Source organism: Saccopteryx bilineata, chromosome 5, assembly GCF_036850765.1.
Source record: "Saccopteryx bilineata isolate mSacBil1 chromosome 5, mSacBil1_pri_phased_curated, whole genome shotgun sequence".
Taxonomy (NCBI): domain Eukaryota; kingdom Metazoa; phylum Chordata; class Mammalia; order Chiroptera; family Emballonuridae; genus Saccopteryx; species Saccopteryx bilineata.
This window is the reverse complement of record NC_089494.1, coordinates 264,021,613-264,265,405: the sequence shown is the minus strand read 5'-3', so window position 1 is coordinate 264,265,405 and position 243,793 is coordinate 264,021,613. Positions and strand designations below refer to the sequence as shown.

General features: G+C 58.5%; 5 protein-coding genes across 11 annotated transcripts; 4 read left to right on the top strand and 1 right to left on the bottom strand.

The window, feature by feature from the left end:
* Window positions 1-2,787: 2,787 nt before the first annotated feature.
* Window positions 2,788-149,864, top strand: RGS12 (regulator of G protein signaling 12). Of its 4 annotated transcripts, none has more exons than XM_066279761.1 (18): window positions 2,788-2,895; window positions 36,643-38,615; window positions 54,305-54,421; window positions 87,135-87,156; window positions 125,255-125,424; window positions 125,758-125,850; window positions 128,811-128,954; window positions 129,846-130,025; window positions 130,586-130,739; window positions 132,450-132,526; window positions 135,509-135,703; window positions 136,054-136,127; window positions 136,599-136,725; window positions 138,931-139,027; window positions 141,555-141,625; window positions 141,915-142,068; window positions 143,336-143,782; window positions 149,372-149,864. In XM_066279761.1, exons 2-18 carry the CDS (start codon window positions 36,738-36,740, stop codon window positions 149,596-149,598), a joined length of 4,227 nt encoding a protein of 1,408 aa, XP_066135858.1. In that variant the 5' UTR covers window positions 2,788-2,895; window positions 36,643-36,737; the 3' UTR covers window positions 149,599-149,864. The 4 variants fall into 4 exon arrangements, with proteins under 4 accessions (XP_066135858.1, XP_066135861.1, XP_066135860.1 ...); XM_066279763.1 differs by lacking the exon at window positions 2,788-2,895 and adding an exon at window positions 18,123-18,225; XM_066279764.1 differs by lacking the exons at window positions 141,915-142,068; window positions 149,372-149,864 and having other exon boundaries at window positions 143,336-143,532.
* Window positions 15,967-18,022, top strand: LOC136306681 (putative per-hexamer repeat protein 5). The gene is made up of 2 exons (XM_066233107.1): window positions 15,967-17,356; window positions 17,553-18,022. Exons 1-2 carry the CDS (start codon window positions 15,967-15,969, stop codon window positions 18,020-18,022), a joined length of 1,860 nt encoding a protein of 619 aa, XP_066089204.1.
* Window positions 149,865-151,410: 1,546 nt separating the features above from the next.
* HGFAC (HGF activator) lies at window positions 151,411-161,237 on the top strand. Of its 2 annotated transcripts, none has more exons than XM_066232799.1 (14): window positions 151,411-151,558; window positions 152,093-152,273; window positions 152,384-152,480; window positions 152,698-152,777; window positions 153,634-153,756; window positions 153,900-154,031; window positions 154,180-154,290; window positions 154,390-154,564; window positions 154,792-154,964; window positions 155,858-156,110; window positions 157,854-157,993; window positions 158,293-158,433; window positions 158,514-158,662; window positions 159,904-161,237. In XM_066232799.1, the coding sequence occupies exons 1-14, from the start codon at window positions 151,457-151,459 to the stop codon at window positions 160,084-160,086; spliced, it is 2,040 nt and encodes a 679-aa protein (XP_066088896.1). In that variant the 5' UTR covers window positions 151,411-151,456; the 3' UTR covers window positions 160,087-161,237. The 2 variants fall into 2 exon arrangements, with proteins under 2 accessions (XP_066088896.1, XP_066088897.1); XM_066232800.1 differs by having other exon boundaries at window positions 154,870-154,964; window positions 159,904-161,234.
* Window positions 161,238-166,509: 5,272 nt separating this feature from the next.
* On the top strand, window positions 166,510-192,421 carry DOK7 (docking protein 7). 3 transcript variants are annotated; one of them, XM_066232576.1, is made up of 10 exons: window positions 166,510-166,636; window positions 166,709-166,754; window positions 175,641-175,871; window positions 177,870-178,070; window positions 184,014-184,133; window positions 184,767-184,886; window positions 185,274-185,995; window positions 190,500-190,539; window positions 191,370-191,498; window positions 191,751-192,420. In XM_066232576.1, the coding sequence occupies exons 1-10, from the start codon at window positions 166,583-166,585 to the stop codon at window positions 191,885-191,887; spliced, it is 1,800 nt and encodes a 599-aa protein (XP_066088673.1). In that variant the 5' UTR covers window positions 166,510-166,582; the 3' UTR covers window positions 191,888-192,420. The 3 variants fall into 3 exon arrangements, with proteins under 3 accessions (XP_066088673.1, XP_066088675.1, XP_066088674.1); XM_066232577.1 differs by having other exon boundaries at window positions 166,519-166,612; window positions 191,751-192,421; XM_066232578.1 differs by lacking the exons at window positions 190,500-190,539; window positions 191,370-191,498; window positions 191,751-192,420 and having other exon boundaries at window positions 177,870-178,059; window positions 185,274-185,778.
* Window positions 192,422-196,437: 4,016 nt separating this feature from the next.
* Window positions 196,438-208,375, bottom strand: LRPAP1 (LDL receptor related protein associated protein 1). The gene is made up of 8 exons (XM_066280644.1): window positions 208,081-208,375; window positions 204,886-205,030; window positions 202,876-203,000; window positions 200,047-200,167; window positions 198,992-199,153; window positions 198,482-198,564; window positions 198,020-198,196; window positions 196,438-196,773 (listed from the first exon to the last, which is right to left on the bottom strand). Exons 1-8 carry the CDS (start codon window positions 208,297-208,299, stop codon window positions 196,711-196,713), a joined length of 1,095 nt encoding a protein of 364 aa, XP_066136741.1. The 5' UTR covers window positions 208,300-208,375; the 3' UTR covers window positions 196,438-196,710.
* Between the last annotated feature and the right edge of the window lie 35,418 nt (window positions 208,376-243,793).

The following is a 243,793-nucleotide window of genomic DNA, read 5'->3' as shown; positions in this document are numbered from 1 at the left end:
TCAGACCATCAGGATTTCTCTGTGCAGACAGTGGGGCCACCAGGCTGGCAGTGGGTGCCACTGGGCAGGAGATGCTGGGTCCGGGATGCCCTTCCAGCTGGTGGTCCAGGGCACGAAAGCAGGGGGTGCCATGGAGCTGCGTCAGGCTTTGGGAGCCAAATCCCAGCTCCGCTGCTTAGTGGGGCGCTGCTGCAGGACCTTGCTTGAGCCTCAGTCTCCATCTGGAAAATGGGTGGCACACACCTACCTTGGAGGGTGATTGGTGGTGGGTGCATCCAGCGTGAGGGATGCTCTTGGCACCAGGCCTTGGCTCTGTAGTGGCCAGTGAGGTGGTAACTAGGCTGGTGGCTGGCTATGCCAGGCAAGAAGGTGTTGGAGGCCTCAGGCTGAAGCCGGGCGCTGGGAAAATGGCTGGAGATGCGAGGTGCAAGGCAGGGGTGAGCAGGCATCTGCCGGGGTGGTAGGGGGTGTCCCTTTGCTGATGCCCCACAGGTGGAGCATGGGCCGGGGAAGCTGACCTGGTGGCACCCATGTGACAGAGGGAGTGGACACCAGAGAAGTATGTGAGTGCCATCTCTCTCTCCCCCCCTTACTCCCCCCTGTCCCTCACTCTCTCTCTTTCCCCTCTCTCTCCCCCCACACCTCCTCTCTCTGGGTTCCCTAAACTCTATGCTGCCCCCAATCTCTCCGCCCTAGAGGTGGTGGCCTGTGTCCTCCCTGCTGTTTCTGTTCAGCTCTGAACCAGCCCTCTGGTTTCCCTAAAGATCCAGGCTTTACTGGGCTCTTCTCAGGTTTCCCCATTTGAGAATGCCATGTGTTTCCTCCTGGGACCAGAAGTCATAACAAAGGAGCTAATAAGGAAAAGCTGCCAAAATGGAGGGGGGGGAAGAAGGGGGGAGGGGGGAAGGAAGGAGGGAGGGGGGGGGAGGGAGGGAGGGAAGGGGGGAGGGGGGAGGGAAGGGGGGAGGGGGGAGGGAAGGGGGGAGGGGGAAGGGGGAAGGGGGGAGGGAAGGGGGAAGGGGGGAGGGAAGGGGGGAGGTGGAGGGAAGGGGGAGGGGGGAGGGAAGGGGGGAGGGAAGGGGGAAGGGGGGAGGGAAGGGGGGAGGTGGAGGGAAGGGGGAGGGGGGAGGGAAGGGGGAGGGAAGGGGGAAGGGGAGAGGGAAAGGGGAAGGGGGGAGGGAAGAGGGAAGGGGGAAGGGGGGAGGGGGGAGGGAAGGGGGAAGGGGTATTCTTGAGGTCAAACAAAGCAGGCAACACACTCAGAAGAGGAAAGTTGACAGAAGGGTTGCACCCGAGTCCCCAGGGCACGCAGTTTGGAGAATGGACAGGCTGTGAGTGATGTGTTTAAAGAGGGATAAGGCCAGGAGAGAAGGCAGCACAGGCAAGAAGGAGCAGAGGAAGGTCGGGGGATGGGATGGGGGGGGCAAACGAGAAGAGGAAGAAAAAAGTTCCGAGCTAAGGAGGTGGCTGGGACAAGGCTAGAGAAGACAAGACAATTCCAGGGGGCGGGAGGCAGGCATGATCAGAAAGGAGCAGTGGCCTCTGACTGGCCCTCCTGCCCTGCACTTTGTACAGCAGGGGTGGGTGTGGGTGCTTGCCCCAGCCTGTCCCAGTGATACAACAGAAATACCGAACAGGGTGGGCTGGGGCGCTTAGAAACAATAGAAACTCATCTCTCAGAGTTCTGGAGGCTGGGAGTCGGCTGCAGATTTGGTGTCTGGTGAGAGCCCACTCCCCAGTTCGTAGACTGTTAACATCTGTCACCTCACAAAGGTGGAAGGGAGCTGGGCACTTTCTGGGGGTCTCTTTGGCACTAATCCCATTCACCGGGGGCTCCACTATCATGATCTAATGACCTCCCAGAGGCCACATCTTGTAACAACATCGCACATAAGGTGTTTTTGTTTGGGGGGGGCATGACACATGTCCATGGTAGTGCTGTTGTAGAGACAATGTCCCCTGAGCCTCAGAGTCTCTTTCCTGCCCTCTGAGGAGCGCTCATCTACTAAGGCCAGTTCCACATTCCATAACAAGGTCGAGGTATTTTATGTGCAAATACAGGGGGAAGATGCATACTGACAACCTTCCAGGTGGTAAAACAAAACTGCCCGGCGGTCAAGTGGAAAGCACCGGAAAGCACACGAAGTACAACTTAGGTTCTCCGACTGTTCCAGCCAGTGGCGGGGCTGGAGCCACCAGGCCCTGACTAGCCAGGAGCGCTGCACTTGCACTTAGATTGTCCAGTAAACGCCACGTGGCCTGTTTCCTGAAAATACTGCCAGGCCACTGACAAAAGGGGACGGAATTTCCAAAGAAATAGTGATTGCGGGGAAAGAAGACAGCGGGAGGCGGAGAGGTAACCCAGGAGGGCCTCCGGAGGAGGCAGAGGCGGCTGTCCGGAGGAGGGAACCGAGGGCGGGGTGCGTGTGCAGAACTTGCACGGGGAGAGCTGTATCAGCCGCCGCGGTTCGGGCAGCGGAAGTCCCGCCCCCGGCCTGGTAGCCCCTCGCCCCGCCAGATCCGCCCCTAATATTGAGGCCCCGCCCTCATTTCATTCTACCAGGGTCCCCGGATGCCCCGCCCCTAGAGGCCGGGCCGCGCGTCCAGTTTCTCTCCCCTGTGGGCTCCGCCCCCGGAGGATTCGGCTAAGCTTTGCGGCCTCCTCCTGAGACGCCCACGCCGGTGGAGGCCACGCCCCCTGCCTCGCTCGCAGGCCACACTCAGCCACGCCCAGGCCCCCGGGCGGCCCACCCCGTCGACCCCTCCCAGGACCCGCCCCTCAGGCCCGGGCCACGCCCCTCCCGGGCCACGCCCCTGCCCCGGGCGGCTCCGGCTCCGGCGACCGTTGGGCGCGCGGACAGCGCGGACGCGGACGCGGCGGGCGGAGAGCGGCCGGTAGGTTGCGGGCCGGGCTCGGGGCCGCCCCGCCTCCGCTTTCTTTCCCTTCTGGGCGCGCGCTCGCGCCCCCCGAGGCCCTACCCCACCCGGCTCGGCGGAGGGGTGCGGGGCCGCCGGCTCCTCGGAGACCCCCGCTTCGCTCCGCGCCCGGCCGCCGGCCCCGCTCCTTTTGTTCCCGGCCCGACTCCGGGGACTTGTCGTGGGCCCGGCCGTGGGTCGCCGCGAGGCCGGCGTGATCCCGGGCGGGCCCAGACGGGCCGGGTCGGACCGGGTTGGACCGGGTCGGTCGACCCCGCGGCCGTGCCCACCGCGCCCGCTCGCCGCCGGCGGGGGTCCTGGTTTCCGGGGTTTCCGGGCCGGACTTCACAGGCGCCACATTGTGTGGGCAGCGGCGTCGCCGGGGACCTCAGCTCCGGACTTGAACTGCCGCTTGTGCCGCCGGGGCCGAGCTCTGCCGCGGCTCAGGGTGGTCGGGGGAGACAGGGCCCTGAGTTGTGGGGTGTAGACAGAGCGCCCCTGAGTTGTGGGGTGTAGACAGAGCGCCCCTGAGTTGTGGGGTGTAGACAGTGGTCCCTGAGTTATGGGGTGTAGACAGTGGTCCCTGAGTTGTGGGGTGTAGACAGTGGTCCCTGAGTTGTGGGGTGTAGACAGCACGGTCCCTGAGTTGTGGGGTGTAGACAGAGAGCGCCCCTGAGTTGTGGGGTGTAGACAGAGCGCCCCTGAGTTGTGGGGTGTAGACAGCACGGTCCCTGAGTTGTGGGGTGTAGACAGAGAGCGCCCCTGAGTTGTGGGGTGTAGACAGCATGGTCCCTGAGTTGTGGGGTATAGACAGAGAGCGCCCTGAGTTGTGGGGTGTAGACAGCACGGCCCCTGAGTTGTGGGGTGTAGACAGAGCGCCCCTAAGTTGTGGGGTGTAGACAGCACGGTCCCTGAGTTATGGAGTATCGACAGAGAGCGCCCCTGAGTTGTGGGGTGTAGACAGCACGGTCCCTGAGTTGTGGGGTATCGACAGAGAGCGCCCCTGAGTTGTGGGGTGTAGACAGCATGGTCCCTGAGTTGTGGGGTCTAGACAGAGTGGTCCCTGAATTGTGGGGTGTAAACAGAGAGCGGTTCCTGAGTTGTGGGGTATAGACAGAGCACTGGGGTGGTGTGGAGTGTCCCTGAGTTGTGGGGTGTAGACAGAGAACAGCCTCAGAGTTGTGGGATGTAGACAGTAGTCCCTGAGTTGTGGGGTGTAAACAGAGCATGGCCTCAGAGTTGTGGGGTGTAGAAGTAGTCCCTGGATTGTGGGGTGTAGATGGAGCAGCCCTGAGTTGTGGGATGTGGACTGAGGCCCCAGAGTGGGCATGGCCTGGCACCCGCCTGGTCGCTTTCCAGTGATGTGCCCTTGGGCAGGTGACCCCTTTGTGCCCTGGTTTCCGCATTGGTGGATGGGGTTGGTAATGGGACCAGCCTTGAGGCAGATCATGAGTGGATCTGCCCGGGTGCTCAGGGTAGGTAGTGGTGGTTATCTGTGGGTTGCAGCCTGCTGTATCACAGGGCACCTGTGAAGCTGTGGCGTGCAGGACAGGGACCACAGGCTTCCCTGAGAGCAGGATGGAAGACCAAGCAGTCCCCTGTGGGTGGCTGGGGGACAGGGTGGGGAGTGTGGAGGAGCTGGAGAGGCAGGGCTGACGCTGAGAAGAGGGGTGGGAGACAGCCTAGAATGGGCAGTGGGGGGAGGGTGACAGCAGGAGCCGACGAGTTTTACTTTATTTTTTTATTTTAAAGATTTTATTTATTGATTTTAGAGAGAGATGGGAGAACGAGAAGTATCAACTCATAGTTGCTTCACTTTAGGCGTTCATTGCTTGCTTGTCATATGTGCCTTGACCGGGCAAGCCCAGGGTTTTGAACCAGTGACCTCAGCATTCCAGCTCGACACTATCCACTGTACCACCACAGGCCAGGCGAGTTTTACTCTAGAAATACGGCTGTCTCAGTATGACGTTTCATAAAAATGCCTCCTGACCCAGTGGCTTTGAGGGCCGAAGCCAGTGGGCATGAAGTTCCCGGCATAGGACCTCAGCTTCAGGGGTGCTCTTTGGAGGAGCCTCGCTGAGGCATTCCCGACCAGGGTGACTGCGGGGAGCAGAGGAGGCCACCGGAGAGGAAGGCTGAAGGCAGGCTGTGGACTTGGGCTCTGGAGCGAGCAGGGGAAGACGGTGACGGTGGCCGGAGCGTTCAGGGTGGTGGTGGTGTGGGTCGGGAGGGCAGGAGCACTGAGCCAGCCTGCGCAGCAGAGGAGGGGACTGGAGGCTCATGGGCCTTGGGGTGTGGGGTGGCCTCCTCTCCCCTTGCTAGAGTAAAGGCATCGGAGAGGAAGGTGTCAGCGGCCAGGCAGGGGGCAGTGAGGGGCTGGTGCGGCCTGAGGACATGGCCCCACTCCGGGGCAGGGACTGCGAGGTCAGGAGGCGGGCAGCTCCCGTTTCAGGAGCAAGACAGTGAAGGAGTAATGCGTGGAAGCCAGGCTCTCTGCCCACAGCCTGCACTCCACAGCAGAAGGCGACAGCCTGTCCCTCTCTGATTTTACCTTCTGACATGTATCTTTCTCTGAAACGGCAGGAGTCAGGATGAAGGAGAAAGCATGTTAGTTACGACCCGACAGTACTGTGAGGAGAGCACACCCAACAGCCAGCAGAGTGTTATTTGCTCTGAATTGGGTGGCACTCTTGTAAGCATTTTACTTTTCAGTCAGCACTTGTGTGACTTTCTGTGGCTGCTGAAACATTCACCAACTTGGGGGCTTGGACAGCAGAAACTTACTCCCGTGCAGTTCTGGAGGCCAGACTTGGAACTGGTCTCGCGGGCCGGAACCTCGGTGGGGGCTGCTCCTGTCCGTTTTCAGCTCCTGGCGGCCGCCCTTAGTCCTTGCCCTCGGCCTTCCGGCCCAGCGCCCAGCGCCCAGCGCCCCTTCTTTCGTGGTTGCATTCTTTCTCTTGTCTTCCACTCTCCCCACCTTCCTCCTGTAAGGACACCTGTGTAACCGAGGAACCCTCCCGTGTCAGGGTCCTTAAGTTAGTCACATCTGCAAAGTCCCTGTACGGTGATACTTAGAGTTCCAGGGGATAGGACCTGATGTCTTTGAGGCCCACCCTTTAGCTACCACAGTGCTCCTGACTGTTTCTGAAAGGACTGTGGCTGTCCCGTTCTGTGCTGAGGAGAGCCCCATCGTGTGCCCCTTCCCTGTGCCGTGGGCAGGGTCTGTCCTGGGTGCTGCCCCCCCTGTGTCCGGAAGGGCCTGTGGTTTCCTGGCTTTGCCCTGGAGCAGAGGCTGGAGTCACCCTAGAAAAGGTGTCCCAGGAAAGAAGCCTGCCTTAAGCTTCCAGTCTGATAAATCACTTGTTCTTTACTTTTTGGGGTTTGTGACCACCAGCTCCGTTGCCTATCTGATAACTAGTCTCTCTTCACCTCCTTCTACAGTTTCTCTACGGAGATACGCCATCTGTGTATTGTGACCATATTTTCCATTAAATCCTTGATCCGATTTTATTAGCTGCTTTAAAGTTCTTATTTGCTAATTTCAATTTCTGGATTATCTCAGGATCCATTTCTGTTGACCTTTTCTCTTTTTTTTTTTTTTTTTTTTTTTTTTTTATTTTAGAGAGGAGAGGGGAAGAGAGAGAGAGAGAGAAAGAAGGGGGAGGAGCAGGAAGCATCAACTCCCATATGTGCCTTGACCAGGCAAGCCAGGGTTTTGAACCGGCAACCTCAGTGTTTCCAGGTTGACGCTTTATCCACTGTGCCACCACAGGTTAGGCGACCTTTTCTCTTGACTGTGGGTCACATCTTGTGTCTTTGAACTCTAGTAATATTTGCTTGTGTACTGGGCGTAGTAGATGGTTCATTGCAGTGACTCTCTTTGTGAAGAGTGTTGACTTTTGTGTTCTGGAAGATACAAGGGTTCCTTAGGTTACAACACAGTTCTGTTCCTACGCTAGTGATTTAACCCAGATTTTGGTGTAAATTGAAACACACCCTAGCCTAAGTCACTTAACCTGTCCTAACACAGTTGTAAAATCATAATCTAGAACATAAAAACACAACTAAGCCACAGAAAAAGGACATAAATATACTGTATTGTACACTGTACTGTATTAACAGAAAAGATGACAAAAAATGAGTGTAAAAACAATTCCTTTCCTTTATTCCTGTGGTTGCCTGGCACACAGGAAGGGGCATTGCAAGGTGGGAGAGAGGGACCTATTGGGAGGAGGAAGCTGGAGAGGCAGGAGAACCTGCAGAAGGTGCTGGAGACACTGGGTCAGGGGAATCAGGATTGTCTAAGGAGCAAGCAGGAGACGCTGGAGATGATTCTACCTGTACGGCGGGTGTTTCATCTCAAGAAGCAGCTGATGTAGAGGGTACAGGATCTGCTGCAGACCTCTCTCCCTTCTTAGAGAATTGTTCCAGGCTAGTCTGGAAGGTTGATGACGTCCTCTCTTCTAAAATCTGCCTATAGCATTGCACGGCATCCAATCCATACAGCTCTGTAGACCTCACTGAATCTGTCATCGCTGGGGTCCTCAGCCTGAAATGTTGCCAACCCATCCTCTACCGTAGGAAAACCTTCTGCCAAACCCTTGTTAGGAAATCTCTTGGGTTCTGAGGTTTCTACCTCTTCCTCTTCAATCAGCTGCTTCTCCAGCTGAGTGAGATCCTTAGCAGACAGCTCCTCTCCGTGTGATGCCAGTGGCTCTGTGACATCCATCGTGATGACTTTCTCTTTGAAGCACTGCCATCTGAAAACTCTTTCATTTAGGAGCCATAATAGGGGACAAAAAGTCACCAAACAAAGCAACACAAATGGAACACTTGCGCTTTTAACAGTCTAAAGTGGCGCAGGTGAGCATATGGGGGACGCCCACTCCCTCACTTGTACGCCGTCCTACTGTGTATTATTCTGCCCGCACGCAGCCAAACTAGTTCACCCACATAGTCCATAAGTACAATGTTAACAGCATAAAGCCAAAACACTCATGTCTCAATTTTTTAAAGTTTTTACGGGAGTGAGCATTGTAAACGGGAAAGTTGTATGTCGAGGCTGTTGTAACCCAGGACCCCCTGTACTGTGGACTCAAACTGACATCTCTGCTGGATCTCCTCTGGTGCTCTGGCCTGCCAGCTGCCTCCTCCTGCTCCTTGGATTCTTCCTGTGCAGGCAGCTCAGGGGCTGGCCAAGGACCGAGGCTCAGTTTGTGAAAAGATGTCAGGCCTTCCCCTCGCTCTAGCTCCCTTCTTCCTGAGGTGTTGCGATGTCCCCTCGGTCCAGGCAGCCTGCCATGCCCAAACCCTTTCTAGCTCGGAGCTGGGAGGACTTCGGCTTTCTGCTTGAGCTCGTCACTGGTGTGAACGCACATGGTCTTGTGCTTTGCAGCCTCTCTCAGGGGATGGCTCCTTCCCAGGGTCTGCCTGCTCTTCGTAGCTCTCCGCGTCTTTAAGTAGGAGCTTGACTGAAGCAAGAAAGGGGAGTGCATGAGACTTTGCAGGGCATTGATGAACTAGGATTAGTCTGGATTAGTGCCCAGGCATTGATCCTTGAGATTTACTTCTTTCTCATCCGGAGACTCAAGTAATCAGGGAGTGAGCTACCCTAGTCTAAAAGTCTAAAAGAGAGCTTTTCCTGAACACATCCTGAGTAAGATAAAGCCAAGGGCCGGCTCTTCTAAGGGCTGGCCTAACAGGTGCGTGGTATCTCCTTACGTGAAGGAGCTGATGAGCGTGGGGCAGTAGAGGCGTTGCGTTCTTCATTGTCCGTCTCCAATGTGAGCCACTTGGGGGTGAGGACTGGGGTCTGTTGTTTTTTGACTGCCCAGAGGTGGGTGCTCTCTGGGCTTGGCACGAGTTGACCAGGCCTCGAGCTCCAGCGGAGGGCTGAGAGGCAGAGATGCAGGTCACTGCCTCCTGGTGCACCTGCTGCACCTCGGCCTGTTACCTGGTTTGACCATGGTCAAACTTTCTCTGTGCTGCAGTTTCTGTCTATAAAATAGGGTTACTAGCAAGGCTGTGGTGAGGATTAACAGGAAATGTCAACCTCATAGGTGCCAATTCAGTGCCAACAGGAATCCCGTTTGGGGTGTGGTGAAAGGGAAACGATTCCGTGCGGAACAGCCTGATTGTGATACAGCACAGTGTGAAGCAGTGCTGGTCCTTCTCTGGTGAGACCCCGTTCACCAGGTTCCCTACCAGGCTGAGTCCAGCCCAGAGGACTTCCTGTGGAGCTAAGCAGTCAGCAGTGGGTCAGCTTCCTCGCTGCGAGGGAGGGGCCGTGGGGCCGGGAGGAGGACGGCTCCCTGGGCCCACCCCTTGTCTAACTCTCCCGAGCTGCTGTGACAGAGCACCAGGAGCTGGGTGGCCTAAAGCAGCAGAGAACAGAAGTCCAGACCAGGGTGTGAGCGGGGCTGTGCTCCTAGAGGCTCTGGGCGCGGGTCCTTCCCACCTCTTCCAGCTCCTGGGGGCTGCACTGCTGCGGCTCCGCTCCTCTGGCCACATGGCCTCTCCCTGTGCCTGACCTTCCCTCTGCCTCCCTCTTATAAGGACCCTGTGATTGCATTCAGGACCCACCTGGATAATCCAGGGTCATCTCCCATCTCAGGTATTCTAATCCCATCTGCAAAGACCCTTTTTCCAAATAAGGTCCCAGTTCCAGGTGATGGGGATTAGGGTCTATCTGGGGTCTTTGGGGCCACCACTCAGCCCATTGTTATCTCCTGCCTGGACCTAGGAGGTGAGCCATGTGGGTTCAAGGGGGGGACAGGGCTTTCACTAATGTGACTTCCTCTGGCCCCCCCTCCTCCCTTGTTTCCAGAGGGGTTCTGCTGCCACCCACCTGTGTGCAGGACTGAGGCTCACAGCTTCTCCCACAGGTGCTTGCTGAGGTGGGGGCCCAGGGCTTCGTGTGCATGCGGGTTTTCTTGTGTTCCTGGGGGGACGGAGAGACAGCCGCAGTGAAAACACAGATGAAGGACAGGCCAGCACTGCAGTGAATCGTGTAGGGCACAACCACATTTGTATGTGGTGGGTGAGTCACACCTAGGTGGCCCGTCCTGGGTGTTTGGGGGTGCGGCTGAGGGGCGGTCAGGCAGGGCAGAGGGTCGCAGGGCTGAGGGGCGGTCAGGCAGGGCAGAGGGTCGCAGGGCTGGGGGGCGGTCAGGCAGGGCAGAGGGTCGCAGGGCTGGGGGGCGGTCAGGCAGGGCAGAGGGTCGCAGGGCTGGGGGGCGGTCAGGCAGGGCAGAGGGTCGCAGGGCTGGGGGGCGGTCAGGCAGGGCAGAGGGTCGCAGGGCTGGGGGGCGGTCAGGCAGGGCAGAGGGTCGCAGGGCTGAGGGGCGGTCAGGCAGGGCAGAGGGTCGCAGGGCTGGGGGGCGGTCAGGCAGGGAAGAGGGTCACAGGGCTGGGCCTGCCCCCGTCGGCTTTGCCCAGAGAAGCAGTTGTGAAGCTTTGGGGAGGGGTTGTGGGGGTGGAGGTGACATCCAGGTGGGACAAAGGGAGCCAGCCAGACCAGCAAGGACAGGGACCCTGAGGCGGGTGAGGGCTGCGGGACACGCAGCCTGCCTGTCCCTTCACAGATCTGCCAGATAAAATGTGCTGGCGATACTTGGGACATAATTATACTAGAGGGTTTTTCGTCTTTTATCTGAAATTCAAGTTTAGGTGTCCTGTATTTTGCTCGCTAAATCTGGGAACTCTATTTATAGTCCCATTGTCTCAGGTTTAAAAACCGCAAACAGAAATATTAAGTAGAGAGAGAAAGGGAACGTCAGTACCTGGAAGGGAGGCTGCCATGGCTTAACCCTTAGCATTTCAAGGTTATTGAGCCCGAATTTGTTTCTGGAATGAGAAAGAGGCCCTCACACCTACCCGCTGTAGACCCTGAAAGGCTGTAGCTCGGCTCTCCTGTCTCGGCAGCTGGTGCCCAGAGCTCGTCGGCGGAGGCTGCCCCCTGGTTGGGGGGTAGGTTGCTCCCCTCTTTGAGCCCTTTGGGCTCAGTCCTGGTTGCGGGGCTGGGTGGGAGCCAGCGGGGCTCCTGGCCCTGAGCTTCCGGTTGGTGTGGTGCTTCCGGGTCATTAGGGTTTCTGGGGCGTGTGGCCCCGTGTGTTTTAGCCCCTGGCAGGTGGACCCCCAGCACAGGCCCTCCCAGCGTACTGTGACTGCCAGGTGCCCCTCCCCGCTCATCGACTCACAGCTTCCCCTCAGACTGTCTCAGCTTGATGTCTGCATGTGTCCCCACAGCCTGCACGTGTCCTCAGTGTGTGTGCCAGTGCCACGTGTGCCCACAGCGCTGCCCCTGCAGGATGTGGAAGGCCTGCACGGTGATGTCCCTGCAGGATGTGGAAGGCCTGCACGGTGATGTCCCTGCAGGATGTGGAAGGCCTGCACGGTGATTGATGCCCCTGCACTGGCGAGTGGACAGCAGGCACGGCCAGGGCGTGCAGCCCAGGGCTGTGTGGGGCTGTTGGGGTTGGATCAGGATGGAGGAGTCAGTGGGAGTCTCTGGGAGGAGGTGGCTCCGAGCTGAGCCACAGAGCAGCGAGGAGGAAGGGTCTGTTCAGGGAAGAGCAGTTCCTCACGCAGTCAGGGCTGTCTGCTTCCTGTGTGTCCCCCACCGTCTCTGTGGGGTGCTCCTGGCCTGTTGCGTTGTCTTGTCCCCCAGGGGCAGGGCCATTGCTGGTCACCCTGGTTCTGCTGTGGAAGCTTCTCAGTGGCCACCGAGTGAGTCAGTGAGCGAAGGAGCAGGAAACCATGCGTCTGTGAGCATGGGCCTGCCTGTGGTGCAGGGGGGGGGTGTTAGGCCGGGGCCCAGAGAGGGAGGCCTCGGAAGGCAGGCTGGGGTACGGCTGAGTCTTTTGAGAAGCATCATGGGGATGTGCGGCTGATGTGGGTAAGGAAGATGAGCCAGGAGGGTGGGGTGGGTGTGGATGGGCCAGACGGCATCAGGGAGGAGAGGCCGAGTGCTGGACCGCTGGCTGTGCGGGTGGCCGGGTGACAGGAAGCCCCGCCAGCCTGTCCCCTCACCCTGTCTCCTGCCCCCATCTTTGCTGCAGTCACTCCACCACCTCCCACCTGGACGTCTGCCTGCCTTCCTCCTGCCGAGCTTCTTGACTTCATTGAGACCTTTCTTCAGTTCCTTCATGTGCAGAAAGTGCCCTGAATGTGACATGAATAAAAGTTACTTCAAAATGCACCACGTCAGTGTCTGTGTTAAGCCCAAAACACTGGAGAGTGATGGGAAGTGACAGGAAAAGTCCCTGAGTCAGACCAGTGACGCTGTTGAGGGCAGGGGTTTGTGTGGACGTGGATGCCTGTCTTTGTCCTCTGAGGCTGAGGTGTCTGCACTGTCCTTCGTGCTTGTGTGTGAACCTAGCCACTATTAAATATAGTGCATTTTCTTTTTCTTTCTTTTTTTTTTTTTTTTGCACCTTTCTGAAGCTGGAAACGGGGAGAGACAGTCAGACAGACTCCCGCATGCGCCCGACCGGGATCCACCCGGCATGCCCACTAGGGGGCGATGCACTGCCCCTCCGGGGCTTCGCTCTGCCGCGACCAGAGCCACTCCAGCGCCTGGGGCAGAGGCCAAGGAGCCATCCCCAGTGCCCGGGCCATCTTTGCTCCAACGGAGCCCCTGCCGCGGGAGGGGAAGAGAGAGACAGAGAGGAAGGAGAGGGGGAGGGGTGGAGAAGCAAATGGGCGCTTCTCCTGTGTGCCCTGGCCGGGAATCGAACCCGGGTCCCCCGCACGCCGGGCTGACGCTCCACCACTGAGCCAACCGGCCAGGGCCTATAGTGCATTTTCTAATTGTCAGCAGTCTTATATTTTTATTTATTTCATTATTTTATTATTTATTTTTTAAAAATTTTATTTAGAAAATTAACTTTGACAGGGTGACACTGATCAATAAGAATACATAGATTTTGCCCTGGCCGGTTGGCTCAGCGGTAGAGCATCAGCCCAGCATGCGGGAGTCCCGGGTTCCATTCCCGGCCAGGGCACACAGGAGAAGCGCCCATCTGCTTCTCCACCCCTCCCCCTCTCCTTCCTCTCTGTCTCTCTCTTCTCCTCCCGCAGCAAGGCTCCATTGGAACAAAGTTGGCCCGGGCTCTGAGGATGGCTCCATGGCCTCTGCCTCAGGCTCTAGAATGGCTCTGATTGCAACAGAGCGACGCCCCAGATGGGCAGAGCATCTTCTCCTGGTGGGCATGCCGGGTGGATCCCGGTCAGGCACATGCGGGAGCCTGTCTCTCTGCCTCCCCACTTTTAACTTCAGAAAAATAAAAAAAAAAAGAATACATAGGTTTCAGGTAAATTTTATGTAGCATTTGAACTGTTGATTGTTGTGTACCCATCACCCAGAGTCAAACCATTTCCTGTCATCTTATATCTGTCCTTTTTTACACCCTTCCCCCCACCCTCTGTTCCCTCCCCCTCCCCCACACCTCCTTCCCCCTGGTAACCACTGCACTTTGATCTATGTCCATGAGTCTCAGTTTTGTATCCCACCTATGTGTGGAATCATACAGTTCTTAGTTTTTTTCTGATTTACTTATTTCACTATAATGTTCTGAAGGTCCATCCATGTTGTAAATGTCACTATGTCTTCATTTCTTACGGCTGAGTAGTATTGCATTGCATACATATACCACAGCTGCTTTATCCAGTCCTCTATTGAAGGACACTTTGGTGGTTTCCATGTCTTGGCCACTGTGAATAATACTGCAATGAACATGGGGGTGCCTTTATGTGCCAATGTTTTCAAGTTTTAGGGGTATATGCCCAGTAGAGCAATTGCTGGATCATATGGTAGTTCTATTCTTAATTTTTTGAGGAACCATCATACTTTCTTCCATAATGGTTGTACTAATTTTTTAAATTAATTTTTTAATATTTTTTGATGGCATATGGTTCACAAAACCATGAGTTTCAAGTGATGAAAGAGCTTGTGCACGTTTGTTTCTCTCAACTTGTTATCCTATGGATTTTGCTTGGTGTAAACTTGACATTACAGAGGATTAGAAGCAACATGGAATGCAGGTGACCTTTGGACAACACGGGTGTGAACTGTGCAGGCCCACTTAGACATAGATTGTTTTCAGTAAATCCAGTCGGCCCTCAGTATCCCTGAGTTTCCCTTCCTTGGATTCGACCAACCTCAGATTGAGAACAGTATTTTTTTTTTTTTGTATTTTTCCGAAGCTGGAAACGGGGAGACAGTCAGACAGACTCCCGCATGTGCCCGACCGGGATCCACCCGGCATGCCCTCCAGGGGGCGATGCTCTGCCCATCTTGGGGCGTCGCTCTGCCACAATCAGAGCCATTCTAGTGCCTGAGGCAGAGGCTACAGAGCCATCCTCAGCACCCGGGCCATCTTTGCTCCAATGGAGCCTCGCTGCGGGAGGGGAAGAGAGAGACAGAGAGGAAGGAGAGGGGGAGGGGTGGAGAAGCAGATGGGCGCTTTTCCTGTGTGCCCTGGCCGGGAATCGAACCTGGGACTCCTGCACGCCAGGCCGATGCTCCACCACTGAGCCAATCGGCCAGGGCTGAGAACAGTATTTTTTTTTTTTAAGAGAAGCATCAACTTGTAGTTGAGTTACCTTTAGTTGTTCATGAATTGCTTCTCATATATGCCTTGGTGGGCAGAGGATGTTCAAGCTAGCTGTGACCCCTTGCTCAAGCCAGTGACTTTGGGCTACAAGCCAGTGACCTTTGGGCTTAAGCCAGTGATGTTGGGATCATGTTGATCCCAAGCTGGTGAGCTGGTGCTCAAGGTGGGGACCTCCGTGTTTTGAACCTGGAACCTCATTGTCCCAGGTTGACACTCTATCCACTGAGCCACCATTGGTCAGGCTGAAAACAGTATTTTTGATCCATGGTTGGGAATCCTCGGATGTGGAGGGCCAGCTGCATGGTTTCATGCAATTTTGTAGGAGGGATTTGAGCCTCCTTGGATTTTGGTGTCTTGTGTGTGTGTGGGGGGTCCTAGAACCAATTTCTCACAGATATCAAGGGACTGTAGTTAAGTTTTGGGGGAGTCAAAAGTTATATGTGGATATTCGGTGCCTCTAACCCCCTCGTTGTTCAAGGGTCAACTGTATATTAATATTTTTGAACCAGTGAAACGGACCTTTGTAACTTAGAATATTATCTTTTCTACTAACTCTAGATTTTCTTCTCTACATATTAAAAAAGGAAAAGGTCTAGGTTAAAGATGCTGGCTGGTGTGAGGCCTTCTGTAGGCGGGGACACCAGGAGCTGCGATAAAATATTTAAGCGGCAGGGCAGGGATCCTGTTCCCGGCGCCCTTCTGCTGGGGGCTGTGGGCGCGCCCTTCTTTCAGGGGCTGCCCCTTCTTCCTCTGCAGCCGGGCCGGAAGAGAGCTCAGGGGGATGAGTGTAAGGCTAGCATTTCAAACTTTATGTGGTACATGACTATATTTCTTCAACTGTATATTTTCGGAATTCCAGTTCTTTGAACATTATTAGATTGTGAGTAATAATTGTGTATAAAAATTTCTGATGTGTTCAAAGAAATGAAATGTCCTCAAATTTGCTAGTCTTTAATTTCTTCTCTCCCTTATTTCTTTCTCCTCATTTCCTAATTCCAAGAGCTGCTTTTCGTTGCATGGCTACATGGCGGCGACCTAGACCGCGGAGGCAGGGAGCCGTGCTCCTGGAGCCGGACCAAGGCCGCTGACGCGCCCTGCAGCGTGGCCTGTTGATTTCTTGGGGCTTGAAGTGGTAAAACATCAAGAATTGACATTTTTAAGAAACCCACACAAAATCTCTGTATAATAAAATGCTGAATGGGCACATTTTATATATGCTTCCTAAACTTATGTTAGTGTTCAGATTTGGGGGATGAAGCGGCCAGGGAATTGAGATAGAGTCTTTGAGAACCAAGTTAATAATTTTTGTCAGCAGAAATACTTCAAGGGAGGTCAGTTTCTACATAGGTATTGCTTGTGTGCTGATAGATGGGAGTGGACAGGGTGTGGCTAACCGAAGAGCCCAGCTGAAGTAGCCCTGGTGTGAGTCCTCATGGTCACAGGTACGGTCACAGGCAAGGTCACAGGCACGGTCACAGGCACGGTCACAGGCAAGGTCACAGGCACGGTCACAGGCACGGTCACAGGCAAGGTCACAGGCACGGTCACAGGCAAGGTCACAGGCACGGTCACAGGCAAGGTCACAGGCACGGTCCCAGGAACGGTCACAGGCAAGGTCACAGGCACGGTCACAGGCACGGTCACAGGCAAGGTCACAGGCACGGTCACAGGCACGGTCACAGGCAAGGTCACAGGCAAGGTCACAGGCACGGTCCCAGGAACGGTCACAGGCAAGGTCACAGGCACGGTCACAGGCACGGTCACAGGCAAGGTCACAGGCAAGGTCACAGGCACGGTCACAGGCACGGTCACAGGCACGGTCCCAGGAACGGTCACAGGCACGGTCACAGGCACGGTCACAGGCACGGTCCCAGGAACGGTCACAGGAACGGTCACAGGCAAGGTCACAGACACGGTCACAGGCAAGGTCACAGACACGGTCACAGGCACGGTCACAGGCACGGTCACAGGCAAGGTCACAGGCACGGTCACAGGCAAGGTCACAGGCACGGTCACAGGCAAGGTCACAGGCAAGGTCACAGGCAAGGTCACAGGCACGGTCACAGGCACGGTCCCAGGAACGGTCACAGGCAAGGTCACAGGCAAGGTCACAGGCAAGGTCGCAGGCAAGGTCGCAGGCACGGTCGCAGGCAAGGTCGCAGGCACGGTCGCAGGCACGGTCGCAGGCAAGGTCGCAGGCACGGTCGCAGGTACGGTCGCAGGCAAGGTCGCAGGCAAGGTCGCAGGTACGGTCACAGGCACGGTCACAGGCAAGGTCGCAGGCACGGTCGCAGGCACGGTCGCAGGCACGCAGGCACGGTCACAGGCACGGTCACAGGCACGGTCACAGGCACGCAGGCACGGTCACAGGCACGGTCACAGGCACGCAGGCACGGTCACAGGCACGGTCACAGGCACGGTCGCAGGCACGGTCGCAGGCACGGTCACAGGCACGGTCACAGGCAAGGTCACAGACACGGTCACAGGCAAGGTCACAGGCACGGTCACAGGCACGGTCACAGGCAAGGTCACAGACACGGTCACAGGCACGGTCACAGGCACGGTCACAGGCAAGGTCACAGGCACGGTCACAGGCACGGTCACAGGCACGGTCACAGGCAAGGTCACAGGCACGGTCACAGGCAAGGTCGCAGGCAAGGTCGCAGGCACGGTCGCAGGCAAGGTCGCAGGCACGGTCGCAGGCAAGGTCGCAGGCACGGTCGCAGGCACGGTCGCAGGCAAGGTCGCAGGCACGGTCGCAGGCAAGGTCGCAGGCAAGGTCGCAGGCAAGGTCGCAGGCACGGTCGCAGGCAAGGTCGCAGGTACGGTCGCAGGCAAGGTCGCAGGCAAGGTCGCAGGTACGGTCACAGGCACGGTCACAGGCAAGGTCGCAGGCACGGTCACAGGCACGGTCGCAGGCACGGTCACAGGCACGCAGGCACGGTCACAGGCACGGTCGCAGGCACGGTCGCAGGCACGGTCACAGGCACGCAGGCACGGTCACAGGCACGGTCGCAGGCACGGTCGCAGGCACGGTCGCAGGCACGGTCACAGGCACGGTCACAGGCACGGTCGCAGGCACGGTCGCAGGCAAGGTCACAGACACGGTCACAGGCAAGGTCACAGGCACGGTCACAGGCACGGTCACAGGCAAGGTCACAGGCACGGTCACAGGCACGGTCACAGGCACGGTCACAGGCAAGGTCACAGGCACGGTCGCAGGCAAGGTCGCAGGCAAGGTCACAGACACGGTCACAGGCAAGGTCACAGGCAAGGTCACAGGCAAGGTCACAGACACGGTCACAGGCAAGGTCACAGGCACGGTCACAGGCACGGTCACAGGCACGGTCACAGGCACGGTCACAGGCACGGTCACAGGCAAGGTCACAGGCACGGTCACAGGCACGGTCACAGGCACGGTCACAGGCACGGTGCCCGAGCCTCGGTTTCCTTGTTTGCAAAATGGAGTTGGCACATTTAGCCTGTGATGTCATGATTGCTGGGGTAGATCATCGCAGCTTATAACAACGGCTGTTATTATCTCAAGAGTTGCTGTGGTCAGGAACCTAGGTGAGGCTCGCTGGGTCCTCTGTCCCGGGGCTCACACACACGGTTGGCCAGAGCCGCGGTGGGCGAGGATCCACCTGCGGGCGCACGTGGTGGCCGTGGCCTCAGAAGACCCGCTTCCCAGGTCAGTAAGGTCGTTGTTGGCAGCACCCTGGCTGCTGTTGGACAAAGACTTGCTTTGTGGGCTGCTTCTGCTGCCTTTTCTTTTTTTTTTTAAGTTACAGCACCCTTTTTTATTGCTCTGATAACAAGGCATCGCCTGCTTTTTCCTGTATCACAGATGTAGAATGTTTAAGTTCAGATCTCAGTGTAGGATCAACAGGAGGTCTGCACCTCTGACCCTGGTGTGGGGGCTGGTGGCATGGCTCACGGTGGAATCAGCAGCGGGTATCAGGGATCACTCCCACAGGGAATCTGACCATGTGCAGAGTTCTTGCCAAAGAGCTGGGACTCATAGTGGGTGAGCGGCTCCCAGAAGCCGTTGTTGGGCTGGATAATGGGCTAACATGACTTGGTCCACATGTGGGTGTCCAGCAGGGACATGGCTGGGTACTTGACGAGGTAGGCGGGGCAGAGGGCAGCGAGCAGTGCACACCAGCCATGCAGTGGAGCAGTGTGTGGCCCTGCTTCTGGACACTGCGGGCATGGTCAGGAACGGGGTCAGAGCAGCACAGAGATACGACCTGGGTGTGTCAGCTAGGCACCTGTGTGCACCTGAGGAGTACCTTCCTCATGTAAGGTACTCACCTCCTCTGAGATGTAGGTGACCGTGGTGATCTGGTTGCTGGAGAGCCTGAATTTGTTGTTGGAGGCCACCCCACGGCTGACGTGAGAGGCTGCGGCAGTCTGTGAGAGGCTGCTGGACCAGGGGTCAGCACTGGACCAGGAATGTACATGGATATGCTGTCAGCAGGCCAGTGGGTCAGTGAGACATAAAGCCTGCATCTTTCTGCTAGGATGTGTCCATAAGAAACTCTCCCGCAGGCGTGCGGGCAAGTTTCAGACCCTTGGTGGGACAGAAGACCCTTTGTGACCCGGGCATTCCGGTGCTCCTAGTAATGGTCCTCGTTGTGGCGAGGAATTCACCGTGCACCCTGCTGCTCTTTGGGTTGGGATGTCTTCAGAGACACGGCGGGGGGACTTTACACCTGTTGCCTGATGAACCAGCGGTTAGGCCGACAGCTGTGGTTGGAGGAGTGGGGTTAAGGGGTTAAGGGGTGATAGGTTTTGGGAATAGGGAAGGAGGGACTCTAGCTTTACTTCAGGGAGCTTGGACACATGTCAGTGGGATTTTGTCAGCTTTCTGCTGTTTGGTTCCCTTTCATTCCTTCACTCTTCTGAGTTGTGCTGATCCAGGTTGTTGATTGGCCTGGGGCCTTTGCTCACCCGCGCCCCAGGGGGTGCTCGCCTCCTGCCCCCCCCTCCGGAGCTCGCCTCCCGCCCCCGCCCCAGGGGGTGCTCGCCTCCTGCCCCTGCTCCGGAGGTGCGCGCTCCACTCTGGGAGGGTGGCGGTCTGAGGCGATGGTCGTGTCCCCACCTGTGCAGCCTGCCTTGCTAGTCTGCTCCCGGGGCCTGGAGGTGTGTGTGTCCCAGCCTTGCCATCCCCGCAGCAGCCGCAGGTGCACACTGCAGGGGCCACTCCCCACTGCTCTGTGCCTGCTGAGGACTGGGGTGTGTCTGGGGAGAGAAGGCCGTCTTCATCTCTGACCACGAGGCAAGGGTGAAGCCACAGCTGACCTTGAAGGCAAGTGGACTTCTCCCAGGCTTCTCCCATATGACCTCACTGACCCTCACTGCCTCAGGCAGGGGGCGCTGTGGTCTGTTGTTCATGGTACCAAGGTTGTCACCACCAAGGTCACATGTGTGCCAGGGCTGGGCCTCCTGCATCTGGTTCTGCAGTCGGAGGGCCCTGACTGAACCTGCTGGACTGTTTTCACTATTGCTGCGCTGCCAGAAAGCAGGCCCCCCAGGACAGGCCCCTAGGACAGGGCCCCCAGGACAGGGCCCCCCAGGACAGGCCCCCCCAGGACAGGGCCCCCCAGGACAGGTCCCCCAAGACAGGGCCCCCCAGGACAGGCCCCCCAGGACAGGGCCCCCCAGGACAGGTCCCCCAAGACAGGGCCCCCCAGGACAGGTCCCCCAGGACAGGGCCCCCCAGGACAAGTTCCCCCAGGACAGGGCCCCCCAGGACAGGGTCCCCCAGGACAGGGCCCCCCAGGACAGGCCCCTAGGACAGGGCCCCCAGGACAGGGCCCCCCAGGACAAGTTCCGCCAGGACAGGGCCCCTCAGGACAGGGCCCCCCAGGACAAGTTCCCCCAGGACAGGGCCCCCCCAGGACAAGTTCCGCCAGGACAGGGCCCCTCAGGACAGGGCCCCCCAGGACAAGTTCCCCCAGGACAGGGCCCCCCAGGACAGGGCCCCCCAGGACAGGGCCCCCCAGGACAAGTTCCGCCAGGACAGGGCCCCTCAGGACAGGGCCCCCCAGGACAGGGTCCCCCAGGACAGGGCCCCCAGGACAGGGCCCCCAGGACAAGTTCCCCCAGGACAGGGCCCCCCAGGACAGGGCCCCCCAAGACAAGTTCCCCCAGGACAGGTCCCCCAAGACAGGGCCCCTCAGGACAGGCCCCCCAGGACAGGGCCCCCCAGGACAGGGTCCCCCAGGACAGAGCCCCCCAGGACAGGCCCCCAGGACAGGGCCCCCAGGACAAGTTCCCCCAGGACAGGTCCCCCAAGACAGGGCCCCTCAGGACAGGCCCCCCAGGACAGGGCCCCCCAGGACAGGGCCCCAGGACAGGGCCCCCCAGGACAGGGCCCCCCAGGACAGGGCCCCCCAGGACAGGGTCCTCCAGGACAGGGCCCCCCAAGACAGGCCCCTCAGGACAGGCCCCTAGGACAGGCCTCCCAGGACAGGGTTCCCCAGGACAAGTTCCCCCAGGACAGGCCCCCCAGGACAGGCCCCTAGGACAGGGCCCCCAGGACAGGCCCCTAGGACAGGGCCCCCAGGTCAGGGCCCCAGGACAAGTTCCCCCAGGACAGGCCCCCCAGGACAGGCCCCCCAGGACAGGCCCCTAGGACAGGGCCCCCCAGGACAGGCCCCTAGGACAGGGCCCCCAGGACAGGCCCCCCAGGACAGGCCCCTAGGACAGGGCCCCCAGGACAAGTTCCCCCAGGACAGGGCCCCCAGGACAGGGCCCCCAGGACAAGTTCCCCCAGGACAGGGCCCCCAGGACAGGACCCCCCAGGACAGGGCCCCCCAGGACAAGTTCCCCCAGGACAGGGCCCCCAGGACAGGACCCCCCAGGACAGGGCCCCCCAGGACAAGTTCCCCCAGGACAGGCCCCCCAGGACAGGGCCCCCCAGGACAAGTTCCCCCAGGACAGGTCCCCCAGGACAAGTTCCCCCAGGACAGGGTCCCCCAGGACAAGTTCCCCCAGGACAAGTTCCCCCAGGACAGGTCCTCCAAGACAGGCCCCTCAGGACAGGGCCCCCAGGACAGGCCCCCCAGGACAGGGTCCCCAGGACAGGGTCCCCCAGGACAAGTTCCCCCAGGACAGGGTCCCCCAGGACAGGTCTCCGAGGACAGGCTCTTCCAGGATGGAGTCCCTCAAAGCAGGCTCCCTTAGGCAGGCCCCCCCAGGGTAGGCCCCTCATAGGCCCCGCCTAGGATGGTCTCCCTGGGACAGGCCACTCCATGTCAGGCTCTCTCAGAATGGGGTCCCCAGGATGTTCCTCCAGGACAGGCAGCCCCCCCAAATGGACCTCTTGTCTCCGTGTTCCCTGTTCCTAGAACAGTGCGTGAACAGGACACAGCACCTGGGTGTTTGTGGGTTGGAGAGGACCAGTAGCTAGCTCCTTTTGTATTGCAGAGCTGTCTTAGTGCCTCTGGTGTTGAGGGAAAGGTGTAAGTTCTGCACTGAGAAGGGACTGCCTGACCAGCATTCGCTTTAGAAAGAGCACTTCCTTCTTTGTTCCCAAAGCCCACGAAGTGTTTTAGGGAGGGGGGGCAGTTTTCCTTGCCTGGGGTGTTTGGGCTCCAGCTCACCCCACTCTGTGTCTGGGGCCTGGGCAGAGGAAGTGCACGGGGACTTGTTTATCAGATTCTTGGAGTTCAAGAGGGTGCGACCAAATTTGGAGGGTTCTTTGCCTGCAGCGCATCTGCCTGCTTAGCTGGGTGACTAATTCAGTCTGCTCTTCTGCTGATGTTTACGTGGGGGCAGGGCTGGTCCCTCCCAAGGCAGCCCAGCCCTGGGCTAGAGCTTGCATGGTGGGTGAACAAAGAGAAACGTAATCCGAGGAGTTAGACTAATGGTATTGGTAGGAGACTGCTCCCAGTCAGGAATATCCAGTTCATCCACTGGTAATGGCAGTGGGACGGACTCCAACACAGAAAACCTCATTGCAGCCTCCCTTGCTCGAGGCTGACCATCACACTAAAATGGTGAGCTGACACATGCTACTTTTTCTGGTCACCCTCACAGTTTAGAGCCGTGATGGCGAACCTATGATACGCGTGTCAGCATTGACACGCGTAGCCATTTTCGATGACACGTGGCCGCATGCAGGCGCATACCAGAGAAGTATGGGGCCGCATGCCGAGAAGGACGTTTCATCCTTGGCTCCTGCACGGCCAGGTGCAGTAGCCGAGGATAAAACATTTGCTGTAGCGTAGACACTCTGTGCTGGGGGTCTCTAGGCCAAAACAACAGAACTCCGGCACAGAGCGTCTAGTTCTGGGACTTCTGGTTAGGCTGTTAGGGGATCTTTGACCTCACTTCCCGCTGGGGGAGCAGGGAGCAGTGGAATGCCGCGGGGGACGCATCTCTGGGGGCCCTGTGATCGCCATTACCAGCAACCACATAACCACAGCAACCATCATCCAATCTACTGTTCTGGGGTGTCGTGGATTTCTAATTGATCATCATTACTGAGATAAGTGAGGGGGAGGCTGGGAGAGGCGAGGGCCTGTGCTATGGGTGCCCTATCTCACCATTAGAAATAGCGGCAACCATCTTAATTTACATAAGATGCAACTTGCAGAATTTCAAGACAGCATCTGGGCTCAGGTGTTTGTTGACTTGAGGTCAAAGCTTGAGAATCTGGAAAGGTGCCACTTGGAGAATCAAGAGGAGTGCCACTACGGACAGGAAATTTGGAGTGCCTGGAACCGATTACCAGACATTTTTAGCACCCTGAAAAATATAGCAATGGTTTTACTCACAATTTTTCCCTCTACATACTTTTGTGAGACCTTATTCTCAGCATTAAATAACATCAAAACCAACAAAAGAAACAGATTGACAGATGAAGTTAGTAGCACTTGCTTGGGCTTGAAGTGTACAAAATACCAACCTTCAATTGAAGATTTAGCCAATGAAATTCAGCAACAAAAAAGTCACTAATAGGCAGGTTAGTTAAAGAATTCCCCCTCCCTCTCATTTATCTTAGTTCACAGCACCCCACACAAGTTAAATAATATCAAGACCAACAAAAGAAACCGACTGACAGATGAACAAAGAAGTCACTAAGCAGCTAAGTTAAATAATTAGTTTTGGTTTATTAAATACAGTTATATATTACAATTATACATTTTTGTTATTTAAACTATAAATATCACAAAATTATGGTTTTTTTCTCGAAGTGACACACCATCTGAGTTATGCTCGGTTTTTTGGCGAATTTTGACACACCAAGCTCAAAAGAGTGCCCATCACTGGTTTAGAGCTACCACAGGTTGAAGTCTCGGGTGTGGCGTTAACAATGGACTTGCTCACACAAATACTTGGGCTGCCAGCTGCACCCAGGAGTGTGGCCAGTCTGCAGGTGCGCTGCGGACGCACTAGGGCACCCCGGCCCTCGCTGCCTCCCGCCTTCTCACCTTACATGTTTGTTCTTCGACAAGCACGTGGGGCCACAGGGCCTTGCCCGCCAGGTCCTCCCCCCTTAGACATTGGCTGCCAGATTCTGTTCCTTTGCGTGAGCGCATCTTTTCTCTCTGAAAGTTTCGGGGGGGCTTTTTTCACTTGCCCTGCTCAGCACGTTAGTACTTGGTGGGGCCTTTGAATTTAAAGGGTCTTGTTTTTCTGTAACTCTGGGAAATGGTCCATTAATTTTTGGATCAACTAGTCAACCAGAATTTGTTATTGGACAAACATTGACCACCACTACTGAATTGAGTCCATCCATTCACCCACCCACCCACATACCTGCCCACCCTTCTGTTCATTCCTCTGTCCCCTCTGCTTATCCATCTATTTAGCCATCATCCACCCACCACCCACCACCCATCTACCTACCCATAGCCAGAGCTGTGTCCCCTGAGCTGTGGGCACCAGCTGCTCATGTGAAAGCAGCCTGGTTGTGAGCCACTCCCTCAGACTGGCATTAACTGGTGGCTTCCAGTGAAGCTTTCTGTCCCCCGGAGCCTGAGTCCATAGCCCACGCCCCTGAGTCATGGAGGTGGAGCTGGGGAGTGCTCCCTGTGTCTTGGTGGCTGCAGGATCCCTCTGCTTTTTCTTGAGGTTTCTTTCTCTCAGTCCTTCTTCCTCCCCCCACCCCCATCAAACAAGGCCAAATATTTCACTAAATACTAAGCTCTAGCTGCTGCAATTTCAGCTGTCTCCAAGGTTCTCCAAAGAGAACTTTGTGTTCTCCAAAGAGAACACTGAATCTACAATTTAAGTCCTACAACCCCAAATATAACCTGCAGACTTGGGGAGATCCTTTCTGGCTGCCCTTTGTGGGGGATGCCTGGACAGATGAACAGAGACTCATTGAATTGGCTGTGTGTTTTCTTCCCCTCCGTTCTATCCTTCTCTGCGTGGCAGCTCCTGGGTGGTCTTACAGCTTTCTGCAGTGCGTCTTCCATCTCCTGGTCCCTGCTCTGCTGCAGAAGCTGCCCTGTGTTACCCTCTAGCCTGTGTTGTTTGTACATTTTTGTAGACTCTGTTTGCATGATTGTTCCTTATTTGTGATAGCCTGCTTTTGAGGTTGAATCTTTCTGAATCTCCATGTGTCCTGATAAGGATTTTGGGAGTCCCTCTGGGAGTACCACTTGTGTCCTGCCTGTGAGTCTGTGGGAATGGCAGCTAGTCACTGAGAGGGGCCACTCTGGGAAGAGAGTGTGGTGTTGTTTTTTTTTTAATTTTTATTTTTTTTGTATTTTTCCGAAGCTGGAAATGGGGAGGCAGTCAGACTCCCGCATGCGCCCGACCGGGATCCACCCAGCACGCCCACCAGGGGCGACGCTCTGCCCTCTGGGGCGTCACTCTGCCGCAATCAGAGCCATTCTAGCGCCTGAGGCAGAGGCCACAGAGCCATCCCCAGGGCCCGGGCCATCTTTGCTCCAGTGGAGCCTCGGCTGTGGGAGGGGAAGAGAGAAACAGAGAGGAAGGAGAGGGGGAGGGGTGGAGAAGCAGATGGGCGCCTCTCCTGTGTGCCCTGGCCGGGAATCGAATCCGGGACTCCCGCACGCCAGGCTGACGCTCTACCACTGAACCAACCGGCCAGGGCCGAGAGTGTGTTTTGACTGTTGCTTGGTTGGTACTGAGGTGCCCCCAAGCTTTCAGGAGAGGCGGGGCCGGTGACCAGCACGTGGGAGACCAGAACCTTGAGGTGGGCCCAGTTTCCCAGGGAAGTGGGGGGAGCTTGTGGTCACCCACCAATACCTTGGGGGAGGGTACTGAAGTTTAGAGAGGAAATGGGCCCTGAAGGGATGAGGGACAGGGAGACAGACAAGAGGTCCTGACCTGGGCTGAGGGAGTGGACAGCACCTTCCATGGAGTGCAGGGGGTGGGGGCTGTGACTACCAGAGGGTGCCTGCTGGGTGTGCTGTGCCCCTCAGGCCCCTTGGGCACTGCTGTCCAGGCCTTGTGTGTGAGCCCCAGGTGTGCAGAGGTGGGGGGTGCTGCATAGCTAGGGAGCCAGCACCCCTCGGGAAGGGAGTCTCCCCTCATGTGGCAGCTTGTGCCTGGCCCAGTCGTGTGCCTTGTCAGCACTCGGTGACACAGATGAACAGCAGGTGGGTCAGGTGGCAAGGGCTGGAAAGGGATCCTTTCAGGCTCATAGCATGGCAAGGGCGTTGGTTGTTGGTTGTTGGTGACTAAATGGCCCAGAAGTGGTCTTGGAGGGCTGAGAATCAGCCATTGTCCTTTTTGGTGTTGGGGGCACCTGCTCTGTAGGGAGGGCGGGTCCAGGTCAGCCTGGGTCAGGGGCTGGGCTGGAAGAGGGTCTGGGGCTCGGGAAAGCATCTCAAGGGGCAGGTGGTGGCCACTAGGATGGACTGGAGGGGGAGGTGGCTGAGACACAGGGACGGTCAGCGTGTGTCTGTGTGGAGGGTGTTTTGAGTGCATGTTCCCAATGGAGGTGTTGGGAGAGGTGGTGTCTGGTGGGTATTTGGCACCATGGGCAGTACCAGGGTGGTGATTGGAGATAGCGGCTGGGATAGGATGGCTTTGGGGGCAGGCATGAGGGGCTGGGGTCTGTTGGTGGGCAGATCCCAGTTAGAGAAGGCAGCATGGTGCCACCAGGCCCCTGTACTGACTGGGGCCAGGCTGATGGGGCGTCCCCAGTGTTGGAGGAACTGTGGAAGTGGACAGCGCCTGCTCCCTCAGCCGAGGCACTTCCACTTCCTCCAAGAACCCCTGTGTGTGGTATAGAAAGCCGAGAACAGCTCGAGTTCCAATCCACTTCTGACACTAATTGGCTGTGCAGTCTTTTTTTTCTTTAGATTTATTCCTTTTTTTAGAGGGAAAGGAAAGAGACAGACAGACAAGGAGGGAAGAGCAGGAAGCATCAACTCCCGTATGTGCCTTGACCAGGCAAGCCCAGGGTTTTGAACCAGCGACCTCAGCGTTCCAAGTTGACACTTTATCCACTGCGCCACCACAAGTCAGGCTTGGCTTTGCAGTCTTAGCTAAGTTACTTAACTTCTCTGTGCCTCCATTTCCTCATCTGCAAAATGGAGATAATAATCTTACCTGCTTTACGTGATGCTGGTCATGGGCACACGTGTGACTGTGTGTGACGTCCTGAGGACCCTGCCCATCCTAGCACTGCAGGTGTGAGTGTTGTCTGGCACTACCCTGAGCGCTCACTCCTCCCCGTGCACTGGGTGCTATCTGCCCTGTGCTGCTCAGTGTCTCCTTGGATCATGCCTCATGCACTGTTCTTTATTGCTTTGGTCTTTTGGCCTGTGCTCAGCCCAGGCCTGTGGCACTGTGAATGTCTAACATTTGGTGGCACAATCCTGATCAACTGAGCATTGTTCTCACAAAGTGTCCCCTCTGCAAGGGCAGATGCAGGCTGCACCGATAGCCTGAGTCGTGCACACTGTGCCCGTCCCCTCTGCACGGGCAGATGCAGGCTGCACCGATAGCCTGAGTCGTGCACACTGTGCCCGTCCCCTCTGCACGGGCAGATGCAGGCTGCACCGATAGCCTGAGTCGTGCACACTGTGCCCGTCCCCTCTGCACGGGCAGATGCAGGCTGCACCGATAGCCTGAGTCGTGCACACTGTGCCCGTCCCCTCTGCACGGGCAGATGCAGGCTGCACCGATAGCCTGAGTCGTGCACACTGTGCCCGTCCCCTCTGCACGGGCAGATGCAGGCTGCACCGATAGCCTGAGTCGTGCACACTGTGCCCGTCCCCTCTGCACGGGCAGATGCAGGCTGCACCGATAGCCTGAGTCGTGCACACTGTGCCCGTCCCCTCTGCACGGGCAGATGCAGGCTGCACCGATAGCCTGAGTCGTGCACACTGTCTGTCCCCTCTGCACGGGCAGATGCAGGCTGCACCGATAGCCTGAGTCGTGCACACTGTGCCCGTCCCCTCTGCACGGGCAGATGCAGGCTGCACCGATAGCCTGAGTCGTGCACACTGTGCCCGTCCCCTCTGCACGGGCAGATGCAGGCTGCACCGATAGCCTGAGTCGTGCACACTGTGCCCGTCCCCTCTGCACGGGCAGATGCAGGCTGCACCGATAGCCTGAGTCGTGCACACTGTGCCCGTCCCCTCTGCATAGGCAGATGCAGGCTGCACCGATAGCCTGAGTCGTGCACACTGTGCCCGTCCCCTCTGCACGGGCAGATGCAGGCTGCACCAATAGCCTGAGTCGTGCACACTGTGCCCGTTTCCTCTGCACGGGCAGATGCAGGCTGCACCGATAGCCTGAGTCGTGCACACTGTGCCCGTCCCCTCTGCACGGGCAGATGCAGGCTGCACCGATAGCCTGAGTCGTGCACACTGTGCCCGTCCCCTCTGCGTGGCATGGTTTTCCCTCTTATCGGCAGAGCGTTCTGCTCCAGGCACCAAGCGTACGCCTGGGACTGGACACGCTCTGCTCTGGAGGGGTGGCCGCTGGCCTCATCTGTTCTTCCCACTCGGGGCACTCCTGGACCCTCTCTGTAGCTTCTGGGTCTAGGATGCTGCCTGGCATGGGGTGGGCACTCACTCCAGGGCGGTGAGTGGCGGAATTCACCGGAATGGGACTTGTTTTATAGCAGATTTAAACCCTGGAAAGGAAGGAGTAGGGAAACATCGTGGTGCCTGGTGTTTACTGTACTTCCCCATGTATAGGACACAGCCACTTCCGAAAAATTTGGTGTCTAAAAACTGGCTGCGTCTTATACAGTGGCTGTAGATTTTTTACTTGCATTTCCTGCTTTTTTGCTCTTGTTGTCTTTGCTCTCACTGTTTCACACTTGTCACCGGTATATGACAGCAGGTTACGTTTTGCCATGTTCTGCCCAGAAATGGCTTAGAAAAGATTTTCATACAGTGCTGAATTCAAGTTTGCAAAAGTGAATGGAAATTGTGCTGCTGAACATACATTTGGTCCTCTTCCAACTGAGAAGTCCATCCGAGACTGGCTACAGGAAGAGGAAACCCTACTGCAAACACCACGGCAGAAGAAGGCCATGAGAGGCAAGTCAGCAAAGTGGCTGATTTAGAGAGGAAATTGAACATACGGCTTAAATAGCAAAGGGCAATTGGAATTCCTGTGTCCACAAAGATGGTCCAGCATGAGGCAAGAAGAATTGCTGATGAAAAAGAAGTTACTGACTTCAAAGGAGGACACAATTGGTGCTTCAGGTTCATGAAACAGGGTGGACTAAGCGTGTGTACATGCACCAGACTTGCCCAAAGGATGCCTGAAAGCTGTGAGCAGAAGGTCCTTGAATTTCATCGTTTTGTCATTCAATGTCAGAAGACACATCTGTTTGAGTTGGGACAGATTGCAAATATGGACAAAGTCCCCCTTCAGTTTGATGTCCTAAGTAACAGAACTGTTGATAAGAAGGGGGTGAAAACTGTAACTGTGAAGACAAGTGGACAGGAAAAGAGCCATTATCCAGTTGTTCTGGCTTGTTGTGCTGAGGGAACCAAGCTGCCTCCTATGCTGACTTTCAAACACAAACCAATGCCAAAGGAAGACATTCCTCGAGGAGTGATTGTCCATGTTCATGACAAGGGCTGGATGGAACAGGATGGGATGAAGATCTGGTTTGAGAAAGTTTGGAGCCCTATTGGTGCTTGATCAGTTCAGGGCACACATAACAAAAAAACACAAAGAAGATTGCTGCAGAGCAAAACACAAAATTGCCATCATACCTGGAGGCTTGACATCTCAGCTGCAACCACTTGATGTCAGCTCTAACCAACCCTTCAGAGCTGCCATGAGAGATGAATGGAACCAATGGATGGAGTCTTCTGGGGACAATTGGACACCAGCAGGAAGAGTGAAGAAGCCAACTATACGAGAAGTTTGTACCTGGGTGTAAAGATCCTGAGATAATACCAAGATTGAGATCATTTTCAAGTCATTTAAGAAATGTGACATTTCAAATGCCATAGATGGAACTGAGGACGAGGCAATATATGGAGACAGTGATTCGTCATCAGACACAGATGAGGACAAGCTAATGGAAGGGAGTTTTGACAGTGATGAGGAGCAGTATGAGTTTTATGATGAATAAAACTTGAGTTCAATAACTTTTATGTAATATATTTTTTTCAAATTTCAGGCACCAAAATTAAGGTGCATCTTATACATGGGAGGGTCTTGTACATGGGGAAATGCGGTAATTCTAGGTTCCATTGGGTTGACCCTTGAGTGAATGGAGGGATGACAGTACCATTGGGCATGCACTTGGCTGACCCTGGTAGTGGGCATAGTGAGAGTGGAGACCCTTGTGTCACAGCTGTTGGTGCCATTCGGCCGCTGTCACCTGCACGAAGCCCTTCAGTTACCTTTCTGCAGATTGAGGAGGGTGAGCAATGTCTTTGTCAGCTCAGCGCTCTATCAGGAACAGGAGACCACAGGCTGAGGCCTGAACGACAGCAACACACTTCTCAGTTCCGGGGCTGGAAGTCCAGAGTCACGGTGCTGGCAGCTCCAGCATCTGGCTCATGGGCGGCTGTCTGCTCCCAGGTCCTCCTGGTGGAGAGCAGGGAGGGGTGGTGGGGAGGTCCTGCTTCTCCCGTTGTACAAGGACACTGTCCCATCATGGGGGCTCATCTAAACCTAATCACTCCCAAGGGTGCATCTCCAAATACTGTCCATTCCAACTTATGAGTTTGGGGGAATGCAAACATTCAACCCAGAGCCTCTGGGTGCAGGGGAGGGACCCCAAATTGCCCAGGTGGTGAGATGCCAGTTGAAGCTGGAAACTAGTGCCCTGTGGTTTCTTCTGAACTTCTGTTTGTTAGTTTTACTAATTATTGATACAGTTTCAGGAAAAATGAAACTGTAGGATGAACTTATGAAATGTGCTTGTAGGCTCTGGCTGGTTGGCTCAGTGGTAGAGCATCGGCCTGGCGTGCAGGAGTCCCGGGTTCGATTCCCGGCCAGGGCACACAGGAGAAGCGCCCATCTGCTTCTCCACCCCTCCCCCTCTCCTTCCTCTCTGTCTCTCTCTTCCCCTCCCGCAGCCAAGGCTCCATTGGAGCAAAGATGGCCCGGGCCCTGGGGATGGCTCTATGGCCTCTGCCTCGGGCACTAGAGTAGCTCTGGTTGCAACAAAGCAACACCCCAGATGGGCAGAGCATCGCCCCCTGGTGGGCATGCCGGGTGGATCCTGGTCGGCGCATGCGGGAGTCTGTCTGCCTCCGTTTCCAACTTCAGAAAAATACAAAAAAAATGTGCTTGTAGGTATGACGATTTAGAAACAATTTGCTTTTAATCAATAGAGGAACATGACAGTAAGAATCCAATAGAAATGTTTGGGTGAACTGCATACAAAACTGTTAGCCATACAGCATCGTGACTCTGGGGGTCAGATGAATTACAGAATGATTCTGCATATAAAACTGGGGAATCATTCTTCCACAGAGGATCTGTTATTGTTTGGAAGAGAAAGCCAGGAGGTTTTCTATTCCTGGAGGAGCAAGCAAGGACCTCAGTGGCCTCTGTTCTGGGAGAGTTCACAGTGACAGCCAGCCCCTGCAGCCATGTCAGGAACCGTAGGAGCCAGGATTTATTGTGACTGCCAGGAGCCAGGCACTGTTCTGAGCATTTTTACGTAGGTTATTTCATGCAAAACGCCCACCAATATGGCGGCTCCCCTTGAATGAGGTTCCTTTGACTGCTGAAATGAATGATCACAAACCTAGTGGCTTAGAACAACACGCATTTACTCTCTCACATTCTGGGGCTCAGAAGTCCAAACTCAGTCTCACTGGCTAACGTCAAGGTGCTGGCAGGCTGGCTCCTTCTGGGGGTCCCTGAGTGGGGGACCCCTTTCCTCACCTTTCAGCTGCCTGATGCCACTGCCTTCCTTGGCTCCTGGCCCTTCATCTCTTGTCTAAGCCCATCCCTCGTCTCTGCTTCCCTCATCACGCGGCCTTCTCTGTGACTCTGACCCTCCACCCCCTTCTGCAAGGACCCCGTGGTTACATGAGGCCACCCGGAGAATCCAGGGTACCCTTCTGTCTCAGGACCCTTCGCCTGATTGCAGCTGCAAGGTCCCTCTGGCCATGTGAGGTGACATTCATGGTTCTGGAGATTGGGCATATTTGGTGGTGGGGGGACATTAGTCAGCTCATGACACCCCTTAAACAGGTCCAATGAGAAGACACTAAAACACATTTCTTGGACATCTTTAATATATATATATATGTATGTGTGTGTGTATATATATATATATATACACACACACACACACACACTTTTTTTTTTTTGTATTTTTCTGAAGTTGGAAATGGGGTGGCAGAGAGACAGACTCCTACATGCACCTGACCAGGATCCACCTGGCACGCCCACCAGGGGGCAATGCTCTGCCCCTCTGGGGCGTCGCTCTGTCGCAACCAGAGCCACTCTAGTGCCTGAGGCAGAGGCCACAGAGCCATCCTCAGCGCCCGGCAAACTTTGCTCCAATGGAGCCTCAGCTGCGGGAGGGGAAGAGAGAGACAGAGAGGAAGGAGAGGGGGAGGGGCGGAGAAGCAGATGGGTGCTTCTCCTGTGTGCCCTGGCTGGGAATCGAACCTGGGACTCCTGCACACCAGGCCAATGCTCTAATATATATATTTTTAATGATTAGTATTAAATATTAAATGTTTACTCATAATATTTATATGATTAATTTAGCACCACTGAGATATTAAATAATATAGTAATTTAGAAATAAATTGAAAGTTTTTTTTTTACTCTTGTCATGAAGTAATTTTATTCAAACATGCCTCCTACGTGGCAGTGTTTTCATCCTTCTTAGAGCTGCTCTTGGAGTCATTTAATCGCCTCCCACTCTGTCCAGTTTTCTCAGTTGTGTGTATGTAACTTACTTTAAATTATGCTTGTATTACCAGAAACCTGATCCCAAGACATAAGAATTTCTCCTAATAATGTTAAAACCTACTTAAACCCACTCTTTAAAAAACTTGTTTTTACTATATTTTTATTTTCACTACATAACACTTAGTATATTGCTGTTTTTAAAATTGAATTTTATTGGCGTGACACTGGTTAACTGTATTGCCTTTTAAAGTGATCTTTAAAGGGTTTTGTTTAGAAGAGCGTTCTCACAGCAGGCCTGCCTGCCGAGCTCCAGGAGGCCTGCATCAGGGCTGCCCCTGGCTGGCATCCGGGAGCCGGGTGTCGGGAGCGTCCCCAGCACCCTAACATCGGAGCAGCTCCCTGAGCCTCAGCTCCCTGTGTCAGCGGTGTGTCTGTGCCAACGCCCCTCTCCTCCTGGGAGCTGCAGCTGGGTGGGGCCAGCCCCCAGCACAGCCCTGCTCTGTGTCTCAGGGGCCTCCTGGGTGGACTGACTCCGCAGTGCTGTCACACGCAGTGCGTGGAAATGAGCGTGTCCCGTGACCCAAAGAGGGTTCTGGAAACTGCACCCATGCCCCCTCTTCCTTCACCGACTCTGCTCTGGGTCCCGTCACTGCAGGAACTCACAGCCGTGAGCACACTGAGCCCCCGTCACCGACTCTGCCCTGGGTCCCGTCACTGCAGGAACTCACAGCCGTGAGCACACTGAGCCCCCGTCACCGACTCTGCTCTGGGTCCCGTCACTGCAGGAACTCACAGCCGTGAGCACACTGAGCCCCCGTCACAGACTCTGCTCTGTGTCCCGTCACTGCAGGAACTCACAGCCGTGAGCACACTGAGCCCCCGTCACAGACTCTGCTCTGTATCCCGTCACTGCAGGAACTCACAGCCGTGAGCACACTGAGCCCCCGTCACGGACTCTGCTCTGGGTCCCGTCACTGCAGGAACTCACAGCCGTGAGCACACTGAGCCCCCGTCACGGACTCTGCTCTGGGTCCCGTCACTGCAGGAACTCACAGCCGTGAGCACACTGAGCCCCCGTCACCGACTCTGCTCTGGGTCCCGTCACTGCAGGAACTCACAGCCGTGAGCACACTGAGCCCCCGTCACGGACTCTGCTCTGGGTCCCGTCACTGCAGGAACTCACAGCCGTGAGCACACTGAGCCCCCGTCACGGACTCTGCTCTGGGTCCCGTCACTGCAGGAACTCACAGCCGTGAGCACACTGAGCCCCCGTCACGGACTCTGCTCTGGGTCCCGTCACTGCAGGAACTCACAGCCGTGAGCACACTGAGCCCCCGTCACGGACTCTGCTCTGGGTCCCGTCACTGCAGGAACTCACAGCCGTGAGCACACTGAGCCCCCGTCACGGACTCTGCTCTGGGTCCCGTCACTGCAGGAACTCACAGCCGTGAGCACACTGAGCCCCCGTCACGGACTCTGCTCTGTGTCCCGTCACTGCAGGAACTCACAGCCGTGAGCACACTGAGCCCCCGTCACCGACTCTGCCCTGTGTCCCGTCACTGCAGGAACTCACAGCCGTGAGCACACTGAGCCCCCGTCACCGACTCTGCCCTGGGTCCCGTCACTGCAGGAACTCACAGCCGTGAGCACACTGAGCCCCCGTCACCGACTCTGCTCTGTGTCCCGTCACTGCAGGAACTCACAGCCGTGAGCACACTGAGCCCCCGTCACGGACTCTGCCCTGGGTCCCGTCACTGCAGGAACTCACAGCCGTGAGCATACTGAGCCCCCGTCACGGACTCTGCCCTGGGTCCCGTCACTGCAGGAACTCTCAGCCGTGAGCACACTGAGCCCCCGTCACGGACTCTGCCCTGGGTCCCGTCACTGCAGGAACTCACAGCCGTGAGCACACTGAGCCCCCGTCACGGACTCTGCTCTGGGTCCCGTCACTGCAGGAACTCACAGCCGTGAGCACACTGAGCCCCCGTCACGGACTCTGCTCTGTGTCCCGTCACTGCAGGAACTCACAGCCGTGAGCACACTGAGCCCCCGTCACGGACTCTGCTCTGGGTCCCGTCACTGCAGGAACTCACAGCCGTGAGCACACTGAGCCCCCGTCACGGACTCTGCTCTGGGTCCCGTCACTGCAGGAACTCACAGCCGTGAGCACACTGAGCCCCCGTCACGGACTCTGCTCTGGGTCCCGTCACTGCAGGAACTCACAGCCGTGAGCACACTGAGCCCCCGTCACCGACTCTGCTCTGTGTCCCGTCACTGCAGGAACTCACAGCCGTGAGCACACTGAGCCCCCGTCACCGACTCTGCCCTGTGTCCCGTCACTGCAGGAACTCACAGCCGTGAGCACACTGAGCCCCCGTCACCGACTCTGCCCTGGGTCCCGTCACTGCAGGAACTCACAGCCGTGAGCACACTGAGCCCCCGTCACCGACTCTGCTCTGTGTCCCGTCACTGCAGGAACTCACAGCCGTGAGCACACTGAGCCCCCGTCACGGACTCTGCCCTGGGTCCCGTCACTGCAGGAACTCTCAGCCGTGAGCATACTGAGCCCCCGTCACCGACTCTGCCCTGGGTCCCGTCACTGCAGGAACTCACAGCCGTGAGCACACTGAGCCCCCGTCACCGACTCTGCCCTGGGTCCCGTCACTGCAGGAACTCACAGCCGTGAGCACACTGAGCCCCCGTCACGGACTCTGCTCTGGGTCCCGTCACTGCAGGAACTCACAGCCGTGAGCACACTGAGCCCCCGTCACGGACTCTGCCCTGGGTCCCGTCACTGCAGGAACTCACAGCCGTGAGCACACTGAGCCCCCGTCACGGACTCTGCCCTGGGTCCCGTCACTGCAGGAACTCACAGCCGTGAGCACACTGAGCCCCCGTCACGGACTCTGCTCTGGGTCCCGTCACTGCAGGAACTCACAGCCGTGAGCACACTGAGCCCCGTCACCGACTCTGCCCTGGGTCCCGTCACTGCAGGAACTCACAGCCGTGGGTAGGCTGTGTGCACAGTCCCTTGTCCTCCTACTGAGTCATCTCTAGTTCACGTTGGACCCCCGGTGGGGTTTGTTTTGGTGACAACAACCTTGTAATTACGAAGCAGTCCCCCTGGAATAATTGTTAGTGTTGAACTCCTGTGCTCTTTTTGGCAGTTTTCTCTGTTGTTTGGACTGAGGTATTTCAGAATGTTTTCCTCGCACGGTACCTTGTTCAAATAAATTGATTGCAGGGGGTGTGGTGGACCATGAGATGTGTTGGGTCATGTCTTCTCTGGGGAAAACTCTTCTGGAGAGGGTTTGTGATCAAGTACGGGTCGGACCGGGGCCATCCCCACCCGGAGTCCGTAGCCAGCACTGCTCTTCAGTAGGACTCTGCCCTTCAGTTCAGATGCCCCTCGGACACATGGGTCTTCGGGGAGCCCAGCGCTGTGCTGCGGCCGGCTCCCATTGGCGGTGGGCTGCTGGACCCCGGGCCACGTCGCGAGTGTGCCGTCCGGGTCCCTCGCGCTGTTCGGTGTGGGAGGCGGGCAGTGCCAGAAAGCAGATCCCCTGGCGTCCTGAAGGCAGCCTCGCAGGAGGGCCTCGGGTTGACAGGCTCCATCCTGGGAAACGGTGGAAGGAAATTCTTAGCTTGACTTCAAGATTCATTGCCTTTCCTCCACTTTGACATTTACATGGTAACTGGAGGCTCCTTCTGTGATGGGTTTTGTTACAAATTAGCTTTATGTTTAGATAATACCAGTAAGCAATTGGGATCTGGGCTCTTTAATAATGAGCTATTTGTTTTTCTCTCTTAGGGCATTATTTCAAGAACAGCATGGCCCCATCCGGCATTCTCTGAGCCCGGAGCCTGGGGGAAGGACTATGCTGGTCGTCTTGGAGGCACACTGAGATGCACAGACTGGGGGACTCCGCGGAGCGCCCGCCACCGGGGACGGCACCCCCGCGCCTGAGGAGTGTGGAGGTCGCCCGAGGAAGAGCAGGGTATGGGTTCACCCTTTCCGGCCAGGCACCCTGTGTGCTCAGCTGTGTTATGAGAGGGAGCCCCGCCGATTTTGTGGGTCTCCGTGCTGGAGACCAGATCCTTGCTGTCAATGAGATCAATGTGAAGAAAGCATCCCATGAGGATGTGGTGAAACTGATCGGGAAGTGCTCTGGGGTCCTGCACATGGTGGTGGGCGAGGGCCTTGGCCACCTGGAGTCGTGCTCCAGCGACGAGGAAGTGGGGCTCTCTGACGGGAAAGGCTGGCGGAAGCCCAGGCTCGACTCCAAAGCACTAGGTATAAACAGAGCGGAGAGGGTCGTTGAGGAAATGCAGTCTGGTGGCATTTTCAGTATGATCTTTGAAAACCCGCGAGTTCGTGTGAGCAGTTCAGAGCCCTTGAAATTGAAACAGAGATCCCTTTCCGAGTCTGCAGCTGCGCGGTTTGACCCCGGACACGGGAGTGTGAACGGTCCGCACCCCGGCCTGCTTTCCAAGGAGGAGATCTCAAAAGTTATTAACGATGACTCGGTTTTCAGTATTGGACTGGAGAACCATGAAGATTTTGGATTAGATGCGAGCATTCTAAATGTTGCCATGGTCGTCGGCTACTTAGGGTCTATTGAGCTTCCTTCCACAAGCTGCAACCTGGAGTCCGACAGCTTCCAGGCCATCCGCGGCTGCCTGCGACGCTTGCGGGCCGAGCAGAAGATCCACTCCCTGGTGAGCATGAAGATCATGCACGACGGCGTGCAGCTGTGCACCGACAAGGCCGCCGTCCTGGCCGAGTACCCCGCCGAGAAGCTGGCCTTCAGCGCCGTGTGCCCGGACGACCGAAGGTTTTTTGGGCTCGTGACGATGCAGAGTGGCGACGGCGGCCTGGTGCAGGAGGAGGAGGGCGTCCTGCGGACTTCCTGCCACGTGTTCATGGTGGACCCAGACCTGTTCAACCACAAGGTCCACCAAGGCATCGCCCGGCGGTTTGGATTTGAGTGCACGGCCGACCCCGACACCAATGGCTGCCTGGAGTTCCCTGCATCCTCCCTCCCGGTCCTGCAGTTCATCTCCGTGCTGTACAGGGACATGGGCGAGCTGATCGAGGGCGTGCGGGCCCGGGCCTTTGTGGACGGGGATGCCGACGCCCACCAGAACACCAGCACCAGCAGCAACAGTGACAGTGGCATTGGCAATTTCAACCAGGAAGAAAGAAACAGCCGGGTGCTTGTGGTCGATCTGGGCGCCAGCTCGAGCAGGCACGGGCCCAGCAGCAGCGCCTGGGAGGGTGCGGGCGGGCGGGGCTCCCAGCCGTGGGGCAGCCCCTGGAACGGGGCCTTCTGCCACGACCCAGAGGCAGGGCCCCCCTTCGAGGCTGCTCTGCAGACTGACAGGTGCTGGGACTTCAGTAAGCCTCTGGGGCTCACTTCTCATGTGGAGGTGCCCCCTGCCTCCTTGCGGAGTTCGATTCCTCCTTCCAAGAGGGGCCCTGTAGGCCCTGGCGGTGGGTTCAGCCAGCGGTGGCTTCCGGTCCATGTCCTGCAGGAGTGGCAGTGCGGACACGCCAGTGACCAGGAGTCTTACACGGACTCCACTGATGGTTGGTCCAGTGTCAACTGCGGCACCCTGCCCCCACCCATGAGCAAGATCCCCGCCGACCGCTACAGGGTAGAGGGCAGCTTGGTGCAGCCCCCCCTGAACGTCCAGAAGAGGGACTGGTCCAGGAAGGCTTTTGGGATGCAAAACATTTTTGGTCCTCATCGAAATGTGAGAAAGACGAAGGAAGACAAAAAGGTAAGGCTGCTGGGCGCGGGTCAGGAGTGGACTTGATTTGATTGATGGCTTAGTTAATGACTGGTGGGATGACAGCACACCACTGCCCGGTCCCCAGCCCGCGGTACCTGTCTGTGTCACAGGGTGCCCGCTGTGATTGTTTGCGGGGGCCCTGTCTTGCCTGGAGCCCTCGGGGGTTCTCATCCCCAGCAGGCCCTGGCTTTGCGGGCTCTCGGAGTCCTGGGCAGGACGTCTGGTGGGCCAGGTGGTGGTGGAAGGGACGGTAACTTCTCACAGCCCGTGTAAGGGTCTCTCACTCCTTCTGGCCCTTTTCCTACTGCCGGTGCCCTGACGGTCCTGTCTCTGGGTTCCCTTTGAAGCCTATTACGTCTCTGGCTTGCGTCTTCACCCCAGTGGCCAAGACAGAATGCCCTTTTGATGTGAGAACATTCTGGAAGTGCAGAGACTGTTCGTGTCAGGACACAGCTCCCTTAAAAAAAATTTAAAAAACAATGTTTCAATTTATTTCTAAATTACTATATTATTTAATATCTCAGTGGTGCTAAATTAATCATGTAAATATTATGAGTTAACATTTAATATTTAATACTAATCATTAAAAATATATATATTAAAGATGTCCAAGAAATGTGTTTTAGTGTCTTCTCATTGGACCTGTTTAAGGGGTGTCATGAGCTGACTAATGTCCCCCCACCACCAAATATGCCCAATCTCCAGAACCATGAATGTCACCTCACATGGCCAGAGGGACCTTGCAGCTGCAATCAGGCGAAGGGTCCTGAGACGGGAGGGTGCCCTGGATTCTCTGGGTGGCCCTGTGTAACCACGGGGTCCTCGCATTGTTTCCTTCTTCCAGAACACTTGCTGCAGACACCAGGGAGCTCCAGAGTGGCCAGTGCTGAGTGTCAGGCAGCTGGGGCCACGCGGGTCCAGCACAGCCCGTGAGCTCCAGAGTGGCCAGTGCTGAGTGTCCGACAGCTGGGGCCACACAGGTCCAGCACAGCCCGCGAGCTCCAGAGTGGCCAGTGCTGAGTGTCCGACAGCTGGGGCCACACGGGTCCAGCACAGCCCTCGAGCTCCAGAGTGGCCAGTGCTGAGTGTCAGGCAGCTGGGGCCACGCGGGTCCAGCACAGCCCATGAGCTCCAGAGTGGCCAGTGCTGAGTGTCCGACAGCCACGCGGGTCCAGCACAGCCCGTGAGCTCCAGAGTGGCCAGTGCTGAGTGTCAGGCAGCTGGGGCCACGCGGGTCCAGCACAGCCCGCGAGCTGTTGGGTCCACCAGTGTCCTTGTGGGCTCTCCGCCTTCCCACACAGGCGCTCAGCTTGCGGCCTGAGGGAGGGCTCACCCTAAACTAGGACCCGTGCCCGCGGAGGGAGGGCAGCCGCGGGGTGTGCGGGTGGAGGGCACCCTGTGAGGGGGAAGTCGGCCTGCGGTGCGGCTGTGCTGGCTGGGCAGCTGTGCGCTGGCTCAGTGTGTGGGGAGGTCGGCACTGAGCTCAGTGGTTCCAAAAGAAATTTTCTCAGAGGACTTGGATGATTGTAAAGGACCGTGTCTGTGTCTGCTCACGTTTTGTCCTCGGTTGCTGAAACCTCACACAAACCCTCCATGGGCTGCTGGCAGCTCCAGGACAACAGGGCATGGGGGCAGCCTGCAGGGTGGGCCCTGTGGGCACGGCGGAGGTTTTGTTCAAGGTCCGTGCCCTTCCTGAGTCCTGTTTCTCATCATAAAACACACTAAGAAAATGTGCAGAGGGCGCGAAGGACAGCCTCCCGTAGTCTGACCTCGTGGGTTTCTCTTCCACGAGCGCAGTGGTGACCCCGCGGCGTATCTGTCGGGGCCTGAGTGGGGGTGCCAGCAGCTCTGCCTGCGCGCCCCCCACCCCATCCCGTCCAGGGTCTGAGCCGCAGGCTGTACACCTGTGCTGGGGGCCCACCTCCCCATAGCCTTCTCCAGGGGCCTCCGCCCTGGAGCTGGGTGGGGCTGGGCGGGGAAGGGAGGGCCCTGGAAGTGGCAAAAATGTTCTATGAAATTAAGCAATCCACCATCTCTTGGAATCCGTTTCCTGTAAATGGCTTTCTCAGCTGCTGTGCTGTAAGTGACGGTCTCATCTGCCCGCTGAGGCTGCAGTGCCCTTTACGACTCGCATGGGGTTCGCGGGGTCCCGTCTGTCTCTGGGAGCACTGCCCTGAGGTTGCTCACGCTGCAGTGCTGAGCCTGAGGCCCGGGAGACGGGGCTGTGGTCCTTCCGCAGGCGCAGCCCTTGCCCAGGAGGGTCGGGACGCCTCAGGCTCCGAGTCGGGGTTTAATGCTTTTTTAAGGCTGTTTCTTCAGAGCAGTTTTAGGTTTCCAGTGAAGTTGAGAGAGACGTACAGAGATTTCATATATGCTGTCTGCCCTCAAACATGCAGCGCCTCCCCACTGGGAACACCGCCACCAGGTGGTGCTCTGCTCTGACTGGTGACCCTCCACGGACACGGCGTCATCGTCCAGAGTCCAGAGTCTGCGAGGTTCACGCTCGGTGTTGTGCGTCCTCTGTGCTTGGTGTTCACGTCACGTGTCATGCAGACTGTTCTCACTGCCCTGAGCACCCTCGGTGCTGGCCTGCTCTGCCTCCCTCCCCGACCCTGACAGGCACTGGGCTCCTACCTGTCCCCAGACTTCTGCCTTCTCCAGAGTGGCACCGAGTTGGAACCACACAGTGTGCGGCTGTTTCAGATGGGCTTCTGTCACTTAGTAATGTGCGTTTATGTTCCTCCGTGGTTTTTCATGTCTGGTGGGTCATTTCTTTTTAGAGCTGAAGAATATTCCATTGGATGGACCAGAGCGGACTTATCCATCACCTGCTGAAGGACACCTTCATTACTTCCAAGTTTTGGCAACTATGCGTACAGCTGCTGTAAAGCCCTGTGCAGGTTTCTTGTAGACGTGAGTTTCAGCTCCTCTGGGTGAACACAAGGAGCACAATTTCGTGAGTGTGTGGCAAGTGCGTGTTTAGTTTTGTAAGAAGCCACCAGAGCCCTTCCGAAGTCTCTGCACCACCTCACCCCCCAGCCCCGAGGGAGCATTCCTGCTGCTCCTGTCCTGTCAGGCTGTGGTCAGTGTCCTGGGGTTTGGCCCTTCTGACAGGAGTGCATGGTGTCTCATCTTCGTTTTAATTTGCATTTCCCTGATGACTGTGAATTTGAGCATCTTTTTAGAACAGTGCTTTAACCAGCTGAGCTATCTGGCCAGGTTGAGCATCTTTTCAGTGTTTACTTGTCATCTGTGTGTTTTTTGTTTTTCATTTTATTTTAATTTTTCCATTGTTTTGAGGAGGGAAGGGAGAGAGAGAGAGAGAAGCATCGACTCACCATTCCACTTATTGTGCCCTCATTGATTGCTTCTCCTACGTGCCCCGCCCGGGGATGGCACCCGCGACCTTGGTGTGCTGGGACAGCACTCTGCCCACTGAGCCGCCCTGCCAGGGCCGGTGTGTCTTCTTAGTGAGGTGTCAGGTCTTTGGTCCATTTTTCAGCCGGGTTGTTTTCTTATTGTTGAATTTTCAGTTTTGTTTTTATACAGTTTAGGTAATAGTCCTTTATCAGATGTATCTTTTGCGACTATTTCCTCCCAGTCTGTGGCTCATCTTCCCATTTTCTTGATGTTATGTTTCACAGAGCAGAAGTATTTGTCTTTTTTTAAGCGAGAGAGAGAGGAGAAACATCAACGTGTAGTTATGTCACTTCAGTTGTTATATGTGCCTTGACTGGGGGCTCAGGCCGAGCCAGTGACCCCCTGCTCCAGCCAGCGACCTTGGGCTCATGATTATCCCACACTCAAGCTGGTGAGCCTGTGCTTAAGCTGCTGACCTCGGGGTTTTGAACCTGGGACCTCAGTGTCCCAGTTGACACTTTATCCACTGCACCACCACCAGTCAGCTAAGTTTTTAATTTTTATGAGGGCCAGATGATCAATTCTTCCTTTCATGGTTTGTGTCTTTGGTGTTGTATCTGAGAAAGCATCACCACACCCAAGGTCATCTGGGTTTTCTCCTGTTATCTTCCAGGAGTTTTATGTTTCTATGTTACGTTTAGGCCTGTGATCACTCTGAGTTGGTTTTGGTGACGGGTGTGAGGTCTGTGTCCAGGTGCACTCTTCTGCGTGTGGATGTCGCGTTGCTCCAGCACCGTTTGTGGAAGTGGCCATCCTTCATGCGCTGTGCTGTCTGCTGCTCTGTCCACGATCAGTTGACTGTATCTGTGGGGGTCCTGGGCTCCTTTTTCGTGTTCTTTCACCTGGAGCAGAAGATGGAGTGAGGAGGACGGCACTGGTGTGCAGCACGCTCACCGAAGACGGGAGCGCTCACCTGTGATGGAGTGACACGCCCTCGTGTTGGCAGGTAGCAGTGCAGCACTCCCTAGGGCACGGTGCCCTGTCCTCTGTGGACCTGGGCAGGGGTTCTGTGAGCTCCTCAGGCTGGGTCCCTTTGTTTGCATTTATTGACAGGGCTTATGCATATTAAACAATTTGTCACAGTCAAGTGGCAGGTCAGTGCTGAGACTAAGGCAGACTTAAGGGTCCTATCACCTCCTCCTACAGTTCCTTCTGTAATGTGATGGGACACACTGTTTATCTAAAATAAGTAGTAACGCGTTGTGTTTTATTGGGTCCCTGCTGTCATCTCGTAAAATGTCTCAGTTGCTTTTTACTTTACTAAATGGGCTCCCTGCATCATTAGCTCAGTGTAAACCCACAGCCACCTCTGTTTGCACACAGAAGCTTCCAGAGGCTCTGCGGTGGGTCTCCTGGGGCCCTTCCTGGCCTGGCCTGGCCGGAGCTGGCTGGAGGTGTGTCAGGATGAGCAGAAGACAGGCCAGAAAGGAAGAAGGCAGTGCTGGAGATGAGAAGAGGAAGAGGCCCTAGGAAAGGGAAGGATGATGTTGGGGGCCTGTGGTGTCTTGTAGTCGAGTCCTGTTCCTCTAAGTCTCTGGTGACAGTGGCATAAGTGCCTTACTTTTCATAAAATGGGACGGTATCTGTCAGGACCCACCGGGAGACAGCAAGCACAGCAGTGGTCGGATTGGAGAAACTGGGAGGGATGAACGAGGCAGAAGGAGGTAGTGCTGGGGGAGCACGGTGGGACAGGCTTCGGCCGGGCGTGGGGGCCTCGGCTGAGTTCCGGCAGCACAGCGAGCCACGGGCTTAGCAGCTCCCCAGCCGGGAGGGCCGATTCAACACACGGATCTTGTCATTTTTCTGGTACAATGACAGGAAGTTTTAAAATAGATTGTAAAAGTATCTGGAGAATACCGCCAACCTCCCTGGGAGGAGAGCGTCCCTGGGAGAACAACGCTCTGATCATGACCCTGGGCAAACAATGCCACGGGCAACGGGGCCTCACTCTCCCAGATTACAGGGCAGGGAAGAAGGGTGGCAGCTTGTGCGGGGAGCCTGGGCCTGTGGGGGTGAACTCCCGTTAGAGTAGTTCCACAGGTCTGCGCTGCCCCGGGGCTGGGGCTCTGGGCTCCCAGTTCCCTTGACAGAGTGTGCTGAGTGCTTGCTGTCTGGGGTCTCTGCACCTGGGAAGCTGCCCCCACGGCTGCCTGAGGGGCCAGGGGAACAGCGGAGAAGCTGGACCTGGCCAGCAACACCAAAGGGACAGAGGCACGGAACTGCCACCAAGTGCTGTTCTCTTTTGCGTTTTGTGTCCAGTTTTGAAAAGTGAGAAAATTCAGAGCTCAGCGGCCACCTTATTCACCACAGTTGTTGATTTGATTGAGTCCCTGGTCAGTGTACGCCTAGTGAGCACTGCGCCTTTGGCTTTATAGCACAGTCTCGGCCCTTGATGTTCCGTCATCCATCGTCACTTCACCAGTTTATCCGTGAGATCGCCTGCAGCTACAGTTCACCCATTACCGCTGCGTGACAGCACACACACTCCAGCCGCTGCGGAGAGACGGGTGCTGTGGCGGACCTCCTGCGTCTCCGCGCGTGTTATAAAGGAGCAGACTGGCTAGTCTCGAGCGGTATTCCCAGAGCAGGCAGTGGCTGCGTGTCACGGTTTTTGTGTCTCTTCATTCACATTGACAGTAGACACCAGGTTTCTGCAGGGAGACCAGATTTAATTACTTACTTAGGAACCGAGCTGGTGGCCCATGCCTAGTTCTTACCCTGGGGCAACACAGTGAGACCCACATCAGATGTTACCAGGAATGTACCAGCGTTGTGCTGTATGCAGGGTGCCCCCAGAGCAGGACTCATGCCATCCTCTTCCTCTCCTGAGTGGGGAGAGGAGTCTGTAACCAAATTCTCTTTGGAGGCCAAGGGAAGAATCCTCTTCCCCTCTGCAGTGTAAGCTAGTGTCCCAAGAGGAATGTATCAATAAGACCAGCTGCTCCTGGGAGGTGTCCTCTGGCTCTCACCCTGAGGGAAACATGCCCTGGGGAGGAAGTCTCCCCTGGAGTTTTCACTGTCTGTCCCATCATCAGTTAACCATCAATGCTTTTTAGTCTAGGTCCCAGGTCTCAGTGGAATTTGCTCGGAATGCCAACAGTTCCACACCGGGCAGTGTAAGAGCTCAGACGGCTCCGTGGCCTCACCCGGACTTTCCATGCTCGGACGTCTTCAGTGTTGGGCAATCTCGCAGTTGTCAAGTGGCCTCTCCTTGTGGCTTTAGTTTGCATTTCCTTGATCATGAAGGTTTGGGTTTCCTTTAGTTGATATCCATTTTTCTATTGGGTTGTCTTTTTCTCTTTGACTTGTAGGAATTATAGACACTGGCTGATAATCTTTTGCTGATTATGCGTATGCATATAAATGTATATTTATCTCTCTCTCCATACACACACGCACACACACATTTCCCTCCCCTCCCCCAGTTCATGGCTTGTTTTCTCACTTGCTTTATGGTGCCGGGTGAGTAGAAGTTCTTAATTTTAAAATTCATTTAGCAATGAATTTGTCAATCTTTTCTCCTATGGTTTGCACTTTTGCTGTGACACATTCATTGCTACCCTGATATCAGAAAGAGCCTCTTCTTTTTTTCCTAAAATTTTTTAGAGTTGATTTTTATGATGGAATAAGGTAGGTGGCAAGTTAAGTTTTTCCTGTGTGGATGACCAGGTGTTAGAGCACTAAATTCCCTCTCAGGAACCCCAGGAGTGCCCTCTGCCGCATACCATGTGCGCGTCTATCTGTGGGACTGGTCTCAGTGCTCTTCTCCATCGTCAGGACCCCCAGCAGTCCTCGGCTGTTTTTTTGTTTTTTTTTTGTATTTTTCTAAAGCTGGAAACAGGGAGGCAGTCAGACAGACTCCCGCATGTGCCTGACCGGGATCCACCTGGCATGCCCACCAGGGGGCGATGCTCTGCCCATCTGGGGCATCTCTCTGTTGCAACCAGAGCCACTCTAGCGCCTGAGGCAGAGGCCATAGAGCCATCCCCAGCGCCCAGGCCAACTTTGCTCCAATGGAGCCTTGGCTGTGGGAGGGGAAGAGAGAGACAGAGAGGAAGGAGAGAGGGAGGGGTGGAGAAGCAGATGGGCGCTTCTCCTGAGTGCCCTGGCCGGGAATTGAACCTAGGACTCCCGCATGCTAGGCCGATGCTCTACCATTGAGCCAACCGGCCAGGGCCAGTACTCGACTATTTTAAAATTGCAGCTTTAGTCTGACCTGTGGTGACATGGTGGATAAGGTGTTGACCTGGAATGCTGAGGTTGCCAGTTCAAGGCCCCAGGCTTACTTGGTCAAGGCACATAGGAGAAGCAGTCAATGAACAAGTAAAGTGAAGCAACTGTGATCTCGCTACCTCGCTACCCTCCCCCTCTCTCAAATCAATAAATAAAATCTTAAAAAAAATTTTTTTAATTGTACCTTTAGCCTCACCAGGCGGTGGCGCAGTGGATAGAGCGTCGGACTGGGATGCGGAAGACCCAGGTTCGAGACCCCGAGGTCACCAGCTTGAGCACGGGCTCATCTGGTTTGAGCAAAAGAAAAAAAAAAAGCTCACCAGCTTGAGCCCAAGGTTGCTGGCTCAAGCAGGGGTTACTTGGTCTGCTGAAGGCCTGCAGTCAAGGCACATATGAGAAAGCAATCAATGAACAACTAAGGTGTTGCAACGCGCAATGAAAAACTAATGATTGATGCTTCTTGTCTCTCTCCGTTCCTGTCTGTCTGTCCCTGTCTATCCCTGTCTATCCCTCTCTCTGACATTCTCTCTCTCTGTCTCTGTAAAAAAAAAAAAAAAAAAAAAAGTACCTTTATAAATGTCTTTATATCTGAGAGGGCAAAACTCACTGTATCTTGACTGTGCTTGAGCCTTTTACATAAATTTTATGTTGTTTATAAATTTTCTAAAAATGCTATTGACATTTTTATTAGTTATATATATATTTTTTGGGGGGGGGGCTCGTCTGGGATTATTTGTTATATTTTAATCTGTAGGCCACTTTGGAAGAGTTAATGTCTTTATTTAGCTTTTATTTTCTTTCAGTAAAATTTTATAACTACCTTTTTTTGTGACAGAGACAGAGTCAGAGAGAGGGACAGATAGGGACGGACAGACAGACAGGAAGGGAGAGAGATGAGAAACATCAATTCTTCGTTGCAGCTTTTTGTTGTTCATTGATTGCTTTCTCATATGTGCCTTGATTGGGGGGGGGCTACAGCAGATCGAGTAACCCCTTGCTCAAGCCAGTGACCTTGGGCTCAAGCTGGTGATCTTTGCTCAAACCAGATGAGCCCGCGCTCAAGCTGGCGACCTCGGGGTCTCAAACCTGGGTCCTCCACATCCCAGTCTGACACTCTATCCACTGTGCCACCACCTGGTCAGGCTATAACTACCTTTTTGAACATCTTTACTTATATTTAGTCTTAGATTCTTTGTGTGTGTGTGTGTGTGTGTGTAAGAGAGAGAGAGAGAGAGAGAGAGAGGAGAGCGAAACAGGCAGGAAGGGAGAGAGATGAAGAGATGAGAGGCATCAACTTATAGTTGCAGCACTTTAGTTGTTCATTGATTGCTCTCTCATATGTGCCTTGACTGGGGGGCTTCAGCTGAGCCATTGACCCCTTTCTCAAGCTAGCGTCCTTGGACTCAGGCAGATGACCTTGGGCTTTAAGCCAGTGACCTTTGGACTCAAGTCAGTGACCATGGGGCTCATTTTGATGATCCCATGCTCAAGCTGGTGAGCCTGAGCTCAAGTCAGGCACCTCACAGTTTGGAGCCTGGGACCCAGTGTCTCAGGTCGATGCTCTATCCCCTGCACCACCACTGGTCAGGCTAGTCTTAGATTATTTAGTTAGATTTATTCCTAGGTCCCTTATACATTTTGTTACCATTTTCAGTGGTATCTACTTAAAAATTGTAAATGTTTACTTTTATGATATGTAAAAGCACAATTGATTTGTTGATTTTATACTCAGCTGCTCTGCTGAGGTTACTTCTCTTTGTTAATACTTGTCATCATGAATGTGTGCTGAATTGTGACTTTTCTTTTTTGGTTATTTTGCCTTCATTGAGATCCACTGGGCTTCTTCGTTTCAAATGCGATGTGGCAAATTAGTACTGATAGCTTTGTGGATGTTAAATCACACTTGCATTCATGAGGTAAACCTAGCTTATGATTATCTTTTTATTCGCTAATGGGTTTGGTTTGTCAGTATGTCTAGCACTCTCCAATCTGTGTTTATGAGTGGGCCTTGCACTAGTTTTCCCTTCTCTCATTGTCTTTTCTCTGGTTCTGGTGTCAAGGTTTTTCTCGCCTCAGAAAGTTAAAAATCCGTGGTGGCATTTTCTCTTCCTCTTCTTCCTCCCCTTCTTTTAGTGCATTGAGTCTTTTATTGTAAGAGTTCTATTCAGATGAAGTCTGTTTTGTCTGTTACAATTATATAAGCTCTTCTGAATCAGCATTTTCTATTTGTCTATTTAAGCTTTCCATGTCTCCATGTTGTAAGACTGTTACTTGGTGAACTTAGTCCATGTATAGTTACTGGGATTACTGGTCTGCCGTCTTGGTTTCACGATATTCCTGGGTACTTAGTGTGAGTGTGTTTTCTGGGCTGTCTCTGCCTCTGCAGAGCCTTGGTCCGTCTTCAGGGCTGTTTTGGGTGTGTGCCCTCACCCCATCACCCCCATCGGTGCGGGCATTCTGCGCTTTCCTCCTGGTCTTTACTCCGTCTTCAGGGCTGCTTTGGGTATGTGCCCTCACCCCATCACCCCCATCGGTGCGGGCGTTCTGCGCTTTCCTCCTGGTCTTTATTCCGTCTTCAGGGCTGTTTTGGGTGTGTGCCCTCACCCCATCACCCCCATCGGTGCGGGCGTTCTGCGCTTTCCTCCTGGTCTTTACTCTGTCTTCAGGGCTGTTTTGGGTGTGTGCCCTCACTGCATCACCCCCCATCGGTGCGGGCGTTCTGCGCTTTCCTCCTGGTCTTTACTCCGTCTTCAGGGCTGTTTTGGGTGTGTGCCCTCACTGCATCACCCCCCATCGGTGCGGGCGTTCTGCGCTTTCCTCCTGGTCTTTACTCCGTCTTCAGGGCTGTTTTGGGTGTGTGCCCTCACCCCATCACCCCCATCGGTGTGGGCGTTCTGCGCTTTCCTCCTGGTCTTTACTCCGTCTTCAGGGCTGCTTTGGGTGTGTGCCCTCACCCCATCACCCCCATCGGTGCGGGCGTCCTGCGCTTTCCTCCTGGTCTTTACTCCGTCTTCAGGGCTGTTTTGGGTGTGTGCCCTCACTCCATCACCCCCATCGGTGCGGGCGTTCTGCGCTTTCCTCCTGGTCTTTACTCCATCTTCAGGGCTGTTTTGGGTGTGTGCCCTCACTGCATCACCCCCATCGGTGCGGGCGTTCTGCGCTTTCCTCCTGGTCTTTACTCCGTCTTCAGGGCTGTTTTGGGTGTGTGCCCTCACCCCATCACCCCCCATCGGTGCGGGCGTTCTGCGCTTTCTTCCTGGTCTTTAGAGGTTTTGCCTTAGCTGGTTGCCTGGTACATAATAAGCTCTTAGATATTTGTTGAATAAATAAATGCTCCCCCTAATTTTGTCTCGATTTAAATGTCCTTTCCTCTGTATTCATCCTTTTCTTTCTTGAACAGGAGACCCAGTCTCTGTCTGTGTTTCTCCTTCCGAGATGGCGACTCCCCAGGACGAGGAGCCCTTTCTTCATCTCCTGTGGGCACCTCTGTACGGTTCCAGCTTTATGTTTCAGTGGAATTTTGTTGATTCTAAAATTGTTTTGGTTTTGGACTTCACATTCTTCCTGGTGTGTAGAGTTTTGTTGTAATAGGATTTAACAAGCTGTGCCTTTTATTCAGCTGTCCCTTACCCCGGAGCCTGCCTTGTGTGACAGCTGTGGGACCCAGGGGTGAGTGTTTCCTTCCCCTCTGCCTGCTGGGTCCCCAGCGGGGTCTGCCTGGGGGGTCCTGCTTCTTGTCTGGTCTCGCACGGCTGTGCTCTCCCCAGCCAGGCGTTGCCTCCTGCCACAGTCCCTTCACCTCTCCCAGGACAGCCTGTCGCCTCTCAGACACCGAGGTCTGGGTCCCAGCACCCCGGCCCCTTGTCCTGCTGCTGAGGCGAGAGAACTCCTCCTCTTTCTGTTGTCCCGGACGCTGGGTGCTCGCTTCTGCGGCTGCCTCCTGACGACCTGGATCTCTCGGCCCTCCCGGTTCTCGGGCTCCTGGTCAGCGTTTACTTACACGAAATCCTCTCTGTTGAAACAACTGGTGCAGTCTGCTTTCCGACCAGACCCCACTACCCCGGGGGAAATAGGTCAGCGGGAAACCTTACCTCAGAATCTCCACGTTCCCTGTTTCAAAAAATACTCCAGTGATCTGGTCTCTATTTTCAACTAAATGGGCCTCTTGATTAGAGCTTATTTGTTCAGTAAGTGCTTCCTAAACACCCACTATGTGCCAGGAGCCGTGGGAGGTGAGGCGTGGTGGCCAGCCGGACAGGCCCAGCCCTTGCCCGCTGTGGCTCAGGGTCCAGTGTTGAAGCTCTGTAGGTTGGGACCTTCTAGTTCTGGTTGTAACTGGGACGTCACAGTGTACAGAATGGGACCTGGATCTGCCTGCCGCCTCCCCTCCTGCGTGTGGCCCGAAGCAAGTCCCGCTGCAGCCAGCTCTCATCTGTGGGTCGAGGAGGTGCCTGGCGGTGCTGGAGGAGTCCTCTCCCTGAAGTAGTGGCTCTGTGGGGCGGCTCAGTGTTGGCGCTGAGAGTGGCTGAGGCAGCTGGACCCCCTGGGCGGTGGGTGGGGCCTGCTGACCTGGGTTCTGTGCTCACCCGGGTTCTGTGCTTACCCTGTATACTGGCTGTTTCACCCCGGAGGGATCCTGACACCTCTCTGGGCCTCCTTTGTGACCATGGAGGCATCCCTCAGGACCCCTCCAGCCCCTGCATTTTGAGGCTACAGTACCAGGTGGGTCAGTTCTGTAAGTGCTAAGCAGGGACCAGGAGGAGCGGAGGGTCCTTTGGTTGTGGAAGCACACTGGCCACATTGGCCCAGGTGTGGCTGCTGGGGTCGATGCTGGCAGTGAGGTTCTGTGCTCGGTGCCTAGAGCCGGGCCTCGTGTGTGCCTGGGGCAGTGAGATGGAGTCCCCCCAGCCCCCTGACGTCGGGGAGCAGCGGCCACCGGGTGTGCACGCTGCCTCGACAGTGAGGCCTGGTCTCCACTCGCTTCCTGAGCTGTTGTGATTTGTTTGTAATTTGAACAGTGAAGTTGGCTTGGAAGAAAGGAGCTGCTTTTTCGGCCACTGTACAGTGGTCGTCACTGCGCAGTCCTGCGTGGGGCACTCATTGGTGTTTCCTAACAGATCAGACGTGTGTCTTATCCGAGGTGGGAGACGAACCAGTCAACACTGCGACTCCCCGTGAGGGAGCGCCACGGAGCTGACCGGCTCTTTGCAGGAAGTTCTTTCTGTCCTCTTGCTTGTTGGGTTTTTCCTTCTGTTCCAAGTGTCAACATGTCAGCACAGCTGGGCACGGGAGGCGCTCCCCTCAGTGCCTGGGAGGGCCCGGTGCCTGGGCTGCCACAGGAGCAGTCACTGCACGGGGGGCTCTGCAGATGCGGGCCGTAAAAACTCCACCTCGTTCTCATCACAGAGCACGTGCCCACCACCTCCCACCAGAACAACGGTGTAGATGCTGACCCACAAATGTAGAATCTGTACAAAGGGCTCATTTTCATATCCAGAGCCTTCTTTGGTTTAGTAACGGATGCGGAACATTTTCCATATAGTTACCTGTGCTCCTGAATGGCCACAAGGACTGGATGTCCCTCAGGGGCCGGGGCCGTATGGTGGGCACAGAGGGGCCTTCTTTGATTTAGTAACGGATGCGGAACATTTTCCATAGAGTCACCTGTGCTCCTGAATGGCCACAAGGACTGGATGTCCCTCAGGGGCCGGGGCCGTATGGTGGGCACAGAGGGGCCTTCTTTGATTTAGTAACGGATGCGGAACATTTTCCATAGAGTCACCTGTGCTCCTGAATGGCCACAAGGACTGGCATGCCCCTCAGGGGCCATGGCCATATGGTGGGCACAGAGGGGCCTTCTTTGATTTAGTAACGGATGCGGAACATTTTCCATAGAGTCACCTGTGCTCCTGAATGGCCACAAGGACTGGATGTCCCTCAGGGGCCGGGGCCGTATGGTGGGCACAGAGGGCCCCACGTTGTTGGCTCTCGTATGTTTTCTGAGCAGATGCAGCTGAGCACTGCTCTGGGCAGTGGGCTCAGGAGGGACAGAGGTCCCGCTGCCCTCGGTGACACAGGATCCTAGTGGACTGGCCTCCGAGGCTGGTGTGTGCAGTTTCATTCTGTGTGTTTAGGAGCCGGGGTTAAAGGAGAGCTGGCGGGGATGCCACTGGCTGAGGGCCGCAGGGAGGGACAGGCAGGTGGCGGGGACCAGAGCCTGCAGGGTGCTGCAGGGACGCCCCTGAAGGGCTCGGGCGGGGCCTCCGGGCCAGGAGGAAGCAGCAGTGTGCCTGGAAAGAGACGGCTGGGTCAGACACATCTTCTAGATAGAGTCAGCTCTGGGGCGTACTCTTTGGAAAAGAAGTTTCTTTTTTTTCTCCTTCTTTTCCAAGTGAGAGGAGGGGAGATAGACAGACTCTCACATGTGCCCTGACCAGTATTCACCTGGCAACCCCTGTTGGGGACCAATGCTCTGCCCATCCGAGCCATGCTGGAAACTGAGCTGTTTTTCGCACCTGAGACATAGTGCCTGGGGCAGTGCACTTGAACCAATCGAGCCATGGCTGCGGGAGGAGAAGAGAGAGAGAGGAGAGAGAGAGAGAGAGAAGGAGGAGGGGCGAGGGGTGGAGAAGTGATGTGTGCCCTGACTGGGAATTGAACCCAGGACATCCACATGCTGGGCTGACACTCGACTGCTGAGCCAGCCGACCAGGACCCAGAAATTTTTTAGACAAATATTTCTGGAGAATATGTCTAATTCTGTGACTTGCAAGAGGGAAGCAGCACGGTGAGCAGCTGGGTGTGCCCCAGAGGGGGTAGAGCAGCAGAGGGGTTTCAGCTCAGACACGGGCTGAAGTCAGTGTGGGTGCCTGCAGTCCTGGCAGATGCCCAGAACGGTCACCAGTTGTCACAGAGAAGCCCGAGGGCACTGTCACCAGGAGGAGAAACATCTGGGCAGGACACATCTGTGTCTGAGTTGGAAACACAAGGTTCACCCCAGGAGTGTCTCAGAGGCCATTTACTGGAAGGGCGGGGTCTGGTGACTGTCAGACCAGCAGCCAGCCTCCCAGTGATAGGCAGGAGCTGTAAACCGGTGCTTCCTCACCTCAGAGAGCACACACAGGTCACCCTAGGTGACCTACCCCTCCCTGTCTGGGGACAAGCAGACCTTCCCGCACAACTTGATTTCATAGTGGGAATTCCAGCTGGCACCAGCAGGGGTGCAACTGAGAGGCCTCCATGCGGCTGCTGTGAGGCTTCACCTCCCAGTGGCTCTTGTTGGCACTTGTGTGGGTGGCATTACTTTCAGGAGGGTGGCTTCCAAGCCTCCTGGTGTGTGGCTCTGTCCCAGGGGGGTTGTCTCTACCCAGGGCCCGTGGCTTTTCTCAGGTGCTCCCTCTGCCTGTCCTCGGCCATTCAGGACTTCACGCCCCAGGACATCAGAGGGTTTCAGCTGTGGTGCTTGTTATTTTAAAGATGTGATGACTATTTGCTGGGACCAAGATCACGTTTGGAGAAGTGTCTGGCATAATAACAGTGAATTAATTCTAGTCATTTCCCAGAGAGAGAACAAGATGTTTCCCTGGCTGGTTATTTCCTGCACCTGAGCCAGTTTAGGCTTCAGATGCCAGCTGAATGTTAGGGCGTCTTTAGTCTCCCTGAATGCTTACACAGGCATGTAACAGCCTTTGTGGTAACAGCGTTGCCCTATCACACTGTGCTTGCACAGGCGTTCATCGTGCTGTGTGATCTCGTGGCGACAGGTCCCCTGGTGATTGTGGAGGGTGAGGCTGGGTCGTCTCTGGGCACATGGTGGTCAGGGGCAGAGCGAATCCTTGCAGACCTTGGACGACTCTTTTTGTTCCAGCTCTGCACTGTGTTACTGAGGTAATGCCTACGTTCCATGACATTGACCGTGGTTTTCTCTGCACCTCGGCCCTCTGTTCTCTGCAAGCTCATGCATCAGACGAAGCTAAACATTCCTCCCAAGGAGGCAACTCAGTTTACCTTTTCTTTGTGTTTAGGGCTCAAAATTTGGGCGGGGATTTGGACTTGCTCAGACTTCTCAACGCACCTCTGCTCGGAGATCGTTTGGAAGATCCAAGAGATTCAGTGTCACTCGCTCCCTTGATGACCTTGAGGTAAGCACTGTCGTCGCTCGTGCCTTCTTCGGTGTTTGGACATGAAAACCAGTCTCACAGACACACATCTGAAGCTCCTTCGACTTCTACCCAGACCCTGCCTTCCTCTCCCTCCCGAGGTAAACACTGTCTTCTAGAGCAGTGGTCCCCAACCTTTTATGGGCCACGGACCGGTTTAATGTCAGAAAATATTTTCACGGACCGGCCTTTAGGGTGGGACGGATAAATGTATCACGTGACCAAGACAAGCGTCAAGAGTGAGACTTAGACGGATGTAACAGAGGGAATCTGGTCATTTTTAAAAAAATAAAACATCGTTCAGACTTAAATATAAATAAAATGGAAATAATGTAAGTTATTTATTCTTTCTCTGTGGACCAGTACCAAATGGCCCACGGACCGGTACTGGTCCGCGGCCCGGGGGTTGGGACCCCTGTTCTAGTGCACATCTGGGTGCTTTTCTGCTCCTGCAGGACTGTCAAGGTGGGGTTTTTTAAAAAAATTTTATTTATTGATTTGAGAGAGAGAGGAAGGGAGAGAGAGAGAGAGAAGCATCAGTTTGTTGTTCCACTCATTTACACATTTGTTGGTTGATTTTTGTATGTGCCATGACCTGGGATTGAACCTGCAACCTAGGCATATTGGAACGATGCTCTAATCAAATGAGCTACTTAGCCAAGGCCACTGTTGTAGTGTTTTTAGTGCTGTATTCTGTGTATCAGTTACTGTCAGAATACTGTATACACATGAACTTGTTTAACCTCACAAGGCTTTGAAGAAGGGAAGGCCAATCATTATTCCCCTTTTAAAGATACCATACTCATGCACAGAAACAGATAATACTATTTTGTGTGGTTCTTTTCTTTGATCTTAAACATTTAATTGACTTTACTTTTAGAGCAGTTTTAGATTTTCAGAACGGTTCAGCAGAAAGCACCGAGTTCCCGTGTGCTCCCAGCTTGCGCCGTGCCAGCATCCTGCATCCGTGTGGGGCGTTGTTACAATGGAGGAGCCAACGTGGTACCTTATTATTAGCTGACTGACGTCTGTAGTTTACCCTGTTTTTCGCTCCATAAAACGCACCTGACCATAAGACACAGCTAAGGTTTTAAGGAGGAAAATAAGAAAAAAAACCCAACTCTGAACCAAATGGCGTGTTAAAATATTTAATAAAATACCATAAGACACACAGGCATTTCCCCTCCACTTTTTGGGGAAAAAGTGCGTCTTATGGAGCAAAATATGCGGTACTTCAGGCTCACTGCTGGAGTGTGCACTCTGGAGCTGGGACAGACGGACGGTGTCTCCGTGCACTCTGGAGCTGGGACAGACGGACGGTGTCTGCAGTTGTCAGGGTCTTGTGCAGAGTGGCTTCACTGCTCTGTCTGTTCGTCCCTCCCCTCTTGCCCCTGAACCCTCGGCCACCAGTGATCTTTTACTGGTTCACTTGATATGTTTTAAATGTTCACACACTGCAGTGTCCTGTATGTCGATTCCACTATGTTTACAGTGTAGTGTGACGGTTTCAAGGCTTGCCCGTGTAGCGTCAGTCACTTCACCTGTCATGTGGCCTTCCACTGTGCACGTGCTGCACTTTTGTACCCACTCTAATGGTGGCGGGCACTTGGTGCAAAGTGGGAAACGGCCTACTCTGAGGGCCGCGTCAGTGGACGTCCCACCAGGTGTCCTGGAGCCCACGCGGGAGACAGAGCGCTCCCGGCAGTCAGGTCGCAGGGCGAGGGCCTGGCCAGACACCCGCTCACGGTAGTTCTTCCCTCACGCTCTGGTCACCAGCAGGATGTGGTTGGTTCCTGTGCCCCCTCCTGACCAATACTTGGTACTCTCAGACCTGAATTTTTCCTTGTTTCAATGAAATGGCATCTTGTTTTAATTTGTATTTCAGTGATTACGAATGCATCATGGGTTTTTGGTTGCTTTCTCTCTTTTGAATTAGTAGCTTGTTTATGTCCTTTTTCTACTGGGTTTTTAATAGACTTTTTTTTAGTAATTCTTTATATATTCTGGATACAATTCTTTGAAACACATTTTGAAAATATCTTCTTTGTGGCTTATTTCTACCCTTGTTTAGGACATCTTTAGTTATATATATATATATATATATATATATATATATATATATATATATATATATATATTTATTTATTTAACGGTGGTAAACTATCATAACATACAATTGCCCGTTGTTGTGTCCAGTGTCAGTGGATCAAGTGCATTCATGTAGTTGTGCAGCGGCCACCCCCATCACCTTCACAACTTTTTCATCTTCCCAAACTGAGACTCTGTCCCCATAACACACTTCCTTCTGTCCCCTCCCCCAGCCTCTGCCCCCATCCGCCCCATCCGTCTGCTTTCTCTTCATGACTTGGACTCCTCTAGGGACCTCATGTCAGGGGAATCACACAATACGCATCATTTCGTGACTGGCTTCACTCACTTCGCATGTTGTCCTAGGTCCTCCCTGTTGTAGCAAGTGTCAGTGTCCTTTTCCACAACAGAATGTGTCACTCGTGTGGATGTCCCACACTGTTTCCCCGTCCACCAGTGGACATGGGCTGCTTCCCCCTTTGGTTACCACAAAGATGTTGCTGTGAACATGGGGGTACAAATACCTGTTTGAGTTGACTTATATTCTAAAAATTAACTTAAGATATTTTGTTCAGACTAATAATAAACTGGATATTGACTTTGGTTGTTTTGTTTTCTGGAAACTGTAAGTTAGTTTGTGTTCTGATGTGAAACTGGAGTCACTGCGGTTGGAGCTGGGCGAGGCCTTGGCAGCCCCGTCAGTGTGTGCTGGGGGGGGCTGCGGGGGGGCACGGGCACTCGGGGGCTGGAGCAGAGCTGCCGCTGGGCTGCGGGTCTCGGGGTGCTCCAGGGCTCCCCTGGCCAGTGCGCTGTGCTTGGCAGCCCCGTCAGTGTGTGCTGGGGGGTGCGGGGGGGGCACGGGCATTCGGGGGCTGGAGCAGAGCTGCCGCTGGGCTGCAGGTCTCGGGGTACTCCAGGGCTCCCCTGGCCAGCGCGCTGTGCTTGGCAGCCCCGTCAGTGTGTGCTGGGGGGCTGCGGGGGGGCACGGGCACTCGAGGGCTGGAGCAGAGCTGCTGCTGGGCTGTGGGTCTCGGGGTGCTCCAGGGCTCCCCTGGCCAGCGCGCTGTGCTTGGCAGCCCCGTCAGTGTGTGCTGGGGGAGTGCAGGGGGGCACGGGCACTCGGGGGCTGGAGCAGAGCTGCCGCTGGGCTGCGGGTCTCGGGGTGCTCCAGGGCTCCCCTGGCCAGCGTGCTGTGCTTGGCAGCTGTGGTCAGAGCAGGCTCTGGGGGCCCCCTGCACTCTGGAGGAGACCAGGGTCTTCACTGTCCCAACACGGCCTGGCCTGCCTGCTGGGGACCTTCGATTCTGTCCTGGTCCCTGCCAGAAGGTGGTCTCGGCCAAGCTTGCTTTCTCGGTTTGGTATTGTGCCAAGTGCTGGGCCTCTGCTGCCCTGGGAGGAGGGTTCTGAGACTCCCCAGCAGTGGAGAAGCTGGCGATTGACTGCCCGCTGCGTGGCAACGGCGTGTGGCCTGATTCCACTTCTCCTGTGACACTTGGCCCTGGCAGAGCTCTCCACTGGCTGCTTGTCCTCAGGAGGGCGTGCTGGGACTTTCCACGACCAACCACGGTGTGTGCCACTGTCCAGTGAGGGGTCACGGGCAGCTGGGTAGCCGTGGCTTTTATCTCTGGTCTTCAGACTGCCCCGTGAGGAGATGTCATTGTCTTCACTTAGACCAGACGGACACGGGGATGGTCAGCAGCATGCTCGGGCCACGCCTGGCTGCCCAGCACGTGACCTCCACCACATACTCAGCCTCTTTTGTCTTAACAGTACATTAGAGGCATGGGATTGAATCTCTGCTACGTTTTTGCCTGAAGATTTCTAAATGTAGGACGAGAAATAACTTCCTTTGGTTCTCATCATTGTAAGGCTCTTTCTAAGAGGAGTCAGCCTGCTGAACACAGTATCTGACTTCCCTGAGTCTCGGGCCCATGTTCCTGGTCTTCACACCTGTGTAGCCCCCTCCCCAGAGGCACAGAGTTTGTCGTCATGCCCTTAATTGGTACCTAATCACCCAGGGCCTCCTAGTACTGTTCTCTGCGCACTGCAGCCTGCCTGGGCCTCCCACTGACCGTGACCGATGCTGCTCCTCTGCGCAAGTCCACTTCCTGGGCTCCCGTGGGCAGACTCAGATGGAAGGCCATTTAAACACCGAGACGAGGAGGAAGACCCAGGTCGACTCACACAAGTACACCAGCGGGGGTACAGCGTGGTGAGCTGGCTGTTTCAGGGCACATTGGCGAGAGAGGGGAAAGGTGTATAAGGTTAGGATGCTTGTAACCTCCAGGGTGACCTCAGACATAAAATAATGAATAAATTTCAAGTTAATAGAAGGAAAAAATGGAATTATAAATAATACCCAATTTGAAAGAAGGTGAAAAAGAAGAGGAGAGACAGAAGAAAGACAGCATGGCTTCAGATCAGATGTATCAGAAAATTACATTCATGTTAAGTGTGAATTGACTATTCCAATAAGAAGATTGTCGGACTTCATTTGAAATCTATTATTATTCTGTTTGTTGGAGATACAGCTATAACTTAAAGACACAGAATGCAAATAAAAGGAGAGGGATGTACCACACACTGTTCATGAGAAGATGGTAATGGCATAGTCCTGTCTCTCTGGGCTTTACGGCAGAAAGCACATCTGAAGATGAAAAGGGAGCCTTCGTAGTGATAAAAGGGAGCGAGGTGTTGTCATTCTGAATATTGTATGCGTTCAGCACCGTGGTCTCAACGTATCTTGAGCAGAAACTGACAGCAGCAGGAGGAGGAGGAGGAGACTGGCCCGCACTCACAGCAGGGGATTGTGAGCCTTCCCTGCTCAGGAGCCACATCAAGCATCAGTCAGGGACAAGGATGTGAACAGCATTCTTTGACTCAGCCTGGCCCTCAGCCAGGGCACACATTTTCCCGCCCCTCCTTTCAGCATCTGCGAGAGCTGGCATGTGCGGGTCCATCAAGCAAGCCTCAACAGATATGGCCGGTCTCCCCACAGCTGCCCTCTGCCACCGGAAGTGGAGGCCAGCAGCAGGGGCCGCAAGCCTGCCTGGAGGGAGTGAACCTCGTCGAGGGACCCGGGGCTCCATCAAGAACCACCGTGGGAAACTGAGTGATGGTGAAGACACACACGTCTGACCCGTGGTGGATAGCTAGAACTCTGCTTGCAGGGACGCTCCGTGGGAAACTGAGTGATGATGAAGACACACGTCTGAACCCGTGGTCGATAGCTGGAACTCTGCTGCCAGGGACGCTCCGTGGGAAACTGAGTGATGATGAAGACACACACGTCTGAACCCATGGTCGATAGCTAGAACTCTGCTGCCAGGGACGCTCGGGCTTACGACACGTGTATCCGTGTGCTGGTCAGAGGAGAGTGACCTCAGGAGGTCAGAAAGAGAGCTGGAAACAGGCACACAGGGAGCAGAGCTGGGCAATAATGAAGGCAAAAGTAGAAATTAATAGACACAAAATTAACATACTAAACTAGCAAAAGAGTAAATAAAGAGAGATCACTTCCCAGCTCGTTTTGTGGGGCCTCCAGCACCCTGGCAGACATCGGAGGAGAGAAGGGGGAGGGGAGGCTCCTGGGACACAGGTGTGAGGGGAACAGCAAGTCCATAGCTGACCCCTGCATGCACGCTTATTCCAAGGACGTCCTGTTTCTTCTCATACTTCAAAATCAATGACTGATTTGCCACGTTCAAAACTATAGTAGAGAAATTGTATATTATCTCAACAGAGGCAGGAAATTGGTAAAATTCAGTATTTGTTCATGGTTAATAAAAACACAAAGCTTAACATGGGAATTCCAGGGGATCTCCTCGCTCTGAGAGGGTGTGAAAACCTCTGAGCATGTCTCACACTTGCACTTTCCCTTTGAGAGCAGGATCAAGAGAAAGATGTCGCTGTTGCCATTTCTATTTTAGTTTTTATTGCAAGAGCTTGTCAGTATCTCATGAAGTTAAAAACAATTGAAGTTTAAAAAGCTTGCAAAGAAAAATTAAGATGTTATTCTCAATGATATGATTATAATTAGAAAATCTTTAAGAATTTATAGACTAATTGTTAAAATTGATAAAAGAGGTTAGCAAGGTTACTGGATATACAGAAATTAGTTTTGAATAGTTAGGAACTGACCTACAGATTCAATGCAATTTTATTTATTTTTAAAAGATTTTATTTATTGATTTTACAGAGCGAGGCAAGAGGGTAGGGTGGAATGAGAAGTATCAACTCAGAGCCGCTTCACTTTAGTTGTTCGTTGATGGCTTGTCGTATATGCCTTGATCGGGCAAACCCCGGGTTTTGAAACAGGCTTGACGCTTTATCCACTTTGCCACCACAGGCCAGGCTCAGTGCAGTTTTTTTTATTTTTTTTAATTCTTTTTAGATTTTATTTATTCATTTTAGAAAGGAGAGAGAGAGAGGGAGGGAGAGAAAGAGAAAGAGAAGGGGGGAAGAGCAGGAAGCATCAACTCCCATATGTGCCCTGACCCGGCATACCTCAGAGTTCCAGGTGGATGCCCCATCCACTGTGCCACCACAGGTCAGGCTCAATGCAGCTTTAATTATAATCCCAACAGGTGTTTGATGAAACTTAAGCTGATTCTCAAATTTCCATGGAAATGCAAAAGACTAGGAGTAGCCAGTATGTTCTTGAAGAAGTTTGAGGAAGGAAAACTTCCTCTGTCAGCTACCAAAACTTACTATGAAGTTTCAGAGAGTTTAAGACGGTCAGCATTGTCTCAGGGTAGACAGACAGGGGAGCAGCAGAGAGAGACCTTGGGACGTGTGTCCAGAGCAGGATGAGTTCGATTTTTCAGTGGTGCTGGAATAAATGGCGGAAAAACAAAGAAGGACCTCAGTTTTCCCTGCCTACAGACGCGGTGGAGTCTGTCCTGCAGATCTAAGTGGAGCAGGAGAGCTAAGGGAGGGTGACAGACACACCTCCGGGGGGTTGGGCGGAAAGGCCAAGATCACCGACCGGACTCGGTGAGTCTGGTGGACCTGCTTCATCCAAACCCGCGCTCACCAGGGACGGGGCAGCTGCACCACAGAAACTGCCCAGGCCGGTTTGTCCTGAGCACGTCCAGGAGCAGAGTGGGCCGGAGAGGCTAGTAGACACTGATGGAAGATGATATCCCAGTGGCAAAGCCATATGTGAAGAGGTCTGCACCCCATCAGTCACCAGGGAGGTGCAAGTGAGAGCAGTGGTGCGGTTTGCATGCCAGAGTCGCCGGAGTAAAAAGACACGGGCTGTGTCAGATGTTGGGGTGGACATGATGTGCCACTGGGGGAGTTTTTGGTCGCATCATAGCATCAACTGTGTTTGAAGATAAAGTGCCCCATGACTCAGCAGTTCTGCTGCACCCAAAATGTACACCCTGTGTACCCAACGACATGCAGAAGGATTCACACAGCAGTGGTTGTAAAATCCCTGACCAGAGCACCTAACTGTCCCCCACAGTGGGAGGGGCAGATGGTGACATTCACACAGTGAGATGCTCTGTGGCTGCCTCTGTCCCGTGGACGTGTGACAGAAAGAGGACAGACACAGCAGTGCGTCCGTATGACTCCACCCACACAGTGAGATGCTCTGTGGCTGCCTCTGTCCCGTGGACGTGTGACAGAGAGAGGACAGACGCAGCAGTGCGTCCATATGACTCCACCCACACAGTGAGATGCTCTGTGGCTGCCTCTGTCCCGTGGACGTGTGACAGAGAGAGGACAGACGCAGCAGTGCGTCCGTATGACTCCACCCACACAGTGAGATGCTCTGTGGCTGCCTCTGTCCCGTGGACGTGTGACAGAGAGAGGACAGACACAGCAGTGCGTCCGTATGACTCCACCCACACAGTGAGATGCTCTGTGGCTGCCTCTGTCCCGTGGACGTGTCACAGAGAGAGGACAGACGCAGCAGTGCGTCCGTATGACTCCACCCACACAGTGAGATGCTCTGTGGCTGCCTCTGTCCCGTGGACGTGTGACAGAGAGAGGACAGACACAGCAGTGCGTCCGTATGACTCCACCCACACAGTGAGATGCTCTGTGGCTGCCTCTGTCCCGTGGACGTGTGACAGAGAGAGGACAGATGCAGCAGTGCGTCCGTATGACTCCACCCACACAGTGAGATGCTCTGTGGCTGCCTCTGTCCCGTGGACGTGTGACAGAGAGAGGACAGACACAGCAGTGCGTCCGTATGACTCCACCCACACAGTGAGATGCTCTGTGGCTGCCTCTGTCCCGTGGACGTGTCACAGAGAGAGGACAGACGCAGCAGTGCGTCCGTATGACTCCACCCACACAGTGAGATGCTCTGTGGCTGCCTCTGTCCTGTGGACGTGTGACAGAGAGAGGACAGACACAGCAGTGCGTCCGTATGACTCCACCCACACAGTGAGATGCTCTGTGGCTGCCTCTGTCCCGTGGACGTGTGACAGAGAGAGGACAGACGCAGCAGTGCGTCCGTATGACTCCACCCACACAGTGAGATGCTCTGTGGCTGCCTCTGTCCCGTGGACGTGTGACAGAGAGAGGACAGATGCAGCAGTGCGTCCGTATGACTCCATTCACACAGTGAGATGCTCTGTGGCTGCCTCTGTCCTGTGGACGTGTCACAGAGAGAGGACAGACGCAGCAGTGCGTCCGTATGACTCCATTCACACAGTGAGATGCTCTGTGGCTGCCTCTGTCCCGTGGACGTGTGACAGAGAGAGGACAGACGCAGCAGTGCGTCCGTATGACTCCATTCACACAGTGAGATGCTCTGTGGCTGCCTCTGTCCCGTGGACGTGTCACAGAGAGAGGACAGACGCAGCAGTGCGTCCGTATGACTCCATTCACACAGTGAGATGCTCTGTGGCTGCCTCTGTCCCGTGGACGTGTGACAGAGAGAGGACAGACGCAGCAGTGCGTCCGTATGACTCCACCCACACAGTGAGATGCTCTGTGGCTGCCTCTGTCCCGTGGACGTGTCACAGAGAGAGGACAGACGCAGCAGTGCGTCCGTATGACTCCACCCACACAGTGAGATGCTCTGTGGCTGCCTCTGTCCCGTGGACGTGTGACAGAGAGAGGACAGACGCAGCAGTGCGTCCGTATGACTCCACCCACACAGTGAGATGCTCTGTGGCTGCCTCTGTCCCATGGACGTGTGACAGAGAGAGGACAGACGCAGCAGTGCGTCCGTATGACTCCACCCACACAGTGAGATGCTCTGTGGCTGCCTCTGTCCCGTGGACGTGTGACAGAGAGAGGACAGACGCAGCAGTGCGTCCGTATGACTCCACCCACACAGTGAGATGCTCTGTGGCTGCCTCTGTCCCGTGGACGTGTGACAGAGAGAGGACAGATGCAGCAGTGCGTCCGTATGACTCCACCCACACAGTGAGATGCTCTGTGGCTGCCTCTGTCCTGTGGACGTGTCACAGAGAGAGGACAGACGCAGCAGTGCGTCCGTATGACTCCACCCACACAGTGAGATGCTCTGTGGCTGCCTCTGTCCCGTGGACGTGTGACAGAGAGAGGACAGACGCAGCAGTGCGTCCGTATGACTCCACCCACACAGTGAGATGCTCTGTGGCTGCCTCTGTCCCGTGGACGTGTGACAGAGAGAGGACAGATGCAGCAGTGCGTCCGTATGACTCCACCCACACAGTGAGATGCTCTGTGGCTGCCTCTGTCCTGTGGACGTGTCACAGAGAGAGGACAGACGCAGCAGTGCGTCCGTATGACTCCATTCACACAGTGAGATGCTCTGTGGCTGCCTCTGTCCTGTGGACGTGTGACAGAGAGAGGACAGATGCAGCAGTGCGTCCGTATGACTCCACCCACACAGTGAGATGCTCTGTGGCTGCCTCTGTCCCGTGGACGTGTCACAGAGAGAGGACAGACGCAGCAGTGCGTCCGTATGACTCCACCCACACAGTGAGATGCTCTGTGGCTGCCTCTGTCCCGTGGACGTGTGACAGAGAGAGGACAGACGCAGCAGTGCGTCCGTATGACTCCATTCACACAGTGAGATGCTCTGTGGCTGCCTCTGTCCCGTGGACGTGTGACAGAGAGAGGACAGACGCAGCAGTGCGTCCGTATGACTCCACCCACACAGTGAGATGCTCTGTGGCTGCCTCTGTCCCGTGGACGTGTGACAGAGAGAGGACAGATGCAGCAGTGCGTCCGTATGACTCCACCCACACAGTGAGATGCTCTGTGGCTGCCTCTGTCCCGTGGACGTGTGACAGAGAGAGGACAGATGCAGCAGTGCGTCCGTATGACTCCATTCACACAGTGAGATGTTCTGTGGCTGCCTCTGTCCCATGGACGTGTGACAGAGAGAGGACAGACGCAGCAGTGCGTCCGTATGACTCCACCCACACAGTGAGATGCTCTGTGGCTGCCTCTGTCCCGTGGACGTGTGACAGAGAGAGGACAGATGCAGCAGTGCGTCCGTATGACTCCACCCACACAGTGAGATGCTCTGTGGCTGCCTCTGTCCTGTGGACGTGTCACAGAGAGAGGACAGACGCAGCAGTGCGTCCGTATGACTCCATTCACACAGTGAGATGCTCTGTGGCTGCCTCTGTCCTGTGGACGTGTGACAGAGAGAGGACAGATGCAGCAGTGCGTCCGTATGACTCCACCCACACAGTGAGATGCTCTGTGGCTGCCTCTGTCCCGTGGACGTGTCACAGAGAGAGGACAGACGCAGCAGTGCGTCCGTATGACTCCACCCACACAGTGAGATGCTCTGTGGCTGCCTCTGTCCCGTGGACGTGTGACAGAGAGAGGACAGACACAGCAGTGCGTCCGTATGACTCCATTCACACAGTGAGATGCTCTGTGGCTGCCTCTGTCCCGTGGACGTGTGACAGAGAGAGGACAGACGCAGCAGTGCGTCCGTATGACTCCACCCACACAGTGAGATGCTCTGTGGCTGCCTCTGTCCCGTGGACGTGTGACAGAGAGAGGACAGACGCAGCAGTGCGTCCGTATGACTCCACCCACACAGTGAGATGCTCTGTGGCTGCCTCTGTCCCGTGGACGTGTCACAGAGAGAGGACAGACGCAGCAGTGCGTCCGTATGACTCCACCCACACAGTGAGATGTTCTGTGGCTGCCTCTGTCCCGTGGACGTGTGACAGAGAGAGGACAGACGCAGCAGTGCGTCCGTATGACTCCACCCACACAGTGAGATGCTCTGTGGCTGCCTCTGTCCCGTGGACGTGTGACAGAGAGAGGACAGACGCAGCAGTGCGTCCGTATGACTCCACCCACACAGTGAGATGCTCTGTGGCTGCCTCTGTCCCGTGGACGTGTCACAGAGAGAGGACAGACGCAGCAGTGCGTCCGTATGACTCCACCCACACAGTGAGATGCTCTGTGGCTGCCTCTGTCCCATGGACGTGTGACAGAGAGAGGACAGACGCAGCAGTGCGTCCGTATGACTCCACCCACACAGTGAGATGCTCTGTGGCTGCCTCTGTCCCGTGGACGTGTGACAGAGAGAGGACAGACGCAGCAGTGCGTCCGTATGACTCCATTCACACAGTGAGATGCTCTGTGGCTGCCTCTGTCCCGTGGACGTGTGACAGAGAGAGGACAGACGCAGCAGTGCGTCCGTATGACTCCACCCACACAGTGAGATGCTCTGTGGCTGCCTCTGTCCCATGGACGTGTGACAGAGAGAGGACAGACGCAGCAGTGCGTCCGTATGACTCCACCCACACAGTGAGATGCTCTGTGGCTGCCTCTGTCCCGTGGACGTGTGACAGAAAGAGGACAGACACAGCAGTGCGTCCGTATGACTCCACCCACACAGTGAGATGCTCTGTGGCTGCCTCTGTCCCATGGACGTGTGACAGAGAGAGGACAGACGCAGCAGTGCGTCCGTATGACTCCACCCACACAGTGAGATGCTCTGTGGCTGCCTCTGTCCCGTGGACGTGTGACAGAGAGAGGACAGACGCAGCAGTGCGTCCGTATGACTCCACCCACACAGTGAGATGCTCTGTGGCTGCCTCTGTCCCGTGGACGTGTGACAGAGAGAGGACAGACGCAGCAGTGCGTCCGTATGACTCCACCCACACAGTGAGATGCTCTGTGGCTGCCTCTGTCCCGTGGACGTGTCACAGAGAGAGGACAGACGCAGCAGTGCGTCCGTATGACTCCATTCACACAGTGAGATGCTCTGTGGCTGCCTCTGTCCCGTGGACGTGTCACAGAGAGAGGACAGACGCAGCAGTGCGTCCGTATGACTCCATTCACACAGTGAGATGCTCTGTGGCTGCCTCTGTCCCGTGGACGTGTGACAGAGAGAGGACAGACACAGCAGTGCGTCCGTATGACTCCATTCACACAGTGAGATGCTCTGTGGCTGCCTCTGTCCCGTGGACGTGTCACAGAGAGAGGACAGACGCAGCAGTGCATCCGTATGACTCCACCCACACAGTGAGATGCTCTGTGGCTGCCTCTGTCCCGTGGACGTGTGACAGAGAGAGGACAGACGCAGCAGTGCGTCCGTATGACTCCACCCACACAGTGAGATGCTCTGTGGCTGCCTCTGTCCCGTGGACGTGTGACAGAGAGAGGACAGACGCAGCAGTGCGTCCGTATGACTCCACCCACACAGTGAGATGCTCTGTGGCTGCCTCTGTCCCGTGGACGTGTGACAGAAAGAGGACAGACGCAGCAGTGCGTCCGTATGACTCTGTCCACTGGAGCTGAACACAAGCCAGACTGAGCCATGGCTTTTGGTTGTGTGTTCAGCGTAGAACCATTAAGAAAGATGAGAACATCACTGAGTTTTTTTGTCATGACCAGGGTGAGGCTACGCAGGCTTCACTTTGAGATAAGTCATGGAAGTGTGTATTTTGTGCTCTTTTTTGAATTTGTAGTCAGAGCGATCAGCATGGTGTGCGTGCCTCTTCCAGCCCTGCTGAGATGTGGGAGTAGGCTGAGTCTGAGGGAAGAGGGGACTGAGGGCAGGGGGTGTGGATGGGGTGGTGAATGGGGCCGACAGGAGCTCATGACAGCGTGGGAAAGAGGGGCTCTTGAGACAGGAAGTGGAGGCAAGACAATGAGACCTTTGCTACAGGAGTATCAGAGGGGACACCCAGGAGACCTGGCACTTGACCCAAGGAGGACCTGGGGTCATGGACAATGCAGCCACCACAGGAAGGTGATTGAGGAAGTGGACAAGCGAGGAGCCCTGGGATCTCAGAGACTCGGAGGCGGGCTGTGCAGCCAGAGGTCAGTGGGAGGGAAAGGACACACGTGCTGGAGCGGCGGGGGTTCCCTGGGGTCTCCGAGACCGGAGGCGGGCTGTGCAGCCAGAGGTCAGTGGGAGGGAAAGGACACACGTGCTGGAGCGGCGGGGGTGCCCTGGGGTCTCCGAGACCGGAGGCGGGCTGTGCAGCCAGAGGTCAGTGGGAGGGAAAGGACACACGTGCTGGAGCGGCGGGGGTGCCCTGGGGTCTCCGACTCCACTGGGTCACGTTGTCTGTGACCTGAAATGTCACATTTCCAGTCTTCCAAACAGCTTGGGGTGGACAGGAACTCAGAAATCAGCAGTGGCCATCATGTTCAGTTTAAATGCTGTGACTTCGTAGGAAGCACTAAGCCCTTGAGGTCCTTGTTCCTAGAGTCACCCTCTGACACTGGCACCTGCAGCGTCCGCCGCCCCCTTGGGGTCTGCTTGGCTCATGTTTCTGTGTAAGGTGATGAGGACCGTGGTGTCCGCAGTCCCTGAGGGCAGCTCCCCACCCCACAGGCCCTGTGCAGAGTGGGGTCACCATAACCTGCACTGACAGATGCCACGTGAGGCTCCTGCCCTCGCCTGAGTCCACACCCTGCTCAGGGAGTCACTCTCAGGGAACTGCTCTCCAGGTGAGAGATGTGACCAGACAGGTGCCTCAGACAGGAGGACGTCAGGCAGCTGACTCCCGGGCAGGTGACGGCAGTGGGGGCAAGGCCAGGTGTGTGGGGAGAGGTGGGGCTCCCTCGCATGCCATGGTCTGGGGGCTGCTCTGAGCTCTTGATGCTAAGAGGGGACCAGCCATGAAGGTCTAGGGACAGGGGACAGCCAGCATATGTGGGGACAGAGGGCGGGTGGTCAGGCTGAGACCTTGGGTTTTGTTTGAAGTGTGAAGGAAGCCTTGGGGGCCGGTGAGAACGCGACTTCCTTGCGTCCAGGCCTGGCTCTGCGGCCTTTGTGGAGAGCTGGGTGCCCTCTCTGGAGGGGTCACGCGCATGTTTAGAGGGCCCCTCTGGCAACATGTGGAGGCTGGCAGGGGCTGTGCGACTCACGGGGGGCAGTGCAGACAGCTGGGGGCTACACAGCCACCTTCGCAATCGAGGCTCTCAAGTTTCCAAAGACCGGGAGTGGTCCACACTGTGGACTAGACCAGAGAGAAGGGGGGTGGGGCCGGGCTGGCAGAGGTGTGGTGGTTTGGGCCGAGGCTGGTGAATACAGTTTTATTGGCATGCGGCCATGCAGCTCACACATCTGGGCAGAGCTGAGTGGTGGACCCACAGAGCTGGGGCTGCCCTGGGTGAGGCCACCTGGTGAGCTTGCTTCCCGTGCCGGGCTGAGCGGGAGGCAGGGCCCAGGAGGGGACCCAGCCCTGCTCCAGACTGTTCTCTGGCCTGTGTGTGGGCTCCTCCAGCCCCTCCCCATGGCCCGAGGCACCACCCTCTTCCTGCCGGCTACCTGTCCTGCCGGCCAGGACTCTGTCACTGGCTGGCTGTAGCCTGCATCCCTGACCGACTGACAGCGACCGTTTGGAGCTCCCCACCCCTTCCTGCAGCCCCTGATGGCTCCTGCCTCTCGCTGCCCCTGCAGCCCCTCCAGCCTGGCCCTTCCTCTGCATAACCAGCCAGAGCAGGGTTTTTTAACAACAGTAGGGTGGTGAACTCTTTCACGGATCGGCACGAAGTTTCTGGTGGATCGCAGTCCCCAGACCGGCAGTGGAAGAACGCTGACCAGAGCACAGGCTGGAGGAAGCCCACGAGGTTTCTCTCGCTTGAGCTGAGCTAGAGGGCGCCCAGGTGTTGATGGCAGGGACTGGCAGATCCGGGTTTGGACAGCAGGGGGCACCAAGGTCCAGCTCGTGTCCAGACTTCTTCCGCGGGGGTGGGGGGTGGGGGGGGGCAGCGCTGGGGCTTCCGCTGCAGCGTCCCCTGTGGCAGTGTCCCCTGTGGTAGCGTCCCCCGTGGCAGCGTCCCCCATGGCAGCGTCCCCGGTGGCAGCGTCCCCCGTGGCAGCGTCCCCTGTGGCAGCGTCCCCCATGGCAGCGTCCCCTGTGGCAGCGTCCTCCATGGCAGCGTCCCCGGTGGCAGCGTCCCCGGTGGCAGCGTCCCCTGTGGCAGCGTCCCCAGTGGCAGCGTCCCCTGTGGCAGCGTCCCCCGTGGCAGCGTCCCCGGTGGCAGCGTCCCCCGTGGCAGCGTCCCCGGTGGCAGCGTCCCCTGTGGCACAGTCCTCTGTGAGTTGCTTTGCTTGAACTGCCGTGTGCGTGCTGTCAGGAGGCTGTCCTGCCTGGGAGAGGCCACAATTGCCTCCTTTGTCCTTTTGGCTGGTTTGGTACATTCCTCCCGGAGGCTGGTACACCTGTGGGGGGCTCTGCACAGTGTACAGAGTTCATGTGATCCAGGATGCAGTCTACACAGACGTTTCAAAACAAGCTGTTTTTTTTTAAAACCTTATTTCTTAAGTTTGCTGTTTGTTATTTCCAGGAGAATTTAACTCACATCAAAATTTTTGCTTCTTTTGGTCTTTCATGTACTCATTTACCCTTTAAACCAGGGGTCTCAAACTCGCGGCCCGCCCACCAATTTTGTGCGGCCTGCAGACTGGTCCGCAGACTAATCCACGAAGTTTGATTAGTCTGCGGGCCGCGCAAAATTGGTGGGCGGGCCGCACAGCTGTGAGTTTGAGACTGCTGCTTTAAACCATTTACATGGGAAATGATCTTAGTTCTCTTGAAGACGCTGTTGACGTGGGGCGTGAGTACTCATTGCACACCTACTGCGTGTCAGGCCTTGTCCTGGCTCTGGGGACAGCAGTGAACAGACCGATAGCCCCTGTCCCTGTGGAGTGGCCTCCGCTGGCAGCAACCTGAGCAGGAGAGTGTGGGAGTGTGTGTGCTGCGAGTGCACGTGCACGGGCGTGCTGAACGGGCGTGCTGCACGGGGCGGCCTCGGGGCCAGCTTTGAGAAGGGCCCCTCTGGCCCCCAAGCTGAGAACGGGCAGTGGGGAGCTGGCGGGCAGTTAGTACTATGGGTCGTGTGGTGGTCCAGGTAAGGGGCTGGGGGCCTGGGCTAGCGAGGCAGCAAACAGACACCTTCCCTGGGCCCAGGGGTGACGTCGAGTTGGGGGGAGACTCGGGGTCTCCACACACAGGGTCAGAGGCAGCCCTGGCTTCGGGAGGCTTGGGGGTAGACATGGGGAGGGCCCAGGAGGCCGCGCTGCCTGAGCCCCTCCTGGGTCACACAGCAGACCCTCTGCTGCCTCTCATCCCTTAGCGAGCCTCGCGACTTCTTCCTGGGGAAGCCTTGGACATCCCTGTGTGTCGGGTGGTCTGACCCTTGCCTGCTGGGGAGCTGAGGGGCCGTAGGGCTGATGGGAACCTCATCTGAGGTGGTCTCGCTATTTATGCTCATATCTGCTCTGTTACGGTGAACCTTTAGTAGAGCGTGTATGTCTGTCCCCTCGGCCCCAGCTGGGCCTAGGACTGGGCAGAGGACGTGGGAAGGCCTGCTGGCTCCAGGGCCTTCCGAGACTGGCGTGGGTTTGGAGGCCGTGGCTAGTGAGCACCACGCTGGCACCCAGAGTGTGGGGGGCGCTCTGGGATAGGCCCTGCACACGAGCGTTCCCTGCCCAGGCCTCTGGGCCCTGGACACACCTCAGGAGGTGCTCTCGGCCTCGGGCTCCTTGTTCCTGCTGCAGTGCCCTCTGCTGCCCTCTCCTCTGGCCCTCTGGCTGGCCCCTCCTCTGACGTTTTCCCTGCGCTGCCCAGAGAGCCCCTGTCCCCGGGACCCCCTGCCACTCTCATGTCCCCGGGACCCCCCTGCCACTCCCAAATGCTCACACTGCTCTGGCCTGGAGGCCACCATCGCCAGCTCTTTCCAGAACCCTCTGCTGTGTTTTCTCTGAGAACGTATGTGTGCACATGTATGTGTGGTGCGTGTGTGTGTGTGTGTGTCGGGGGTGAATTGGGCCAGAGGAGCGTGAGGGTCGAGAGAGGAAGGGCGGTGCTGTGGCCGGTGTCTGCCTCGGGCCTGGCCCGGTCTGCCCCTGTGCCGCACAGCTCTCGGGCAGCTCCCCGCCTTGGTGTCGCTGCCTGCGGAGGTAGGCAGGCTCACAGCGACCTCACTTTGTTCAGTGTCCACAGGGCCTGCTCTGTGAGTGGAAGCCCCTTCCATCACACTGCCCAGTGTTCATGTTTGATTCTGATGAGTGAATCCTAGTCTCCTGACCCGGAGAACAGGGGACGTGGTGGGCCAGGGGACTTAACAGTGACTTGGCAGGCTTCTCTTCTCCATGACTTGTTTCACGGCTGCAGGTTCCAGGGAGGGGCAGCAGTGCACACGAAGGGTCCTACCCATGTCGTCCGGGCAGGCTGATGGCTGCTGCTCTCACCCCGCTTCTCTGACCGCAAGTCCCAGTGCTTTCCCCGCGCCCCCGCCCACCCTCACTGCCCCAGCCCTAGACCTGCTGTCTCCTCCTCCTTCACCTCCTTCACCTCCTTCACCACCTCTTTGACCTCTTCTCCCTCTTCCTCCTCCCTCCCCTCCTCCCCCTCCTCCTCCCCTCCCCTCCTCCCCTCCCCTCCTCCTCCCCTCCCCTCCTCCCCTCCCCTCCTCCCCTCCCCTCCCCTCCTCCCCTCCCCTCTTCCCCTCCCCTCCCCTTCTCCCCTCCCTTCCTCCCCTCCCCTCCTCCCCTCCCCTCCCACTCCTCCTCTCCTCCTTCTCCCCTCCCCTCCTTCTCCCCTCCCTTCCCCCCACTCCTCCTCCTCCCCTCCCCTCCTCCCCTCCCACTCCTCCTCTCCTCCTCCTCCCCTCCTCCTTCTCCCCTCCCCTCCTTCCCTCCCCTCCCCCCCTCCCCTCCCCTCCCCTCCTCCCCCCCTCCCCTCCCCTCCCCTCCTCCCCTCCCTTCCTCTCCTCCCCTCCTCCCCTCCCCTCTCACTCCTCCTCTCCTCCTTCTCCCCTCCCCTCCTTCTCCCCTCCCTTCCCCCCACTCCTCCTCCTCCCCTCCCCTCCTCCCCTCCCACTCCTCCTCTCCTCCTCCTCCCCTCCTCCTTCTCCCCTCCCCTCCTTCCCTCCCCTCCCCCCACTCCTCCGCTCCTCCTCCTCCCCTCCCCTCCTTCCCTCCTCTCCCACTCCTTCTCCCTCCTCCCCTCCCCTCCTCCCCTCCCACTCCTCCCACTCCTCCCACTCCTCCCCTCCCCCTCCTCTTTCCCCCCTCCTCTTCCCCCTCCCCTCCTCCTCCCTTCCTCTTTTTCTCCCCTTCCTCCTCCTTCTCCCCCTTCCCCTCCCCCTCCCCCTCCTTGTCCTCCTCTCCCTCCCCCTCCTCCCCTTCTCCCCTTCTCCTCCTTTCCGGCAGGGGTGTGTCTCTGTGGTAAGCAGAGCCGGGAGCCTGACTCTGTCATAAGTGCTCATGTCGGAACTCTTGGGTCCTCCCGGGGAAGAGCAGAAGGGAGGGTGGGCTCAGCACTTGTCGGTGGATGGCCTGACCCCAAACTGGAGGGCCATCATCCCAGCCCGGTGTCCACGTGGGCGCTGTTTGCAACCCAGACGAGGTGCTTTCTGAGTTCTGCTCCTCCCGACCTTGCAGGAGTCTAGTGGACCCCTCAGCTGTCCCAGTGAGACCCTGCTGATGTCCACTGCGGTGAGACGGGACGGTGAGGCTGTGCTGGGGTGAGCCTCCAGGACGCTAACAGGTAGTTCTGAGGGACACCCAGGTTCTAGAACTAGTTTCTCTCCGTCCTTTCTTAAACCAGGACCTGTCGTGGTGTCCTCTCAGGTTGTGTCAGGTGTGGGGAGACAGGCAACGCAGGTCTTGGGTAGAGGCCCCGGGGCAGGGGCAGGAAGACACGGAGTCCGCCGGCTGGCACCACGCGCACTCGTGCGTGTGCAGGCTAACAATAGAACCAGCGACTGTAATTAAGGCTGTGGACTGCCCCGTGCTGCTGATTCCCTGCCGCTCTCTGCAGCTGGTGTTCCGACTGAGAAATTACCCCTATCAGCTGCAGTGTTATTCTTCTGATTTGATAGAGGAAATACTTGAAAAACGATCTCACAGTGAGATTTATGTAAACGGCTTTTTCTTTGCACGAGACAATCCAGTCTGAGTCCCTGGGCAGCCACAGCTTCCTGCAGTGTCCTGTTGCCATGGGTTACAGAGGGAGCCGGCTGGAACTTCATCTGAAATGTCTTTAAACTTCCCTGACGTGCACGGGCATGCTGTGGTGTGAACGGTATATTTCAGATCTGCGTGCCGGGCGAGGTTCGGAAGTTTTCTTGTCTTAAGATGAATTTGGGAAAAGGGTTGTCAGAGGAAACACATATTTTAAGTGATCAGCAGGTAAGTTATTCCAGCTGTTTCTTGTCATTTAAACAGAATTGTGGAAGAAAACCTGGCATTTTGATGACTGCTCTGTCTTCAGCCTGTTTAGCGAATGGTAGCGTTTAAGTGACCGCCTGGCTCTGCGGCCATAGGCCGGCACCCAGAGCGGGCAGGGTGGCGGTGGGTCGCGCCAGGCCAGCCCAGCCTCCTGGGGGCCACACTGCTGGCCCCTGAGCCAGCTCGACAGACAGACAGACAGCACGGTGCTCTCTGTCCTTCCCATAGAAATGCTAACAGCTGTTAAAGATGAGTGAGTTTATTTTGTCGAAATAGTAAATTTCAACTAGATAAGTGTATTAAAATCTATTATACTCTTAATTGCTACTTTACATCTCACATTTTCAAATGTCACAAGTTGATTCTGTTTTCTATACATTCATAGGGAGCCACTGGCAACCATATTTAATGATTGATTATTCTGAGTTTATCAAGTTAACTTATTGTTAACATTTGTTAAAGGTTAGAGAGTAATGTTTATTTTTCTCCTGTGTGCAGACCTAAACCGAAGTGTTTGCAGGAGACGGTCACTAGCTGCAGTGCGTCTCACGCCTGTGCTCCCTGCTGCATCTTCACAGGCTTCCCCAGGGTCTAGGAAAGCCTTCTGGAGGGGGTGAGGGGACGGGACTCGCTCTGACCTGCTGGGCTTGGAGACTGGGGACAGGAAACTGGACGGCACCCTTCCTTTTAAATAGGAAGCAGAAATAACACTGCTGGACAGGGAAAAATTATGCTGCTGAAATACTTTCAGATTTTAATGTGTTTTAAAAATGTTCAGTATGTATTTTGGAACCCCTGTGCTGACAGCGGACTGACCGGCTGGAGGGGCAGCGCTGACCGTGTGGGGCTCCCGGCCTCCGGCCCTCTGTGCCGGGTGAACATGTATTCCTTTAAGGCAGCTTCACATCCGGGCTGGAGAGGTGTGTTTTGGACAGATTATGTCCTTAATGGACTAAGTAACCAGTTGTTTCTGTCTCTATGTAGACTGCATTTTCATTTTAATAGAATATTAAGGCAAATTGTAGAAAATGTTGGCTTTTATTCTGAGTTTTTTTTTAAATGGTCACTAAAATCTGCCTTTGTACTTCTAGACTATATAATGATTTGGATTACTTTTGAAATGTTTGCAAATGCTCCAACTGGTAAATGAGCTGTTTGCTTCCGTGTGCTAACACCGTCTAGTTGTGGTTGTACAGGAACTGACGCTCCCTCCTGTGCAGTGGGGTGGGGGGTGCTGGGGCACCCAGGTCAGTCATCACAGGGCAGCCCTGCGGTGGGGTCTGGCCACGTGGGCAGGGCTGAGGCTGGCGGGACCGTGTGGGAGGGCTGCTCCTCTCTGGCCCTCAGCCTGTTCGTCTTGACAATGCTGGGGCCCAGAAGGCTGGGCTCCGTGCAGAGGGCGTGTGCGCAGTGAAACCGTGCTTTGTGACCGGGCGTTTGTTTAAAAGGCTGTGTTCCTCGTGAGCTGCTTTCATGGTGAAGTGGAGAACTCAGGAGCCTTTATAGGCGCTTTTCCCATGGGCCTCTTGGACATGCCCAGGAGTGGGGGCTCTCACTGGCCGGAGGGTTGGACCAGTTTCCCCGTCTGTTTTGAAGCGAGATGCAGCCGAAGTAGGCTGAGAGTGTCCATGCCCCTTCGCCAGAGCAGAGCCCTCTGTCTTTAGAGCACATGAGGGTGGTCCCAGGCCAGCTGCTAGGGAGGCACTGGCTGAGGAGCCGTGAACCCACAGCCTGGGAGAAGCAGGTCGTCACAGAAGAAAGCTTTAACAAGCTTCCTGCAGCCCCCTTGGGCAGGCTCCACAGCTCCTGTGCTGTGTCCAGCGGGGCCTCACTCGGGCGGGGTGCTGCTGCTCTGCCCAGCGGGCCTGTGTCAGTGTTGTGGATGGCAGCTGTCCCGGAGGGCTGTGAACTGCTGCTGGGGGCAGCCCTCAGGGCCTGGCTGGAGGGCCGTGACCGTCACTGCTGCTGGGGGCAGCCCTCAGGGCCCGGCTGGAGGGCCGTGACCGTCACTGCTGCTGGGGGCAGCCCTCAGGGCCCGGCTGGAGGGCCGTGACCATCACTGCTGCTGGGGGCAGCTCTCAGGGCCCGGCTGGAGGGCTTTATGAGTTGGAAGCAGGGCAGGAGCGGCGTGGCGACGCCATGGCGACCAGTGTTGAACACAAGCTGCCCTTTCCCTCCTCTGAGCAGCGGGGGCGAGTCCCACGTGGGGCCCAGGGTGCTGCTGACCTGCTGCCCACCCTGTGTCCTCTGCTCCCCTCTGCTGTGGGGGCGGGTGCCCGTCATGCTGTGTGTGCAGTGCCCAGCACTGCCAGGCTGAGACAGTGGCTCCTTCTGCGCCAGGTTCAGGCAGCTGGGCTGCGCGGCTGTCACTGCCGTGGTCTCTCCCCCCTTCCTGTCATAGGTGCAGGCTGTGCTACAGCAGCTGTCACTGCCGTGGTCTCTCCCCCCTTCCTGTCATAGGTGTAGGCTGGGCTGCAGCGGCTGTCACTGCCGTGGTCTCTCCCCCCTTCCTGTCATAGGTGCAGGCTGGGCTGCAGCAGCTGTCACTGCCGTGGTCTCTCCCCCCTTCCTGGCATAGGTGCAGGCTGGGCTGCAGTGGCTGTCACTGCCGAGGTCTCTCCCCCCTTCCTGTCATAGGCTGGGCTGGGCTGCAGCCGGCATCTGGCAGAGGCTCGTCTTCAGCGGTTTGGGAGCATGTGGTGCAGCAGCTTTGACTCGGGCTGCGCAGGTCTGAAGGGAAGGGTTTCCAGAGGCCGAGGGCTTTGACCTGCTTCTGCACGGGGGCTCCAAGCAGGGTCGGAGACAAACGTGCTGGCCCTTGCGTTGGCTCTGGGCAGCGTGGAGCGCCTGTGCACTAGGGGAGCAGGAGTAGGACCCCAGGGGGCCGGGCAGGGGGCCAGGCGAGACCGGCCCTGCTGTTGAGGAGGGCAGGGCTCTGCATTTGTGCCTGGCGAAATGAGGGCATCCCCAGCAGGATAGCCTGGTGGTCAAGAGCAGTCGGGGCCACCGGTGACAAGTGAGGTCCCTCTGGTGCCAGAGCCAGGCCTTCATCCCTGTGTCATGGACCAGGACCGTCCTGCTCCTCTCGGGCCAGCAGGCAGCCTGGGCAGGGGAGGGTCCCCTCTGCACTCTCAGCTCAGCCTGGGCCCCAGGGAGGGAGGGGACCACCAAGGGGCGTGGGGTGCATCTGGAGCTGTGTGCTCGGCTGCTGGTGGCCGTGGGATGTGAGGAGCGCCAGGCATGCCCTTCTGCGGGCGACGTGCTGGCAGCACCTCCTCCTGCTGTCGAGGAGCCTGGCAGGGATGAGCTCACGGCTGGAACTGCGCTCCTTGACATTTGAGGTTCTTGTCTAGCTCGGATGGACCGGCTTGTATCCATTGTCCCTTTCCCCATATGGACCCCCGGCCTGTGCCGAGTCCTGGCCGCTGGTCCCACATACTCAGCCCCACAAAGCCGAGTGGATGAGGGGCTGAGTTTATCCTACTCAGTTGGTTAAATTCTTTTTTTGAAAGAGAGAGAGGAGTGGGGAAGGGAGAGAGAGACAGGAGGGAGAGGAGAAAGAGGGGAGAGAGAGAGAGAGAGAGAGAGAGAGAGAGAGAAGCATCAGTTTGGTGCTCCAGTTAGTTGTGCATTGATTGCCTCTCATTCATGCCTTGACCAGGGATTGAACCAGCAACCTTGGGCTTAAGCCAGCAACCCTGTGTTCAAACCAGCGACTTCCAGGCTCAAGCCCGCGACCTTGGTACTCTGGATCGAGGCTCTTTTACTGCTACCACCGGTCAATTCTTTCCTCACTTTTTAGCGCTCTGACTCCTGTAAGCTGTGTATCTGAGGGGAACTCTTCTCAGTCCCTGCTCCCCAAGAAGCAGTCATCCGGAACTGACAGCCTTCCTCTCTGGCCCCCGTTTAGAGAGCTGTCTCGTCTCCCCTGCTCCCAGGCCCTGATGAATGCATGCATGTCCCCTTCTCTGCCCCCTCTTCCCTGACCCCCAGCGGCTGGGAACTCTGCTTCTCGTCCTCTGGAGCAGGGCTTGTCTGCATGCCCAGCCTTTGGGCAGCTCTTCTCTGGCCTCTTCCCTCCTGCCCCAGGTCCTTCTGTGCTGTCACTTAGAGACTACCCCCCAACCTGCCCCTGTGGTGGGATTCACAGACCCCATACATCCATGTCCCTCTACCTCCCTGGATATGCAGGAGGCCTGGCGGCCAAAGTGTCCGTGTTGGTTTTGGACTTCTCCACACCCAAATCTTCTCTGAGGCTGCTCTTCTCAGCTAGCCCTGAGTCATCCATGTCAGCAAGCCCTCCACACCTGTCCCTAGTGCTGCACTCCCCCCTGGAGCCCTGGGCCCCCGACTCTGCCCCACACAGCCCTCCTCCCACACCCCTCTCCACTGAGAGTCTCCGGGACACCTGCCTCCGCCTGCCGCCTCCTCTGCCCAGCCCGGTGGCTGGAGGCGGAGACCTGGCGATTCTGAACGCGTCTCCCCTGGAGCTGAGCATCTCCACCTGGAAGCAGTCTCAGCCGACTTCCAGGACCCACACCCTCAACTCCCTCCACTGCCTGCGCCCCGCTCTGGGGGCCTGGGGAAACCGGGGGCTGCAGAAGCCACCCTGGCAGGACACAGGGCTCCCTCCTGAGGTGGTCTCTGTGGAGGAAGTGTGCCCCTGGGGTGGGCCTCAAGTTCAGGTGAGAGAGGCCTCGGGTGCTAGTCTCAGCATTGACAGGGTGGCAGAGTCTGGGGGCTGAGACTTGCTGCTCTTGCCGGCAAAGCCTTCTCCAAGGCCAGTGTTCACACCGACCTCACTTGCAGGGCTCAGTGCTGTCCTGTTGGGATGCCAAACCCTGAATGTCATCCCAGACCCTGCCGCGACCCCCTCCCCGTCTCCGTATCGGGGACTCTTGTCTTTGTCAGGTCAGGCCAGCGAGGTCCGGGGCGCCGAGGACAGCGTTGGGGCAGAGCCTGTACTGCCCCAGCAGGCTGGTCCTTTTGACTTCTAACGTGTTTCCAGTGAGTAGTGGTAGCCTCCCCCCAGGGCGTGATGGAGCACTAGCTACTCAGTTCTCAGGAGAGGGCTGTCACTGTGGGTCTGCCTGATTTTACTGAATGTGGAAGAGCTCTTTGGGCCACATTCATGCGCATGTGTGCACACACTTGACAAGAAGCACAGCTCCCTTCTGAGCTCCGTCTGGGTGCAGACCTTCAACCACCCAGCCGCTCCTCTCAGGCTCCCCGGACGGCGTGCTGCGCTGTGGGGGCCCGTCCCCTCGTCAGCATCCCTGCCTGGGTCCAGCGATCTGTTTGTCACTGCGTTGTACTGCACGCACCCCCTGTGCCTTCATCCCGTCCTCATCATCTCTTGGGTTGCAGGAATTCCTTATGGTGAACACCATGGTCTGAACCTGGAAGTCGGTGCCTCTTTCCTCGCCTTTCCTCATCTCTGGAGCCTCCGTCAGCTGTCTCTTCCGTCACACCTGCTGGAAAGAGCAGTGTGATGTGCACATGCGTGTGAACGTGCAGGATGCTGGTGCGGGCTGGGACCTGGAGCACGGCTGCCGTGCGCAGGCCCTGCCCGGGCTGGGCTGCAGGAGGTCCCTCCCACATCCTGTACCTGATGGGCCCGGGAGCTGCCCCAGGGCCGTTGTCAAAGCTGTGGTGGGCCTCACACGGAAGGCTTCTGAGAAGGTGTAGGTGCGCTACAGCCCAGGTGGGCGGGCTCACCAGGCGAGACTGCCCGTGAGAGTTCCGGGGGCGCAGGGAGGGGATAGACAGGACTGGGTCCTTCTGAACAGAGCTCTCAGGGTCCTGGGATTACAGCCCACAGTGGGAGTCACAGCAGGACCTCGTGCACACGTGCTGTGCCTGCTCTGAAGCCAGATCAAGGCAGCACAGACCCTAGGATGGCTCTCACGGTCTGTCTCATCTTAGTTTGTTATTTAACAAATGCTGCTCACAGCCCATTGAATTGATCGGACAGTTCCCTGAAGAAGCATGCTGGGTGAGAAGACCCCTGGGCTCAGGGGGCAGGGGGCAGGCTGGTGAGAGGGCACAGCAGGCCCGAGTCCCCTCACATGATCCCACCGGCGGGCTAGGAGCTGCGCAGCGAGTGTCCTGTGCGCCTCACTGTGCCCTCGGGTTTGCTGCCCCTGGTCCCGCCTCTCAGGTCTTCCCTGCCCCATGGGGACCTGCCTGCTCCCTAAAGCACCGCGGCCAGTGAGGGGCTGCCTGAAAACAAATGGTCAGGTGTTTGAAAGGTCAAATATGTATCCAATTACATAGATATAAATTGGATTGCTACATTAAGGTTTTTCATCATTTGGATTATCCTTCTTTTTGTATTTAAAGCTTTGGGTGCCATTGGGTGTGCTGCCCCTGGTCCCACCTCTCAGGTCTTCCCTGCCCCATGGGGACCTGCCTGCTCCCTAAAGCACCGCGGCCAGTGAGGGGCTGCCTGAAAACAAATGGTCAGGTGTTTGAAAGGTCAAATATGTATCCAATTACATAGATATAAATTGGATTGCTACATTAAGGTTTTTCATCATTTGGATTATCCTTCTTTTTGTATTTAAAGCTTTGGGTGCCATTGGGCAACTTGCAGGCCTTTGGTTCCTTATTTCAGAGCCATATGTGGTAATTTAATATTTTTTTATGTCCAAGGTAGAGGCCCTGGCCAGTTAGCTCAGTGGTAGAGCGTTGGCCTGGTGTGCAGGAGTCCTGGGTTCGAATCCCAGCCAGGGCACACAGGAGAAGCGCCCATCTGCTTCTCCACCCCTCCCCCTCTCCTTCCTCTCTGTCTCTCTTCCCTTCCCGCAGCCAAGGCTCCATTGGAGCAAAGTTGGCCTGGGTACTGAGGATGGCTCTATGGCCTCTGCCTCACGCGCTAGAATGGCTCTGGTCGCAACAGAGTGACGCCCCAGATGGGCAGAGCATCACCCCCTGGTGGGCGTGCCGGGTGGATCCTGGTCGGGCGCATGCGGGAGTCTGTCTGCCTCCCCGTTTCCAACTTCAGAAAAATACAAATAATAATAATAATGTTAAAAATATAAAACATTCTCATGTAAAAAAAAAGGTAGAAAATTTTGTCAGTAGCTCAAAACTGAAAATTTATATCACTGTATATTGCTATATATCAAGGTAATTTGGAAATGGTATATTCTAATAATTGATCTTGTGTAATGTTACTAACAGAATCACCGTGATAAAGGCCAGATTCATCATATACCACTCTTCATATAAATCATTTCAACTTTCTAAACATTAACTAGAATATATTTGGAATGTGTGTGGTCCAAATTCCTGCCAGGAATAAACTCAAGTCAGTTTCCACTGAACTGCTGGTGTCCGCAGCTGACCCAGCGCTGGAGACAGTCTGAACTTAAATTACATCACTGTGACACTTTGTAAGTTCCTTCAAACAAGTACATTTGTGCTGGTGTGAATTCCAGCAGGGAGGCTTGCTGCAGACCTTTCGAGAGCCGCCTACTTCTGGTCTGTGTGAGTTGTGAGCGGAGGGAGCTGCTAACTCACAGGACCTTTCCCTGGGAGCTCGTGGCTGCGCCGTGTTCCTCCTGGGAGAGTCACGTGTGGGTTTGGGGATTTGGGAAGACCAGGAGCGCAGAAAGTGAAAGTTACCAATACAGATTGTGTGCTGGGTGTTAAGTCTTAATTCATAAGAACGTCTAGGGTGGTCTAGTGGTCTGTGGGGCCTGAGGACCCAGGGAAGGCCTGACGTGAGGAGTCACATGGAGCCGAGGTCTGTCCTCCTTTGCCCTCTGTGCCTGTCCTTCTGGGGTTGTCGGGGGTTTCTGAGGCTTTGCCATTTTGGAGTGCTTTGCCTGTCAGCTAGGATGTGCTCAAAATATGCACGCCAGGCTTTTTTTTTTTAAATTCATTTTAGAGAGGAGGGGGAGAGAGAGAGAGAGAGAGAGAGGAGAGACAGAGAGAGAGAAGGGGGGGAGGAGCTGGAAGCATCAACTCCCATATGTGCCTTGACCAGGCAAGCCCAGGGTTTCGAACCAGCGACCTCAGCATTTCCAGGTCGACGCTTTATCCACTGCGCCACCACAGGTCAGGCCACGCCAGGCTTAAAAAGGGTAATTTGGTCAGAGTTGGAAATGTTAGGAATCCCAAGTCAAATAGACATGATTTGGGGATACCCATCTTTTCCACACTCCCCGTTGTCAGTGGGTTGGCTGCCTGCACCTCCTCCTCCCATACCAAACGCTGGCCACCTGTGAAGTGTGCTGTACCCCACACTCCCCGCAGGGCCCTGCCGCCCTCCTCTCCCTGTGGGCAGCGCCTGCTTCACCCTGGTACACCTCCCGGCCTCCTAGGATGACGCCCAGCCACAAGCTCCTGAGCTGCTGCCGCACGCCGGGCCCTTCCCAGGAGGTAGCCAGGTATCGGTCGGTGGAGTGGCACAGCTCTGCCAGGGCCACATGTGTGCTTACAAAGCGATATGTGTCAGACAGCAGACAGGAAGTGGGGCGGTGGCAATTATACATGGTTTGTTTGCAGAGTGAGTAGCCTGGTTCTCGCTCGTGGTGACCTTGGAGAAGGACGGGTCTCCATGGGCTTCCTTTTGGATTAACATCTGGTTGGGATTGAACCGTTGCCAGGCTGTGTTGTGAACAGGAGGTGGGAGATCACAAATAAAGGGCCGTGTGGCTGGTTCCCAGGGGCCCTTTCGCACTGCGTTGTGTTGGGAGCAATCCCAGCATGAACTTACTTGCCTTGGATCCAGGGCTTCTAGGTAGAGCTCACTGCCCGATGCACAGAGGAGCCCGCACTATGGCACTGGCTTTTGAGAAGAGATGACAGCTTTCATCTGTGAGTTGAGATGACAGCTTTCATCTGTGAGTTGAGATGACAGCAGACAGGAGGCAAGGCTTAAATCTCTCATCCGGGTTTGGGGTGGGATTTAAGGGTTTCAGCACCGGATCTTCCTGGACAGCACACCTTTCACTTCTGAGAGGGTCCCATGTTCCGGTCGGTGGGGGACACGTCCTGGCTCTTTGGTTCCATGGTGAGGAGAGCAGTTCCAAGTGTCACTTGTGAGGGGTGTGTCCAGGCTGTGAACTTTGGTCCAGGTCTCGTTAGAAACAGGATGGGACCCATCTGGCTGGTTCTGCGGTCACAGCAGATGGAGGGTGGGCAGGGGTATCCTTCACCTCCGAGTCCTCACTGGCCCTCCCAGCAGGACCCTCAGCAAACAGAGGGGGCGCCAGGCTGCAGCTCCCCAGATGCCTAGAACTTTCCTTAGAGTCTTGGACTTGGAAAATACTCTTTTGGCACAGTGACCTAGACAGGACGAAGGGAAGAAAGTACATTTGAGACTGGCTCAGGATTGTGAGTCCCCCAAGGAAAGTGCTGGCCCCTGAGACACATGGAACCCTGGACACCTCTTCCGGGTGGACGGACTTGAGAAGCTCTGCAGGGGACTGGGCGTGAGCTCCTCAGGCTTCCCACCAGCTCCACGCCCGCCAGGACCCGGTGCCTTCTGGTGTCTGAGCCTCATCTCCGCTGCCGGTGCTGTGACTGTTTCAGGTCTGTCTTCCACTTCCCAGACTTTCTCTTCACCCTGCTAACCTCTGTGAGCCTCTCTACTGAGCATTTCATTTCAACAATTGTAGTTTTCATTGTCAAACATTCTGTGAGGTTGATTTTCAAATCTGCTACCGTACTTTGTTGTTTTGGGTTTTTTTTAAGTGAGAAGAAGGGAGATACAAAGACAGACTCCCGCATGCACCCCAACTGGGATCTACCTGGCCACCCCTGTCTGGGGCCAATGCTGTGCCCATCTGGGGCCATGCTTGCAAACAAGCTATTTTTATCACCTGAGGCAGAGGCTCCATGGAGATGTCCTTAGCGCTCAAGGCCCACATGCTTGTACCAGTTGAGCCATGGCTGTGGGAGGAGAAGAGAGAAGGAGAGGGGGAAGGGAGGAGAAGCAGATGGGCGCTTCTTCTGTGTGCCCTGACTGGGAATCAAACCTGGGACATCCACACGCTGGGCCGATGCTCTACCGCTGAGCCAGCAGGCCAGGGCCCTCTTTTCTTTATTGCACTTTTTACTTCTCTACGGTTTCATACTTGTCTGATGGACTGTTAGGACTGCCCAGTATCTGAGATCCCATTGTTGTCAGCTCTGCTGGCTCTTTCTTGTGGTGGGTTTTCCTTTTGGGTTTAGGGGTTCTTTGAATTGTGGGCTCATAGTGGGTGGGCTCGGTTTTGGAACTGCTGTGGCCCCTGCTGGCTGCTTTCTCCCCAGAAGGACTGGGGTGGTGGCTGCCTGGAAGCATGCTTGTTGCTGTCCTATCTTCACAATTTTTCAATAAACTTAAAGCTGTTCTAAAAAGTAAAGTATACTTTTAAGAAGCACGATTGCTGAGCTTTCCCGGGATCAGCGTGCTGTGCAGCGAAGGCCCCGAGGGCTGGAGCCGCAGCCTCCTGCCAGAGCATCAGAATCCATACAGCACCTCATCACTGTCAGAACTCCCACCCGTTAGCTTGTCCTCATCTGTGTCTGACGACGAGTCTCTGTCTTCACATATTGTCTCGTCCTCAGTTCCATCTATGGCATTGGAAATGCCACACTCCTACAACCACTGTTTAAGACGCACCCAGTTTTTAGACCCCAAATTTTTTGAAGAAGAGTGTGTGTTATACATGGGGAAATGCGGTGTTGTGAGTGTGGGAGGACAGCCAGCCATGCGCCACCTCCTGTCAGTCCTGGGAAGGGGACCCACCTGCTGTTCCTGTGACAGAAGCCAGACCCCGGCCAGGGCCCAGAGCGCAGGACTGGCTGCGCGGGTGCTTCTGCCTGGTGTCTGGCGGGTGACAGCTTACAGACTGGACACACACAGCCATGTTTTACACTGAAGGGTGTTCATGAGGCACAGGGTCCGGTGTCAGTCTTTCTGTCCTGGGACTCAGGACGGTTTGAAGCTGAGCAGCCCCTCGTCTAACCCGTCAGGAAGCGGCTTCCTCGCTGTCTGCGGTCAGACCCTTTCTTAGGGAGAAGGTGGGCCACCCAGCTGGACTCTGGTCTTGCAGGTCAGCCCCACCCAGTGCGGGGCTGAGAGCAGGTCTGCGTGGAGTGGGAGCCGGCCCCGTGTTCCGTGCAGGCCGAGGGCCAGGTGTGAGGCGTGGGCGCTGGGACGGTGATAGCAGAAGTGGCAGACGGGTCGACACGGAGTGTTTCACAGCTCAGGCGCGCGGCCTGCTCTCGCCCCTGCTGTGCTGTGGAGGCCTGGTGGTGCCCGTTGCGGCGGGAGAGGGTTTCACGGGAAACCAGCCCACCTGGCGCAGCGGGGTCTCGCTCGTGGACAGTTTGGTCTGAGGGTCTTAAACATGACCTCCGCTGGTTGGGACCCAGGACCTGGGAAGGGGTGTCTTCTCTGTTCGGGAAGCCAGCCTGTCCACGTGCCCTTCTCACCCACTCCCTCTGCCTTTGGCAAGGCCTTCTGCACATCCTGCCCTCCAGGGTCACCCCCTTCAGAGAGGACGTGAGTTCACTTCCGAGCCGGAGTCCAGGGGTCTGTGGCCACTGAGAGTGTGTGGGCTTACTCTTCAGAGCTGGGAGGTGTTCTGCACCGGTCCCCGATCCAGTGCCAACATCAAAGGCCGCTGCCTCCGAGCCCGGGCTTGCGTGCAGCTCACTGGAGCTGTAGCCTGTGCTGTGGCCAGGACACCTCAGCCGGAGCACTGAACCCACTTCCCTCCAAGCTCCCCAGCCCAGGATTCTGCCCCTTTGCCCACTTCCCCAGATTCTCCTTCCTCTGCGTGTCCAGCTGGAAGTGACCTTCTGACGGAGGGAGCCTCAGAGCTGTCTGACCTGCAGACATGTCCCCAAGTAGACTTTCCAGCCACCTGCCGCTCACACAGGGCTGCAGTGCTTTGTTTTCCTGAGTGTCTGTCACTGGGGGCCTCCCTGCACAGCTTCCTCCTTCCAGTGCTGGCTGCAGCACGTGGTCTTGGCCCCGGGGCCTCGGAGCCGGCCCCTCCTCTGCTCCAGCCTTGCCCTCCATGGAAACTGTCCCCACATTGCCTGCTGTGGCCTCCCCTGCACCTGGCGGTGGTCTGCCGGCCCAGGGAGCTGTTTGAGCCCTCTGGACGTGGGGTCTGCCCTGGGGAGTGGAGGTGGTACTAGCACCCTGGGGTCTGCCCTGGGGAGTGGAGGTGGTATAGTACCCTGGGGTCTGCCCTGGGGAGTGGAGGTGGTACTAGCACCCTGGGGTCTGCCCTGGGGAGTGGAGGTGGTACTAGTACCCTGGGGTCTGCCCTGGGGAGTGGAGGTGGTACTAGTACCCTGGGGTCTGCCCTGGGGAGTGGAGGTGGTACTAGTACCCTGGGGTCTGCCCTGGGGAGTGGAGGTGGTACTAGTACCCTGGGGTCTGCCCTGGGGAATGGAGGTGGTACTAGTACCCTGGGGTCTGCCCTGGGGAGTGGAGGTGGTACTAGTACCCTGGGGTCTGCCCTGGGGAGTGGAGGTGGTACTAGTACCCTGGTGCCAGCGGTGTGGGCCCCGAGTGGGGTGTGGTGTGTCCAGGGCAGCGCCGGCACGGGGCACAGCCGACTTGCAAGCCAGGAGCCCGGAACAGACTGTTGGCAGGTGGCCTGCTCCCTGGTGCTGTGTGTGCTCCCCGACGGCAGCCCTGGCTCATCAGACTGGAATGTCCAGGCCTGTTCTCGCGGAGGCTCTGCTGAGACCGAGCTGTCCAACGTGCTGGGATTTGTTCTTTTCCAATGAAAATGACGATGACTTCCGCTCTGCCCTGATGTGGCCTGCTTCACCCACCAGCTTGGGTGGAGTTCGCTCAGGAAGTGGGAGCGTAACTTGACTCACTGAGGTGTCTGCTCTTCCTGGGACACCTGCACCTGGGACACCGGAGCCTCCTAAGAGCTCGGCTCTGTTCCTCGGGTGACGTGCTGTGTCCTGACTTCTGTCATGAGGCCTAATTAACTCATGTCTCTCTCTCTTTTCTTTCAGTCTGCAACTGTATCTGACGGTGGTAAGTCACAATTTCTGCTGTATATTTTTATTATTTTTAATGAAGTTTTCAAATTGAGAAAGTGTTTTTCCATTGACTCACTCAATATGGGCGTTTTCTTTGCCGTTTCCATCCTGTGGGGGGCGGATTTCAGGGTAACTTAGGGGAGCTTTCCCTCACTCCCGGGCGGCCGCCAAGTGTGTTCTGGGAGGTGCTGAGACTGCAGAGACACGTCCTGACCCTGCATTTCAGCGTGACGGGCAGCTGCGGTCAGTGGGCGCTGGGCCGCGGCACATCCGGCCTCAGCCTGGGCTCGACAAGCCCGAGCCTGCCGTCCGGCGGCAGAACCAGCTCTGACACCAGCAAGGGGAGAGCTCGGAGCTCTTGCTGGATTTGAGCAATTCTGGAAATTCAGGTGACACTCTCAGCTGATAAATTTCCCTTTCTTAGAAAAAGTGTCATAGATGAATTGAGAGTTATGAGGGAAAGTAATAAAAAACTTCCTGCCTTTAAATCAGCCTAGGTGTGGGGGTTCTTTGGCTGACTGTCCAAAAGGAAACGGCCAGAAACATGATTTCAGTGCAGATTTCTCTAATATTTATTATTTCAGTTCAGTGATTTTTTTTTTAATTCAAGATGATTTGGAGCATTTCTTCCAAATTTTCCTTGTTTCTTATAAACACATAAAAGTCCTTACGCTTTTAGGGTTTTTTTAAAAACATGATTTCAATTAATCTTGTCTTTTGAGAGTTGCATTATATAATTTATCAAAAGGTACCAGCAGTAGCTGTCTTCTCATTTATGTGCTGGCGGTGGGTTCGGAGTCCCGATGACAGCCAGAGTGGCCAGAGCGGGGCCCACGGGGGCTCGAGGCTGCCCTCTGCCCTGTCGGTTACAGAGAAACAAGGGCCTGTTTTCATGACACACCGTGTTGTCCCACAACTGCTGGCTTCATCGCGACCTTCCCAGGAGGGGCAGAGCCCGGGGCCCTCCGTGGTCATCCTGACGGCCAGCTGCGGGTGGGGCAGGGGGCGCACACCTGGAATTACAGACGTCTCATACCTGGAGCTGAGACCAAGGTCCTAAAGTTTGTGTTTGGGGATTTATTTTTTTAATACAAGGAATTGTGTTACCTATTTTATGTACAATGATAAGCATGTCATTTAACCCATCCTAAACTGGGAGTAGGAATGACTTTCTTAAAAGAAATAGGACCTGTCACCAAATCTAGGATAAAATGAGTGGTTTCTGTGAGATTCTGTTCACGCTTGCCCTTCTTACAGTGTTCTAACTTCTGCAGAAAACATCCATCAATTTAGAAGTTTAATGTTCATTTGAATCATAATTATTAAGCTTTATTTATAAGTCTCTGAAGTTTTCTTCTGTCAGCAGTAGATGCAGAACCTTAGGGAGTGTTATTATAAGTCCATTCCATAGTTTTTTAAGAAGCTGAACTTGCCAAGTGTGGGAGATCTTTGACTCACAGGCCTGGTGTCCTTTCTGAGGAAGTGGTGTCCTGGTTGGTGGCAGTGGCTCGCCTCTGCGGGACTTTCCACCCCTCTGGGCTCGCCTGCTGGTCCCACTTCAGACCCTGACGTCACTGGGCGGCCTGTCCCGGAGTCCCTTCGTGGCAGGGGCAGTGGGAAGGCCGCTGTTCCGGGAGCATGCCTGAGTTTCCGGTGTGGCACCAGACGGCCTGGATGTGTTATATAGTCGTCACGTTTCGTTCTCTTTCATTGTTCCATTTCTTCACTGAAATGAGAAGAGAAGATTCTCTCATTCAATTTGCATGTTAGTTCTAGGAGGCGTATGTCACATTCTGCCATCTTGACCAGTGCAGACTCTGAGACAGTGCGAGGGCAGTTTGCTCAGGGCCACAGAGACTCCGAGGGCAGTGGCTGTGACCAGAGCCGCCGGGGCCCCTGGCTGCCCAGGCCTGTGTGCTCTGTGTCCCATCCCATATCTCCAAGAGCCCCTTTCATTCCTGGTACCTGCTTCCTGGGTACGCCTCGGGGGGGAGAGGAGACCCCATCCTGCCCCCCCCCCCCCAGCAGTGGACAAAGGCGTTTTGAGAGGATCTGGATGAAAACTCAGGATTTTCTGACACAGATGTTTTGTGTTCCTGTCGGGCAGGACGCCCAGGCTCACCTGGGGGCTGTGCCGGCCGCTCAGTTTCTACGGGAAAAACCCCTCGGCTCCACGCAGTGACTCGGGCCCGCTGGGAAAGCCTCGCTTTGGTGATGAGTAGACTGTGCCCTCTGAAATATTGTGTCCAGTCAGCCTCGTCAGGGAGTTAGTTTGGAGACATCTAACCGCTGTGTTCCCTCTCCCAGTGACGCTTCTATCCCAGGTGCCCCCCCCATGCAGTTTGTGGCTTTATTTAAGGAAGTTGGACAGGGCTCCTTCCTCAGTCTCTGTCACTCCAGGTGTTCTCACTTTCTCAGAAGGACAGCCCCCCTAGGCCCAGATCGCTGGTAAGGAGGGGCGTGTGGTCAGTCTCTGTGGAGGGCGCCCCAGAGCCCGGGCTGAGGTCCAGGGAGGCAGGTTCCATGTCAAGACAAAGAAGAACATTCCAGCATTAGAGAGAGGCTTGAAATGTGCCGACCTGCCTCTTGGGAAGTGACTCAGCCCTATGTGTGCACAGGGCCCCCAGCACTCAGCGGGTGTGTGTGGGTGGCTCCCGGCTGGGAGGATGTAGGGGCGACCCTCCCGTGTGATGGGAGAGAGCCCTGCCTGGTGCCTGACCTTGGGGCTCTGCTTCTTGCGGCTTTATTGTCACAAAATTGGTTCTTACTTTATTTTTTTCATTTTTCACTCTGTGCTAAGCAACTTTGTCACCAACTCATACATCCTCAAAGGTTGAATGTTTTCTGCCATTTCTGGGTTTGACTTCTGAAGTGGAGAACGTGTGGTGTCAGACGCCCACATCCATAGGCACATGTCGGGCTGTGCGTGGGAGAGTCTGCGAGGAAGCTGGCTCCAGGGTCTGTGGCGTGTCCACGCAACACCCCCACTCTGGCTGTCTCAGAAACGTGCAGCTCAGCCAGCGCAGGGTCCCTCTCGGGCCTCCTCTGCGGCTCTGGTCCCGGAGTGTCCCACAGCGGTGTGCCGGTCTGTGACCGCCCCGCAGCCCAGCCCCACGAGACTGCAGCACCCCCCACTCCCTTCACCTCGCCCCTGCACAGGGGCATCGCACTTCGCCCTGACCTGGAGCCTAACCTGGCTCTGCTCTCTGCCTGCTCCCTCATGCCCCCTGGGTGCCGGCCCCCCACCCTGTCTCCCCGGGCCCCCAGGCGTCTCCCCGGGTGCCGGCCCCCCACCCTATCTCCCAGGGCCCCCAGGCGTCTCCCCGGGTGCCGCCCCCCACCCTGTCTCCCAGGGCCCCCAGGCATCTCCCTGGGTGCTGTCCCCCACCAGTGTGCTGCTCCCCAGCCTGTGGCAGCCCCTCAGAGAAGCCTGCACTGACCACCAGCCCGTATCCTGAGTGTCAGTCCAGTTTCCTTTCCTCCCAACAATGGATACAGACCCATGTTGTAACTTAGTATTTGTGTCATTGGTTCTGTTTGCTCCCCCACCCACTAGAAAGTGCCACGCGACGGCTTCAGGGTTGCTCTCAGCGCCCTGCACGGTGGACGGCATGAGAAGTGTTGAATAAACGACTGAATTAAGGCATTTACTGTCACCCTATGCTGACGTCAGGGGGAGCATGGGACAGACCTGCTCCTAACCTGGGTTAGGACAGTGGCTTGCAGAGCTTTCCTTTCTAGTGAGCCCCTCTCAGAGGACAGGCAGACAGGAGAATGCATTTGATGGAACACAGAAGCAGAAGTGTCTGGTTGGTGGTGGTGGCAGTCGGCCAGCCTCCCTGGGGCTCTTCTGCTGCGGCCCGCGGACCTGAGCAAGGACAGCCCCTTCCTCCTGCGGCCGTGTGTTCCCGGGCCATCGGGCCCATTCTGTCCCCCCCTCCATTGGTCACCTCGTCCTAGCTCTGACAGATCATTGAAGTAGATTGTAAACTTTATACCATAAACTAACCACTAATTTCTGATCATTCTGATTATTGTTTTCACCTAGAAACTTGGACCTTTTTAAAACAGAAGTAAGTCTTAGAAAAGGCAAACCTTTTAAACTTCTTGTCTGTTTTCTGAATGGAGATGGGTGGGATGTAACAGTGCTCTCTACCTGCCTTCCGCAGGCTTCCCTGTCTTGTGGATGCACCCGGGCTCTGGTGTCAGGAGGGTGGCTAGCAGGTTAGGAAGTGACAGGAAAGAAAGGCGATGTGGTGGGGCTCCCTGTCACCCAGCAGTGGAGGAGCCCCCACTGGTCAGATCTGTGCAGCTGTGCTGGGTTTCATCTGCTGGGACACTGACCTTGGCTTTATCAACTCAGTCCTCAGAGTTCAGAAACGGGACTCACCACCTGCCTGCCAGGTTATTTAACAGGTAGCTGAGAGGTTGTGCTAGCAGGTGAGGGTCACTTGGTAATTGTAATCAGTATAGACAACTAAGCCGATCATTCTAAATATCTAAGACTATATCATAAAATGGCCTTGTAACACAGTGTCAAAGAGAAGGGAGTTGTAGGTAAGGTCATGTGTCCATGGTCGGGCTCAGTATCCGGCCTGCCTGAACTGTCCTGACACTTCTAGTAGCTACTTCCCACACGGGAGCTGCTTCTTTTTTCTTTTAAAAGTTATCTTATTTTAATTTTTTTCTTTAGACAGGAAGGGAGAGAGATGAGAAGCATCGACTCATAGTGCGTCACTTTAGTTGTTCCTTGATTGTTTCTCATACGTGTCTTGACTGGGGGGCTCCAGCAGAGCCAGGGACCCCTTGTCCCCTTGTTCAAGCCAGCGACCATGGGGTCATGTTGATGATCCTGTGCTCAAGCTGGTGAGCCCGTGCTCAAGCTGATGACCTTGGAATTTTGAACCTGGGACCTCAGTGTCCCAGGTCGATGCTGTATCCATTGTGCCACCAGCAGTCAGGGTGTCTGATTTTCATTTTTTCCAGCTTTATTGAGATTTAATTGACAAATAAAATTGAACTTATTTAAGGTATATGGTATGATGATTTGCTATAAATATACATTGTGAAATGATCACCATATCAAGCTAATACCTCTGTCACCTCCCAGTTACCTTTGTTGTGTGTGTGTGTGTGGGGGGGGTGAGAACACTTAAAATCTACTGTCTTAGTGAATTTCAAGTGTGTGATATATTATTATTTACTACGTTCACTGTGCTGGACCTTAGGTCCCTGAAACTTATTCATCTTCTAACTGAATCCTTGTGTACCTTGACCAGCACCCCCCCCCCCGGCCCCTCCCAGCTCCTGGTAACTGCCAGTCTCCTCTGCTTCTGTGAGCTTGACTGTCAGGTTCCACACGGAAGTGACATTGTGCAGGATTGACTTTCTGTGTCTGGCTTGTTTCACCTCTTATGATGTCTTCTAGGTTCATCCGTGCTGTTGAAAGGCAGGGGTTTCTTCTTGTTTAAGACCAAAGAACATTCCGTTGTATATACACACCACAAGTTCTTCATCTATCAGTGGACACCAGTTGTTTTCATGTCTTGATTGTTGAAACAGTGTTGCAGTGAACACGGCACTGCAGATATCTTTTGAGCTCTGATTCCAATTCCTATGGATAAAGACCCCAGAATTGGGATTGCTAAATCATGTGCTCATTCTACTTTTAATTATTTGAGGATCCGCCATACTGTTTTCCACAGTGACTGCACCAGTTCGCATCCTCACCAGCAGTGCACGAGGGTTCCCTGTTCTCTGTACTCTTGCCAACCCTTTTTATCTCTTGTCTCTTTGATAGCATCTTCACAGGTATGAGATGATATCTTATTGTGGTTCTGATTTGCATTTCCTTGAAATTAGTGATGTTGAGAATGTTTTTGTGTACCTGCTGGCCATTTGTATGTCTTCTTTGGAAAAATGTCTTCTTAGACCCTTTGCCCGTTTTTAATCTGGTTATTTGGTCTTTTGTTACTGACTTGTATGAGTTCCCTGTAAAACTTGGAAATAAACCCTTTGCCACGCATGTCTGCAGATCTTCTGCAGAGGGACTTTTCAGCGCATGGCCACCACTAAGCAGTTCAGACCTTTGGCCGCTGGCACTTTGGGCATGAGGCCCGGGGGCCGGACGAGACCAGCGAGTTGGACCTCGGAGGCCACAGCTCCCCCCAGATAATCTGTGCTGTGTTCCAGCTGAGTGCTGGTCACGTTCGTGCTGTTTGGCTTCCGTAGTGATGACCCGTGCTGGGCAGGTCCAGCAGTACATCAGCAGGTGGTGGAGGAGGGACCGTGGGGTGCGCCCGCAGTGGGACATGGGGTCCACAGCTGCACTGCGAGGGCACCATGGCTGACACGAGGGTCTTGGGCGTGCTCGGCACCCGCAGCCCGGCCCCTGGTCCAGAGGCAGGGACCACCAGGAGCGGGGGCTCCGGGAGGCGGGGTCTCGCAGAGGGGGCAGTGCCAGGGGGCTGATGGGCGTGAATCTTTAGTATCCATTTGATTTTACATATCTAATATTTGAGAATAATCTTTCTTGGTAAAATGATAGTTATGCATTATAAATAATTTAAGTGATAAGAAAAAAGTAAAACAGAAAATGTTTTTTTAAAAAAACCAACCCAAATTTAACAACTGAAAACTAGGTCCACGTTGTTTCCTTGCTCACCCAGAGCCGTTGGGCAGGTGGGCTGCTGTTGGAGTCACGCCAGCACCCTCACCAGGTCGCAGGGCGGAGTGCGTGGCGCAGGCCTCGTCCCGCCGTGGGCCCCTGCGGCCTCGGGTGCTGCCCCTGTCGGCTGTCTCCACACCTCACGCTTTCTCCTCCTCTGCCCCCACTCCTCGCTGTCTCCACACCTCACGCTTTCTCCTCCTCTGCCCCCACTCCTCGCTGTCTCCACACCTCACGCTTTCTCCTCCTCTGCCCCCACTCCTCTGGGTTCAGGTGCCAGACTGCCTGCCTGGGCACAGAGGGTGAGCAGAGCACCCTCTCCAGAGCCCCAGGGCGCTGCCCTCCGTGTTGAGTGGGGGGGAGAGGGCTGCGTCCCGTCCCCAGCCTCCTGTCCAGCCTCCTTCCCGAGCCCCCCAGGGGTTCCTAAGAGCCACAGGCCTTCCTCCTGCTCCGTGTCTGCTTCCCAGAGAAACGCCCTCAGTTCTCATTATACTCAAAGCAGTTTGGTTGTGAAGGTCTTTTTTCTACATCAATTAATTTATATTTCAGTTATATCTCTCCTCTTCCTTACTTTTTACTGGCTCTGTAATAGTATTGATTTTTTCCTCCATTTGTTTAGTACGCTCTGCACTCTCCTCTTTCTCTCATAGATCATGAGGAGTTTTAAAGTTCTTGAGGCTGTTTTTTTCCAGACCAGACTTTGTGTTTGCCTTTGGCATGTTATATACCTCCTTTCCACTCACCACTCACCTCCTCACCTACCCACCCAGCCACTCACCTCCTCACCTACCCACCCAGCCACCTCCTCACCTACCCACCCAGCCACCTCCTCACCTACCCACCCAGCCACCTCCTCACCTGCCCACCCAGCCACTCACCTCCTCACCTACCCACCCACCCACTCACCACCTCACCTACCCACCCACCCACTCACCACCTCACCTACCCACCCACCCACTCACCACCTCACCTACCCACCCAGCCACCTCCTCACCTACCCACCCACCCACTCACCTCCTCACCTACCCACCCAGCCACTCACCTCCTCACCTACCCACCCACCCACTCACCACCTCACCTACCCACCCAGCCACTCACCTCCTCACCTACCCACCCACCCACTCACCACCTCACCTACCCACCCAGCCACCTCCTCACCTACCCACCCAGCCACCTCCTCACCTACCCACCCACCCACTCACCACCTCACCTACCCACCCAGCCACCTCCTCATCTACCCACCCACCCACTCACCTCCTCACCTACCCACCCAGCCACCTCCTCACCTACCCACCCACCCACTCACCTCCTCACCTACCCACCCAGCCACTCACCTCCTCACCTACCCACCCACCCACTCACCACCTCACCTACCCACCCAGCCACCTCCTCACCTACCCACCCACCCACTCACCTCCTCACCTACCCACCCAGCCACCTCCTCACCTACCCACCCAGCCACCTCCTCACCTACCCACCCAGCCACCTCCTCACCTGCCCACCCACTCACCTCCTCACCTACCCACCCACCCACTCACCTCCTCACCTACCCACCCAGCCACCTCCTCACCTACCCACCCAGCCACCTCCTCACCTGCCCACCCACTCACCTCCTCACCTACCCACCCAGCCACCTCCTCACCTACCCACCCAGCCACCTCCTCACCTGCCCACCCAGCCACTCACCTCCTCACCTGCCCACCCAGCCACTCACCTCCTCACCTACCCACCCACCCACTCACCACCTCACCTACCCACCCAGCCACCTCCTCACCTGCCCACCCACCCAGCCACCTCCTCACCTGCCCACCCACCCACTCACCCATCCACCCATCCTCCATCTGTCCATTTATACCCCTCCGTCCACATCCACCCCTCCACCCAGTCACCCATCCACCCTCCCTCTATGTGTGTCAGCAGTCCCATGGCCCTGACACTGCTTTTTGGCACTGATATCTTCAAGCCCAGAGAGACCACAGCATTGAGCCCATGTCCTTGCCTGAGGCAGATTCTCAGTGCCAAACGGGGCTCTGCCCACAAGGGTTTATCCTTGACTGCCCCTGGCTTCCTCAGTATGCTGCCTGCTTTGTTCCGGGGAGAGGCGGCAGAGTTGGACTGACTCTGTCCCTGTTGCTTTGTTCCGGGGAGAGGCGGCAGAGTTGGGCTGACTCTGTCCCTGTTGCTTTGTTCCGGGGAGAGGCAGCAGAGTTGGGCTGACTCTGTCCCTGTTGCTTTGTTCCGGGGAGAGGCGGCAGAGTTGGGCTGACTCTGTCCCTGTTGCTTTGTTCCGGGGAGAGGCGGCAGAGTTGGGCTGACTCTGTCCCTGTTGCTTTGTTCCGGGGAGAGGCGGCAGAGTTGGGCTGACTCTGTCCCTGTTGCTTTGTTCCGGGGAGAGGCGGCAGAGTTGGGCTGACTCTGTCCCTGTTGCTTTGTTCCGGGGAGAGGCGGCAGAGTTGGACTGACTCTGTCCCTGTTGCTTTGTTCCGGGGAGAGGCGGCAGAGTTGGACTGACTCTGTCCCTGTTGCTTTGTTCCGGGGAGAGGCGGCAGAGTTGGACTGACTCTGTCCCTGTTGCTTTGTTCCGGGGAGAGGCGGCAGAGTTGGGCTGACTCTGTCCCTGTTGCTTTGTTCCGGGGAGAGGCGGCAGAGTTGGGCTGACTCTGTCCCTGTTGCTTTGTTCCGGGGAGAGGCAGCAGAGTTGGGCTGACTCTGTCCCTGTTGCTTTGTTCCGGGGAGAGGCGGCAGAGTTGGGCTGACTCTGTCCCTGTTGCTTTGTTCCGGGGAGAGGCGGCAGAGTTGGGCTGACCCTGTCCCTGTTGCTTTGTTCCGGGGAGAGGCGGCAGAGTTGGGCTGACTCTGTCCCTGTTGCTTTGTTCCGGGGAGAGGCGGCAGAGTTGGGCTGACTCTGTCCCTGTTGCTTTGTTCCGGGGAGAGGCGGCAGAGTTGGACTGACTCTGTCCCTGTTGCTTTGTTCCGGGGAGAGGCGGCAGAGTTGGACTGACTCTGTCCCTGTTGCTTTGTTCCGGGGAGAGGCAGCAGAGTTGGGCTGACTCTGTCCCTGTTGCTTTGTTCCGGGGAGAGGCGGCAGAGTTGGGCTGACTCTGTCCCTGTTGCTTTGTTCCGGGGAGAGGCGGCAGAGTTGGGCTGACCCTGTCCCTGTTGCTTTGTTCCGGGGAGAGGCGGCAGAGTTGGGCTGACTCTGTCCCTGTTGCTTTGTTCCGGGGAGAGGCAGCAGAGTTGGGCTGACTCTGTCCCTGTTGCTTTGTTCCGGGGAGAGGCGGCAGAGTTGGACTGACTCTGTCCCTGTTGCTTTGTTCCGGGGAGAGGCGGCAGAGTTGGACTGACTCTGTCCCTGTTGCTTTGTTCCGGGGAGAGGCAGCAGAGTTGGGCTGACTCTGTCCCTGTTGCTTTGTTCCGGGGAGAGGCGGCAGAGTTGGGCTGACCCTGTCCCTGTTGCTTTGTTCCGGGGAGAGGCAGCAGAGTTGGGCTGACTCTGTCCCTGTTGCTTTGTTCCGGGGAGAGGCGGCAGAGTTGGGCTGACTCTGTCCCTGTTGCTTTGTTCCGGGGAGAGGCAGCAGAGTTGGGCTGACTCTGTCCCTGTTGCTTTGTTCCGGGGAGAGGCGGCAGAGTTGGGCTGACTCTGTCCCTGTTGCTGGCGCACACGGCTGGAGCAGGAGGATGCCTGTGTTGGTGGGCGGGCCAGGCTGCTGTGAGGGTTACCGCTCTAGGGCGTTGCCTGGGCTGGTATCACTGCCATCCAGTCTCCTTGGCCACAGAAGGACAGACATCTCAAGACCTTCAGAGAGTTCTTTAGGTCATCCCAGGGTGCTTTGCCCAGACTGAAACTCGGGAATAGTCCTCACCAGCTCCTAGGATTTGCAGTCTAAATGTCTCCTTCCGTAGTCACTTTACCACATGGTCTTACCAGTAAGCCTCCAGAGGGTCCTCTTGCTGCATGGCTGGGTGCTTATCGGGGATAGATTAGGTGAGATGACATTCTGACACACGTTACTTCATATGTCAAAACAACTTTATGAAGGAGTTGATTCAAACAACGTCACTGAAGTCATGAAGAAGTGGATGTGAAATCCTACTCCGCAGTCCAAGCACTGAAGGAGAGTGTCAGGATGATGACTCGCGTCCTCCCAGGGAGACGGCGGGGTCTCCTGTGGGTCAGACACAAACCTGTCAGAACCTTCTGTCACAGAGGTTTGCCTTGGTTTCCCCCCTTATTTATTTTTTATTTTTTATTTTTTTTTTTGTGACAGAGACAGAGAGCATGACAGATAGGAACAGACAGGAAGGGAGAGAGATGAGAAGCATCAATTCTTCATTGTGGCTCCTTAGTTGTTCATTGATTGCTTTCTCATATGTGCCTTGACCTGGGCCTTCAGCAGACCGAGTGACCCCTTGCTCGAGCCAGCGACCCTGGGTCCAAGCTGGTGAGCTTTGCTCAAACCAGATGAGCCCGCGCTTGAGCTAGCGACCTTGGGGTCTCGAACCTGGGTCCTCTGCATCCCAGTCTGATGCTCTATCCACTGCGCCACCACCTGGTCAGGCTTCCACCTCCAGTCTTGGGCTCTCTTCCTCCTCCCACTGACAGCCCAGCCCCACTCTGCCTGGGTCTGCCTCAGGCTGTTCTGTATGAGCTCACTGAAGTTCCTGGGAGCCTTGCTTTTCGGAAATGGAAGTGAGGCGTTATTTTAGGTGTTTGAGACTCAGAGGGCCGCTCCTCTGCATCACCCGCATGGGAGAGGAGTGTGGCTTGCAGAGCGGTCCCTGTGCCTATGGTCGTTGGCTGACTGCCTGCCACCTTTGCAGTTCCACCCGGCTCCTCCCCACGGGGGCCCTGCCTGGGGTGGGGTCCTCCACAGCCACACGGCTCCCAGGCAGAGCTCAGGGCGCAGGGTGTGTCCACTCTCCCTCAGAGCCCTCATCCCCACTCCGGGTGTCTTCTCCACTGTGTGAGGAGCACTGTGCAGAGGCAGGGCTGAGGCCCCCGCACCGTGACTGGGGCCTTGCTGCCTACCCGAGGGGACCAGCGCTGAGATGAAGTGGAGGAGCTCCACTGCGCCCCTCTTTAGAGTATAAGGAACTACACTTTCATAGTGTTGGCAGAGGATTTGCATTCTCTAAAACGATGAAAGAGAAAAAGCAGTGTGAAGGTTTCAGCACAGTGCCGTGGGCATTTGCACAATTTTGGTGAATTCACATTTTCCTTCTTAGAAAAACAGGGCAGCCTAATTGCACATTTTTCAAAAATGTTTGCTAAGTAGTAGAGATGGAATTACAGTAATTTGTAATTTGCTGTGTGAGAAAGGTTGTTTTAACCAGAACTCTATTTTTTTTTTTTTTTAGTTTAATGTATCACATTCTTTATGGTTTGCTTTGGAACTTAAAATTATAGCAGAATAACATAGTATATTTATAGGGTACAGAGTCTGTAAACACTCGCAGACTAGATGTTGCCGAAGGAAGCGCAGACTTGGTCTCTGCCAGGACGCCTCCCAGCAGGCTCGCCTCTCCACTCCCGCAGATATTTGGAGAGAGTCTTTATTAGTAAGTATTTATACTGTGGAATTCTTCTCAAGCAAACAGAAGTTCAAAAGTCGTAGGACCAGCGACCGGGCACTCAGCTCCGAGAAGAACTGTGTGTTGACATTTGGGCATATTTTGTCTGAAGCATTCAGACCACAGGGGAGGTCCCCTGGGTGCCACTCCTGTGTCCACCCCCACTCTCCAGAGGCCGCCCTGGTCGCAGGTGCGTGTCCTTCCCACAGCAGGGGGTCTGTCCATCCGGTCCCTGGGGAAAGCCTCTCGGGAAACTGGTGTGACAGCTGCAGGGACTGGGGCCGGGGGCCTGGGGGCCCGCTGGGGGCGCTCTGCCCTACGTCCGGGCCCTGGCTACCCGAGTTGGTTTACTTGTGAAAATCCAGTGAGCCACGCACTTAGGACTTGTGCACTTTTCTATGTTTCTCTGTGTTCTCAAGTAGACTTTAATAAAGGGTTTACTAAAATAATAAATATTATTTTATGTATTTGAAGCTTTTTTACCTAAGAACTTTCTAAATGGTCTGGAATTTTTAAATTTTATTTATTATTTGTTTTTTTACAGAGACAGAGAGAGAGTCAGAGTGAGGGATAGACAGGGACAGACAGACAGGAATGGAGAGATGAGAAGCATCAATCATTAGTTGCGTATTGCGACACCTTAGTTGTTCATTGATTGCTTTCTCATATGTGCCTTGACCATGGGCCTTCAGCAGACCGAGTAATCCCTTTCTTGAGCCAGTGACCTTGGGTCCAAGCTGGTGAGCTTTGTTCAAACCAGATGAGCCCGCGCTCAAGCTGGCGACCTCGGGGTCTCGAACCTGGGTCTTCCACATCCCAGTCTGACACTCTATCCACTGTGCCACCACCTGGCCAGGCTGGTCTGGAATTTTTAATAGATTCACTTTCAGGAGTAAATGTATAAAATTGCTGGATGTATTACATAGATCGTGTTGAAAATCTGATTGGCCAAAATAATTTAGGACAAAGGTCCAGAAGGAGAGGGTGGGGAGGGCTCCTGCTCTTCTCCAGGCCTCTGCCCGAGGACCGCCGAGCACATGGGAAGGTCGCCCACCCCCATGCAAGGTGCCCTGTCAGAAGAGGAGGTGTGCCTCTGGGCAGACCACCTGGAAGAGAGCTTCTCAGATTTTCTCTTTATCGCCTTTTCTCTGCGCGGTGCTGGACGGGGCGCCTGGCTTGCACAGCCCATGTACAGAGCAGAGGTGGCACTGCACGCGGTGAAGTGAATTTCCTCGGGTCAGGAGAGGCCTTGGGGTGCTGGCGGCAGCAGAAGTCCCAGCTGAACGCGGCGAGGGTGTTGCCCTCGTTCATTCAGTCCTCACCGTGGCCAGGTGGCCTGTGCCACAGTGCCCTTGCCCTTCCTGCCAGCTGTGCCCCGCTGGTCTCTCTTGCTGAAAGGCACGCCACCTCCACTGTCCCATAGGTCTGTGTGTCAGGGACACAGGGCAGCACTGACATGCGTTTCCCTGCCCTGCCCAACGGACACAGACGCCGGACAAACACGGGGAAGCCCTCACTTAGAAAAGTCTTGATTGTTGTCTAATGACAGGTCCCAAACTCAACCTTGGCCAGTTTGAATATGTAAAATATAGATAACAAATCTAGAAAGGAACGGAGATAACAAGCATCTAATTAGAATATGTAGCCTACGTCATTATGCAAAGTTACATTTTATAATAAGTGATACTAATTTAGAAAGACCTCTCTTCTGTTCTCACATTTCACGATACTGCTTTATTCAAACACTTCAGATGTATTTTTTGTTATAACTGTGTGAAAGTAGTGAAAAGTTCTTATTTTAGAATAACTTTAACACCAAAAGTGCACACATACCATCCATGAATGGCTTGAGGGACTTTCACCGACTGAGCACACCTGTGCTACTAGAACCCCGAAGCCCCATGACCGCTGTCGGCCACTCCCCTTCAAAGCTGACCCCTGCCTGACCAGGCGGTGGCGCAGTGGATAGAGCATCGGGCTGGGATGCGGAAGACCCAGGTTCGAGACTCTGAGGTCGCCAGCTTGAGCACAGGCTCATCTGGTTTGAGCAAAAGCCCACCAGCTTGGACCCAGGGTCGCTGGCTCGAGCAAGGGGTCACTCGGTCTGCTGAAGGCCTGCGGTCAAGGAACATATGAGAAAGCAATCAATGAACAAGGTGTCGCAATGAAAAACTGATGATTGATGCTTCTCATCTCTCTCCCTTCCTGTCTGTCTGTCCCTATCTATCCCTCTCTCTGACTTTCTCTCTGTCTCTGTAAGAAAGAAAAAAAAAAAGCTGACCCCTACTCTGACTGTTGACACCATCTGCAAGTTTTGCCCAGTTTTGAACTTAAAAAAATGGATTCATGCAGTGTGTACTCTTTAGTGTCTTGCTTTCCTTTCTTTTTTTTTCTGTAGTGAGAAGAGGGGAGCTAGAGAGACAGACCCCCGCAGGCTCCACTACTCGGATCCACCAGGCATGCCCGTTAGGGGCCGATGCTCAAATCAGCCGAGCTGTCCTTGGCGCCCAGGGCCAATGCTCAAACCAGCTGAGCCGCTGGCTGCCAGAGGGGAGAGAGGGGGGGGAGGGGGAGGGAGGGGGAGGGAGAGAGAAGCAGATGGTCACTTCTCCTGTGAGCCCTGACTGGGAATCGAACCCGGAACTTCCACACACCGGGCTGAAGCTCTGTCCATGAGCCAACCAGCCAGGGCCCAGTGTGTGGCTTCTTTCCTTTAACCTTAGGGTTGTGAGTTTGTCCCTGTTGTGTATTCAGTCACTGTTCACTCTCATGGCAACGTCACCGTGGACATTCCACTGCTCTGATGCTCAGCTTGGTTTTGACTTCCGGTGTTTGCACCAGTGCTGCTGTGACGTGCTCACGCTCCTGCTGTGCTGGGCTGGGTCGTGGTTGGTGAGTGTTGGCTTTAGTACGCACTGCACTGCCAGTTTTCCAAATCAGGGTTACGGTCCGCACACCGAGCAGCAGTGCACGGGGCTCTGGGCCCCCTGCACCTCCAGCTCTGTGTGGTCTGTGTCCTGTGGCCATCCAGTGAGGACCGGTCTGTGTCCTGTGGCCATCCAGTGAGGACCGGTCTGTGTCCTGTGGCCATCCAGTGAGGACCGGTCTGTGTCCTGTGGCCATCCAGTGAGGACCGGTCTGTGTCCTGTGGCCATCCAGTGAGGACCGGTCTGTGTCCTGTGGCCATCCAGTGAGGACCGGTCTGTGTCCTGTGGCCATCCAGTGAGGACTGGTCTGTGTCCTGTGGCCATCCAGTGAGGACCGGTCTGTGTCCTGTGGCCATCCAGTGAGGACCGGTCTGTGTCCTGTGGCCATCCAGTGAGGACCGGTCTGTGTCCTGTGGCCATCCAGTGAGGACTGGTCTGTGTCCTGTGTCCATCCAGCTCTGTGTGGTCTGTGTCCTGTGTCCATCCAGTGAGGACCGGTCTGTGTCCTGTGGCCATCCAGTGAGGACCGGTCTGTGTCCTGTGTCCATCCAGCTCTGTGTGGTCTGTGTCCTGTGTCCATCCAGCTCTGTGTGGTCTGTGTCCTGTGGCCATCCAGTGAGGACCGGTCTGTGTCCTGTGGCCATCCAGCTCTGTGTGGTCTGTGTCCTGTGTCCATCCAGCTCTGTGTGGTCTGTGTCCTGTGGCCGTCCAGCTCTGTGTGGTCTGTGTCCTGTGTCCATCCAGCTCTGTGTGGTCTGTGTCCTGTGGCCATCCAGTGAGGACTGGTCTGTGTCCTGTGTCCATCCAGCTCTGTGTGGTCTGTGTCCTGTGGCCGTCCAGCTCTGTGTGGTCTGTGTCCTGTGGCCATCCAGTGAGGACTGGTCTGTGTCCTGTGTCCATCCAGCTCTGTGTGGTCTGTGTCCTGTGGCCGTCCAGCGGGGACCGGCACAGGCGTGCTGCCACTTGCAGTTCCCTGATGACTAGAGAAGCGGGCACCTTTTCGTGATTTTGGTGATTCATGTCTCTCCTTCTGTGAAGTGCCTGTATAAGACTTATACTCGTTTTTCTATTAGATCATCTGCCTTTCCTTATTGGTTTGTAGATATTTTATAAAACATATTCTGGTAGTGATTCTTGTGTTGAATCTATGTAAGCAGGGAAGCCTTCTGCAGCTCACCTGTTTGTTCTCTTGGTGATGCCATTGGATGGCCAAAAGTTCTTTATCTTAATGCCACCCAATCTGTCCTTTGTTCCTTCCTGATAGAGCCTTTTATGCCCGCTTAGAGCAGACAGCGCCCTTCCCAAGGCCATGCGGGTGAAACCGTTACTGCTCCTCTGGAGCTGATTCTGTGTATGTGATGGGGCACGGAGACCCATTCTCCCCACATGAGGTCCGGTCGAACATGCTCCGTTTGTTGACAAGAGGACCCTTTCCCCACTGAGCTGAGGCCGCCTTTATCGGGTAATTGTATATTGCGGGTCTGTTTCTGCCCTCTGTATCTGTTCCGTTTGTCTTTGTTCTGTCATTGGAGCAGTACCATCTGTCGTGGGTGCTGTCGCTCTGTGGTATGTAGTGAGGCCGGGTCATCGGGTGGTGGCTTGTGTCTGGGGTCACCCTGGCTGTGCCAGGCCCACTGCGCTGCGTATGCACATCCAAGCCCGTTTGTGAGTCCCAGCAGGTCTCCGGTGCTGGCCTCTGTCCGGGCTGGGCGAGCAGCGCTGGGGCTGCCGGCACAAGCCGCAGCCGGCACTCACACTCGGTCACAGGATCAGAAGTTTTCTGCGCACTGGTAAGCTGTTACGTGGCCATTGACTGGCTGTTCTACTGACTAAAAATCTTAAGGTCGTCTCCCCAGTGCTGAGTACGAAACCTGGATCAGGTTGTTTGCCTTTGAAACACCGTTTCTTTTAGATGACTGACGTCTGTAAATGTCTAAAACCAGCATTAGTGCCACCCTCAGATAGACTCCATTGTTCAGAGGAGGTCAGGGAGAACAAGACCTGCATCTAAGGTGGCCGGGCCCCTCGGGGAGAAGCAGTGGGGAGGCCACAGTGCCACCGGCTGACTGTGGCCAACTGGTATGGTGGGGTGTGGACGTGGTCGAGGCCCTGGCCGGTGCGCAAAGCTGAGGCCTGAGAGCTGAGTTGGGGTGCGGGGGGACCAGCAAGAAGCCAGGAGGGACGTCGGGAGTGGGGATGCTGAGGGGGAGCGACTGTGGGCCGTGAGTGGGGCGTGGAGTTGGGGAGACAGGGCCCAGAGCACCCTCGGCGTCCACCAGGCACCCGGGGACCAGCGTGGAGTTGGGGAGACAAGGCCCAGAGCACCCTCGGCCTCCACCAGGCACCCGGGGACCATCATGGCTTTTGCAGGGATGGGAAGGAACAGAGAGTGGGCGATAACCAGAGTTCTGCTCTGGACTCGAGGCTTGGAGGTGCTTATTTAATTTCTGAGTGGCCACGGTTGGATGAGTGAAGAATGAATGCAGAGAAGGGGTTGGGCAGCAAGCATACATTTGGAAGTCATTAGTATAACAATGATTTAATGTCTCAGTAGACTTGAATAAGAGATCATGCAGCAGAGGCAAGTCTAAATCCTATGAGATAAGAGGGCTGGAGAGAGAGCTTTGAAGGCAACAGAACACAGGGAAGTAACATGGGCTCCACTGTTAGACTGTGTGGATTTAAATCCCAACTCTGCCACCAGCTGTATGCCTCAGTTGTCTCATCTGCAAAACGGGGTTCTGGGGGCCGCCTTACAGCACTGTTGTGAGAGTTTCATGCTTCAACATCTGTAAGGCACTTAGAGCACCACCTGGGCCATAATAAAGAGCTAAAAAATGATCGCTGCCATGACGAGTAATTCCAGTGTGATTGACCCTGGAGGGACTGGGTAGAGAGGGAGCCCAGGATGGTGGGGGGCAGCTGAGAGCCAGGGGAGGGGGGGGGCCTTGGAGGGAACAGGGTCTCCATTTAGTCTTGCTAAAAATTCAGTTTTAAAGCAAAACAACACAGGAAGATTAAAAATAATTCAATGAAAGAAGCTCTAATAAGCAGATACTAAGAAAAGAAAGTGGGCAGGGCAGTGTGAGTACCAGGCAGAGCATCAGAGGGACAGAGTGTGAGAGAACAAAGGGGCCGTGTGCATCCCACAGAGCGTCCCACTCAGACATGGAGTGGTGGATCTACGGTGAGTGGACAAGCCCTTAGGGGAGACTGTCACGCCCTCTCCCGAAACCGGGAGAACAAGCTGCTAAAAGGTGAGAGTGCAGTGTTTGAATAATAAAACGGGAAAATGAAGTCCAGCAGCTCTATAGAGAACCTGACACAATGGAGAAGATGTGTCTTCCCAAAGGTGCAATGAATGTTCACCATGCTGACCACGTCCATGCCTGAAATGCAGTACCTACAAATTAAAAATATTGACAGATTATGCATGCTAACTGTAATTAAATAGAAATCAGCCACAAAAGAACAATAAAAAGAATTTATACAATGAAAGTTTAAAACTGTACTTCTAAATAATGCATAAGTCAAGGAGAAAATTAAAATGGAAATTATATTACAATTTAGAAGTGTTTAACAATCATAGTGCTACAAATTAACACCAGTGGGATGTAGCCAAAGTAGTATTCAGAGAAAAATTTTAGTGTTAAATATATATATTTAAAAAAGAAAAGTTGCCTGGCCTGTGGTGGTGCAGTGGATAAAGCGTCGACCTGGAAATGCTGAGGTCGCTGGTTCAAAACCCTGGGCTTGCCTAGTCAAGGCACATATGGGAGTTGATGCTTCTAGCTCCTCCCCCGTCTCTCTCTCCCCTCTCTCTCTCTCTCTCTCTCTCTCTCTCTCTCTCCTCTCTAAAATGAATAAATAAAATAAAAAATTTAAAAAAAAATGAAAATACTACAGATACTATTAAAAAAAATAAATAAATAAAAAAAATAAAAAAGAAAAGTTAGGCCTTGGCTGATTGGCTCAGTGGTAGAGCGTCAGCCTGATGTGCAAGGGGTCCCGGGTTCGATTCCCAGCCAGGGCACATAGGAGAAGCGCCCATCTGCTTCTCCACCCCTCCCCCTCTCCTTCCTCTCTGTCTCTCTCTTCCCCTCCCGCAGCCAAGGCTCCATTGGAGCAAAGATGGTCCGGGCGCTGGGGATGGCTCCTTGGCCTCTGCCCCAGGCGCTAGAGTGGCTCTGGTCGCAATAGAGCGGCCCCCTGGAGGGGCAGAGCGTCGCCCCCTGGTGGGCGTGCCGGGTGGATCCCAGTCGGGCACATGCGGGAGTCTGTCTGACTGTCTCTTCCTGTTTCCAGATTCGGAAAAATACAAAAAAAAAAAAAAAAAAGAAAGAAAGAAAAGTTAGAAAATATAGGCAATAGGCTTTCAACACAAGAGGTCAGGAAAAACAGAAAAAAATAAATACGAATTAAGATTAAGAAAATAAGGATAAAATAGAAACTAACAAAATGGAAAACAAAACAAGTATGATCAAGAAAAAGAATAAGGAGACAAAGATAACATCAGTAATTAAAAAAGGGTTCTAACTGCAGTTAGAGAAGAAGTTAAGTTGTAAAGAAAGTCTGTGAGCCCTGGCCAGTGGGCTCAGCAGTGGAGCGTTGCCCCAGTGTGTGGAAGTCCCGGGTTCGATTCCTGGTCAGGGCACAAAGGAAAGCGCCCATCTGCTTCTCCACCCCTCCCCCTCTCCTTTCTCTCTGTCTCTCTTCCTCTCCCACAGCCAAGGCTCCATTGGTTCAAGCAAAGTTGGCCCCTGTGCTTAAGACAACTCCGTGGCCTCTGCCTCAGGCACTAAAAAAATGGCTCCATTCCTGAGCAACAGACCAAGGGCCTCAGATGGGCAGAGCATCACCCCCTGGTGGGCATGCCGGGTGGATCCCGTCGGGGCTCGTGCGGGAGTCTGTCTCTCTGCCTCCCCTCCTCTCACTAAAATAAAAAATTTAAAAAAGAAAAGTCTATGAGTAACTTTATACTAAAACATTCAATTACAACTTTTAGGAAAATGTAAATGATCAAAGTTAACCACTTGTGGTCAGTTGATAGCTCTGAGCCTAGAGTCCTGAACATTCAGTGTGACAGTGACGGGCTTCCCATGTGTCTGCTCATCTCCCCGCTCCCCACACGGACCCCGTGTGTGCTCATCTCCCCGCTCCCCACACGGACCCCGTGTGTGCGCTCATCTCCCCGCTCCCCACACGGACCCCGTGTGTGCGCTCATCTCCCCGCTCCCCACACGGACCCCGTGTGTGCGCTCATCTCCCCGCTTCCCACACGGACCCCGTGTGTGCTCATCTCCCTGCTCCCCACACGGACCCCGTGTGTGTGCTCATCTCCCCGCTTCCCACATGGACCCCGTGTGTGCTCATCTCCCCGCTTCCCACACGGACCCCGTGTGTGCTCATCTCCCCGCTTCCCACACGGACCCCGTGTGTGTGCTCATCTCCCCGCTTCCCACACGGACCCCGTGTGTGTGCTCATCTCCCCGCTTCCCACACGGACCCCGTGTGTGTGCTCATCTCCCCGCTTCCCACACGGACCCCGTGTGTGTGCTCATCTCCCCGCTTCCCACACGGACCCCGTGTGTGTGCTCATCTCCCCGCTTCCCACACGGACCCCGTGTGTGTGCTCATCTCCCTGCTCCCCACACGGACCCCGTGTGTGTGCTCATCTCCCCGCTTCCCACACGGACCCCGTGTGTGCTCATCTCCCCGCTCCCCACACGGACCCCGTGTGTGTGCTCATCTCCCCGCTTCCCACACGGACCCCGTGTGTGTGCTCATCTCCCCGCTTCCCACACGGACCCCGTGTGTGTGCTCATCTCCCCGCTTCCCACATGGACCCCATGTGTGCTCATCTCCCCGCTTCCCACACGGACCCCGTGTGTGTGCTCATCTCCCCGCTTCCCACACGGACCCCGTGTGTGCTCATCTCCCCGCTTCCCACACGGACCCCATGTGTGCTCATCTCCCTGCTCCCCACACGGACCCCATGTGTGCTCATCTCCTTGCTCCCCACACGGACCCCGTGTGTGTGCTCATCTCCCCGCTCCCCACACGGACCCCGTGTGTGCGCTCATCTCCCCGCTCCCCACACGGACCCCGTGTGTGCGCTCATCTCCCCGCTCCCCACACGGACCCCGTGTGTGCGCTCATCTCCCCGCTTCCCACACGGACCCCGTGTGTGTGCTCATCTCCCCGCTTCCCACACGGACCCCGTGTGTGTGCTCATCTCCCCGCTTCCCACACGGACCCCGTGTGTGTGCTCATCTCCCCGCTTCCCACACGGACCCCATGTGTGCTCATCTCCCCGCTTCCCACACGGACCCCGTGTGTGTGCTCATCTCCCCGCTTCCCACACGGACCCCGTGTGTGCTCATCTCCCCGCTTCCCACACGGACCCCATGTGTGCTCATCTCCCTGCTCCCCACACGGACCCCATGTGTGCTCATCTCCCTGCTCCCCACACGGACCCCGTGTGTGTGCTCATCTCCCCGCTCCCCACACGGACCCCGTGTGTGTGCTCATCTCCCCGCTTCCCACACGGACCCCGTGTGTGTGCTCATCTCCCCGCTTCCCACACGGACCCCGTGTGTGTGCTCATCTCCCCGCTTCCCACACGGACCCCGTGTGTGTGCTCATCTCCCCGCTCCCCACACGGACCCCGTGTGTGTGCTCATCTCCCCGCTCCCCACACGGACCCCGTGTGTGCTCATCTCCCTGCTCCCCACACGGACCCCGTGTGTGTGCTCATCTCCCCGCTTCCCACACGGACCCCGTGTGTGCGCTCATCTCCCCGCTCCCCACACGGACCCCATGTGTGCGCTCATCTCCCCGCTTCCCACACGGACCCCGTGTGTGCTCATCTCCCCGCTTCCCACACGGACCCCATGTGTGCGCTCATCTCCCCGCTTCCCACACGGACCCCGTGTGTGCTCATCTCCCCGCTTCCCACACGGACCCCATGTGTGCTCATCTCCCCGCTTCCCACACGGACCCCGTGTGTGCTCATCTCCCTGCTTCCCACACGGACCCCGTGTGTGCTCATCTCCCCGCTTCCCACACGGACCCCATGTGTGCTCATCTCCCCGCTTCCCACACGGACCCCATGTGTGCTGTTCCTGCCACAGCGGTGAGCTCTCCAGCATCTCCGCACCTGCCTGCACTTCCCACCGCAGGAGTGCGGGCGCACAGCGGGCAGGAGGCTGGCTGGGCCCCGCCCGGCTGGGACAGGCAGAGCTCAGACGCTTCTGCTGCGGACCCCAGAAGGGGTCTGAGTTCACACTTCTCCCCGGTGCGCGTTCCCCCGGCCGGTGGGAGTCTGCGGAGCGCCCCCGGGTTCCACGGCACATGGAGGGTTCCGTGAGAAGCGTGGGGCACGGCACCTCCTCTCCAGGGCTGTGAGACCCAGCTGGGCGGCCAGATCATGTGAGCTTGTGGGAGCTCCTGACCTGGGACGCAGGAACCTTGTTTTGGAGCAAGAGGTGTTCCAGTGCTGTCACCGAGTCATCTCGGGCCTAAAACCTCACAGGTCCACCTGTCAAATGGGCTGACTGGATCAGACCGCTAGTTCTAGACTGCATGCTGAAGAGGTGCGGTGGGTCTGAGTACCAGCAGGGCCCGAGGCTGTGCTAGGGGAAAGTCCTTGACTGATTCCGGTGGAAACTCAGGCCACAGGATGGTCATCCTGGCTCGTGGGGAGGGGCCCGATGCGATAGATCCCCTGAGCTAGGACATCCTGGTGCCTGACTTTTCTCATCAGGAAGCAGCTAGCATTTGCAGGACTGGGCCGAGAAAAAGAAAGACTTTTAAAGAGACAACAGGGGAGTGACCCTGAATTCCATCCTGGACTGCGGGGAAATAGCTAGAAAGGGCATTCCCGATGAAACGGGAGTAAGACTGGTAATGTTTCTCAGCTGTATTAGCTGCCCTGCAGTTATGACAGAGAATGTCTGTGCTTACAGAAAATGCACACTGAGGTATTTAAGGACCAAGACGTCTGTGTCTCCAAGGTGAGTCCAGTAGGTTGGAGAAGACTGCGTGCATGAGTGTGTGTGAGAGAAAGCGTGTGAGTGAGTGTGTGGTGTGTGAGTGTGCGTGGTAGGAGAGAGGATGGAAGAGGAGAGACGGACACAGCCAGCAGGGCAAAGGTAGACAGCAGGTCTGGCTGGACGGTCTGTGGGAGCTTTTGACTATTCTCAGCAACCTTTCTGCAGGTTTGAAATTACATCAGATAAAAAGCTGCCCCAAACAGATAGCAGGAGAAAGGAGCCATTCTAGTGCGAGTGAAGGTGTGCTCCTGCACACCAGCTGCACTGCACTGTCCTCGAGACACCGAGACACTGAGGGGCAGAGGCACAGGGAGGGCCGAGCCTGACCGCGCTCTCGGCTCCCGCGCCCGCAGCCCCTCCGGGGAGCCCTTGTGGCGTCATCTTCTGCTGCAGGGCCTTGCGGTCAGAAAGGACCTTTGCTGCTGATCGATGTGGTGGCGTCGTGCTCTCCCGGGCCGGGCCTAAGCAGAAAGGACCTTGACGGGAGGGTGGGGCCAACGGAGGCCAAGCTTCATCTCTGGGCCCTTCTCCAGAATTGTGTTTGTTTGTTTGTTTCTCTTTCTCTTTTTTAGGGGGGGGGCAGGACAGGAGAGAGAGAGGGAGGAGAGAGATGCGAAGCATCCACTCGTACTTGCTTTATCTTAGTTCACTGATTGCTTTCTCATATGTGCCTTTACTGGGGGGCTCCAGCTGAGCTGGTGACCCCTTGCTCAAGCCAGCAACCCCAGGGTTTTCAACCAGGGAGCTAATAAGCATCTCAGGCTGATGTTCTTTTCACTGTGCTACCACTGGTCAGGCCGGAATTGTTTTCTTGGAAAATGTTGACATTGATGCAAGTTGTCACCAGCTTGTGGTGGTTGTGCACCGTGGCCGTCCAAGACTGTTAGAGGGACCGGCCTGCCGCCAGCTCCAGCCGGCCACCATCTGTAACAGTATTTTCAGGGCACACATCACGTGCATCCTGTGCTTTGACCTATAACTGCTCCTTACAGAGTGAAAGTTCCATTTGGTGTAGTTGCTTAGCACCTAATAATTCTTCCTGATGCCAGGTGTATTTGTGATGCTCACTTCTCATGAAAAAGATCGGGTTTATGTTTATGAGATGAAAATGTGTTTAGATTGAAGATACATAGGGAGATAAGAGGTTAAGCCCTCATACTTACTATAAAAAGCTACAAGTATTTATTTTTTCCCTCACCACTGTGAGTTGAACAAACCCAGTTGGCAAAGCAGAGCCGTGTGGGGAAGACCCGGCTGCGTTTGTCCTGGGCACCTGTGCCTCTAAGTGCAGCTCCTGCGGCAGCGCTCGCTCAGCTCCTGAATAATTCAGCTGCGCAGCAGCAGGCGAAAGGTCTCCTGTGAATTATACATGCGTCTCCTGTGGTGCTCTGTGCTAAGCGCACGGAGGGAGCGTGCAGGGAGAAGCGCTTTGTCCGCCTGCGCCACTGCCGTGGTGGAGAAAGCGCGCTGACCCACCCGCCTCCTTGGGGAGCGAGCTAGGAGCAATGTCTCTGTGTGCGGCCCCTGGGGGCCGTGCCGGCTGACCCTGGTATGGACTCAGAGGGGTGGTTTGCGGTGAATGGTTGGAAGTATTTGGTTAAATGGCATCACAGTGGCTCTTATCAGCTCTACCCAGGTAAAGTCCCTCGTGGTCTCTGCGCCTTGTGGTTGGCGGGGGCAGGCTGGCTTGTGCGGTCTCCAGGTATGTGTGCAGGCTGTGGGCGCCTGCGGCATGCGGCCCTGCAGGGTGCCCTGGGGCTGGGCTGGCACGGAGACGTTGCCCAGGCTTGTTGAGGCCATGGTGTGGGTGAGGCAGTCTGGTGGAACAGTAGTGGGACTGAGTCACAGAACTGTCTGCTGTTGAATACGATGGCATCGTCACTTGCAGCAGACAACCTGTGTGTCCCACCCACACAGAGTGGGGCTTTTCCAGAGTTCAGCGGGCCTGAAACAGACCTTAAAACTTTCTCACCAGGAAGGCATGTCTTTGACTCAGACTGGTCAGTTGAAAGAAAAAAGAAACCACAGGAGTGACAACAGGAAGCAGGAAATGCTCTCTGAGCTGACACTGTAAGGCGGGGTGGTGGGCGCCCCCGTTGGTGAGTGTGCAGGTGCGTGCTTTTAGCACCCCTGACACTGAGAGGGTCAGGCGGCAGATCAGACATACGGGGATGGCCGTTTCCTGGCCTTGGAGTTGGGTGGGAGTCCTGGCATTTGAAGGAACTTTATTTCAGGCTGAAGGTCATTTTTATAAATGTGTGGCATTTTCTATGTGTCAAGAACAGGCCCAGCGCGAGCTCGAAGAAGGTGTGCATTACTAGGTTCAGAATTTGAAAATGAATATCCAAGATGAGGGGCCTTCCGAATGTGTCGAGGACACAGGAAGGTGCTGGGATTTTCAGATCACGTGGGCACCTCCCTTAACCTCCCTCCAGGGCTGTGCACCACCAAGGGGCACCACATTCTTCCTCAGGGACGGCCGTCAGCCAGCACCTGAAGGTTTTATGAGGGAAAGGACTGTCGCTGTGCCCTGTGAGCCAGCCGTGTCTCTCTGGAGCCCCGGCTGTCTCAGGGGGAGATGGCCAAAGTTGCGGCCTCGTGTCCTGTGTGGCCTGGCCCGCCCTGGCTGGTCACCTGTCTGCTGTTCCCTCTGTGAGCTCCCCTGGTGTGAGTCAAGGCCCAGGGAGCAGGCATTGGGGCGTGTCAGTCAGAAACGAGGCCGTGGCCCGGTGCCTTTCCGGAGGGAGAGAGGGAGCCTGGAAGGAGAGTGGGAACCCGGCTCTGTGGGTCAGCAGTGCAGTCTCCCTGTGGCCCTGTGTGCCCTGCTGGGCTGGAGACCAGTGCTGGTCCGCCAAGATTTTGTGCCTGTCTGTGAGAGAGTTAACCACCCTGATACTGTATCAAGATTATAGTCTTTACACGACATCAGGGTGGTTAACTCTCGCGGACAGGCATGAAAATCTGGTGGACCTGTGTTTGAAAACCACCGTTATAAATCACTCCACTTGCTGTGTTGTTGGAATCCGAACACCTTCTATTTGAGAAATGAAAGCCCCAACACCCTTGACAGGGTTTAGCTGCTCTGTCTGCAGTTTGCGGCCTGTCTTCTTCCTCTTTGCCTCTGGTGGCCTCCGTGGCCTCAACAGTCTTGGCCACCAGATCCCTCAGCTGGCCTGTTGGGACTGAGCTCAGGGCCGCCTTCCACACACAGCCAGAGGACCTGTAAAGAAGGAAGGTCTCTTCTTGACATTCCACTGTTTATTCCTGTCCCATGGGGTAAAATACACATTGCTCCTGCTCCTCAGCTGAGCCAGGTCTCTGCTGTCACAGGGCCTTTGCACGACCTTGTGGTGGAAGGCTTTTTCTGCTATCCTGAGGTCAGTTACCTTCTCATCCCTCAGTCCTCAGTTCAACCTTTGTTGCCGCAAGGGAAAAAATAGCTGGAGGGAGAATGTGTTGGGGCTGATAAGTACAGAGTGTTTTAAAAATAGATTCATTTTGTGAGGTCATCTTGTTTATCAACATAAAGGGCACCGGGGCCTTTGCTCAGGCCGTGCTGGTTGTGATGTTGGCCTGTCAGTGGGTGCGGAAGGGCGCATCCTCTGCGCTCACCTCAGCTCGTGTAGGTGGGCCTGAGCGCATCTCTGTGAGGGAAGGAGCCACTGCAGGCCCCTGCTTTGTGATGTCCGTGCTTTCATTTTTCCTAGTTCATTGACCTTTTTCTAATTGATGTGTAGGTCGTCTTAAATATAAGAAAATTTGGTCCTTTGTGTTATGTGTTGTATAGTATATTTTCCCAATTTCTTTTTGTCCTTTGACTTAGCTTATGGTGTTTTTTACACACAGGTTTTATTTTATTTATTTTGGTTGTGGGGTTTTTTTGGTTTTTTTATTGAGGTATAATTGATACACAACATTAATTTCAGATGTACAATAATGACTTGTTATTTGTACATATTGTGAAATGATCACAGTAAGTCTAGTTAACATCCATCATTTGGCATAGTTACAGAATTTTTTTTCTTGTGATGAGGACTTTTTTTAATTTAGAAATTAAATTTAATGGGGTGACACTGGTCTTTAAGAACACACAGGTTCCAGGTGAACATCTCTATAGCGTTTAACTGTGGATTGTGCCTAACCAGGTGGTGGCGCAGTGGATAGAGCATCAGACTGGGATGCGGAAGACCCAGGTTCGAGACCCCGAAGTCACCAGCTTGAGCACGGGCTCATCTGATTTGAGCAAAAAAAATTCACCAGCTTGGACCCAAGGTCGCTGGCTCAAGCAAGGGGTTACTTGGTCTGCTGAAGGCCCACGGTCAAGGCACATATGAGAAAGCAATCAATGAACAACCAAGGTGTTGCAATGCGCAACAAAAAACTAATGATTGATGCTTCTCATCTCTCCGTTCCTGTCTGTCTGTCCCTATCTATCCCTCTCTCTGACTCTCTCTCTGTCTCTGTAAAAAAAATAAAAAAAAAACAAAAAAAACCTGTGGATTGTATTGTGTGCCCGTCACTCAAAGTCAAATCATTTTCCATCACCGTATATTTGTCCCTCTTTACTCCCCACCATTTCCCCTAGTGACCACTGCATTCTTTTTTTTTTTTTTTTTTCATTTTTCTGAAGCTGGAAACAGGGAGAGACAGTCAGACAGACTCCCGCATGCGCCTGACCGGGATCCACACGGCACGCCCACCAGGGGCGATGCTCTGCCCACCATGGGGCGATGCTCTGCCCCCCAGGCGGCGATGCTCTGCCCATCCTGGGCGTCGCCATATTGCGACCAGAGCCACTCTAGCGCCTGAGGCAGAGGCCACAGAGCCATGCCCAGCGCCCGGGCCATCTTTGCTCCAATGGAGCCTTGGCTGCGGGAGGGGAAGAGAGAGACAGAGAGGAAAGCGCGGCGGAGGGGTGGAGAAGCAAACGGGCGCTTCTCCTATGTGCCCTGGCCGGGAATCGAACCCGGGTCCTCCGCACGCTAGGCCGACGCTCTACCGCTGAGCCAACCGGCCAGGGCGACCACTGCATTCTTATCCGTGTCCATGAGTCTCAGTTTTATATCCCACCTGTGTATGAAATCATACAGTTCTTAGCTTTTTTTGATTTACTTATTTTGCTCAGTATAATGTTCTCAAGATCCATCCATGTTGTTGTAAATGTCACTATGCCGTCATTTCTTACGGCTGAGTAGTATTCCATTGTATATGTGTACACCTATATACACATATATCCAGTCCCCTATTGAGGGACACTGGTGGTTTCCATGTCTTCTGGCCACTGTGAATAATGCTGTGATGAGCATGGGGGTGCATGTGTCTTTAGGTGCCAGTGTTTTTGAGTTTTCAGATACATAGCCAGTAGAGGGGTTGCTGGGTCAGATGGTAGTTCTCTTCTGGTTTGTTTTTGTGTTTTTAACAGAGACAGAGAGAGAGTCAGAGAGAGGGATAGACAGGGACAGACAGACAGGAGTGGAGAGATGAGAAGCATCAATCATCAGTTTTTCGTTGCGCTTTGCGACACCTTGGTTGTTCATTGATTGCTTTCTCATATGTACCTTGACCGCGGGCCTTCAGCAGACCAAGTAACCCCTTGCACAAGCCAGCGACCTTGGGTCCAAGCTGGTGAGCTTTGCTCAAACCAGATGAGCCTGCGCTCAAGCTGGTGACCTTGGGGTCTCAAACCTGGGTCCTTCTGCATCCCAGTCTGACGTTCTATCCACTGTGCCACCGCCTGGTCAGGCCTGTTCTGTTTTTTTGTTTTTCTTTTTTGTATTTTTCTGAAGCTGGAAACGGGGAGAGACAGTCAGACAGACTCCCGCATGTGCCTGACCGGGATCCACCTGGCACGCCCACCAGGGGCAATGCTCTGCCCACCAGGGGGCGATGCTCTGCCCCTCCGGGGCGTCGCTCTGCCGTGACCAGAGCCACTCTAGCGCCTGGGGCAGAGGCCAAGGAGCCATCCCCAGCGCCCGGGCCATCTTTGCTCCAATGGAACCTTGGCTGCGGGAGGGGAAGAGAGAGACAGAGAGGAAGGAGGGGGTGGGGGGTAGAGAAGCAAATGGGCACTTCTCCCATGTGCCCTGGCCGGGAATCAAACCCGGGTCCCCCGCACGCCAGGCCGATGCTCTACCGCTGAGCCAACCGGCCAGGGCCCCCTGTTCTGTTTTTTTGAGGAACCACTATACTGTCTTCCATAGTGTCTGTACCAGTTTACATTCCCACCAGCAGTGAGTGAGGGTTCCTTTTTCTCCACAGCCTTGTGATGAGAACTTTTAAGATCTACACTCAGCAACTTTCAAACACAAAACACGGTGTTACTACCTACAGTCGCCGTGCCGCACATCACATGCCCGACTCATTCACTTTACAGCTGGAGTTTGGACCTCTGACCCACGTGACCCACTGTACACCCTCCCTCCCACCGGCCTGTGGCATCGTGTTCTCTTTTACAACGTCAGGCTCGTGCGCTGGCCCCTGACTCAGATACTTCAGAGTGTGACCCTGCTTGCTTCTCGTGTTTTTCTCATTTCATTTTCACATTTGAAATCTTGGGTGCAGTGGGATTCACTCTCATGTGCTAGAAGGGCCCGATCACCTGTTTTCCAGATGGTCACCCAGGTGTGCCTGTACCCCACTGACCAAGCAGTCCCGGGGTGTTCTGTCCGGTGCTGTGTCTCTGCCTGGCTCCGTCGCCCACCGCTGAGGGCCGGGTGGGACGTGTCTAACATTGGGCAGGGCTGGCCTTGCCTCGTCCCTCTGTCCTGTTCTGTCTTCCCAGTGTTTCAGGTTTAGTTTTCCACCTGGACTTTGGCATCCAGCTTGTCTAGTTCTCATAAGACATCAGTGGGAAAGTATATTGGGCTCTGTGTTAATTAGGGAGTATTGACATCGTGGTGCTTAGCCCTCAATGCTCCGGTTACTGGGCAGACATCAGACTTTGAGCTGGGCTTTGTCCAGGACTCTGGCCCCAGAGAGACTGTGTGAGTGAGTGTGAGTGCGTGTGAGTGCGTGTGAGTGCGTGTGAGTGAGTGTGAGTGCGTGTGAGTGAGTGTGAGTGTGAGTGAGTGTGAGTGCGTGTGAGTGAGTGTGAGTGAGTGTGAGTGTGAGTGCATGCGGAGCATTTCCTACAGCCTGTCACCACACGTCACCGCACGAAACAAGCAAACCTGTAGTTTTTTCCTTTCTTTCTTTTTTTTTTTTTTTTTTTTTTTAGCAAGAGAGAGAGGAAGAGACAGGCAGGGAGAGAGAGAGGAGAAGCATCAGCTCATAGTTGAGTCACTTTTAGTTGTTCATGGCTTGTGTCTCATACGGGCCTTGATGGGGGTTGGGGATTCTAGCCGAGCCAGTGACCCCTTGCTCAAGCCAGCGACCTTGGACTCAAGCCAGCAACCTTGGGCTTCAAGCCAGCACCCTTGGGATCGTGTTGACCCCACACTCAAGCTGGTGACCTTAGGCTTTCAAACTTGGGACCTCAGCATCCCAGGTCATCACTACCCACGGTGTCAGCGCCTAGTCAGGCCTGTAGAGAGTGTTTATAAGAGTTTATCTGAGCCAAACTAACAACATATGCCAGAGAGCAAGATTGCAGATACTTCAGAGAGTAAGTTTGCAGCTTCTTTTGCGCATTTGCATTGAGGGAGGAAGCTGAGGGAGGAAGCTGAGGGAGGAAGTTGAAGGAAGAAGTTGAGGAAGGAAGGTGAAGGAGGAAGGTGAAGGAGGAAGCTGAGGGAGGAAGGTGAAGGAGGAAGTTGGGGGGGGAAGGTGAAGGATGAAGGTGAAGCAGGAAGATGAGGGAGGAAGGTGAGGGAAGAAGTTGAAGGAGGAAGTTGAGGAAGGAAGGTGAAGGAAGAAGATGAGGGGGGAAGTTGAAGGAGGAAGGTGAGGGAAGAAGTTGAAGGAGGAAGTTGAGGAAGGAAGGTGAAGGAGGAAGGTGAAGGAGGAAGCTGAGGGAGGAAGGTGAAGGAGGAAGTTGGGGGGGAGGTGAAGGATGAAGGTGAAGGAGGAAGCTGAGGGGGGAAGTTGAAGGAGGAAGGTGAAGCAGGAAGATGAGGGAGGAAGGTGAGGGAAGAAGTTGAAGGAGGAAGTTGAGGAAGGAAGGTGAAGGAGGAAGATGAGGGAAGAAGCTGAGGGGGGAAGTTGAAGGAGGAAGGTGGGGGAGGAAGGTGAGGGAAGAAGTTGAAGGAGGAAGTTGAAGGAAGGTGAAGGAGGAAGATGAGGGAGGAAGCTGAGAGGAAGTTGAGGGAGGAAGGTGAAGGAGGAAGTTGAGGGAGGAAGGTGAAGGAGGAAAATGAGGGAGGAAGCTGAGAGAGGAAGTTGAGGGAGGAAGTTGAGGAAGGAAGGTGAAGGAGGAAGGTGAGGGAGGAAGGTGAAGGAAGAAGCTGGGAGAGGAAGCTGAGGGAGGAAGGTAAAGGAGGAAGTTGAGGGAGGAGGGTGAAGGAGGAAGCTGAGGGAGGAAGGTGAGGAAGAAAGGTTAGGGAGGAAGGTGAGGGAGGAAGCTGAGGGAGGAAGGTGAGGGAGGAAGGTGAGGGAGGAAGCTAAGAGAGGAAGGTTAGGGAGGAACCTGAGGGAAGAAGCTAAGGGGGAAGGTTAAGGGGGAAGCTGAGGGAGGAAGGTGAAGGAGGAAGCTGAGGGAGGAAGGTTAGGGAGGAAGCTGAGGGAGGAAGGTGAAGGAGGAAGCTGAGGGAGGAAGGTGAAGGAGGAAGCTGAGAGAGGAAGCTGAGGGAGGAAGGTAAAGGAGGAAGCTGAAGGAGGAAGCTGAGGAAGGAAGGTGAGGGAGGAAGGTGAAGGAGGGAACTGAGGGAGGAAACTGAGGGAGGAAGCTGAGGAAGGAAGGTGAGGGAGGAAGCTGAGGGAGGAAGCTGAAGGAGGAAGCTGAGGAAGGAAGGTGAGGGAGGAAGCTGAGGGAGGAAGGTGAAGGAGGGAGCTGAGGGAGGAGGGTGAGAGAGGAAGGTGAGGGAGGAAGCTGAGGGAGGAAGCTGAGGAAGGTGAAGGAGGGAGCTGAGGGAGGAGGGTGAGGGAGGAAGCTGAGGGAGGAAAGTGAGGGAGGAAGGTGAAAGAAGAAGGTGAGGGAGGAAGCTGAGAGAGGAAGGTGAGGGAGGAAGCTGAGGGAGGAAGCTGAGGGAGGAAGGTGAAAGAAGAAGGTGAGGGAGGAAGCTGAGAGAGGAAGGTGAGGGAGGAAGCTGAGGGAGGAAGCTGAAAGAGGAAGGTGAGGGAGGAAGCTGAGAGAGGAAGCTGAGGGAGGAAGCTGATGGAGGAAGGTGAGGGAGGAAGGTGAGGGAGGAAGCTGAAGGAGGAAGGTGAGGGAGGAAGGTGAGGGAGGAAGCTAAGAGAGGAAGGTTAGGGAGGAACCTGAGGGAAGAAGCTAAGGGGGAAGGTTAAGGGGGAAGCTGAGGGAGGAAGGTGAAGGAGGAAGCTGAGGGAGGAAGGTTAGGGAGGAAGCTGAGGGAGGAAGGTGAAGGAGGAAGCTGAGGGAGGAAGGTGAAGGAGGAAGCTGAGAGAGGAAGCTGAGGGAGGAAGGTGAGGGAGGAAGCTGAGGGAGGAAGCTGAGGGAGGAAGGTGAGGGAGGAAGGTGAGGGAGGAAGCTAAGAGAGGAAGGTTAGGGAGGAACCTGAGGGAAGAAGCTAAGGGGGAAGGTTAAGGGGGAAGCTGAGGGAGGAAGGTGAAGGAGGAAGCTGAGGGAGGAAGGTTAGGGAGGAAGGTGAGGGAGGAAGGTGAGGGAGGAAGTTGAGGGAGGAAGGTGAAGGAGGAAGCTGAGAGAGGAAGCTGAGGGAGGAAGGTAAAGGAGGAAGCTGAAGGAGGAAGCTGAGGAAGGAAGCTGAGGGAGGAAGGTGAAAGAGGGAACTGAGGGAGGAAACTGAGGGAGGAAGCTGAGGAAGGAAGGTGAGGGAGGAAGCTGAGGGAGGAAGCTGAAGGAGGAAGCTGAGGAAGGAAGGTGAGGGAGGAAGCTGAGGGAGGAAGGTGAAGGAGGGAGCTGAGGGAGGAGGGTGAGAGAGGAAGGTGAGGGAGGAAGCTGAGGGAGGAAGCTGAGGAAGGTGAAGGAGGGAGCTGAGGGAGGAGGGTGAGGGAGGAAGCTGAGGGAGGAAAGTGAGGGAGGAAGGTGAAGGAGGAAGCTGAGGGAGGAAGCTGAGGGAGGAAGGTGAAAGAAGAAGGTGAGGGAGGAAGCTGAGGGAGGAAGGTGAGGGAGGAAGCTGAGGGAGGAAGCTGAAAGAGGAAGGTGAGGGAGGAAGCTGAGAGAGGAAGCTGAGGGAGGAAGCTGATGGAGGAAGGTGAGGGAGGAAGGTGAGGGAGGGAGGTGAGGGAGGGAGGTGAGGGAGGAAGCTGAGGGAGGAAGCTGAGGGAGGAAGGTGAAGGAGGGAGCTGAGGGAGGAGGGTGAGGGAGGAAGCTGAGGGAGGAAGCTGAGGGAGGAAGGTGAAGGAGGGAGCTGAGGGAGGAGGGTGAGGGAGGAAGGTGAGGGAGGAAGCTGAGGGAGGAAAGTGAGGGAGGAAGGTGAAGGAGGAAGCTGAGGAAGGAAGGTGAGGGAGGAAGCTGAGGGAGGAAGCTGAAAGAGGAAGGTGAGGGAGGAAGCTGAGAGAGGAAGCTGAGGGAGGAAGCTGAGGGAGGAAGGTGAGGGAGGAAGGTGAGGGAGGAAGGTGCGGGAGGAAAGTGAGGGAGGGAGGTGAGGGAGGGAGGTGAGGGAGGAAGCTGAGGGAGGAAGGTGAGGGAGGAAGGTAAAGGAGGAAGGTGAGGGAGGAAGCTGAGGGAGGAAGGTGAAGGAGGGAGCTGAGGGAGGAAGGTGAGGGAGGAAGCTGAGGGAGGAAGCTGAGGGAGGAAGGTGAAGGAGGGAGCTGAGGGAAGAGGGTGAGGGAGGAAGCTGAGGGAGGAAAGTGAGGGAGGAAGGTGAAGGAGGAAGCTGAGGGAGGAAGCTGAGGGAGGAAGGTGAAGGAGGAAGCTGAGAGAGGAAGCTGAGGGAGGAAGGTGAGGAAGGAAGGTGAGGGAGGAAGCTGAGGGAGGAAGCTGAGGGAGGAAGGTGAAGGAGGGAGCTGAGGGAGGAGGGTGAGGGAGGAAGGTGAGGGAGGAAGCTGAGGGAGGAAGCTGAGGGAGGAAGCTGAAAGAGGAAGGTGAGGGAGGAAGCTGAGAGAGGAAGCTGAGGGAGGAAGCTGAGGGAGGAAGGTGAGGGAGGAAGCTGAGGGAGGAAGGTGAGGGAGGAAGGTGCGGGAGGAAAGTGAGGGAGGGAGGTGAGGGAGGGAGGTGAGGGAGGGAGCTGAGGGAGGAAGCTGAGGGAGGAAGGTGAGGGAGGAAGCTGAGGGAGGAAGCTGAGGGAGGAAGCTGAGGGAGGAAGATGGAGGAGATCCCAGGAGGTGGGAGAGAGCAAGGTGGATGTGTGGCAGGAGTGTAAGATCAGGTGCTTCTCTCAGAGGGTGGCAATGGTTGACAGGAGGAGTCTGAAAAGAGGCATTTCACAGGTGTGTTAGCCTAGAGCAGTGGTTCTCAAAGTGTGTGCCAGGGTGCACCGGTGCGCCCTAGAAGATTTCCAGGTACGCCCAATGGTATTCCAGAGAAATATGTGCTTTTTGGGGACCAAAAAACCAACAGGGCTTTTGGAGTTTAGATTTTTGGGGAACAGAGGTGTGGGGAATTGGCTGTAAACTGACAGTCTGCCCAACCTCCCCACCTCACTTGTCTGATTAGTTTGCAAAGGGCTGTTAAACTGTGGTGCTGGATTGTTTATATCACCCCCCATATTCCCCGGAAAGACTGGAGGCAGCCCTGGCCGGTTGGCTTAGCGGTAGAGCGTCGGCCTAGCGTGCGGAGGACCCGGGTTCGATTCCCGGCCAGGGCACATAGGAGAAGCGCCCATTTGCTTCTCCACCCCTCCGCCACGCTTTCCTCTCTGTCTCTCTTTTCCCCTCCCGCAGCCGAGGCTCCATTGGAGCAAAGATGGCCCAGGCGCTGGGGATGGCTCTGTGGCCTCTGCCTCAGGCGCTAGAGTGGCTCTGGTCGCAATATGGCGACGCCCAGGATGGGCAGAGCATCGCCCCCTGGGGGGCAGAGCGCCGCCCCTGGTGGGCGTGCCGGGTGGATCCCGGTCGGGCGCATGCGGGAGTCTGTCTGACTGTCTCTCCCTGTTTCCAGCTTCAGAAAAATGAAAAAAAAAAAAAAAAAGACTGGAGGCAAGTTTCTTCTATCCTTTGTTTGGTGTAAAGTTAAGATGATATCTGTGGTGGGGGTTTTCTGCACTCAACACAATTAAGAGTAAAAAGAGAGGAATTCTTCAATGTATTGATGAGGAAATGAGAGTTTGCCTTTCAAATATATGCCCATGCATTGAAGAAATCACTAGGACACATCAGGCTCATGTTTTTCATAAACACAAGGATGAAAAAACTTAACATATTCACACCGGGACCTGCCGAATTTACTAAATCTTACTAAGAATGTATCTATATATATATAAACAGATAACTTTTTTGTTGTTTTTTAATTTTTTAGCCCCTCTATTTTACAATTCTAAAAAGCATTACTCAAAAAATGTAACATAAAAATGGTTTTTAATGTCAGAATAAATTTAACTTTGTCATATTTATTTTGTTTAATTACTATAAAAGCTCGCTTGGACTATATTTTTTTCTTTAATATTTGATTTAATTATTATAACATATTTCTAAGAAATTTGTATATAGTGCACCTACAATTATTTGTAGGATTTTAAATGCGCCCCGACTTCAGAGCTTGAGAACCCCGGCCTAGAGGCCCAGAAAGAGGAGCAGGCTGATGGCATTCACTACGGAGGGGCGTGTCGGTGGGCGTGGCACACACGCCACCTGCCCGGTCAGGGTTCTACGGCCCATCTCCTGTGAAGTCACTCTCCGCAGAACCCCTTTCCGTCCACGTCCTGAGCGTGTGAGAGGGAAAGCCATCCACATGGGGAAGGGCCGTAGGTCGGGATCCTTCAAGCCAGGTAGTTCCGTGTACGTGAGGCCCAGCGTGGACCCGTGCCCTGCTGCCCACTGTCCTGTCGTGCCGCAGCTTTGCAGCTGTAGACAAGCTCAGGTCGGAGCCGCTGCCTAGGTCGTTGCTCAGCACTGGTGGCAGCTGTCACCGTGTGTCATCTCAAGAGTGACGTGTGCCGCATGGTGGTTTTAATGAGCCTCACGGGAGAAGTTAAGTGTCCTCTGGTCTCGCAGAACTTCTGAATCTTAGCTGGATTTTTTCTGTAGTAGTTTGTTATTTGATCACTCTCGGCCTCCTGTTTTCCTTTTCACATCCAGCTGCTTTCTGAGCTTTTGGGAGAAAAGGAGTCGATTGTTCTGTTCCTGGTCTCGCTCTCTTGGCCCCTGAAGGCCCTCGTTCCCTACATGGTGGTCTGCGCCCTGGCCTCCTCTGATGCCTCTGGGCTCTGGGCTGCCCTCACCTTGGGCTGTGGCCTGGCAGCCTCGGGCTGGGCCTCTGTCCCCACCAACGTCCGCGTGTCTGGAGGGATTGTCTCTAGAGGTGGCGTCTCCTCTGCCCCGTCCAGGGTTTACAAGGCTGCACTGACTCCCCTCACAAGGCTCCCACCTCTCGATCCCTTGTCATGAACAAGATGCCTTTTAAATGGCCGGCAGCCAGTTAACTGGTGCTCGAGACTGCTCACCGCCACCAGCCCAGATGGGTCATTGCACACAGTGATGGTACCGCGGGCAGCAGGCGGACACACAGCCACGCGGGACACAGGAAACGGACACTGTTTTGTGGGGCAGCTTCGCGCCACAGAGCCGTGAGAGGCGAGCCTCAGCCCTGTGCCCACGTGGGCCTGGGGACTCCTGGTCCCGGTCTCTGCCCCTGCCTGCCTGGCCTCCGTCCCTCCCTCTCAGGCCTCGCTGGCCAGGCCTGTCTACCCAGGGATGGAGGCCAGGCTGCTCACGGGGTGGCGAGGGTGACGTGGGTTTCCTTGTGACGGGGGATCATTCCAGAGTCGTGTAAAGAGCGTAGGAGCCACGGCTCTTTTCTCAGTTTGAGTTCTCTGCTTAATATTACCCTTTTTTTCCTGAAAATAGTTAAAATTTACAATTTCAGTTGACGTTCAATGTTACATTAGTTTCAGGTGTGTGCACAGTGGTTAGACTTTTTTCGTTGATCTGAGGGGAGAGAGGCATCAATTCGTGTTTGACTTCACTGTTTCACTTAGTGGTGCACCCACTGGCTGCCTCTGCGTGCCCCGACCAGGGAGCCAGCCCACGGCCTTAGTGCACCCACTGGCTGCCTCTGCGTGCCCCGACCAGGGAGCCAGCCCACGGCCTTAGTGCACCCACTGGCTGCCTCTGCGTGCCCCGACCAGGGAGCCAGCCCACGGCCTTAGTGCACCCACTGGCTGCCTCTGCGTGCCCCGACCAGGGAGCCAGCCCACGGCCTTAGTGCACCGGGTGCTGCTCTGTCCACAGGCCACCGGCCAGGGTGGTTAGACATCTTTTACTGCCATTTTGTAGATGGCTCAGCAGCAAACCCCTGGGGCACATGTGACGTTGGCCACATTGTGACCGAGCTGCCACACTGACGTGTGTGCTGAGATACTGCACTGGGGTGCTCTGCCTGTGCGAGGGGCTCGCAGCCCATGCCCCCGGGTCCTGCTCCTGCACGCTGTTCACCACGGTGAGCAGCCTGACTTCCTGCACCGCCAAGCCTCACGGGGGTCTCCCATGGGGCTCCCTGCTGGGGTGGCCTGTTGTGCATGGTGTGGTTGCCCTTCGTCCTGCCGACTGTGTGTCCCCGTGTGGCCCCTGAGCTCAGGGCGAGTCCTGCCACGCGCTCTGTCCCCGGTACCCTGAGCGACGCCGGGCACGTCTCCGGTGCACGGTGTGGCTGCCCGTGGCGGGCGCGGACACAGCTGAGGCTGAGTTGTGCCGGCCCCACAGAGCTGAACGGCGCCGACCTGAAGGACTGCGCGAGCACGCACAGCCTGAGCAGCAATGCCAGCCTGCCCAGCGTGCAGAGCTGCCGGCGCCTGCGGGACAGGAGGGTCGCCAGCTGGGCCGTGTCCTTCGAGCGTCTTCTGCAGGACCCCCTTGGCGTCCGGTACTTCTCCGTAAGTGTGGCCGGGCCTCGGCACGCTGGCTCGCCCAGGACGGTGGCTGGGGAAGTGGGGGGGTCACCAGGTGGGCGCTTGCTTAGCGTTGGAGTTCCTCGTGAATGCGTGGGAGGCAGTGGTGTGTGGGCAGGTCCCCGTCCACGGGGTGCGGAGCCCTTATGGGGACAGCTGCCGTGCAGCGCGGCCCTGACAGCGGGCAGCGTCCAGCGCGTCCCCCGGCTGAGGAAGGAGGAGTGAAGGGACAGTCCAGGAGGACGGCCGGTCCCACAGAAACTGCTGACCTAAGCTTTCTAGACGCTATGTGGACAGTAACTGACTGTGCTTTTTTAGGATTTCCTACGGAAGGAGTTCAGTGAAGAGAACATTTTATTCTGGCAGGCCTGTGAACATTTCAATCATGTTCCCGCACATGACAAAAAAGAGGTATGCTTTCTCATGTCCCCAAAGTGGGTGGTCCCAGAGCAGGACGATCTGACTGTGGGCCAGCCTCTGGCGCAGTCCGAAAGTCGTGTGAGGGCGTCTTCCTGTGCTCCAGACACATGCTCTTCAGAGCAGGTTTCTTCATGCATGTGGTGCTCAGTTGTGCTAAACAGTCTGCCCAGACGTCCGTCGGCAGCCCCCGCCTCCACCCACAGTCGTGTCCCCACTCAGTGTGGACAGGGCCGCGCAGGTCCAGGCAGGAGTGTCCCCACTCAGTGTGGACAGGGCCCACGCAGGTCAGGAGTGTCCCCACTCAGTGTGGACAGGGCCGCACAGGTCAGGAGTGTCCCCACTCAGTGTGGACAGGGCCCGCGCAGGTCAGGAGTGTCCCCACTCAGTGTGGACAGGGCCCGCGCAGGTCAGGAGTGTCCCCACTCAGTGTGGACAGGGCCCGCGCAGGTCAGGAGTGTCCCCACTCAGTGTGGACAGGGCCGCGCAGGTCAGGAGTGTCCTCACTCAGTGTGGACAGGGCCGCGCAGGTCAGGAGTGTCCCCACTCAGTGTGGACAGGGCCGCGCAGGTCAGGAGTGTCCCCACTCAGTGTGGACAGGGCCCACGCAGGCAGGTCCAGGCAGAAGTGTCCCCACTCAGTGTGGACAGGGCCGCGCAGGTCAGGAGTGTCCTCACTCAGTGTGGACAGGGCCCACGCAGGCAGGTCCAGGCAGAAGTGTCCCCACTCAGTGTGGACAGGGCCCACGCAGGCAGGTCCAGGCAGAAGTGTCCCCACTCAGTGTGGACAGGGCCGCGCAGGTCAGGAGTGTCCCCACTCAGTGTGGACAGGGCCCACGCAGGCAGGTCCAGGCAGAAGTGTCCCCACTCAGTGTGGACAGGGCCCACGCAGGCAGGTCCAGGCAGGAGTGTCCCCACTCAGTGTGGACAGGGCCGCACAGGTCAGGAGTGTCCCCACTCAGTGTGGACAGGGCCGCGCAGGTCAGGAGTGTCCCCACTCAGTGTGGACAGGGCCACGCAGGTCAGGAGTGTCCCCACTCAGTGTGGACAGGGCCGCGCAGGTCAGGAGTGTCCTCACTCAGTGTGGACAGGGCCCGCGCAGGCAGGTCCAGGCAGGAGTGTCCCCACTCAGTGTGGACAGGGCCGCGCAGGTCAGGAGTGTCCTCACTCAGTGTGGACAGGGCCGTGCAGGTCAGGAGTGTCCTCACTCAGTGTGGACAGGGCCCACGCAGGCAGGTCCAGGTCAGGGGTGTCCCCACTCAGTGTGGACAGGGCCCACGCAGGTCAGGAGTGTCCCCACTCAGTGTGGACAGGGCCCACGCAGGCAGGTCCAGGCAGGAGTGTCCCCACTCAGTGTGGACAGGGCCGCGCAGGTCAGGAGTGTCCTCACTCAGTGTGGACAGGGCCGTGCAGGTCAGGAGTGTCCTCACTCAGTGTGGACAGGGCCCACGCAGGCAGGTCCAGGTCAGGGGTGTCCCCACTCAGTGTGGACAGGGCCCACGCAGGTCAGGAGTGTCCCCACTCAGTGTGGACAGGGCCGCGCAGGTCAGGAGTGTCCCCACTCAGTGTGGACAGGGCCGCGCAGGTCAGGAGTGTCCCCACTCAGTGTGGACAGGGCCGCGCAGGTCAGGAGTGTCCCCACTCAGTGTGGACAGGGCCCACGCAGGCAGGTCCAGGTCAGGAGTGTCCCCACTCAGTGTGGACAGGGCCGCGCAGGTCAGGAGTGTCCTCACTCAGTGTGGACAGGGCCCACGCAGGTCAGGAGTGTCCTCACTCAGTGTGGACAGGGCCGCGCAGGTCAGGAGTGTCCCCACTCAGTGTGGACAGGGCCACACAGGCAGGTCCAGGTCAGGAGTGTCCTCACTCAGTGTGGACAGGGCCCACGCAGGCAGGTCCAGGTCAGGGGTGTCCCCACTCAGTGTGGACAGGGCCCACGCAGGCAGGTCCAGGCAGAAGTGTCCCCACTCAGTGTGGACAGGGCCCACGCAGGTCAGGAGTGTCCCCACTCAGTGTGGACAGGGCCGCGCAGGTCAGGAGTGTCCCCACTCAGTGTGGACAGGGCCGCGCAGGTCAGGAGTGTCCCCACTCAGTGTGGACAGGGCCGCGCAGGTCAGGAGTGTCCTCACTCAGTGTGGACAGGGCCGCACAGGCAGGTCCAGGTCAGGAGTGTCCCCACTCAGTGTGGACAGGGCCCACGCAGGCAGGTCCAGGTCAGGAGTGTCCCCACTCAGTGTGGACAGGGCCGCACAGGCAGGTCCAGGTCAGGAGTGTCCCCACTCAGTGTGGACAGGGCCCACACAGACAGGTCCAGGCAGAAGTGTCCTCACTCAGTGTGGACAGGGCCCACGCAGGCAGGTCCAGGTCAGGAGTGTCCCCACTCAGTGTGGACAGGGCCGTGCAGGTCAGGAGTGTCCCCACTCAGTGTGGACAGGGCCCACGCAGGCAGGTCCAGGTCAGGAGTGTCCCCACTCAGTGTGGACAGGGCCGCGCAGGCAGGTCCAGGCAGGAGAGCACCTGGGACTGTGTCAGCACATGAGGGGCAGCCGCCCTGGGCGTGGCACCTGGCTGGTCCTGACCCCCGGCAGCCCGAGGCCCATCGTGGTGAGGCCACGTGTCTGCGTACGGCACCCAGGGCCTCCCAGACGCAGTGCCCACTTTACAGTCCAGCTGTGTGAGGCCTGGCACACGGGTCCCGTGGTGGCAGCGCTGCCTCTGAGTCTTTGGGACACATAATCGCCGTGGAGAAAGTTTAGAGAGGAGCTGATTCAGTGAACATTTCATGTTGGCTTTTTCTTGTATTTATTTATTCAAACAAGAAGGATCTGCTGGCCCCACAAATCTGTATCTGCAGTGCCTGGAACCATGTCAGGCATCTGGATACAGCAGTGAAACACGCAGGAGACACACACGGAGGGAGCCTGTGTTGTGTGTCTGGCTCACACACGGGCCTGTCAGCTTTCCTGCAGGGCTCGTGAGATTTTCAGCAAGTTTCTGTGCAGCAAAGCCACCACCCCGGTCAACATCGACAGCCAGGCCCAGCTGGCCGATGACATTCTCAGCGCCCCGCACCCCGACATGTTCAAGGAGCAGCAGCTCCAGGTGACGGCACACCCTGGTTTCCCGCAGGGACTCTTGGCCAGGACACGGGGTGGGGGTTCAGGTCCCCAGCAGTGAGCTCCCAGGCACCACCAGGTTGGGAGGGAGGAGCCGTTCGGCGTAGGTGGAGTGAAGGAACTCGCCGCCCGCCAGGCTCTGGTGTCACAGTGTGGCCTGTGCAGCTCGGTGGGACCACCCACAAGCGACAGTGCCGGCTCCCCGGGACGCGTGCCCCTGTGTGGGAGCACAGGCCACACTGTGTGGGAGCACAGGCCCCGGGTGCAGCTCGGTGGGACCACCCACAAGCGACAGTGCCGGCTCCCCGGGACGCGTGCCCCTGTGTGAGAGCACAGGCCACGGGTGCAGCTCGGTGGGACCACCCACAAGCGACAGTGCCGGCTCACCGGGACACGTGCCCCTGTGTGGGAGCACAGGCCCCGGGTGCAGCTCGGTGGGACCACCCACAAGCGACAGTGCCGGCTCCCCGGGACGCGTGCCCCTGTGTGAGAGCACAGGCCACGGTGCGGCCCAGACGGGTCTCATGAGTCACGTAGAAAATGGGGGAAGCCATTTCAAACACAGTCCCCACTCCCTCCGGAGCCCCCCTGGTCTGCGGCTCCTGCAGGGTCACTGCGCTGGGCTCCACGTGAGGCTGGCTTCAGGGAGGCGGTCGAGACCCGCTGATTGTGATGAACGAAAGGCCGGCCTGCTAGGGAATGTGGTCAGATGTAAAGGAACTCGGGACAGTGACTCGGGCAGGTGGGCAGGACAAAGGGCCGATGACGTCCTTTCAGAATAGGGCCCGCCGGTGATCCGCATGTCCTGTGCCCTGGGACCCTCAGGGCTGACTCTTCTGGTTCCTTTCATAACCCAGCCGTGCTGCTCTGACTGCAGATTTTCAACCTGATGAAGTTTGATAGCTACACGCGCTTCCTCAAGTCGCCGCTGTACCAGGAGTGCATCCTGGCGGAGGTGGAGGGCCGCTCCCTCCCTGACTCCCAGCCGGTGCCCAGCAGCCCCGCCTCCAAGCACAGCCTCAGCTCCGACCACTCCAACGTGTCCACGCCCAAAAAGGTGCCCGGCCTGCCCTGCTCGTCTCCTCAGAGGAAAGCGGCCTGTAGGAAGCGTGGTGTGCCGTGGGGGCTTCTCCCTTGTGGTGACAAGAGCTGCGGGGGGCATGCACCTTCTAGGGCAGGGGTCGGGAACCATTTTGGCTGAGAGAGCCATGAACACCACATTTTAAAATGTAATTCCGTGAGAGCCATACAACGACCTGTGTACACTGTGCATTATCCAGTAAAAATGTGGTGTTGTCCCGGAGGACAGCTGTGATTGGCTCCAGCCACCCACAACCATGAACATGAGCGGTAGGAAATGAATGGATTGTAATACATGAGAATGTTTTATATTTTTAACATTATTATTTTTTCATTAAAGATTGGTCTGTAAGCCAGATGCAGCCATCAAAAGAGCCACATCTGGCCGCGAGCCATAGGTTCCCGACCCTGCTCTAGGGCGAGCCATGCTGGGGGGCTGGGCAGTCGGCACTCAGAGTTCCCGCCTGCGTCCTGGTGCGTCTCAGGTTGTGTCATGGTGCCTGCACAGGGTTGACCACCGTTATCCATGTCACACAGTTGGGTGGAAAGTCGAGGTCGGGCCGGTCCCTGAATGAGGAGCTGGGGGACGAGGACAGCGAGAAGAGGCGGAGGGGCGCGTTCTTCTCTTGGTCCAGGACCAGGAGCACCGGGCGCTCCCAGAAGAAGAAGGACCACGGGGACCACACGAACGGTCTGTGGTGTGCGGGCCCCTGGGTGGGGTGGGGGGCACACAGGCTCGCGGGGCGGGGGGGCTTCGGGTCCCCTGCATGCCACCACCTCGCCTGGTGTCCCTGTCCTACCTTCTTCTGGCTCGCGCAGGAATAGCTGCTTTTGGGAGAAAACTTGAAAAATATAACCAAGTAAAAAAACCAAAACAAACAAAACCCCAAAACATCTGCCACCTGCCCACCCAGACCGCTTCCTGTTTTTCTGCTTGGACTTTTCCTGCGGGACGCGGGTGGGAACTCTGAAGTGCTGACTGCCCTCGGGGGGCACAGGCCCTCCCAGCCCCCCCCCAGCAGTGCCAGCCTTGACGTTCTTTCTAGAACGTAATGCCAGAGGTTGGCATCAAGTGTTTTCAAAATTATAGTTTTTTATTATTGTAAATCTTAAAGGTCACCCATTCTAGCTGTTTTCCCTCAGTTTCTTTGTGTCACTGAGAAGCTAGTGAGACAGAGACGGGCTTGTCCTGGAGCCGGGGGAGAGCCGGGGGGGAGCTGCCAGTGCCAGCTCAGCCGGGCGCTGCAGGGCCAGAGGGGACAGAGCGCCGGCTGGATGCTCCAGCCACCGAGACGCATGGAGACGAGAGTTTAGAAGGGCTTCCCTCTAGAGACTGTTAAGGATGGAGTGCTTTGCAGGAACTGGCCTGGCAGCTCCAGGAGCCGCTCCGCCCGGCGGGTAGATGGTGTGTTTTACCTCCTCCTCTGAGCAGCCCATGTTACAGAAGGAAGGAGGCAGGATGTGGGCCTGGGTTGGGAGCCGTGTCCCTGGGCTGTGCTGTGGGTGACTTATGCAGACAGCGGTATAGCCGGTCAGTGAGAAAGCAGCTGCAGGGTAGAAGCCGTGCAGCCCCACCGGCCAGGGTGACGGCAGCTCACGGCCTGCCCATCCGAGCAGGACCCGGAGGCTGGGCCTCATGGCTGGCGGCTCTTTAGAGAACTTGAGATCCTGATTCCAGGGCACTGCCCAGGACTTCGGTTGGTGTCCTGGCAGCCTTGTGCTTTTGGAAGGTGGGCTAGTGGTTCAGAAGGACAGTGGGACCTGGGAGTCCCTGTGCCCCCACCCCCGGCCCCCTGCAGCCCCCTCACCCCAGGACAGCAGAATGACTGGGGAGCAGGCTCCATGTTGTGAACGGGCCTTTCTAGATGAGGGTTTTCATGGTTTCAGCTTAGTCTGAGATTACAGCTAGCCCCGTCAGTGACAGTGGGTGGTGTGATTGTTGGCTCGCTTTAGGACTTTGCAGGAAAGCGTGACAGGAGTCATAGGTAACGGTGCAGTGACCAGCTGGGTGTTCGCTGCTGTCCACAGGGGAGTTTCTGGTTAGGCCCAGAAACCACCAGTTGGATAGAAATTTCGGGCTGAAGGAAGAGAAGGGAGGTCCTGCCCAGGGGCCGTGCTTACTTCCCTGATCCAGGCCGCGGGCACCCGGTGGGCGTGGCCAAGCACAGCGGGAGCCCCGTCTCTGCAGCCGTGACGGCCCCTGGCTGCGGCACATGCCTAGGACGGGCTGAGTCCTGGGGAGGGCAGCGCCTCGGAGGCCTTTCCCATCCTGCCTCTGTCCTCACAGGCGTCGGTTCATCCTAAGGGTGTCAGAGTGGGGGGTCCTGACCGTTAACTGGGGCTTCTGTATTGAGGACAAGCGGAGCTGTTTGATACTGAGTCACTGTGTTTCCCCATCAAGACCCCCTGCACGCCAACGGAGGCCTGGGCCGCAGGGAGTCACAGGGCTCCGTGTCCTCCGCCGGGAGCCTGGACCTGGTGAGTCACCGCCTGCCCTTGGTGCGAAGGCCACGTGTCCTGAGGCCCACGCGTGTCTGCTCACCGGGAGCCCACGCGTCCCGAGGCCCACGCGTGTCTGCTCACCGGGAGCCCACGCGTCCCGAGCCCCACGCGTGTCTGCTCACCGGGAGCCCACGCGTCCCGAGGCCCACGCGTGTCTGCTCACCGGGAGCCCACGCGTCCCGAGCCCCACGCGTGTCTGCTCACCGGGAGCCCACGCGTCCCGAGCCCCACGCGTATCTGCTCACCAGGAGCCCATGTGTCAAAACCTGCCGGGTGCTTCGGGGAGGGGGGTCCCGAGGTTGGGTGAGGAACTGTTTGGTAGGTGGGAGGGGCCTCCCCAGGCACTAACGATCTCTGAATTGAGTTTTTTCATCTTTTGTTCTCATTCAGTTACCATTTTTTTAAATTCCCACTGAGAACAAAGAAAAGCTTTGCAGGCAGGTTCTTTGTCCTTGTCTCACCGTTTGAACACCCGGCTGGCCCAGACATTCCCGTCTGGGGGGCTGCAGGCACTCCTCCCCACCCACCTGGCCCCCCCGGGCCGCTCCGCCCCCCACCTACCAACCCAGTTGTCTAGCTGCTGGCTCTGTCCTGGTTTCCCTGAGGTGAGGGCAGGTGGGAGGGACGGGCTAGGACCCTGCTGGTTTACTAGCTGCTGTCTGAGGCCTGTTCTGGAAAACCTTGTTGCTGCCAGTGTCCTGGCCACGGGGAATGGGAGCGGCAATGTGTGTAGAGCACTTTCTTCTTCAACTGTGAGGGCTACAGGCCTCAGTTAGCCACTGCCACACAGCCCCCGTCCCCCTACGCGCCTACTGGGCCACACAGCCCCCGCCCCCCTACACTCCCACTGTGCCCACACAGCCCCCGCCCCCCTACGCGCCCACTGTGCCCAAACAGCCCCCGCCCCCCTACACTCCCACTGTGCCCACACAGCCCCCGCCCCCCTACACGCCCACTGTGCCCACACAGCCCCCGGCCCCCTACGCGCCCACTGTGCCACACAGCCCCCGCCCCCCTACACGCCCACTGTGCCCAAACAGCCCCCGTCCCCCTACGCACCTACTGGGCCACACAGCCCCCGCCCCCCTACACTCCCACTGTGCCCACACAGCCCCCGCCCCCCTACGCGCCCACTGTGCCCACACAGCCCCCGCCCCCCTACACTCCCACTGTGCCCACACAGCCCCCGCCCCCCTACGCGCCCACTGTGCCCACACAGCCCCCGCCCCCCTACACTCCCACTGTGCCCACACAGCCCCCGCCCACCTACGCGCCCACTGTGCCCACACAGCCCCCGCCCCCCTACACTCCCACTGTGCCCACACAGCCCCCACCCCCTACGCGCCCACTGTGCCCACACAGCCCCCGCCCCCTACGCGCCCACTGTGCCCAAACAGCCCCTGCCCCCTACGCGCCCACTGTGCTACACAGCCCCCGCCCCCTACACTCCCACTGTGCCCACACAGCCCCCGCCCCCTACGCGCCCACTGTGCCCACACAGCCCCCGCCCCCTACGCACCCACTGTGCCCAAACAGCCCCTGCCCCCTATGCGCCCACTGTGCTACACAGCCCCCGCCCCCTACACTCCCACTGTGCCCACACAGCCCCCGCCCCCTACACGCCCACTGAGCCACACAGCCCCCGCCCCCTACGCGCCCACTGGGCCACACAGCCCCCGCCCCCCTACGCGCCCACTGTGCCACACAGCCCCTGTCCCCCTACATGCCCACTGGGCCACACAGCCCCCGCCCCCCTACGTGCCCACTGGGCCACACAGCCCCCACCCCCCTACGCGCCCACTGGGCCACACAGCCCCCGCCCCCCTACACTCCCACTGTGCCCAAACAGCCCCCGCCCCCCTACGCGCCCACTGTGCCCACACAGCCCCCGCCCCCCTACACTCCCACTGTGCCCAAACAGCCCCCGCCCCCCTACGCGCCCACTGTGCCCACACAGCCCCCGCCCCCCTACACTCCCACTGTGCCCACACAGCCCCCGCCCCCCTATGCGCCCACTGTGCCCACATAGCCCCTTCATGTGCCCACTGTGCCCACACAGCCCCCGCCCCCCTACGCGCCCACTGTGCCCACACAGCCCCTGCCCCCCTACGCGCCCACTGTGCCCACACAGCCCCCGCCCCCCTATGCGCCCACTGTGCCCACATAGCCCCTTCATGTGCCCACTGTGCCCACACAGCCCCCGCCCCCCTACACTCCCACTGTGCCCACACAGCCCCCGCCCCGCTATGCGCCCACTGTGCCCACATAGCCCCCGCCCCCCTACACTCCCACTGTGCCCACACAGCCCCCGCCCCCCTACACTCCCACTGTGCCCACACAGCCCTGCCCCCACCCTGTAGCTTCCCAGGACCTCCCGTTTCCCCTCCTGCCTCCTCCCTCAGGCTGACTAGCTACCCACGAGGTCAGTCCGTGCCTCTTGGAGAGACCTGGGCCTGGGGGCTTGGGCAGGGTTGGCTGGAAGAGGAGAAGCAGCAGAGGCCCAGACTGGGAGGCTTTGGGCCCCCACATGTGATTCAGACCGCCGCATGGGTCCCAGTCCCACAGGCGGAGGTGGGCGAGGGCAGCTCAGGTCACAGAGTGGCTTCTGTGGGCTCCAGAGCGTGACCCGTCTGCTTCTGGGCCAGGCCCAGAAAAGAGCACGAAGAGGGCCCGTCCTGTTAGGAGAGCTCCTTCCCAAGGGTGCTCAGGAGCACGTGGGTTCTGAGACCTGGGACGAGTGTGAGTAGTGTCTGGTCAAGAAGAAGATTGTGGCTGTTCCTGTGTCACGTGGAAGCCTGGCCCTTCGTCGGCTCTGAGCCCAGCAGCCCCTGTCGTGTCCCAGCAGGTCCACATCTCTGGACGTGGGCCTCCCTAAGCAGGTGTGAGCTAGCCACGGGCTCTCGGGCGTCCTGGGTGCTCCCTGTAAGCTGAGCCCAGTGCCTGTCTTTTGCTCTCCAGGCAGAGGCCTGCAGGACCTTGGTGCCCGAGAGGGACAAGGCCGCCAAGCACTGCTGCATCCAGCTCCCCGACGGGACATCCTGCACGGTGCTCGTCAAGGCGGGGCTGTCCATCAAGGAGGTCCTGTCCGGGCTCTGTGAGCGACATGGCGTCAACGGGGCCGCAGTGGACCTCTTCCTGGTGGGCGGGGACAAGGTACTATGCCCAGAAGACCCTCAGGACCCTTCTCGTGGGAGGACCAGCCCTCTGGGGACCTGCCTGTGGGGACCAGCGTGAGGCACTGGCCTGTGGGGGACCAGCTAATCTCCTTGTCTTGTTAACTAAGTCTGCCTGATGACTTGCCCTCTTGGCCCATGGTGTTAGGTCCTGGTGGTGGACGCTGCTCCACGCCCCATGTCTCCTCAGTCTGAGGGAGGCTGTCCTAAGGGCTGGGTCCGTGCTGGTGCGGGTCTGTGCGCAGCTGTGCGTCTGCTGCACACAGGGAGCATGCCAGGCGCCCCTGCTCCCACGCTGATCGTGCCTTTGTTCCTCCCTGTGTCCCGAAGCCTCTGGTGCTGCATCAGGACAGTAGCATCCTGGCGTCCAGGGACCTGCGCCTGGAAAAGCGTACTTTGTTTAGGTGAGAACACTGCAGTTGCCATTCCCGTGAGGTCCCCAGAGCCACACTGTGTTCTGACAGCGGTCCCGCTGGCCTCTGCTCTGGCAGGTGGTCGCTGGGAAGGGAACGCCAGCCCCCATCGTGAGCTGGGGTGGGGGTGGCAGCTGCACGCAGACCCTCGAGCCCCAGGGGTCCGAGGGCCGCTGTCCCTTCCTGCCCGTGACCCTAGCAGGACCACATCGGGGTGGGCAGGCTGGGTGGAGAGCTGGTCACCCTGGGGAGGGTCCCTCTCTGCCAGGTGTGCCCGCTCTGTTCAGCCCCACGGAACCTTGGAGAAGCCCTGCAGGCGCACCTCCCTAGTCAGAGCCCGGGCTGAGCCAGGTGCCCAGGCACTGCGGGGGCCCGTGGGTGCCCTGCTGTTCTGGAGACGGAAGGTCTGAGGGGCTCAGCGGAGGTTGGCAGTAGAGCGCGTCCTGTCTCTCCTCTCGACAGGCTGGATCTGGTTCCCATTAACCGGTCCGTGGGGCTCAAGGCCAAGCCCACCAAGCCCGTGACAGAAGTGCTGCGGCCCGTGGTGGCCAAGTACGGCCTGCACCTGAGTGAGCTGGTGGCCAGGCTGGTGAGTGATGTGAGGGTCTGCGCGTGTTCCCTGAGCCGCAGGCGGGGGCAGGGTGCCGACTCCCCCCCACGCAGAGCTCTGAGGGCCCAGCCACACCCGCCCCGCGTGGAGGGTGTTGCCTCCCTCCTCCACCTCCTCACCCTGCGGAGTGGAAACACTCGTTCATTTATCCTTGGGTCGTTCCCAGAGGGGTTGGGCTTGGCATCTGAGATTTGGTTTTGGTCGTGGAAAACCCAAATGAGAAACCAACAAAGCCCCCTGAAGTACGACTACTGTTTGCAGGTCTGAGCAGGAGCCGAGACTGGGGAGGCCCCACCTCCTGTGCCCCGCGGTTGCCAGGCCTGAGCTCATTACGTTTCCCCATTTCCCACGTTCCCTCGGCTGGTCTGACGTCCCTGGCACCCCGAGAACACTAGGGACAGAGGAAAGCAGGGCTGGCGAGAGCAGGTCCCCATCGCTGTGACCTGAGGGCATGCAGGGAGCTGTGTCGGGTCTCACTGAGTCTGGAATCACTGCGTGTCTAGCAAACTGCATTCATTTGCTTCAGAATGCAGTGACTTAGGGTGTAGCTTGCCTTGTGTTCTCGTTTCCCTTAGAAAATGAACTTTATCAGAACTATGATTTGAAATATTTTTAGCATTTTAATTTTCTCTGAAACAGGCCCTAAAACTGTTCAGGATTTCTGATGTGGACAGAACTGTGTGAAGTTTTCACGTACATCCCAGGGTAACCTGGAGCCCCTTCCCGGCTGGGCGGAGCACCACCATCCCAGAGTCCAGATGTGCTGGGCGGAGACAGGCGTGGGCTCCACACGGCCTCCCTGCTCTCCTGCTGTTGAGACCCCAAGCCATTGCTTAATCTCTCTGTGCTCAGTTTCCCTCTCTGTAAAATGGGTTTGTAGGGCTGTGTGGGACTTCCCGGCCGGCCGGTGGTAAGGCCACATCCCTGCCAGGAAGCAGTTCAGCTTCCTTGGCTCCTGGCTGTGACACGTGGCTTTTCGGTGAACATATGAGCTGACCTTCACTGAATGTGTGCGTCCACCTGAGCTGGCAATGTCATAGGCAAGGCAGGGCCCCGCTAGCCATGGTGGTCTTCGCACTGGGCCAAGCTCCAGGGCCACGGGCTCCTTCAGGGAGCTGGCGGTCACTCCCTGACGTGGCCCTTGGTCACGCTCACTGTTCTCCTGGCTGTCAGGGAATTTTAGAAGCCGAGCTTCCAGTTGAGGTTTCTTTTTAAACAGTGCTTGTGGGTCCTAAATAGCAGGTGGTCTCCCCGTGTCCCCCCTCAGCCCCACTCGCATCGCTGCCCGTGTCCTTGTCCACAAAGTGGGCATCTGCTGTCCGCGTGCACCTCCTGACAGTGTTTGCCGGGCAGCTCGTGGGTGTTAGGGTCCCTTCATCCGGGCTGTGAGCAGTGTCAGCACTTTTGTGCCAACTTGGCTTTATATTTAAAAACATTGAACTTGGCCCTGGCCAGTTGGCTCAGTGGTAGAGCGTCGGCCTGGCGTACAGAAGTCCCGGGTTCGATTCCCGGCCAGGGCACACAGGAGAAGCGCCCATCTGCTTCTCCACCCCTCCCCCTCTCCTTCCTCTCTGTCTCTCTCTTCCCCTCCCACAGCCAAGGCTCCATTGGAGCAAAGTTGGCCCTGGCACTGAGGATGGCTCCATGGCCTCTGCCTCAGGCACTAGAATGGCTCTGGATGCAACAGAGCAACGCCCCAGATGGGCAGAACATCGCCCCCTGGTGGGCGTGCCAGGTGGATCCCGGTCGGGCGCATGCGGGAGTCTGTCTGAATGCCTCCCCGTTTCCAACCTCAGAAAAATAAAATAAAATAAAATAAAAACACTGAAATTATGGACTAAGATTTCTGCAGCACCCACTGTGTGTTCTTTCACCCCTGGGTCCTTGGTTTGGTGAAGTGAGGCCACCAGCAGTCACTTGGGTGGAAGCAGCCCCGACACATGGAGCCTCAGGGCCCTCGTGTTCCGGGTGCCACCGGGGCTTGAGCCTTGTTATTCCACCTCGGGAGTCTGTGCCCAGCCCCAGGCCCTTCAGGCTAGGGTAGCCCTGCTGAGGTGACCAGACCAGGTCACTTGGCATGTGACTCCGTCTGGACTGGTCTTGTTAGCAGCAGCTGGCTCACTGGCCACTGTCCTGAAAGGTCCGGTGTGGGTGAGTTACTCAGTGCACCGTCTTGGTCTCTAGAGCGGAGAGAAAGAACCCCTGGACCTGGGGGCCCCCATATCGAGTCTGGACGGACAACGGGTCATCTTGGAAGAAAAGGACCCCTCCAGAGGGAAAGGTGAGTGAGGCCCTGACACCCCCTCGCTGCCTCCCGGAAGCCCAACCCTGCTGCTCACCCTGAGGGCCTCCTGTTATGGCCGCCACTCCTGCCGGTAGAGCTGGGCAGAGCACAGCCACACTGGGCTTCCGAGGGCTGACTGTGGGCAGGAGGCCCCAGGAGCAGGACACAGGGCCTCGGGGGGAGCCATGCACCTCCTGAGAACAGACGTCCCTGAGCCTGTCTCGGGACAGGCCCTGCGGTCCCCTCACCCCCAGGGTTGCTCTGAGCTTCGGCATGCCTGGGCGTGGATGGCTTTAACGAGAGAGCTCTATTCCTGGGACGCGTCAAGACCCTGTGAACAAGGGACACGGTCCCGGGGCCTCACGGACTGGGAGGTGTCGCACCCCATTCTCTGTGCGGGAGTCCTGTAGTCTGTAGAGTTCTTCCCGGGGGGACGCTGCTACCTCAGCGACATCCTGCCACATCCGGGGCACTGGGGTCCTGCAGCTAGGCCCCTGCCTCCCCGCCAGCCCCCTTCCAGGCAGGGGCAGTGGGGAGTATCCCCTGGAGAGAGCTGTGGCACTGCCTGCTGATTACCTGGGTGGGGAGATGGCTTCCAAGGAGCTGCCCGAGGCCCGGCAGCGACTGGACCAGATGGTTTCTGAGAGCTGCTCAGTTCTGAGATGTCTGTCCCGTCTGGTGCGTGGCAGTGGGGGCCCTGGTGGTGGCTCCTCTGCCATAGGACCCCGTGTTAAAGCAGAGGACCTCCTGGGCCAGCGTGGTCCAGCACGCTGCGCTCTCCTCCCGGGCTCTCCTGGGTGGATGGACGGCGCGCCTCTGCCCAGGGCTGCCGGGTGGACCTCAGGCTGCGTGTGCACAGGCTCCTCTGAGCGCCTCGGCCCAGGGCTGCCGGGTGGACCTCAGGCTGCGTGTGCACAGGCTCCTCTGAGGGCCTCTGCCCAGGGCTGCCAGGTGGACCTCAGGCTGCGTGTGCACAGGTGCCTCTGAGGGCCTCGGCCCAGGGCCTGAGGGTGGACCTCAGGCTGCGTGTGCACAGGCTCCTCTGAGCACCTCGGCCCAGGGCTGCCAGGTGGACCTCAGGCTGCGTGTGCACAGGCTCCTCTGAGGGCCTCGGCCCAGGGCTGCCAGGTGGACCTCAGGCTGCGTGTGCACAGGCTCCTCTGAGCACCTCGGCCCAGGGCCTGAGGGTGGACCTCAGGCTGCGTGTGCACAGGCTCCTCTGAGGGCCTCGGCCCAGGGCTGCGGGGTGGACCTCAGGCTGCGTGTGCACAGGCTCCTCTGAGCACCTCGGCCCAGGGCCTGAGGGTGGACCTCAGGCTGCGTGTGCACAGGCTCCTCTGAGGGCCTCGGCCCAGGGCTGCCGGGTGGACCTCAGGCTGCGTGTGCACAGGCTCCTCTGAGGGCCTCGGCCCAGGGCTGCCGGGTGGACCTCAGGCTGCGTGTGCACAGGCTCCTCTGAGGGCCTCGGCCCAGGGCTGCCGGGTGGACCTCAGGCTGCGTGTGCACAGGTGCCTCTGAGCGCCTCGGCCCAGGGCTGCGGGGTGGACCTCAGGCTGCGTGTGCACAGGCTCCTCTGAGCGCCTCGGCCCAGGGCTGAGGGTGGACCTCAGGCTGCGTGTGCACAGGCGCCTCTGAGGACCTCGGCCCAGGGCTGCGGGGTGGACCTCAGGCTGCGTGTGCACAGGTGCCTCTGAGCACCTCGGCCCAGGGCTGCGGGGTGGACCTCAGGCTGCGTGTGCACAGGCTCCTCTGAGCGCCTCGGCCCAGGGCTGAGGGTGGACCTCAGGCTGCGTGTGCACAGGCTCCTCTGAGCGCCTCGGCCCAGGGCTGCCGGGTGGACCTCAGGCTGCGTGTGCACAGGTGCCTCTGAGCAGCTGCAAGGAGGGGCAAGTGGGGGTCTGAGCAGCTGCTGGGAGGCTGTGCGGCCGGCCCTCCAGCCTCGTTGGGCCAAAGAAGTGGGCTCAGGGTCATGTGAGCTGTTGGAAGCCAGACGTCAGCCCTGACTTGGGGCAATAGTTGTGTTTGAAGATACATGACTCTCTTCTTTCGGAGGGTATTCATGCCAATAGTCCACAAAACAAGCTTTTCTTTTCTTTTTTAAAAAAAATTTTCATTGATTTGGGAGAGAGAGGAAGAGACGCATCATCTCGTCACTTAGTTACATTTAGTTGTGTGCTCATTGATTGCCTCCCCTACGTGCCTGGCAGGGGATCAAACCTGCGATCTCAGCACGCTAGGATGGTGTTCTATCCATTGAGCCACCTGGCCAGGGCTGAAATAAGCTTTTCGGTTGCCTTAGAAATGTCCTAATAAATGTGGTCAAGCCGCCACATGCCCCCAAAACCCTGCACACACAGCACATCCTGCCCTGGCAAAGGTGGAGCCAGCTGGTCCCGTCTTTGGTCCTGCCTGTGTGTACAGATTAGATACAGACATGTCACACCTTTGTCTTCATAGGACCAGGAGTGTGTGTAACTGTTCACTGTGATTGTAACGCTTACCTCCCTCTGTTCATGCCCTGCAGACAAGCAGAAAGGGGCGCCGGTCAAACAGAACGTGGCTGCAAACTCCAGCTCCAGGCATTTCTCGGCTACGGTAATTCCCCCGCCCGACCCGTGTGGTGCCCTGCGCCCCAGGGCAGCGGCCACATGCTCCCCATGAGCCCCTGTGGCGCCCTCTGGTGTCCCCTCCTGGGACCTGGGACTCGCCAGCTCGCTGCCCCCCTGGTGGGCACTGTCCCTTGCGTGCTGCTTGAATCTCTGTCACGGTGACTGCTTCCTGCACGTCAGTGCGGTCTGGCTCAGACCTTCCTGTCTGTAACTGATGAACTGTGTGCTGTCATGTCTGAAATGTGAGTAGAACTGTGACTTTCCTTCTAATGCAGGGAGAGGAGAGAACACTAGGCAAGTCTAATTCTATTAAAATAAAAGGAGAAAATGGAAAAAATGCTAGGGATTCCCGGCTTTCAAAGAGAGAAGAATCTATTGGAAAGATTGGGAAAAAAAAAAATCAGAAAATTAATTTGGACGAAGCTGAGGGTATGTGTACTTTTTGAACTTGCACGTTTTTTAGTGAATACAATGTTAGTTATTACGATTATTAGAACTTCCTCTGAGTGACTGACGGCAGGGTGGCTGTGATCCCTGTCACATGAGTGTGCTCCCCCGTGTCTTTGGGGGTTTCGGTGCAATTTTACCAGAACCCCAGTTTTCAGACTGAGCCGGACTCACATGAGTCAGGGAGTCCCCGTGGGGGCCAGGGGCCAGCACAGTGGTCCTGGGCTTGCTGACCTGCATGGGTGGGCCTGCAGGAGGCCTGCTGGGCTGCACCCGCCTGGGCCTGTGGGCGGGGCTGAGGGGGGGCTGTCTCTTCCACAAACTTCGGATGAAGAGAAGCATGAACAGCAGAGTCAGAGCAGCAGCAGCTGCTGTTTCCTGGGTTTCAGTTCAGGGGGTTCTTCCTCGTCAGCTGTCAGCTCCCGGGGCAGGCCGCCCTTCAGACCCTGCCCCTGCCTCCGTCCCCGCCCGGCTACGGGCAGAGGGGAAAGACACGCCCGCTCTGGAGCTGACGCATTTCTGAGAAGCATTCAGATTTGAGATTTTAAAGTCCTTGTCTTTGTTCAAAAATGGAGAGTGCAGTTGAAATGCTAGAGAGAGCTCAGTTTAGTGCCTTCTCTTGAACAGTGGCCTTGAGTTACAGCTGGAAAGCCCCTCAGGTAAGAAAAGGGGCTCTGGTGCAGAAGTTGCAGGTGTGCAGCAGGCTGCGGAGGGTGCCAGGGAGGTGCGGGCCCAGAGGGAGGTGGCCCTGGCAGGAGAGGCGCGGCCCTCTGCCAGGTCAGGCCCAGGTGTGGGGTTCCCCACCACGGGCTTCCTTCACACAGAACCCTCTGGGTCCCCGTCCTGGTCACGGCGGGCTCACCTGGCCCCTTGCTGGGTCATGCTGTAGCACCTGTGGGTCACTCCCTTCATCCTTGGGCGGGACCCAGGACTGGGTGTGAGGACCCCCCAAGCCATCATTCTTGGCCAGAGCGTGGGCAGCATGCTCCTGAAGTCTGTTGGCTCAGCTGTGCTGGGCCGGGCCATCGGCGTGACTAGCTCCAGGCTGGACTTCACCCCGGTCTCTGGAATGGTCTATGGGCCTTCTCACAGTTATGTGCGTGGAGGTCACCGTGGAGGCGAGGGTGGCCCCGGCTGCAGCCTGCACTTTGAGGGCAGCGACACAAGACAAGAATTTCCAGATGTGCACTTTTGCTGCGGGTGCCCAGGTGTGAAACTAAAGCTGTCGATGTGGGCTTTCTTCCAACAGCGTTTTTTGAGCTTATTTCCAAAGCTCAGAGCAACAGAGCAGACGACCAGCGTGGGCTGCTGAGGAAGGAAGACCTGGTGCTGCCTGAGTTTCTGCGTTTACCCCCGGGCACCGCGGAGCCCGGCCTCCCCGGCAAGATCACCGCACCCCGCCACGGCCAGGAGAAGGCGCCTGGGCCCCAGGAGCCGTGGGGGCCCCCCCGAGACCACCCTGACAGCCCCGCCACGAGCCCCAGCTCGGCTGACAGTCCCTCCTCCTGTGCCCCCACCAGCCCCGTGATGCCCGCGCCCCACACGCAGGACGTGGAGGCCGGGGGCGTCCAGACCGTGGAGGGCGAGCACGTGGCCGACCTGACGCTCACGGGGGAGGGGGACATCAGCAGCCCCAATAGCACTCTGCTGCCGCCGCCGTCCACCCCGCAGGACTCGGCCGGACCTCCCAGACCAGGTACCTCTCGGCTTGGTTCCCCTGCTCACCTCTGACTGTTTGCCTCTCCACTCCACCCGGGGACGTCCACGTGGTCCCCATGAAAAAGACACAGTGTGGTAGGTCGACCCTCTGCCCCACCATCGCCTAGGGAGGCCTCTCGATAGCTCCATCCCTCTCAGTTACCATGGTTACTGTGGGCTGCCCCTGCCCCTGTTACCAGGACGGTGTTGGGCGGCAGCTGAGGTTGGTTGGCGTGTGGTCAGAACGGGTCACGGAGGGGCTCTGAGCAGGTGTGCCCGTGTCGTGCACACCACAGCGACCCTCTCCTCACCAGCCTCTCCCTGGTCCTGGGTCCAGAGACGCCACAAGGCCCTGTGGGTGTCTGAAAAATGTGTGTGTTACTTTTAAAACACGCAGAGCTAACATTTTTAGTATTTTCAGTCTCAAGACTGAAACAAAACAGAACATTCATCTTGAGAAGTAAGTAAAGCCAGGTGGTTTAGGAAGACCGTGCTCCGACTCGGAGCCCGGTCACAGGGACGCCCGCACGGTGTGCCTGGTGTGGCCCGGTGCCGGGGTCCGAGGGAGCTCCATGGGCCGTCCCTGCCCCGGCAGCCACAGGCATTTCTCTGAGCTTCCCGAAGCCCGAGTCTCCTTCACCGGGCTCCGTGAGGGTGGCTGCGCAGGTCTGTTCCCGGGAGCCAGCCTGTTGGAAGTGGAAGCGAGGCTCCCGGCCTCCTGCCAGAGGGGCTCCCGGGCGCTGTGCTCCCTGCCCCACCCAGTGCCACAACTGTGTGCCTGCACCCCGTCCCCGCCCGTGGTGTGGACAAGGAGCCCCTCAGTGTCCGCTTTGCTAGAGCCCCCGGTGGCCACCCCCCCCTGCACACTCAGAAGTGTGGACACTTCAGCCATGATCTGCTGGCGGGCTGCAGACACCCCCTGTGCTCGGGCGTCCGGTCCCCGGATGGCCTAGGTCCCGCCCCAGGCCCTGCAGCTGTCACTGCGCTCCGTACCCGCACACCTGGCGTGTGGAGGCGCGTGCTGGGTGGGCGTGCCCACACCTTCCCGCCAAGACGGCTCGCGGGCACAGGGCAGCCTGGCGTGGGTGTGCATGCTGACGGGCGCGCACTGCGGCTGCCTCTGCTCTTCTGTGGACACCCGTGCGCCGTGTCCCCGTGTCTGAGTCTGTGTTCTTCCAAGAGGAATAAAAACTCTAGAGCTCATCATTGGACTGGTTTAAAACTTTATTTTTTTTACTTGAATGTATATTTTCTTAGCAAATTCTAGTTCTGTTTTACTGCAGGAAAAATATTACACATTTAGGGACTCCAGTGGGTTCACCTAACACAGTGGCTTTCAAATAGCCGTTCACTCAGCGGTGTTTCTACCTACCTTACCTGTGCCCACAGCTCAGCTGTGCTGGGAGGTGGCGTGGCGAGCACACGGGCACCCTGGGCTGTGCCGGGTCGGTGTGGGGTGGGGCGTAGGGCCTCCTCTCCCTCTGGGAGCACCGGTGCTGTCGATGGGGATGGGCAGGCCCCGCCCGTCTGCTGCCACCTGGTGGGTGAGGTGGCCGGGCCGCACCCTCCTGCCTGTCCCTGTCCTGGTGATGCAGCCGCGTGGCGCTGGCAGCCCTGCGGTGGCTGCTGTCTCAGCTCCCTCTTGCCTCTGGCTCCACACCCCACGCGGAGGCGTGCTGGGCCCCTCGGTGTACCTGCTCCGGGGCGGTGTGCCCAGCCAGGTGCCCTCTGTTCCCTGGCTCATCCTGCAGGGACACGGCGCCCTCCACCACCTAGCTCCCCTGATGGGTGGACAGTGGAGGGTGGGGCACCAGCTCGGTAGGAGTGCCTGACCACCTCCACGGCCACAGCCAGCCCCCAGCCCCAGGGAGGGGACGGGGACCTGTAGCTCTCGGCTGTCCTGAGCAGGAGAGCGGTGAGGAGGGGCTTGGCCACGAGGAGCCACCCAGTGTCTGCCTGGAGCTAACCAGCGGCTGCTGGGCAGGGCCCGGGAGGGCCTGGGACCATGGCTTGCGGGCAGTCTTGTGTCATCACCACACCTCTGTGATAAAGGGAACCTGAGCCCCGAGTGTGGTGATTGACAGCACTGTCAGGCCGACCAAGTTCTCAGTGTCTGGAGGTGGCTTTTTCCAGTCACTGTCCCCGGTTTCAACAGCTGCTATGACCTTTCTTTGCTGCCTGGTGGCCAGAATGGACCCTTCGTCCTGGATGAGAACAGGGTGGTGCTGCAGCCGGGCCCTGGGTCCCAATGGCACAGCGTGTGGGCCGCCAGCGCCCAGAGCCACCCTGCTCGCCCCGCCCGCCCGGCCCGGCCCCAGTGCCGAGTTCACGCACAGACCGCCCGTGCACACCTGCGTGGCCGAGGACAGCGGGTTTCGGAGCGGAGGTTCCAGGACACAGGTTCTGGGGAAGATGCAGGTTTTCAGGAAGGACGTGAGCAAGAAGAGCGAGCCCGGGTGTCCGGTCCCCCCCCGCCCCCCAGGCACAGTGTGAGAGGTGTCCTGAGGCTGCCGGGGTCCCAATTCCCAAGATAGCCTGGAAGTGTGAGGGTGTCCTCCAGCCTTTCCCGTCCTGGGCAGGACCGGGCAGAGCAGGGGCGGCGGCTGCTCTCGGGTCCCAGAAGAACCAGGGTCAGATTCTGATTGTCAGTCCTATGGGGCCATGGGCATGGTCACTGCTGGGAGAGGCCCTGTGGCCTCAAGCAGACATGGTGTAGAAGCTACCTCGTCACCTTCCTTCTGAGAAAAGCACCGCTGAGCTGCGATTTGGGTGAGGGTGTTGCCAGAGCTGACCATGCAGCTGCCTGCCGTGCTGACCAGCAGCCTAGTGACCCTGGCCCAGCCTCCCCCTGCACGGAGGTGCTGGCTGGTCTGAGTCCTGGGCCTCTCCTTGGCTCTCAGGGCTGAGCATTCCGCAAAACTCAGCTAAGTGTCCGCAGGCAGGAGACCCCAGGGTGCAGGTGTGACCGTGTGGGGTTTGGGAGAGGTCTTTGCAAGGGGCCGTCTGCAGCCCTTCCCTATGGCTTGGAGAGATTTCTCCCCCACGGCCTCTCCCTCTGCCTGTAGGGTGGGCCAAGAGAGCCCTGCCCCCACCAGCCCCTCTGCGGTCCCAGCCCTGCCCACCTCTCCCAGGAAGCAGGCCCAGCCTTCCCCTCAGACCACCTGGCTGTGCTGGAGCCCGAAGCTGGGGCAGGGTTCTGACTGAGCCCCTCCCAGCCCAGCCCACCTGGACCTCTCCGGACACACACACACACACCCTTCTCCTTAGCTGGCCTGCAGGTGTCCTCGGCGACTGTCAGTCCTTAGTGGTCATGCGGGAGCGAAACTGCAGGCAGGGCAGCAGGTCTCTCCCGGGGGAGCCCTCGTACAGCGTCCAGACACGGGGTCTAGGGACTCGGGTGTGAGGAGACACTGCACACTGGGCGGTCTCTCCCAGGGGAGCCCTCGTACAGCGTCCAGACACGGGGTCTAGGGACTCGGGTGTGAGGAGACACTGCACACTGGGCAGTCTCTCCCGGGGGAGCCCTCGTACAGCGTCCAGACACAGGGTCTAGGGACTCGGGTGTGAGGAGACACTGCACACTGGGCGGTCTCTCCCGGGGGAGCCCTCGTACAGCGTCCAGACACGGGGTCTAGGGACTCGGGTGTGAGGAGACACTGCACACTGGGCAGTCTCTCCCGGGGGAGCCCTCGTACAGCGTCCAGACACGGGGTCTAGGGACTCGGGTGTGAGGAGACACTGCACACTGGGCAGTCTCTCCCGGGGGAGCCCTCGTACAGCGTCCAGACACGGGGTCCCTAGGGACTCGGGTGTGAGGAGACACTGCACACTGGGCGGTCTCTCCCGGGGGAGCCCTCGTACAGCGTCCAGACACAGGGTCCCTAGGGACTCGGGTGTGAGGAGACACTGCACACTGGGCGGTCTCTCCCGGGGGAGCCCTCGTACAGCGTCCAGACACAGGGTCCCTAGGGACTCGGGTGTGAGGAGACAGGGCCAGGCTCCCGAACCCATGTGGGTCCCAGGCCCTTTAGTGCTCCTGACAAATGCCCCAATGGGGGCAAGTCATGCTCTCTCCGCATTCTGAAGCCAAACTCAAGGTCAGCCCCCTCTCCCACCCTGTAGCCAGCATTCAGAGCACCGGGTCCCAGTGACAAGCTGGGACCGGGTAGACCCCAGTGGGCAGTTGGAGTGTTTGTTGAATGACTAAACAACTGGACCCTTGGACTTCAGGAGGGGCAGCTTTTCCCCAAAACCTTTTCCATTATTTCAGATATGACACACCTGGCCTGGGCAGCCTGGCGTGAGGCAGGCAGGCCTCCCAGAGGTGATCAGCCTGGTGTTGGGGCTGCCCATCCCAAGGTCTGGAAACTTCCAAGGCCGTTTCCAGCAGCCCCGGCAGTCCTGGGGGCGAGGAGAGGGCCGGCTGGGCACTGAGCAGCCTGGAGGGGCGGCAGACAGCTGGCTGGGTGGGGACTGGGTCTGAGGCCCAGGCGTGGTGAGGGTCGGAGGCATCGTCAGAACCCAGGCAGGGTGCCAGGAAGGACTGAGTTTGTGAGGGAGAAGACAGGGGCCTGAGGCCACAGGCAGGTGGACGACCTGGTGGCCAGGCTGGGGGTGCAGAAGCTGTCCCTGCCCTGTGAGCCGCGTCCTGCGGAGATGCTGACAGTAAGCCCTGTGGGTGGGGCTTGAGCGCCCCAGTCCCCTCCGAACCCCCACCTAGCACCTGGTCCAACCTTGAGCCCAGGCAAGGGGCCTGCCTCTTGGCACTCACTCACCAGCTCCCCAGGAGGGGGTGGGGGGCTGTGCTGGCCTTGGGGGGCTCAGGGCAAGATGAGGCTCCTACCTCGGCAGGGGCCCAGCTCCGTTCCTGAGATGGGGGCGGAGTACAGAAGGTTCTCCCACACTGCTCTCCGCTGGCCACTCAAGTCCAGCGAGTCCCTCTGAGCAGCCCGGGACCCGTCCTGGGGCCCTGGGGCCCATGCTGTTCCCTCCAGTTCCTCTGCTATGCGGAGCCCCTGCCAAACCCCACGGCACAGCCTGCACACCCTCCCACTCCACTCAGCCCTGGCGAGGGGACAGTTCAGGGCCGTCAGGCTGGGGAGCCAGAGGGCAGGGGTGGAGGAATGAGGAGGTGGCTGCGGTAGGCGCCCGGGTACTGAGAGTTCTTGAGGGGCCCAGCCTGGTCCGGAACAGACTAGACGGATGAGGGCAGGGGGCAAGGGGTCCTGGTGTCGCCATCACCAGTAGGGTTCCCCTGTGTCCCATGGCACAAAACCAGACCTCACCCCCAACAGCCCAGTCTCTGCCCTCCCTGCACTGTGTGACCTCTGCGAGGGGCTCCCGTGGGTGGGCCCCTGAGGGGCTGCTGGTGTAACAAGAGGCTCGAGGTTGCTGCTCTGCAGACCCCTGACCTGGGTGGAAAGGCTGAAGTCAGAGGTCACCAGCCTCTGGGAAGCACTTGGGCATTTAAGTTACCCATCCAATGGCCCATGTCTGAGCAAGGCAGGTGGGGTGGGCACTCCTGCCCTGGGGTTAGCTGGGCTGCAAGGCAGACAGGTGACAGCCTCTCTCTTTTCCCCTGTGACAGGAGGTGGGGTCCACAGCAGCCGAGGCCTCCCGGTCAACACAATCATCGATGTGGACCTCGTCACTGGCCCGGCACCAAGACTGAGCCACAGAGTCCCAGGGGTGTGGACGGGCCCCAGGAGGCCACAGGCTAGCAGGCCCCCGGCTTCAGACCTCCGCAGACTGAGCCCTGTTCCAGGGGGGCCCGCCAAGCCCAAAGCCAGCCCGCACCACGCCACCTTCGTCTGAAGCTGCCCACTGCTCTGCCCCGCTGGCAGCCCCTGCGTCCGGGCTGCCTGCCTGGACACAAACATGAAGGCCCATGACCTCGTACAGGCAGCCCGAACCCATCTTGAGGGCCTTGGAGAGGGGCAGCCTTGGCCGCCATGCCCTTGGGAGCCAAACGAGCAGAGGGCAGAGGGCCTGGACTTGGACACAAGCCAGGGATGGCTCAAGGGCTCCTCGGCGCTGTCCCCTGCGCCCCCAGTGTCCCTCAATAAAGTGTCTTCAAGGACCCCTGAGCGTTGGCCTCCTCCTGCGTGCTGGGGCCCCAGGCCCTGTCTGTCCTCAGGGCGGCATTCCCATGGGCCTCCGTGACCAAGTCAGGGCTGGGGCTGAGAAGAAACAGCTCTCCGGGTTTGAGGAAGCAAGCCCACAGGTCAGCTTCTGGTCTTGTCCACTTCACACCCTCCCTTGCACATCACTGCAAGCCTTCCTCTCCGGGGCACAGTGGGGGCCCTTCAGGCTGCCCTGCCCTTGACCTCACTTGGAGGGATGCTCTGGCTGGGGCCTGTCTGTGGAGGGATTATCTGAACGGGAACCTGACTGCTGAGAAGGCCTAGGAAACGAGTGTCCAGGCTGTGCAAAGGTCCTGAGGCTGGCTTGAGTTTGGTTACAGAATGGCTTGAGCCGAGTCAGAAAGGGACGGGTGGCAAGCCAGGGGGCAGAGGCACTGTGTGGTGTCGGGTTGAAGCAGATAGAGATGGCGCCATTGTCCCAGGTGGCCTCGGTGGAACCCCAGGATTGACGGCTCAATGCTGAGGGGCCCCCAACACCCTTCCTCCTCAGAGTTGGTGGGGGAGGGGTGGGGTCTGCTCTTGCTGGGTCTGTCAGGCTTCAGAGCACAATGCTGTGGGGTTGTTCTGGATGCTTCCAGGGAGCGGCCCCAGGGAGTGGTGCTCTGAGCAGGGCCTGGGGGGATGGCGTCACAATGGAGAGAGGGCCAGCACCCCTGTGCCCAGCACCTCCCCCTCCCTCGGCACTGATGGCACATGGTTTGGGGGCACACAGCGAGGTCAACCCAGGGCCGGCCTCTGCACCCCACGTGGGCAGCCTGCATTCTGGGCTGGGGGGGGGCTTCTGCAGCGGCATGTAAGGCGTGCCCCCCCCAGCCCACAGATGGGGACCGAGGCGCTCATGGACCGCGCAGGACCCCAAGCCAGGTCCTTGTGGCTCTTGGCGGCCCCTGGGTACCTGGCCAGGGCTCTGCTGGGGACTCAAGAGGGAGTCCGGGAGAGGCGGGCACACCACGCCAGGGCAGACCGAGGCGCGCTGTGGTTCCGTCCCCCGTTGTACTTCCAGGGGTCCCCGTTCCAGGCTTATCCTAGGAGAGACAACAGAAGTCCCCTTCCTGTCACTGCTTGCAACACGGAGCCCAGGGCACCCAGCCTCCTCTCTGCCTGGCCTTTTGCTGGTCAGGGGGCCAGCAACTCCCCCCCGGCTGGGTACTGGCTCAGCACACGCAGCTGCTCCGGCTGCGAACTGTTCACAGACAGTGGCCAGCTCTGCGGCCAAGTGGGACCCAGAAGCTGGGGCCAGGAGCCCAGGCCCCAGCCTGCTGGCTTCCAGGGAGGCTTTGTGGAGGTAGCTTCTAAGCTAAGAACGACCCCAGGATGTTGTCAGGTCAGGCCCAGCATGGCTGAGACCAGAGTGGGCCCAGGCGAGCCCTCTGGGCCTGGCGGGGTGAGCTGGGCAGCAGACCCGGGAACACCGGGGCCCGGGGTGGAAGGCAGCCAGGGTTAATCATTTCCAGGTGGCCTTGACCCCACCTGCTCTGGCCACTCTGCTCCTGACTTCTGCTGCCCCTCGGACCAGGTCAGGAGGAACCATGGGGCGCTGGGCCTGGGTCCCCAGTCCCTGCCCCTTGCCTGGGCTGTTCCTGCTCCTGCTGCTGCTGGCACCTCTCACGGCCCAACCCCAGGGGGGCAGGGTGAGCACTGACCCCATCTCACTGACCCCCTGTGCCCCCTCTGGGTCCTGCAGCCGAGGCCAGGGCAGGGTGTGGAGTGGCGAGGGGCCCACTGCGGTGACAGCTGGCCTTTGGGGGTGAGATGGGCATGCTGGGCCGGCCCAGGGGCGGATCGCCTGGGGGTCCAGTTTAAGGGCTCGCACCCAGCGGCCAGGGGGCCCCTCCCCTCTCTTAGGCCCTCTGTTGGGTCTGAGTGTTGGAGGTGGGGAGAGGGGTGGGGAATGGAGGCCTCTGAGGGCCTCCCCGCTGCTCCCGTCCGGGGACCGAGCTGGGGGGCGCTGCGCCCTGCTGGGCGTACCCTGACCCAACTCTAACCCCTGGGCTCAGCGGGCGGAGGTCGGGACAGGCCTAGCTGAAGCTTCAGAATATTCAGGGTCCCCTGGTCCCTACTCCAAAAATGGAGGGCCCAAGTATGGAATCTGAGGCCCAGGGCTGCAACCAGCCACCCAGTGGGGCCCCAGAGTGAGGGGTCACAGCCCCCTCGGCTCCTCCTAGAACCATACGAAGCCCCCAGAACCTAATGCCACAGTGACCTCTGGGACCCCTACGGTTCCAGTAACCTCAGTGACCTCCATGACTTCACCCATGAGGGCTCCAGAGACAGAGGATCCCCGTGGTGGGGGCCTCACCTCCCCACCCAGAGCGACCCCCTCCAGCAGCAGCCCTGGTGGCTCAGGTCAGTCAGGGAGGGCTTCCTGGAAGAGGTGGCAAGCTGCACCTGGGCAGTGGGGGGCCCGGGGCGGGGGCAGCACGGGAGTCCTGTGACGCTGGCTGTCTCCCCGGCAGTACTCACCGAGAGCGGGCAGCCCTGCCGGTTCCCCTTCCGCTTTGGCGGCCGTCTGCTCCACTCCTGCACTTCAGAGGGAAGCGCACAGAGGAAGTGGTGGGTGCTGGCTGGGGCACGTCTCCCCTCCCCTGGCCCCCACGCCCCTCCCACCCTGCTCCGGGCACAGCTGGCACTCGGCAGGTGTAGTGAATAGATGAATGAATGATTGAGCGGTGAGTGGGTGAGAGAAATGGAGAGGACTCAGCAACCCCGGGGCTGGGATGGCCGGGTCTCCGGTGTGGGACCCCTCATGTCCCCGCACACTTCACCCTAGGTGTGCCACGACTCACAACTATGACCGTGACCGGGCCTGGGGCTACTGCATGCAGGCCTCCGAGTCCCGGGAGGGTCCAGGTAGGTACCTGGGGGCTTGGGAGGCGGGAGCCAAGGCGAGGAGGGTTCCGGGGTTGATTCCACTGTAGGCCTGGGGGCCAGGTGGGGGCGCCCACTCCAGGATCCTGCGGAATGCAGAGGGGGGAATCCCTCCGCAATGCAGAGGGGGGAATCCCTCCGCCGCAGGCCCCTGCTCTTGGGGGCGCCCACTCCAGGATCCCCCGGAATGCAGAGGGGGGAATCCCTCCGCCGCAGGCCCCTGCTCTTGGGGGCGCCCACTCCAGGATCCACCGTGAGGGGGGAATCCCTCCGCCGCAGGCCCCTGCTCTTGGGGGCGCCCACTCCAGGATCCACCGGAATGCAGGGGGGGGAATCCCTCCGCCGCAGGCCCCTGCTCTTGGGGGCGCCCACTCCAGGATCCACCGGGAATGCAGAGGGGGGAATCCCTCCGCGGCAGGCCCCTGTTCTTTGCTGCTTTGGCCATTGCCGGGACATAGGCACCCCCTGGTGGTCATGCCGGGCCCTGCGGCGACACAGCCAAGCCCTGGATGGGTGAGGGCCGCCCCTCCTATGAGGGTCCCAGAGCACAAGGGAGGAGACTGTGCTGCCTGACCTGGGAAGGGGGGTGGGGGCCGGGCTTGCAGGGTGCTGGGTGCAGAGCCAGGCACCCACCTGCCCAACGTCTGAGTGTTCAGTGGAGCCGTGGGGAGGAGGAGGAGGCCTGCATCCCCTCCGAGGGCAGCTGCACCCCAGTGACCCCAGAGGGGGCATCTTGAAGGCGGTGGGCCCGACAGAGCAAGCAGCAAGGGCAGCAGAGTTGGGGGGGGGGTAGGCTGGCTGGGCTCTCAGACCGCCCCACCCTCCTGCATGCTGCCAGAGGCTCTGGATCCCTGTGCCTCCAGCCCCTGCCTCAACGGGGGCTCCTGCACCAACACCCAGGACCCGGGGTCGTACCACTGCACCTGCCCTGTGGCCTTCACTGGCAAGGACTGTGGGATGGGTGAGCGGGGCTGGGGGCTGGAGGGGCCGGGCCACGTCCCGGGAGGAGCGGGCGCCTGCCGCATGCCGTGGGGGCGGGGGGGGGGGCGAGGCGCATGGGGCAGCGGTGTGCAGAGAGCAAGGGACTCACGGTGTGGCCCCCAGAGAAATGCTTTGACGAGACCCGCTACGAGCACCTGGAGGTGGGTGACCGCTGGGCCCGCGTGCACCAGGGCCACGTGGAGCAGTGCGAGTGTTCGGGGGGCCGGGTCCAGTGTGAGGACACACGCCATACAGGTACACCATGCTGGGCGGGGCGGGGGGCCTGTCAGGAGCCTCCCCGCTGGATGTCCCCGCCCCCAGTTCCCCCCAGCCGTGGGCACCTGACCCCACCCACGCGTCCAGACCCTTGCGGCCGAGACCTAGCTTCTGAGTCTTTCCCCAGCTTGCCTGAGCAGCCCGTGCCTGAACGGGGGCACCTGCCACCTGATTGTGGCCACGGGGACCACCGTGTGCGCCTGTTCCCCGGGCCACGCCGGCAGGTTCTGCAACATCGGTGAGTCGCTCGGCGGTGAGCCGCGTGGGCCGGCCTCCTGGACCTGGGTCGGGTGGATGCTGCCGAGAGCCCAGGCTCAGCGCCCGCTGCTGCCCACAGAGCCAGCCCAGAGCTGCTTCCTGGGGAACGGCACCGAGTACCGGGGTGTGGCCAGCACGGCGGCCTCGGGCCTCAGCTGCCTGGCCTGGAACTCCGACCTGCTGTACCAGGAGCTGCACGTGGACTCGGTGGGCGCCGCGGCCCTGCTTGGCCTCGGCCCCCATGCCTACTGCCGGTCAGCACTGGCCTGCCCTGCCCAAGGCCGCCTCCTCCATGTTGGGCAGGGTCTGTCCTGGGGGGAAGTCTTCCTGACCTGGCCTGCCCCAAGGGCTCCTGACCCCCCTGCCTGGGAGGCTGCCCCAGTGAGAAGAGCCGGGACAGGGGTCCAGCCCACAGGCCCAAGGCCACTGTGTCCATCAGCAGACTGAGCAGAGGCTGCTCTAAGGGGTCCCACTCTGCTAGGTGTCCCCACGTTCTTCTCCCCGCTTCCCTCCCTGAGGGGCCGGATGACTCCCGCCCACCGGCCTCCCTGCACGCCAGGAACCCGGACAAGGACGAGAGGCCCTGGTGCTACGTGGTGAAGGACCAAGCCCTCTCCTGGGAGTACTGCCACCTGGTGGCCTGCGAGGCACAAGGCTCGTGGTGGGGTGGGGAGAAGTGGGGTGGGTGGTGCCTGCCCCACTCCCACACCCGGCCTCTTCTCTCTGGAGGACCGCTGCCCATCTGAGAGATGGGGAAGCTGAGGCTCCCAGGGCAGAGGTGGTCCAAGGCCATGCAGCGGGTTGGTACCAGCGCTCAGAGCAGGAAGGCCAGTCATCAGGTCCTCTGGTTGGCCCTTGCCCACCTGAACCGTGCAGGGAGGGCCCCCAGAGGTGAGGATGTGTCAGTGAGGTGGACAGCATGGGTGAGGCCCAGCAGGTGCCCCCAGAGGTGAGGATGTGTCAGTGAGGTGGACAGCATGGGTGAGGCCCAGCAGGTGCCCCCAGAGGTGAGGATGTGTCAGTGAGGTGGACAGCATGGGTGAGGCCCAGCAGGTGCCCCCAGAGGTGAGGATGTGTCAGTGAGGTGGACAGCATGGGTGAGGCCCAGCAGGTGCCCCCAGAGGTGAGGATGTGTCAGTGAGGTGGACAGCATGGGTGAGGCCCAGCAGGTGCCCCCAGAGGCAGACGCTGGGGGTGGGCAGCTCCATGAGGCCAGCGCCCTCTCTGGCCCCTGTGCCAGTGCTCTCTGACCATCCTGGGCTTGCCTCTGGGGTCTCAGGCCGCTGGGAGGGGCGTGCACACCTGCCAGGTGTGCCAGGTCACTCTGGTTCCCCCAAAGCCTGTGACTCAGTTCTCCTTCTACAGATGAAACAGGTTCAGAGAGTAAATCCAGTGCCCGGAGGGCAGAGCTGGGCCAGAGCCCTGTGCCCTTTTCCAGAGGGGCTGCCGGGCGTGGGGGTGGGAGGCAGGTGAACCGCCCGAGGTCCTGAGGGCAGTGAAAGTGGGTGCAGCCTGGGGCCTGTGTAACCAGCTATCTGTGCCTCCAGAATCCCTCGCCAGAATCGAGCCGCGCACCCAGGCCCTGCAGACCCTGTCCGATCCCGCCCCAGCTGGACGCCAGACCTGCGGCCGGCGGCACAAGAAGAGGAGCTTCCTCCGGCCACGCATCATTGGGGGTTCCTCCTCGCTGCCTGGCTCCCACCCCTGGCTGGCCGCCATCTACATCGGGAACAGCTTCTGTGCCGGGAGCCTTGTCCACACCTGCTGGGTGGTGTCTGCCGCCCACTGCTTCTCCAACAGGTGGGTGGTTCTGGCCCCAGCCCCTGACCCCTCACATCCTTCAAACCACCCATGCGTCCACCCCCACCCCCCACGCAGGCACACACCCACCCGAACACCTGTCCCCTACCCATCTCCCCACCTCTGCCTGTCCACACACCCTACCGAACCATCACCCACGTGTCCACACGTGTCCCACCTACCCGTGTGACCTCCACCTTTTGGTCCCCGTTCCCCGTCGCCCTTCTGACTCGGGTGGGACTGGGCGCTCAGCCAGACGCTGGGCTCAGGGGCCGCAGAGACCCGTCTCGTCCCTGCCCTGATGGCTGTCCCTGCACGGTCCCAAACCCGGGATCTGGACCGTCTGACGCTCTGCCAAGGGCGGGGCGGGAGCTAGCCCGCATGCGCAGTAGGGGTGGTAGGCGGGGCCGGGCCACCCAGGGGGCGGGGCCACCCAGTGCAGACTCCACCTGGGCCCCGCCTCCCTCCGGGGCTGCGTCGGTGGCACCGGATGGCGCTGCGACTGCAGAGCCCCCGCGCTGGTCACCTCACGGGACTTGGTAGGGCAGGCGGGCTGGGGCTGGCCGCTGGAGGTGGGAGGCTCAGGGGTGCCGAGGACCCACCACCACACCCTCAGCGAGCTCAGACCGGGAAAGCTCAGCTCCGCCCCTGCTCCGGCTGCCGCGATGGGGACAGAGCCTGCCATGGGGCACTGGGGTCTGGGGGTTCAGGTGGAAGGGGCTTGGCCTGACGGTGGCGACTCGGGCTGGATCAGGGGCTGTGGGGAGGTCTAGGGGGCTTGGCAGTGAGCCCCCACGATCATCCCAGGGACTTCGGTGTGAGGGGACAGCACGCACAAGTCACACACGTCCTGGGCTGACGGCTGCTTTGCCTCAGTAGGCTGCCTGCTGGGCCTGTGCAGTGGGACCTCTGAAGCCTCCCCAGGATGGAATGGGGGTGGTTAAGAGGCCGCAGAAGGGGAGCAGGCCTCTACTCTCACATCCAGGGAGGTGCTGGGAGGGGCTGAGCGCTGTGGGGTGTCTGGGGACCCCAGCATGCTGGTCACAGGTCTGGGCCCAGCAGGACTAGTAGACAGAAAAGGACAAATATGGCCAGGACGGAAGGAGGTTGAGGGGGTGGCCCGGACACCTGGCCCCCACATGGTCTCACAGGAAGGGCCTGCTTCTTAGCAGACACAAAAGGCAGATCTGGGGACCCCCTATGTCCTCAAGGCCTGAGTGTGTCCAGCCCTGAGCTTACTGGCCACCCATCCTGGGAGGCCACCTGAGCAAGACCATGAGCCCCCAGCTCTGGCCCTGGACTGATGTTGCAGGCCCTGCTCAAGGCATGGGGTCACTGAGCCTGACTGTGCTGGGCATTGGCTGCCCTCAACCTGGGACCCGTTTTCCAGAAGGGCCTAAGGCCTGGGAGGGCTGCGTGGCCGAGGTCCCTCCGTAGCCTAGAGGTGGAGTCCAAGGCAGGAGGGCCGAGCCAGGGTAGGAGGGACCCCCATACATGGCAGAGGGTGGGAGGGACCCCCATACACGGCCGATGGGCAAACGGAGGCTCTGTTGTGGGACAGAGGGGTGGGCTGAGGGGGCCTGGACCTGTGCCCAGCAGTAGTCCCTCCCGGTGTTGCCGCCTGGGGCTGTCCCTGCCTCTGGGATGCTTGGCCTCCGTGGGTGGGGGCAGAGCCCACCTCAGCAGCCTGAGAGAAGGCTATGGTCCTGCCGCCACCAGCCCCCCACCCCAATCCCTGCACAGTCCCTCCAGGGAAAGTATCTCAGTGGTCCTGGGCCAGCACTTCTTCAACCTCACGACGGATGTGACGCAGACATTTCTCATTGAGAAGTACATCCCGTACCCCCTGTACTCGGTGTTCAATCCCAGTGACCATGACCTCGGTGAGGCTCAGGGCAGGCTGGGGTGTAGCAGGGCGAGGGATACGTGCTCTGGCTCCCTGGGCCTGAGCCCAAGGGGGGCCGGGGGTGGGCACCAAAGGATCCTGGGAGAGTCCTCAGGTAGGTGAGCGTGAGGTGAAGTCGACAGGAGGGACAGAGGGGAGGAGGAGGGAGGGGGGGAGGGAGCCAGTCTAGGGCAGGGCGGCAGGGTGCCTGGGCTACACCCTGGTATAACTCTGGCCCCACCCTATCCATCATGGACCCTGCACTCCGGGCTGACCCCTGGCCTCTCTCCCACCCAGTACTGATCCGGCTAAAGAAGAAGGGGGACCGCTGTGCCGTCCGCTCCCAGTTCGTCCAGCCCATCTGCCTGCCCGAGCCCGGCAGCCCCTTCCCCACTGGACACAAGTGCCAGATCGCAGGCTGGGGCCACCAGGATGAGAGTGAGTGGCTGTGGGGGCAGCCGGCCAGGGTGGTGCTGGGGGAGCAGTGTCCCCCCTGACAATGCCGTCCCTGTCAGCAGACGAGAGCGGCTACTCGAGCACCTTGCGGGAGGCGCTGGTGCCGCTGGTGGCCGACCACAAGTGCAGCAGCCCCGAGGTCTACGGGGCTGATATCAGCCCCAACATGCTGTGTGCTGGCTACTTCGACTGCAAGTCGGATGCCTGCCAGGTGAGCCCAGCCTCAGACCCGCCGCCTCGGGGAAAGGGACCCTGACCCCCAGGGCCAGCAGGAAGCCAGGGCAGACAGTGTACCTCCTCCCCCGCTACCGCTGCAAGTCCCCAGCATGAGGCAGAGACACCCTCCTCACACAGACGGGGAAACTGAGGCCCAGGGAGGGGCTGGATCACAACGCCTGACACGTCCTGGTTGTTCAAGGGCACGGTTGTCCATGTGACCCCAAAGGCCAAACCTTTCTTATCCAGAGTTCTTCCCGTGGGCTCAGGCCGTCAGCCGGTCCCAACAGCTCACGGTCAGCCAGGGCTCCACAGGCAGGGCCTTGTTTAGGCAACCCTGAGGTGAAGGGGCTGCTTCTTCCCCATGTTAGAGTTTGGGAGACTGCAGCCCAGAGAGGTCCAGCCACTCAGGTAGGGCAGGGGTAGGGCTTGACACTGGACCCTTGAGGGAAATCAAGGGTAGCTTCATGGAGGAGGAGGCATTTCCACTGGTCCTGAGGGGTGAATAGGAGTTTGCCAGGAGGGGAGGAGAGTCAAGTTGGACCTGTGCCCAGCAGTAGTCCCTCACGGTGTTGCCGCCTGGGGCTGTCCCTGTCTCTGGGATGCTTGGCCTCCGTGGGTGGAGGCAGAACCCACCTCAGCGGCCTGAGGGAAGGCTATGGTCCTGCCGCCACCAGCCCCCCACCCCAATCCCTGCACAGTCCCTCCAGGGAAAGTATCTCAGTGGTCCTGGGCCAGCACTTCTTCAACCTCACGACCGATGTGATGCAGGCAGTTGTCCAGAGTGGGGATTGGGGGAGCCAGAACTCAGGGGCGCCTGCTCCCCGTGGGCCTTGCTGGTGGGGGGGGGCAGACAGAGAAGCACATTGCTGTCCGTGGAGGAGACAGGCAGCCCGGGCAGGATTTCACAGACCAGGATGACTGGCCAGACCCTGTCACAGCAGCTGGGAATGGGAGGACTTCCTGTCATGAGGTTCAGGGAAAGTTGGACAACACGCTTACTTGGAAACAAATATCATCGCCATCTGTGCCCACACTGTCAGGAAGTCCTCCGAGAGGCCCAGGGAGTTCTGCATCACGGGGGAGCATCGGGGATACGCTTAGGGCTGTGCTCAGGTTGGGGTGAGGGAGGCCAGGGGACAGAGGGGGTGGTTGGGCTGTTTCCAGGGTGCTGCGGAGCTGAGCCAGGGGGTGGCCCGAGCTGGCTTCCGGCTCCGACAGGCGGCTCTGCTTCAGGGGGATTCGGGCGGGCCCCTGGTCTGTGAGAAGAACGGTGTGGCCTACCTGTACGGCATCATCAGCTGGGGCGACGGCTGTGGGCGGCTCAACAAGCCCGGCGTCTACACTCGCGTGGCCAATTACGTGGACTGGATCAACGACCGGATTCGGCCCCCTAAGCGGCCTGCAAAAGCTTCCTGAGAAGACCTGGGAGCGTGCCCCCCACCCCCACTGCCACCATCACCATTCCCTGCCTGTTGGCAATAAAGATGTTCCCAAGAACCCAACCCGCCCTGCCTGTCCCACTGCCCCCAGCCCGGCCTTCCCTCCCGGGCACGTACCCAGTCCCGCACACGGCTCCCGTGACGCGAGCTCTCTCTGCCCCTCCTGCCCCGGCTGCTGGGCGCGGACCCGTTAAAGAGGTAACTTCCGTGTATAGATGGTCTTGGGTCAAGCTGGCCTTGCATTCCTGAGTGAACCGGGCCGAGTCAGGGCCTCACATGTGTTCCCGCCCCAGGAGGCTCGCCGGTGCCCGCTGAGTTCTTGTTGGGCCACCAGAGAGACCCGGCAGGAGGTCAGAGAAGGAAGAGAATAAGGCTTGGGTATTGATTTTTCTGGCTTCCTCCTTTTGGGGTCAACTCAGGGTTACAGGTTGTCTCCACCTAAAATCCATAGGTTGAAGTCCTGAGACACCCCCCCCCCCAGGACCCTAGAACGTGACCTTTTTCGGAGAGAGGACCTTTAACGGAGGTGATCAGGTTCACATGAGGTCACGAGGGTGGGTCCTGATTCCATACAACTGTGCCCTTATAAGAAGGGGAAATTTGGACACAGACACACACACCAGGAAGACAATGTGAAGTGTCCCCTGGGGAAGATCGTCATCACGAGTCAAGGCCAGGCCTGGACCAGCGGCTCCCTCCCTATGGACGTCTCGCTCCGGGACTTCTGGCCTGCAGCGCGGTGAGATCCTCGGTGTCTCTCAGGCCCCGGTCTGTGGTGCTTTGTGATGGTGGCCGAGCAAACCAGTGTACCCAGATCCCTTTGCTGAAGGTCACTGCTCCTCCCGAGACACAGGAATAGATGGCCCTGCTGGGTGGTCCCGGTGGCGTGTCCTTCCCTCGCTCCCTGGCTGAAGGAGGTGCTCACTCCTGCTCTGCGGCTCCCCCCGGGGCTGCCGGCGCCCCTGGCGGTCTCTCCACAATGATGACGGTCTCCTTTCGCAATCGCGCCCTGACCTGTCCTGACGTCAGGACCCTGTGAGGACCCTGGCTACTGGGCTACTGGAAACACGCTGAACCACTTTCATAAGCTTTTCCAGATGTACTTATATCTGTTCAGGATTTTACATTTATGTGTCTGAGCGAGACTGGCCTATAATTTTCCTTTCTTTTTTTTTTTTTTTTTTTTTTTTTTTTTCTTTTTTCATTTTTCTGAAGCTGGAAACAGGGAGAGACAGTCAGACAGACTCCCGCATGCTCCCGACCGGGATCCACCCGGCACGCCCACCAGGGGCGACGCTCTGCCCACCAGGGGGCGATGCTCTGCCCATCCTGGGCGTCGCCATGTTGCGACCAGAGCCACTGTAGCGCCTGGGGCAGAGGCCACAGAGCCATCCCCAGCGCCCGGGCCATCTTTGCTCCAATGGAGCCTTGGCTGCGGGAGGGGAAGAGAGAGACAGAGAGGAAAGCGCGGCGGAGGGGTGGAGAAGCAAATGGGCGCTTCTCCTGTGTGCCCTGGCCGGGAATCGAACCCGGGTCCTCCGCACGCTAGGCCGACGCTCTACCGCTGAGCCAACCCGGCCAGGGCTAATTTTCCTTTCTTATACTGTTTTTTTTAAGATTTTATTGATTTTCTTTTAGACAGAAGAGAGAGAGAAATGGCATGAGGGGGGAGGAGCAGGAAGCATCTACTCATAGCAGTGGCTTCTCGTAGGTGCCTCGACGGGGCAGGCCCAGGGCCTCAAACTGGTGACCTCAGCGTTCTAGGTGGATGCTTTACCCACTGTGCCACCATGGAACTTCCTTATACTCGCTGAGTGAGCCTGTCATAGGACGTTTCGGAAGTTATCTGTCTAAACTGTCATACTTACTGCTCGAAAGCTGTCCACGGCGTTCTCTTCTCGTTGCATCTCTGGCGTGTCTGGTACCTTCTGTGGCACATGGAGGGTGACCCACTGTCTTCTGGTTTTCCTTGCCCAGGTGGGGAAGTTGGCCGCAAATCTAGTCATTCTTTTGTAAGTAACTTTTTTCCTCTGGTGACATGTACGGTGTTTTTGTCCTGGATGTGCCGGGAGGGTCACCATCTTGTGGTTTCTCCTCTCTCTTAGCCTGCTGGCTGGGGGTCGGATTTCTTGCTCTGCTTGGATGTTTACTGGTGCCCCTCTCCGTGGTGGCTCAGGGACCCAGGCTCCTTCTACCTCGTGCTGCCGTGCCCCGTGAGGCTTGTAGTCCAACACCAGACACTCCACATCAGAACGCTTTTCCCCCCCTGTATTTTCTGAAGTGAGAGGCAGGGTGAGGGGGAATGAAGGCAGACAGACTCCCGCATGCGCCTGACCAGGATCCACCTGGCATGCCCACCAGGGGGCGATGCTCTGCCCATCTGGGGCGTCACTCTGTTGCAACCGGAGCCATTCTAGTACCTGAGGAGGAGGCCATGGAGCCATCCTCAGCGCCCGGGCCAACTCTGCTCCAGTGGAGCCTTGGCTGCGGGAGGGGAACAGAGAGAGAGAGAGGAAGGAGAGGGGGAGGGGTGGAGCAGATGAACAGTTCTCCTATGTGCCCTGGCTGGGAATCGAACCCGGGACTCCCACATGCCGGGCTGATGCTCCACCACTGAGCCAACCAGCCAGGCAGAATGCATTTTGCATCGCAGATGACCTCAAGACTCAGTGATGTAGAAACAGCGGGCATGTGTCCAGCTCCCAGTTCTGTGGGTCGGTAGTTTGGGCCGGGCAGGCTCCTTGGCCCACACGGTCTTCAGTGGGGCTTAGGCTGTTCTGCTCCGGGGGCCAGGCGGCTGCTGGCTGGTGCCCTGGGGCGGCCAGCCCACATCTCTTTGGTCATCCAGCCGGTGCGCCGGGCTTAGTCACGTGATGGAGGCTGGGCTCCAAAAGAAAGAGTGGAGGTGAGCGCTTTCATTGCACAGCCGGACTCCAGGGTAGCGAGAGAGCCTCCATCTCTCGGGGAGGAGGAGGCGTTCCGTCACATTTCCAGGGGTGTGGGCATATTTGCAGCCATTTTCCCAAGGCATCTGCCACACTCTGTACCAGTCGGCACGGGCCGCCGTAGCGGAACACCGCCCACTGGGGCTTGCACGACAGACATTTACTTCTCACCGTCCGGAGGCTGAAGTCCCAGATCAGGGTGCCCCGGCGTTGGCTTCTGGTGAGAAGCTCCCCCTTGCTGGTAGAGGGCGCCTTCCCTCCGTGTCTTCCGTGGCCTTTCTCTGTTGTTTCTCCCTTTGCTAACAAGGCCACAGTCCTATGGGATTAGGGCTCTGCCCTCTGACCTCCTTTAACCTTAGTCACCTCCTTAAGGACCCCCATCTCCAAATAGAGTCATGTGGCTCATGTTTCAACATATGAATGTGGGGGGACACAACAATTTCGCCCAGAGGCACAGGCATCGTGTGGTGGGTGGCCCCTTCCGCCCGCAGGCCGCTGGCCCGAGCTCCCTCGCCCAGCAGAGGGGTCCTGGGGAATGCAGGTGGGTGAACGGGTTGGGTAGACACGGGGCGCCATCCTTTCTGTGGTTGGTGTCCCGTGTTTTTGTCCAGCCACTCTGAGTCCCTGGCAGTGGAAGACGAGGCTGCCCATCCCTGGTCCTGGTCACCCCCTTGTAAAACCCACAAGCATTTTGAAAGGCCCTCCTGCGGGGCTCACCGTGATCATTTCAAGGCGAAGGGGAAACTGAGCTTAAAGTTCATTTGGGAGGCGAGGGGCAGGTGCCGTGTCCAACACACCAGGTCCTGCGGGCGCCCTGGGGCCATGGCATCTGGTGGGGGCATCATGGCAGTGTCCCCAGCCACGCTGTCCAGCGACAGCACCCACAGCGGTGTGGTCAGTCAGTGGAGCAGCTGTGACCCACCACTTCTTGGAAGGTGGCAGCGATGTCCCCTGGCCATGGAGTCCGGTCGTGTGGTGATGCCAGGCCAGGAACATGGCTGCCACCTTCCCCTCAAAGCTCCTGGTGGTGCTGTGGCCCTCGGGCTGTCCTGGAGGAGGTACCAGCGGGTGTCCTCCTGCCCCTTGCAGCCCCCACCCCTGGCGGCAACAGCTGGGGAGACTGCCAGATCTGGCTGCTGTGACAGAGCACCGAAGGCTGGGTGGCCGACACAACAGACGTCTGTTTCTCACGGGTCCACAGGCCGGAAGTCAAGGGCCAGACTCTGAGGAGAGCGCTCTTCCCAGAGTGCAGACGGCCACCGTCCTCTTCCTGCTGTGTCCTCAGGTGTCTCTACTGACAGGGTCACTAATCCCGTCATGGGGGCCCACCCTCATGACCTGGTCACCTTCCCAGAGTCCCCTCCTCCCAACACCATCACAGGAAGGGTTGGGCTTCAACCCATGACCTGGGGGGACACAGAAACATGGGGGTCTGCAGCAGAAACTGGTGAGCCTCCGAGGCCAGGAGCGACCCAGCGTCCGGAGTGGGAGCCGGGCAGGAAGCTCGCCCCCCTTTCAGCAGCCGGGGTGGATGTGTATGTGTGTGGGGGGAGCTGTCTGTCCATGCTGCGGCCCAAGTTTTCTGGGGCCAGAGTGGGAGCAGGTGCAGCTGCCAGGCGTGGCAGGAGCCTGGGTCAGGGCCAGCCCTCAGGAATGCAGCAGGCACTGTCCCTCCCAGCAGGCATGACCAAGTGCCAGGCGCCTGAGGTGGCGGATGTAGTGGATGTGTCCGTGGCTACAGCCCCCAGCCCCCAGCAAGCTCCCAGCCGGCTGTCTGTCGGCTGCCTGGGGCCAGGCCCAGGGCCTGCGGGGCATGAACGAGGCTCTGTGGCTGGACAACTGCTCGGGGGAGGCGGCTGGTGGCTCCACAGGTGTTTCGGGGGTGGGGAGGGCTCAGGGGACACAGGGCTACTCTCTGGACCTAGTGTGACCCTGCTCCACCTCAGGCTCCATCCAGCAGGACGCCCCAGAGCGTCAGAGTCAGCGTGTGGCCCACCAGGGACCTCCCTCTCGGATCCCTAGGGTCAGTGGGGAGGGGCCCCCAGGGGGGTGGATCTGGCTCTGCACGGGGCACGGAGGGTGACTGCTGAGCTGGGCCCTCTGCCCCCCAGTCAGGCTCAGCTTACAGGGTCGGTCGGGGCAGTGAGGCCTGACACCTGTGGCTCTGCATGTCCTTCCCGCCTCTGTGAGTGGCAGGACCCAACCCTAGAGACCCAGATGGTGTCAAGACTCACACGCGTGGCCCGGGAACGGCGGCCTCCCTCACGCGCGTGGCCCGGGGACGGCGGGCTCCCTCACGCGCGTGGCCCGGGGACGGCGGGCTCCCTCACGCGCGTGGCCCGGGGACGGCGGCCTCCCTCACGCGTGGCCCGGGGATGGCGGGCTCCCTCACGCGTGTGGCCCGGGAACGGCGGCCTTCCTCACGCGTGTGGCCCGGGAACGGCGGCCTTCCTCACGCGTGGCCCGGGAACGGCGGGCTCCCTTACGCGTGTGGCCCGGGAACGGCGGGCTCCCTGCCTGTGGATTTCAGGGTAATGGGCACTTGATTTCTTCCCTGTTACATCCCAGAACAGAAGCCCCTGGAGGAGGGGACCCTGAGTGGGCTCGCGGCTTCTCGTGGCGTTTCTGGGCTGCTGCCCCACTTCTGTGCCATCCACTTCCCTTGGATGCTCCTGGGGTCTTAGAGATGGAAGCCAACTGACATTAAGGTGTGGCCCCGAGAGGTCCCCAGACCACCTGGGTTCCTGGAGAGCTGGGACATCTGAGCTGGAGCTCCAGGGTGGAGGGGAACTCCAGCTCCAATCTCCCCACCCCACTGTGCACTGCGGAGGGGCCTCCCCCTGGGCTCCACGGAGCAGCCCAGCGGCTCTGGGGCGCAGCTGCCCATACCCCCTTCAGAGGAACAGTGCTCAGAGGGGCTGGAGGAGCCCAGGCACGGAGCCCTGGGACCCTCTGTGCACAGTGGGTCTTGGTCCCACCACCACCCGGCAGCAACCTGAATGGGGGTCCCTGCCGCAGGGGACATGAATAGACTCCCCCTCCATCACCCTGCCTCGGGGAGGTGGGGCGGCCTTGGGGGAGAAACGGGGATGGGGCCGTGGGGGGGAGACTGGAAGGCGGAGGGCTTAGTCGTCCCAAAGTCAATCTCCCAGAGGGTGAAGCCGGGTTGGTTGAAGATGAACTTGGCAGACAGGGACGCAGGAGTTCTCCTTTTTGTTGGGCTGCTTGCTTTGCTGCGGAAGACAGGCCCCCCCAGTCGCCACACCCTCACCCCAGGCCCCAGCTTGAGCCGCGGCTGGACCCGGACGGAGCGCCGCGCTGTGCTGTGCGCCCCGCCGGCGCTGCAGGGGTGGAGGGGCGCGGCGCGGTGGGAAGCGCGCACACCTCGCGGGGACGCCCCGCCCGCGGCCCGCCCTCGCTGGCCCAGCCCAAGGCCCTCCTGAAGCTATTTTGAAAGTGACCCTGGGCTGGGGCGGCCGCGGGGCGGCGGGGAGAGGCGCGGCGGGCGCACGGGAATCATGACAGAAGATGACCGAGGCGGCGCTGGTGGAGGGCCAGGTCAAACTGCGGGACGGCAAGAAGGTGGGGGCGCGCGGCGGGCGCGGGGCGGGCGCGGGGCGCGGACGGCCGCTCACGCTCCCCCTGTCCCCGCAGTGGAAGAGTAGGTGGCTGGTGCTGCGCAAGCCGTCGCCGGTGGCAGGTGAGCGGGGCGCGGGTCAGGGCCGCGCGGGGCGCGGGCTTGCGGGGCTGTGGGCGCCGGTAGCCTCCTGCGCCGGGCCGCCGGAGCGCGGCCAGCTCGCCCGAAATAGCTGGCGGCGCCGGGGCTGAGGGCTGTAACCGGAGAGCGCTCCAGCCTCGGCCTCCTCCTGCCGGGACGCCGGGACCCTCTGGCCGGCTGAGTGCAGGGCCAGGAACCGTCACCGCAGACCCCAGCCCTGGGCGAGAGCCCCCACTTTCCAGAAGGGCAGACTGCGGCCGGACGGGGTGGCAGGGCCCGAGGGGCACAGGTGCAGGAGCCCGGGCTACCCTTCCCCCCTCCCGTGCGGGGAACCAGAAAAATACGCCCTGTGTGCCTGGGGCATTGCGCTCTGTCCCCGAACCCAAACGGCTGCGGCACTGCCCTGGAGGTGGCACCAGCCGCCCTCCCACCTCACACAGGTGGGGTAGGTAGAATCAGGCTTGCTTCTGTGCCCGAGAAAAATAAAGTTTACCTCGTGTGGGGGCCACAGCCCTCCGGGAGGAGAGAATGGCACCGCCAGCCGGCACCCCCGCGTGGGAGGGGCGGGTGGAGAGCCCGAAGCTGGGCGTCTTCCTCTTGGGCAGTGATTGGGTGCAGTTGGGAGGCTGGGCGCCGTGGGGCTGCAGCTGCTTCGGGAGACAGGTGCCCTGGAGCCGGCCCAGGCCCGGGGGTCTGTGTGGGATGCTGGGGGTGTGGGCGCACGTGTGGGCCTGCCAGGGAGTCTTCCTGGACGCCGCGGTGGCTGTCATTTCCCAGAGAGGATGGGGCGGGGGTGCACTCCTGGTCTCTCCCTGGCTCTCTTCCTGCATCCCTCCCACTGAGCCTGCTCCGAGGTTTCGGCACAAGGACCTGCTCTGGGCCGCTGACACCCTCACTTCCAGCCTGGGCCCCGGCTGGCTTTCTTCTCGTCCCCCCTCGGTGGGGGCCCAGCCCCCTGCGCAGTTCATTCACCACCTTTCATGCGCAGACTCTGTGTCTGTGCCCTGTCCCAGGGAACTCCAGAGAGGCCCTGCAGAGGGGGCTGGGGGCCGGGGAGGCTCAGGGGCCCTGGCAGGCCGGGAGTGGAGAGCACGGGACAGGCTGGGGGCAGGGGCAGGGGCAGGGCAGGGGGACAAAGGCCCACAGGGATGGCGAAGGGCTTTTCTCAGCTGTGGCTGGAGCAGGGCTGGCTGCGGGTTGGGGACCCCTTGGTGGGGCCTGTGGGGACCTCTGGGTCTGCTCTCGCCCGCCCGTGAAGAGCAGCCCTGGAGGAGCCCTGGAGGTGTTCTTTGCCTTTTGGGGGGGGCGTGTGGTTCGCAGCCTGGTGCTGGATTTCATGGCAGTATCAGAGCTGAGAGGGGAGCTCCCGCCCTCCAGGAGGGCTGCAGGGGCCCTTCTGTTCCGGGGAGCGGAGTGTACAGTGGGCTCCCAGCACTGCACAAACATCAAGCGTCCCAGGGTCTCCCCTGTGCCCAGGGACAGCAGAGAGAGCTGTCACAGTGGGAGGGCGCTCCAGAGTCAGGGGAAGGGCCTCCCCCAAGGGCACGGGGCTGGGTGTGAGGGGAGCTGGGAGAGAGGGGAGGGCTGGACACTCAGGCTGGGCCTTGCTTTTTCAACATGGTCACCAGGCCAGGGACAGGGTGAGGGTGTCAGGGGGGTGGGGGCACGCTCTGTCCCCTCTGGGTGATGTCCACTCTGAGTCCACACACTCTCAGGATGTGAGGACTGCGGGCATCTTACAGATGCTTGACCGGAGGCAGAGATTCGAGGCTGAGCATGCTGCCCCACGGTCCTGGCCACCCGACACGTGCCCGGTGCTGGGGGCCACGCTCCCATCCGAGGCAGCTCCTCCCGCCCCTGTCCTGAAGGCCAGCTGCCCCAGGTGGACTCAGGTGTGGGGGGAGCAGATCCCGTCCTTGAAGGCCTCACAACAAAGACCCCTCCGCAGGTCCTGGGTGAGGCGAAGAGGGGAGCCCGTGAAGGAGGGGGGGAGTCCGCCTGCCCTCTTGTCAAGGAAAACCCAGGACTCTTGTTTTAAAAGTTGTTTATTCCCGGGAGGGCCCACAGGGACAGTTAAGAGGCACCGTGGCTCGGTGAGCACGAGGGCACCTGGACACTTGTCCCCTTTCTGCTCCCAAGAGCACTTTCTAGAGTCAAGCTTAATGAAAGAAAGAAAAACGCCTTCTATAAAAACAGTGACACAGCTCCAGAGAAGGTAGTCTACTTCCGAGGGCTTGTGTCCCTCGGGGTTTCAACCTCTGTCCTGGCCAAAGAAGTCATGTCTGGGTCCCCAGTCTGGTCCGGCCCACGTTTGGTGACCTTGGGCAGCCTCTCTCTTCCTTCTGGATGGAGGCTTAGGATGGTGGGAGGGGGTGTCATGTGTGCCCAGCCCGGAGGGTGTCACCAGGGGCTGAGGTGTCCAGAGGCACTTAGGAAACGTTGAGCGGCTCCCCAGCCCACCACACTCAGGGGGTCCCACTTCACCTCATCCTGTGTGGGTTCCCTAAGGCCTTCACCTGGCCCAGAAAAGCCCCCAGGAGGGACCCCGAGTGCTGGAGATGTTGGGTCTTTCAGAGGCATTATCAGCAGAGGGCTGACACCCAGAGGCCCTGGACAGCTGGGGCCTTGCGTTTTGCCCCCAGCCCCCAGCCCCGGCCGTCCCAGGGCAGGCTGGAGGGTCAGCCCAGGACAGTGCTGAGGGTGGAGGTCCTCCAGAGCGGCATCGCCCCTGGCAGGCAGCCTGGCGGGGTGGGGACTCGCTGGGTGAGGTGCTGGGACCCCAGCTGCTCTCGGGAACCCCTGAGGCTGCATGAGTCCTCCGTGTGGTTGTTAGCTCTGCCGAGGTGGACCCGTCCCCAGAGGACGGGGGTCCCCTCCCGGGTTGCACCTCCTGCCTGGCCTTGGATGATCCGAGTCCCGTGTGAATGGGCGTGGCGTCTGAGTCCTGGGCGGGGCAGGCGACCTGTGCACGGGGTGAGGACGCAGCCAGCCCTCCCGTCCCCGTGGAGCCCCTTGGCTCGTGTCTCGGCGCTGTGCGTGAACCGTGTGACCTGGACTGGTACCCGCCAGGCTCTCCCGGTGGCCCCTGCCCAGGTGGCCGGGCACCTGGAGACTGTGTTCCTGCCAATCCCCGTGTGAACCCGCACGGCCCTCCACCCACGCCCAGTGCGCACCGTGAACATCCGTCCTTCCTGAGTCAGACGCTGAGCCAGCCTGGGCTCCTGCGTCAGACGGGCGCCTCCTGGCCGCGGCCTGAGACACCTGCTGACCGGCCTGGCCAGTGGCTTCCCAACCCCAGCTGCTGGGGGCTGCCCCCCAGGCCGCCTGCAGCATCAGCAGGGTCCCCTCGGCTCCAGCCGGTGCTCTCCTGAAGACACTACCTCAAGGTCACCGTGACCTCTTCGGGCCGTGTCCAGCTGGCCTCGGTCACAGGCTCTGGCTGCGTGCACGGGGGTGTGGACCTCCACTCTCCCCAGCTGGCTCTCCATCCTCACCGTGGGGTCCCCCCCGGAGCCCGAGGCTTGCCTGTTCCCAGTCCCCCGCCCCCCAGCCCTGGCTGTAAGCTCCTTTGAGTGCTCATGACTCCACGGTTATTTTTACTCCCAGCGGCGTGTGCGCCCGCTGCCCGTATCCTGCAGGCCTCCAAAGCTCACATGTCCAGGACAGCACCCCAGTCCGGGCCCCTCCCCCAGCCAGCTCCTGCACCCCTCCCTCTTCCTTTCCCCCATCCCTTCCACACCCCCCAGGAGGTCCTGTGAGTGAGGCTCTCTCCAGACGGTCACCATGGTGACTGCAGACCGGCCCAGACCAGCAGCACCTCTCCCCTGAAAAGCTGCAAGAGGCTGGGAGCCCTGCTGTCACCGGGTCCCTCCGCGTGCAGCCAGGCCGGGCCCCTTCGCTTAGAGCCCTCAGGGCTCCTTGGTGCGTTGCAATGAGGCTTTTGGCCTGGCTCTCCAGGCCCACCTGACCTAACCACCTAATCTGGGACCACTCTTACCCTCCCCCTGATGCCAGCCCAGCCCTCTGGGCCCCTGCCTCTGGGCCTTTGCACTGGCTGTTCCCTCTAGCACAGTGCTGTTCCCTGCGGTGCTGCTGGGCTGGCTGCATACATCATGTGGAAGTTGAAGTCTGTTTTTTGGTCCTGAGCTCATGTGGACCCCCCATCACTGTCACCGGTGCCTGTCTCTACCCTCCGCATGACACTTTCTCAAGGTTTCTCCTCTGTTGTCCTGCTTTAGTGTTTGATTGCTGGGCTGTGTCCCCTGGGTCCCCAGGTGGCAGAATGAGGGCAGCGTGGGAGGGGCCTAGTGAGGGGTCTTCAGTGGTCCTTGGAGGGACAGGACCCTATGCAGGGCATCTGTCCTTCCCACCCTGAGTGCCAGCCCTCCCTGCAGGGCCGGGTGGGGGTAACCTGTGGCCAAGTTGCATCCTTCCCTGTGTTCGGTGACCTGAGGCCTCCTGCTAGTCCCACATGCTCGCTGGCGGTGTGGCATTTGCCGAGGGCATCTGGGTGTCAGGCTGGCCACGTCGGCGCCTGACTGGGTGGGGTGCGTGGTGTCCATTGCTCAGACGGACAGCGGGGTCTCCCGGGGCTGAGGGACATGTGGCTGGAACCTGCTGGGCAGTGTATGTGCACGCCCCCTTGGTCCTCACTGCCTGGGGGCCTCCTCGTCATTGTCATCTGTGCCTTTTTTCTCCATGACACTCCTAGTCCCCTCTACCTCGCCATGTGCTGACCACCCAGACCTCCCCTCAGGCCCTGTCCACACTCCATCCACTGGGCCAGGGCCAGGTTGTGGCCTTCTGTGCCCCTCAGTCCTGGGCTTCGGTGAACAGGCTAGGCTGTGAGCGCGGCCCACTGGTCCCCCTCAGGGTCCAGGGCCTGCCTGGCTAGCAGAGGAGCCCCCAGGCCATCCGAGTGGGGTGCTGGTGTGCAGGTCAGCGGTGACCAGGAGACCCGGTCAGGTGACCAGTCCCTCTGGGCTTCCTGCGACGGCTGCTGTCCCAGGCTGCTCCTAGCCGGGTCCCTGAGGAGCTGGCCGGCTGGTGTGACTCCAGTGTCCCTCTCCCTGCCCGTCTGCTGCCTGCTCCGTCTCAGGCCCCTGGCCGAGAACTCCCGTGTCTCTGCTGCTGGTCGTTGGAGCAGCTCTGCCCTGAACGGCCCCCTCCCCCCACAAGCCAGAATGGGTTTTAAAAATAGGATCCATTTATTGCCCGAGGTGATGGGGAGAGGACAGGGGTTGGAGCAGCTGTGGGACACAGGGCCCCCACTGGGCCCCACACCGCGATGAACCGGCCCCTGCCCTCCACCCGCTTCTAATGGAGCCCCCAGGGGATGCCGAGTGGAGGCGATGTCAACTGCTCCAGGAACTGCTGTGGGCCGTGACCCCTGACCTCACTCATGTTTGTTCGTGTTTAAAAACGAGATCAAGCCTGACCTGTGGTGGCGCAGTGGATAAAGTGTCGATCTGGAAATACTGAGGTCGCCGGTTCGAAACCCTGGGCTTGCCTGGTCAAGGCACATATGGGAGTTGATGCTTCCAGCTCCTCCCCCCTTCTCTCTCTCTGTCTCTCTCTCTCTCTCCTCTCTCTCTCCTCTCTAAAAATAAATAAAACAAACAAACAAACAAACAAAAAACGAGATCAAGGCCCTGGCCGGTTGGCTCAGTGGTAGAGCGTAGGCCTGGCGTGCAGGAGTCCCGGGTTCGATTCCCAGCCAGGGCACACAGGAGAAGCGCCCATCTGCTTCTCCACCCCTCCCCCTCTCCTTCCTCTCTGTCTCTCTCTTCCCCTCCCGCAGCCAAGGCTCCATTGGAGCAAAAGATGGCCTCTGCCTGAGGCGCTAGAATGGCTCTGGTTCCAGCGGAGCAATAGCCCCAGATGGGCAGAGCATCGCCCCCTGGTGGGCATACCGGGTGGATCCCGGTCGGGCACATGTGGGAGTCTGTCTGACTGCCTCCCCATTTCCAACCTCAGAAAAATACAAAACAAAACAAAACAAAACAAAAAACGAGATCAGCGCCGTGAACGAGGTACTAGTTTCCTGGGCACTTATAACATTTTATCACAAACCGGGGGCTTGAAAACAACCGAGACCAAGGAGGTGGGGGTCCCACACCAAAGTGTCACAGGGCCCCGCTCCCTTGCTGAAGTTGTCACCGGGCCCCGCTCCCTTGCTGGAGTTGTCACAGGGCCCCGCTCCCTTGCTGGAGTTGTCACAGGGCCCCGCTCCCTTGCTGGAGTTGTCACAGGGCCCCGCTCCCTTGCTGGAGTTGTCACAGGGCCCCGCTCCCTTGCTGGAGTTGTCACCGGGCCCCGCTCCCTTGCTGGAGTTGTCAGCGGGCCCCGCTCCCTTGCTGGAGTCGCCAGGGGGGCTCCCGTGGCCCCCATGCTCTGGGCTAGCTGCTGCGTCCTTTCCCGACTCCCCTTCGCACGGCCGCTCCCGGCACGTCTGCCTTCTCTTCTGTCTCTGATGAGGGCACTTGTCACTGGATAGTCCAGGATGAGGTCACGCTGAGTTCCTTAACTTGATCACATCTGCAAAGACCTTTCTCCAAACAAGGTCACCTTTCGGGTTTCTGGGGGTCAGGAGTCAGCATTGAGTTGGGGGTCCCCATCAGCCCACTGCAGACGGGCACAGGTGGGCGTGGCTTCTCCTCAAGGAGTCACGTGTAAGCTGCACTTGGGACACAGTCAGGATTCAGAAGACGGGGCGGCCCCGGGGACAGGGCCCAGGGACACGCACACAGACCCCCTAAGCCAGGCTTGCAAGTGCAGACATCCAGGATGGGGGACCTGCCGGGCAGCAGGAGGCATCCAGAAGGCCTGAGGAGCCCTGGGCCAACGCCGTGGCCGCTGTCACCACTCGACTCTGCCCAGGCTTGGCACCCTGTGTCCCTGAGCCAGACCTGCCGCCCCTTGTGCCCGGAGTCAAGTTTCACCGGGACACAGCCTTTCGTGTGTGGGGGTTGGCCACTTTCACGGTCAGGCAGCTACTTTTTACAGGAAGGTCTGTCAACCTTGCTCTTGGCTGTATTACTGGGAGCGTACCTCCCAGAGCAAAGGAGGTGACAGTCACGCTCTGCCAGTCAGGTTATGCCAGTCAGGGATGTCCCTGCCCTCTACTGTGCCAGGCCCTGGGGCTGTCATTGTGCAAAGCAAAAGTGTGCCTGTCTTTTTAAGAGCTCACCTTTTGGTGGGAGGGGGAGAGAGCAAATAAGCAGGGTAACCAGCCCAGCAGAAGGACGTCCTGAGGGCACAGGGCCTGCTGGGGGAGGGGCACAGGAGGGGGTCACTGTGTGGGTGTGGGTGGGCCATCCCAGGCCGGGGTGGCAGGGCTGCAGCCCCCTTCTTACCTGCCCCCGCCCCTGGTGGCCTCTTTCTGTCCCATGAGGAGGCCCTTTACCTCGGGACTTTTACTGAGAACTGTCCTGTGATCACGCTTCCCTCATCTTAGCTTCTCGGCCTCTGTGACACCGTGGGGGACATTCTCCTTTCCTTATGTTTTTGGGGGGGAGGCATTTTCCTATGACACGTGCCCTGTATGCTGCCTGTGTGACGGACTGTGTGACGGACGTCTCACCGGTCCAGCCGGGCCGCCTCTGCGGGGCCGCGCTCAAGACAGAACACGCCGGACCCCTCAGGCAGGCAGATGGGTTTCTGACTTTTCTTTTCCCCTGAAAATGGGGACATCTCTGCTCTTCTCCTGACACAAGCATTTCAAACACGAAGGGCAGGTTGTGACATAGGAACCCTGTCCCCCAAGTCTGTGAACACGGGTTTGCTGGGACACGGTCACCTGCTGTCACCCCACAGGGCAGGGGGTGAGCAGCAGGTTGGGAGTCCGTGGATGGACGGTGGCCTCGGTGTGGCCCAGGGCCCCCTCGCTCTGAGGCTGCGAGGGCCGGGCTGGGCAGGGAGCGGACCGCCACGCCGAGGCCGCCGTCCATCCACGGACTCCCATCCGGGGGCAGGGTCAGCTTTTGCGTCCAGTTCGCTCGGGACCGGCTTTCGCCAGGCTTGCTGGGCCTGCTTGTCAACAGAGGAGCCACACTGCTCCGTGCTCCCCGGGCCTGTGGCCGGTGTCTCCAGGTTGCCTGCAGGATCTGGGGTGTCCCGCACTTAAATGTGTTTCGGTGTGTCATGTTAGGCCCCCCAACACTGAGCTGGCAACAAAGACTGGGCCGGGGCCGGGGGTCGGGGGTCGGCGCTCAGCTGCAGGGTCCGCCCCAGGGCCACACAGGTGGAGGCACAGCCGCTTGGGCACAGACCCCCACCTTGCACCTGCCAAGGGGCTGCTCGCTGTGCCTTTGGGGTGACAGGGATGGCAATCGTGGTGTTGAATTTGAGGACAGAGACAGTCACCAGACTCAGGCACAGCCCTGCCACTGGGGACGAGACCAGGACTGTACGTGGGTCTCGGGGGTTAATGTGGGGTCTGCAGGGGGCTCCAGGCCCCCAGTCTGTCTCCTCCACAGGGCTGGAGTCCAGGACGGGGCGTGACGTGGGTGTGGCAGGAAGGGACCCACTCAGGGCTGAGGGAAGCCCCAGACAGGCTCGGTGCTTGTCCCCTAAGCCACCCGCCACACCTCCTGTAGCCCCTGCAGCCCTGAGACGGACCCCCCGTGGGCTGCAGGGCTGGGGCAGGGTGATGTGCTGGTGGGGAACCAGGACCCAGCCATGAAGTGTTTGGGGTCCTCTGCCCGTGGGTCACACAGGGTGGGGGTGACAGTCTGTACTGGAGGACACAGAGACTCAGAGCAGCTGGGTGGCTTGCTCAGGTCACCCCTCGAACCCAGGACTCTCTGGGGGTGGAGGCTGTGCCGGCCGGTGCCCCTGACAGCCCCCGTGTCCTGTCCCGCCCCACAGACTGCCTGCTCATGCTGGCCTACAAGGACCGGGCCGAGCGGGCCAAGGGCCTCCGGGAACGCAGCAGCCTGATGCTGGAGGACATCTGCGGCCTGGAGCCCGGCCTGCCCTATGAGGGCCTGGCCCACACGCTGGCCATCGTCTGCCTGTCGCAGGCCGTCATGCTGGGCTTCGACAGCCGGGAGGCCATGTGCGCCTGGGACGCCCGGATCCGCTACGCGCTGGGCGAGGGTGAGTGGTGCTGGGGACGGGGCTCCGGGGCCCGGCTCTGTTCCTTTTGTAGTTAGTGAGAGGCAGGGAGGCAGAGAGACAGACTCCCGCATGCGCCCCAACCAGAATCCACCAGGCATGCCCACCAGGGGGCGATGTTCTACCCATCTGGGGCGTTGCTCCATTGCTCAGCAACTGAGCTTTTCTTAGTGCCTGAGGCAGAGGCCATGGAGCCATCCTCAGAGCCCGGGGCCAGCTCACTCCAATCGAGCCATGGCTGTGGGAGGGGAGGAGGGGGAGGGGAGGGGTGGAGAAGCAGAGGGGCACTTCTCCTGTGTGCTGTGGGACAGCCTCCATTCTTAAGTACCCTGGGTCCTCATGCACTGGCCGCAGGAGCTGTGACCCCACGGCAGGGCACAGGACAGATGCACTGAGCCCCCTGGCCCGGGGTCTGCGCTAAGGGCCTGCACTTCAGGAGCGCAAGGCTGGGGTCAGGGAGTGGGTGTGAACTAGGGCCTTTTGAGCTGCCTGAGTTGACCTTGTTAGTTAGAACGAGGGCCTTTCATCCAAGCAGATGGCTGTCTTGGCAGCATGACCCCCCCAAAGAGCTGCCCTTTGCTTGTTACCCTGGCCACTGGAGCCCAGAGCCAGGGCGAAGGGGAGAGGATGTCACAGGCTCAGGGTCAGGGAGGCCAGAGAGGGGTGGAGGGGGCACAGCCTCACTTCCTTCACACCAGTCCAGCTGGGAAGAGCAGCCCCCAGACCAGGTGCTCAGGTGGGGTGCCTGGGGAAGGCCCCGCAGGAGGGCCCAGGGGAGAAAGGGAAGTCCTCCGGCCGGGGGTCCCGCCAGCTCGCCTGGCTCAGACCCTGGGCTCCCCTTTCTCTCCTGGGTGGGCGCAGGGTCCTCACACAGATGCAGCTGTTGAGCTGTCTTGGCGCCTTGATAGGAACCACGCTGAGGACACTGGGGGGGGAGCCGAGGACACAGGGGGGGGGGCCGAGGACATAGGGGGGGAGCCGAGGACACGGGGGGGGAAGCAGAGGATACGGGGGGGGGGGAGCCGAGGACACGGGGGGGAGCCGAGGACACGGGGGGGGCAGAGGATACAGGGGGGGAGCCGAGGACACGGGGGGGGAGCCGAGGACACGGGGGGGAAGCAGAGGATATGGTGGGGGAGCCCGAGAGACCAGACGGGGGGGGGGAGCCGAGGACACGGGGGGGGGAGCCGAGGACACTGGGGGGGAGCCGAGGACACTGGGGGGGAGCCGAGGACACGGGGGGGAGCCGAGGACACGGGGGGGGGGAGCCGAGGACACGGGGGGGAGAGACCGAGGACATGGGGGTAGGGGAGCCGAGGACACGGGGGGGGGAGCCGAGGACACGGGGGGGAGCCGAGGACACGGGGGGGGGAGCCGAGGACACGGGGAATGGGGGGGGGAGCCGAGGACACTGGGGGGGGGAGCCAAGGACACGGGGGGGGAGCCGAGGACATGGTGGGGGGAGATTTCAAGGAGCAAGTTGTTGTGCCCAACACCAGGGAGACCCCTGGTCAGGGAGAGGAGGGCCCGTGGTTTCCTGCGCATCCCTGTAGCCAGGCCAGGTTGTGAGGCGGACCCCAGACACTGGCCACGGGCTGGGCCACCCTCAGCCTCGGTCTCCTCGTCTGTGCAATGGGCCACACCAGCTGCCATGGTGGGCCGTTTCCCGAGGGGAGGTGGTCGTAAGCGGGCGTCTCCACACAGGGCATCCTCCCCAGCGACCTCAGATGAGGCGCTGTCTCCAGAGCTCACTGGGGCCAAGTCCTGCTGTTGGGGTGGGGAGGTGTGGTCAGGGGAGCCCCTGTGAGGACTCGCCCATCCCACAGGGGGTGGTCAAGGTGAGTGCAGCCACCATGGCTGGGTGGAGGTGCAGGACAGCCCCGCCTCCGGGGCCGAGGCCTGGGTGCTGCCCCTCCGTGGCCCTGCCCCTGCCCCTGCCCCTGCCCCTGGTGATGCCCCTTGCCCCCGCCCGGCCCTCAGTGCACAGGTTCCACGTGACGGTGGCTCCGGGCACCAAGCTGGAGAGCGGCCCTGCCACCCTCCACCTCTGCAACGATGTCCTCGTCGTGGCCAGGGACGTCCCTCCGGCCGTCATGGGGCAGTGGAAGCTGTCTGACCTCCGGCGCTATGGGGCTGTGCCCAACGGATTCATCTTTGAAGGCGGGACCAGGTGTGGGTACTGTAAGTACGCAGCCGCTGCCGCTGGGCGACCCCGGGCCGCCGGGGGGTACCCCGGGCACCGGTGCCCCTCTAGCTGCCCTGGCCGACCTTGACCCCAGCGGCATCCCTGCTTTGCTGGTGTCTGGGCCTCTGGGGACGCGTGGAGTGGGTGCCGTCTCTCAAAACAGGCATTTCATGCGGAGCCCAGCCTCTTGGCTGTCCCCCTCTGAGGAGGGGGCTCCAGGCAGGGGGAGGGTGAGAGGAGGGCCCCCCGGGCATGAAGGTGCCCAGTGTCTGCGTGAGGCCTTCATGTCACAGTTCACAGCCCTGCGATCTGAGGCCGCAGAGCATCAGGGTTCAGGTCATAGAGATGTCTGTGGAGGGTGTGCAGAGAACACTGGTCACACCGTGGACCAAGGACGCCTGTGGGATCCCCGCACCCAGGCAGGGAGGGCAGGACTGCCCAGCAGCACAGAGGGGGGCCGGCCTGGGGCCCCAGCTGCGGGCGGCGAGCTGACCTCGGGGTGGGGAGTGCACGGGGTCCCTTGCTCGGGGAACTTGGGGCCGCTGGCGGGCGGGGCTGTCTCAGTGCCCCTGCCCTCTGTTCTCCGTGTGAGACTGTGCACACGCCTGGGCTGACACCAGTGTGGGTGGCAGCCATGTGGAGGGGGGGCCCCCAGGATGTGGCCCCGTAGCCGTTGCAGGGGCCCGAAGCCCTTTCTCTGCCCAGGGCTCAGGGTGGGGCTAGGCGGCCTCCTGTGGTCATGATGACCGCAGTCAGAGTGCTGGGTCGGTGGGCAGGGCTGGGTGGGCCATGCACGGTGCACCCCCATCTCTGTTCAGCCCGGCCCCGACAGCCAGGGGTCCTTGCTCCCTCCCTCGTGCAGAGGTGGAGATGGAGGGCCCATCTCCCCTCACCCCCGGTCCCCAGAGGCCAGAATCCTGGGCAGCAGCCTCCTGTGAGGACACAGCCGCTGAGGGCTCAGCAAGGGTCTGCACACAATTTGTGCAGCCGGGCTGGGGGTCTGCCAGGCTCCAGACCTCGGTCCCGCCTTGGTTTCTCTGGGCAGAGCCAGGGCAGCAAGGACTGGGTTCTGCTGGCCACTGACCCCTTGTCCTCAAGGGCGTGGCGTGGTAGGACAGGTTGTTTGGGTGCCGCAGAGGAGCAGACCCGTGGGCGTGCAGTGGGAGGCTGCCCTGGGGGCGACCAAGGACCTGTGTCTGACCAGACAGACGTGGTCTGGGCTAGCTGACCCCCGTGATGGTCCAGGCCCGGCCTTGGGGCGGTCAAGACTTTGTAGGCGCAAAGGGAGATGGGCGGGCCATTTGGGGCAGTGGCTCCGGAGCTGGCAGGGTGACCACAGCCAGAGTCCAAAGGGTCTCTGACCACAGCCAGGCCCGTGTGTCCCCAAACCCCGGGGCTTCAGAGGGAGATGAGCTCAGAGTCCCCTTCATCACACAGGCCCCTGGGTCTCCTTGTCTTTGTCACGTTAGAGGTCACAGCACTGGGTGTCCAGAGCGGTGGGCAGGGGCAGCGACCCCCACTGTGGGCAGTCGGGAGCCACAGGCCTCGGCACGCTCCGCACGGCGCATGCTGGCCCCCCCCCACCGTCCTCGCAGCCCCTGGAGGTGGGTCTGTACCCTCTCTGCTCTGCAAATCCCTGGAGCTGGGGTCTGTACCCTCTCTGCTCTGTGCGCCCCCGGAGGTGGGTCTGTACCCTCTCTGCTCTGTGCGCCCCCGGAGGTGGGTCTGTACCCTCTCTGCTCTGTGCGCCCCCGGAGGTGGGTCTGTACCCTCTCTGCTCTGTGCGCCCCCCGGAGGTGGGTCTGTACCCTCTCTGCTCTGTGCGCCCCCGGAAGTGGGTCTGTACCCTCTCTGCTCTGTGCGCCCCCGGAGGTGGGTCTGTACCCTCTCTGCTCTGTGCGCCCCCGGAGGTGGGTCTGTACCCTCTCTGCTCTGTGCGCCCCTGGAGGTGGGTCTGTACCCTCTCTTCTCTGTGCGTCCCTGGAGCTGGGGTGCTCCGGGCGCAGGCCCTCCAAGCAGCTGTGGCTGCTGCTGCAAGGATGGAGGTGCCAGCGCCCGTGGGTGGCACTGGCCTGTGCCCTGCTGGGGCTGGGCGATGGGCCAGGAGAGCCTTTTTATTTGCCCCGGATGTAACAGAACAGAGCTCCCTGGGTATTCTCCCTCTGAGGCCCCAGAGTTTAAAATTCGAACTCGTGGTGTGGGTGGACTCCTCCGCGTGGAAACAGTCAGGGTATCGGAGCAGGGATGCCCGGGGACCGAAAAACAGTGACCGCTACAGGGCTGCCCGCCTCTCCTGGGCAGGGCTCCGTTTAGCTCTGCCCGCACCCCTGGGCCGTCTCCACCCCGGCCGGCCATTCTGGGTCCCCCTGTGGCGCGCTGACCCTCGCCCCGGCTGGTCCTCCTGTCAAGGGCATTTCCAGGGCGTTTGCACATCCGTCTGCGCCAGCTGCACTCACAAAGGGCTGGGTGCTCGGATGCTGAGGAATGCAGCAGGTGGTGGAGAGTGTGGTTGGGGGCTGGTCCCGTCTGGGGTCTGGGGCCGCTCCTCCCACCCCTGGAGTCCTCCAGTCGGTCCATTTCCTCACCTCGTGGGGCACGGGAGCACTGGACATGGGTTTTCGAGCGAGCGCAGCACGAAGCCCCCAGAGAGCCTGTCGCTGGCTGAGCACTTGGCTGAGTGAGCACGTGTTTGTCCAGCTGAGCCGAGCCCTGGGGGGGGGGGTCTCGCCCACATGCTGGGTGGTCTCGCAGCGGGATTCCCACCCCAGGAATCTGGTGCGGGGGGGTGGGGGGTGGGGGGCAGGGAATGTGCTCAGGCCCTGGGTGCAGGGCTGGGAAGACCCCAGCCTGCGTGGGGGCCTGAGACATCTAGTGGTCAGAGCGCAGGGGGCCGGGCGCAGGGGGCCGGGCAGTGGCACAGACACCGGTCTGCGGGTGTCGAACGCTCTCGGGAGGTGAGCCTGAGTAGTGGGCCCTCTGCAGGGTGGACAGGAGCTAGCCCAGCCGTCCAAGGGTCGGAGGAGGGGAAAGGGGCCTCCAGCGTGTGTCAAGCGTGGATGGATGACCCGCGCTGCACGGGGTGTGCAGGAGCCCTGTTAGGTGGGGGTGGCCGAGCGAGGCCGGAGAGGGAGGCGGCTGTGTGGGTTGTGAAGGGCCCAGCACACGGGGCCAAGGCTGCTCTGTGTCCTGAGCGGCAGGGAGCCACAGAAGGCCCTGGAGCAGGCGAGGGCTGCCCACCCCTCTCCTGCCCACCCTGTGTTTAGGACGATAACTTTGGCCAGGTGCAGATGGGGTTGTGGTTCTGGGTATGGTCCAGCCGAGGGGGGCCTGAGTTCACAGCAGCTGTGTGGGTGGGAAGGACGGGGAGCTCGAGTCCCCCTTGGGTCTGGGACCACCTGTCAAGGTTAGTGGTCAGTGTCACCGCTCCGCTCAGAAGTTTCCGCTCGGGGTGGGAGTGAGTGTCTGGGCAGATGGCAGAGACACCCAGCCAGGCCGGGAGAGATGGGACAGGGCGAGCCACCCACCCTGCAGGGGTCCCACCTTCCTGGGACTTTGGGCGCTAGGTCCTCGGTCCTCATGCCAGCCCTACGAGGTATGTGCATCGCCCCCGCTTTACAAACAAGGAAACCGAGGTGCGGAGCTGCCGTTCTGCACGTGGAGGGCCCAGTGGCCTGCCGCTCGGGATGGCGGGGGCAGGACTGGCTGAGGTGATGCACCCTGGCCCTGCTCCCAGCAGCCTGCTTCCCTCTGGGGCATCGACCTGTCTCTTTCCTCCCGGACAGAGGCAGTCCGAGGGGCAGGCACGCTGTCCCCTGCCCTGTGGCCTTCTGAGGGACCCTCTGGACGTGACAACATGGGAGCCTCATCCCATATCTCCAAATTTGAGGAGTTCTATCCTGGGGCATAAAAGCCCCCTTCGCCCCAGGATCTCAGAGACAGTGTGAAGCTATCTGCAAATTCCTCAGACCCCAGCCACGCCTACTCATCTCTCCGAGCCTCAGTTTCCCCTTCCACACCACGGCGCTCCCCGTGCCCGAATGTGGGTGCCAGGAGGACTCAGCCTCATGTGCAGCCCACACCTTGGCACGCTCCACCCCTGCCTCTGGGTTGGATGGGAAAGCCTCAGACAGGCTGCTCCTCCTTCCAGTAGCTGCTGTGGGTCAGACACGCCCCCGCCCCTGGGAGCCCGTGGACGTTGCTGGGCACGGGCCTGCAGAGGGCCAGCGAGGGGCTGGCGAGAGGTCAGGGAGCCGGGCCCTGGGTGGCCTCGTCACAGGGCTCAGGCAGCTCCAGCCCTCCACGGGGAGTGCCCTCCTCCAGGGAGCCCCTGGCGACGGCTCGGCCAGGGTGGCTGCTGTCCCGCGTCCCCAGGCCTCAGCAGCCGCCGCGTTTTGGGGAGCGTGAGGCCCGGCAGACGCCCCGGTGGAATGCCGGCAGGCTCCACTCCCCTCGTAATGTGGTTTTTTATAGTCGGGGGACTGATTGTGCCGTGGCCTCTGCCAGCTGACTTGTGAGCTCGGGATTAGAGGCCTGGCCTTTTGTGAGAGCCGGTGGGGTGGGGCGGTGGCGTGACGAGCCTTCCCCGGCCGGCGGAGGTGGGCACGGGACCCCGCCAGCGGACCCTGGCTCGGAGGGCTGCTCCCCGCTGCACGATGGGGTATCCGGCCCGAGTCCTCCTCTGAGCCCCTCCTGGACCTCACTTCCTCATCTCTGCAGCAGGAAGATCACTGTTTGGGGGCACTGTGTGGGTGACACGCCAACAGCCAGAGGGTGCTGCACCCCCCTCATGCCTGGGTGCCACTGAGGGGCACAGTGGCATTGCCAGTTGTGGGGGGCGGCCCAAGTCCCGGGACCCGTGGGGTGGAGACCACGATGGCAGCAGGAGCTGTGCTGTCCCACCCGTCGCTGCCGCAGCGTCCAGGGACCTTCCTCTGGAGAGCGTGTGCCTTTCTTTGGGCAGGCAGCAGAGGGCAGGCGCCCAGGCATTCCTGGGCGGTGAGGCCACTCTGACCCCTGGGGCCCACGTGACCGGCGTCCCCATTCACTCGTGGGGAGGGATTTCATTCACTCTGGCGAGGCCGCGGGCCCAGCGGGAGGGCGGCTGGAATGTCCTGCTGACTCACCCCACCTGCCCTCTGCTCCAGCCCTTCCTCCCCCGGGTTCCCCTCTGCCCCGGGCCCCTGGGGCTGGGATCCCACACCTGGCCTGCCCTCTGCTGGAAGGAAGCCCACTGGCATGGTCTCAGCCTGCACCTTTGCACCGTGGGCTCCAGTGTCCCACCAGAAAATGCCAGGGGAGGGGCACCATGAGGTGGCCAGGATGCTGGCTGGCCCCAGCAGGGCGGCCACTTCTTTGTGGGGCAGGTGTCCTAGCTCATGCTCTACCAGCACCCCTGTTTAACACTCAGGACGTCCCTGAGTAAGGCAGCCAGGTGTGGGGTCCCCAATATGGCTCAGGGCCCAAAGCCTCCCTTCCGGATGTGAACCCCCTCTGGGTGGCCGTTTCCTGACCCCTGTAATGAACTTGGAGATGTGACAGGGCTGCTGGCGTCTCCAGTGGGCTCCTCCCTTGGCCACCAGCCTCCAGGAGCCCTTGGGTCCCCGTCCTGGCCAGGGGGACAGGAGGCAGCCAGGCAGCCGACCAGGAAGGCGGGGGCGGGGCGGGGGAGCTGGGCGGGACTTCCTCCCCCCACTGCGCTCCTGCCGCGCACTGAATTGGGGGGCAGCTGGGCTGGCATGCACCAGCGTGGGGCATCGCCAGGGCAGGGGTGTGTGTGCAGGCTGGGCAGGGTGCCCGGGCAGCAAGAGCCTCATCCAGGCACCCCGGCTGGGGGCACCTCCTGACGCGGTCTCATGGCTTTGCTCGGGTTCCCCTTGTTCCCGACCCTGCGGGCCCCCTACCCCTGTGCGGGGGCTGGGCTGACCCGCTGTCCCCCGCAGGGGCCGGAGTCTTCTTCCTGTCCTCCGCGGAGGGAGAGCAGATCAGCTTCCTGTTCGACTGCATCGTCAGGGGCATCTCCCCAACCAAGGGCCCCTTCGGGCTGCGGCCGGTTCTCCCAGGTGTGTGTGGGGCGTGGCCTGGCGGGAGGTCCCTTGGCCTCTGCCCAGCTTTCCACGTGCGCGTAGCAGAGAAGCCGGGGCACAGCAGCTGCACCGCTGGGCTCCTGGGGACACAAGCCTTCCTTCATGGGTCTGAGCTGTTGGGACCCTCGGGCCGCCACTTCTGAAGGTTGGGAGAGTTGTGCCACCCAGGAGCGGTCAGCCAGAGGCCTCAGACCCGGGTGAGGCTCCTGGAGACCTTCTGGGCAGCCCCGGCCCCAGGACTGAGGTCACAGGGACTGGGCTGGGCTGGGGCCGGGGCTGCACGCAGTGTGCTTCGTTCTTGTGTCTCGTTCCCTCTTTGTGGCTGGGTTCCATTTTTTTTCCGCGTCCTGGGACCCCAGCCCCCGAGTCCGGGCTCTGCCTGGCGGTACAGCGACGCCCTCTGCTGGTGCTTCCCTGCCTTGCAGCCCAGGTGTGGCGTGGACAGTGGGCTCCCAGGGCCCCGCTGTGGGGTTTGGGCTGTCAGGGTGAACGTGGTCCTTCTTGGACAGTGCTGGGCTCACCGTGACACCCTGCATAGCGTGTGGACTGTGGCCAAGGGTCCTGCGGGGAGACAGCTGGGGCAGCCTCTTTGATTCTTCTCTGCTGCAGACCCCAGCCCTGGGGGACCGGCCGCCCCGGAGGAGCGAGTGGCCCAGGAGGCCCTGGAGACCTTGCAGCTGGAGAAGCGGCTCAGCCTCCTCTCCCACTGTGGCCGGCCAGGCAGTGGAGGTAGGGCCGCGGCCGGGTGGTGGGGAAGGGGCAGCGAGCGGGGGCCCAGGTTGACCTGCCGGCCTCCAGCCCTCTCCCGTGGCCCTGCACTCACCCCTCCCCACCCTGCTATTCGTCGGTTCCTGGACTCGCAAGGCCGCAGACACTCGCGGCCGCGGAGCCCGGGCGGCCGGCACTGGGTGCAGTTTGGGTCCTTTCCCACGCACCTGGGCACGGCTGCGGGCCCTGCGAGTGGGCTTCCCCTTCTGTGCCCAGACGAGAAAAGCCCGGGTGCAGGCCGAGAGCTGGCCCCTGGCCGGCGTTGGGGTGGGGAGTGGGTTTGGGGGATGCACAGACGTCAGCCCCCAGGAGCCCCGCCACAGCCTCAGTGCCCCCTCTCCGTCTCAGGGGACGACCGCAGCCTGTCCAGCTCGTCCTCAGAGGCCAGCCACTCGGACGTCAGCGCCGGCAGCCGGCTGACCGCGTGGCCGGAGCCGTCGTCCTCCGCCAGCACGTCGCAGGAGGGGCCTGGGCTGGCGGCCGCCCAGGCCCCCGGGGAGGCCGCGCTGGGCGCCTCGAGGCCGCCGCCCAAGCCGCTGAGGCCGCGGCAGCTGCAGGAGGTGGGCCGCCAGAGCTCCTCGGACAGCGGCATCGCCACGGGCAGCCACTCCTCCTATTCCGGCAGCTTCTCGTCCTGCGCCGGGAGCAGCCTGGACGTGTGGCGCGCGGGGGACGAGTTTGGCTCGCTGCTCAGCCTGCCGCCGGCGGCGGGGGCGCCTGAGCCCAGCCTGTGTGCCTGCCCGCCGGGAACAGCGGAGTACCACGTGCCCAGCGCCCTGCGGCCCCACTACGACACGCCCCGCAGCCTGCGCCAGGCCCCCCGGGACCAGACCCCAGCTGCGCAGGGCGGCCCCGACCACGGTGCGGCCGGGGACCCGGGTGGCCCGACGTCCACGGGCTGTCCCTCTGGCTGGCTGGGCGCGAGACGGCGGGCACAGGAGACCGAGGCCACGGGCACTGAGGCGACACTGCCCAGCCCGGCCCCCCGCGAGTCCTGGGAAGCAGGCGGCCCCCACGTGGGGCCCCCTCTGGCTTTCTTTTCCACGTGTCCGGTCTGTGGAGGACTCAAGGTAAACCCCCCTCCCTGAGGCCAGGACGGCCCCTCTGGACAGGAGAGGAGGGGCGCTGGCCCCTGCGGAAGGGGGGGGGGTCCTTTTGCCATTTCGTGACACTGCGGCTCCGTGGGGAGGGCGGGGTGGGGCAGCCACCCAGGGGCCAGCCCTCCTGGGGAGCAGAGTCCGCAGAGGGTGTGTGGCCACCGTAGATCCGCAGGACTGGGAGAGGCCCCGCAGCTCTGGGTGGGGCGGCGAGGTCCGCAGAGCCCCAGCCCCAGGGTCAGGCGCTGGGCACAGGTGAGTGCAGCTAGCTCCTGCCAGGGCCTGGGGTGCTCAGGGCCCTGAGGCTCCTCCCCTCCTGCCAATCACCCGTCTCCAGGACAGCTGGTCCCTAGTTGCAGCCCGGGCCCCGCCCTCCCTGCTGCATGCACACAGGTGCAGGCGCTGCAAGTTAAACCTTCCGCAGCAGAAAGGGAGCCTGAGAGTGACTTCCAGTGGGGAGGAAACTGAGGCTTGGGAGGCCCAGGGGCTTGTGGGGTGGGTCTCGTGACTTTGAGACCGCCTTCCTGGTTCACTCCACACCGGCCTTTTTCTGGACGCAGGGGATCCCGGGGAGGGCTAGGCAGGGAGCAGGGCCCGACGGCCTTCCATGTGGCCAGCGTGGCCAGAGGCCCCAGCTGCAGTCGGGCTGCAAGGTTGGGGGTCAGAAACAGGGTGTGCCCGGCTCCAGGCCTGTCCCCTTTGCATTCGGAGGGCCCCAGGCCCTGCCCGTGGGCGACCCCGTGGCCCCGCGCTCCTGCCAGCGCCCTCTAGGGCCAGTCTGCTCGCTGCATGGAGTGCGGCTGCGTGGCCTGGTTTTGTGCATTCGTGCTGCGGTTTCAGCAGCCCCGCGAGCGGCGTGGCCTGCGGCCGTGGGTTCCGGACTCTGGCTGGCTTCCTCCTGCGCGCTCTGGAATCAGCCCCGCCCGGCAAGAGGCCGCCTGTCTGTTCCGCTTCACACCTTCACTGTTGGCTGGAGACATTTGTAGCTCTTTTCCACTTTTAAGAAACCTGACCGTTTGTAATAAATTCTTAGACTGGAAATAAAACGCTGTTTTCTTATCATCTTGTCCTTTTCCGTTTGGCTCCCCAGCCCCTGCCCTGGCCCTGCCCGCGGGGGCGCAGTGTGCTGCGGGTGCCGAGATGAGTGGCAGCTTCAGGCAGCCCCCAGGACTCGAGTGTGTGCACGTGTGCATTCATGTGTGTTGTGTGCATGCGTGTGCATTGTTTGCACGTACATGTGTGTTGTGTGCATGTGTGTAGATGCATGCATCTGTGTGCATGGTGTGTACACGAGTGTTGCACATGTGCACATGTGGTCTGTGTGGGGTGTGTGCACACGTGAGGCGTGTTCAGACCACGATGAGGTCCTCAGTGGCCCCTAGGGCTCGGGCAGGTGGCTGCCTGTGTCCAGGTTAGTGGGACATTTGCTTTCTGGGCTCGTGAGGGTGCTGGCTCAGAGCCTGGTGGCCCCTCACTCCTGTCTCCCCTCCATGGGTGGCAGAGCCCAGGGATCCCACCCGCCTCCCCTGCACATCCTGGGGCTACCCCTTGTCCTGCCCCCTCATGTTCACCGTTGTTTATGCCCCTGTGGGTTGGGGAGTGGCGGGTAGGGCCCTGCAGCACCACAGGTGGGGAAGGCAGGCTTTGGGGGCTGAGCGCGCACACCTGCCAGCAGGGTGGCCCCAGAACGCCACTCCACCTGCCTGAGCCTCAGTTTCCTTCTCCACAGTTGGGCGCACAGAGAGGGTCGAAAGAGATAGCATACGTTAAGTGCTCCCTAGAGGCCACTATCGCCTCCACCCCAGAGGGACCCCGCCAGTCTCAGTGCAAAAGAGATAGGGCTATGAGCTGCGGCCTGCGGTGAGCGGGGGTGACCCCCCGAGGGCGCGGCCCCGCCCCACCGTGCTCCCATGGGCTCCCGGCCCCTGGACGGCAGCGGTGGCCAGGCGTCCCTCCAGCCAGAGCAGACCAAGGCCCTGGCGGCAGTGACCTACCTGCTCCCTGCCCCACGAAGGAGGAAGGGTGGCGCTGCCCCTCCTGCTGGCCGCTGCTCTGCGTGGCCGTCCTGGCTGTGGACTCACGTCTCTGACCGAGGCGGATGGCTTGAGGGGAGGAGGGCCCTGTGGAGGCTGAGGCAGGAGGGGTGGACTGTGGGCTGCCCAGATGGGGACTGAGGCAAGGTGGCAGCCAGGTGCCCGGGGCCTTCCAGCCTCAGTCCTGGGCAGGAGGAGGCCCCCCCCGAGGACCTGGAGAGCGGGGGCTGGGCTGCTGGCCTCACGTCCGCACCTAGTGAAGAGAGGGGTCCTTCATGGGAGTGGCCACTCAGCACTGTGGCCCTCTGGGGGCTCCTGGAGGTGATGGGGTCCCTCAGGAGGAGGAAGACCCGGTCCCCACAGTGAGAGTGCTTCAGGATAACAGGATGGCCCAGGGGCTGGGGGTCACCAAGGCCATCAGGACAGGCTTCTAGCCCGGGGTGTGTGACAGGAGGCACTCAGCCTCCTCTGTTCTCTTCCCAGTGTGCTCACGGGGCCTCTCTCCCGCTCCTGCTCCTCCTGGGGTGGGTGGGCAGAGTGGGGGCTTCTCAGGTGCCCTGGGGCTTCCTGCTGGGTGCCAGGGCTGGGGGCAGCCAGAGGGGGCAGCCGCTCCCTGTGAGCCCAGGAACGTTTACCTGCGGGGGCCTGCCTGTCCCTGCCCGGGGCCTGGCCCCCAAGGGGGACGCATGGTATCTCTGCACTTGCTCACTTCCACACCTGATGGTGGGTTTGATACCGCGCCTGTAGGGGGCCCCTGAAGCAGGTGCTGTCTGTGGGGGGGGGGCTCCCAGAGCAGGTGGCCGACCCCCTGCATCTGAGGCCTGTGCGTGAGTGACCAGTGTCTGAAGGGCAGTGGCCTTTCGTCCTGGGTGCTGGAGGTCAGGCGTGCCCTGGCCAAGGCCCCAAGTATGCCTGGGGCTCCTTCACACAAGGCCCCAGGTTAGAGCAGCCTGGTGCTCAGGAGCCTGGCCCAGGACCAGGGTCGGGGGGCTGTGTCTCGAGTCTGGCAGCAGCTACGGGCTCCCAGAAAGCCCATTCCAGCCCCCAGCCCCCACCACGAGGCCCCACGCCTGGGCCGCCCTCCCCAGGACCAGGGTCGGGGGGCTGTGTTTCGAGTCTGGCAGCAGCTACGGGCTCCCAGAAAGCCCATTCCAGCCCCCAGCCCCCACCACGAGGCCCCACGCCTGGGCCGCCCTCCCAGGACCCTATCCGGGCACCTGTCTTGCTCCGATGGGGTTTGGGAGACTGAGGCCCCAGGGGCAGCACACATGCCAGCCATGGGCCACTGTCCCTCCTTCGTCTTGAACTGCTGGCCGCCACAGAGCCCCCAGCTCCGAGGCCACCAAATCCCCTTCCTCTCTGGGCCTATCGGGGGAGGCACCGGGATCAGGCCACTGGGCAGGCCCAGGCCAGGGGGTGGATGCCACGGCCTCCCGTCTCCCTGCGGCAGCAGTGACCGGCTGCGAGCCACTGAACCACATACAATCAGACAGGGCCAGCCTCGGCCTGGGCCCTGAGCTGCCAGCTCCTCTCCCCCGACGGGGTCAGGGAGAGGTGTGAGTCCTGGGGCGTGCGGTGAGGGGGCTCAGGCTGGTCTCTCCTGTGGCCCGGCTCCCTGTCCTGGGTCACTCTCAGGGTCAGCGTCCCAGCTCCCTGTCCCTGTCCTGGGTCACTCTCAGGGTCAGCGTCCCAGCTCCCTGTCCCTGTCCTGGGTCACTCTCGGGGTCAGCGTCCCAGCTCCCTGTCCCTGTCCTGGGTCACTCTCGGGGTCAGCGTCCCGGCTCCCTGTCCCTGTCTTGGGTCACTCTCGGGGTCAGCGCCCCGGCTCCCTGTCCCTCTCCTGGGTCACTCTCGGGGTCAGCGTCCCGGTTCCCTGTCCTGGGTCACTCTCAGGGTCAGCGTCCCAGCTCCCTGTCCCTGTCCTGGGTCACTCTCGGGGTCAGCGTCCCGGCTCCCTGTCCCTGTCCTGGGTCACTCTCGGGGTCAGCGTCCCGGCTCCCTGTCCCTGTCTTGGGTCACTCTCGGGGTCAGCGCCCCGGCTCCCTGTCCCTGTCCTGGGTCACTCTCGGGGTCAGCGTCCCGGTTCCCTGTCCTGGGTCACTCTCGGGGTCAGCGTCCCGGCTCCCTGTCCCTGTCCTGGGTCACTCTCGGGGTCAGCGTCCCGGCTCCCTGTCCCTGTCTTGGGTCACTCTCGGGGTCAGCGTCCCGGCTCCCTGTCCCTGTCCTGGGTCACTCTCAGGGTCAGTGTCCCGGTTCCCTGTCCTGGGTCACTCTCGGGGTCAGCGTCCTGGCTCCCTGTCCCTGTCCTGGGTCGCTCTCGGGGTCAGCATCCCAGCTCCCTGTCCTGGGTCACTCTCGGGGTCAGCGTCCCAGCTCTCCGCCCGGGCAGGGGCAGGGGCAGTGGGAGTTGGGTGGACGGCTGACCCGAGCTCTCTCTGGTTTAGGGAGCAGCCGCCTCACCCTCTGGGCTTCTGACGCATCCAGGTAAGCTCAGCGTGGGGACCGGGCCCTGCACAGCCACAGGACAGGGCAAGTGGGGGTCACAGTGGCCACAGGGACGGCCCAGCCAGGAAATCTGTACCAGATAGGGCAGCGGGCAGCGCCCCCTGGTGGGGGAGGCCGCTGGAGAAGGCTGGGTGGGCCCTGCACCAGCCAGGGGGAGGGTGGGTTGGCATGCAGGAGGTGCAGCTGGTGGTCTGCTTTGTGGGGCCCTACCTTAAACCCCACCAAAGCCGTTTCTTGGATTGGGGAGGGGACTTGTTTCCTGGGACATTCTGGAGGGGGTGTCGCTGTGGATGGCAGTGTAAGTCTGTGCCCAGGCGAGGGGGTCCCTGAAACTTGGAGGAGGTGGTGACCCAGGACAGCTGAGGGGAAGGGTTGGGGTGTGGACAGGGTGGGGGTGTCCTGTCTGGGAGGAGCAGGGCACTGGGGACCTGAGGAGGAAGTGGCCAGGAGGTGTGGTCAGGGGTGTGGGGACCAGCGTGGAGGAGGGCAGTGGGCAGGGGTGGAAGGTAGAAGAGTATGTTCGCTGGACTTCTGTGGGCCTGGGGGGTGAGCCCACTGGAGCGGGCAGGGGCGTGCCCTGCAGGGTGGGCTGGCGCAGGGGAGAGGCAGGAGGGTGCCCGGTCAGGAAGGGGTGTGGTGGGGTCTCGGGACAGAGGACAGTTCGGCACAACTGAGGAGGCCCCGGGCCCCGGAGAGGTGGGAGGTGGGAGGTGTGGGGCAGTGGGGGTGGGAAGCTCTTTGCTGTGCAGTCTTGGGGGTTGGCTCAGCCTTCGCCACCCTGGGGGCTGACCCACCGCCCGTCCTTGCAGGAGCCCCGGGGCCCGAGAGGCCGTGCAGCGAGGTGCCCACCTACGTGAACATCCCCGCCAGCCCCTCCTCCAAGAAGCAGCTGCACTACCTGGGCCTGGAGCTCCAGGAGGCCGGCACCGGGGTCCGAGGTGGGTGCATGCAGGGGCCGATAGGACGGGAGCTGCAGCCCAGTGAGCTCTGGGGAGCCTTAAACCTCCCAGGCACCTCAGCCCCCAACCACGGGCCCTTCCTCCCCTTCAGGTCCTGCTGGGTGAAACAGGGTGGGTGGGACCCCAGCCTCAGCCCCCTGTCCAGGCCTGAGGCCTCTGCGGGAGGGCGTGGGCTTCCCGGGGTCACTGGGGCAGTGTCATGGGAACCAGCTCACCTGTGGCTGCTTTCAGGGGCCACCACCTCCCGCTACGCACAGATCGACCTCTCGGCCACAGTGGCGGCCCATAGGGCGGGGTCCCAGCACGCACAAGCCCGTGAGGAGCGCCTGGCGGAGCTGGAGCCCAGGAGGAAGGGGGCCCCTCGCTGAGTGGCCCTCGCCTCCCACGGTGGATGGCCACGTGGCTGGACAGTGGCAACAGTGGGTCCAGAAGTCAGCTTCCCAGCATGCACCTGTGCTGCCTCCTAAGGTCTGGGCTCGGTGGTCTGTGGCCTCCTAGTCACAGGGTGGGTGTGGCTGGTCCCCAGTGCCTAGAGCTGCCCCTTCCTTTGGTCTTAACGAGTAAGTTCCTCTGGGCCTCAAGCAGGGAGGCAGCAGTGTGTGGCCCTGGATGCACACTGCCCTTCTCTGCCCTGAGGGGGTGACAGCCCATGCGATGACAGTGAAATGCGTGTCCCCACACCAGGCAGGCTGGGCAGGCCCTGCCCATGCTGAATGGACGTCCTGCACCCCTGAGCTTGGGGACGGAGCCGCAGGCCAAACCCTGCACGCGGGAGGACTGTCCCACGCTCTGACTGGCGGGCCACCCGCATGGTCCCCCAGCATGGTCCCCCACGCACTGACTGCCTCCCTTCCCGGGACCCGTTCCACTTAGTCATGTAAATAGTGTAAAATCGCTCATGTTCTATTTTTGATAATGGACGTTACTTCCCGGAAGGACTGGCAGCTTGCTTTCTTGTGCTGTGTCTGCGGTGGGCAGAGGCTTCGCCTGGCGGCCCCTGGGCAGCTCGAGCATCTTGACATGGCCGAGGACTCAGGGCCGGGCTTAGCCCCCCTCTGGAGGGACCGGGCAGGGGCTCCCGTGTCTCCTCCCAATGGTGCTCACGGCTTTGGAGGACCACTGAGCACTTTCATGACTCAGCCGAGGGCTGGCTCTGGCCCCGCTGGCCCTCGGGGGTCTGCATACTGCTGGGAGGTTTCCAGAGTGGTGGTGGGCTTCCTGCCCTTCCTCCTGAGGCCTGGGGCATGAGAGGGCAGCCCTGGCTGGACCCTCCTACCATGCTATCGGAGATGGGGTGGGGTCCCACTCTGCCTGGGGGGTGCTCCAGCCACAGCCCCCGAGACCCACCCTTCCCTTCTCCCCTCCCCCTTCCCTCCCATCCCTCCTCACCCACCTGTCTCCCTCCCTCCCACCCACGCCCCAGCCCACCAAAGACACAGCGAGACCATGGGAGCCCGCCCACGGGGAGTGCCAGGGGCTGGTGCTCGGGCGTCCTCCCCTCAGCGGGGCCTCTCGGGGTGCCAGTCTTCGGGGCACAGCCTCCTGGGAGCCAGGGTGGCGGAAGCAGGCTCGGCCTGGAGCCCTGGGGTGGGCTGCAGTCAGGCTCCGTGCTGAGCGGCCTCTGCCCTGTACCTGGGACAGGGTTTTAAGGGGGCAGGACTCGCCTTTCGAGCTACAAATGGGGGGGGGGGAGGGCAGGCACCCTGCTGCAGGGCTCTACCGGTGCTGGGGTCCCCTCTGGTGGAGGACGCTCATGCGGCTTCAGGAAAGAAAACGGGGCATCTGCCAGAGTTGCCAGACATCAGCAAGAGAAGAGGTCAGGGCTACGACCTCATGCCACTTATTCTTTCAACGTCGAGGGTATTCCCTGACAAACACTTTTTAAAAAAGACACAAGGGTGAGAAAATCTAAACAGCCCCATATCTATTTTTTAAAAAAATTAACTTCTTAATCAAAAGACTCAGCACAAGGAAAGTTCTAGGCCGAGGTGGCGTCAGCCACACGTTCGACCACACGCTCAGGAAACAACCCAAGGGCAGCAGGGCGCGGGGACGGCAGGTTCCCCCTCGGTCTGGGCCGGCCTGCCGCCCACACTGCACGTGACGGAGCACGGAGAAGGGGCGGGGCCACGGGCGGTCCCCAGAGGACACAGCCACGCCCCTGAGCGACACGTGCACGTCCGACCCAGTCAGAGGAACGCACAGGTCACTGCGTGTTCTGCACGGAGCGTCCGTGGGAGCTGCTGCAGCGACTCCGTGAGGAGCAAGCCTCATCGGGCGGGTGCTTGAGCGGCACCGCCAGCCCGTGGCCCGCATTTGTGAGGAGCTCAGCGACGCGGGAGGGGATGTCCTCCCTTTCCACGGCCCATGAGAAACTCACTGCCCGCCGCGTCTGGCTGAAGGGCCACCGCAGCGACTCCACCGCAGGAAGACGTGCGTCCTCTTTGCCCCTGCTGCCCACGGGGACGGGCGAGGTGAGCACCACTCACATCGATGGAGGGACCACTGCCTGTGAACCGAGGAGACAGGGAGGAAGGTCCTTCCGGGGAACAGGCCACTCAGACATGAACTGAATGCACACTCCTCACAGCAGCTGTCTGACAGCGGGAGTGAAGCCGGGGAGGGCACGAAGGCCCGTGGACAGGAAACAGCACTTTGTGGCCAAGAACGAAGGAGCCCGTACAACGTCCGAGGCTGGGGAGGCCCAGCGCCACCAGGGCGTCAGCCTCCCCGAGTGGACGACGTCAGCAAGGCATTCCCATCAGAACTCTAGTAGGCTTTTCCGTAAAAACTCAGCTGATTCTAAAACGCCCGAGTGTGTGAGGAGACTGCGCACTCCCTGCTCCCACGACGCACCGCAGAGCGGCCGTGGCCGAGGGGACGGGACCGCTAGGGACACGCACCTGCACGCCCGCCCACTTGACTCCTGACAAAGGCGCCAAACCCCACCGTGGACAGAGGAAACGTCTGCCTAACAGCTGGGGTTGGAGTGTAAGGATGAAGTGAGCTGCGCCTCCCACGAGATCTGGGCATGATTTCTTCACAACAGGGGACACCCGTGTGCCCGGACTGAGTCAGCAACCAGAAGGAGCCTGTCCCCAAGGCCCCGGCAGCCGGGTGAGCGAGCAGACAGACACCCTGACGGTCTACTCCACCGACAGGGGACGCAGGAACAGGCACTGGGACCAGCCTGAGAGGACGGCTGTCTGGAACTGCTGATGGCTGTTGGGTCATTAGTCGTCGGCCTGAGACCGAGGGTGTTTTTGTGTGTACCCCCCCATCTTCTCTCACAATATAACCTAAAATACCACACAAAATAACTCGTTAGAGGCCACTAAACACCTACAACTGAGGAGCACCCACTAGGCAGCAGCTAGTACCCTCACGCCACCTGCCAACAGGAACGAGAGCGGCCCCTTTGCACGTCAGTCTAACGCACATGGGGGATCTGCCCACACTACACCCGGGAGCCAGAAAATGTGCATGCACGTGCACAGGCACACGCACACACTCACAGCACGCCCACCACAGCCATCTCCAACCGGCAGTCCTGCCCCAAACTGGAAACACCAATATTCACCCACGGCGGGAAGACTGAGACCCGAGTGGCAGCTGTGTGTGGAATGCTCGACAGCCGTGAAAAGGAGCCCCTCCCAGCACACTCTCCCCCCCTCATGTCCATTTAGTTCAAACAGGGAAATACAACCACCTCACTGGGGCCAAGACTGGCTTCTTCGTCCATCTGGGATGTCTTAATAGATTAAACTGGTGGCCTAAGCGCTGATTTCTACCCTGGAGGTGGGAATCCAAGATGGAAGACTGGCAGATCGGGTGTCTGATGAGAACCCCCTGCCCAGCGCAGACTTGACTCCCGTCATCTTACATGGCAGGAGGGTGAGGGAGCTCCCGGGGTCTCTTTTACTAAGGGTGCTAACCCCACCCATGGGGCCCTACCCTCATGACCCAGTCACCTCCCACAGGTCCCATCTATGAATACCATCACCGGGGTGTTAGATTCCAATATGGACGTTTGTGGGGGGGACGACGATGACACAGCCACGTGGTTAGCTGTAGGGAGGAGTGTTGGATGAGGTCTTTGGATTCTGGTGTCCTCTCCTGGGGTGGGCTCCCCAGCACTCATGTGGGAGGACTCCCTGAGCTGCAGGTGGGCGTGTGCACTCCTGTGAGGTTTCACCTCAACGCAATTGTTTAGAATCAAAAGGCAAAAGCAATGTGCCCCCCACCCCTGCTTCCATCTCGGCCACTTCCTCCAGAGCAGGGGCCGTGACAGACCACAGCACGTGTCCTCTCCTACTCACCGCCATGCCCTGGGCCCCAGAACCCAAATGTGTGGCCTAGTGATGGCCACGAGGGACACATCAGCTGACCCAGCCAATGGCAGACGTGACAGAGGCCAGGGCTGCACTGAGACACCTGTTGGGGACACCTCCCTTCTCTCGTCACAGCAGCCCGACCAAGTCCTAGTGTTCCGCCCGTGAGTTCTCAGAATAGACGTCTCATGGACCCCAGTGTTGTCGCTGGGTTCAGAGGGGTCGAGACTCTTCCAGGTGCAAACTTGGGAACCGCGGAGCCCTACCTCCCAGACCTGTCCCCTGGCGAGAGCTGGGCATGTCTGTCGGACACGCAGGCCTTGCAGGCTCTTCCCACAGGGGTGGGCAAACAACACCCAGAGCCCGCTGAGCTGTGAGCCCAGCCTGACCAGAGCCCGCTGGCCCTCCCCTCACCTTGACCGACAGAAGAACAGGGAATGGGGTGTGGGGGTGACGCGGGGACATTCAGGCTGACAATGACCCAGAGCCACTGACCACGCCCAGGGCTGAGGTCAAGACGGGCTAGCCAAGGCTGGGCAGCAGACACAGGGACAGCCGGGGGACACATCAGATCGCTGACACGTTCGTCGTCGACAGGACGTCTGTATTCGGTCTTCTCAATGGCAGGTCCCCAAAGTCAATGCACAGTGACACTGCACCCGAGGACGCCTCAGTGGGCAGCTGCAACCCGCCCCGGGCACAGGGGCAGTGGCACTGCTGGGGTCGGCGGGGGCAGCTCGCAGGCCCTCGCTGGGCACACACACCTGGGGCCACGCCGCCCCGAGGGCTTGTTCACGCCGACACCGCCCACAGCACCCCGGCCGTGTCAGGGAAGTCCAGAGCTGGCTGCTCTCGGGCCCTCAGAGCTCATTGTGGCGCGCTCTTGAGATCCGGCTGGACAGGTCCTGGAGGTGCTTCTTCACCTGCAGGGAGCAGCTCGGTGAGACAGGCCCCGGGGGGGGGGGGACACACAGCCTGACAGGGCCCCTGCTCAGCCTTGCCCCCTCACACTCACCACCCAGAAACCGTCAGATAAGCCACGGCAGCAGCGCAACGGTCACTACCAACCAGGAGACAGCAGGAGCTGGGGGCCCAGCACACCGCCAGCCGGGACTTGCTCGAGAGGCTGCCTTCCAACCCATCGCCACGCAGGGCCTGTCTGGGGCCAGTCAGGGGCCCCGCTGGGCTGGGCGGCCTGGCCTCACCCTACAGCGCTGGCCAGCCGGCTGGGAGGCACGGCTCTCCTGCGCCCCCGTTCTCCCGAGTGCGAGTCCGTCCCACACGCACCCCTCCCCGTCGGCCACAGGTCACGAGTCAGTTTGTGAGCCGACTGCCCACGCGTTGTGGCACTGGGAGTCCCCCTCATGCTGCCAGGTGCAGGCACAGGCCCACAGCCCTCCTTTGGGCAACCTGGTCTCTATTCTGCCGTCCGGCTGGGGCACAGGCACGGGCTCCCCTGCCCCGGCCCCTGTGCCCCCCTCTTCCCTGAAGCCACACCAGAGGTTCTCTGGGTAAAGGCCCTTTCGTGTTTCAGTACCTGGAAGATGCCCACAAGTGAGCTAAACAGCAACCCTGCTGTGAGGGCCGCTTGAATGTTCACAGAGCCCTGGGCAGTGGCTGGTCTGGGGCCACTGGCTCCCGCCTTCAGAGGGCCCGTTTCCTGAGGGGCCAAGCACGGCCCCCCATGTACGGGGGAATTCTCAGGACACAGCTGCCTCCGTGCGTGCTCAGGAGATGCCACAGCCACCGCGGGCCCCTCGTTCAGGACCTTCAGAGCCACTGACCGGCCACCCACTTCCGGGGCAGGAAGCTAGTTGTGCGGCTGGAAGAGCCCCAGCCCCAGCCCCACCCTGCCCACCCGCCCTGGGTGCGAGCCCACAACCCTTGTCCGTCCCTGGGGAAGAGCACAGTGGAGCACGAGCCCAGCAGGTGTGCGGGCAGAGCCAGGAAGTACCGGCCTCCTGTCCCACCCTGCCCACCGCCCTGGTGCGTGCCCACAACCCTTGTCCGTCCCTGGGGAAGAGCACAGTGGAACACGGGCCCAGCAGGTGTGCGGGCAGAGCCAGGAAGTGCCGGCCTCCTGCCCCCTCAGGGCCACGGGGCTGCTTCCAGCACGCTCTATCGGGGCAGAGGGGAGCCCCCCCAGGGGGCAGGAGCCTGGCCGCCCACCTTGTAGCCCAGCTCCTTGGTCTTCTCCTCCAGCAGGGCGTAGCGCTCCTTGTTGCGGCTCACGTGCTCGTGGTCCCCAAAACGCTCCACGTGCTGCAGCTTCTGGTGGGAGATCTCCAGCTGCTTCCGGTAGTGGTTGTGCTTCTCGATCTTCACCTCAAAGTGCTTCAGCTCCTCCTGGAAGGACGTCTAAGCAACTGAGCTTCCCCAACACTCTTCCCGTCCACAGCCCGCCCTGCGGCCAGCACCAGGGCCCCGTGCAGCCCACGGCACAGCCAGCACACCAGGCCCAGCCGGCCCCGCCCCGGCAGCACATGGCGGTCCGCACAGCCACCCGACAGAGGGACGCGGAGGGCGGGAGAAGGCCCCTGCGCGGTGGTGACCGCTCCCACTGAGGAGCAAGCAGCAAACGAGCTGAGCGAGCGCCAGCACCTCTCCCACACCCCTGCCCGCGCCCCTCACCCGAAAGGACTCCAGCTCCTTCTCCGTGAAGTTGGCCGACCGTGCCAGGTCCCACAGGTCAATCACCCGCGGCTCCTCGAACTCTGTGGGGAGCAAGGCAACCTCAGTGAGGCGCACGGCGGCCTCCTGTGAGGCCCAGGCCACGCGCCCCACCCAGCCGCCAGCGCAGTGTGTGTGTGCAGGTGTGAGCATGTGCCGTGCCACCTGGGTGCAGGTGTGTGCCGCGCCCTTGGAAGCAAACGGGCAGCCTGCAGGCGCTCAGCCCATGGCTTGCAGGACCGGCTGGCACATGCCCAACTTCTCGCCTCGCCCTCCCACCCGCAGGCCTCCTGCAGCCGGGCCACTGCGAGCCGCGGACGTGGAGCTCAGGAGAGCGCTGGCGCAAACAGGCCTGCACACGAGACTGCCACTGCAGCTAAGCAGCTGTCCTGACAGACACGAGGGCTCAGGGGACGTGACGAACGGGAAGGGGACGGCCGAGGGAGAGCCACCCAGCGTGCCTGCGCTCACCAGCCTCGGAGCCGTAGCCCTGGTGGCTGACTTTCCGCAGCCGGTCGTAGCCCTGGCTGATGCCCCGCAGCCGGTCCTTGAGCTCCGCGTGCCGGCTCTGCAGCACGGCCTCCTCCTGCACACGGCTCATGTCCGAGGGGCTGATGGCGTTCTCGTGAACCTCTGCGGGGCGGGACGGCGGGGGGAGGCCGCTGAGGACCCGGGCCTGGGGCCAGCAGCTGCCACGCCGACCCTGCCTCACTGGGGGAGTCGTGTTCTGGGGGGTTCTCTCCTCTGCAGGCTCTGTGGCCCCTAAGCAGCCCAACCCTTCCTGTGAGATGTGCGGACACTAGAACCCCGCTCCACGAGGCCCCTTCAGAAGGACAGTCCGCTTACCAGGTTCCCCGAAGCCAGCAGCCCCCCAGCGTGCTGACTTTCTGACCGCGGCAGCCCACGCGTTTGAGGGGACTGAGACTCAACAACAGAGGGAACACGGAGATCACCCTGCGAAACTACGTGTCTGTGGGAGAGGCGGCCAGTGGTGCCCTGGGTAACTGAACTGTCTGCACCTGAGCACATGTCCCTGCCACTGTCAGAGGCACCCTGAGGGGTTCCCAAGCAGCGATCCTGCTCAGAAAACTGGACGGACAGCCCCAGCCGGTTGGCTCAACAGATGGACATCCCGGGTTCGATTCCTGGTCAGGGCGTAGAGGGGAAATGCCCATCTGCTTCTCCACCCCTCCCCCTCTCCTTCCTCTCTGTCTCTCTCTTCCTGCAGCCAAGGCTCCATTGGAGCAAAGTTGGCCCGGGCACTGAGGATGGCTCCATGGCCTCTGCCTCAGGTGCTGGAATGGCTCTGGTTGCAACAGAGTGATGCCCCAGATGGGCAGAGCATCGCCCCCTGGTGGGCATGCTGGGTGGATCCCAGTCAGGCACATGCGGAAGTCTGTCTCTAGCTGCACTCCCCTCACTAAATAAACAGAATAAAAACCTGGGTGGACGAGGGAGCAGCAGCACCCCCCCCAGCTCCCCAGAACGCCAGGAACTGGGCTGCCCACCGGGCAGGGCAGGCGCACCTTCTGTCCGGCTCAGGGCCTCCAGCAGGATGTTGTACTCGCGGACCTTCTCTCTGTGGTGCTGGAACTCCCGCCAGAGCTTGTCTAGCTCCTCCCTGGAGAACTTCCCAGAGGTCTTCGCCTGGAAGAGAGCCCCGGGCATGCTCACCATCCACACCTCAGCACCATTCCCCTGCCCCAGGGCCGTGGGCCACAGGGCCACGCAGGTCTGGGCTCCAGAGCCCCCCCCCCCCCCCCCCCCGCTCTAGCTTGTGACTGGGTAGAGCTGGTGGATAAAGGGGTGTGAAGTAAGTGCCCAGGCCACCACCGTGCAACATCGAGGTTTGCACCTCCAGGGAGGGCACCTCTCAGCGTCCTGGACGCCATCTGCAGGATCCAACCCCACTGGACACAGGCAGAGTGGAGCTGTGCCGCCCCGTGCGCCAGCGGCTGTGTGTGCGGTGAGCTGTGCCGCCCCGTGCGCCAGCGGCTGTGTGTGCGGTGAGCTGTGCCGCCCCGTGCACCAGCGGCTGTGTGTGCGGTGAGCTGTGCCGCCCCGTGCACCGGCTGTGTGTGCGGTGAGCTGTGCCGCCCCGTGCACCGGCTGTGTGTGCGGTGAGCTGTGCCGCCCCGTGCACCGGCTGTGTGTGCGGTGAGCTGTGCTGCCCCGTGCTCCCGCGGCTGTGTGTGCGGTGAGCTGTGCCGCCCCGTGCTCCCGCAGCTGTGTGTGCGGTGAGCTGTGCGGCCCCGTGCTCCCGCGGCTGTGTGTGCGGTGAGCTGTGCCGCCCCGTGCACCAGCGGCTGTGTGTGCGGTGAGCTGTGCCGCCCCGTGCACCAGCGGCTGTGTGTGTGGTGAGCTGTGCCGCCCCGTGCACCGGCTGTGTGTGTGGTGAGCTGTGCCGCCCCGTGCGCCGGCTGTGTGTGTGGTGAGCTGTGCCGCCCCGTGCTCCAGCGGCTGTGTGTGCGGTGAGCTGTGCTGCCCCGTGCACCAGCTGTGTGTGTGGTGAGCTGTGCTGCCCCGTGCGCCAGCGGCTGTGTGTGGTGATGTGTGCGGTGAGCTGTGCCGCCCCGTGCACCAGCGGCTGTGTGTGTGGTGAGCTGTGCCGCCCCGTGCGCCAGCTGTGTGTGCGGTGAGCTGTGCCGCCCCGTGCTCCAGCTGTGTGTGCGGTGAGCTGTGCCGCCCCGTGCGCCAGCGGCTGTGTGTGCGGTGAGCTGTGCCGCCCCGTGCTCCAGCTGTGTGTGCGGTGAGCTGTGCTGCCCCGTGCACCAGCTGTGTGTGTGGTGAGCTGTGCCGCCCCGTGCACCAGCTGTGTGTGCGGTGAGCTGTGCCGCCCCGTGCACCGGCTGTGTGTATGGTGAGCTGTGTGTGCGGTGAGCTGTGCCGCCCCGTGCACCGGCTGTGTGTATGGTGAGCTGTGCCGCCCCGTGCGCCAGCGGCTGTGTGTGCGGTGAGCTGTGTGTGTGGTGAGCTGTGCCGCCCCGTGCTCCCGCGGCTGTGTGTGCGGTGAGCTGTGCCGCCCCGTGCTCCCGCGGCTGTGTGTGCGGTGAGCTGTGCCGCCCCGTGCGCCAGCTGTGTGTGCGGTGAGCTGTGCCGCCCCGTGCGCCAGCTGTGTGTGTGGTGAGCTGTGCCGTCCCCTGCACCAGCGGCTGTGTGTGCGGTGAGCTGTGTGTGCGGTGAGCTGTGCCGCCCTGTGCGCCAGCGGCTGTGTGTGCGGTGAGCTGTGTGTGCGGTGAGCTGTGCCGCCCCGTGCACCAGCGGCTGTGTGTGCGGTGAGCTGTGTGTGCGGTGAGCTGTGCCGCCCCGTGCTCCAGCTGTGTGTGTGGTGAGCTGTGCCGCCCCGTGCGCCAGCGGCTGTGTGTGCGGTGAGCTGTGTGTGCGGTGAGCTGTGCCGCCCCGTGCGCCAGCGGCTGTGTATGCGGTGAGCTGTGTGTGCGGTGAGCTGTGCCGCCCCGTGCGCCAGCGGCTGTGTGTGCGGTGAGCTGTGTGTGCGGTGAGCTGTGCCGCCCCGTGCGCCAGCGGCTGTGTGTGCGGTGAGCTGTGCCGCCCCGTGCTCCAGCGGCTGTGTGTGCGGTGAGCTGTGCCGTCCCGTGCACCAGCGGCTGTGTGTGCGGTGAGCTGTGTGTGCGGTGAGCTGTGCCGCCCTGTGCGCCAGCGGCTGTGTGTGCGGTGAGCTGTGTGTGCGGTGAGCTGTGCCGCCCCGTGCACCAGCGGCTGTGTGTGCGGTGAGCTGTGTGTGCGGTGAGCTGTGCCGCCCCGTGCACCAGCTGTGTGTGTGGTGAGCTGTGCCGCCCCGTGCGCCAGCGGCTGTGTGTGCGGTGAGCTGTGTGTGCGGTGAGCTGTGCCGCCCCGTGCGCCAGCGGCTGTGTGTGCGGTAAGCTGTGTGTGCGGTGAGCTGTGCCGCCCCGTGCACCAGCTGTGTGTGTGGTGAGCTGTGCCGCCCCGTGCACCAGCTGTGTGTGCGGTGAGCTGTGTGTGTGGTGAGCTGTGCCGCCCCGTGCGCCAGCTGTGTGTGCGGTGAGCTGTGCCGCCCCGTGCACCAGCGGCTGTGTGTGCGGTGAGCTGTGCGGCCCCGTGCTCCCGCGGCTGTGTGTGCGGTGAGCTGTGCCACCCTGTGCACCAGCGGCTGTGTGTGCCCTCCCTACCCAGCTCCGCCACAGAGCCCCAGCTCCAGCTGGGCCAGCACGGGGACAGGGACGGGGAGACGGGACCAAGAGACACAGCAGTGACCCAGAGACCCCGCCAGAGCAGAGGCCGCATGCTCCACACACTATGAACGGTGGTGCAGGGCCCAGCAGCCCGACTCTCGCAGGGAGGGCACCCATGTTGGGTACACAGGGAGCGCGGGGTACCTTGTGCCACAGCTTCTCCAGCCTGGGGTCCTCCAGGCTGTCCTGCTCGGTGCCATCGCTGAGCGAGTTTCCACTGAGCGCCTGGGCGTCCTTCCTCCCGTCCAGACGGTACTTGGCCAGGATGACTAGGGCAGGAGAGGGGTCAGGTGAGGCAGGTCCTGGGCCAGAGGGGCAATTGGAGCAGCTGGGCCCTGCCAGCTAGCCAGGTCTGCCTCCCTGTCCCATAGGCTCCCTCTGCCCATGAGGTTTCTGGTAACCACCCAGGACCCAGCAGAACAAAGACAAACCTGGGGTCCCGCCCCCGCTACCGTGTCCAGTGGCTGAGGGGACCCACTTCCCCCCACGACACCAGCTACTTACTTCCTGGCTCCCCTCACATCTGGTTGGGACAGGAGTTGTTACCAGTGGGGCCATTTTTACAGATCAATATCACAGATTTTCAAAACCAAAATGTGCAGCCCACTTCTGGTGCGTGCAGGAGCAATCGCAGCTCAGAGTGGAGGGTGTAGCCAGGGGTGGGGGCTTTCCTGTCACCATGTCACACTTCTGTCTGGAAGGAGAGGTTTTTTACAGAAGAAACCTCGGTGGCAGCAACTTCCAACAAAAGGCTGGTGGAGCCTGACCAGGTGGTGGTGTAGTGGATAGAGCGTCGGACTGGGATGCGGAAGACCCAGGTTCGAGACCCCGAGGTCGCCAGCTTGATTGAGGGCTCATCTGGTTTGAGCAAAGCTCACCAGCTTGAGCCCAAGGTCGCTGGCTTGAGCAAGGGGTTACTCGGTCTGCTGAAGGCCTGAGGTCAAGGCACATATGAGAGAGCAATCAATGAACAACTAAGATGTAGCAACGAAAAACTAATGATTGATGCTTCTCATCTCTCTCAGTTCTTGTCTGTCTGTCCCTGTCTATCCCTCTCTCTCTTAAAAAAAAAAAAAAAGGCGGGTGGAGGCCGAGAGGGAAGGCGGGCCACCAACCTGCAACGTCCCTGTCAAGGTGGGGACGCGACCAGGCCGCTCCTCAGTCCTGCAGGCACAGCGCCGGCCCCAGCCCTCCGCTCCTCGCGGGGCCCCATCACTCGTGCTGGGCCTCTCAGCCCACCCTGGCCGCCAACACCACACGGGGCAGGTGCCCAGCGGGGCCCCAGAAAGCAGCTAGCTCTCCAGGTGGGTCTCCCCGGGAATTCAGGGCCACGCCAGGCCTTCCCCCCCCTCCGCTGGCAGTGGGGTGCCCAGTCCTCCTTGCTCCGAGGGCTGGGGTCCTCCCGGGCGGCTGACTCTGGCTCCGCTGTGCCTTCCAGGACATCAACTGGGCCTCCCCCATCCCCTGGTCTGGTCTTCCTCAGAAACCAGTGCTGGCTTCCCTTCCCCCGCACTCCGTTCTTGCCACCCCAAACCCAACTCCTGGTGGGGTCACATGCTGGACACGGAGGCCAAGGCCATGCCCTCCGCACCAGCTCCTTGCCCGGGGCCCACCCTGGGCGGTGCCAGCCTGCTCTTGGCTCTCAGGGGCCTGCTTCCCCGTCTCAGACCTCACTCCTAAGCTCAGCTCCCCGAGGACTCGAGGCCGACCATGCGGAGGGTCCACTCCTGGTGCTCCCCTGTGAGCTCCGGGCCTTCCTAGCGTCCCACGCCCGTCCAGTCCCCTTCCTCAACTGCCCCACGCCCGTCCAGTCCCCTTCCTCAACTGCCCCACGCCCGTCCAGTCCCCTTCCTCAACTGCCCCACGCCCGTCCAGTCCCCTTCCTCAACTGCAGGAGGCCCTCCACAGAGGCCCTCCGGGAGCTGCCTCGGCCATGCGGCCCTGGCCAGTGGGGACACACAAGCGCATACAAGTGTGTCCTTATCGACTCTTCAAACCACGTCACCAAGACCTATGTTCAACATGTCATTTACTCCTGAAAAGAGCAAGAAAGAGGCTGCTTGGCGCTCCTGACACGCGGGGCCCGACACACCCCGCCCACAAACTGCACCCCGGTGAGCAGCTGGCCAGGGGGGCTGGCAGCAAGGACGATACCGTTCAGGTTGCGTATAAGCTTTGCTTCTCTCTCCCCGTCTTCATCCAAGCCTTCGGCCTTCAGCTTCTTCCAGGCGAACTCGTCCCTTTCTTGTATCTTCAGGTCGGCGTGGAGCTCGGACAGTTCCACAGGAGAAAGCTGCAGCTGGGGGCAGGGACAGCAGACACCCGACAGTCAGCCGCAGGATGACCCAACGACAGAGCCCGGGAGAGAGGCGACCGGGAGCCGAGCCAGGGTCCCAGCCCTTCCACCTGCACACGTTCCTGCCGAGCGCGTCAGAGGGACAGCGGCCCGCCCTGCGAGGACCCCCGGCCTAGCCTGAACCGTCCACAGCACAGCCGGTCTAGACACCCCAGGTCCCCAGGGAGTCACCTGCTGTCAGTGGCTGGAGCTGAGGGCAAAGGAGGGGAGCTGGCTGCAGAGGGTGGCTCCTGTCAGTGGACACCCCAGCTGCACCCCCTGGACCCTGGGGACAGTCACCTGGGTCAACAGGGTGGGAGGACGTAGGGGCATGAATGCGGGGCTTGGTGAAGACACCAGTCCTTGCATCATGAAACTGCAACTTTTGGAAAGGACAGAAAACTAAATTTATAGAAGACATCCCCAAAACCTCCCCACGGTTCCCAGGGACACTGGTGGGGAGGCATCCCCTGTGGGCGGGGCGCCACGCTGGAAGCCGGCTGAGAAGGGGCTGAGTGTGGCGGGACCTCTACTTCCTGAGAGATCCTGCCCCCTGCTTGGCCCATGAGGTCCCCTCCAGGTCTGGGCCACCACCATCTCACCTGGCTGAAATGACATGTGACGATTTGTGCCAGTTCCACTGAACTGGCGGCTTTAAAAACCAATCAGGTCCCTGGCCGGTTGGCTCAGCAGTAGAGTGTCAGCCTGGCGTGCGGGGGACCCGGGTTCGATTCCCGGCCAGGGCACACAGGAGAAGTGCCCATCTGCTTCTCTACCCCTCCCCCTCTCCTTCCTCTCTGTCTCTCTCTTCCCCTCCCGCAGCCGAGGCTCCACTGGAGCAAAAATGGCCCGGGCGCTGGGGATGGCTCCTTGGCCTCTGCCCCAGGCGCTAGAGTGGCTCTGGTTGCAGCAGAGCGACGCCCGGGAGGGGCATAGCATCGCCCCTGGTGGGCGTGCCGGGTGGATCCCGGTCTGGCGCATGCGGGAGTCTGACTATCTCTCCCCGTTTCCAGCTTCAGAAAAATACAAAAAAAACCCAAAAAACCCAAATCAGTCCACATGCATGAAAGATGGCCTGCCTCCGAGGAACTCGCTAGTGACTCCCAATGTCAGACCCAGGGCTGGGGGTGCAGGGCCCCCTCAGGGTCTGGTGCCACCCAGCCGCCGGCTGTCCTGTGGAAAGAGCCCCTTCCTGGGCAAGCTTGAGCTGGACGCATGTGCCCATTTACAGGAGGAGGGAGGGAAGGCCTCCCCCCACCCATGCTGGAACCTTTGATGAGCTTTAGGTCTGAGCAGGAAGCCACTGGGCAGGCCTCACACAGGACCTCACCACCAAGGTGGGCAAAGCTGGGCACCTCAGGCCTCCGCGGGCCAGAGGTCACTGGAAATGGGTCTGAATTGTGGTCCCAGACAGAGTGGAGATAAAGAACACAGGCCCTTAAAGACCGTGATCTCAGACCAGTTACCTCCCCTGACGGCCTGCATTCTCAGGCAGTTCTGGAGTGGAGGGTGGCGGAGGCCAGATGGGCCTGAGCTGGGGCTGGTCCCCAGCAGGACCTCTGTGGTGCGAGGAGGGACCCCCGGCCCCCAGACCTCTGCTCCAGATTCTGTGTGAACACCCGGCACCCACTCTCTGGATTCTTTTTAATAGCTCTTTAAATTACAGTTAAACGTTAATGCCTCTTGCGAAAAGAACTAGTTAACAGAAGCCAGATGCAAAGCAGACTCTGTCCAATGTTAAACAACGGAGTAAATCATCAACAACACTGGGACAAGTGATACACCGGAACAAAGCCACTCGGCAGGAACAAGAAGGTACGTGTGCGGTGTAGACTGTGGTGACGGTCCCTCAGGTGCACTAAACACGCACAGCCAGTCACCTCTGAACAACGGGATTAAAAAGAAACTACTGAGAACTGGTGTCCACCAAGCCTCTCCTCCAGCCATGGCTCTGGTCTACGGCTAAGGTGGTGAGCAGGGATTGAAGGAGGCCGGGGGGTGTGCTGGCTGCAAGGCTGTGCCAGCCCCCCCCCATGCAGATCTGAGAACCCTCACAGGCCTCCAGCACCCCCCCCCCAGCTCACTGCCCTCCCCACCTCCTGGTATGCAGGGGAGGCTGCTCCCCAGCCTGTCCTTCCAGAACCCCTCCTGGACCAGAGGGACGCAGTGCCCCAAGGGAAGGGAGACAGGCCACAAGTGGCACAGGGACAGAGCGGGGTTCGGACACAATCTACCCCCCTCCCTGGGCCTCCCTCCTGGGAGGACAAACTCTTCAACAGTTGTGATCACAAAGTGAGAACAGAACCCTTGGCAGGACCTGGAGCTCAGGACAGGGGAACTCAAGCGTTCAGCTTGAGTGGTGACGGCTTCGGTTACAGTCCCGGGGCTTAATGGCTGACCAGGTAAAAGCTTGTTCCAGGACCTGGGATAGCTGAACGGGCCCACACGACTTCAGGAGACCCGCGAGTGACCTACCTTAGTGCCCCAGGGGGTTGCAAGCATGGACGGGGCTGCAAACGCTCGCCGGCTAGGATCCCGTCAGCTTTGACTATCATGTGACTGACTCTTCCCAGAGATCCTAAAACCCTTCCCACCCGTTCTTCCCCTTAAAGAAAGTCTGCCCGCGGATATAAGGGGTTGGGATGATTTGGGAATGTCACCCCCGTCTGCCCAGATCGCCGGTCACCTGAACACAGCGCCCATGAGGATTCAAGTCCCCGTCTCTACTTCTTGGGCTGGACTGGTGACAGGCAGCCCGGGCTCCCCTATTCTGGGTTCACTCCCAGGACCTTGACCCTGACTGAGCCACGGGGCGACCCCCACCTGACACGCCGCCCCCGGAGGCCCGTGGGGCCAGCCCCGAGGTCAGGGGCAGCCCCGCCCGCAGCGCCCCGAGCACCGGCAACCCAGAGGAGCAGGACCGCTTCCCGAGTCGAGGCTGCAAGGCCGGACGAGGAAGCAGCGCCCGCAGCCCCTGCCTGGAGGCGCCTCCCGAGCCCGGGACCGCCACTCACCCGCTGCGCCTTCTCCCACAGCTGGTTCAGCTTCTCCATGCGGAACTCGCCGCTGGGCTCGCGCCGCGCGGGCCGCTCGGGTTCGTTCTCCTCCCGCGAGTACTTGCCGCCGTGGCCCACCGCCGGCCAGGGCCTCAGTAGCAGCAGCAGCAGCAGCAGCAGCAATGGCGGGGATGCCAGGAACCCGCGCGAACCAGGTGCGACCCTCCGCGACGCCATCTTCCTCCACCGGCCGCGGAGACCCCGTAGGGCGCGTCCAGGACATCCCACTGGGCCCCGCCCCTGATCTCGCTCCGCCCCCCGCCGCGCTGCCTCCTGGGAATTGTAGTCTATCCCTTGTGCAGGTGGCCCACTCGAGGCCTCCGAGGGACTACAACGTCCGGAAGCCCTGCGGAGGCACGTGGACGTTTCCTAGGCAACCATGCCGCGGCCTGGCGACTACGCTAGGGCTGCGTGAACTGAGATGCGCGCTTGCCAAGAGCCTTGCTTGCTTGCGAGCGGAGGAGCCCACCTTGACCGCGGAAACCGAATGGTCGCCGGCCCGGTCCTCTCTACTCCTTAGAACTAGTGAATGGGAAAAATTCGGGACCGTGTCTTCCTGTGTCTGAGACCGTTCCTGCGTCACCTGATGTTGCATCTTCCCGGTCATGATGGGTTTGGGGGGAGGTGGTCCCTGCTCGTGGGCGCCCAGGTGTGCCTGTCGCTGCAGTAAGGAACCTGAGGACCCCCTGGTCCACTCCTTCCCTTAACAGAGGAAGAAAAGCGGAGGCCGGGACTCTGGGCATTCTCTCCCTGTCCCCGCGGGACGTTCCCCCCTGTGGCGCACGCGCCCCAACACTGTCCGAACTGCGTCCGACACGCCCTCTGTACATTTGTTCTGTGTTAGAGAAATCTGGGTACTTGTCTCATTTCTTCCCACCTGAACCTTTTACTAAATCAGCAAAAGTCAACACGGGCCATGTGTTGGGGGCTGGGCAGTGTCCTGGAGGTAGACGGGCAAACAAAGCTTAAGGAGCGAGACACAGATGGTTGCCTCCAAGTCGCTTGATAGACAAGTGGCCTGAGATGTCCAGTCGGGTGGAGGAGGCCCCAGTGAGGTGCTCTGGGGCTTGGAGAAGGGGCAGGGTGAGCCCATCTGGCACAACTGACCTGAAGGGCGGCCGAAGGTGGTATAGCTTGTGCCTGCGAGGGGGACACTCCTAGTTTGAGGGACGCTGCTGAGGACAAAGGCAGGGGGTGGAGAAAACCTGGGCATCTTGGGAGGAAATCAATATTGAGTTATTTTTAAATTGTGCTCTGTGTTGTTCCAGACAGGGTTTAAGGTGCCGGGAACCAAGGACTGATTTGCTGTATGTCGACTGAAAAATAATATTGACTTGGTATTTTGTCACCAAAAAAGGGGTTTAATTGGGAAAAAGAAAGGGCTGCAACCCAGGGCATGCAGACTCTGGCAAAGTGCATACTCTAGCTGGAGCTCCAAGATGGAGAGGAGCTTATGGAAGAAAAGAGGAAGTTAAGAGAGGGGAAAGTTAGGACCACAGAGCTTTGTTATAAAAACATGGAGTTCTTAAAACAAACAAACAAACAAACAAAAACCATGCAGTTCTTTCTGTAGGGTTCTCACCATTAGGGCAAGAACTTCCACGAGCCTTAGTTCCTCCCATGGAACCCTCCCAATGGATTATGTTTGCTTCAAGTTCCAGTCAGCCCTTATCAGGTCCTTCCTGCCTGATGTCCAACTTCTTGAGAGCCACTGTTTCATATATTTTGTCCAGTCATTTAGTTTTGTTTTTTTTTCAGGCAAAAGGTAAATTTAGTCCCTGTGACTCCATTCTAGCCAGATCACAAGTTCCTAGGTGCTTGGCTGTTAGTGTTCAATGCCCTTACGCTGGTTATTAGCTAGGTTAGGCTAACCACCAAGGGGACGGATGTGTTCTCTTACCTCCGTTCAAGTCTAAAAGGAAGATGCTCTGGGATCAGCAGGCAGTGGTGCTGCAGGCGGTGACTTGGGGGTTCAGCCTGCCCCATCTTTCAACACAGGACTTCCAGCTTCCCACAGGTGGGGGCTGAGAGGGCAGAACAGGGAGGATCTCACAGGTGAGTGGTTGAAAAGTCAGGCTTTTCCCTTCTGCTCACGTTCTACTGCCCAGAAGCCACCATATGGCCACATCTGACTGCGGGGGAGGCTGGGAAATGTGGTCCAGCTGTGCACCCAGGTGGAAGAGACGACGAGTGCTGTGGGCCAGCGTTGTTCTTCGATTGCCTGAGTGAAGAGCTACTCCAGGGCCACCCTGGTTACTTCTTCCTTCTTGGGCTCTGATGGAGGTCGTGGACTGCAGACCTCGAGGGCAGTGACTTTCCAGGTCTGGGTGGGGATCATGAAGCCGGAAGTTCACAGACCAGAACTGCATCAGAGCGGTAAGGGTGCGTAATGACCGTCTAGTTGTACATCTCCATTTCACAGACTGACCGTTGGAGGCCACGACCAATGGGGGTGGACTGGCCCACAGTCACATAATTCCCGAGTGCCGGTTGCCTGGGTCACTCTATTATCTCCCTATTGGCCTCTCTACTTCTAAACCTGCTTCCCGGGGAGTCCATTCTCTATGCAGCAAGCCGGACCTGGCCTTTTAAAACATAAGTCAAGTCAAGGAAATGGCAGACCGACATTCTTCATGATCACAGACACCAAGACCCTCCACAAAATGTTGGCAAGTCGAACCCAGCACTGTGTAAATGTGTAAATAACTTTGGCTTCGTGTTTGAAAATGGATCAATATCATTCTCTTCATTAGTAGAATAAAGGAGAAGAACAGTGCACGATAGTCTCAGTAGGTGTAGCAGCACCCACTTGTGACAAGATCAACTCAGGGAAGGAGCAGGAGAGGGTGCTTTCTCGGTTGGATGAGAGTCATCTGCGCAAAACGCACCACGCACATCACACTCAGCAGCGAAACACCGAGCACCTTTGCCTGAAAGTTTGAAAGCATACAAGGACGTTCACTATCGTCACTGATAGTCAGCACGCTGCTTCACGCCCACCAGAATAGCTGAAATGAAAGAGATCCCCTAAACCCTAGACATTCCTGGTGGGAGTGGAAAACTGTCAGTTTCTTACACAATTAAAAACAAACACTTATTTTTCTGACTGAATTCGATGGATTCCATTCTATGAACCCGGCAATTTAACTCCCAGGTTGCCCAAGAGAGATTAAAATGTCTGTCTAGAAAAAGACTTGCATAAAAGCATGGTTTTGACAGCTTTATTCATAACCAAGATTGGGAGCAACCCAAAAGCCCATTGCCAGGAAACTGGATAAACAAATTGTAATATACGCATCTAAAGGAACACTAATTAGCAAACAAAACAAAACAAAACAAAAAGCTGCTACCGCCACATGCAACAACATGCCCAAGTCTGATCATTATGAGGAGTGAACCGGAGACAAAAGCAAGCACCTGTATGACTGTGTTTTCTGAAGTTCAGGATCAGGTGAATGTAACCTTTGATACCGGGCAACAGAACAGTGGTTGTCTGTGGTGAGGGTGGGGAGGAACTGGTGATTAACCAAAGGGAAGCACAAGAGAACTTTCTGCAGCAATGAAAATGTTTGCTATCTTGATTGAAATGTTGGTTAGATGGGAGGGTATATTTGTGAAAAGTTATTAAATTGTACGCATTAAGATTGTGACTATCACTACATGGGAAGTTTGTCTTACGACCACACACACACACATACACACACACACACACACCCTGAATGCTAACTGCAGAGACAACCCCCCCCCCCCCAAGTCTTCTTTCTCTGCTCCGCTCTCAGACCCAGATGGCTGGATCTTCAGCCTCCAGACAGGAGACTAGAAGAAGCATTTCTGTTGATCCAACCATCTCCGTAGGAAAGAAACAAAGATCTGGACAGCAGGGGTAACCTAAGAACCCACTAAGGTCACCCAAGGTGAAGTCAACAAATCCGTGCAAGTGTACAGAGTTTCCTATCAGCTCTTCCTTCTGCCTTGCCTTATCATGAGTGGTCAGCTAAGGATGCCTAAAAATTTAAGGGAAGCTCCTAATGTGGAAGAGAGAATGGGAGATACTAAAGCAAATAGACAATAATAACAAAAAAAAAGCAACTATGAGAAAACACAAACCGAGCAGGGAAAAGAAAAAGGGAAGTAATGACTATTCTTATCCTCACAGAGATAGAAGTTGTTATATCCATGGACCATTAATGCACACATAGTTATAGAATTATGTATAATACTGTATCTAATGTAATAGAAGGAAAATACATTAATCAGGTAACAAAAAAGGAGCTACTGGAAACTTTAAACAATGATAGCAGAAATGAAAAAACCAAATAGAATATAGGAAGATAACACTAAAGAAATCTCTGAGAAAGCAGAGGGATGCAGTAGAGAGATAAAAAATAAGGAAGAATAGATAAGAAAATAATTAATTTCCAATTCCAGAGACCTAGTATTTGATTAATAGGAGTTTCAGGAAGAAAAGACAAAAAAAAAAAAAAAAAAAAAAAAAAAAAGAGGACTGAGAGAATGACCAAAAAAGAAAAAAAAAATAATAATCTAAGACAGTTTTCCAGATCTAAACAGCATAAGTTGCCAGGTGTACCAAGTGATTCTTGCCATGACAGAAAATAGACCCACACAAAGGCAGAGCACTGTGAAATCTCAGAACACTGGAGGCAAAACTAAGGTTTCACAGCTTATCAGGAGAAATCAGTAAATAGAAAAGGTGTAACCTGCCTTCAGATTCAACAGCAACACTTAAAGTAGGAAGTCAGTGCAGCAGTAGCTTCAGAATTCTGAAAGAAAATGACTTCCAACCTAGAATTCTATACCCAGCCAAACGATAAGGAAAGTACATAAGTATCTAATGAACGAGTCTCTTAATAAAGACATTTCAGACATGCCAGTGCTCCACCAAAATAAGAAAAAAAAGCAAGAAGAGGCAGACAAGGACATTACAGCCAATATGGAGTATGTGTGGAAGGGAAGGAGGAATAAGACTCCCCCAGGAGGGTGGAAAAGGCGGGAGATGGTCAGACACAGAGGGAAACAGGTTCCCATCCACTCAAGACACGGTTAAATGCTGTCATTACCATTATTTTGTATTTTAAAATCTACCGACAGAATGCCCAGGTGAGCCTGGTCCAAATGATCACAGGGGCTGGTCTTCCCCATATGTTTCCCAATTCCTGCTCTTTTCAACGTGTCCTGATGTGCTGGAGCACAGAAGCCACGCGTTTCCCCTCTGTCCTGCTCCCGAGAGCTGCAGGGGGGCTTTGAATGCGGCCGTACAGACAGCCTCGCTGCCAAGAGCAGCTGCTTTGGTCACCAGGCGCCTGGTCTTCACCAGACCCTGCAGGTGCCACAGTTCTGATAAACCCCGTTTCTCTCTTGTTCCCCCTCCTAGTGCCCCCACAAAGGGTGGTGGGGACACAGGCGTGTGCTGTCATTCTCCAGTTGGGCATACACATTTTATACACACCGTGAGGTCGGTGGGCAATGGGGGAAGGTCACGTGAGGCACCAGGCCCGGGGACTCTGGCTGGGACCGCCCACACCCCTGTGCACCAAAAGAAACTTCCCAGGAGCCCTTTGAAAAGGAGCGACTGTCTGTCAGCCAGTGAAATTTCGCCACGTCATAGCAACTCACCTTCACCCTGCCAACCCTATGAATTACCCCCAAATGGGAGAATCTCTGTCACTTCTCTGGCCCCCATCTTGTCTGGGAAGTGCTCTACTAAATAAAGCTTTGGCTATTCCACACTTGGTGGCTACACCCTTCTTTCTCCCTCAGCGGGGAAGATACCTTACACACACCTCCGTGCGCATTATATATTTCAAGAAAAGAAACCTTCCTTTTAGTGAGTGAAGGCACTCGGTTCAGGGCCCACCACACCGCAGGTGTTTGGGTCTAAGGGTCCTCAGGTCCCTGCTGCCCTGGGCTTATCCTTCAGAGCTGGACAGTGTTCGCAGCAACGGCCCAGTTTTTCCTCCACAATTGAGCAGCCCTGCCCGGCACCCAGGCCTGGCCCGGGCTCCACATTGAGCAGGAGCCCCTCCCTGCCTGGGGTGAGGGTGCAGGTGTGTAGACAGAGACAGACCTGGCACCGGGAGCCTTGATCTTCACGAGGATGGACGGCAGGGCTTTCCGGTGTCGCAGGCAGGGGCCGCGCCCAGGCTGACTTTGTTGTCTGCAGAGTGGGGGGAGGTTGTGCTCGGCGGACGTTTCTCTGAGCAGAGCAGGTGGCTGATCTCGGGGGGTGTGGAGTTCAGACTGGCCCCCTTTCAGGAGAGAGAGAGAGAGAGAGAGAGAGAGAGAGAGAGAGAGAGAGAGAGAGTTCAGGGATTGGTCAGACTCAGCCGTTGGAGATGGAGGGGCCACATGTAGGAAGGAGGGGTGGTGATGTTGGGGCAAAGGCATGGCGGTGAATTTCTCAAACCCCCTTCAGATCTAAACCAGCCGAGGGGAGACAGGCCATCTGCTGGTGGGTGAAAGAACCCACTTTTCCCGGCTCCAGACAGCACCCCCACCTCTCCCCACCCCCTCCACGTTTCTGCAGACTCAAGCGTCGTGGTCCCAAGGGGATGGGGGCCCACCCGAGTCTCTTCCCCCGGTTGTGCAGCTGTGATGGGAACATGGGGACCCCTCCTGTGCCTTCTGCCACCCCTGGCTCGGGTGCCGGGCTTCCCCTGGGGCCTCCTTCCTGGGGCCTCCTCCCTGGGGCCTCCTCCCTGGGGCCTCCTGTGCTGGCTGACCCGGAGGCGCTGGGTTCAAGCACCCAAGTCATCACTGAGCACCTCCCCCCACCCAGGGCGATGGACTTGTCTGTTAGCAGCTCCTACTTCACAATTCTGGCAGGAAACTTCCACCAGGCTGCTGACACTTGGCGCAGAGAAGCAGTTACTGAAAACACACCTGATGACAAGTGGCCATTCTGGATGAGTTCACCCCCTCCATGCTCCAGCCTCCCCCAAAGGAGGACCTGCACTGAGGTGTTTTCTGTGTGACTTTGACCTTGGGAGGCTGAGGAGCAATTCCGTGGGCTTGCCCAGCCCCTGGGGGGGGCGGGGGAGCGGGAGGGGATGGGAGAGGGGGGCCCCCGGCACCAAGTCTCCGGAGACTGTGTGTGCGGAGCCCACGGGCGCTGCCCCCCGGCACCTGACCGCTTTGTGAAGCAGTCCCATTCCTGTGGCCCCCGGGCCCGTGAGGTGTTGAACTTTGAGGCTGATGATGTGAGTGGCCCCATTTCTGATGACAACAGTGACAGGTACATGACTCCAGGAAAGTCACACTACTTCCCAGAACTTAGCAATCATCCTCCACTGAATGGGGACGGGACACTGGGGATTCCTGCTCATGGGAGTGGGGCAGGGGGGTTGAGAACTGCTGAGCTAATTGGGTGGGGTGGGTGACTGGCATTCTGCTAAGGAAGCATTCGGAGACGGAGGGACTAGATTCCCCGCTCACAGAGGAGGAAGTGAAGGTTTAGAGGGGTGAGGTCATTTGTCCAAGGTTAAACAGCTTAGACCGGGGCAGACCAGGACTTGAACCCATGTTACCCGATCTTCCCCAAGACACAGGGCTGCTGCAAGGTGATGGTCCTTCATCTCATCCTGCCCTCCATTACAAAGGTTGGTTTCTATGGTATTTGCCAAAAGACCTGGGCTTTGTTCATTCACTGAACAAATGAGTGCTGGGCACTGGCTGGGTGTCAGTCTTTAAGGTCTGGGGATGCAGTGGTGAGGAACCAGTCTCTGCCCCTTGAATTGTTGGTGCTTCTGTGTCTTTCTTAAGAAATCCTTGCCTACTTCCAGATCATGGATACATGCTTGCTTCTGTATTGTCTGCTGATGTTTCCTGGCTTGGCCTTGCCCATTTGTATCCAATCCGCCCGGAGTTGATCTCTGAGGATGGAAACAAGGTTACAATTCTCTTTGTAGAAATGGCCTGTTGTCCAGCACCACTTGTCAAAAAGTCCATTTCCCCCTACTCCCAGACCATGCCACTTTTGTCTCAAATTCGGCGTCCCTACACGGACGAGGGTCAGTTTCTGAGCGGGCTGTTCTGTTCCACTTGTTAATTAGTGTACCCTGCACTGACCCGCACTGTCTTAACGAGCAAGGTTCACCAGGATGCCCGGATGTCCTGTGGGGCCCGTCTTCCACCTTTGATCACTGGGTATTTCAGCTGTTCGTGTGTGTCTTGCAGATGTCACCTTCAAGGCACCCATCCTGGATGTGTACCAATTCTGCAAACTGCCGCCAGCAGCCCCAGCCCAGCCCTCACCTGCCTTGCCCCTCAGTTTCCCAGAAGCGGCTGTTACCTTCTGCCTCCTGGGAAGTCACTAATTCTGCTCAGTGTTTGCTGTGCGTCCCCTGCCCCCCCCCCCCGCCCCCCGCCGGATTAAAACTGGGCCAGACAGTCATGGTGGCTTTTATTCCCTTGTGCGCCCCAGTACCGGGGGGGGGGGGGGAGGAGGCCCATAGGCGTGGAATTGAATTTGTATTCCCATAGACATCTTGGAATCAGCATTTTACGTGCCACACACACTTGGTTGAGGGATTTGGGTAGAAATTTCTTTGGCTGTCTACATTAATTTGGAAAGAACTACTAAGTTTGGGGGAGAATCTGTAGTCTTCTAACCCAAGAGCATTGTTCTCCACTTGTTGGGACCTTCTTCAGCGTCTCTGATAATGTTTTCTGATGTTTCCTAACAATGATCGTGTGCATTCTTGCTAGGTTTCTGACGCTGTACACAATATCTCTTTAGGAAAGCTTATGTTTCCAACAGAGTTGCTAGTGTCAACCTAAGAAATGACGATGTGGAAACCTGTGAGAATTTTCATGAGTTTATTTGAGACAAACCTTTGACGACTGGCTGAAAGGAAACCCTCAACGGGTTGAGAAAATGCTCCGGGAAATGGCGGTTTCACCACTTGTTTTCGTCAGAATCGAAAGGGAAGTCATAAAGGGGTCACATGAAACCCGTCGACCATAGATTAAGGAGGCGGCAGAAAGCAAAGCAGGGAAATCTCTGGGGTTGGATACAAAGTAAAATGCATAGGCACATACTTACCTAGGCGGTCCTAGGATAGTTAACAGTTAACAATGAACGTGATACTAATGAAAGGATTTGTGATTTCTGCTCTGGTGGAGGGGGCTGGAAAAGAAGATTACTCTTACGTTTCAAAGGTGAGTTATTGAGGGTGCAGAAAAGACAGCAGACAGACTCCATTAAGGTAAGCATGGACCTTTGTTAGAGAAAACTACCCTCTCAGGACCTGACTCGCCACCAGGAACTGCTTTTAGTTAGGAAGTTTGGATGTCAGACCCTCCTGTGTGGTCACTGTAGGTCCCTGAGTGTGCAAGGCCACCGAGGAGTTTGTCAGGGTCCGCGTGTGGCCCCTTTTGCGTCCACAGAAATGCACAGGATTGAAGTTGAGTCTTGCACATAGATTTTGAACCCGACACCTTTGCTCGACTTCCTGTTCGTCACCACCGTTTCTCTGTAGGGTCTCTAGACCCCCTCGCACGCACACACGTACGCCTGGCTGTGTCACCTGTGAATACAGACGGTGTCGCCTCTTTGCAAACAGGACTGGCTCCGTGGGCACGTCCACAGGGACTTTGAATAGAAGAGCGCCAGCCAGCATCTTTGTCTCCCTGCTCCCCTTGGGGGGACAGCTCTCAGCATTTCGCCATTATCCCGATGACTGCTCCAAGGGTTGTTTTTTTTTTCTTTTTTGATAGAGGCTCTTATCAGATTAACTGTGTTCCCTTCTCTTCCTAAACAGCTAAGACGCTTTCTTAAGAACAGAAATTGAATTTTACGGACTGTTCCTTCTGTGTTTGCTGACACAATCACATGCCTCGTGGTTTTTTTTTTTTTTTTTAACAGGTTAATGTGTGAGTGGTTTTGGGCAGAGGAACACAGTTCAGGGTGAGAAGGGAGGGGCCAGAGGAATAGCCCTTCCCCCCAACAGCAGCCCCCTCCTGGGTCCTCCCTGTCCTGTGTTTTCTTGGGTTCTGGTATTTGTCTCCTGGGCGTCCAAGAGTCATAAGGCCAAACTAACGGCAGCTGTTCTCACCTGCCCCTGCCATCCAGAGCCCACAGCCTGCGCCACCTCCTCCACACCATGCCGATGTTTGTCAAGCCAACGTCGTCACCCCAGGGCCAGGTGTCAGGCAGTGAGGGGACAGCCCCTGTGCTGCAGAGCCAGCTGGACTTACTCAAACTAGCCAATCCTGTAAGTGGCCCCTCCCACCACTTGCAGCTCCTTCTGCGTCAGGACCTGCAGGCGCAAGGAGAGAACGGATGTGGGATGGGGACTCCACCCGCAGTGCCCAATGCTCCGAGGATGCAGGCGGCGGCCGTGGAGGGGGCAAGATGTGAAATATACGCGCCAGCGCCCTCTGTGATCATCCCAACAGCCCTCAGAGCGGCACAGTGTTGAGCAAAGGAAGCCCCGCTCATCAACACCCATCAGACGGGCAATGCGCCCACCACGCCCTGCACGCAATCATAAACGTGCACCCCGCAGCATTTCTTTGCAAAGAAACAAACAAACAAACAAACAAAAAAGGGAATCTTACAAAATAGAATTCATCAGACCTCCTATCAAGTAGGGCACAGGAAGATTTTGCTGGGCTGCAGACAGTACCTGCGTGGGTTAGGGAGCCATAGTGTTGGTCAAATAAGTTTGTAAATATGATATGTTTGCTTGCTTATAGTTTGCACTGGGTGTGGGGGACAGGCTGTAAGCAGGCAGGGTCATTATAGCCTAAGGCTTCGTTTTAAGACTAAGCCTTTCCCACCCTAAGTGACTTTGTATCAGAGACTTCTTTGTTTGTATATTGGATTAAAGGTTTTGATTTCTATACTATAAAGTGGGGCAGACTGGGAGCTTGCTCTCTCTTGGTTCCTGAGATTGGCGTTAGAGAGGAGAGCAGAGAAAGGTCATGTGGAGGAGAGGAGAAGCAGCCAAGATGGCGGAGTGCTGAAGGAGAAGCCAGTTTGTGCAGAGATAAGGAGATGGGGAACAGAGGTGCATAAGGCTGGTGAGGTACAAACCTTTGATTCTAGGAAACTCAGATAAGTCTGGGAACAGGAAGTGTTTTCCCACTGTGTGTATTTCTTGCCCGCCGGGTGCAAGCTAGGATAAAGCTAATGGCCCACCAGTTATTGGCTTCGTTGCTTCATTACCGTCTGTCCGAATCAAATGTGAACCTGCACAGGCCAGGCGGCTGTGATGGTGGCCGTGGCGACTGGCTTTACACATAGCTAATGTGTTCTAACTATAAATAAGAGAAAAAAAGTTCAATCAACATGCTGGAAGAACATGGTATAGATTGCCGCACACGGAGGTGACTAAGCGTGCGCCCCCAATATGAACGCAGGAAGACGTATCCTGGGGATGGATCGGGCGGCGGAGGAATGAAAACGTGTTGTTGTTTCCCACACTTCGTTCTGTTTGTGGTGTCCGTCAGCGTGGTAAAACTTGTATTGAATAGTTTGTCTTTACTCCCCACCCCACCCCCTCTTCAAGTAAACGGTCACTCTCACACCGAGTTGGTTTCTGTGAGTTTGTGTTCTCTTCTTTAGAGAGAGCCAATGCCACCTGGGGCTGACTTGCCCTCTGCTCTGTGTCTGCCTCCTGCCTGTGGGGACGGGGACGGTGGCCCCCTGTTTCCAGAATAGAGGGTCGATGGGGGGAGCCCTAGGAGTTGGTTGTAACTGTCATACTCAAGAGGCCTTTGGGTCCTCAGTGACGGGGACCTGCCCCGTGCCAGGTGGCTGACAGGCTCTCTGTGTGTCAAGTAAGTTTGTAAATATGATGTATATGTTTGTTCGCTTTGGGTGTGAGAGACAGGCTGTAAGCTGGCAAAGTCATTATAGCCTAAGGCTTAGTTTTAGGACTAAGCCTTTCCCTCCCTTCTAATACTAAGGTCTTCTCAAAACTAAGCTTTTTGCCTGACCAGGTGGTGGCGCAGTGGATAGAGTGTCGGACCGGGATGCGGAAGGACCCAGGTTCGAGACCCCAAGGTCGCCAGCTTGAGCAAAAAGCTCACCAGCTTGGTTGGACCCAAGGTTGCTGGCTAGAGCAAGGGGTCACTCAGTCTGCTGTAGCTCCATGGTCAAGGCACATATGAGAAAGCAATCAATGAACAACTAAGGTGTCGCAACGAAAAACTGATGATTGATGCTTCTCATCTCTCTCCGTTCCTGTCTGTCTGTCCCTATCTATTCCTCTCTCTGACTCTCTCTGTCCCTGTAAGAAAAAAAAAAAAGCTTTTCCCCACACCCATGATGTGAGGTGGTGCACTCTTATGAGGAATCCCATTTATGCTTCAGATAAGTGGCTTTGTATCAGAGACTTCCTTATTTGTATATTGGCTTAAAGGCTTTAATTTCTACACTATAAAATGAGGCAGACCGGGGCACGCTCGCTCGGATCCTGCCTTCAGCATTGCAGAGAAGAGGCAGCCAAGATGGTGGAGTGCTGAGGGAGAAGCCAGTTTGTGCAGAGTTTGTGCAGGGAGAAGGAGATGGGGAACAGAGGTGAATAAGGCTTGTGAGGTAGAAACCTTTGATTCTAGGAAAACTCAGATGAATCAGTGGCTTTGGGAGCCCTGAATGGAAAGAGAAGTGTTTTTCCATTGTGTGTATTTCTCGCCCGGCTGGTGCGAACTAGGATTAAAGCTAATGGCTCACCAGTTCTTGGCTCCGTTGTTTCATTACCGTCTGTCCGAATCAAATGTGAACCTGCATGGGCCAGGCGGCTGTGATGGTGGCCGTGGCTACTGGCTTTACACTCTCTTAGTGTGATAAGGTGCCAAAGAACTGTAAAACTCAGTATTGGCAACACCCTTTATTTTTTTTATTTTTTATACAAACACATATAAGTGAAATTTATTATCATTCAATTACTGGGAAATGGCATGAAATTACAAATGTGATTAAAATAATGCACAGTAGATAGCAATTTGTCACTTATGTTAAAAGTGTCCTTTAAATTTCAGTTATGATAGTAACTCTCTAAACACAGAAACCCGGTCTCTACCTGTTTTAAAAGCATGTCTAGACATTAACGTCATACTCCATTTATTTGTATTATATTACAAATGTACTATGCAAGCTTGAAAAATAGCTATCGACTCTTTCTTAATTAGAGAATGCTTTTGTCAACTAAGTTTTTTAATATTTTGCATTTAATTACACTTTAATTATATTTTGCATAAAAAGCATCTTTCCAAGTTGTTGGAAAATAGTGTCCCAAGATAATGTTGAGTTGTACACTTCAAGCCTGTATGGTTTTGTGAGCTAATGTCACCCCCAATGAACTAAAAAATAAAAAGAAGGCAAAACACAACCACCTGAAGGGCTCAAGGATAGAGGCCATCGGGCCACCAGGAGAGACGGTAAGAGCCTGTGGGCAGGTGGAGACTGCGGGCAGCTCTGCTCAGGTATGTGTATCTTTTCCTTCTCTTAGGGGGGGGGGAGGAAGGGGGAGAGATGAGAAGCATCAACTCAGGCACTTTTAGTTGTTCATTGATTGCTTCCCATACGGGCCTTGATGGGGGTGGAGGGAGGGTGTTCCTGCCAAGCTAGCGATTCCTTGATCAAGCCAGCGATCTTGGGTTCAAGCCGGAGACCGTGGGATCACGGCCATGATCCCGTGCTCAAACCTGCAAACCCGTCGTTCAAGCAGGTGACCCTGGGGTTTCAAACCTGGGACGTCAGCATCCCAGGTGGATGTTCTATCCACTGTGGCACCATAGGTCAGGTTCCTCTTTTCCTCTCTTTTTATTTTCTTCTCTAAACATGTACAGGATGGAATCTCCCATCTGTTCTCCTCCCCAGCCCAAAAAGCAGGAACTACATGGAACACATGTTGCAATGAAGCCTTGAGAAAACTGGGTTCCTAAGTCACAGCAACGAGTCTTCCCACTGATTCACACCGCACTGTAGAGCGAGCGAGACACATTTTTGTCAGGTGTACCCAGTAAGCATTAGGAACTGGAATCGCAGCCTAATCTACCCCAGAACTCCACAAGTCGGATTCTATGACCTGGGCCTTCCTCCTCCTCTGCTGCCAAGCGCACCTCTGCCTGACCCTGCTCTTCCGGCTGCGGCCGCCATGGGCTTCTCAGCTTCAAGTCACCGGACTCTCTCCCACACTCTGCCCTCTCGGGCAGGCGGTTGTCCTGACTCGATTCTTGCCTCCCTCCAACTCGCTGCTCTGAGTCCATTTACCAGAGCGCCCAGGGCTGAGTCCATTTACCAGAGTGCCCAGGGCCCCGGGGGCGGGTCCCTATTACACGGGCTCCTCAGCCCCTGTCACAGCGTGACATGGTGACAGGAGCGTACAGTCCTGGGGGGGCTTCTGTGCTGCCCTCCCGGGGCCTGGCCTCGGGAGGCGCTGGATGAACGAGAGCGGAGGGAGCGCCAGGCGTCGTCCCTGACACCCCGGTGACAGAAGCTCTGTATTGCTCCTCCGCTCACCCACCTCCAGCACTCCTCCTTCCAGCCTGGCTCCGCTGCTCCGGCGCTGGTAGGAGTCACCTTTTTCCACTCTCGCCAACCCAGACGCCCTTCCCCTAGGAAGGCAACGCCGTTTTAAAGAGGAAAGGTCAGGCCTCCTGCCCCCGCCTTTCTGGGGAGAATGGAGGGAGAAGAATGCAGGAGCCTCCTGGCTTGCAAGGGCCACTGGGTCAGCTAAGTCATAACTGAACTACTGAGCAAGGAAGAGAGAACTTATCTAAGAATCCCTTCCCTTCTCTTTTCTTAAAAGCCTTTAGAAAAGAGTGTTTATGTACTTTAATTAAGAATTCCCACACTCTGACTCACCCTCCCATCCTAAAACATGAGAGTAATGTATATCTGTAGACAAAGGGATCACAAACCCCTCCCTCCCCACCCCAACCAGTCCTTGATTTTGTATAAAAGAAGATTCAGAACTGTATGAGAGCCTGCATGATTGGGGACGGTGCCCCATGGAGCTAGCCAGCTAATTAATAAACTTCTCAAATTCCTTCTGTAACCTGCCCAGTGTCTCTATGTAACCCACGGATTGCAGTACTTTATAACACTTTTAATAGCTCCTATAGATAGACGTGGTAAGCTTGTGAGTGATTGACTGTTGTACCATGCTCCCTCCTGACCCACCCCAACCCGTGTGTGATTTGGTCTATAAAACCAGCCACAGAATGGGAGGGACTTGCTACATGATTTGGGATTGTGCCCTGTGTAGCTAGCCGGCTAATTAATAAACTCCTCAAAAAATTCATTTGGACTTGGTGTCTCTATGTAACCTGTGGATTAAGGTACCGTACTTTACAACACTAGAATCCTGCCTGCAGGTGGTGACCTCAGGACTCAGGGCAGCGCCTGCACACAGTGGGCCTTCTACACGCGGAACACCCTACCTGTCACCACAGGTGTGCTGCTGGGGCTCCCATCCGTGGTCTGTTCATTCATCCATCCATTCATTCATTCATTCATTCATTCATTCAGGAAACGTTGCTGAGCCCTTACCAGCTTGGGGCCCTGTGCTGCATGTGGGGATGTGAAGAACTGAGCTAGATAGGGCGGAGCCTGCAGTGCCCCTTCTGGGAAGGAGTCAGAAACCGTGAAGAGGACAGTCTGGGCTCCTGATCACTGGTTCTCAACTGGGGGCAGTTTTGAGCCCACTAACACATAGGGAATGGAGACCCAGGGTGTCAGTGGGCTCCCTGCCATGCCCAGGACAGCGCCCCACATCAGCAGTGCCCGGAGGGCACCCTGGGGCCAGGCAGAGACGACGCAGCACCCAGGGCTGTGGGTGGGGGGGTTCTGGAGGGGCTGCACTGTGCACACACCACCTGGTGGTCAGGGCAGTTAGGACTCCACGTGGGGGTCAGTGCAGTGGCAGGTGGGGGTGCTTGTTCCTGTTTCACAGATCCAGGGAGTGAGTCCTGGGAGGATGGTGTCCACCTCGGTGTAAGATGTGGCAAGGAAGCCCCACTGGGGCAGTGGCTCTGACCCCACGGTAAAGTGGCTTGATTTATTATTATGTTTTGACCCATCACCTTCCTTTCCTGTGCTGCTCCCCCACTCCCTCGCCAGGACCCCTAACTGACTGCAGCTCAGTGCTGGTTGAACTGTCATAAGACCACCTCCTTCTGAACTCCAACGAGATCCCATTGGACGGGGGTGGGTGGGCCCGCTCAGGGCCACTTAGCCGTCGTCACCGCCCTCCTGGCCTCTTCTGTGCTGCATGCTGGGACATGTTTCCGGCTCAGCCTTCCAGTCCTGTAGTTCTCTCTTCAGCTGCTTTTGTCGTCCGTTCCACCCGTTTGAGTGTCTAATTTAGACTTGTTCTCGTTCCTACTGTCCTTTAACCCTCCCCGGTCACTTCTGACCGTTCCCCTCTGTGGCCATCACACTGTCCATCACATCAGGCAGACTTATGATTATTGTTTTCTGTGTCTTCCTTGTTGGATAATCCCAGTAGCTCCCGTCTTTGTGGGTCGGACTCTCCAGCCCATTCCGCCCCCTCCCCCACGTGTTGGGTAGCTTTTGACAGCAAGCCCCCCCCCATCAGATCTCTCTCTGTGGGAACTCACTGAGCCCCCCCCATCAGATCTCTCTCTGTGGGAACTCACTGAGCCCCCCCATCAGATCTCTCTCTGTGGGAACTCACTGAGCCCCCCCCATCAGATCTCTCTCTGTGGGAACTCACTGAGCCCCCCCCATCAGATCTCTCTCTGTGGGAACTCACTGAGCCCCCCCCATCAGATCTCTCTCTGTGGGAACTCACTGAGCCCCCCCCATCAGATCTCTCTCTGTGGGAACTCACTGAGCCCCCCCCATCAGATCTCTCTCTGTGGGAACTCACTGAGCCCCCCCCATCAGATCTCTCTCTGTGGGAACTCACTGAGCCCCCCCCATCAGATCTCTCTCTGTGGGAACTCACTGAGCCCCCCCCCATCAGATCTCTCTCTGTGGGAACTCACTGAGCCCCCCCCATCAGATCTCTCTCTGTGGGAACTCACTGAGCCCCCCCCATCAGATCTCTCTCTGTGGGAACTCACTGAGGCCGGGTTGACGATGCTTCTCTCTCATTTTCCTTTGCCTCTGCCAGAGCTGTGCTGCTGACACTGCTTTGAGCTAAATGTTTGTCTCGGGGACTTTCGGGTCACCGAGCAAGTGTGAGTTCTGGCCCGAGTTGGGCTCGTGGCTGGAACTCAGCCCCTCGGCTCTGCAGAGCAGAGCTGACGTGCCCGCCTGGGTCCTCTCTGGGTGAGAGTTCTCCCGGGTCCACCCAGGGCGTCACCTTTCTCGCTCACCTGTGGGCCTTTCCGACCCTGCGTGCCTGCACGCACCTGGTGTGGGAGGCCGATTGAAGCCAGTTGAACACAAAACGCAAAAGTTTTGCAAAGTGGATGAAAAAGGACGTGAGACAATCAGTTCATACAAAAGGACACGTGGTCCTCAGACGCAGGGAAAGATACCCACAGTCAAGAAATGCACATAAAAACCACACTGTGATTCGGTTTGTCCCAGATCAGATGGGCCGTGATTCAACGCGTTGAACGTGCCTTGGGAAGCAGGCAGGGTCCCGCAGCCACCGTGGGAGGGAAACTGTGTGACCCCAGGGAGCGGGAGGTGGCGCTGCCCATACTAGGCTTTACCTCTGACCCAGCCGCTCTGTCTGCAGGAATTTCCCCATGGCTGCTGCATCTCTTTAAACAGCAAACAATGTGTGCACATGGAGACACACTGTGGCCTTACCTATCACCACAAAATGCGGGAGACAGTGTCAGCGTCCGTTCATGGGAGGGCGGCTGTGCACACGGGAGCATTATACAGCTGTGAAAACATCTGGAGGAAGCAGAAATGGCGAGTCTCCGGGGTGTCCCAGGTAGCGTGATATGCACAGTGTGATAGAGTGTTTATGGTTGAAAGTGCACTGCCATTGAGTGTGAACAGAGGGGCGTGTAAGTATGCACCCATACTCACACACAGCAACTCTATCATCTATCTATCTACCCATCATCCATCTATCCATCTATCTACATATCTATCTGTCTGTCTATCTACCTATCATCAAAGGTACTTTACCTGTCAAAGTATTTTGCAGAAAGAAAGGAAGGAAAACCCAGGCGCAGAGCACAGGATTGCCATCAAGGTGAAGTAATTCTCTAAGTATCTTTTTAAATATTATTTTGACTTTTGAGTCATACAAATGTTTCTCATCTCCAGAAAATAAAACGAATTCAGCAAAGACTTAAAAAAAAACATCCTAAAACTGAATTCAAACAGACATCGATGAACCCAAATAGACTGATCACAGAACCAGGGGGAAAGAACCGCTCTGAGCCGCTTCTTCCGCGCGGGGCGCTCTGCGGAGGGATCCGGAGCCGCCCTGGGTGGGTTTGTCGTTGCTGGAAGTAGCAGAACCAGTGGAATGAGATTCTGAGACCGGGTATTTGGGGGTGGGGGGAGTTGTTGATATGGGAGAACGGAGAATGTTCTTGGAGAAGCGGGGCCCTCTGTGGGCGGTGGGCCACGTGGAGACAGAGCAGGGGAAGGCCTGGCTTGTGCTGGAACTGGAGGCGGCGGCGGAACTCGTGGCCAAAAATAAATCCATTTCGGAGCTCTGAGCCCTGCACGCAACGTCACCCCAACAGCATGGCGCACAGGCCACACCACGGTTTCTGAGGCCGCGCCCTCCTGGAAGGTGGAGACGGAGGAGGGGGACGCAGGGGCTGTGGCAGGAGCCCCCAGCGGCCACGAGTGGGAGATGTTATGATGAGGTTGGATGAAAAGTATCCATGAGTCTGGAGACACGAAAGCGGAGGGGGACTTCTTTCTAGGACGCTGCGGCTGGGAAACACCGGGACGCTCCTTCCCAGTGGGCTGTCGCCGTGGCCAGGGCTTCACGGAGAATCTGGGGAACCACAAGTTACAGGACGCCATCCGTCTTCCGCGTTAGAACGCGAGGTGACGCGTGGCAGCATGTGCGTTGTTACAACGGGGAGTTCCTCGTTCCAGCCAACCGACCCACTGACTTGGAACCCCTGAGGAAGGAGGGTATCCACGCCTGGCTCCCCGTGACGCCCACTTGGTCACTTCCCACTCATGCCCTCGCTGGCCCGCTCAGTAACCCCCCTGAGCCCTTCTTGACGTCAGCCTCTGCCAGCCTGGTGGCGTCGTGGTGGGACGGCGAGCTCTGCCCCACGTCCAGTGCGGGGACAGCCATGGACAGGACGCGGTGTGGGCTGCGCCTGGTGGTGACTGGGCGTGGGGGATTTTTTTGGGTGGGACTGACTTCTGGTCTCAGCAATGGCCACAGGAGGCATGGGCGCTCTCCTGCCAGGCCTTTGGGGTTAAGGGGCTCTTGTCCCAAGGCCCAGACCAGGGCCCGAGAGGGACGCTCAGTCCCCTTTGACTCACTCCTCCATCTTGGCAGCACCTCTGAGACTAGTTCTTGGATTACAGCTGGAAGGGCAGATGGAGGGGCCGAAGGACGTAGACGGGAGCCTCAGGCCACCTCGTGGGCCTCCAGCCACCCCCCCCCAGAGGCCACCTTCAGAACGGCTCTGGGTGGGGCTGCAGGGCAGCAAGCAGCTGTCCCCTGGCTGAGCCTGCTGGACGCAGCCCCTCGGTCCCTAGGACACTTCCCTGGGGGGCAGGTGTGGGCCTGCGGGGCTTCCTGGCTGACAGAGGGGGTGGGTCCCCAGCACAGTCACTGGGAGACGTCTGCAGGTCTTTTCCAGCCCAGAGAGAAGCAGAGGCCCTGGCTGGCTGTTGTCCAGAAGCAGACGTGAGGGACTCCGTCCCTGTCCCACGCCGAGAGGCTGACCCAGGTGCACAGCGTTTGGTGACCACCCATTCCCTGGTCCTGGGGCCCAGAGGTGGTGATGGAGCCCCGCCCTGTGGTCAGGACAGCTGGCCGCTCCCTAACTGACCTCCCCTGTAGCCTGGGTGCACCCGGTCCGCTGTGTGGGGCGGCCGTGCCGGCTCCTGGAACGGGGCTGCTGGAAGCCCGGTGAGTCTGGGGGGTCTCTGCTCAGTCCCCGGAAGCTGCTGGACTAAACCCCCACAGGGGCCTCGGCGCCTCCGGGATGCTCTGCTTCAGGCAGAACAGGCGACCTGTTGGGGTCTCAGGGGCTCTTAAGGGAGACACTCCTCTGTCCCCTCCTTGTGATGGAGTCAGGGGCGGTGGCAAGGGGGAGGGCATGGCCGAGAAGGGCTGGGCCGGGGGACTTGGCTTTGATGAGAGGCCCTCCCACGCCACCCAGGTTCTGCTCACCCAGCAGGCACTGGGGAGCCCTGCTCAGCTGTGCAGGTGGTGGGAGCTGGCCCAGGCCCACCTCTGCAGGCTGTCAGATCTGGAAGGGGAGCTGCAAGGTGCTCAGATGCCTGAACTCGTGGTCAGACAGACAGAGCAAGAGGCAGAGGCCTGGAAAGGGGGGCCCCACAAGCCAGCAGCCGCCCCACAGCTACCTGGAGGTTCGCACAGAATGTCACCTGTCAACCCAGGCCTGGGCCAGGCCCTCTCAGGACACCTACGCCTTCGCTGGCCGGGTATCTCGACCCTTTGCAAATGCCGTTCCCTCTGCCTGCAATGCTTTTTCCCAGGCTCCTTATTTGATGAGCACCTCCACCAGGCTGCCCTCCCTGACTACCACAGTTCAAGCAGCCTTACCCCTTGACAAGACAGCAGCTGCCTGACTCTCTGATTCCCAATCAGAAAGGTCCAGAATCCGGCAATCCTGTGAGAGCATCAGAGTCACAGAAACTCAGAGCTGGGTGGAAACGTATTGACCTTGTTGTCCTCTGGACTCTCCATCCTGCCTGCCAGGTGGTCTTAGGGCTTCAGCTCACACCCTTCGAGGGAGCCCAGCACCTCATGGGCAGCGGGCCCCTGTGGCCATGCGCTCCGTCTGGGCCCGTTTCCCTGGGGCTCCCCCCGTGCCCGCGCTCCCAGCGCTTGCTGGCCCCACAGAACAGCCTGCTCTGCCGGACTGTGACCGTCATCCCGCTCCCTTTTGTGGCCCCTGGGTCCCCAACTCCCCTGAGACGGGGCCCTGCGCAGGCCAGACCGTCCTGAGGGACCCACATCAGTCTATTTGTGGCGGGAAAGGTCAGCCGGCTCTTGGGAAATGTCAGGGGATAGGTCAGAGCTGGCCAGAGGCGATGCCCAGTGACACGCTGTCACTTCACAAGTCTCTTTCTTCAATCAGCCAAGGAGAAAAACAGGCAGGGAGGGGCTTTCCATGGCAACGACCAGTGGGCAGAGTGCGCGCTCTCTCTGAGCCTGTCCCCAGGGACGGGGACAGGACGGGATCGGCCAGAGGCTGCTGACCCTGGCTCCCTGTGGCAAGGGCTGTGTTTTGGGGCAGGACTCCCAGGCGTCTAGGCTTGGGCTGAAGGGCTGGAGCAGGCAGAGCTGATCTGCTCCCCGACACTCAAGGAGCAAATGGAGGAACTGAGCCCAGAGGGGACAGACGCTCGCTCCAAGTCAGAAAAGAAGTTTGTAAAGGGGCCGGGACCAGCACCTCTGCAGGAGCATCAAGAGAGATGTTATCTGCTAAAAAGAAACATTTCTTCATTACTTCACCATCCACCCACCAGGCATCCACCTATCCATTCATCCATCCATCTATCCACTATCCATCCATTATCCATCCAACCATTCATCTATCCATACATCCATCTATCCATCCATCTGTACATCCATCCATCCACCATCCACCTATTATCCATCTACCCACCCACCCATTCATCTATCCATCCACCTATCTATTCATCTGTCCATCCATCCATCCATCCACCATCCACCCATCCATCTATCCACCATCCATCCATCCATCCATCCACCATCCATCCATCCATCCACTCACCATCTACCCATCCATCCATCCACCATCCATCCATCCACCATCCATCCATCCATCCATCCTTCCACCATCCATCCATCCATCCACCACCCATCCATCCACCCACCCATCCATCCATCCACCACCCATCCATCCACCCATCCATCCATCCATCCATCCATCTACCCATCCATCCATCCATCCATCCATCCATCCATCCACCCATCCACCTATCCATCCATCTACCCACCCATCCATCCACCCATCCATCCATCCACCCACCCACCCACCCACCCATCCATCCACCCATCCATCCATCCATCCATCCATCCACCATCCATCCATCCACCCATCCATCCACCATCCACCCATCCATCCATCCACCCATCCATCCACCCACCCATCCATCTATCCATCCATCCACCACCCACCCATCCATCCACCCATCCATCCGTCCATCCATCCGTCCATCTATCCACCCATTCGTCCATCCATCCATCCATCCACCATCCATCCATCCATCCACCCACCCATCCGTCCATCATCCATCCATCCATCCACCCCTCCATCCACCCATCCATCCATCCATCCATCCATCCACCACCCATCCACCCATCCATCCATCCATCCATCCACCCATCCATCCACCATCCATCTAGTATTGAGCCCTGTATTCACCTATTCATTTATCCACCAACCCACAAAACTAACTTAACAGGCCTGACCTGTGGTGGTGCAGTGGATAAGGAGTTGACATGGAATGCTGAGGTCGCTGGTTTGAAACCCTGGGCTTGCCTGGTCAAGGCACATACAAGAAGCAACTACTACGAGTTGACGCTTCCCACCCCCCATCCCTTTCTCTCTTGCTCTTTCTCTCTCTCTCCTTTCTCTAAAATCCAACAAATAAAATCTTTAAAACAAACGGACTTAACATGTTTCTTCTTATATGTCCCAATATTCCTGTACCCACTCACCTATCTGTTGCTTCATCCACCTGATTTCATCTACCTGCCTTTTCTCTATCCACATTCCATTTAAACTGCTACCCACCCACTCACCCGCCTACACGTTATCCTCTCCCACACTCACCTACTCACCCTCTTGCCTACCACAACCCACGTACCCGCTGGGGCTCACAAAACTTCTTCCCACCCATTCATGTGCCTACTCACCTCCGCGGTCACCCATTCAACTGGACACTACACATCAGCGGGACGTGCCAGGTGGGCCATTCCACGGCACATTAGAGGCATTTTACATCCTTGCCGGCACCCGATGTGACCCTGTCCGAACCTTCGCCAGCCTGGTGTGTGTGGCGCGTGTGCGGTTTGCATTCTCCCAGCGGTGCGTGAGGGCAGACATCTGGGCTTCCTCTTCTGTGCGGAGTGAGCCCGCCTGCGCGCCGTGGCCCGGCTTCTGTGCGGAGCGGCCGGTCAGCTTCAGCCCGTCCCACGCTCTCGGGTGCCCGTTGGCCTTCATTTTTTGGGTCTGTATTCCTGAGTTCTGGAAAACAAGACACAGGTTTCAGAATTGCATGAACACGGTTTACTGACTGAGGGCGGTCAGCGGGGGGCCTCGCCACTGCATTGCGTTAAGGATGCGCGTTCGGTCGCCAGCAGCAGAGACGCTACCTAAGTGACTCCATTGGCTTCTACGACAGACCGACCCGGTGGCAGTGGCAGCTTCAGGTGAGGCACACTCCAGCGGCTGGCTTCCGGACGTCACCGAGGACCCGGCCCTGAACCTCCGTGTGCTGCTTCTGCAGGGCCGGCTGGTTCTAGTTCCGTTTCCCTTGTGTTCTTGAGCCACGTGCCAGCGGCCCCGGGGAGGCCGTGGTGTCTCCACTCACCCTCGCTCGGAGGTGCCCAGGCGGACGGAGATCACACGGGTGCCCTTGACCCAGTCCGTGTGGTCAGAGGACAGAACACTCAGACCGGGGTGGAGTCTGCTCCTTGAGAACTCTGTGGACCCCCGAACGGAAGCCAGAGCCGGAAGCAGATGGACGGGGGCAGCGGGTGCTGGGCTCCATCAGCGAACGCCCACTGTGGCGGCGGTCGTGGCCTGCTGTGCCCGGTGACCGCCACGCTGGCCGCAGGGCAGCCTTTCCTCCGGCCTCCTGGGGGGGGGGCTGTGCACCAGATGGCTGAGCCTCCTGGACGTCTGCTCTGGGCAGAGCTGCAGGAATTTGCTTGATTATGAAAATTTTCATCGTGGAAGAATAATGTGGAAGAAGGGCATAAAGAACACCTCCCTCCCCCGTGCCCCCTTCCGGTTCCGCAATCACCCACGTGTTGCTTCTGCGCGCTCTCTCTTTCTCCCTCTAGCTTCCTGCGGCAGGTTTCAGGAAAGCTGCAGACGTTGTGATGCTTTAGCCTTAATCTTTTGACTCGTGTTTGTTAAAAAAAAAAGGGGTGGGGGACATTTCCCAGAGGACCACGATGACATGATCACATCCAAAAAAATGAACGGTCCATTCTCAAATGTCATCTAATATTCTGTCCAGGTAAAGTGTCCAAAGTGTCCCCGCCCCTCCCCTGCCAATCTCTTAAGTAGCTGTTAGTTTGAACTGAGATCTAAATATGCGTCACATACTGTGTCACTGGTTTGTCTCACCAGGATCTTCAGAATTCGTCTCGAGATGAAAAGAGCTCCTTCTAGACGAGACGTTTCAGATGGAAAAGCGGTGTCTTGACACGCTGTTCGCGACGTGGGTTTGTGAAGGGCCAGGTCATGCTCGCGCTGGCCTGTCTCCTCCTGCTACTTCCTCCTTGTCCCGAGGTCCCCTGCCTCTTCTGTAAAGGGGAGTGAGGTCTGAGGTCCCTCGTCAGCAATGGGGTCCCTTTTCTTTGCTGTGAACGAACCCACGTTCTCTCAACTGCTGTGCTTTCAACGGCGCTGCGCCAGGAGGCAAACACCGCCGAGACCTGTTCCCACCTGTGCCCCGCCTGGGGACCCAGCCGGCCACCTCTGCGCTTCGGGGACGAGGCTCTGACCCACTGGACTCTCTCGCCAGGGCTTGACAGCACATTTTTTTATTATCCCGTGATGTCTCTTTGATTGACTTTATTATACCTCTTTAAAACTCTCTTTAGAGGTCTTCCTGCTCCTGGTCCCTAGACGGCCGACTTCTCACTGTGCCCTCACATGGCCAAAGGGACACAGGAGCTCTTTTATAAAAACGCCAGTCTCGTCATGGGAGCTCCAACCTCAATTTCTAATCACCTCCCGAAGGCCCACCTCCTGACACCCCCATCATCGGGGGTCGAGCTCAACAGACGGATTGTGGAGGCACACAGACATTCAAACCACAGCGGACTGTTTCTCAAGAGAAGCTAGGAGTATTTCTTATTTCTTCTCCTTTATGGAATGCCTTTAGTTCTTCTCTCTGGCTGCTTTTAAGATTTTATTTTTATTCCTGGTTTTCGGCATTTGATTATAAAGTGCGTTGGTGGTGGTGTGTGTGTGTGTGTGTGTGTGTGTGTGTGTGTGTGTGTGTGTTCTGCTCTGGGTTGGTTGAACTTCCTGGTTCTGTGGGTTGATATTTTTCATCACATTTGGAAAAATTGTGGCCATTATTTCTTTAAATCTATATGTTTTTCCTGTTACAATCTTTTCTCTCTTCCTGGGACGCCAGTAATGGACTCAATACAGAAAACCGCTTGTGTGGGCTCCCCCTGATGTTCTCTTCCTGGCTCTCTGTGTTTCAACCCTTCTCCCCCTCCTCCTTCAGACTGGATACTTCCTGTGACTGTCTTCAGGTCCACTGCTGTCTCTTCCGCAGTCTCCGTGCTGTGACGCTCGGCCTATGACATTGTCATTCCCGAGACCGTGCTCCGCAGGGCAGAATTTCCATGCTGTCCTTCGCAGGACAGTCCCTGTCTCTGCTGAGACTCCGCATGCTCACCCCTTGTGGCCGCCCCTGCTTCTGAGTCCCGGCACATCCTGGCCGGGCTGGCGCCGTGGTGCTGGTCAGCCGGCTGCAGCACCTCAGGGTATGTTTCTAGGGACAGACTCTAGGGACAACCCTTGGTTGTGCATCTTGTCTTCCTGAGGCTTCACATCTTGCTCTTTGCTTGTCTGTTTGTTTGGACATCATGGGTCTTGCTTAGTTGTGTCTGGAGGGTTGGCCTGTGTCCTGACCGACAGTTTCTTAACCGTGGGTCGGGGCGATCCATCTTCTGAGGCTTGGTTTTAAGCTTTGTTCAGGTGAATTTGACATAGCTCTCACTCGGGGGCTGGGAGGTCTGCTCTCCACGTCTGGCCCTTCTGACTCCAGCCCAGGGTGCTCAGCAAGGCCTCCCCCACCCACAGCGGCCGGGAGTGTGCAGCCTCCCGGCTCCCTGCGCTCCTCGGCTCCCAGGGTCCCAGGAGTTGGTCTCCCTCAGGCCTCACTGTGCCTTGCCCTGCACGTGGGCAGCTTGGTGTTTAGCAGAAGACCTTAGGGTACCCCGCGCACATGTCTGAACCTTCTTGCCTATCTTGGGATCCACCCATTGCAGCTGGCCTGGTCTGGCACAACCCTGACATCCTCAGTGAGACCACCATGCATACCTTGGGCTTCAAGTCCCTGTCACAGGGGCTCCACTGTGGCCCAGGAAGTGCCTCCAGGAAGAAGGTGGGGGCAGGTGGGGCTCACCTGGTGTCCCTCCCAGGGCACAGCCCTGTGGCTGAACATCCTCTGTTCTGGCCAGCCTCCTAGTCGCGTGTGACGAGACTTGTCTGCCTCCAGGTCTTCCCCACGGCAGAAGCAGAAGGTCCGACCCTGGTTGTCCTTTCTCGGAAGGTGGCCCTCCAGTCCCGTCTGCGCACTTTATCTGGGGGGCACTCCGCTGAGAACAGAGGTCGGCCCGGTCCCTCTCTGCGGCCGCCTACGGTCCCGCTGGGGCACGCACCCCGGTGGTACAGCCGGGCCCTTATGGCAGGACGGCTGAGATGTCCTCTGTGTTCTGACGGCAGTAATAATGCCGAACCATATCCTTGTGCCCGGGGTGGAGGGAGCTCTCGGGGCAGACTTGGGTTTGCTGGGTCAGGAGGTAATTGCACCTGAACCTTTGTCATGTGTCACTAAGCGCCCTTCCAACCCCGTACCATTTTGTTCCCCGGTCAGCAGGGGGTGCGGATGCCTGCTGCCCCACACACCTGCCCAGAGAGAGTCTGGCCAAGCTCTCCGACAGTCCTGCTCTGATCCAGAAAATGTGGGCTGTCTCGGTGGCTTCATCTGCATTCCTCTTACTATTAGTGAGGCTCAGCCTGTTTTCCGTACGTCGGAGGCTCTTCTGCGTTTCAGCGTGTCTCTGTGGACCCATCCGGTGGCCTGTTGTCCACTCCTGTTTCTGTTGTTCTACCAGGTTTGGGTCATTTATTTATTTATAATATGTAATATGTAATATGTATATATAATATATAATATGTAATATGTAATGTGTAATATATAATATATAAGCTCTGTTTTGCCAAGAGCTCTCTTTACGTTAGGAAGATCAGCCCCCTGACCGTGCTACAACTAGTCAGCATTTCCTGTCTGTGTTGTGACTTTGCATTTTGCGTGTCTCTGTGCCCTCTGTGGGTCACATGCACCTACACAACTGATACGTCGGTATGATCATTATCTTCCTTTATTGCTTCTGGCATTTGGGTCATGGTTAGAAAGGCTTTTCCCATTCTCAGATTGTAGCGGAATTCACCCAGAAGTTCCTCAAGGCAACTGAGTAGCCTTGTTTTTTACATTCCAGCCTCTGACCCCATTCTGCGTTCATTCTGGGAGATGCCACGAAGCCCAGATCCGACCTCGTCCTTTCCAAATGTTTATCCAGTTGCTCTGACACCGTGGAGCTGTGCCTGAGCCCTGGGCCCCCGGAAACGCCCGAGACACCCCCCAGCCGTGTTCTGGAGAGCCGCTGGCTGCAGGGAGCCCCTGCCTGCGGGACTCGGAGGACGCTCGCGATGCTCCCTGTTCGCCTGGGCTAGGCCAGGCCAGGCGCAGACCCTCCTGTCCCCTCTCTCTGCTCGCCGGTGACTAGCTGAGCTGCTTGTCCCCACCGACCCAGGGGCACAACATGCTTGCCGACCAAACTGTCCTTCCTCAGGCCCTCGAACGGCTCCGAGCCCTTCCTGGGACCCGGCCCACATACCGCCTCTCACCCCAGGCTGTACTCCCCGTTCCTTCTAGCCTTGTGTTCTCCTCTCTCTAGAAAAAAAGAAAACCAGAACAGAAAAAAAAGACAATAAACCTCACAGAAAAATCTAAGAAAAAAAGAAAAACCTGAGAAAAAACTAAAAAAAAAATTTTATTTTATTTTATTTTATTTATTTTTTTACAGGGACAGAGAGAGAGTCAGAGAGAGGGATAGACAGGGATAGACAGACAGGAGTGGAGAGATGAGAAGCATCAATTATTAGTTTTTCGTTGCACATTATGACACCTTGGTTGTTCATTGATTGCTTTCTCATATGTGCCTTGACCGTGGGCCTTCAGCAGATGGAGTAACCCCTTGCTGGAGCCAGCGACCTTGGGTCCAAGCTGGTGAGCTTCTGCTCAAACCAGATGAGCCCGTGCTCAAGCTGGCGACCTCGGGGTCTCAAACCTGAGTCCTCCACATCCCAGTCCGACGCTCTATCTACTGCGCCACCACCTGGTCAGGCAAAAAAATTTCTTTAAAACCTAAAATAACAACAACCTCAAAACCCTGCCCTTGAGAGGCTTGCTGATCCTGGGTCGGAGTTCTTCCCACGGCACCGCCCCCCACCCCCGCCCTGCAGGAATGCTTCTGGATAAAGTCTCTTCTGACCAGAGGCGGCTTTGAGTTTTATTCAACATTCTGCATTTCCTGAAAGGTCCGCGGGACCCCGGCGCTGGGGAAACCCGCATGTGCTGGGCGGTTTCTCTGTGTCCCTGGGTCTGCCCTCCGCACTGGTCAATGTGCATCCCTGGGTCTGCCCTCTGCACTGGTCAACGTGCATCCCTGGGTCTGCCCTCCGCACTGGTCAATGTGCATCCTTGGGTCTGCCCTCCGCACTGGTCAACGTGGCGACCGCAGATCGTGTGAGTGCCCACGCCACCCCCCAGTGCCATTCCTCACTAGCGTCTCCTGGATTTTGTGAGTGTAGAACCAACTCCAGGAACAAGCTCTAGTTTAGCGAGGGTCCTGCTAAATGCGTGTCCTGGCTTTCGGAGAATTTAGACTTTGATCACGCTGAGCCTTCCTATCCTGGAATACGGGCCATCCTCACACTGCCCGGCCTTCTGTCTGATTGCTCGAAAGTGTTTTGTTTTGTTTGTTTGTATTTTTCTAAAGTTGGAAACGGGGAGGCAGTCAGACTCCCGCATGCGCCCGACCGGGATCCACCTGGCACGCCCACCAGGGGGCGATGCTCTGCCCATCTGGGGCGTCGCTCTGTTGCATCCAGAGCCATTCTAGCGCCTGAGGCAGAGGCCACAGAGCCATCCTCAGCACCTGGGCCAACTTTGCTCCAATGGAGCCTTGGCTGTGGGAGGGGAAGAGATAGACAGAGAGAAAGGAGAGGGGAGGGGTGGAGAAGCAGATGGGCGCTTCTCCTGTGTGCCCTGGCCGGGAATTGAACCCGGGACTTCCACACGCCAGGCTGATGCTCTACCACTGAGCCAACCGGCCAGGGCTGCTCGGAAGTGTTTGCACACTGTGCTCCTGAAGGACGAGCACACTCCTGCTGGGTTCACTCTTCTTGGCCACTGGAGGAGGAGGCTCCCCTCCAAGTCGGGGACACTTGTCCATGGACCTGACTCTCTCTTATAGCTTACTTTCCTGTCTTCCTTTCACACCCGATTTCGCTCGTGATTCACTGAATCTGTTGTTGTTTTTCCATGGTAACCACTGTGCCTTCGAACTCGGAGCTGTGCAGTCTCTTTCCTGCAGCCGTGCCAGCTGGCTGGGCCTCCGGGCACAGCTCGGGGGGCCCTGCGGTCTCCCCTCCCCTCGCTGGCCTCACCTCTCAGCCCTCCCTGTCCACTCCCTTGCTCTAGCGTGGTGACTCGCTCTCAGCTCTGCTTGGCACCAAGCTCTGGGTGACTCCCTGGTCACGTTGGTACGAGAAGCTCCTCTTCCGGGGCCCTCACCCCAGGCCCCTGATGACACAACCGAGTCACGGGACTTGCTATTGCAAACCAACCGCTGGGCCACCGACCTCAGCAGGCTCAGCCCCTTGGATGGTGGCCTTGGCTCTGCCGACCCAGAGAGGCTACGGTTCAGCCAGGACGTGGCTTCCAGAACGCTGAGGGTCGGAGCGGGTTAGTCCAGGCGGTCTGCTGCAGGTGCTTGTCACAAGGGCCAGAACCCGCGGACCCAGCGCTGCACTGAGAACCCGCTGCGAGAGGCCTTCTTCTGAAGAGGTCGCTGAAGGCGGGAAGGGCTGTGCCAACCGGGCGTGCTGGCGAGAGCGCGGTTGCCAAGGAAACCACGGAGAGGCAGATGGTGGCAGTGACTCCTGTCACTTCCACAGACTGCGGTGTGGACGTCTGGGAGCCACGAGGTGCATGTGTGTGCACACGGAGGCGGTGTGTGTGAGTGTGTGTGCGCACGTGTGGGTGTGTGCACATGTGAGCGTGCACACGTGTGGGGCACAGCTCTCCTGATGTGCTGATGGGGACCCGAGAGGAGGCCCTCGGGGGTTCATCCGTCTCTGCAGGTCGGGGCTGTCCCGGCCTTGACCATCCGCCTTCCCCCTGGGCAGAACGTGGGAGGAGGAGGATGTGAGAGGCATGAAGCCGTGGCCTGCCCAGAGGACAGGACCTTCCCCAGAGGACAGGACCTTCCCCAGAGGCCGGACTGCCAGCTGCCCAAGGGGGATATGGCCCCTGGCCATTCAGTGTCCACCCAGAGTTCAGCTCTTGTCACCAACACCAGCAGGGCCTCCCACAGGTCACATTGGACGCTCCACACCCCCCACTCTCTTTCTAGCCCAGGGCTAGGTATGCAGTTGTTGCTCCATAAATGCTGCTGGGCATGGCTCTTTCATAGGAGGGGAGGCCCAGAGGGGACGAGTCAGGCAGAACAGGAAGCAGAGTGGACTGGCCCTGAGGAGACAGCTCCTTTCCGGAAGCAGAACCCTTCCTCCACCTGCAACAACCCAGCGCCCTCTGTCTGGCGTTCAGCAGCTGTGGGGGCAGCGTCTTGCCCTGCCTGGGGCCTTGCTCCCCCGCAGTGCAGGTGGGGGCTGGGCCACGGGCCCCCCCACAGCCTGTGCCACTGCCCGGCACTCAGCACGTTGGGGCGGGGACGGGCCCAGAGCAGGCCGCTCAGGTCTGCGCACACCACTCCTCCTGGCCTCAGGCGCCGTGTGCCCGTGGTGCCAGCGATGCCCCAGCCTGGCTCACATCAGCATTGCCCCGGGGCAGGGCACAGGGAGGGCAGGAGTGACTGGTTATTGGAGAAATGAACAAAGGGATGGACGCACCCAGTGAGTGCTTGTGACGGTCCTGTCCGATTGGTCACTACTGCCCACGACCGTCTCGGGGGCTTTCCCGGGGCCGGTGCTCCCCTGCAGCGTCCTTCCTGTCCCGGCTCTTCCCCTCCTCTTGCTCTTCCTGCAGGACTCCGTTCAGGAGCCACTTCCTCCAGGAGGCCTTCCGGACTCCTCTTGGTGGCCCTATCCCTCAGCCCCAGCCCTCGCCTCTCTCTGTTTCTTTCTCTGCCCTGTGAACTTCCTGAGGGCGGGGAGGGGGTTGCCTTTGGGTCCCAGCACCCAGCTGGTGGGCATGGAGGGGCCACCCCCCAGGATCCGGGAGGACTGGACTGTGGGCTTGCAGGAGGGGCAAGAGGCTGTCCTGCTCTTGGCCTTGCCGGCCTCGCTGAAGCTCAGAGACACCTTGTCCCTGCTGGGGAGGGGTCCTCGGGTCCTCCCCCGCATCCTGGCTTTGTCTCCGAGAGGCAGATCGCCATGCTTCCTTCCCTCCCTCCCCGCCACAGGCCCTCCCCCCTCCTGAGCACCCCCACCCCCGCCGTGCCACTCAGAGTCCCGTGGCGGCTGCGGGTGCTGGGGGCCCAGACAGAGCGTGGGGTGTCTGATGAACAAGGCTGCTCACGCACGTGCTGGGCCAAGAAAAGAAGCAGGCACGTTTTTAATTAAAAATTTTTTTTTTAAATTTTATGTTTGCACCATCTTAAAAAGAAAACAACAACTTCAAAATGTTAAAAATAAACTAATTTTTTTTTTTTTACTTTAAAAGGGCAAAAGCAGACCCAACAAACAGAGCAAATAAAAAGATTTTGGCTAGAGGTACTGCAGGCTTACTCATAGCTGCCCAAGGATGGAAATTGGTCAGGCTGGGATGAATCTAGCAGAGTGCCAGCCCTACTGTGCCAGGGGGTGGAAGGAAGACCTGGAGAGGCACACGGTTCTGCGCAGAATGTGCCCAACGAGACACGGTGTTTGTCATTGGGAGAACGTCTGCCAGAGAGAGAGCATCTACCCATGGAAACTGGTGGGAGAATGAGAAGTCAAGGAAGACTTCCTGGAGGAGGTGACCCATCTGCCCTGAACTTTGAAGGGCATCCCAAGCAGATGGAGTGAATGAATGCCTTGGAGAAGGAGCCAGCGTAGTGGAGGGTTGGGGGAAGGGGCGAGTTGGCACAGCGGGTGGGCGTGGTACTCATAAGCTGGGGGACACTTGGGTCCTTTGGGACTGTGACCCTAGGCAGGCCGGTAACCTTTGTGTGGACCCTCAGCACGGGGAGGTCCCCTGCTAATGTTAGACTGTACAGCTAGTGCACGTGGACTTGGATCGGCGGCAGGATGTGGCCACGGGGTGGTGCCAGTCAGCAGGGCTGCGGGAGGTTCTGGGGTGAGGCAGCCAAGTCCCGACAGTGCCTGTGAGCCGGTTGTGAGCCCTCCTCTGCTCAGACTCGTTTGCTTGTCTCCTCATTTAACTCTCAAACGACCCTGGGAAAGAAGCCGGGTTTCCAGAGCAGAAAACTGCTGCTCAGAGAGATTAAACTACCTCATCTTCTCTTTTCTTTTTTTAGATTTTATTTAATGATTTTAGAGAGAGAGAAGGGTGAGGGGAAGAGGAGCGGGAAGCCTCCACTCGTAAGAGTTGCACCTCATATGTACCTCGACCGGGCAAGCCTGGGGTTTCGAACCAGCGACCTCAGCGTTCCAGGTCGACGCTTTATCCGCTGCGCCACCGCAGGTCAGGCAAGATTAAGCTACTTCTGCAAGGGCACACCACAGGGGGACAGGGTCCCCACCCTGAGGTGCTCCTTCTGTCTCCTGGCACCTCCCTCTCTGATGTCTCTGCTCAGGGTGTGGAGGTCCCGGGTCAGGAGGTGGACGGGGCAGGAGGCCCTTCACTTTAAAGGGAGAAGAGGGACTTGAGCCAGCGGCCAGTGTTCAGTGACCAAGCTGGGAAGAGTTAGCATCAGGGAGGGCCCTGGGAGGGCAGTGGTACTGGCTCAGTGAAAGGGCATTTGAGTCCTTCTGTCTGTCTGTCCATCCACCCACCCATCCCTCTACCCATCCCTCCATCCATCCATCCATCCACCATCCATCCATCCATCCATCCACCCATCCCTCTACCCATCCTTCTATCCATCCATCCACCATCCATCCATCCATCATCCATCCATCCATCCATCCACCCATCCCTCTACCCATCCCTCCATCCATCCATTCACCATCCATGCATCCCTCCATCCTCCATCCATCCATCCATCCATCCCTCTACCCATCCCTCCATCCACCATCCACCATCCATCCATCCACCTATCCCTCCACCCACCCACCCAGAAACCACCCTGGCCCCACACTCGGAGCCCGCCCTGTGCTGGCACCAAGGGCACAGATGAGAATCCACCAGGTGCTGCACTAGGAAGCAGCTGCTGCCCCACAGGTGGGGGTCTCACCAGGCCCCGGCAGCCCCTGGCCCTGGTGGGGCTCTCCCTCTTCAGGCCTCCGGTCCCAGAGGCTCCCGGGTCACCAGGTTCCCCCTGAGGACGCTGGCTGCCTGTCAGGTGCAGACTCCTGGCTCCAGCCCGAGACTGGCACTCAGAGAGGGGATGGGGCCAGTCCACTCCCTGGGCGGTTCTGAGGGCAGCCCACTGACCAGGGCCAGGCAACACTAAAGCTGGTCCTCTGAGTGGGGTGGGCGACCAGCTTACGCCTGCTCTGAGCTCTTATTTTAAGGACATCTTCCCTTACAATAAGGGGCCCCACGGAGGACTGAACTGTTGGGGCGACTTCTGTCATTAGCTGAGAACATCAAGGCCAGAAGGTGACTTTGCCCACCTGTCCCCAACCCCTTGCCAAGCCTTGGGACTGCTGCAGGGACAAGAGATGGGCGGGGCTTGCAGGAGGCCCGTGAGGACCAGAGGTGTTCTGTAGGCGTGGCCACCGGCGGGCAGGTGCAGCCCGTGTCCAGCGAGCACAGGAGCCGGGCGGCTGAGGCCTAGGGCTGCCTGTCAGCTTCCAGGGGGCCTGCCTGTGAACTTGGAGGTAAACCTGGCAGGTCGTGTGGAGCAAGGCTGATAGGTGTGGCGATGGCTGCCTTCCTGGGCCCCAGGCAGAGAGTGAACGGACCCCAGGATCCGAGTCGAACAGGCCACCTGCTCACGAGGAGCGGGCACCCAGACGGTGGGCTGGGCAGGTCCGGGTCGTGGCCTCATGCCTATGTGCTCCCCCTGCCCTCACCCGGCATGCTGGGGCTCCAACCTCCGGACAACGAGAGACGGCATGTGTGTAACTGATGTGGGATGGGGTGCCCGCTTCCTGAGCCCCCAAGCTGAGGATGGGAGATGTGTCCCCACGGTCAGGAGAGGTCCCAGACACACCTGGCCGGCGGGCTCCCCTCCACTCTGTCCTGTTATGAGGTGGCCACTGCCCTCTGCCCTGAGCACCTTCTGGGACTGACGGGGTTAGTGCTAGGGGTTAGTGAACTCCGATTGTCCCCCCTGTACCGAGGAGTAAACTGACCTATGTGCTGGGTAGGTAACTCACCACCGGCCACAGTCAGGGCAGGTGGAGTAGGACTGACCCCAGGCTGACCAGGTCTGTATCCGTGACCTCCCCCCTCTGGGTCCCACAGAAATTACTAGAAAAATCTGTAAGAACAGTGAAAAGCCTTGTGGCCGTGATGGTCATAACCTGGCTGAAGAGGTGCTAATCTGTGTCTTTGTCAAGGTAGGGGTCCTTAGAAGCCTTGGGGGACACAGAGGAGGGGGTGTTTGCAAGAAGCCAGGCCCCTCGCTGGACCCCGGCTGGACTCTGGCCGACTTGTCCTTCAAGGAAAGGTTTGGGGAGAGCTTGACCCTGGGGCGGAGCTGGTGAGTGTCCCCTACAGCACAGGCCTCGGTCAGGAGGACACCAGGTTCTGCTCCGGGTGGGGGACTCCGGAGAGCCCGCCGTGCAGGTGGAGGACTGGGGACAGGTGGCACTGGGGAGGGAGGGGGCTTAGGTCACTGTGGGACCAGCACCAGGGGCTGGGAGCTCCCAGCAGAGCTGAGAGTGAGGGCCCCAGGGAGGGGGCTGGGTGGAGGCCCATGGTGGTCAGAAAGGGCAGAAAGAGAGCATTGGCTGTCAGGAAAGCCTAGCAACACCAGGACTACTGCCTCCCCCAGTGCCTTCTCCGCACTGCCCACCCCCCAGGAGGCCCAAACTGGGTGTGAGGACAGGTTCTCCGTGGGGTCTCCAAGTCCTGGGGGGCACCCAGAGTGGAGTGAGATTGAACTTTACAGAATGGACTTGCTTTTAAAAGTTTTGGGAGTGCCTGGGCATCACCGGTCATCGGTCACTGTCCCTGGGAGGCTCTCTTTGAGCCATGCAGGGCTGACCTCTGGGCACATGTGACTTT

What these genes read in the sequence shown, in the direction of transcription:
- LOC136306681 (XM_066233107.1), top strand. Translation starts at nt 15,967, where the DNA reads ATGGTCACAGGTACGGTCACAGGCAAGGTCACAGGCACGGTCACAGGC. An exon ending in GGTCGCAGGCAAGGTCGCAG is followed by an intron (nt 17,357 to 17,552) that starts GTACGGTCGCAG and finishes GCACGGTCGCAG; the next exon opens with GCACGGTCGCAGGCACGGTC.
- RGS12 (XM_066279761.1), top strand. Translation starts at nt 36,738, where the DNA reads ATGCACAGACTGGGGGACTCCGCGGAGCGCCCGCCACCGGGGACGGCA. An exon ending in GCTCCCTTGATGACCTTGAG is followed by an intron (nt 54,422 to 87,134) that starts GTAAGCACTGTC and finishes CTTTTCTTTCAG; the next exon opens with TCTGCAACTGTATCTGACGG. An exon ending in CCGCACATGACAAAAAAGAG is followed by an intron (nt 125,851 to 128,810) that starts GTATGCTTTCTC and finishes CGGGCCTGTCAG; the next exon opens with CTTTCCTGCAGGGCTCGTGA.
- HGFAC (XM_066232799.1), top strand. Translation starts at nt 151,457, where the DNA reads ATGGGGCGCTGGGCCTGGGTCCCCAGTCCCTGCCCCTTGCCTGGGCTG. An exon ending in GGAAGCGCACAGAGGAAGTG is followed by an intron (nt 152,481 to 152,697) that starts GTGGGTGCTGGC and finishes ACTTCACCCTAG; the next exon opens with GTGTGCCACGACTCACAACT. An exon ending in CGAGTCCCGGGAGGGTCCAG is followed by an intron (nt 152,778 to 153,633) that starts GTAGGTACCTGG and finishes GCATGCTGCCAG; the next exon opens with AGGCTCTGGATCCCTGTGCC.
- DOK7 (XM_066232576.1), top strand. Translation starts at nt 166,583, where the DNA reads ATGACCGAGGCGGCGCTGGTGGAGGGCCAGGTCAAACTGCGGGACGGC. An exon ending in AACTGCGGGACGGCAAGAAG is followed by an intron (nt 166,637 to 166,708) that starts GTGGGGGCGCGC and finishes CTGTCCCCGCAG; the next exon opens with TGGAAGAGTAGGTGGCTGGT. An exon ending in CGGGACCAGGTGTGGGTACT is followed by an intron (nt 178,071 to 184,013) that starts GTAAGTACGCAG and finishes TGTCCCCCGCAG; the next exon opens with GGGCCGGAGTCTTCTTCCTG.
- LRPAP1 (XM_066280644.1), bottom strand. Translation starts at nt 208,299, where the DNA reads ATGGCGTCGCGGAGGGTCGCACCTGGTTCGCGCGGGTTCCTGGCATCC. An exon ending in GGCCCTGAGCCGGACAGAAG is followed by an intron (nt 199,154 to 200,046) that starts GTGCGCCTGCCC and finishes CCCGCCCCGCAG; the next exon opens with AGGTTCACGAGAACGCCATC. An exon ending in CCAAGGAGCTGGGCTACAAG is followed by an intron (nt 196,774 to 198,019) that starts GTGGGCGGCCAG and finishes TGCTCCCTGCAG; the next exon opens with GTGAAGAAGCACCTCCAGGA.